The sequence below is a fragment of the Dermacentor silvarum genome, chromosome 4 (assembly GCF_013339745.2).
Source record: "Dermacentor silvarum isolate Dsil-2018 chromosome 4, BIME_Dsil_1.4, whole genome shotgun sequence".
In the NCBI taxonomy this organism is placed as follows: Eukaryota; Metazoa; Arthropoda; class Arachnida; order Ixodida; family Ixodidae; genus Dermacentor; species Dermacentor silvarum.
The window spans coordinates 205751079-206039436 of record NC_051157.2 but is presented as its reverse complement, the minus strand read 5'-3'; the positions used below and the strand labels follow the sequence as shown (position 1 = coordinate 206039436).

The 288358-nt window shown below is 47.2% G+C and overlaps 4 protein-coding genes across 5 annotated transcripts in view; 2 read left to right on the top strand and 2 right to left on the bottom strand.

The window, feature by feature from the left end:
• The first annotated feature begins 29843 nt into the window (after positions 1–29843).
• On the top strand, positions 29844–79792 carry LOC119449196 (uncharacterized). Its single transcript, XM_049666330.1, has 7 exons — positions 29844–29958; positions 42527–42707; positions 45624–46108; positions 48624–48913; positions 64443–64628; positions 67261–68028; positions 71984–79792. The coding sequence occupies exons 1-7, from the start codon at positions 29931–29933 to the stop codon at positions 72314–72316; spliced, it is 2271 nt and encodes a 756-aa protein (XP_049522287.1). The 5' UTR covers positions 29844–29930; the 3' UTR covers positions 72317–79792.
• A 15179-nt stretch (positions 79793–94971) lies between these two features.
• LOC119450906 (protein smoothened-like) lies at positions 94972–208751 on the bottom strand. Its single transcript, XM_037714377.2, has 12 exons — positions 207795–208751; positions 195376–195609; positions 194113–194322; positions 186447–186619; positions 153477–153699; positions 149298–149421; positions 142207–142299; positions 124369–124477; positions 119509–119700; positions 112256–112395; positions 109772–109915; positions 94972–99161 (listed from the first exon to the last, which is right to left on the bottom strand). Exons 1-12 carry the CDS (start codon positions 208278–208280, stop codon positions 97198–97200), a joined length of 4092 nt encoding a protein of 1363 aa, XP_037570305.1. The 5' UTR covers positions 208281–208751; the 3' UTR covers positions 94972–97197.
• Positions 208752–247325: 38574 nt separating this feature from the next.
• Positions 247326–288358, bottom strand: part of LOC119450905 (potassium voltage-gated channel protein Shaker) — a 311904-nt gene continuing 270871 nt past the window's right edge. For both annotated transcript variants that reach the window (XM_037714376.2, XM_037714375.2), the window contains exons 4-5: positions 288250–288358; positions 247326–257039 (exon numbers count right to left, since the gene is read on the bottom strand). The exon at positions 288250–288358 is cut by the window's right edge and continues 394 nt beyond it. In XM_037714376.2, coding sequence (XP_037570304.1) covers positions 288318–288358 — 41 coding nt within the window. In that variant the 3' untranslated portion in view covers positions 247326–257039; positions 288250–288317. The remainder of the gene's footprint in view (positions 257040–288249) is intronic.
• Positions 284879–285235, top strand: LOC119449192 (uncharacterized). Its single transcript, XM_037712374.1, has one exon. It carries the CDS (start codon positions 284879–284881, stop codon positions 285233–285235), a length of 357 nt encoding a protein of 118 aa, XP_037568302.1.

Sequence of the window (288358 nt, the reverse complement as noted above, 5' to 3'; positions counted from 1 at the left end):
TACACAGCATCTAATATTTAAGACAATAGCAGTTATAGTGGACTAAGGATGACTGCAGCAACTGACGAAACTAGCCACATGAAGATATTTCACTTTTTCCATTCATACTTTCATTTCAAATTTAAGTGCTCAACGAGAGAGTTCAACATTTGAATTGATGAAACATTAAAATGTGGTCAAATACACTGGGCTACACTTATTATTGGATTGTGCCTGCATTGGAAAGAAAAGAATGAAACTGCTGCAGTATAGTAGACGGAACACCTGGCTCATAAACGAAGTCATGAACTCAAACCCTTCCTTTTTTTTTCTACAACAAAGGTTCTTTTGTAAGATCATTTCTGATGACTTAACTCTGCCACGCTAGCACCTATGAGTGATATATATGACGGCTAAATTAGTTTGTGGTACGTTTTGATACTTTAAGCTTGTGGTTTTTTTAAATATATGCATTTGAACAGACTTAAAAACTTATGGTTGTGCAGCTTTGCTAATGTTCACTTTAAAAAGTTATTCCGTTTCAAGGGTTCATGGCAACTCTATTTTTAATAATCAGTATGTTGTGGCAAGATAAGTGTATCAACGACCATCATCTTGCACTCATTTCTCTCCTTCCAAGTTGAAAAAGACAAAAAAAAGAAAGAACCATGCTCACTAATAAAAATGTGTTGCTTTTAGTGTATATTTATAACTAAACACGTCTTCTAAACATACTAATATGACTAAAGACATTACATCATGGAGCCCTTCTGGTTGCCTGAAATTTTCGAGAACTATATCAATATGAGTGCCCTTTCCTTTGTATATGTTCGAAGTAGTACTTAATGAACAGAATTGTGGAAATTAATAGGCCAGTGCTGATGCTAGTAAGCTAATAAATTTATCAAGAAGACATTGTTACCTGATTTGTGTGAAGCCAGTCTGCAACTCCTTTTTATAAATTTAGATGTATAAAAAAGGGTAACATTATGAACCTGATGATAAAAGAGTCATTCTAGAGAGAACCTGGTTCACATTTGTTTGATGGTCTGAACAGGAGCCAGAAATTTTACCGATGTCACTTGCCAATTCTTAATGATGTGTGGGCATGTCCTGATGTGTGGGCATGTCCTACATACATTATTCTTAATCTGCAACTGGCACCATTGAATCTATCTTCAAACATTAAAGATAAAACATGCAGGTAAGTGGCTGTGTCAAGACTTGTTCATTATTGCCTTTCATTGAAAGCTATGACCTAAACTCTTAACAGTATTTTGTCTAAGCATGTGACTTTGCGTTGAGTTGAATTGTTAAATGAACTAGTCTACGAAATGCTTTTTTTATTATATTCTACTAAATTATTCATTGTTTCTTTGCAAAAGCTACCCAAGGATTTTTCACTGCATGCCTTGCATTCTTAGACTTTTGTCCTTGCTGTCTAGTTTTGGAATTGCTGGCATACATTATTTCAGGGGTGCTTTCTAGCAAGATTGGTAGACTTGGTTTTCCCTCAATTGTACCAACAATACTTACCAGACGTGCAGCTTGTGTTCTCCTACTTAATTCTGAAATGAAATCCTTGTACACTTTGTGTGGGGTGTTTAACCCTTACGTGCCTTCGACGAGCTGAGTTCATCCATGGCTTTTTGGTAAATGGCCAAAGACGAGCTCAGCTTATAAGCAGTACTTTGCATTTTCTAGCAATGCCATGGATAAGCCAAGATTTGTCTCAGTGCTTAATCAGGCTTTTGATTGATGGCAACGCATAATCCATGGGACAGCGGAAGCAGAAGCAAATTCTTTCCGAGGAGGTAAAACATGTTGGCAACTGGGGTTCTAAAAATACTTTGGTCACCCTTTTGGTCAGAATAAAAAAGAAATTCTGGGGTTTTATGTGCCAAAACCAGGTTACAATTATGAGGCCCACCAAAGTAGGGTACTCTGGGTTAATTTTGACCATCTGGGTTTCTTCAGTGTGCACCAAATGCGCAGTACACTGGTGTTTTTGCATTTCACCCCCATCAAAGGTCAGAATTTGGGGTAATAGCGTGGCATGGAAGGGGTTAAAAAGGTGCTAGGTAGCACATACTACACGAGTGTGCTGAACTGGGCTAGTTAGTGCATGTTTAAAAGGGAATCGAACAGCGCTGAAGATGGGTGGAGAGAAGACAGACAGCACTGTGTTTACTGCTTTGACTTCACCCCATCTTTAGAGGGGCAAAGCCTCAGAATGCCATAAATAATGTAATATAATAGCTTTTCTAGAGCCAGTTTCATCTTCCAGGAGGATACTATCTCCCGATGTCACGACACAGTATATGGTCATGTGGGAGCAGCACATTGCGATGTTACGACACTCATTCCAGCTCATTCGGTCATCCGCTATACTCTTAAATTGGCCTTCACGAGTAGCAGCACACGAGCCGACCGAGCTAGCTGGAGGCCGCGAGAGCATGTCAAAACATTGAAATGTCCGGCTCCCATGTGATCACATACTGTGTTATGACAACACGACACAGTGTCCTTCTAGAAAACAAAACATAAACCGGCGCCAGAAAAGCTATTATAGTAAATTACTTACGGCACTTCGAGGCTTGTCATTTCTTCTAGAGCTTTCACAAAAAAAAAAAAGAATAGTTCAAAAAGTCATGCCAGTACCTCGTTAATAGGAACTTTGCAGAAGATGTCCTACCTGAAATGTATTGGGTGCTTTGAATATGCATGTATAGTCTGAGGAAGTGTTGTAAATGCCAAAGAAAAGTGGAAGAGGGATAGCCCTGGGACACAGTTTTGTTGGTAAAGTTCTTTATTTGAAAAATCTGAGGGAGCTAAGTAACATTTTCTCGGTGCAAATATTAGCTTACATAGCTGTAAATGGCAGAGGAGTTGTTGAAGCTTGAAGCAGCATCGACTCTATCATGGGCACTCAAGCAGTAGTAGGCCTTCCTTCTCTGGACAAAGACCTAGAGGGGTAAATATTGTCGCTGTCCAGCATGAACGAAAGGACATACTATACATTATGCACAACATATGGCACCTGTAAACAATAAATTTGCACACCATCATGACATATAGGAATGCCTGCTGGTGCATAGACATACATGGCTGCCTTATATATATGATACTTATCACATAAGCGTATGGAACCACCTGAAAATACACTCTGCAGCCATCTGGCCTTGCTGAGGTATGCACTATTGCAACAGCAATGCACATGTTGGCAAACTGTATGACAAAATCTAAGCAAATAAAAGGGGAGGCTATTGCTTTCTGTCAAAATAACCTGACTCGGTGCAACGCCAGTGGAATTTATATCTTGGTGTTTCAACCCGAAATACACCCCGTTTACACACTGCACTTCTGCCCACATTAACTATCACACTACTGCACTAAACATTTTTTCCCCCCAATGTTGGGTCACCGCTATAGAAGTTTAACTAATTAACAACCTTTTTGCAAAGCCAAAACTGCACACGTTCAGCTTATCCAAGCCACACATCCCGATTTGCTCACGAGGAACAAATTTTGTTCCACTTATTTCAGGCTTTAAGGTCGAGATTGCACAGTTATGCAATTTTGGAGCTGTTTATAATGGTTTGAGTAATGTGCGGTTAGGCAGTTTTATTTTAACCTTGTGTTAAAAAGAAATCCTTCTTTTTTTGGCACAAAATATAATTTTCACTCTTTTCTTGCATTCAGGGGTGGGTGGGTGGGTAAACTTTACTGATTCATGAGAGAATCATGTGAAGGGGGGGGGTGAAAAGGAAGCAGGACGACGATGGGCCCTCGGGCCACTTTAGATGGCCGGGCACATTTGTGCTTTGGCAACCCCTCTGGCCCAGCCCAGTGTCCAAAGCTGTAACTCCGGTTGTGAGCTGCGCAGAGCAGGCTCCCATCGCTCCTGGTGTTCTGAACCTCGCCACAGGGGCTTGGGCTTGTTCGGGCAATTTAGAAAGATGTGGTCAAAGTGCTAGGACACAAGTGGCAGTGAGGAGAGGTTTCACCGTGGGTAATAATGGACAGAAGAAAAGGGGTCGTACCTGTGGCCGTTTGAAGTCTGCACCACAAAGCCTGGTCCCTTCTGGGAAGAGATTTATGTGATGGGGGGTAGATTAGGCGGGAATTTCTGTAAAACAGGGTGAGGTCATGGTAGCTGAGGAGTCGATCTCTGGCACTGCGAGACGAAGGCGGGTCGCTCTCAGCCCGGTTGACGAGTGCTCGGGCCTGGATGTGAGCGGCCATGTTGCCTGGGTGTTCGCTGTGTGCAGGGACCCCAAGGAGGATAAGGCGATTAGGAGGGGGAGTTGATTCGAATTGCATTCAGGGGGTTTGAGTTATTTCCCGCAACATTTCTGCATTCGAGTGCATGATTCTGCCTTTCCAAGCTGCCAGGTGACTTCGCTTCATCCTTGTGCCCTTCTTGACGCATTCGGTATGATGTCTGTCCGTTTGATCATACACTGAAATGCAAACTCTCCTTTGACTTTATCATTCTGCTTCTGGTGGCTGATCCTGAATGCTGCACCTTATCTCAAACAATCCTTGTCTCGTTTTTCCGCGAACTTCATTTTTTCCACCTTCGTTTCGCTTTTTTGTCTTCGTGACACATGTGTAACGCCTCTTTAGCAGTGGTGTCCGATAGATGGATTATCAGTCCCAGTTAAAGGACAGCTGTGGTGTCTTCAGGGCAGAGACAGTACCCACTGATCGACACAGCACAGCAGACCAACTGACAGAGAACAAAATTCCACGTTGTAAAAGGGCTCTTGTAGCACAATTATTCAGATTTGTCTCTAGATTTCAGGGCTTTTGGGGCTAGGACTGTTGCCTCTGCCATGCATCTGTTTGCTGTGACAATATCACTACTCAAGTAAGAATTTCTTGCAGCGTTTTTTAGACTGAGTTTCTTAGCTTCGTCATTATCAATGGGCATCCACTCATCATGTGAATAAACCCAGCTCAGTGACCTACTTATTAAAGTCCCTGTTGGCATAGCACATATATACAGTGGTTTCTTGTCTAAGTTGGCCAATCAAACCTCAAGCTTCGCTTAAGCGCAGCAGATGTCCAATTCAAGGTATTCACAAGCCTCTACGTCACTCCAGTTGACTAAATAAATAGTGTTATGAATCTGGTGGTCTAGTTCGTTCAACTCCTGTCGCATTATTTCCATATGCAAGCCAACTCATTTAAACTTACCAACAATTAGTGACATAGATGAAAGTTCTTTATCACTTTTCTTCGTGACTTCTTTGATGTCAGCATGCAAGAACATTCACATAACTCTCAGCTGCTCAATGTCCTGCATTTCAGCCTTTTCTGTCCCTAGGGCACCCGTGAGTCCACAGCCAAGGATGCTACATAGTTCATTTGCAAAAATCAGTAATCGTCATGGTTCCTCTCATCTGTAATACTGCTGTGACAGCACTGGCTGCTCAAAGGGCAAAGCTTCCGAAATTCAGATGGGAACAGCTCAGCGCAGCCTTCCAGCCTCGCAAACGTTGGAGTGGCCGTCAAGCTGAAGGACTAGAATATCGGCAGGCACACAGACGGCGATTTCAAGGGCTAGGCCGACACGATCAGGCTTCGGACAAGACTCACTATCCCTGCCTTGCAAGCTATGGAGCAGTCATCATTGTGATGGCAAGTCTGCATTATATGTGCTGTTCACTTTGAGGGCTAGGCCAACAGGATGGATGTCATCCGGGTGTTCGGGCGACACAAAAGCTAGTGACGGCAAGGTACGTCTGGCCATATATAAATCTAGATGTCCGGCAGTGGACACGAGAGTGCATCGCCTGCCAGCGCTCCAATGTCGAGTGCCACACCATGACACCATTGGCGAGGTTCCCAGTGCCAGATGAACGATTTGAGCATGTACACTGGGACATTGTCGGAACGCTACCACTTTTATTACTCACTTGCGTGGATAGATTTACACGCTGGGTTGAAGCTGTGCCTATCGCAGACATCACCGCTGACACAACTGCCCATGCTTTTTTTGTACCACTGGGTGGCTCACTTCGGCGCGCCGTCCACAGTTACGACTGACCGTGGCAGGCAGTTCGAGTCGGCTCTTTTCGCCAGCATAACACGGCTGATCGGCACCTCTCGCATCTGAACTACTGCCTACCATCCTCAGAGCAACGGTATGGTAGAGCACTTCCACCCAGTTGAAAGCGGCTCTCATGGCGACGGAAGGGCACAGTTGGACCGAAGCACTACCGCTCGTCCTTCTTAGTATCCGCACAACGCTGAAAGCCAACATTGGCTTTCATTGGTGCCGAGCTGGTGTATGGAACAGCACTGCGATTGCCTGGCGAATTTTTTACATGCTGTGGAGATGAAAGCCCTGTAGCTACTGGCGACTACGCCAGCCGGCTGCGCAACAACATGGGCAAGCTTCGCGCCACACCACCGCGTCAGCCAGTGCCGCGACCCGTCCACATGCACCCAGAGCTGTGATCCTGCTCCCATGTGTTTGTACGGCATGACGCAGTGCAGCGACCTCTTCAACCACTGTACGACGGCCCTTTCAAAGTCCTCCATCGTACAAACAAGCAATTTACTGTGGACATTCGTGGTCAACGTGAGGTAGTCTCTACTGACCGTGTGAAACCGGCTCATATGAAGAACTCTGAACGTCCCGCGGCTGTCGCGACTCTTGTCAGAGCAACGAAAGAACCAACTGCAACTTCCTCCCGAACAACAGTGCAGCACAAACGCAGTGGGATGCGAGCCACTGTTCCCGTTGTACTGGACCTGTAACGTTCGGCAGCTCACTGGGGAGGAAGTGATGTAGTGAACTCCATCTGCCGCGCCGCTATAATTGGCGCGCGTTTAAATGGCTAGTTTATAGCACCACTCTTGAACACCATGTTGTGTACCTGAAAGGCAAGTCTGTTGGTGCACGCGCCTCCCAGTGTCTCGTGAGAGAATAAAAAAGTTTAGTCTTTGTTTGGAACTCATCGCTCACGGTCTCATTGCTCTTCGCCCGCGCTAGCAACCAACAGTGTCATTCTTCTGCCTGTCCATATAGAGGCTTGGTTAAGATGTCCTCTTCGTCATGCTAGGGCGAAAAAATTGTGTAATAAATTGAGATTAACATGAAATACATGTCTTCTTTAGATAGTTGCTCCGTCCGATCTGATGCCTCGCTCGATTCCCCTGCCGATGCTTCATAGGCTTCATTGCCTCTCTGCTCTCACACTGGTGGCCAGGGCAGGCTCCTGTTATTTCAGCATCCGGTGAAGGTATACACCTCGGCGGTGTCTGGATAATTAGACTCATTCACTCTGATTTGGAACTCGAGACGAGTTAATTCCATTTGTATTTTTCAATTACGTTTGGATAGCGCGATTCCTGTCATGAACTTGCAATAGTGCTGCAATGCATAATACTAATGCGCCAGAAGTCCACCGTGAGGCGGCCCTATCACAAAAATCTGGATTTATGTCTACCCTAACGCGCCCCTAAATCTTAGTTCTCCATTTCGCTTTTTTCAAACTGTGGCCGCAATAGCAGATCCAGCTTCATCATCACTGTGTGCATTAGCTCGAGAAGCGGCTAATCACTTTGAGCATGCTAATGTTAGCGAAAATTGAAGGCTCGCTAAAGCGTCAAAGCAGTGCCACAAATGAGCGAGCTACTCGAACACCAAGCTGAGTCATGCTAGCAGACTATTGAATTGCTATGTCAAAGCATAACTTCATGTGCGGTGTGGCAACATCCTAAAAAAAAACACTTTTTGAGTGTTTCCATTGCTTCGAATGTGGCATTGTTCAGCAAAAAAAAAAGAAAAAAAAGAGACCTCTTCTTTCATGCTGAGAATCGCCGAGAAGAAAATCCAAATTTCTGCAGGTAAAGTGACCAAAAAGGGATCACCTTGAACTATCTGTAATAAGTGGGTGCTACAGTAACAGCTGTCAATTTATCACTGATGAACAAAATGAGGCAGATCAGATGGACAGCCTTTTAAAAGCAGGTTTACCCTATAGATCATGCATGCCATGGCCGGATCCATTCTTTGAAAGCTGCAGAGCAGCTTGACAAGGACTTGCCAATCAGATGTAACAGGTACAGACGCCACAAGACCTGAGGTTGCCATATTGCCACCAGCAGTAGTGGGTACAGTGCTAAAAGGCAGGCATGGACAGAAGTGCGCGTGCTTCTCCGCCCGCTCGATAGCCAGCTCCCAGCACCGTGTTTTTCAGGAGCTGCTACCCTCAATAAACGTCACGTCGCCTGTTCTCTCACAAGGCACGTGACAATATGTACACAAATTTAGCCACAGATTTCAGGTCGTGCCTGCTAGGTACGATGTCCCAGTTGTTTCTTTATGCCCGTCAAATTAGCCCAAATGTGTTCTCGTACCACGAGACAAGGGTGTATGAAAAATCATGCCAACCATTTCGTGCACTGTGCTGTGGTCTATGAGATACCTCTCAGCTGTGGCAAGTTCTATGTGGGCTAAACGGGCCAATGCTTAAATGACTATCTGAGGGAGCATTCATTCAAACAATTTATTTGAAATAAACTGGGTGGTGCCACGTACGTTGCAAGGCCTGCTCACGTGAGCCGTGCTTTCGCACATTATGATCCTGGGCACAAGCAGCACCAAACCAGCACATGAGCTCATGAAGGCATACGTTATCAGAAAGATCCTGCACACGTTAGTAAAACTTCAATTACCTTATATTCCCCAGAGATGCACTTGTTTAAGGCCGCTTTGTAGCATTACGAGACAAACTAGCACTGTCACAACATTCATGTCTTGTGTGTGCACAAAATTTGCACCGTATGTTCCATCCTTTGAATCATTAAATCAGTTGGTAGTTCGCACTTTCGTGTGCATGTGTTCTTCCTGTGTAAATATATTTTTGCACACAAGAACATTGTTTAGCAGACTTCACCAACTTGCCCAAGAGGAAGTCCTATCGAGTCTCAAAATTTTTCTTCACGGGCTTTTCTTTTCCGAGAGAAATTCTGTCACTGCACGGCACTCTGAACAAAGTCACGAGTGGTTGACAACTTTACTGATAAATATGGGAGAAAAGAAAGGTTATTGAGGCAAAAATTGTCACATTGTCACTCAGATAGATGTCCTAATGCGATGCCTAAAACGTTTTTGTTAGACAAGAGGATCAGGGTAAGGCTCAAGACTTATCAGCATTCTATTGTACAGATCAAGGGAATAACCAAACAAGCCCTGTGAAGTGCAGCAAAGTGCAGGAAGATTCATACAATGGAAACTTGCCATTTGCTTGAGAGTGACATGGGCCTGCAAACCTACACCGGTCATAATTGCATGCATATTACATCTACAACATAGTGCAGGTTCCTGCAATAAACCTACGTCGTGTTTGCATACAATATGTGAGGTATATTTCTACAAGCATAGTACCTCGCATAGCACCAAAAGAAGTAATGCTAGATAGCAGCTTAGCAAGCTAGCTGGAATAAACCTAAGAAAATTTCTTGGTTTTCAAGGCAGCTAAACTTTACAGCAAAATTGGGCCCGAGTAGAACTATCAGCGGCTGGGCCACGTTACCCAACATTTGTCTTTATATTCGGGTTACTCAACATGTGCTTTTTGAACTGTGGCGAGACTTGCTCAAGCAAGTCGTGATTCGCTAGCAACCAAAATCCGAGATAAACAGGGAAACAGAACATGCAAGGCAAGCAACAGTAGAGGTAAACGCTACATCGAGTGCCATAAAGAAGTATGCAACAGCTCACTTACTCGCGCATTATCTGCAACGTACAAGTCTCACGAAGGAGGAAACGAAATTGTTTCCCGATCGATGCCAACCTAAGCGGCAACGGCAGCAACAAGCGTTTAAAACGAGTTTAAACCTTTACACCATCAGACAAAAAAGTGCTGCCTAGCTGGGAGCACACATGCGCCTAATTCATAACAGCAAATTCAACAAACAAGAGCAACAGTACTGAAAAACGGAATGCACAAGACCACGCGATACCAACCATAAACGCACTGCAAGGCGTAAAGAAACGAGCGGCTCCAGGGTTGCGCCCTTGTGTCGCTCGTGATCGCAAGCTCGGACACGATCCAGCTCTTCCAACGCAACTAGACAGAAGAATATTCTAGCACACATTACACTAAGAAACCATAAAATTGAAGCAGCTCCAGCAGCATGCACTGCATCGCGCGCAAAATTATAAACCGGAACACGCCATACTTGTTTAAACAACGTCACGATCACGTGGCCACAACTCTGACGTCACTTCCGTGCGTGGCAGCAGCGCTCTCCACTTGGACTTCGCTGGTGCCACGCGCGGGTCAGCAGCTATTGCCATTTTTTTTTCTTTCCAGCGCGCTCCGACTGCCATTCTCGGGCCTGTGCGACGAAAGTGCTGTACGCACAAACGGATCAAACGCGTTAGGGACAACAACTTCGTTGTGATGGCATGCTGCTGCGCCTTAAGTTGCCGCAACCGACAAGGCGAGGGCAAAAGGCTTTTTTTTTTTGTTTACCATCCGGCGTGCGCAAACGCTTGCTGCACACTTGATATTTGCGCCGTCTCGCATCGTCGCGTTGCTACTTCCAAAACGGCATTATTAAGACCAGTTACTGACTGACGAAGCTAAATCGCGCCTCAAAAACGTCTCCGCAGGGCGCGATCGAAGTTTTCCTCGGATTTCCTCTGGTAGCCCGTTAGCTGTCGTCTGCCACGGCAGGCCCGACGCAGGCGGCGCCACTGTCGATATCGCGCCTCGATCGCGCTGGTCGCGCCGAGCGCGATAGTGGAACGGAGGAGGAGGGACGTGGATGGCGGTGGTACCTAGGTGACATGAACGCCCGAGAAAAATGGACTTGTACAGTCACTTTCTTTTGGAAGCGCTGATAACGTTGTAATTTAAACCACAATAGAACTTCGTACGTGGTATTTTTCCTAACAGCTTAACAGAAGGCTAATCAGTCCTCATATTAATAAACTTATAACTTTTTACCAGAGACACTCTCGGATGACTTCAATATATATATATATATACAATAAAGGGCTCCGTAATTTCCACCGTTGCTTTACGTATGTACGTTGGCGCATTTCATGTAATAATCCCAGTCAGCCTACTCACATATAGCGCATTACTAATCACATCTACCATGGCCTCGGCTACATCCCAAGAAGCAATTTCCTACCTATTTTGATTACTTAAGACTCGGTAGGCTTAAGACAGGCCAAAATTCGAATAGGAATGCGTAGTATGGAATTAGTATGGAACCTACAGTGATCTAGAACGTATGCATTACACTCGAGTCTGTCCAGAATTGGACAGTAACATTCATTTACTCTGACTATTCATCTATCATCAGTGTTAACAAACTAAACGCATCCTTTGCCAATCTTTTCCCCCACCTCACCCCAAATTCAGCTGGGCGCAGGCTACCACGCTGCGTCTGCTACAAACAAATACGTACCCTTCACTCGCCCGCCTCCACCTTATATTCCCTGAAGTCTACAGTACATCCAACTGCCGGTGCTGTGGCACTCACCCGGCTATGCTTCCGCATAAGCTGTGGGAGTGCCCAGCACAGTACACACACATTAACACCACGACCCCCTCGTCGAGGTAGCGTGAGGCTCTGCGGAGCTCCGCCCTCGACGACCAAACCTGGGCGACCCAGCACGCCCGTGAGGCGGCGGCGAGGCAAGCACTCGACGTCCCCTCATGGGAGGCTTAGGCCCGGCCATCATAAAGTGCTGGTTCTACAATAAATGTTTATTCCTCCTTCTGAGCTTCTATCGCTAGGTTTGCGTCGTGAAGTCGCCTGAGCTTGCACAAGTTCTACAATTCTACGCTCCAATATCCCATCACCAAGAGCTCGGCGCTCGTCATCACGAAGAAGTTAAAAAGCAACCTTGCCTTCAGAACGTATAGTCAGCGTCAAAAGCTTTCGTACCCCGGAAGCTGAAAAAATATTCATATTTCTACGCCTTAGGCACGCATCGTGGTATTCGGATTTACAGCGTATACCGGTCTAGAGTAAACAAAACAAAGTTTTTCATAGTTTTACTGGCTGCGGGTGTAGCTGCGTTGAAAATGAACTTATTCACAGAACCTCGGCCGCTTAAACTTTTGATGGCGACTGTGTGATTGAACACATGCATTTTCTTTATTCTGCACACAATTTTCTTTTTTTTTATGAATGGCCTTCCAGCCAACGTCATGCAGTGCTTACACCTGGTTAATTTTCAAGACAGCCATCTCAGACATGACTTATTAAGTAGAAGAACTGAACTATTATGTAGTAAGTCATTATTATCACCAATGAGGTGTAATAAATATGTAAACAAATAAAGGATAATAACATATTGCCTATGAAATTTTACTCAAATCCCAGCACTACTTCAAAGCTTCGCCTGTTCGACTTGTGTGCGTCCCTATGCTTTCTAGGAAACTGAAAGGGAGAAATTCAAGGGTGAAATTGACATCTCTTGTGGCACCATGGCAGAAAAGGGAAGGTGTGGCTTAGTGGGCCCATATGAAACGATCAGCTGTGATTGTGCTACTCACGCACAAGGAACGACACTTTTGTATTTTATTTACAGGCAGTAAAGTGATAAATGGTGTCAGTGGATGCTGGCGTGATCATGACAATACCACCGTACCGGTATGGGTCATAAACGATTCTAATAAGGGAACATTTCTGCAAACCCTCATGGTCCTTTCTCATATTTCTTCAATTGTTCAAACACGTTATATTTAGGGTAGGAAATTATTCTCACAGAATTACGGAAGAATTGTACCATTCATTATATGAAGGTGCTGCGATCTGATTCAGCACTAGAGTTAGTTAAGAACAGAACAGCAGAATGCGATAGCAACTTTGGTGGTTGTACCCGACAACAATGTCTTCTTGCAGCACTTTGTGGGCATAACTCAAAAAGGGTGTAGTCCGTGATTGGAATCGTTCTCTATTTTTACACGACAAACTACATTAACACGTCCCGGTGTCTTTTCGCATAAATTCCAATACTCCTCTGCGTACGTCGTGGTAAAAGGATATGAAGATCTTTAGTATTTGGGGAATTTCGTGAAGGTGTATGGGAATGGTTCAAATGATAAGACACGTGCGCTGCATGTTGAGAATAGAATGTTTATGTTTCGAGGTATTGGTTTGTACTAAGCAAAAAAGCTTGTGAAATAATTCGGACAGCCTTCATTTGCACCGAAGATCCGGTACGCAAAAATTCTGCTTTGATATAATGCAAATATACTCAGTCAAATAGCTTCTGTATTCCTTTGTAAGAATACTACGTCTGGGGCTGCAGCCAAGTTTTCTACTTCTGCTTCTTTTGATTGCACACACGGGACGCTATTTATTTTTGTGGTACGTTTCAGGCTGAACAAAAGTCGCACAAACACGCCTTTCCATGACATAGCTGAATAGGCAAAAATATTTCTTAGTAATGTCTTCATAAATGTTTGCCTTAAGAAAGAAATAAACTTTGAAAACACGTAACCTGGGTTTGTTGTCTAAAATACATTACACCTAAAGTGCAAAAGAAGTTTGGAAGCACGTTTGCATGTTCACGAAACCAGCCAGCTATTTTTTTTTAAAGAAGACGTTGGTACAGTAGAAAGAAACGAAACAAGAACAGTAACTAAATGACCTGCGTTTCTGAATATGCCATCTGGCGGGAGACCGCCAAACTAAGCAGCGACAAGGTGATAAAAAAAATAGTGGCGCCGCTGGCTTCGAACCTGCGAACTGGCAATCGCGGTATCAGTGATCCTAATCGGAGGTCGCGCAGAACGCTCGGCTATCGGTTTGAATGCTGCTGGAGGCAAAAACTAGGTTTATATACGTACCACAATAAATTCTGCGACCTTGTTATGAAAACTGTGATTTTGGAATGACTTTTTTGCCATTTCAAGAGTTGCTGCTGCAACTAGCTGGAAGCCGAGTCATTGAAGTTGATAAATCCCCGGTAATACGTCGATCGATGCAATAGGCTCATCGCAAATTGTTTTTTACTGGCCAGAAAAGCCTCCAAAATTTGACCTTTTCCATAGACTCCCATACTTCGAACTTCACCCGCAATTTGGAACGGGTTTTCTGTCGTAAGTAATGGTACCACTTGCATGAGATGTCGGACTAAGCTCCTAGAGCCTATTTCCATTGAAAGATGGCTTCTATGATTAGTTATTTGGAAAAAACGACGCTCTCCCATAGAAAATGCGCATGTTTTCAGAGGCGGCCGCTAGAGGCGCTGTTCGGCGATGTTCGGCGAACAGCGCCTCATGGCTAGGTGGCGTATGCCACCGCCCGGTTTAAAGGGTTCAGCCTCATCCATCCATCCAGCGATGACTTTTAATGATAATCAGGGCAGCGAGCATAGGATACAGGAGGTTACGCTGGAGGTGGTGGATAAGTACAAATATCTTGGAGTGTGGATAAACAATGGGGCTGAGTACCTAACGGAACATGAAAAATATGTGACGGCTAAAGGTAGCAGAAATGCAGCTATGATGAAAAATAGGGCACTGTGGAATTACAATAGGTACGAAGTGGTGAGAGGGATTTGGAAAGGGGTGATGGTCCCTAGTTTGACTTTCGGCAATGCGGTCCTGTGCATGAGATCAGAGGTTCGAGCAAGGTTGGAAGTTAAGCAGCGAGGGGTAGGTAGACTGGCTCTGGGAGCGCACGGAAATACACCAAATCAGGGGGTACAGGGTGACATGGGATGGACGTCATTCGAGGGCAGGGAAGCCAGCAGCAAGATAGAAATTGAGGAGCGATTGAGAGAAATGGCAGAAAAGCGGTGGGCAAGGAGAGTTTTCAGTTATTTGTACATGAGGAATGTTGATACAAAATGGAGGAAGCTGACCAGAAAACTGTCAATCAAATGTTTGGACTGCAGGAGGGGTGCAAACCAGGAAACAGCGGTTAAGAAAAAGGTTAAGGAAACAGAGAGGGGTCTGTGGAAAACGGGGATGCAGACGAAATCAGCACTGGGAACATACCGAACTTTCAAGCAAGAAATTGCCAAAGAAAATATCTACGATAATTCTAGGGGAATCTCTTTGTTGTTTGAAGCCAGGACGGGAGTATTGCGGACTAAGATGTACCGAGTCAAGTACCAAGGTATAGACGCGTTGTGCGGTGCGTGTGGAGAGGAAGAGGAAACGGCTGAACACCTCATACTTTTCTGTAAAGGGCTTAACCCTACAGTGCAAAGCAACGAGGCTGATTTTTTCAAAGCATTGGGGTTTAGGGACAGTGGAGGCAAAATATACTTTAAGCGGGTAGAAATAACCAAACGCAGGTTATCTGATTGGTGGCTAAAATCAAGGCAGGGGTGAAATTTCACCCTCCACAAAGTACAAAATATGCTAATAGTCACGGCTAGGTGGCGTGTGCCACCACCCGATTTAAAGGGTTCAGCCTCATCCATCCATCCATCACTGGGCAGGTGGTGACTAGGCACAACTGTGGCTGCTGTTAAGGGCTCGATGCTATTCCTAAATAAAGGATCACTGTTTTGATGATCCAAATATAATCTCACTGTCAGGGAGGGAGCAGTCTACCTGAGTGGAGCAGTATTTTTTTTGTGCTGTGCGTGTGGAGAAGAAGAGGAAACGGCTGAACACCTCATACTTTTCTGTAAAGGGCTTAACCCTACAGTGCAAAGCAACGAGGCTGATTTTTTCAAAGCATTGGGGTTTATGGACAGTGGAGGCAAAATAGACTTTAAGCGGGTAGAAATAACCAAACGCAGGTTATCTGATTGGTGGCTAAAATCAAGGCAGGGGTGAAATTTCACCCTCCACAAAGTACAAAATATGCTAATAGTCACGGCTAGGTGGCGTGTGCCACCACCCGATTTAAAGGGTTCAGCCTCATCCATCCATCCATCACTGGGCAGGTGGTGACTAGGCACAAATGTGGCTGCTGTTAAGGGCTCGATGCTATTCCTAAATAAAGGATCACTGTTTTGATGATCCAAATATAATCTCACTGTCAGGGAGGGAGCAGTCTACCTGAGTGGAGCAGTTTTTTTTTTTTTTTTGTGCTGTGCGTGTGGAGAAGAAGAGGAAACGGCTGAACACCTCATACTTTTCTGTAAATGGCTTAACCCTACAGTTAGAGTGTACTAGACAATGGTCGAGTGGGCCGAACGGCGCTCTGCCGCTGAGGCCCCGCGTGTGGAAAAATAGTGTGAGGGCGCTGCGAGCGAACTGGATTGGGGCGGAAACGCGCTCCGCGGCATATTCAACGTACTTTCGCTGCGTGCGCCGAGGCCGATTGCGCATAGTAGCTCTTAAAATAGTGCTTTATTTCAACTGCAAATTTATGCTTACGCCATTTTGCCAAACATATATATTTGAGGCATGGATTACACAGCGCGACGTCTTCAATTTTGCTGTCGTTGTCAAGCGCGTCGTCTGCTAGCGAGCGCGCGTTCTCTACGTGGACGCTGGCGGACGCCCAGTTTTTCTCGCAGAACGTCTGTGCAGTACATTTTTTTATGTTTAGTTGCTTTGGTGAGCCCATGACTCTTGACGGCCGGTACCAAATGTAGTTTTAGCCAGGTGAACAGCTGTTTTTACCACTGTCTTCTAAAAGTAACTGGTATCTCTGCAACATGAAGCTACGTAATTTTATTATTGATATCGTGTCATTTTACGCACGCTTCTTGTTGGTGGATGTTTATCAGGGAAAATCATCGAAGAAAACAGCATTAGAGTGAAAAAAACTAGGTTTAATAACTGCGTGGCGCGAAGAATGACCAATGCATTTCTAGATAATTAAATCGAAGGGTACATAGACATATATGTTCACGATATATATGTAAGGAAAAAATAACAAATAGTCTAAATGGACGGATTGAAAAAGCGAGAACTCCCGACCGGAATAAGCGCACGTGTTTGCTGTAACACACTTATTAGGGAAGACTGCACATAAAACTCTCATTCGCAGAAATAATCTCCAAAGCAGGCAAAAACATCGTATATATATATATATATATATATATATATATATATATATATATATATATAGGGCCCAATGTACCGGTGAAGGAATTTCTCGCAAAGTCCAGGGGTTCGAACCGGCGTCCATAGGAGGACTTGGTCTCCAGGATGGAAGGCGATGTCGCGGCGTTTACTGTCGCAGCGACGTTTTCTTTCTTCTTGGGTAGCGGCGGTGTTGCGACGAGCAATTTCACGGCAATGCGCGAGTCGAGCTGCAAACTCTTCTGGGAGGGAGGTGTTAGGCGAGGCAGGAGAGAAAAAGAATTCGGAGTCGAAGACGGAGGAGGCAGATCGTCCATACACCAGGAAGAAAGGGCTGTAACCGGTAGTTCGTTGTGTCGCAGTATTATAAGCGAATGTAACACAGGGAAGGATGTTGTCCCAGTTTGTATGGTCAGGACGTAAGTACATAGAAATCATGTCAGAGAGCGTTCGGTGGAAGCGTTCAGTAAGGCCGTTGGTTTGCGGGTGATATGTAGAAGTGGTTTTATGCTTCGTATTAGTCTGCCGTCAAGATCCCGACGTCCTCCTGCGTTCCTGCCCTACCTGGAGCTACGTTCCGGTCGCCGCCTGCGCCCGGCCACCCCCACAGCTATGACCACCCCTGCGTCGGCCGCCGGCACTATCGCTACCCCGCACCTCCACCACTTTGAAAGACGGAAGACGACCAGGACAGGCAGCACTGGCAGACCCGTTTATTCCACCGGCACGGCCGAGGCTCAAACACGAAGAAGAGAAACAGGGATGATGATGGCTATATACAAATGAGAACGATGAAGTACGTGAAATGTGCTTACAATATATATATATATATATATATATATATATATATATATATATATATGTGTGTGTGTGTGTGTGTGTGTGTGTGTGTGTGTGTGTGTGTGTGTGTGTGTGTGTGTGTGTGTGTGTGTGTGTGTGTGTGTGTGTGTGTGTGTGTGTGTGTGTGTGTGTGTGTGTGCGCGCAAGTGTTGTTGATATACTGTACGACGCCGAATAATAGTCGTTTCCGTTCGAATGTAACGCATAACAGCACTGTTGAAGTCTCGAAGGTGAGGGACCGATGGAAGTGAGGACTGTTATTCCGGATGATAGTGCTGCCGGAGAGTCGTGGTTGTTGCGCAGAGGCGCAGTTTCTGAGAGAATTAACGCATGGGTGTTAATAAGTCCTGCTTAACAAATTTCTAGCTGTCATTCAATATAAACGCCCTGTTTTGGGGCAGCCTGTAAATCTGCTCACTTGATTCAGACAAGGAAAACTTTTTTTTTCTTTTTGACAGTCTCATCATGTTTGCAACCCATTAAAACTGGGTGCCTCATGTGGTACCACACTTATCTTCAACGAACGCAACAGATCTGCACATCTCTACGTGTATGTGAGGCATGCCGTTCCTTTAATTGTTTCATTATGATCGTTATGATAGTGCACCGAATAACTGAAAGCAGCCGTTTGTAATGTACAAGCTGCTGACTTGAGCGGTACGTCATACATTTGGGAACGGCATTACATTTATGTATGAAATATAGGATAAGCGCGATAAGCGTTTTTCTCTGAAATCAGCCTGGAGAATTATTTATTTTACCCCTAGAAAAAAGCCGAAGAACGCAGCCACTTACTTTTTTCTCTTTTTTTTAATTTAAAGAAATTCTTTGGTTTTACGTGGCAAAGCTACGATTATAAGGCACCCGGTTTAGTTTTCACTACCTGGGTTCTTTAACGTGCACCTAAATAGAAGTGCACGAGTCTTTTTCCATTTCGTTCCCATCGAATTCCGCGACCTGGTTTGAACCCGCCAGCTCCAGTTTAGCAGCGGAACGCCGTATCCACTTTATAGCCACTAATTAGGCTACCGCGCAGGCTTTCTTTCTCTTCTTTTTTTCTTTTTTGAAGTATCGACTAAAAAAAATTCACGTACGGCTTACGGCCAAATATTAGCATATAGAATGACTAACTAAAACCATTTCCGGCGCTCGATCGCGGTCCGACTGCAATAAATGACCCCTTACCAATTACTCCGCATTCTGTTACGCGAGGAAGGCGGAAACTTGAATGAAATGTTGCGCTGCAGTTTACTCTTTCTTTTAACACGAAAGTGTTTTATGCCGGGGTCCACCAAGACTTCACTGACGTATTTCCGTCACGGACATACGTCAGTGAAGTGGTATTTCCGTGACGGAAATACGTTCTATGACGTATTTCCGTCACGGAAATACGTCATAGAACATAATACAAAGAAAGAAACCAGAAGAAAAAGTTCCACAAACATGCAAAATTTGGAAATCGAACCCACGACCTCTCGGTCCGCGACGATAGATCGCCGAGCGTTTAACCCATTGCGCCACAAACGCATTTGCAGAGAGCTACACAGACGCGCCTTATATATCTAACACTCCTCCGTGTACCCGCGCTCTTGCTCGGGGCGGTGCCGCCGCCTACGAGCAGAAAAGAGAAGTACTGCATTATGACACTAACGCGCACCGACAGTGAACGCTTCGGTGGTCTCAGCACTACGACGCCTCGATGCCAGCATTCGAAGGGACGCTGGCATCAAGAAGCACTACCAACGCCACCTAGGTGGCGTTCACCGTACTCAGCACAGCGGAGCGTGGCCTCCGAAATTAGCTCTGAAAATGTTTCTGAAGTTGATCGCGGAGGCTGCAATTACGACGCGCTGTACGCGCTGATTTGACTCGGTGACGATTCAGTTACGTGCTTTGTCTTGCGCGTTGTATTAGTGTGTCAGTTACGTGCTTCGTCTTTCGCGTTGTGCTAGCGTGTGCAGCGTAGTGCAGCTTCCATATGCACGACGGTTGCTCATGGTCATCGACGTTGGTAGTCGTGATGGAGGAGACGTGCCACCAGGCGTCAGCGTGGGTGCATCAACGCCTAAGGGCGCTTTAGCCACAAAACACCAATAGACATTATATATCAATGTGCAATAAACATTACACTACTTCTGTGAAGACACGTTTCACTTTCGTGTTCTATACCGATTCCTATATAAGAGGGATCAACCACATTTTTTATCTATAACAATGCTTCCGGTAAATCTGAGTACAGGCGCCGGATGGGGCAGATATGCTTTACTTGTTTGAATTAAGCGGCAAACAAGAACGTTACATATGTTACCTCGTCTGCTTTTCTCAAGACCTACTGATGGAAAACTATATGCGCAACAATACGTACGAGAGATACATGCTGCTTGAAGAACGCGAAAAATATTTGTTCTCCAAAGGGAACCGTACAATAACATAGTAGAATGAAAGCCGACACTGCGGCCGCGATGCACGCGCAATTACCGAGCGACATTAAAAAATGTCACAGTTTCGCCCTAAGCGCGAAGCAATGAATGCGATAGCAACACAGCAATGTCATACGAAGTAAGGTGAGCGGCCTTGGTAGTGTAAGAAACCGAGGGGTCGCCGCGGAGCGCCCGACCAAGAGGACCAGCTCAGCAGACCTTTAGAACGGACTGGCGCGTGCCATGCTTGCGCCGTTAGCACGCGCCGCCCAACTTTATTCTCCTCGGCTGTTAAGCCGAGAGCGGCGATCTTGGGGTCGCTGCGTTGCGGCGTCAGTTAGCGCTACAGGGCCCCCCGCCCAGACGGAACGGCGAAATGTGCGCGATTCACTACGGTGGCCTGGCCTGGGAGTGCAGCAGTGGACGAGGTTTTGGTGGCGGCAGCTTGAGGAACATTGACCTGATGATCCCTGCATCGCGGAGGGCGCAGGCGCGACGCCATTCGCGTTCCAAGCTGCAGGTGCAGATGTTGCCTGGTCGGTCTGCTTGGACGGTCGATCGCAGAAGGTCGATCACGATGACATCGTCCAAGTTTGGGCTGGTCAAGCGGTGAAGACGGTGGTGGGGTGCGTCGGCGCCGACAGCAACGTCGAATCCGGCCCCCACTGATGCTGCGACCGTGGTGACAAGCCCGCAACGACGGGACCCGGTTCGCTCTATCGAAGTTAGCGTGGTGCCAACGTGTGAATGACAGTCGGACCCATGAACATAGGCTTGGTGTTGAGGGCGGGCGCTTTCGAAGTGCGCGGTAGCAGCGTCCGGCCTGGCACCTGTGTAAAATTGGGTGGACGCAGCGACGAAAACCAGCGAAGCAGCGGGGCTGCAGGCCGCGCTGGGCCCGAGTTCTCCGACGCCGAGCACCGCAAGCCGAGGAGGCATCCTTGTGGCCAAACGTCAAGGCAGTGTCGTTCGGGCGTTGAAGCCGAGACACTGAACGTGTGCTGCGAGAGGGGGCAGGCGACAAGGGCTCCACGGGAAAGACGCTGGCGTAGCTGGGAAGTGCAGTGCATGTGATAGCTGGCGGACCAGTCTCACCGCAGTGTTGCCGCAGGATTTCACTCGGAACAGGTGGACTGATATGCGTCTCGGCAGCCGTCACGGCACGGCTCGCTGCTGAGTCATCTCCACGGCTTGGACTGGGGACGTCGTGTAACTCGGGTGGGGGTGGAGTGCATGCCGACTCTTTGGTATGCTCGGGCGTGAATGCAAGGTGGTCGTTGCTGAGGACTAGCGGTCTCACGAGTTGTGTAGTTGATGGTGCGGGCAGTGTGACGGGAGGTTGTTCGTCGTCGGGGAACGAACGAGACGCGGGAGGCGCAGTTGTCTTGTTGTCTCCGCACAGTGGATCCTGTGGTGTAGGTGCGGCGCAAGATTCGCGAGCAGTGGCGCAGCGTTCACCCGGCGCCGATGGTGAAGAGGACGACGTAGTTTGAGCCATTCCTTCAGAAGCGTCAGCCGTTGAAGGAAACTGTGTCGTGCTGCGTAAGTGATCGGGAACTGGTACGCCAAAGTGTTGAAAGAAGGTGGTCTTGAGGCCCTCGTACATGTTCTGGTCTGATGACGGAAGGTCAAGACGAGAGAAGAGGAGTAGGTACCGCCAGAGCTGCGACAACACGCCATTTACGTATAGCTGTGCGTCTACCTGCGCGAACCACACGATAGGGCTGTGCGGACGGTAGGGCCACAGTTGCAAGCGCCAAGGGTCGTCGAGCGTCAGTGGGCGCCACTCTTCTTCCAGCTGGTCCATGGCCGCGGGCAGGGCTCGGTAGCAGGCGATGCTGAATCGGTCCTTGTTGATACTCTGAGGATCACGTCCGGGTCACCAATGTAAGAAACCGAGGGGTCGCCGCGGAGCGCCCGACCAAGAGGACCAGCTCAGCAGACCTTTAGAACGGACTGGCGCGTGCCGTGCTTGCGCCGTTAGCACGCGCCGCCCAACTTTATTCTCCTCGGCTGTCAAGCCGAGAGCGGCGATCTTGGGGTCGCTACGTTGCGGCGTCAGTTGGCGCTACAGTAGCAATATGAATTGTAGTAAACATGAGCTGATTAAGTAAGCAGGTGTGCTGCGGCGTAAGTAGACCGACATGAAGAGAGACTCGATGACCACGAGAAGGCGCGTGTGAAACGGTGGTGTTGATGAGAAGCGCTTACCGTGGGCAGCGCGTGCGAAGGGACACACCTGTAGTGCTGCACTGCCGATCTGGGCAGCATTGCATGTGTAGCGTGCGTTGGAAAATGTGGCCCGACTATTACTAACTGAATGAACAAGCGTGGTGTGAGCGCGCACAAACAAACATGAATAGATCACACTGAATGACTGCAGCCAACGACTGTCAAAACGCTGGCAGCGAGCGCATACGCCGCGCAGCGGGCGAAGGTACGTGCTTCAATGAAACTTAGCGGTGAATGCACGGCGCATAAAGGTCATAGCCGTGTGGAGATAAGAGACGGTGCGGTCGAACGAACGACGAGCGCCGGTTGTTGGCAGCGTAGAAGTGCGCCCCCCCCCCCCCCCCCGCTCCCTCCGGCGCTGGCTTCCCGCTTCCTTGCTTGCGCGTGGGAGAGATAAGAGACTGTGCGGACGAGCGACGAGCGCGGTTGTTGGCAGAGAAGTATTTTTCTACGTCGGGCGCCTCACTGCAAAGCATGCGCCGCCCCAGCCGCTCGTCCCACTCGACCATATTCTAGTACTAGAGTGTACTAGAATGGAGAGTGGGTCCAACGAGGGCTCCGCGCTGAGTCATTTTTTAACACGAAAGTGTTTTATGCCGGGGTCCACCAAGACTTCACTGACGTATTTCCGTCACGGACATACGTCAGTGAAGTCGTATTTCCGTGACGGAAATACGTTCTATGACGTATTTCCGTCACGGAAATACGTCATAGAACATAATACAAAGAAAGAAACCAGAAGAAAAAGTTCCACAAACATGCAAAATTTGGAAATCGAACCCACGACCTCTCGGTCCGCGACGATAGATCGCCGAGCGTTTAACCCATTGCGCCACAAACGCATTTGCAGAGAGCTACACAGACGCGCCTTATATATCTAACACTCCTCCGTGTACCCGCGCTCTTGCTCGGGGCGGTGCCGCCGCCTACGAGCAGAAAAGAGAAGTACTGCATTATGACACTAACGCGCACCGACAGTGAACGCTTCGGTGGTCTCAGCACTACGACGCCTCGATGCCAGCATTCGAAGGGACGCTGGCATCAAGAAGCACTACCAACGCCACCTAGGTGGCGTTCACCGTACTCAGCACAGCGGAGCGTGGCCTCCGAAATTAGCTCTGAAAATGTTTCTGAAGTTGATCGCGGAGGCTGCAATTACGACGCGCTGTACGCGCTGATTTGACTCGGTGACGATTCAGTTACGTGCTTTGTCTTGCGCGTTGTATTAGTGTGTCAGTTACGTGCTTCGTCTTTCGCGTTGTGCTAGCGTGTGCAGCGTAGTGCAGCTTCCATATGCACGACGGTTGCTCATGGTCATCGACGTTGGTAGTCGTGATGGAGGAGACGTGCCACCAGGCGTCAGCGTGGGTGCATCAACGCCTAAGGGCGCTTTAGCCACAAAACACCAATAGACATTATATATCAATGTGCAATAAACATTACACTACTTCTGTGAAGACACGTTTCACTTTCGTGTTCTATACCGATTCCTATATAAGAGGGATCAACCACATTTTATGGAAAATCCAGGTGGCGCCACCGTCGCATTCTCCCGAACGCCACGGCATCCACGGTCGCGCGCGCCGGCCGACGCAGAAGGCAGAAGGACGCAGCGTAGGAGTAGCGTCGGATCGAGCCGAACAGAAGCACGGCTGCGCTGGAACGTGACCGTGCCTCGAACAGCTAGAGCCACGCAATGAGATGGATCGCGCTTGTAGTGAAGAGTACCTGCGCTTTATTTTGTTGTTATAAATTCTATTAAACTGGAGTACGCAGTGAAAATAGTAAGGTAAATAAGGCGGCTTGTTTCTTGCGGCCAAATACCCTGCTCTTGGACGGTATATCAGGCCATGCGAAGTACGGCGCTGAAATCAGGCCTTGCGCCCGCGGCTTTCGCGTTATATTTACCTGAAATTGGGGTTGGTTTTCGGGCTCCCTTCCTTGGTACGTGTACTTACCTTGTACAGCGAAGCTGCATTTATGCATCTTGTTGGTCGGCAAATTTCGTGGCCTAAACACAAAACTGCAGGTTATATATATGGTTTTATTTGGCTTTTGCAAACAATTGATTGAGCAAGTTTTCTTAAGTGTTCAACGGCAATTAACCGCAATGGGTGTCTAAGTTACATCGAGTTTACATATGGTGAAAATGGGGTCATGTCAAGTGCCATATATGGCGAAGGTTTAACATTCCTGGCTTAAGTATCAAAACTATAAATAATTGCTGTACCTTTGTTTTCACCCTATTTTTTACTTGTTGAACGAGGAGTCCACGAGGCGCGTGGATGAACTAAATCAGTCACTTTTTTTTTTACATTTCATGGAAATAGGGGCAGGTCACGGGAGATGTGTAGGCAAAATTCGAAGTCAATCAGTGGCATTTACACGAATTGGATAGGTGTGGCGCGTCGGATCGCATTTCCAGGGCATCGCAACCTTCGCTAATGCGCTAAGAATGTTAATCGCACTCATGTGACAGAAAAGCGTATTACGAATATGGGTAATTATATAAGTCGCCTCGTTTGGGGCATGTAAACGCAGGCGTACGTATCGCATTCAGAGAGAGAAACGGCTGCCACTTTTATCTGTCGCCGTGTACAACTCACCGGCGGAAGGTATGCAGGCAACTGCTATTACTAATACAACAGCTCGAATTAGCAGATTTCATAACAGCTGGGCCCCTTTTTTGCAAGGTCGAGTATATCTGCTTTACTGTTTTTATTTGTTTCTTTCTGATCTTATTACGGGGCCTGTCATGCGCTTATTCTCGCCAGTTATGGTGCTACTCACTGTGTGATAATTTTTTGGGGGAAGCAATATGGCTATATATACTATCATTTTACCAATTTTGCAAGGTCGAGTATATCTGCTTTACTTTTTTTTATTTGTTTCTTTCTGATCTTATTACTGAGCATGTCATGCGCTTATTCTCGCCAGCTATGGTGTTACTCACTGTGTGATAATTTTTGGGGGAAGCAATATGGCTATATATACTATCATTTAATCAAATATGCAGTTATCACTATTAAAATGATTACCATAATTTTGGTATATGGGTTCTATCATAACCAATGCAATGCGATAATTTCCTGGAAGCACGAAAATGTTCTCACAGATTCAGCACAAAGAGACAATGACAAGAGCGCTTAAACCGAAGACCAGGTATGATATTTTATTTACAATTTCTTCTGCTATTTGCAAGAATTAAGACGTTAAAAACAACATTAAAGTCTTCGAAAAAACTAAAGCGGAAAGTTTCGAAGCGGAAGCGAAAGCTTTTAAGAATGTACAGGGCATAAAACAAGCTATAAGGAGAGATTAGATTGATTTACAATCCGCCTACCGCGAAAAATAATACGTGAAATAGAGAAGAAGGACAGACCAATAGATTCCTCATTAGGAAAATCATTTGTCAGGTAGCCACGTCTTCGTGATAGAGTGTACTTGCCGGTGCTGATTACACTGACACAGTGGAACCTGACTGTACAAATCTAATAGAACGGGTAGGCGCCTGTGCGGAAACCTGAGCCTCTATTTAATCCTGCTTAGCTTTAGGTGCTTCGCCCTCTCTCTCTTTGTTGCGTTTTCACTGTTGATTCCCTTAACTAAAAAGTGAAGTCGAGTGAGCACGTAGAAAGAAATGAGCTTAATGTTTACTTCTTCTCGGTGGTCTGGACAACCGACAGCATTCGAGTTCAGAAATTTTGTTTTTACCAGAGAGAGGATATCGGAGATGCTCTCTGTGTGCAGTTCCGAAAGGCTGAAACATTCAGTAAACAAGTTCTCAAGGGCGGCAATGAAGTTGTAGAGCTCCCGGGAGGGAAACAGAAGCCCACCCCAGTCACACTGCTCCGTAAATTGTGAGGGTAGCCGCTCAGCAGCTGCGACAGATTTCTCGAAGAGAAGCACTTCTTTGCATTGTGAGCATGCTAGCTTTAAGATGCACTTCCTGGCCACATACCCTGCCGTGTAATATATAAGCCTCGAGTCGCTTTTCTCCACAATTACATCAGCGTGTTCCGCAGGTTCAGCTGGCATTGAGGCAATCGAGCTTTCAACCTCGTCTAGCTTACCCTGGGAAAGAAGCGCATCGATCCTCTTGGGCATTGAATCTGAACTTTGTTTGTCATGGACGGTGACAAGAGCGCTTACTATGTCAGGATTTGCATTGCAACTATCGACACTGCGAGCCAAGTTATAGAATGATAGGCAATTGACCGTGATTAGGAACTCGTCTGGAGAAGGGTGGGCGTTGCAACCATTTGACTGGCGAACGATACCGAACAAGTGCTCCACAGGATCGGTGCTAAGCCGTGAAGTCATTAAATATTTGAGCCCAAGGCTCTGTGCGAGGTACTCCAGCAATGAAAGCGTACTGGCTATCGTGACCCTTAACCCGGTTGCAGTGGATTCACTAAGGAAGTGCCGCTTGTCGGGATTACACGCTTCCCACTTGTCGAGGTAGTCCAGAAAATCAGCCAAAAATGCAGCATCGGAGGAAGCTGGCCTGAGTGCTTCGGCGCGAAATCGTGATGTCATCACGGTGATCAGTCTGTTGATCTTCCTGGATAAGAAATCGAAGAAATGCACGTCATAATCGTGCACATTGTGCATTAAAAAAATTCCTTACGTAAATGAAATATTGATGTCCACTCACGCGAAAAACTCTTGCGTTGCTGCATTTGGAAATCGAACCCACGACCTCTCGGTCCGCGACGATAGATCGCCGAGCGTTTAACCCATTGCGCCACAAACGCATTTGCAGAGAGCTACACAGACGCGCCTTATATATCTAACACTCCTCCGTGTACCCGCGCTCTTGCTCGGGGCGGTGCCGCCGCCTACGAGCAGAAAAGAGAAGTACTGCATTATGACACTAACGCGCACCGACAGTGAACGCTTCGGTGGTCTCAGCACTACGACGCCTCGATGCCAGCATTCGAAGGGACGCTGGCATCAAGAAGCACTACCAACGCCACCTAGGTGGCGTTCACCGTACTCAGCACAGCGGAGCGTGGCCTCCGCAATTAGCTCTGAAAATGTTTCTGAAGTTGATCGCGGAGGCTGCAATTACGACGCGCTGTACGCGCTGATTTGACTCGGTGACGATTCAGTTACGTGCTTTGTCTTGCGCGTTGTATTAGTGTGTCAGTTACGTGCTTCGTCTTTCGCGTTGTGCTAGCGTGTGCAGCGTAGTGCAGCTTCCATATGCACGACGGTTGCTCATGGTCATCGACGTTGGTAGTCGTGATGGAGGAGACGTGCCACCAGGCGTCAGCGTGGGTGCATCAACGCCTAAGGGCGCTTTAGCCACAAAACACCAATAGACATTATATATCAATGTGCAATAAACATTACACTACTTCTGTGAAGACACGTTTCACTTTCGTGTTCTATACCGATTCCTATATAAGAGGGATCAACCACATTTTTATCATTACTCTGGTTTAGGCTTTCACTTAGGAAGTGCAGCTGAGTGGTGATGTAAAAACTGTGACCTCAGCTGCAATGCCCTCAGAATGGTCAGGACAACCAAGCTGGTTTTTCTGCTTCGCGTTAGGTTGGCTTAGGATGTCCAGTATGCTGTCAGAGTGTAGCTTCAGCAAATTGAAACACGTTGTGAAAGCTTTTTTCTAGATCAAGAAAAACTTATATAGCAGGCTAGAAGGGTAAAGCAGGCCACCATTGTCCTTCATGCGTTAATTTAATTTAATTATGGGGTTTTAAGTGCCAGAACCACGATGAGGCACGCCGTAGTGGGGAACTCCGGAAATTTGGACCACCTGGGGTTTCTTAACGTGCACCTAAATCTATGTACACGGGTGTCTTCGCATTTCGCCTCCATCGAATGTCCTTCATGCGTGTTAACTGTGCTAGGTTCGAATTTTCAGCCGACTTCTTTGGCATTAGAAGTTTCAGGCACTCTTCGCAGCCCGTCTTTAGAATGCACTTCCGAGCTACGTACCCTGCTATGTAAAACATCACCCGGTTATCACTGGCAGCTGTAACACATGACGCATGATCTGGCGCACTATCTGTGAGGTAGCTACGTTGCCATTCTCTGCAAATTTGTCAATTAGGTGCTGTTTACCAAATGAAAACATTTCGGTGCCAGAATTAGTGGGCAAAAGGGCATGGAGAACTGCAGGCTCACAGTTGCCCTTTGACACTGAGTAAGGCAAGATTGTTGAAGCTGTACATGTACATGTACTCGCAATTCTAAATGTCCGCACGGCACTCGAGTAATTTTGGAGAACACACCGGTAAACGTGCAGTCGTCACTTCGTGGCTGCCGACGCAGCGGCTCGCGAGTCTCGGGCAGCTGTACCTACACGTACCGTCCGCTCCCATGCCCCGTCCGCGCTTCCCCTAGGAAAAGGCGCAGTAGCGCCACGCGAAACCGTAGCGGCGGTCCGTGGCGTTTCCGACCGCCGAGAGAGGCGGCGCGGCCTTCCGATCGTGCCACTAGAGTATATTCTAGTTCACTATACTACAGTGCAAGGCAACGGGGCTGATTTTTATTGCGATAGCAATTATATGGACACTCAAAAGCAGATTTCTGCCGTCGCCGTCGCCGTCACCGTGAGGTTTCGTATGACGTCAATGGAGATGAAATCGTCGCTGCGCGCCGAACGCTGTATGTGCGAGTGAAAGGGCGCGAGGGACGCGCGCTTTCACGGGGAGTGAACGCACGGCGGAGAACAAACGCGCGTTCTGCGCCGTGCTCGCTTAAGGGCTGCAGAAGTAGGCGTCTCTTTCCTCCTTTACAATCACCATATATGTAGAGCAAACGCGCCTTCTTTCGACGCGCGAGAGGCCGTGGGGGAGGGGGGGGGAGGGGGAGGGAAGGGAGGCGACGTTTAGCTGCGGCACCAAGTGCCTATTTATATCAGAGGCTCGGGCAACAGTCACCAATGCCGCACGCATTTTAAGCGAACGCGGGTAAAACGCCGACGGCGTCGACAACAGTTCTGCGTGTTGCCGGTGCTGCTGCATGTCCAAGTTTATACAGCTGATAAAGCTAATATCATTACTCCATATAACTCTCTACAAATTTGCTATCGCAATTGATGCTTCGCCTTTCAGGTGAAACTGCGACAACTTTTTTTTCAAAGCATTGGGGTTTAGGGACAGTGAAGGCAAAATAGACTTTAAGAGGGTAGAAATAACCAAACAGAGGTTATCTGATTGGTGGATAAAATCAAGGCAGGGGTGAAATTTCACCCACCACAAAGTACAAAATAGGTTAATAGTCATGGCTAGGTGGCGTATGCCACCGCCCGGTTTAAAGGGTTCAGCATCATCCATCCATCCATCCATCCATCCAGAAACAGACGCGCGCAAGCATTGGAAGTCAATCCAATCCACCTTTGTGCTAGCGTATCGAAACCTATGATCGAAACGTTCGTAAGTTCGCGTCTCTGTCTCTTGTGCGCGTCGTTTGAATTTCAAGCGCGAGCATCGCTTCTTAATGCTTTTCAACGACGATGAGTTCGACGGTGAGTTTTACGTTGAGGTTACGACGAGTTTTACAATGTTTGTATCCAAACAATTGCGACTGCTTTCGGCTTGCTATTACTGTTCAGCGCCTGGATGGACAAGTAGCGCGTTTTGCAAACAGCACTTCTACGGGATTTGGCACTACGTCCGAGAAAATCTGCACTAATTATGTAATGACGAATAGTTATTGGTGCTCGCAAACAACGAGTGCACTGTGCCGCCACCGCAAAGTAACGTCGAATTTACGCGCGTTGGGTGTTCGCACTGAAATTTGTGCCGACGCGTGGTGGTAAGTGATGTCCCTGTACTCAGTTTAGTAGGGAAGCTCTATGCCCTTGCTGACGGTTTCGCTCTTCCATTGTATGGGGCATACCGCCCCAGATGGTGCAACGTGTTCAGCTCTTAGTAACCGTAATCGGAGAACACCGAGGCAGCTCGCCCTAGACGCGGGCGCACTCGGCCGCTGTTTTTGCTCCATCACCATGTAACCGAGTAATCCTTCGTTAAACCATTTTCTTATGTATCAAGCCACTGCCTCCTGCCCACAGTGGCACAATTTCCTTCTACTTGATGCAGCTTTTTTCTCTGTTCTGCTTGCACAAAGCGCCCTGTCATGTATTTCCCAGTGAAAGCTGCATTAATTGATGCACTAGGCATACTTGATCTCGGTTTTAGCTCTCATGAAACTTTGCTCGAGCAAAGTGGCATCATGACTGCACTACTACCATTCTACCAATCACGCCTTTCTATCCATTGGGAAAGTGTGACACCTGATTTAGTGCGAACACATTTTGATGAAGGAGGTTTTAGTACATTGATGAATTAAGAATACCTTGCTTCACCAAGCTTGAGCAGGTGTGTAATTGGTGTGCAAGTAGAGAGCTAATCTCATAATACTGACATACATGACTGGCAAACAGGTATGCAGACAGGCTGGAACTAAAAAACATGGTGATGTCACTTCTAGGCGCTTGACACATTAAGAGATAGCATGACATACAGGTAGAGCGTTAGCATGACGTATTATGAGCATGACATGTTAACACATAATATAAACAGCTGCAAGGACGCACTAATGGGATCTTATTGGGCCGATGTTAATTACTTTCAATGCGACAGCATTATAGGTGAATTTCAACCACTTTGGAAGATTTAGCGGAACTGTGGCCTTATCCCAAAGACAGTGCAGTTTAACACAGCATCTCAAAGTACTAGCTGTCAAGAGGGAAGAATAAAACAAACTCGCATGTTTTGCATGTGCCAGATGTTTCCAAGAGTGACTTTGGCATGAGAGAAGTATGCATGCAATTGTGGATTAATGGTTAGAACATTGGGCTGCTCTGCTGGAAGACAGATTCAATCCCACCATGTTCTAGCCTAGTTTTCTTAATTTACTTACACTGTATATGTGGAGGAACATTAGCACATGCAAAGAATTCTCAAAACAGAATTCTGTGACACCCTGCAGATGACCTATTTATTGATGTGAGCTTCAGTTAGGCACAGGGGAAAAGGGATGGGTCAACTGCATAGCTTCACCACAGCATGGTAGGATGTTTATTGGTGCAGTCAGCGGATAACTTCTTGCTCTACGTGTATGTTTAGTGTGCTCTACCAATTCTTAAATCCTAAAGAAAGAAGCTAAAAAAATTTAATTAAATTATGTGGTTTTACGTGCCAAAACCATGATCTGATTATGAGGCACACCGTAGTGGGTGACTCCAGAAATTTTGACCATCTGGCATTCTTTAATGTGCACCTAAATCTAAGTACATGGGTGTTTTCACATTTCGCCCTCATCGAAATGCGGCCGCCATGGCCGGGATTCGATCCCGCGACCTCGTGCTCAGCAGCCCAAAACCATAGCCACTGAGCAACTGCGGCGGGTTCAAGAAAGAAGTGTTTAGCAACTTTCGCATGAATATTTATGTCCTTGTTTGCATTTCTTTCTTGGTGCAGAGAAAAGGCACTTCAAGCTATACAGGTTCAATTTTGATGGAAGCGTTAAAGTACCTATAGTCGGGTACAACTTAAGAAGACAGGAGCCCTTCACTATGGCGTGCCTCATAATCAGAACTGGTTTTGGCATGTAAAACCCCAGGAAGAAGAAAAGAACCTATAATGGAAATGAAACAAACTTTTGTATTGTGTTTGTTCTACACAAATTTTTTGTCTTCAGTGGAAAAATTAAGCCAAAGGTATCGGCTTTTTTGTAAACAAAACTGCGCGTAGTATGCAGCACTTTTTACTTGTGCCTTGAACAGCTTGCCAGCCGCTAAAAATGGCGACTCAATTGGGCCTTGCTTGTGGTATACTGCTGGCATGCGCAGATGACCGAAGCGCAGCAGCCGATTTCCTCCGCGACTAAAGAAATAGTCCCGCTGACGCGACTCGCCCCGGCTTGAAGCCGGGGCTGCGATGTTCTCCGTCGGCGGGGACACCGGCCGTCTGGCGTATGACGCAAGTCTTAAGTGCGCGCCCATTGGTGAAAGCTAGTATGCATCCGCCTTTGAGGGGGCACATGCCGCTGCCTTCTAATGTTGTACCCGACTATAGAGCAACTACTTGTGACCTGAAGCATCCAAATAACAGGGTGATATGAATTTCAATGGGGCAAAGTATGCTGTCAAATCCTTAGTTTTTATTGGTTACCTTAGCCTGCAGCGAAATGATAATAAAAAGCCATAAATTCCTAGTAACTGAATCATGAAATGCTTAAGTTGTGCATGTTTACATGTTTTCTCCACACCACGTCTAATTTGTAGCTTTTCCTCTAGATGTCTAATAAAACGAATGAGCTTTCACGTTACTACTTATTTAATTGAAATTTGTTGCATGCTCAACAATGTTTGTAGTGAAAGTCAGTATGTAAACAAGGCGTGGAAAAGTTTATTTAGGTGCTTTAGGTGAGTGTTTTAACAATTGTAGTGAAATTAACTTGGTATTATTTTTTCCCCTCAAGTATGTCACACCTTTTCATACCCATTTCATGTATTGAAGCAGGCTACCTTTATATAGCTGTTTTAATGAGCATACCAATTCCTCTGCTACATTAAAGTAACATTTAGGTGGGCTGCACTGTCATACACCATAAAAATGTGCTGTATTTTTTCACTCAAGAAAGAATTTCACTCATGAATAACTTTGAATTAATATCTAGGCTATTTTGAGGTAACATTCAAATGCCCTATTCTAGATGTTCACTGCACATCCACGTAATATGCACAAGTCTTGCAACAAAATTTCTGTGGGATACCCAGCAGATGTTCTAGAAACATAAAGAAACATGTATAGGTGCATACAGAAATGTGATCTGGATCATTGAAACAGGAGCCCAATACTTGATCACTCACGCAACAGTAAAAGTATACGTGAAAGACAATCGAGCAATAAATGTGTGTTGTGCATTTAATGCGAGTTCATTGCACAAAAGCACAATATGGCCTTGAGCGTTGGATTGTTATAGAGTGCTGCCTTTTAGCATGAATTTTTTTATGCTGTTGTCTCTGTCCACTTGTGTTCATGGCCAGTAAAAATTGTAGGCAAAGCTATACCTTGCCTCAAATCTGACACTGATAAGCACCCGATCAAAGAGGAGTAGTATATAAAAAGACTCACTGAGGACCTAGTTGGCACATACTTAACGTAGTCAGTGCAAAAAACAAACGGTTATGTGGAGGCTAGTTAGTTCTTGAACACAGAAGCCAAGTTGTGCTGCATTGCTGATACGAAATACTCCTAAGTAAAAATGCTAAGGCACACAAGATAGTGCACAATCATCTTGTATGTTTCATACGAACTATGCAGTGCAACTTGGCTTCCGTGCAAAAGACACACAGTACAAGAAAAAAAAGTCCAGTGTATATCTATTTTTTTGTGTTATGTGCTTTTCTTGCATTTTTTTACACTCACTATGTCAAAGGGAAGCAATGCTCCCAATTTTTTAGCAGGTGAATATTGTGCACCTGCAAAAAAAATATAGACAAAAAGCTATTTATAAGTAATATGCTGCATTGGCCTGTTATGTATACAATGCCAGCTTTGCAAGAAAATAAAAATTTATAACCAAACTTTTATTAACAGAACCATTACAACAAACAATACAAGGCTTGATTTTCCATCTTAGACAATAACGTACAATTTACATAGAGGTACACTCACTCCTGATGACTTGATGGCAGTGAATGCACGCAGCTGGTATATCTAGTGGACCTGTACAAAAGAGGAAAAAAAAGCACAAGTACAAAGGATTAAAAAGAATCTGCAACTTGCACTCAAATATGACCATGTCATTGTGACAACCTGAGTGCTGCTGTGTAGCATTTTCTTAGCCTGTTTGTCCGCGAGCACAAGTGCCTGTCTTGTATGAAGCTGCTTAGCACGGCTTCATGACAAGACTTTTCTCTATACGCCACCCGAGAATGCACTCTGTAGCGGACAGGCTCCGCTGAGAGACTTGCGGCAACAGGAAGGTAATGTGGGCAATGTAAGCACAGATTTTGGTTGCTAAAGCTGTACCAGACCGATGAAAAGCAAATTTTGTAATATACTTTCCAAAATACTTGTGACTACTTAGAAGCAGAATGATCAGAATGATCAGGTTTTCAAATTGAATAATGCAAAGTGAACCTGCCGACATTAAAGCCCACAAGAAACATGTTCCCGAGGGATTGTCAACGCCAGCTGGCGGTGTCGAGAACAATGAGACGCTGGAGATGACACTCTTTAGATGCTGAAGTCTGCCCATGCCAAATCAAATAACCAGCCAAAAATATGTTGGGAACTTGTTCCTTGCAGTTGAGCCTTAATCACAATGCCACAGGCAACTATAAAGCAGTTAAGCAAATACCAATGGACCTATGTTAGTGCATTGCTAATGAACGAATAATCCTCTTAACAGCATTAAAGTGTACAAATAAATTATAAATTGCCACCGGGGTTTAGGTTATATTAGGTTAGTTTGGGTAGAGTTGACTAGAACTAGTTCTGCTACCTTCACAATGAAATGTTGCCCTTCTTTGCCAGTAGAGTTGACTAGAATTTAAAACTGACTAGAACAATAAAAAAAAAGAAAGTTTCACATCACCGGGTTGTGCCAGTGTTTACTGGTAGCTTGTGGATACACTGAAACCTGATTAGAAGAAGCAGGCCTATGCACTATGCATAATATTAGGTAACTCTTTAAATCCAAACTCACCTATAGTGAAATAACCCGCCGCGGTGGCTTAGTCAGCTAAGGCGTTGCGCTGCTTAGCACGAGATCGCGGGATCGAATCCCGGCCACGGCGGCCGCATTTCGATGGAGGCGAAATGCAAAAACGCTTGTGTGCTTGCGTTGTAGTGCACGTTAAAGAACACAGGACCAGGTGGTCAAAGGACCAGGTGGTCAAAATTATTCCGGAGCCCTTCACTATGGCGTGCCTCATAATCAGAACTGGTTTTGGCATGTAAAACCCCAGGAAGAAGAAAAGAACCTATAATGGAAATGAAACAAACTTTTGTATTGTGTTTGTTCTACACAAATTTTTTGTCTTCAGTGGAAAAATTAAGCCAAAGGTATCGGCTTTTTTGTAAACAAAACTACGCGTAGTATGCAGCACTTTTTACTTGTGCCTTGAACAGCTTGCCAGCCGCTAAAAATGGCGACTCAATTGGGCCTTGCTTGTGGTATACTGCTGGCATGCTTCTGAGTATTCTCGTATTTAGGATTAAAACAAAGAAAGCCTCTGTTATGAGCAAGTGTTCGACATGAGTATCAGTCAGCAAGTTTTGTGTGTGCAATACAGATGATAATTCAGTTTATGCTGGTTCTGGTTTGTTATATTCAGGTTTTACTGTAGAACTGTACAAAGAGAAGAATGTTATGTACTATGAGTATGGATCTTTTCCTTGGCAGTAGCCAAACATGACTTAGAGCACTCAATTAGTTTGTTATCCAATTTACTTGCGAAAGGCCCATGCATGCTCTGTGAAATCCTCTTGAACAATATGCACAAGAAATGTCCAGTACTACTACACCATATAGCGGTTGCCTGCACGCACAATGCAACTCGTAAATGCAATCTTTTGGCTGCACATGAACAGTGAGAGAACTTGTGAGTGGAAACTCTTCCTTTGTTGCCTTTTTGTATGTATTTCAGCAAATGTCTGTGCATCATACTCTGATTAAGGTTTAAATTTTCTGGACTCCTATCTGATGCTACATAATACATATTTGCAATTGCAAACAAGCCACAGTCAAGCGTGTTGCACTGGTTTTGTGCCCCTTTAGTGCGAATGGTCAGCGTTGGCGACTGTAATTTTAGCATATGACAGATTTGCCTGACGGCATCAGGAGTATTTTGGTCAATTGAGTCATATAAAAAGACTGTGTTTTCATCAGCGTCAACATTGCTTACTCTAAGCCAGTGCTCGGGGTTTCGGACATGCAAGATTTGAATAAAAGGGCTTTTTACTTGAGTATATAGTAAACGCTGGCCAAGAAGCACATCTTGAAAGCCATCCCAATGAGGAAATTTTTCATGAATTAAGTATTGTGCTACATTAATTACACTGTCTGATATCGAGGTGCCCTGTACTAAAGCATTTAAAACGGCATCTGAAAGAGAGTAGCGTTTGCAGACATTTAACATGTCTGCTGTCACCTTTGCAAGGCCTACTATGCTCTTTTGCAATGACAAAAACTTGCGCTTAACAGCTTTGACTTTCTTTGGCTGTCCTCTTGCTTTCACCAATACAACAAGCTTTGTACTATTCGAATGCCTGCAACTGCTTGTAGCAGTCATTTGGGGTAATGGAGCTGGTGTACCCTGTAAGCTAACTGTAATTTGATTACTAGGAAGGGTGGTTAAGTTCCTGAAGAATGCCTCGTACGATGCTCCATTAGCTCCTTCTCACCACAATTAGCTAATACAGTAGCAACAGCCTTGGACATTTCACAAAGTCTCTTGTAGGTGTAAGAATTTTTTCTTGTGCAGTGTCCAGCCTCGTAGATGGCGACAGCTGAATGCTGCTTGTCACTACTGGTGTGGCACTAAAGGCCGTGCAGCTGTCGCTCAGGAAATTATCTTTGCACCACCTGTCCAGTATGCAGTCCAGTATGCATGCTTGTCGAAAAGGTCTTGCTGGGCAAAACGTCGAGCTGCTAAAATGTGCGCACAAGGCAAACTGTACTGATTGTAAAAAGCACACATGCAACATGTCAGGCATAATGAAACGCTGTGCTCGGAACTTGCTGAAGCCACTACATAAGAATTAGCAGTGGAAATGACCAGATAATCTACTTCTTTAAACCGTTCATACTGCTCAAGTACTTTACCTGTGGCCTCAGAAGTACAATTATGGGACAAGGCTAACTGAAATGGCTCACTGGCATCACTTACATTTAGGTTCAGCTTCATTTCCTTAAACTTGGAAAATTTTAAAGATAAGAAATCCGTGTTAATATAACTTAACTATTGCTTCTATGGCTGGAAACAAATGCATGCTTGAAGTGAGATAACTTTTAATCTTTTGATTGTGACACTCAAAGCGATTATTCGTGTTCTTACAAAATGTAGGAAGTTCTTGCCGATATGCATGTACCCACATTTCTTTACAGGAGTGCCAGTTCTGCATGTAATAAGAAATAAAATCTTTAGAAGCCATAGCTTTGAGCTCAGCAAGCCTGTCTAAGTAGTATTTCCAGTGAAGTATGCACAGTGAAGGAATAAAGAATTCTTTTAAGAGAGGAAGTAACTGATCACGCTGGAGTCTAGCTTTCTCATTTACCTTTTGCTGAAAGCAGTGCAGCACATGCCATGTACACAACAAAATTTCTGAATTAGGAAGAATCTTGGTCAAAATGCATAGCCTCTTCATATCTTTATCTATCATGACTACTCTGCAAGCCAACACAACAAATGGGTTAAAACCTGCGAGCTTGGCGAACACGGCCTGCACAATTTCAGTCGTTTCGTTTCGTAAAAAGGCATAACACGCAGGTCTCCCGCGACCTCCACCGTCTTCAATTAAACTAGAGTACAAGATATAGCCTTAAATAGTTACTTTATATGTTCTGTCAATAAATAAAATCTCTGGATACTTTTCCAAAATCTCACGCATGCGCATTGTCTGAAGCAGCACAAATTGCAGGTTAATACTTTCTTCTCATAGTGAATGACCCAGTTTGGATTATTTGCTAACAAGGTGTCTATTTTTTCTAAAACCATTTCTCCGTGAACTTGCTCATTGCGAATAGGAATAGAAAACCTTTGCTTGTAATTGTTAACATCTTTCGTAGTGAGCTTCTTGCCTGTTTTCTGTTCGACCAAATTTTTAAAATGCTTTGGGCCAATATTACATTTGGCAAAATCAAAGAATTCTGCCTTCTCTGCATCGTTCAGAAGCCTGCTTTGAGGATACAAGTGATAATAATTTGTTGCATGATTATACTTACTTTGCGGCTTGGTTATATTATAGTGCAGAGTAGGCGATTTGCAGAGGCTTACAGATATTGCCATTTCACAACCAGTACCATTCTATGCTTGCTTGGGTTGCTTTCCTGTGCCTCATGTTTTTATGGCACGATTATGAACACAGCAATATGAAATCCTAATATACACAAACTCTTTAGATTCTGTTGCAAATGGACTTCTGTGAGACTTATTTATTCTGACTATGTGCTTGCCCTCCCTGCACCACTCATCAAAGCTTTGCCTAAAAGAAATAAAATTATCAAATGTTGCATTTAAATAAACTTTGCTGCCTCCACCATGCACAAGGTTAGGAACTCTGGTTGTGTTGGCATCAGCTCCTTCACAAACAGCCTGGTCATCAGAGCTGGCAGGCCTGCAGCTGGATGTCAAAGCAGCCTCACAACACCTATGTCGCGTGGAAGCAATGCACCCAGCTTTGTTAAGGTCACCAGCTTCTGTGCCAGGATTGCTCATGATCTGCCCTCCATCTTGCATTGTTCCTGGCCTACAGTATATGCAGACAGTGACCTCATTTAGAACACCATTTATGACAGGTCTGCACTCAGCCATAGCAACTGCCAAGCAGTCTTTATTCTGCCTGCTAGCCACATGCTGCATCTTGCGAAAACTATCACAAATGGTATCCCGCGAGGCACTGGCTAGTCCTTCAAGCTTGCTACCAGCGACAGTAGAGTGAGTGACAACTTTATTAGATGGGGTGAGGGGTAAGGGAGGCTAAGCCACGTAGGCTGCCAGGCTGTGCTTCACGATGGCGTCTTCAGCTCGTGCCAGGACCCGTGTCTGGATGTCTTGGTCAATGCTGGAGAGAAGGGCCTCCCATTGTTCGTCGGTGTGGGGTGGCGAGACGAGGTTGGCGGGTGGGGGATCTTCTGGGCAGCCCCAGAGGATGTGGTTCAACAAGGCAACATCGCCGCGCAGGCAGCAGTGTGGATCGAGAAGAAGCAGACTCAGACTTTCCACTGTCAATGCATGTCTGTTTCTGGCTTACAACTGCTGCCAAAGGTGAAGCAAACTTCAAGAACTTGGCAGCTGTCGCAGCAAGAACTTTGCCTTCCCTGTCTGCAGCCAAGTCGCAGCTTCATTCTTGCTTGCGCAGTGCCGCAGCCTTCCGCCGCCGCCTCTTCTATACTACCAGTTTCCACTCACTGTCACCACACTGGGGGACAGCCTCTAGCACACCTGCTTCTCGAGCACTGGCCATCCTTCTCCAACAGAAGAGCACACAACAGGAGCACTCTTATGCTTCTGTGTGGTTCTCCTAGTTCTCCTGGCACCAGTGGTGCTTGCACCTCGACCAGGGATCATTGGCTCATCAGACCTCCCCTGCTTGGTACACTTGTGCCATGGAAAATGGGGGAAGGCAGGCTGTCCCAGGTCCACCAAGCCTTGCTACCCTTGCAACGGACACGGACACCGCGAGCAAGTGAAAAGCCAGCACCTTGAAGGGGTTCTGGTTGGCTGGTTGGTGTCGTGCCTCTGCAAGGGAGCAGTGCTGGCTTTCCAGACAGGAGCTGGTGCTGTGGAAGGTCCACTTGCTGCATGAGAAGAAATGAAAATATGCAAACCAAGTGGGGGAAAGTCAGCCTCGGAAATGGCAGGAATGCTGTCCTGCTGAGTCCAGCCGGTCCATGAAGAAGGTGCCTGGGTCTCCTTGTAGCACCGCTGGATGCGGCTTCTCTCCAGATGGATGGACAGGGTGCAGGCCTCCTGGTACAGGTAGTCTGCCAGCACCTTGTTACCAAAGCGGCTTGGGTAGACACCATCTCTACTCAGGTAGCTGGGCCAGTCGTCCACGAGACCACACAGGAAAATGAAGCCACACTCCATCAAGGCAGTACTGTATCAGGGCAGCATTAACCTTTATGTAATTGTCATTCAACCAAGAGGACTGAGCTTCCCATGGGCATTACTGATTCTGCCCCCGAGGAAGAATGGCAGAAAAAGCTACATGCACCATGGGATTCCTTTCAATGATCCCCTGAGCGAGGTGGCGATACTTGTCGATGCACATGCTGACACTTTGAACAGTGTTGTTAGTGCCAACGTGCACAATGACAGCAAAACCAACTAGCTTGTCAGCTATCATTGACAGGAAATACTCAATCCTTATTTCTCTATGTGCGGCAACACTGACTGACAAACTACGACGCGATGGGAAATACTGGTCCGCGTATTTCACCATCGAGTCGCCGGCAACCAAAACACATGTCATGTCATTTTGCAAGCAGTACAATATAAAATGACACCGAACTGCGAGAAAATAAATCTGAGCTTTTTCACAAACGAAAGAAGGCTACCTTCTAGTCAGCAGTATATATATGTTGACAAATCCGAAAAATCCGCACTAGGGATGAATGAAGCAAGCGGTCGCAAACAAGAGCAGCAAGATCAGCAGATACGTGACAAATACAATCAAAATACTTATTAAAAAATATTAATATAAAGCTATCAATTATAGAAAAACACTGCAATGCAGCTTTCGCACATATAGAAGGATGATGTTAAAGGCTTGCGAGGATGCAGCAGAACCAGACCTTTTGACCAGCACCAGTGGCAGGCTGGCAGTCGAAAAGCACGACCCGCAAGCGGGCTGACGGGAGGCGTACTGAATGTCACGTGAGAACAACAAGAAATCAAACTATGCGCCCACAAGAAACCGGAAATACGCGTGCGTGTGACATTGTCTTTTGGTTCTGCACTTCCGTGCGTTGCAGGAGCCGATTCTGCGTGGACTCGTCTGGAGTGCCGCGTGGCGCAGCAGTCATCGCCTTTTCTTTTCCCCCTGCATTGGTTTACACCTGTGCTGGCGAAAGCTGCCCGTTAGTTACGTTTCGTTGAAGAAAAAAATTATATATGTATATATATATATATATATATATATATACACAAAGAGGCATTTTTTGTGCAGAAACCGAAAACGTTCTCGCGCGCTTCGATCGCGTTGACTGCCGCTTCCCCCCCCCCCTGCATTCGTTTACACCTCGGCTGGTGAAAGCTTCCCATTAGTTACGTTTCGTAGAAGAAAACAACATTTCTATATATATATATATATATGTATATATACAAAGAGGGCAAGTGGCATTTGGCGTTTCTTGTGCAGAAACCGAAACGTTCTCGCGCGCTTCGATCGCGTTCATTGCCGCCTTTTTTTTTTTCCTGCATTCCATGCTTTTGTTAAAAGCTAATTTGCGTTGTCGCAGACATGCTGAGAGCATAACTTCATCCTTCCAAAAGCAATGCTCCTTATCGCGTTGCGGCCAGCTTTTTTTTTTTTTTTTTCCTGTGGTGCCGATAGCAAATAGCTATCAGATCCAACGTACGGGGAGCACTGGTGTGTGGTACAAATGTTTGCCACCGGTTAGCGAAATTGAGCCGGTTTTCTTAGTAATCCGAGTGTTTTGCATGTCAGCCCATGACTGTCACCAGCGTGTAAGACACGAAACTTCCTCTGCACAAGGAAGTGTAAAGCGGTGAAAAAGTACGCGGGGCCACAAGTCGGATGCAGACGCACCCGACTTGGCACTATCAACAACGTGGCACATAACGTGGTACTGTCAACAAGTTACCCACCCGCAACTGCAAAGTGCGTCGAAGACATAACCGAAACATTAAAATAGCCGCGAGCAGACAGCTGTGAAACCGAAACCATTGCGGTTTTTTTCAATAAAATAATACTGCCAAGACAGAAACAACCAAAAAAATTGCACGACAATCGATGCTCTTTCTGAGCCTAATGTTTCCATCGCTTCTTTATTATGTTCGGTTACAGTTTAGTTCAACAAGTGATGCTTACGTCACACGCTAGCACGGGAATAAGTACAAGCACTTTTGGGTTTTGGCGCACTTCATCCACCTGTCGTGTCAGTTCCCAACTCGCGAGTTGTTCCAGCAAATGCGCTAAGCTGCAATCACAAGACCCTGAAGCATCGATTTTGGAGTTCTCAGTGAACAGTTATTCGAGAGTGGTACAGGGAAGGTGCATGTGCACAATGTCGTGCAAACTATCTGGCGACCAGTTAGATAGAGGTTGGGGCTGAAGAAATCGCGTGTGATATGGACTGCACAGATAACTTTTCGTTGTATCAATCAGCTTCCTCGCACAACTTCGGCAACACGGAGTATGCAGAAGACACTGCTGCGTCAACATCTGATGTGAGAGTCCTGCGAATGAACATCTCAGATCCAGCATCTGCTGAAGAATGGATGCAACAGTACAAGGCGGCGACCAACACATCATGGATTGTGAAATACAACCAAACAAACTGCACAAAGTGAGTACCATTATATCAGTTGGACAAAACAATGCTGCATGCAAATAAAACTTATATGATAGCCTTCAAAACATTTTGAAGTGAACCTATATGCGAAGTTCTGCAAGTGCGCTCTTCGCATACCTAGTTTAACCCAACCACGATGGCGGTCGTCGGGTTAGATTCGCGATTTAAGGTGTCAGCATGCAGACTGCTGACATCATTCCTGCTGCAGCATCTTAACCGTGTAATGCCCAAACACAGTTTCACATCAAAAGAAATTGGAAGAAATTGTTGACATTTATTTCGGCCCATGGAGAGAGCATTATAAGGGAAAAAATTTTTCAGTTACAGCTTAATTACTGGACTAATTAATTAATTAGCAAGTGAACTGCTGCACTATTCACAGCTGAAAGTTCACTCCAGCATAATAAAAATGCAACTATGGGCTTTGTAGTAGGTTTCCTGCTCTTCAAATCGCATTTTGAGGCATCAAACTCAGTGTAGCATGAAAACATATTTGGAAAAAAAATGCATAAAACATTTACTTTTACACTCTCTATATACATAAATTTTTACTGGCTAGCTTGCTGTTTATGCACTGAATGCAGGAAAATGCACTATGTATTACTGTGCAATACGCAGGACAAACTTTCATTATCATGAGATAGTAAGGGTTGTTGAAAATGCGCAATAGTAGGGCTGTGCAAATATTGGAATTTTCGAACTGCACTTATGAATATTATGCTATTAGATATTTGCTTCGAAAAAAAAGAAGAAATCTAATATTCTGTTTTTCCAAGTGTAATTATCACATCCCTTAATTCAGCTTCGCCGCAATAAAGGTATGTCATGCGATGTAGTATATCTGCCATGCAGTGAAGCATACCAGGACTCCAAAGGGTCACTGTAACAGAATATGTTACAGTGTTATAGAGTATGCGTTTACGTGAGTGCACGCGCTGCTTCCGGTCACAATACGAACACGGAGGCATATAATAAGTGTAACCGAGACGCCTAATCGGAATAAAAGCACTAGCACGACACTGTACTCTGTTTACACTTGTCATTATAATAGTTCACTTTTTAATTTTGTATTCTCATTGATTTCCTGCATGCACGAAAGCAGTTGCATCATGCCTTGCTATTAATTAATGTATTTATACCGTTCACATTTATTTAACGAGTTTTACTGCAAGAAATCTTGTTCTCATTCTTCCACAGAACAAGTAATTACAATATGCAGTAATTACACTTCGTAACCCCGTTTCTTTCTGACAAATAAAAAAAAAAGTTAAATCATCCATTAATTAATTCAAGTTTGAAGCGATTTCTCTGCACAACAGCTATGCGATATTAGATTCGAAGATATTCGTCCCAAATCACTATTTGCTACTAATTCCCTTCAAACTCAAAATCCACTATTCACACATGCCTACCAATTACATCACAAAATAATATTACTTGATACACTTGTAAAAAATGCATAAAAATTTACTTTTACACACTAAACAAAATTTCCCTATTTCCGCCACTTTTTACTTTGATAGCTTACTGTTCATGCACGGAATGCAGAACAATGTGGTATGTATTGTGCAGTAAACGGGCCAATTTTTTTATTCTCATGAGATACTAAGGGTTGTGTACATGCATGATAATATTCCGAGTAAAATGATTGATGAAGAGACAAAACAGTATTGCATCGGCACCTGCAATGCTTACAGTGTCAGACACGAGTTACCTAAAACATTACACTTATAAATTAGCCCCTTTGCAAAAAATTAACTAAACACATTTAATTCATGACATCAGGGTGCATGCAAAGAATGGTGGCCTGTTGTAGATATAAAATTTTACTTCCATCCAGTTATGTAATTTGCACTACTTTTCCGATATACATATTTAAGATGTGCGGCAAAATCCATATATGTTGCAGTTACTTTTCTACCTCTGTGCTGATTTTTACATAGCATGATCAAAGTAACTGTGACACTTTTGCATTTTGCTTCAATTTTTTAATATATGTACAGTACATATATTGCATACGTATACAACACGATCTTATATAAGACTAATGGCCGATAGATAAGACATCATATACGTACTGCAATGCATGACCACACTGTAGGTAATTATCAAGTGCAGTCCAATCTCGAGTGAAAAATCAATGTATCTCTACATGAGCAAGGAGTTGTGTTCAATTTGCAATAAGCACTGCACATGCACATAAGCACAATACCAGGATAATTTTACGTGACTATAAAACTCCTAAGACTATAAACTCCTAAGGGCCCTGCACCAGGGCGAGAAGGGAATTCGTGTTATCAGTTGGTGGCTGTAAAGTGCCATCCAAGGATTGTTTTGTCGCTAGATTTTTTAATGTGAATATAGTAACACCAGAGATAGAGGACAATCACTGATGTGAAGCGACCATGCCACAAGGACACTACTGTTTCCTAAGCACAGGCTCTCTTCTAGTGTCTCAGTAAGAATGAGAAGTATGGGATTCAAACGTCGCTGGAGGAAGTGAGGAATCTATTACTAGATTTTAGGTTCCCTACTTGAATGAGCAGAAAATTGTGGCTCGCCTGTTCACGACAGCTTTTTATACACGTCAAGAATGTTTTCTTATTTTGGAACAAAGTTGTTTAATGCCTTTGTAATCGAAAGCAACAGATTATACAGTCCACCACCAGCTAAACCATATGGCAAACTGCACTAAGCTATACCTTGTTGCCGCAGTTTTTCAATCTTAAAAATTTTGCAAACATCAATGAGTCCATTTCCAGTACTAAGCTTATGCTAGACAGGTTAAATGTGACACATTTTATGTTCTCTAAAATTTCATCATGCACCAGGTTTCTGCTGGACAGCATTTTCATATTTCCAGTACATCTGTGCTTACCACTGACGTGTGTGGTTACATTTCACCTGCAGGATGGTCTACCACAAGGTCTGGTATTGCCAGCATAGCAAGCGCAACAAGACTGCAGCAGGCCGCAATACTGACTGCCAGGCAAGGGTGGACATTAAAATTAAAAAAGTGAACAAAGGCACAAAAAGAAATGATGAATTCTTGCGCAAGGCGGTACCGCTGCCTGCTGTGGTCAAGTTGAATGAAAAACACAACCACAGCACAGAGTCCGCCGATGCCCTCCGTTTGCTACGGGCAAGCCCTGAAACAAGAAGTGCCTTTTCTGGGTACTTTGAGGAGGGCATGACTCCAGCAGAGGCAATTCAGCATCATGAACAGCTTCTGTCCATCAAGCCTGATGGCCCATTTCTTCTTGCTAATGGAAGCATAAACCCGAACAGGAAGAGTGTTTACTCCTGGCATCAAGAGTGGAGAAAGGCCAAATACGGACCAGCAGGGAATCCTGTGGCAAAGCTGCTGGAGAAAGTGGACGAATACACAGCTGGGGGTAAGCTTCTTAATGAAAATTATTGAAAATTGAAAAATTGAAATTGGGGGGGGGAATGTTTGAAAATGAAAATTAATGAAATTATTACTATTGATGCCATACGACAACAGGCAATTGTGTGCTCAGCATTTTGCTTAATTCTGCTTAACTATAAAATAAGACTAAACAAAAAGAATAAACTGTTCCTACTGCAATAAGAGATAAAAATTTCAGCAGAGATGCTTAAGACTGCTTACGTGTAGGAACATAAAAGCATTATACTTTCTCATTTGGGCTTTCGAAGTCGGCCTGCCATGACACACCAAAGCGCCTGAACAAAGCCCTCTTAGTCCTGTCGTAGTCGCGTGCTTTCTCCTCGGACAAGCAATGCATGAAACGCACCGACACTAAACGGGAGAAGTGCTCCTAATCACTTGGCCCACGAGTCCTGGCTGACACCCTCTCCTTTAGTCACCCGGAAGGCTGCGACGTGACGTATTTAATCACGCACGCACGCACTAGGCACACCTTTAGTCAGCCAGAACCGTAGAGCCACTGTGGCGTCTGGGAAGCTGCGACATCACATGTGCAATCACGCACGAATTAGGCAAAATGTTCTTTTCACGGCCATTAAATTTGCTTTGTTTACAGGAACCTTCCTGACAAATGTGACATCAATCCGAGCATTTTTCGCATGTTCTTACTCTTCGCTGCGTTGGGCATTTTTGGTACCATCTTTCGGTCACGCCGATGGATTTTCGCGTAATGGGGCACATAATGCTTTTGCATTAATATAGTGCACCTAAATCTTGCTGTAAAACACTGCTCATGGATTCTGTCCATGTACACCTAGCTAGCATATCATAGATACCAGCACTTTATTAAAGGGCAGCTGAACCACTTTTCACAAAAAGTTAGCTTTTAACGAATTATTATAGTTTTTCAAACCCTGAATAAGAAAATAGATTAACAAGCCAGAAGTCACCGCTAGTTGTTTTAGTTTAGCAAAAACAAGCTGCAGCGTCTGCGGGAGATGCCACGGGTCGTTTAACGGTCTCTGATGGCAAAGATGATCGTGACGTCGTCTTGGGTATTGACGAGGAGCGCGATTCGAATAGAGCGCTCACGTGACCCCTGTATTGACATCATCCTCACGCTACGCTCGGTACACGAAGGGGACGGAGCTTCAATGAAATTTTAAACTGCGATTGCGGTGCTGCTACGCACATAATCGAGAAAAAATTGGGAGGACGCTTAAGCTTCGCTTTTAAGAGTGGAATGCGATAGCATTCAAAGGTCCCTGACTGCTTCTCACCCTTCCCGACAACTGCAGCTTAAGCAACCGTAATGGTTACCGGGAAACACTGACGGCGAACGCTATGCATGAAGGTGAGCTTTCTGGTAGAAACGTGGCCTATTGCGTGGGGCAATCCTGGAGATATTGCACAGCTGCGCCAAAAAAATTGCATAATTTTTAGGTTTCCGTTTTTGTTTCGTACATTTTAATATTTCAGTCTGAGAAGATTTAACATAAAAGGCATGCGCTGTGGGTGTTTTGTTTCATGACATTTGTTTGTGGATTGTCATTCTCAAAATTCCAAGGAATAGCATTGCGAAGAATGCAAGACAAGGTATGAGCAACATCAATGATAGAATGGTGTGGCATACCTAAATATATTTAGAGGCCCTGTGTGGTTGGGGATGATTTTCTCGGCCGCGAGCGCCAAAGTCGACACCGACGCCGGATTTTCTGCGACACGGGGCCCTTAACGCTATCGCATTAATAACTGCAGGAGCTGAATTATACTGTGTCAGCCTTCCAAACACCCGTAAATCTTTCAATTCTAAAACCTCTTCAGCTTCCCTTTAAGGCCTTATGCATCTCATCATTCAGCCGACCTACAATGTCCTCGAGTGAAAACGCGTCAACACGAAATGTACAAACACTATCATCATCAATGGTTCGTACTCGTACCCTGTAAACAAGCAAGATGGATAATAAAGTGAGTTAAGATGGATGATAAAGCGAATTAAGTGCTTGACTAAGTAAATTACTAAGCGGATGACTAAGCAAATTAGGCTAATTGAATTCAGAGGATTAGTAAGCGAATTATGAGGAGCAGTGAATTAGACTAATTGAATTAAGAGGATGACTAAGCAAATCAAGAGGATGCCTAAGCAAACGAACAGGATGACTTGTGCATTAGACTAATAAAATTAAAAGGATGAGTAAGCGAACTAAGAGGGATGTGTACATCATGTGTCCATCTTTAATGCATCGGCACTTGGGCTTTCGCCTTCAAGTCGTCTTAGGGATAACATAAGAGACCATGTGAATTATTTCTTCATAACTGGAAGAATTGAGGCTGCAAAAAAAATTTGACAAGTATCTAACAAAACAAAAAAGCAGAAATGCTTTTTAATTTGAAAAAAAAAAGAAAAGAAAATTAGCACCTTAACTTGAATGTTATGCTTGTATCACAGCAACTTAGCCCCCACCCTCATTAACTTTGTACCTTTTGTGGCAAATATGCAGGAGCAGATGTCAGCGCTTGCGAAACATCAGATGGTGACTGGGCAGCACTGGTCATAACACCCATCATGCGCCGTGCCCAGACCCTGGAATCTGCACAGAACATCATTTTTGTAGATTCCACATCATTGTGCGATGGAGATGGGAACACGGTTACAATACTGCTGACAGCAACCAAAGCAGGCGCAGTTCCTGTAGCTGTGCTTATTCACCGCGGCCAAAGTAGAGAAGACTATAGGCTTGCCTTCGAACTTCTCAAGCAGAAGTATCCAAAATGCTTTGGCAACAACGAGGTAAAACTCTTTGTATTTTATTCACAGCATGCTATGTCTAATAATATCGAATCATGATCCAAGACAACTGTGAAACTGAAATCTCAGTCTTAGAAAAATGTAGGCACTGCTCTCAAGACCTGGCAGTCATCACTCGGCAGGCAGCTGTATGAATAGCCAATAAGGTAGCTTTGAATAGAGCAAGGTGATAGCTGCTTCAGCATTGCTCTTTAACAGAAACACATAAAACAAACACGGAACAGCAGTTCAAATGCTTTGGTATATGTGCAACTGTTAAAAGCAGAACAATCATAACACTACAAGGCGAAGACATCCCAAACCTCAAAGAAACATTGAAGGGGAACATTGAGTGACAACCAGATTCTGCACATAGCAGGGCCAGAACTTGCACATTCTGGTGGGGGCACGAACCACACTGGCTCAGGTATGGTATGTGCACCTATTTGTTATGAGACAGGCAGCAATAGTTGTGCCAACGCACATATAATGACATCATTACTTATCACATTGAGTTAAGCTAGGGTGTTTATAATGACCTTTTCGAATACCAAATGCAGCATTATTACCACGTGCTTCAGCTTAGCAGACCTGAGGGAATGCAAAAATGCTGAGTGAGCAGCGAGGTAGTCTTGCAATTTCCTGCTCTTCCCCCCCCCCCTTTTTTTTAAAATTTATTCACCTGTTTGATCTTAAAGGACTGCACTGCCTCACAAGGTACTAAAGGGTCAACCAGCGAAGAAGTTCACCTTGTCTTATTCCAGAAAGACGGAAAAGCAGTACAATCTGTGACACCACGCTGTCACTGTAGCCACAAAGTGGCACAAAATTCAACACAAAATATTTTTGAATTTATTTTCCCCCTCACTAACCAGACCTTTCCCAACAAATAAATGAAACAAGATGGGGGGGGGGGGGAGAGGTTGGCTCTAAAGGAATATTTTATATGAATAATCTGATTTATTGCTTTTATTCACTGTTCAGCTATGAATTAGCAATGTACAGTGAAAATAGTAAAACTGCAGCCTGCTCTGCACTACATTTTTCTTTACATCCAACAGGTGTATAAGGACACTTGGCAATTCATCCATCAGGGCAGCAATGACATACTGCTTAAATTATTGTGATGACCTTGAGTTTATAGTGTGTTGTCAACATACACTGTCAGCCAAGTTAAATAGGCCATGAATAAAGCATAGCATAGTACAAAGGTAAATGAACAGATGCATTATGTAACAAACTGAGTTCACTTATGGGACGGAACAACAGAAAGGAACCAGTGACGAAAATCTTTCATGGTGGGGGAACAGTCCGTGGTGATATTGTGGTAAACGTGCTTAACGACTATTTTGTGTACCAAGATTTTGATGCTGGGCCACGCGCATCCTACAAAACTCTAGATCCTGATAATGTAAACACATTCTTTTTAGAAGCAACAGTAGAACCTGAAGTTCATGCTGTTTTCTTGGGCCTCATGAACAGCCGTAGCTGCAATGCTGATGGGCTTCAAGTAAGGCCAGTCAAATACGTAATTAGACCCGAGCACACAGGGGTTGGACCCTCCCATGCGTAGCCGTGCGTGGCTTAGCCGTGTCTGGGGAAAGGGGGATCCTGGAGGTTGAGCCGATGCTGGGTGTTCGGACCTTCAAGGCCCCCGGCAGAGGCAACACACCTCTTCGGCCTCTGCTTCACATAGACGGCACCTCCTGACTGACCCACCTAGAGGAAATCGGCAGTCGCCTTTTCCTGTCCCCCTCTTCAATCTTTTATCTTTCTCTCTCACTTTTCCATCTTTCCTGTCTTCTAGTCACTTCTCACTTCCGAATTTTTGGGCGGCAAGGGTTAACCTGGTGTAGCTATCCAACCTTGTGTATTTTATATTAGGTTATAGCGGCGATGCATGGCTGGCGTCTATAGGTATTCCAACCTTGTAGCGTCCCCTTGTTGGGCTCGGCGGTAGGTGGCTACCATCGCCGCCGAATTTTCCAGTTTTGTATGGCAAACCCTTTTCCCCCGCTGCCTGATCGCTCCCTGAAAAGGGGGCGCACCGACGAAACGTTCAACTTCCGCATGAAAGCAATAGAAACATTTCCCAAGTACCATGTGATACATAGCCAAAATGAAACAGAATGTTCGTACGATATCCCCATTTGTGGTCGCAAAATCTCTTACAGAAGCAATTGGCTCAGGTTACAAAGTAACTAAGATGGGAAGTGGAGACCTTCTTCTAGAAGTCCGTGACAATCTCCAGTACAACAAGCTGTCAAAACGTGGCGTTTGGGGACATTCCTGTCTCCGTGGGCCCACACAGATGAATGAACACTGTGCGCGGCGTCATCTCTGATGATGACCTGCTTGAACTTAGTGAGAGTGAGTTGTTGGAAGGATGGCAAGAACAAAACGTGGTAAAGGTCCAAAGAATCAAGATAAGACGCGACAATAAGGAAATCCCAACCAAGCATGTTATCATTACCTTTGGTACAAGCAACCTCCCTGAGACGATTGAAACCGGCTACTGTAAACTGCGTGTACGACCGTACATACCAAATCCGCACCGATGTTTCAAGTGTCAGCGTTTTGGGCATGGGTCGCAAAGTTGCCGAGGGCGATCTACCTGTGCAAAATGTGCATCCAAAGACCATCCCTCAGTAGTGTGCACTTCCACAAACCAGTGTGCCAACTGTGACGGAGACCACCCCGCCTACTCACGAACATGCCCGACATGGAAGAAAGAAAAAAACATAATAGAACTCAAAGTGAAACTAAACATCTCCTTTCCAGAAGCGCGCAAGCGTTTTTCTGCTTTTAATCAGTCTAATCCGTCCTACTGTGATGCGGCACGCCGGGGGGCTGCACCACATCTTTCGGCGGCCGCCCGAGTCACACGGAGTGTGACAACGGTCACGCCATCAGCCCCCCTGGCAGGAGCAGCAAGCGCTGCTCCGCCCCCAACCAAGAAGGGCCAGCAGACTTCCTGGCCTGCAGGTCCCAGGGCCACTGCTCGTGCAGACAGGCCCGAAAAACCCTCGAATGTGCTCGCCGAGCGGGTGGCATCCACCGCCTCTGAAGAGGCGATGGAGGCAACCAACACTCCTCCGGCGTCTCAAACGCCGAAGGAACGGCGTAGCTCCACAGAGCCCGCCGGGAAAAAAGAAAAATCACGTATCATGTGGCCTGGAAAGGCCTCGTGAGCCTATTCGGTCTAGCTCTTGACACGCAGCAATATACGCCTCCAGTATGGCTACACAAATAATACATTGGAGTGTTAGAGGTCTACTCCACAATCTGGACGACATAAAGGAACTCCTACACAAGTTCAATCCACGGGTTCTCTGTGTGCAAGAGACAAACCTCAATTCTACACACACAAATTTTCTGCGGCAATATGCCATTTACCGCAAAGACCGAAACGACGCTCTCGCCTCATCTGGCGGTGCCGCCGTAATAGTTGATAAGGGTGTACCCTGCCAGCATTCACAGCTACAAACGCCTCTTGAGGCAGTTGCAGTCAGAGCAGTGCTTTTTGGTAAGCTGCTGACAATTACTTCTTTATACATTCCGCCAAGCTATCAACTCTCCAGAACAGAATTTTAAAGCTTTATTGCACATCTTCCGGAACCCTACATTGTCGTTGGAGACCTAAATGCACATAATACGTGGTGGGGCGACTCTCGATGTGATGCCAGAGGGCGCCTGATAGAAAATTTCCTGTTATCTACAGGTGCATGTTTGCTAAATAAGAAACAACCAACTTTTTACAGCGTCGCAAACAAAACATTTTCATGCATAGATTTAAGCATTGCGTCAAGCACAGTCGTGCCCTACTTGGAATGGAAGGTGGTTAACAATCCATACGGGAGTGACCATTTTCCGATTATCTTAAAATTAACAAAACAGGACGAATGCTCACCACATGTGCCCCAGTGGTCGACTCAGCAGACTGGCAGCGATACCGAGACCTTACATATTTGACCTGGGATAACATTCATATGCTAAGTATTGACGATGCAGTGGCATATTTAACAGCATTTATTGTGGATGCAGCGTCAATATGTGTCCCGCAAACAAATGGATCGCCTTCTAAACGATGTGTTCCCTGGTGGAACGAGGAATGTAGGGAAGCGCGAAAGAAACAAAATAAGGCTTGGAATAACCTCCGTGACTCGCCGACTACAGAACACCTCATCATCTTCAAGAAAATAAAGTCGGAATGTAGAATAACGCGCCGCCATGCCAAAAGGGAAAGCTGGCAGAAATATATCTCCAGCATTAATTCTTATACAGACGAAAGGAAAGTCTGGAACAGGGTTAAGAAAATAAAAAGCCTCGAAATCCATCCTCTACCTTTAGTAAACATACAAGGAGACACACTTGAGGACCAGGCTGATTGTCTAGGAGCACATTTCGAGCACATTTCCAGTACATCCCATTAGATACATTTCTAAGATACCAGCGACAAGCAGAGCGACAACCTCTGGGTCGGAAAGGCACAGCCAATGAAGCATACAATCGTCCATTTAGCATGTCGGAGTTTCAGGCTTCACTCAACTGTTGTAACAAGTCTGCTCCAGGAAGTGACAGAATACTTTACGAAATGATAAAACACTTACACCCTGAAACCCACAGAACACTACTGTCACTCTTTAACTCCATGCTATCTGCCGGCTACATTCCGTCCGCCTGGAAAGAAGCGATCGTAATTCCTATTTTCAAAGAAGGCAAGGACCCTTCCTCGGCCAGTAACTATAGGCCAATAGCTCTGACAAGCTATATATGCAAACTCTTTGAAAAAATGATTAACCGGCGCCTCGTCCATTTTCTTCAAAGCAACAAAATACTCGATCCTTTACAATGCAGTTTCAGGGAAGGTAGATCCACAATAGATCACCTCTTCCGCATCGAGACCAATATCCGTGATGCCTTTGTACACAAACAGTTTTTTCTATTAGTATTTTTAGACATGGAGAAGGCATACGACACAACTTGGCGTTTTGGAATTCTCCGTGACCTGGCTGGAATGGGAGTCCGAGGCGATTTGTTAAATGTGATTCAGAGCTACCTCTCTGATCGCGCATTCCGTGTTAGGGTTGGTAACGTCCTGTCTCGACAATTCACGCAGGAGGCTGGTGTACCACAAGGTGGTGTGCTGAGCTGTACTTTATTTATTGTCAAAATTAACTCGCTCCAAACTGTCATACCACGTACAATGTTTTATTCTGTATATGTGAATGACATCCAAATGGGTTTCAAATCATGTAATCTTAGTACCTGCGAGCGACAAGTACAGCTTGCCTTAAATAAATTGTCTAAGTGGGCGGACGAGAATGGTTTCAAGCTAAACCCGCAAAAAAGTACATGCGTACTCTTCTCCAACAAGAGAGGTGTACTACCAGACCCTGCTATAGACCTTCATGGAGAACGTCTATCTGTAAGCTCCGAGCATAAATTCTTAGGTATCATCTTGGACAATAAACTAACCTTTATTTCCCATCTGAAGTACCTTAAAGTGAAGTGCCTCAAGACTATGAACCTGTTGAAGCTGTTGTCATGCACATCCTAGGGAGCCGACAGGAAATGCCTCCTAAGCTTGTATAAAAGTCTAATGCGATCACGCCTTGACTACGGAGCCATAGTCTATAATTCTGCTACACCTAGTGCTTTGAAAATGTTAGATACATCCACCACTTGGGTGCCACTGAAGGCGCCTTGCTACAGGCGCCTTCAGGACAAGTCCTGTACAAAGCCCGTACATTGAATGTAATGAATGGTCTCTACATTTCCAAAGGACATATTTAAGCTTCTCCTACGCCTTGAAGGTGAAATCAGATGTAGATCATCCTTGCCATTCAATTGCTCGCGATTTGTCCACGACCAGGCTGTTCCATAACCGCCCAGCCACTAGGCCTCCTCTATCCCTCCGGTTGGAAGCACTGTCCGAAGAAACAGACGTCCCTCTTCTAGAGAATGTCCTAATGGCTCCTACTCGGCTTCCACCACCTTGGGAGTGGCAGACTATCGAATGTGACATCTCTTTCGTAGAAATATCAAAACAAGCACTTGAGCACATATACATTCACATTTCCTTGAGCTTCAGGAGAAATATTCCTGTGCTGAGTTTTATACAGGCGCTTCAAAGTCTCCTGCCGGTGTTGCTTACGCAGCTCTAGGACCATCGCTTTTACTATCCGGTACACTTAACCCACATACCAGTATTTTTACGGATGAAGCATACGCGATCCTCTCTGCAGTAAAACACATAACTGAAACGACTCTCACTAGGGCTGTTGTGTTCACGGACTCCTTGAGTGTAGTCCGAGCCCTAATTAGTTTAGGAAAACATAAAAACACTGTCTTTAACGAACTCTATGCATTGCTATGCTCAGCTTATATGGGCAAACAAGTAATCATCCTATGCTGGGTACCAGTAGCGCACCCAGGATCTCTGCCAGGGGGGTGTTGACAGTTTGCAAATACCATCTAAACAGCATTAATTTCGATTTCTTCACGGGAAATTGTCAAAAAAATGCGCTTTTTGCGAGTGTGCAGAGGATTGCGCGTCTTACATCTTAGTTGCAGTACTGAAATGCGTAAGTAAAGAAAAGGGGTTAAACAAAAGGGGGGTTAAGTCGGCCTCAGGGGGGGGGGGGGTTAAAACCCCCGAATCCCCCCCCGTCGGTGCGCCACTGCTGGGTACCTGGACACAGTGGTATAAAATGCAACGAAGATGCTGACGAGAACGCTACCTCGGTAGCTTTTAGCAACACTGACATAAACATACCCATTCCGGCCACAGACATTAAACCATACTTACTGCATAAGCTGAAGAAGCACTGGCAGAAAGAGTGGGATACCCAGGTATCCAATAAACTGCACTTGATAAAACCTAAATTAGGGCACTGGATATACGAAAAAACAGCACGATACAAAGAAGTGCTCCTTTGTCGATTAAGAACAGGTCACACCTTCGGCACCCACTCTTACCTGTTGACTGGAAGTGATCCTCCATCATGTCGAAGGTGTGGCGACATCCTTACAGTGCTTCATGTCCTCGTCCAGTGCAGAGAATTAGAAACTGAGCGTAAAAAGTACTTCCGTTCTGCGTATCGCCAGCAAATTCCACTTCACCCAGCATTTTTTCTTAGTAACGAACCGCTTTTTAACCTGGAAACAGTTTTTAGCTTTTTAGATGAAGTGAATGTCTTAGAAATAATTTGGCCGGGTCATGTGTAGCACAGCCTCGCCTTCGAGGCTGTAGCTGCAGTGACATTACTCTTTATAAAACATGCCTCTGAGCTCTCTACTTCAAGAGCCCATTGGAGACAGTAGTTATTGTATGTCTTTATTAGATCAGTATATTGTAGTGAAACTTTTATGCACTTTTATTTTGTTATAAATCATTGTCATTATATTTTATGCAGTTTACAGCGAACCGTTCTTAGGCCTCTTTACAGCCACGCTACATTTACATTTGTAACTCAATTCAATCACTTCATTTATAATACATAAACAATTCATTACGGTTTGTCATGGCGCTCTTTGGCCATACTTGGCCCTTGCACCATTAAACGCCACACATCATCATCAAATACGTAATTCATAAAATTGCTCCTGTTGTGTACCGATTCTGGACGCTGGGTTCCGCGGATGACGGATTTTCGTCAATCAACCCTGGTGTTGAAGAGCGCCCTCTTCCAGCCCCAAGAGTATATAGGTATATATGCCAGTTGTAATCATGATCCCCTGTTCTGTGTTGTTTCGTGACGGCAATAAAGAGCTATTGCCGATACCGCCTTGTAGCGATGGTGCCTCGCGATAGGACTCGCGCAGCAACATAACACTGGCGACGAGGATGGGATCCGAATGAGACCGCCGCAACGGGAAGCTAGCTCCGCCCAGTACGTACTCGTTCACAATGATGGCCGCCACAACGGAGGGGCTCGAGCCTTTCGACATCGCTCACCCTGAAGAGTGGGAGGACTATGCAGAACGTTTCCAGTTCTTCCTCGAGGCGCAGGGCGTTACGGACGCCAGCAAGAGATCGACATTACTCAGCCGCTGCGGTCCCGCCACCTTTCAATTAGCCAGGGCGCTCGTGGCACCGGCCCAGCTGAAGGATACACCTTTCGAAACAATCCTCGCCATTCTGCGCGACCACCTAGCGCCGAAACCACCGGAGCTTGCCAGACGATATGAATTCCATCGCCGCGACCAGGCACCAAGTGAGTCTGCCGCCGCCTACCTCGCTGCTCTTCGAACGACGGCACAGCACTGCAACTTCAACGACCTCGACACCGTGCTACGGGACCGATTCGTCTTCGAACTGCAGAACGACACGGTGAAGCGGCGACTACTGGCGAAAAAAGAGGTGTCTTTCACTAGTGCTGTTGAGGAAGCAGTCGCCGCCGAGGCCATTGCCCGGGAAGCCAGCCTACCCTCGTTTCAAACCACGAACACGTCGCGTTTCGAGCCCGTGCACCAAGGGACGACGACTGGCGATGATGGCGAGCAAGACACCGCCGAAGATGTTCTTCGGTTACGTGCGAGCCCCACTCCGCGATGGGACACCGAGAGATTGGGGGGCGGCCCCTGCGCCAGCTGTGGAGGCCCGCACGAACGCCGCCTGTGTCGGTTCCGGGGTGCCCAGTGCAGGGAATGTGGAAAAACCGGGCACATTGCTAAGGTCTGCCGGTCCCGGAGACAGCTTAGCCCACGTCGGAATGCCAGAGACCAGGCCCGGACGCAACAATTCAAGACCACTCCTCGCACAAACATTTCATACTGCGACGACTTGGCAGTTACTGCTATCAACGAAGTGTCTAAACCCGCCAAGAGGAAGATGCATGTGAGTGTAAAAATCGAAGGCACACAGTGTCAGATGGAGGTGGATTCGGGATCAACCTTTTCCATTATCTCCGATGCCACAGCCAGACACATTTTTCCAAAGCGACGTGTCCAAAACCTACAGCCACTTGACGTTATCATGAGGGACTATCAAGCCAACCGTATCGCTGTACGTGGAGTAGGTACCGTCTGAGTGCAGTTCAAAGATTTTGACGGCCCACTGCGCCTGGTCATTGTCAAGGGCGAGCACCCAAGTCTTCTCGGGCTGGATTGGTTTCCGGCACTCGGTATCAATATCACGGGAGTGCAACGCATCGATCAGCAACCATCCTCACTTGACAACATATTCCGGGACTTTGCCTCTGTGTTCGACGGGACGCTGGGCTGCTACAAGGGACCGCCCGTGCAGTTTGCACTTAAGCCTGAGGTTGTGCCTATCCGCCTGAAAGCAAGAAGGGTTCCTTTCGCACTGCGACCAAAAATTGATGTCGAACTGGACAAACTGATACAACAAGGAATCCTAGAGCCGGTTGACCACGCTCGTTGGGAAACCCCTATTGTTACACCACTGAAGGCAAATGGGGACGTCTGCATCTGTGCAGACTACAAGTGCACCATCAACAAAGCCTTGCAGCAGCACTCGTATCCGGTACCAGCTGTCAACCACCTGCTGGCATCCCTCTCTGGTGGAACTGTCTTTGCGAAGCTAGACTTGGCACAGGCGTACCAACAGCTCCCAGTGACTGATGAATCTGCAGAGGCACAGACCATTGTGACGCATCGGGGTGCTTTTCGCGTTCGACGATTACAATTCGGTGTCAGCGTCACACCTGGCATCTTCCAGAGTTTAATGGAGAACCTACTACGCGGACTACCAGGCGTCATTCCATATTTTGATGATGTCCTCATTTCAGGTGCATCACACCAGGAATTGCTTAGTCGCCTTCGAGAGGTCCTTCAGCGGTTCCAAGATGCAGGGCTTAAGGTCAAGGAGGAGAAATGCCAGCTAGGAGTGACTCAAGTGGAATTTTTAGGTTTCCGAGTCGATGCTGAGGGAATCCAACTGTCTTTGCGAAGCTAGACTTGGCACAGGCGTACCAACAGCTCCCAGTGACTGATGAATCTGCAGAGGCACAGACCATTGTGACGCATCGGGGTGCTTTTCGCGTTCGACGATTACAATTCGGTGTCAGCGTCGCACCTAACATCTTCCAGAGTTTAATGGAGAACCTACTACGCGGACTACCAGGCGTCATTCCATATTTTGATGATGTCCTCATTTCAGGTGCATCACACCAGGAATTGCTTAGTCGCCTTCGAGAGGTCCTTCAGCGGTTCCAAGATGCAGGGCTTAAGGTCAAGGAGGAGAAATGCCAGCTAGGAGTGACTCAAGTGGAATTTTTAGGTTTCCGAGTCGATGCTGAGGGAATCCACCCCACACTGGCCAAGACGCGAGCCATCCTTAATGCACCGCGGCCGTTGAACAGAGCCGAGCTACAGGCCTTCCTGGGTCTTCTCAATTTCTATCATGCATTCCTTCCACACAAGGCCACTGTCGCGGAACCCCTGCACCGTTTGTTGGACAAGAAGGGGAAACCTACAACCCCTGTGGGGAAACCTACAACAAACTGCGTTCGACAATGTGAAGAAGCTACTGGCATCCAACCAGGTGCTGACACACTTCGACGAGAAGAAGCCGGTAATCCTTGCCTGCGATGCGTCCCCGTATGGAATAGGAGCGGTGTTGAGTCACAGAATGCCGGATGACACGGAAGCACCAATCGCTTTTTATTCAAGAACCTTGTCCCCCACGGAGCGGAATTACGCTCAGATCGATAAGGAGGCACTCGCTGTGGTTGCCGGAGTAAAGAAGTTCCATGACTACGTATTCGGCCGCCCATTTCAGATCCATACAGACCACAAGCCGCTCCTGGGGCTCTTCACATCAGACCGGCAAACGCCACAGATGCTTTCACCGCAAATGTTGCGTTGGTCCATTTTTCTGAATGGATACCAGCATACCCTCCACTACCGACCAGGAAAACAGTTAGGCCACGCAGATGGTCTCAGTAGACTGCCCCAAGCGGACCAGTGCCAGGATGACCCTTCGCCAGCGGAGGTCGTCATGCTTCTGGACGTACTTCCAGAATCTCCAGTCCATGCAGACGATGTGGCGAAGTACTCCTCCAAGGACACTATCCTCTCCCGCGTCCTCAACTGAGTGTGGAAGGGGTGGCCAAGGTGAGCTCCGAGTTGCGAATTCACACCATTCGTGTCGAGACAACATGAGCTGTCCGCCCACAAGGGATGCTTACTGTGGGGTGACCGTGTGGTGATTCCACAGGAGCTTCGTTTCCGGGTCCTCAAAGCTCTGCATGTCGGACACCCCGGCATTGTCAGAATGAAAGCGCTTGCCCGCAGTTATGCATGGTGGCCCGGCATGGATGCGGCCATTGAGGAATGGGTCCGGCGATGCCTTCCTTGCCAGGAAACACGGCCCGAGATGCCGCGGGCACCTGTGCACCCATGGGAGACGACCCGGACTCCATGGTCACGCCTGCACATTGATTTCGCTGGTCCATTCCAAGGACAGACCTTCTTGATTGTGGTGGATTCTTATTCCAAATGGCTGGAGGTCATGCCAATGTCGTCAATGACATCGAGTGCTGTAATCACTACCTTACGAAGATTGTTTGCAACTCATGGCCTGCCAGATACCCTCGTTTCAGACAATGGCCCGCAATTCACATCCACAGAATTTCGAGGGTTCCTGGGGCCGCATTCTGAAACGTTCGCCTAGGCGAAATCAGCATGCGCGCTGATTGGCTGGTTGAGCAAATTGAATGACGTCGGGCTCAACCACCCAATCAGCTCATCCAATTTTGCTAAAACAGCCAATCGGCGCACGCCTGAAAGCGAAAAAAGAAATTTCGCCTAGGCGAACGTTTCAGAATACGGCCCCTGGATGCAAACCTCATCTGCCAAGTGACATCTGCACCATTCCATCCATCCACGAACGGGCAGGCTGAAAGAATGGTACGGACCACCAAAGAGGCATTATCTCGGATAATCCAAGGAAGCTGGGCACGGCGCCTGGCAGACTTCACTCTACAGCAGCATGTAACTCCCCACACAGTCACGGGACGCTCCCCGTGCGAGTTACTGATGGGCCGCCGACTGTCTACCATGCTGGACCGGCTGCACCCAGACCGGGCCCCTGACAAGTCCTCCCGGTTGGCAGAAGCTCTGCCTACACTACGCACATTCCAGCCCGACGACCCTGTATTTGTACGCAACTACAGCCAGGGCCCACCATGGGTACCTGCTGTGATTTCCAGAGCAATGGCCCGATCTCTTATGAGGTGGTTTTTCCGGACAGCCGTGAGTGTCGCCGGCACGTGGACCAGCTTCGTCGTGGGAGCAGCAGTCCCATGAGGTTAGCCGAAAGCGTACCTGAAGGAGGACAGCCTGAGGTCCGGCCTGCTCAAACCCTTCACCTGTCGGAGTGAGCTGCAGCAAGACACCAGATCTCAGTGAAACCGAGGAGCAACCAAGAGTCATGCTACCATCTGAGGAGCAACCAAGAGTCATGCTACCTTCGGACGACACAGCAGCGCCTCAGCCAGCAACAACAGAGCAAAGTGTAGAATTGCCGGGGCCACGCCGTTCGCAGTGTTCCTGTAAGACACCCCAACATCTTCGGGACTTTGTGCTGGCATTGGTGGACTGTTGAGTCCGAACTAAAGGGGGGGGAAGTGTTGTGTACCGATTCTGGACGCTGAGTTCCACGGATGACGGATTTTCGCCAATCAACCCTGGTGTTGAAGAGCGCCCTCTTCCGGCCCCAAGAGTATATATATATATATATATATATATATATATATATATGCCAGTTGTAATCATGATCCCCTGTTCTGTGTTGTTTCGTGACGGCAATAAAGAGCTATTGCTGATACCGCCTTGAAGCGATGGTGCCGCGCGATAGGACTCACGCAGCAACATAACAGCTCCGGTGCTAACATATATATTTACCTTATGTATTTCAATGTGCGTTTTTTCCATCTAAAATGCAAGTAGCTCATGTAGTGGCTTTATATAAGAAGGAAGACAAAAAAGACGTCTCGAATTATAGACCAGTGTCAATATTGCCTCTGTTTTCCAAAGGTTTCAAGGAAATAATTTATAATCGACTACATCCTTTCCATAACAAGTACATGATAATTAAATGTCAGTACGGATTGCTAAACAATCGATCAACAGGCTTTGCTCTTCTTGACCAGACGGAATCTATATTGGACAAATTTGAAGAAAAATAATTTGTTCTTGGAATTTTTGTTGATTTTACGCAAGCCTCTGATTACATAAATCGTAAAATTTTATTTGATAAATTAGATCACTATGGCATCCGTGGGCTTCCCCTGATGATACTCAAAAGTTATCTTTCAGAAAAACGTCAGTTTGTATTGATGGATGAAATAGTACCAGACAGAAAGCAAATAATCTCGGGAGTACTTCAGGGTAGCATTCTCGGGCCTTTGATATTTTATTTATACATAAATGACATAGTTCACATTCCTTCAGAAGGTAAATTTGTAATTTATGCTGACACCAACATATTTGTTTCGTCTTCATCAGATGCTGATCTTTTTCAGAAAGCTCATGCCATTTTTGAGGAATTAAGTGCGTGGGCAGCTAATAACCAATTAAAGATATATACAAAGAACAAAGCCTGTGATTTTTCATTCTATAGGCCAGCAGGTTTCCGTAAAAGGTATTCTTGTTTTTTAATGCTCAGAGATAGAGCTAGTTAGCTCTGCTAGGGTACTTGGTGTGCATTTTTCAGAATCACTGCAGTGGGATGAGCATGTCAATGCGATATCACAAAAGTTAGGTGCAATAACGGGAATTCTGAATGAAAACCGCTACTTCACTCTGAAGTCAGTAAAAGTGTTGATTTATAATGTCCTGCTTGCTTTGTATCTAAACTGCTGCCCTTTGGTCTGGGCGACTACTGCAGTCGAACTTCTCGCGGCTATTAGTAATGCAAAACATATTTTTGAAAATTGAAAATGTGTCAATTCTGCATCCTACTGCGCAGCTACTTAAAAAAATTTATAGTAATTAGATCACAAGACACATATGAGTACAAATTGTTGCATGAATATTGCTATACAATCTACAAGGATTGCACAGCAACCTTGGTTTTCCACAAGAAAAGTAGAAAGATACCTATCAAGAAAGGGGTCAGGCAAGGTCGACAATCTGTTCTCAGCTCCAAATAAGCTTATCAGCCTGTGTGCAAAGAAGACCATATGGTAAAATAAAGGACGCGTGCGAAAAGCAGCACAGAAAAGGGTACGTTAACTGCAGGAACTGTGTTATTTACTAAACACCTTTGCAGTGTGGAAAGAATTATATCGGGCAAACCGGCAGATGCACCAATGATAGGCTTTGATAACATGCCAATAAAGTTAACAAGCCTGCAGCGGATGGCTTCCTCGCAAGTCTTGTCACAAGTGGGGATGCGGCGAGCCCAGCTTCGAAGATACTGTCATTATCGGGAGAAGCAAATGCGAACTAACTCGTCTAATCATTGAAAGTGCTCACATTGAAAAGTTCGGTGATACTTGTGTTAACAAATCGCCTCTGTCACCATCCAAGAAGGAGTTGGAATTCCTGCGCGTGCATCAAACATAATAGTTTTCTCTGCCTAGTGTCCAAGTGTCATTATATCATTTTACCATGTGCTTTGTTGTCTTGCCTTAGTCTGCAAGTATATTAGAACATTTGACTATCATGTACCGTGCCAGTAGACACATGCTTGTGAAGCGAGTGAAAAAAGTGAGGGTATAAAAGTGGCATCCGTCCTAGAAATAAATTGTTGGAAGTTAGCGCCTGTGTGTGTCTCCGTTCTTCTTCTACATCCGTGTTGTTGTTTTTTTTTTCACTACAAGAAGAAATTCTGCAAACATGTAGCATCATTGCATTCTACCGGTGCTAATATATGGGGCAGAAACTTGGAGGTTAACTAAGAAGCTCGAGAACAAGTTAAGGACCGCACAAAGAGCAATGGAAAGAAAAATGTTAAGCCTAATGTTAAGAGACAGGAAGAGAGCGGTGTGGATCAGAGAATAAACGGGGATAGCAGATATTCTAATTGACATTAGGAGGAGCAAATTGAGCTGGGCAGGCCATGTAATGCGTAGGATGGATAACCGGTGGACCATTAGAATTACAGAATGGATACCAAGAGAAGGGAAATGCAGTCGAGGACGGCAGAGAACTAGGTGGGCTGATGAAGTTAGGGAATTTTCAGGCGCAAGTTGGAATCAGCTAGCGCAAGACAGGGGTAATTGCACATCACAGAGGGAGGCCTTTGTCCTGCAGTGGACATAAATATCGGCTGATGATGATGACAATTCTCTCTTCATGGGGTTAGCAAACCTCCATCTGAAAGAAGTATCTATCGAAGCTCTTCACTTGTTGTGCAACATTCAATTTACCTCGGGCAACGATTCTGTGGCTACAGAGCATGCTAAAGAATGAAAAATAACTGCTCGAGTGCATGCATGTTTTTTACAAATAAGTACTCATTATGACTTGCGCTGAAAAGTGACCGATGAGTTGTCGCTGCATAATAGGTCATAATAAAAAAAAACATACTAATAGGTGCTATTTTTGTCATGCACAGGCACCTGGTGCATTCATGTCGGACAACGACAGAGCAGAAAAGGATGCCCTGCGTGACGTGTGGCCCTCTGCCAGGCAGCTGCTGTGCCATTTTCGCGTGTTGCAAGCAGAGTGGCGCTGGCTCAAGTCAGCACAGAACAACATAGGGAAAGAGGAAAGACGTCAGCTGATGGCAGCCTTCCAGAAGGTAGCGCAAAGTTTCGGATAATTAATACCTTTAATGCGTAAACTTAAATACTAACTGTTAAGCAGTAAGAAACTTAAGATAATAAAGACTTGATGCAGTGTCATCAAAACCTCTGGCATGAAACCATGAACTACTGAAGTCATGTATTTGTGAAGTCTAGTTGTTTTTGTCAGCTTCAATATTTGTTGTGCTCTAATTTGATCTTAGACTGTTAGGCGTACATTGGCTCGTAATGCTTGGATTTAAGGAGGCTTTAGTTTGCTCATTAAACATGGTTTATTAAATACAGCACATTAAACAGCTACAGCAAACAACGAGGTCTGTATAGGCACTTGTGAGAACTGTTCACATTAACATAATTTTAGGGGCAGAACTTTTATCTAACAGCTGCCCTATGCAATGTGGATTCCTGCTTCAAGTGATGTGCACTTCACAAACTTTACAATGTGTGTAGTACTTTGTACGTTGCAAAGTGCTATGCAGTGTAACATTAGGTAAAGGAATAATGCACAGAAATGCACCATGGACCAATGGAACACCAAGTCTTTTGACAGGGTCAAGGGAATAGGCAGTAATATTAAACAATGTGTATGCACGGTGCATTCACAAACTACAACTAGACTTGGTTAGTCTCTATTTTCTGCTGCAAATTCTCTAACATGTTAAAAGGTGTGCAAAAACACATACAGAAACAAAAACAAGAAAAAACGAAGCTAAGCAACAAAGAAGTGAAAACAAGAAAGAAGAACCCCCTGCGCACTCGTCATTAAGCACACAGGATATGTGCCAGAACATTAGTGAGAGTGTGAACCCCCTGAACAGCGCAAATTTTGTTTTATTTCATAACCCGCCCAACTTGCCCGAATACAAACCGATAAGTAACATCTCCAACCCAAACTGAGATATCGCCGGCACACATGGCAAAAACTGCAATATTCTTACTCGTAATCATGGAAGGATGCACATGCACAAGAATTGGTATGGAGAACAGGTGTGCGCCGCTATAAGGTCCAGAGGCCCATTTTGCCATGTGGCCGCATGCCCCGCAATATTTTATGGGTGGGGGTCAATCTACAAGTGCTTCTTCATTGTAATGGGATGAGTTGTGTGCAGCTGAAATTGTAAAATAACACACAGTTCATGCTCCTCACAACTCAACTTGCCTGTGAAAAAAAGAAAGGAAGACTAGGTTACATCCCTTTCTTACTCCAGAAATAAGTGAGCTGACTTAATTGTGTGCATCATCCCAGAGGCGACATACATGACCTTGTTTACTCTCTCACTGCGATTACAATGTAGAGTGATAAATTAACGTCAAAACAGAACCAGCCCAGCATCATGGCGAAGCAGTGCAGATGATGGGACGTGTGAAAAATGGGACATTACATGTCCTGTCTGCACTGTTTCACCATAATGTACGTAAACCAAGAAGCCCAGACAAGGACCCTTGTGCAGCCCAGCATGCTAATCCAAATTTTTCATGCTTGTAGTGCTCTGTAACGTCTCACATTTGCATAATTTCCTCATTCATGTAAGCTCTGTCAGAGGTGAGAACGTAGGTTAATTTCAAAAACCAATTTCCAGATTCTAGCGAAGGCCTTTTGCGTCACTCCTAATTCGAGATCACTCTAGTGCGTTCATACCCTTGTTATTTTAAAATATTTTCTTCTTGCTTGCTGCATACATTTTGCACATTAAATACCAAAAGAATGTAGAAATCCTGTCTCTCCACACCAAGTAATTTATTCATAATTGGAGCAGCAAAGTGGCAAAAATCATGATTTTTATTTCTCCGCAGTACCATCTCTTAGCACATTAAACTGAACAGCTTTCAAGTGAGATTAATAAGCGCAGTCATAAAATTTTGGCCATGACTTTTCTTCAGATAGCATGAATCTGAACGCATAGCACAGAAAAGAATGTCACACGCACACACTCAATAACACTAAAAAAAGTACTATCTATTAGAAATGTGGTTCCGATTAAAAGGGCAGAAAAAAAAAAGAATGCTTGGAGGGACTAAGCAGTGAGCCCACATGACTTATGCTGATAGGCACAGAACAAACATACTTATGGTATGCTTGTTCTGTGTATGTGTATGTTTGTTCAGCATTGGACAAGGAATTTTCACGATCTTCTAATAATTTATTTTTCAAGTGAAATCATTACCTCATATTGACCAAGAAATCAGCATCACTTGATTGTAGTTCTTGATGATTTATAACCAATAAAGTGCAACAAATTCTTGCACATTTTCCAAAAAGGCTTATGCACGTACATAGTGTGAAATTAGCATGAAACTTAGCCATTTTTTACAGTAACAGAAAAGAAAACATGAAGAAAAGGAACGCTGCATAAAAGTGATTGAAAAGTAAAAAACTATGTAGTTGAAGCGAAGTCATATTGAAACTGAATTTCACTCCATAATGAAGGCAAAGTTATTGCTATCACTGACACATGCAATGAAAGTTAAAAAATCATGATACTGTTTGTATGTGGAAGTCTTTTCTGGAAAGGTTATGATTTTTAATGGCGGCAGTGCTCTGCTTTACTAGAAAAATGGAAATAGCAGATGAGAAATGTTGAAAACAAAAAGCTAATAAAGAACTGCATGCTTGAACTTGTGTTTCAGATCCTCTATGCAAAGGACGAGCACGAGCTAGAGACAGCCATTGCAGAGCTTCAATCCATACCTCATATGCCCTATGTTCAGAGAGTGAACATGTTTCTTTCGCGCCAGTGTGAGTGGGTGCTCCTGTATCGTGCTGGTGTGCTTGCAAGAGGACAAAACATTAATAACTATTCAGAGGCTTCTGTCCGTATCCTTAAAGACGTCATCCTAAACAGAACCAAAGCCTACAATGCAGTAGCCTTAATTGAATTTGTAATAACTAATTGGGAGGAATATTTTGAAACACGGCTGCTGCACCACGCACACAATCGCGAACCTTCCCACCAGATTGGCTATGAGCACCTTCTGCAAAAGATGCCGGAATTCCCCCCAAAATCAATTGTAGTAGAACAAAATTGCTACTACGTTCCCAACTCTTCTGGAACTGGGACATACAAGGTATTGGCGGACATTGGGCTATGCAGCTGCACGACAGGGAGGCAGGGCGCTTTCTGTAAGCACCAGGCAGCTGTGCAACAAGCCTTCGGTGGTGCTTTCCCAAACAGCCCGGAGCTGACTGCTGCAGACTGCATAGAGCTCGGCCAGCTTGCCCTTGGAGAGCATTGTACGGCAGCAGGCTTTTTCATGCCTTTGACTGCACATGACGCAGCCGTGGCACCCTCATCTGAACACGAAGCAGAGCCATCCACTTCGTACAACGAAGGAGGGCAGGAGGAGCGGACCAGCTCCACAGAGCCAGAGACACAAGACTTGGGCCAAATACATCTGGTACAAGGTTTTGCTTGCATTTTGCTCTATCTATAAAATGTGACAAGCTCAATTCTGAACAGCTTTGATTCAACACTATCAGCATAGAAAAGATGCATCTGCCACACAATTGCACCACCACTTATAGCCCTATGCATTACATGACTGGTCTAGATCCACGAATTCATCTTAATATTGATTTCAAAGCTAGATACTTGGATTTCACTAGCTGTTCCCTCTGCTTTCTAGAGCAGTGGGAAGACAATTTTTCTCTATACACTAAGCACTACAGTTTTTCCTTTTGTCAACCAATGCATGGCCTTTACCTCCTTTTCACACTTCTTTGCAACGAAAAAGCTTGCCTAGGTCTAGTGGTATACAGCTGTTATAGTATACCAGTGTATCTAGAAATGTGAATAATTTTTTTTTTTTTAGATGGCCCGTGAAGGCTGCAACTATTCCACCTTTCAGCTTAATATTTAACCTAGCCGGCACCACTCGGCATCTATTACTGGTTGGTGCCCAAACACCAACAATGGGTAAAACATCCAAAGAAAGGCATTCGCTTTAAAAGCTTAGCAGGGGGAACAGTGGTAACCTCAGGTGGGTACTTTTAACAAAAAACATTACTATTTATTTTGGCACGCAGTAAAATGTCTACGACTTTTAAAGAATATCACTGTGATATGCAAATTTCTAATGTACATGTCCATATATGCCAAGCGAAATGTTAGAATCTAAATTTTTCTTTTTGCTGTTTAAGTCTAGAAGGCTCCACCAATTACAATTTTCTATGAAAAACCAGCAATGATTCCTGACAACGATTTGCTTTCACGCAGTCTTTAGTGTGTGGAGCAGGTTAGGGTAGCCATGCCCTAGTAGGCAGAAGTGTATCAATGTGTAGCTTGAACTTGCTTACAAGAGCTGAATAACTGAAAAAAAATCATGCACCATTCCGTTGGTGTGAAGGTGTGTTACCAGCGAAGCAGTTTAGCACACGACATAGAGGTGACTCAGAATTTAGATCAAAGGTATGAGCAAATTTTATTTCTCTTGAGCGGCGACAGCGGTCATCCCGAAGAAAGTCACAAGCCCACATTTTTATTTTGATCGGCGGTCTTGATCAGTGGCATACATTCGCATGGAAGACTACCGCCAATTCGGGGGGCTGGAGCAAACTAGACATGCGTGACGGGACTGCCACTCTGGGGGAGCAGAAGGAAACTAGGCACGCAAGCGCTTGGAAAGACGACAAAGAAAGAGCGGTGCGAGCATACACATACATGGATGACGCGGGTCGCACAGCGGCAAATCTTCAAGAAACCCTTATTATCTACCTGAGAGTCTACTGATTTTGAAAACGGTGCCCATTGATAACTAAGCTATTGAAAATGCATATCCAAGTGATTCAGGCGTATAAACTTTTGCACAGAATGAAGCAATCTTGCGTTGAATTTGGGAGCTCCGTTTTTGCACACGCAGATCTGTTGAAGGACATGAAAGACAGCTTCGCTGTAAATGTTCCTCGCTTGTAGCTCTGTTTCATGATTTCGTGAAGCATTTCTAAGTAAATATGACATTGGAAGACAGATAACTAGATGGAGAGATGAACTTTGATCATTCACGTGCAACAAGTACTGGGCTCATTTGGGGCAGGATATGATGTATTGGAGAGCGATAGGAGAGGCCTGTCTCTTGCAGTGGATATAATACAGGCTGTTGGCAATGATATTTGAAAAACTGTGATGTGATTTCAGCTATGCTCCTTATGGGCTCTTAGTAGGACAAGCTGACACACCTTACAACAGTCAGTTCAGAACATTGTTAACATCTTGCTTAGGTGACCGTACATGTGTGCTCAAGCATGTGCTTGAGAGCACTGCAGAGAAAAGGGTCCAGCACAAACTGTAGTTTGCTCATAGGCAGAAAAGACACTGAATGCATTAAATGGAAGTGGGCGCCGTCCACATTGGAAAAGCTGAGGACCAGCCAGGCCAAGATCTCTGGCGCCTCTGCACTTTTCGTAGTCGGATGTCATCACCAAGCGATCAGGAAGTGCTTCTAAGAATGCTCAGTGTTCCCACCAGCATTCACCACCACTCAAGGACTTCGGGGTGGACAAAGCTGTCGCACATACCAAAATACATGTACAGTGTGTTGTCATGACACAATTGAAAACTGGGGACATTGAAGGCCCTTTTAAAGGCTACAAGATTGTCCTAAGCAAGCAGAGGCACAATCTCGAGCCCGAAAACAAACCTTGATAAATTTGCCATGTGCTTTCTTTTTTTTTACTTAACTTTTAGGAAGATTTGAGGAACAACATCATCCTTCATTTTTCTTCCTTTCTACTTTTCTACTTTCTACTTTTTTTCTACTTTTTCTACTTTTTTCTTCCTTTTCCTTATTTATGTTCCCATCCATCAGACATGAATTTCAACGCTTTCAATTCACTGTTAGCATTTTTCAAGTGTATTGTGGGCATTTCTTAGTGACTTCTTCGTTGGCTGCACATGTTCATCATCTCATCGGCTTCGTCGTCTTCCTCGCTTGTGGGGACTCATCTTGAGGCTGATCTGTGCCTCGAATGTGATCGGTCCGCCGCGTCTTCGGGGCATATTAAAGGTCGTGTAAACGCTACGTCGGAGTATTATTTCTGTGCAAGCAAGTAGCACTTCACGCATTGTAAGAAGTAAAAGTGCAGCCCTTATATCTCATTACCTGCTCACTGCATCAGGAATTTTTTATGAAAAGACAGGTTTGTTGCATCGTCCTATTAGTCTGCATGGTGGCCAATCATAAACGCAGCCAAGTGTAGCGATTATGGAGGGTTGCACAATACTTTTCTCCCCACAAATGAAGCCTTTCGTTCTTTCTTTAAAATAGATATGAAGCCTAGGTTTATTATGTAAAATGTAGGGCTGTGCCAATATTAGAATTTTTGAATAGTAGTTTTGAATACTCTGCAATTCAAAATTCGCAACAGAAAGAAATTATTGTTTTTCAGTGTAATAATCGGTTTTCTTGATTTCACTTCGCCGCAATACTAGTGTGTCATGCGGTGAAGCATGTCTGCTGTGCAGTGAAGCATACCAGGAATGCAAAGGGGCACTGTAACAGAACCTAGTTTGCGTTTACGTGAGTGCACGCGCTGCCTCCGGTCACAATACGAGCACTGGGACGTCTAAGTGTAACCCAGACGTCTAATCACAATCAAAGCACTGGCACGGCACTATCCTCTCTTTAAACTTCTTCTAGTCTTAGCAATAGTCTAATTTTTAATGTGTGCACTGTTTTACTTTTGTGTTCTCATTATCTTCCTGCATTCACAAAGGCAGTTGCATCATGCCTTACTATTAATTAACCTCTTTATACCTTTGACGGTTATTTGACGAGTCCTACTGCACCAAATATTGGTCTCATTCTTCCACAGAACAAGTAATTTCAATGTGCAATAGTTATACTCCATAACCACGTTCCTCCCTGATGAATAAAAAAAAGCGCATTCATTCATTCGAGTTTGTGGAGACTTCTTTACACAACAGCTATTCAATTAAAAAAATATTCGTCCAACATCATTATCCGCTTTAAGCTCAAAATCCACAATTTATTTGCACATGCCAAATAAATGACTGTGTGCTAACAGTTTCTATTGCATACTGTGGCCTCTACAGTGCCTAAAATACACCTTTAGATACCTTTTTTGGGTGCTTAATATACCCTTTTTAGTGGCTAATATCCAATCTCTATCCATAACTTGTAGGTTTCTAGAAAATGCACTCTGTTCAGATGTCCTCAAGCTAGGAGTAACGTCATGAACGCCTTTTTAATGGAGTGTATTTTTTTGATGGCCTTTTTGTTTTAACACATCTGTGAGTGCCTTGGCTTTAACGCACATTAATTCACAGCAAAAACATCTCTTGTTGGATAAAGGACTTTCAAGATTAAACATGTTCATTTACCTGACTTCTTGCAGGACCACAAAGAGGTGTGTGCTGCATTTAACGAGGCATACCAGCACGCCCATGGACTTGGTGAAAGCATTCCTGAATATGCCGCTGTGGTCAAGTCCATAACAGAAGACTTGTTGAAGTTGAACACCAGCAGCGCTGTGTTTGAATACATGTTGAGGCAGAAGGCCATAGGAAGGGCTATGAGGCACGGCAAAAAAATTCAGGTACAGCCAACAAGCCTGGCAAGGCGCCGACCCGGCCGACCGAGAACAGCTGGAAAAATCAGGAAGACAAAACATGGGCATGTGCTCAGCCAAAGTGTGCGGGATGACGTGCCTGGGGCCAAGTGCCATTAAGAACTGAAACTAACACAAATCCCAAATACTGGGTGCCCAAGGCATTCGAGAACACTATTCCATATCGCCATAGACACCACCAGGCTCATCATATCTATCTAGGCGTGCGGCTTCTTGTTGGTTGACCCCTTATCATTCATACTGCACACTTTGTTCTAAGATGGAAGCGTACAGATTGAAGCAGGAAATGAAATGCCATACAGTCCTCGTCGCCTTTGCCGCACATCACAGCGACTTGAAAATTGCCACCTTTCTGAGCGTAGCGAAGTCGTTCGTTTACAAGGTGTGGACAGAACTGATCTGTTCTGCTGGTGACGTGGCATCTGTGGCGAAAATCAAAAAAGCACAGTCTGCGGTCAGACACTGTCAGAATCCCCGATTTTCTCCGGCAGCTGCAAGTCATCATGAGTGACGACCCAGGGAAGTCAATGCGGGCCATGCTGCACCGCATAGTATGTGGCGTTCGGCACGAAGACGTAAGACAGCTATTGTTAACCCACAGTTCCCTGTCGTTGAAGGAAGCAGAAGACTTTGCAATTTCTGCTGAGGGCACTACAGAAAACGCGCAGCACATGCAAAAACTACCCTCCCAGGAGGCAGACAACTAATTTTGTCCTGTCAGCGCAGTCACGTCCAAAGGCAGGCTGTCTCGCGATGAGCACTGGCCTTGCACCTGATGTGGTGTATCCTCACACCAAGCAGATGATTGCCGTCATCTCAGAACAGTGTGCCATCGGTGCCGGAAACGCGGCCACTTAGCACGAGTGTGTAGAGTGTCGGATGAAGGCACTAAGGGGAGGTGACAAGCGTACGCACTTTCTCAAAGCCCACGAGATAGTTCTGAGGATTGGAAATCTTTGCACATGCTGATAGTGTATCAAGCGACAAACAGTGCTCACATTAAGCCTATTCTTCGCCAGGTAAATTGGAACGGATTGCCGCTCGCAATGTTGGTAGACACAGGGTCACCTGTGAGTGTGGTTACGCGGGCAGTGTTCAAGCAACATCGAGGCAAGTGGCCACGTCTGCAGGCAACAATAATGAAGCTGTCGTGTTTCGAGGGCCCACTTCCTATCGCTGGGAAATTGTAACTCAATGCGACCATGGTTGGCGCGCCAATTCAGGCCAAACTGGTTGTCGTTGATTGTCCAGGACCGGCGCTTTGCGGCCTGACAATATCTGAAGCTTCAATACGGCAGCTGTGCCGGCACTCACTGCAAATGCTGTGGCATGCGTACAAGCTGGCACTGCTGACAGAAGGTGGGAAACCTTGTTATCGAAGTACGATGACATCTTCACTCCAGATCTGTGTTTGTCCCAAAAGCCACCGGTCCTCCTGACTATCAGAGAAGATGCCACGCCCCGGTTTGATAAAGCTCGGACAGTGCCATACACGCTCAAACAAATTGTGTCAGAAGAGATAGATAGGCTTGTCAACGAAGGGGTGTTATCACTGGTGACATCTTCTGAATGGGCCACACCTGTAGTGCCCGTAGTCAAGAAGGATGGGCAGCTGCGGTTGTGCAGTGACTTCCATCTTACGGTGAATGCTGAAACCCTTAAGGTGCAATATCCGCTGCCACGCATTGACCATATCGTTGCGAATCTCAATGGCCGAGAAGTTTTCAGCACATTGGATTTGCGGAACACCTATAATCAGCTACCCCTGGACGAAGACTCGAAGAAGCTAGCCTTTTTGAACACTCACAAGGGTCTTCACTGTTTCAATAGGCCGGCCTTTGGGGTGTCTTCACTGTCGGCAATCTTCCGGCGATGCATTGAAGCCATGCTCAGCGGGATTCCCAGAGTGCAGGTGACTTCATGACATTATTGTAGCCAAAAAGGCACATGACTACAAGATCCAAGAGCAAGTGCTACATCGTGCGAGGGGAACACGGCCTGCGTCTTAACTGTGAGAAATGCAAGTTCTGGGCAAGAGCAAGTTACGTTTCTCGGGCACTGCATTGATAGCAATGGCCTACACCATAAAAGCGATAACATCACAGCGTTGCTCGACCTTCCACGACCCACCTCGGTTGGAGAACTAAAAGTATTTTTTGGCCTTTTAAATTACTACAGCAAGTTCTTATCACATGCATCAACTTTACTAGCGCCCTTACACGCATTGTTGGCAAAGAGTGTGAAGCGGTTCTGAGGCAAACAGCAGCAAACTGCTTTCGAAGCAGCCAAGAAGGCAGTGAAGAATGCCAAACTTCTGTTGCATTTTGACCCAAACAAGCCCCTTCATTTAGAATGTGACGCATAAGCAGTAGGTTTGGGAGCAATGTTGTCACGAGACTACCCATAGGATTCAGGTTGCGAACCCTAACGAAAGTCGAGAAGAACTATTCCCAGCTAGAGAAGGACGCCCTTGCTCTCGTATTCGGTGTCACCATGTTTAGAGACTACCTGTATGGGAACCACTTCGAGCTGGTAACCGACCACAAACTGGTAATGGGACTGTTCAGCCCGTACAAGGAGATTCCACCAATAGCCGCTGGCTCCATTCAACATTGGGCCCTGCTGTAGGGAGGATATCAGTACAGCCTGGCCTATCGTAAGGAATCCGAAAACGTAAACGCCAATGCCTTCAGCCGACTGCCTATTCCTCTGGGACATCCCAATAAATAACAGGAAGACACACCCGAGTTTGTATTATACGTTGAGAATGTGAATGTGGCACCCATCAGTGCCAAAGAGTTGGCGGCTCTAACCATCCATGACCCTATGTTACAGCAGGTGCGTAAATGGATCCTGCAGGGCTGGCCAACCTACCTAGCAGAGACAGAGGGGCGGTTCCGGCCGTTCTTTCAGAAAAAAGTGTGAGTTGGCTGTAAGTCATGACCTCATTTACTGGGGACATAGAATAGCCATGCCGTGGTGTCAGCGGCTGTTGGAGTTCTTCTGAGGCTCCTTCATGAAACACATCCAGGAATGGCTGCAATGAAAAATCTTGCGCAAACCATTTTTCGGTATCCAGGGCTGGATGCCGACATCGAGAGGACGGTATGCGAATGTGAGACGTGCACAATCTAGTGTGATGCCTCCTGCGCACATACTGGTGCCGTGGCCAGAAACAGGCCGGAAATGGTATCGGGTGCACATTGACTACGCAGGCCCCGTCAAGGGACACATGTTGCTAGTGGTCGTGGATGCCGAGACCAAATGGCTAGAGGCCATATCGATGCAGAGTACGACGTCGGAATCCACCATGGAAGCTAAAGGGCAATATTTGCCATGTTTGACCAATATTTGCCTGTTCGATACACTGGTTTCAGATAATTGGCCTCAATTTGTCTCAGCAGAGTTTAAGAAGTTCATAAAAATGAAAGGGATCAACCATGTGACAACGGCAACATACCACCCGCAGTCGAATGGCCTGGCAGAATGTGCAGTCCGCACGATCAAGGAAGGCCTTCGAAAAGCTCAAGGGGACAGCCACTTTAACTGCCTCTATCGGTTTTTTATTCCGTTACCGACGGACACCTATCAAGGCTGGGAAGTCTCTGTGATAATATATGGTAGGCGGGAGTGGGAAACATAAACATATGAAGACAGTGCACCGTGCGGTGGCGAAGAGGACACCGACTCTTGCCCAATACCCGTGGGTGGTTATTTACTTTATCGACGGCAGAGTTTCCTCGCTGGGCGTCCGGCACATAGGAGCTATTGCCGCCTTCGTCACTAAGCCTGCACCCGAATCAACGCTGTCACCAGCTGAGAGGCCACCTCGTCGGGTTCTTCCGCTGGGTAACTGCTCCAGGAGGGCTGGCGGTCCTGAGCCTGGCTGAACGAGCGTTCGGGTGAGCAGCCACAGGGCTACTTCGCCAGCTGTGGAAGTGACCGGTGGGCTGCAGTGTGCTCTCGGGCACAAACTCCGCCATCGGGAAACCGGGCACTGCGGAGGCTCCGGTTCATCCACTGTGGCGCAGGGCCACCTGAGTTTCACAAGGCTGTCCAACCCTGCTGTTCGAAACCGGTTCCACGATGTCTCTGACACGGCGACACCTGCTTCCGCAAGAACTGTAGGCAGATTACGTTTGACTAATCCATATACAGTGTAGACCGCTTATAACGTAAGTCGCCAGAGTCGTGAATACCCGCACTATAAGCGGTACCGCACTATAACCAAAGCAACAATTTTCAAGGCCCGCACATATGCAAAACATGTGCACCGAGCCGCCACGCGTATGCAACAGTCGAGGAATGCGGCTACAACGTTTGCATTGAATTTACAGTCAAATCTCGTTAATTTGAAATAATTCACGTGGCGACGCCTCTGATTGGCATTGCTCCGGCACCGCCATAGGAGAGACCCCTCAATGTCGCTCGCGAACAGAAAAAAAAAGAAAAAAGAACGTGGCGGAAATGTCACTCTCTCTCGGATGGCAAGGTCGCCGATTCTGCGTTGCGCCGGAACATGCGTGTACGTGCCGACGTCTCAGCCACGCTACCGTAGCCACGCGTAGAAAATGCCAGTGAACCCTTCTTTCTCCTTTATGCTTCCTCTACTTTCTAGTCACGTGTTGACCTTGCACGCTGCGACTACGGCGCAGAGGGAAGCAGCGGCGCTGTCCCAGGCCGGCCAACGAAACTGCCTACGCCGGCAAATGCCCGCTTCCTGATAACGGCAGAAAACGAAACTTCGGGGAGATGGCGCCGGGCCGGCTGGAGCGGCAGCGCCTGCACAGCAGCGGGCGCGCACGGTGACAGTCGAAAGTGAGGGAGTTGCGAGGGAGGGCGAGGGGAGCCACCGAAGCGGCGGAGTTGCCGATCCTTCCCTGTCGCCCTCCTCCCTCACATTCCATGGTCTCCGCGTATGCCCTTCACTGTGCCGTGCCGGCGCCCCCCACTCCCTGAAGTTTCGTTTACTGCCGTTATCGTGAAGTGAGCGTTGGCATTTTCGTGGCCCTCGCTCGCTATGTGCGCCGTGATATTTCACGACTCGCACTCAAGATTCTGGTTTCAGCCTCACTGGCTGTTCGTTCGCACCACGTGCCCTTCTCCTCCACTTCGTCTCTTCCTCGAGCACTCCTTGGGGTGCCTGTTTGAGGAGAGCGTTCGCTATCTCCACTGACTTCCATACTCCCAGGCCGCCGCACTGTAACCGGTATTTTGTTTCCCGCAACTGCACTATAAGCGATATGTGTATACATGGAGTGCTATGGGAAAGTTAACGGGAGTCTGAAAAGACCGCACTATATCCGGTCCTGCACTATAAGAGGTTACGTTATAAGTGGTCTATACTGTATATAGCTGCCTGTCCTCTAGCATGTATTTTGGGGAACTGTCGTGTGTGTGCCATTTCAATGTGTTAAGTACGTCCAATACAAGTGTGATGTGTGTTTGTGGTTCTGCGTGCTGCTTTTCTCTCTTTCTGGAGTGATCCTGTACCTGATAACATCACAGTCTCCATCCAAACTGCTGTTGGGTTACTAGCTACGGACCAGGCTGGACTGTTGCCTTCCGAGTGCAGGCGGTGTGGCTCAGAAGTTTCCACCACTGGCCGAGATGGTTGCCTGGAGTTGTCACATGCACCCAAGGGAATGGCGACTGTGTCCTCGCCGAACGGCATACAACTATAATGTTCCCTACATTTCGAGTACACGAGAATACTAGCGACCACTGGGGCTTCTTAACATCTATAAGTTAATAACACTTTGACAGGCAATAGAGGCTCATTGCTTGATCCACAGCAAACCTAACCTTAGCTTTTGTTCAGTTGCATGGCCTGATGCTGTTTATGAACTCCGATATGTCTCTCGCAGAACTCCTGAAGTTAGAACTAACTATGGGCTTCAGACTTTTGAACACACCATTATAACCGTTTTGAATGACAACAAAGATATTGAAACGCTAATACACGAGTTCCCAAGTAAAATACTTTACAAAAAAAGAGTTATGGATCTATTACTTACGGCATAATACACAACTTCGACCTACTGTAGTCTTAACGTGGCAGATTACTTACAACATTGCTAGATAATGGTGGTTTACTTATTTATTATTTTTGTCTGCTCTCTTGTTTCTTTTCACAGCTGTAATTTCAAAAATTGTTATGTCGAAACATTTATATACTGTACAGAATTGTGGATGTTCCTTTTTGTGCGATTTTAATGTTACCGTAGACGAAAGCTTGTTGTCGTCTCAAATGCACTGTTTGTCTCCACCAGCAGGGTAGGCCTCGTCACGCGCACACAGCCTTTAGCCCCCCTCCTGATGTGGCGATGTTTGGATGCTGTATATGAAATTGAAAAAGAGAATAAACTTGAAACTCCTCCTCCGAACGTCGTCATGCGGACCAACTGCGACTGCGCACCCCCAAAGACTCTGACACGAAGCAGCCAGCTTGCACCATAGTACCCACCACCACTGACCAAACCTTGCCCAAGCCAGCCAGCACGGCGAACCCCGCTCTGGCAGGATTGCCACCCGCTCCCCCCTTGAGCCACAGCCGCTTCGCCGGTCCATCAGGCAACGACAGCCACCTCAAAGGCTCAACTGGTAAAAGGGGGAGATGTGCTGCAATTATGCAAGCGTGTCATCAGCCGACAACATGAAGTATATCTCGTGACGCCAACTCGAGCAACAGCATACTGCTATGGCTGTGCCGTCACCGCAGTAGCATATAAAAACGATGCACGCAAAATAGAACTGCCTTTTTTCCGCTTCTGTTACCGAGATGTTCACTCGAAACACAACAGTAACAATGGCCAGTGCTATGGCTATATTGAGCTGTAAAGCTAGCATTTGTTCATCAGGCAGGGCTTCTTGATTGGTGGCATTAAGGCACAGCTGAAAGCATTGTTTAAATAGCGTCCTGTCGGCTTGCAAGTTGCCGGCCTTGCACAAAAGTTGTGCTGCTTCAAACATTAATGCCACATGGTGGCCTTCGGTTGCTCACACCTCAGTGAATTGTGCTTGGCAGTGCTACACTGATGCTCTTCGTAAATTTTCTTACTGTGGTCACAGGATCATTTCTGGTTCTTTTTGTGTCATTCTCAACCCACTGTGAATAGAGTGCAAACAGAAGATAAAGAAACAGTTGCTGGTAATCAGAACCATTTTTTTTTTAATTCTGGGGTTTTACGTGCCAAAAGCACAATTTGATTGAGGCACGACATTTTTTTTATAACATTAGTCCTGTGTTGGAGACTGGATAAGCAGCCAACGCCAAAACATGCTGTGACACAACAGGAATGCATAAGTAATAGAGGTTGAGGGTGCACTGCATGAAAAAGCTAACCATGAAAGAGATACAAGATCAGCTGTTCAAAAATGGTATCTTCATTTTGTACCATATCGTTTTGGTATTGTACAGCCCTTTGTTTTCCATGCCTCCTATCATTTGTGACTTCATTTTTCACCTTTTGTTCTTTGTCGATGCTGTCTGTTACGTTTTTGCTGGGCAAATGTGCAAGTTTTTTTGAAACGGCTGTTGACACATTTAGAGAATAAATTGTTGTCACTGGTAGCATACTATTCTTTTTTGTTTCTCTTTCACAACAATCTGCACCCTTCAACATTGACACACATTTGCTCTTATTTAGTGATGTGTTTATAATTGAGTACAGTAAAAGCTCGATGATACGAATCTCACGGGGTCACGAAAAATATTCGTATTAGCCGAAATTCGTATAATCGAAACACAATTAAAACTACTGCCGAATCTCGATAATTCGAACTCGAAGGGGCCCGACAATTTGTTCGAATTAAAAGGACGTATTTTTGAAGTATTCGTGCACCATAGCACGATGCACGAACGGTGCGAGTCGTGAAATATCGCGGCGCGCAAGCGCATAGCAAGCGCGGGCCACGAAACTGCCCACGCCGGCTAACGGTCGCTTCCCGATAACGACAGAAAACGAAGCTTCAGGGAGCGAGCGGGCGGCGCCGGCACACGGGTGCGCGCGGAGACCGTCGAAGGTGAGGGAGGAGGGCGCGCCAGGGAAGCGGATTTGGCCGCGTCAACTCCGCCGCTTCGGTGGTTGCCCTCGCCCTCCCTCTCAACTCCCTCGTAGCTCTCTCACCTTCGACTCCGTGCGCACATCTCCGTGCGCGCCCGCCGCCGTGCTGGCGCCAGCTTATATTAGCCGCCCCCTGAAGTTTCGTTTTCTGCCGTTATCGGGAAGCGAGCGTTTGCGGGCGTGGCAGTTTCGTTGGCCCGACTGTGCCTCCGCCGCTGCTTCCCTCTGCGCTGCTGCCGCAGCGTGCAAGGTCAACATGTGACTAGAAAATAGAGGAGAAGGGTTCACTGCCATTTTATCCGCGTGGCTGAGACGTCGGCACTAGTGTGTGCTAGAATACGGTTGTCTAGAACACTCTAGTCGGCACGTACACGCTTGCTCCGGCGCGATGCAGAAACGGCGACCTTGCAATTTGAGAGAGGGGGAAATTTCCGCCGCGGGTTCTTTTTTTTTTTTCCCCGTTCCTTCGCGCGCGGCATTGAGGGGTCTCTCCTGAGCTTTTGCTCTACGGCGGTGTCGGAGCAATGCCGGTCGGAGGCGCCGCCGCGTTATTTGGCGCGCTGCTAAGAGCATTGTCGGTGCGCGGTATGTTCGAAATAAGCGTGTTCGAATTAACGAGATTCTACTGTAGCTAAATTAAAGAATCAGAGGTGAACTCACTGAGGCACATGTACGTAAAAAGCATTTATTTCTTGAAGCGCCACCGCTTCAAACTCTTCGCGCCCAGTCGCGGAGTCCGCGCTGTCCGGCGCCGCGCCTCCGCACCAAAAGAGGAGAGAAAGCGCGTGACTGCGCGCTGTTCTCTCTTTCGCGGCCGTCGGTGGGGCGGCGTTTATTCGTATCAACCGACGCAGGCTGAAAATCGATTCGTAACAACCGTTCTCTAGCACGTTGCAAAGTAATGGGGCTCGGCCAGGACCACAGAAAAATTCGTATCATCCGGAAATTCGTATTAGCCGTGATCGTATCATCGAGCTTTTACTGTACTGACGTTGGACATCATATTCCATCTTGAGCAAGAAAATGAGACTAACATGAACCCCCTCCTAATTAACATACTATAAATTATACTGAAATCATATTTCCAGCTATTTCCAAACTTACCAGTCACCATCTCAGAGCTGTTGCCCTTCCTAAAACCCGAATCTGAGCAGTTTTTTTTTCATGCTCAATGTACAGACTGTGTGGATTCATTTAGAGTTACTGATATGCTTGGCTGAAGTTACAGAAACTGCTTATTATGATCCTCACTACTTTTGTCGTTCATATTTTTACTCTAAAACATCACAACAAAATAGAAGTGACAATGAATGAAGATGGCTAAAAGGTGAGAATTTGAACGTCCTTAGACCTTCAAATTGTTCCTTCCACAAACTGTATATATGGAGCTAAACTGGAGTAAAATTACCATTTAGTTAGGATGCTTTCACATTCAGTAGGACAGTGAATTAAAGGTGGAACTAGGTTTCTCTATTTAGATTTGTAGTAAGTGAGCATTGTCATATGTGCACCATATAAAGTGCATGTCTTAGTTCTGCAGACATGCAGTCCTGCTAATATCATTTTTGGGTTAATGTTTCCAGTTTACAAACACTCATAGATTAGACAGGTGAGGGCCAGGCCAACCAGCAGGTTAGTTCTTTAGGAGGCACATGATATAAGTGCAGGACATATTCAAGTATTTTTTTCTGCACTTTTTATACGTTACATTGATGTGTTTACACCAAGACAAGTCAATAGTGCACAGGAGACCCATACATTCGGCACCCCTTGTAGTGTGGAATTTTTTAAGGTACTGTCACGCACTGGCTAGAGTGCTCCAGTGGGTACAAAAGAAAGGAACAAATGAAAATAAAGCAGACGCTTTATTTTGGCAAGCTTGTTCCCACATGGAAAGCCAATAACAATTCAGCAGCAGTGATGACAGCAAGTGTGCTCGGCAATAATATGAAATCCCACAGGCTTCAGCTGTCGTTTATCTCGGCATCATCACACTTTCAGAAGCAGTGCCAGTGATGGGGTAAATTCCAGAACATGACACAATCATCTCCAAGCTTGGACATAAAATGATATGACGGGGCCGCTTCCCTTGAAAGAACGAGAGTACTCAAGACGGTGCACGATCTGACTTCACTAGTGCATCATCACATGACAGCACACACCAGATAGTATAGTGGCACTGCGAAGGCCAATGATCAGTACTGGAAAGACGGGCAGCAATATGCATTTTGGAGTGGAATCAAGTGCCTGGACATTGCTTAAAATTTGTCTTACAGAAGCTAGAGCTCATGTGCCACCTGTCACCCACATGGAATAGTATGTGAACACAATGTCAAAACTAATGTGGCCAATGGAGCCTCACGGTACAGCATGCCGTCAACTATGTTAAGACATTTTAATAGCAATATGATGCGGCAATTCATTGCTAAAGAGTTAAAGAACAAGGCAGAGGGCAGTGCTCTGCAGCGCACAATATGAGACACATGCAACAGGCGAGTTAATTCAGTTACAGGACATGCTTTGAGCAATGAGAAAGAAAACTGCGCCTACAGAGTCAACCAGGTATTAATGATATAAAAAAAGTTAAATTCAAAGTAAATAACAATATGCTCACACATTATATCTTAAAGCAGTTGAAAAGAGTAAATGACTCTGGAAATCAGTCTGTAGCTGGCTTTTTGTCTCGGACTACCGTAAAAGCAGAGCTTCAACACATTTCCAGAAAGAAAAATGCAGTTAATGTTAATATTGAATTTTTAGATGGAACAGGTTATCTGAAGTGAGTAGTAAAAAAAGAATGGATTGTTGATACCTTTTCAACCATTGCTTATTATTGAGATGAGGTTCAGAAAGCTAAAACACCTTCAAAATACACCGAAATAAAGCTGACAGATAATTATATGCTGCAATTTGAAGGAGGACATGTGAAGTATAACTGCACTGAAAAATAGAATGGACATAATTATTAGCAGCTTTACATGTGTTATCTGCTCTTGGCAAGAGAGAGAACATGAACTTTCAAAGGTTGCTCATAGATAATTCAGGAAACGGTACCATGAAGTGGGGCTGTTTATTGTCTACTTAGTTCGACATTCCGCTTTTCATAGCTTACTACGGGCTAGCTATGACAAGGTCTCTGCCCAGCAGTAAGCGATATAACTTGAGGATATATGACAAATGCAAAACTTCTATCAATCATGCTTCACCGAAATTTCTCCACTTTTTTTTTCAAGAGGTTCGTTCCCTACAATGAGAAAGAATAAATTTTTATCATCGTCTGTACTTCACCAAAATTTCCTCTCTCCTTCCAAAAGGCACAAACCGATGACCACAGGAGTTGAACATAGTACTTTCAAAAAGAAAAAAAAAAGCTAAGGTAATCAATTTTCACAGCGTTGTACAAAATGATGAAGGAAGGGACTCCGCGTATCAGTAATAGAGGCATCATTCACGAATGAAATAGTGAAATCTAGCACACGTTTGTAGATGAAACGGGAAGAGTATATAAAACGAAGACGACTTTGTGATCTGAAATTCCATCAGAAATACTATTATACATTCAGAACCAGGATCAATGGGACACGAGGTGGGAAAGACCATGTCAAAAACTGCCTCTCCCCTATATCCTCCTTCACTACCTGTTTGTGGTTACCCGACATTCAGGGACCAACAATTTCCAGCAAAACGTAGCTAAAGAGGTAACGGTTATGCAGCAGGTCAATTACAGGATGTAGGCTCTATCACGCAATAATTAAGGTCAGATTTTATAGAAACAGTGGCACCACCTGCTATGCAATGTCTTGGAACCTCTGTAACCACATTACAAATGGGTAATACTTCCTATGCATCCTATGCTATCATGCACGAAAGCTAGCATCTAGCTTTAACATTTAAAACCTGTAGCTCCAAGCCTAGTTGAGAGCTCATCGAAGCGGTAACATACATTGTCAACAAATGCCTAATCAGAAGACATGTGAGCGGTAACGCTGTTATTGAATTTTACACTCAATAATTACATCTGTCCAGATTGTGCATTTCCACAGAATGCTTTCATCAATGATTCAGATGTTGAAGAAATTGGTTGTGTTGCATAGCTTCTTCTAATGCCTTGCATGGACACAACACATGCTTTACAATACTGAGGAGAGTCCTTAATTTTTCAGCACCTTACCTCATCATGAAAATGCATAACTTTGATCACCACAAGATGTGACAATCATGATTTCTATAGCTTGCATCTGGCATTCCTGCAAAAATAATCCTTCTAAAAACAGGTTTTCTTTAGCACTGCTACTTAAAAGAAACCTTGTTGACCTGCTCAGGTAGAGAGCAATTATTGGTTCAAACGGATCTGTGAGAGAACTATCTTGAGAGCAGTGATGCAACTCCAGAACCTCAAAATGAGCATTAACAGCCTAGTCTATGAACAAATGTATAAAAAAAAAAACTTGAAAATCGTTGAACGCACTGCATATACCATGCCCTTTTGGTTAAAAAAACACCATCAACAAATGTTAACATGCCCCTATAAACTCGTTGCACATTGTGTGTACGACGCCACTTGGGTTACAAGAACACGATATATCAACAAATGTTAACATGACCCTATGGCGTTCGAAATAAAGTTGGGCACGTTAGCAACTACAAAAAATTTTAGTGGACTGGTCTGTAACAGCGGTCGCAATTTTCACAGCATATTTGCCACTTCAGCTCAGGCACCATCATCCAAAGGAAGGAAGCGTATGTTTCAATGGTTTGAAATTCATGCTTTCTTCTCCCAGCCCACGCAGCAGCAGCAAGACACAGCCGCCAAAATATCACACCACACGTACTGCAGGAAACAAAACAAGGAAATGCTTACCTCTCTATATATACTCTCCGAAGACCGCAATAATATGCGCAAAACAGCGGGTTGTTGCCGGTGCATGTTGCCGGCACGAAGGAGGCGCCGTCGCGCCGTCACTGAAGACGGTGTTGAGTTGAGCTGGCTGTGCAGGCTGCGCGCCCAGGCAGCGACTTTACATTTGCTAGTAGGTACAGCGAGGGTGTAGCACTGCAGATCATGTGACTTCTGCTTAACACGTGTTGTCATGACAATCGTGGAGCTCCTAGGTGCATAGGGACATAATCGCTTAGGGACTTTTGAGGCACTGGTCTGGCAACACCCCAAATAAAAAAATACTGCTCCAGTCAGGTAGACTGCTCCCTCCCCGATAGTGAGATTATATGTAAAGTCGCCTCCAGGACCGGGCGCAGTGACCTCGCCGAGCGCAGCTCCTACGTGCGAGCGAATCGTTTAGGGCGCGTTGAATGTCTGGTGGTGTCTGGCTCACGCCGGTCGCGCTTTATTATTGTAGCGTTTGTTCTAGTGGTGGAAATCCTTGCAGTAGGGGTGGTGTGGCATGACGGCTTTTGATCTCGGTGAAGTGTGGTGGTGTAAACAAGCGGATACTGCTCGCGTTTGTACCCCGGTGCTGCGGCGGAAGCCGCAGTGCCGGGCGCCGACAAGCGGCGGTCGTTGGGGTGTTGCGGAGGGCAGCGTAGCAACACCCCAAATAAAAAAAATTACTGCTCCGGTCAGGTAGACTGCTCCCTCCCTGATAGTGAGATTATATTTGGATCATCAAAACAGTGATGCGTTTATTTAGGAATATCATCGTCTCTCTCGCACCCTGTAAATCCGATTGTTTACACCACCACAGTTCACCGAGATCAAAAGCCGTCATGCCACACCACCACTACTGCAAGGATTTCCGCCACTAGAACAAACACTACAATAATAAAGTGCGGCCGGCGTGGCCCAGACACCGCCCGACATTCAACGCGCCCTAATTAAACGATTCGCTCCCTACGCACGTACGAGCTGCACTCGGCAAGGTCCTGCGCGCGGTCCCGGAGATTAAGACAGCCACGCTCAGTAACTAGCAGCCGCCGCGCCAGACCAGGGTCCCAAAAGTCCCTAAGCGATTATGTCCCTAAGCGCCTAGGAGCTCCACGATTGCCATGACAACACGTGTTAAGCGGAAGTCACGTGGCCCGCAGTGCTACGCCCTGCTGTACCTACTAGCATAGCCCCTTAATAGCTGCTTTGAGGGACCATGCTACTAGCAATTGTTAAGTCGCGCCCAAGGCACAGAGCGTGTCCCGACTCTCTAGTCCCCTAAAGGCGTAAAATCAAATACCTAGACGGATTTAGGGAGCGTGTGGCTTTGCGCCTCGGTCCTCGGCGAAAGAAAGTACCTAGAAACATGGTACGCGCGAGCGGCGCAGCGGTCGATCGAGCGCTAGGCTTGGGCGCAAATAGAAATACGCGACCGGGGGTACGCGGGCTCGAATCCCGCCTCGGTAAGAAGTTTATTTTCGTTTCTTTCTGGGTATCACCATTTTCTTCTTTTTTTCCCCTATCTGTTTGGCGGCGCGGTCGGTTGTGCCCCGGTGCGCCGCGGTGCCGACACGGCCGACGCGAAGCGGCGGTCGTTAAGGTGTTGCGGAGCGCAGCGTAGCAACACCCCAAATAAAAAAAATATTGCCCCACTCAGGTAGACTGCTCCCTCCCTGACAGTGAGATTATATTTGGATCATCAAAACAGTGATCCTTTATTTAGGAATAGCATCGAGCCCTTAACAGCAGCCACAGTTGTGCCTAGTCATCACCTGCCCAGTGATGGATGGATGGATGAGGCTGAACCCTTTAAATCGGGTGGTGGCACACGCCACCTAGCCGTGACTATTAGCATATTTTGTACTTTGTGGAGGGTGAAATTTCACCCCTCCCTTGATTTTAGCCACCAATCAGATAACCTGCGTTTGGTTATTTCTACCCGCTTAAAGTCTATTTTGCCTCCACTGTCCCTAAACCCCAATGCTTTGAAAAAATCAGCCTCGTTGCTTTGCACTGTAGGGTTAGGCCCTTTACAGAAAAGTATGAGGTGTTCAGCCGTTTCCTCTTCCTCTCCACACGCAACGCACAACGCGTCTATACCTTGGTACTTGACTCGGTACATCTTAGTCCGCAATACTCCCATCCTGGCTTCAAACAACAAAGAGCTTCCCCTAGAATTATCATAGATATTTTCTTTGGCAATTTCTTGCTTGAAAGTCCTGTATGTTCCCAGTGCTGATTTTGTCTGCATCCCTGTTTTCCATAGACCTCTCTGTTTTTTTAACCTTTTTCTTAACCGCTGTTTCCTGGTTTGCACCCCTCCTGCAGTCCAAATATTTGATTGCCAATTTTCTGGTCAGCTTCCTCCATTTTGTGTCAACATTCCTCATGTACAAATAACAGAAAACTCTCCTTGCCCACCGCTTTTCTGCCATTTCTCTCAATCGCTCCTCAAATTCTATTTTGCTGCTAGCTTCCTTGCCCTCGAATGACATCGATCCCATGTCACCCTGTATCCCCTGATTTGGTGTATTTCTGTGTGCTCCCAAAGCAAGCCTACCTACCCCTCGCCGATTAACTTCTAACCTTGATCGAACCTCTGATCTCATGCACGGGACTGCATTGCCGAAAGTAAAACTAGGGACTATCACCTCTTTCCAAATTCCTCTCACCACTTCGTAGCTATTGTAATTCCACAGTGCCCTATCTTTCATCACAGCTGCATTCCTGCTACCTTTAGTCGTTACATATTTTTCATGTTCCGTTAGGTAACATGAAAAATATGTACAACAACTGCACATACAACTGCCCGATCTGCGCCGTGCCAGACACTCTGGCTCATTTGCTACTAGAGTGCCCGTGGCGCCCCGAAGACGCCGTTACCAAACATACAACGTTCGAAGACGTGAACCTCCTCGCCGAGACCTGGGAGGCCAAGATCTCCACCCCGGCCCTGGACGAACAACGACGTCTTGTCGCCAGAGCCTGGGATGCTATCGCGGCCAGAGGATTCCTGGAATGAGGGACCCTCCCACCTAGAGTGATCCACAGCTCAAACGCTCGGGAACACCGTCTCGAAAATTAAAGTTTATATCATCATCATCATCCGTTAGGTACTCAGCCTCATTGTTTATCCACACTCTAAGATATTTGTACTTATCCACTACCTCCAGCGTAATCTCCTGTATCCTATGCTCGCTGCCCCAATTATCATTAAAAATCATGACTGCCGATTTTTCTTTACTAAACTTCAACCCTAAGCTACCTCCCTCCTTACCACAGATGTCCATTAATCCCTGCAAGTCTTCCTTGCTGTAAGCCAGAAGTATAATGTCATCCGCATACATCAGTCCTGGTAATAACTGTTTAATCCATTCTCCTTGCTTGAAAAAGGATAGGTTGAAGCCAAGTCCGCTCCTCTCTAATTTTTTTCTCTAATCCTTGTAAATAAAGCATGAACAACTAAGGTGACAGAGGGCACCCCTGCCTAAGCCCCCGCTGCATCTCTATAGGCTCAGATACCTTGTTTTCCCATTTTATGAGCACCTTGTTACTTTTACAGATATCTTTTAAAAGATCACTTACTCCATCTTCCACATCTCGAGTGCCCAGTATGTCCCACAAGTCCTTTTGGATTACACTGTCATAGGCTCCTCTGATATCCAGAAATGCGAGCCATAGGGGCCTGTGTGTTCCTTTTTTTCTATTTCAATACACTGCGTCAATGAGAACAGATTATCTTCTAACCTTCTTTGTTTTCGGAACCCATTTTGTAGTTCCCCCAGCACCTCCTCGCTCTCCACCCATGCCTGCAGTCTGTCCTTTATCATCTGCATCACCACCCTGTAAACCACTGAAGTCACTATTATGGGACGATAGTTGTTTATGTCAGCTTTGTCCCCCTTTCCCTTATATATATCATGCTCATCCTGCACAGTCTCCACCCGTCGGGGGCTTTACCTTCCATTACCATTTTTCTAACTGCCTCTCTTAATGCTTTCTTAGATTTTGGGTGCAATGTCTTTATTAACATAATTGGGATGCCATCAGGACCTGTCGATGTGCTACTAGGAACCCTCTTCTCTGCCCTTTCCCACTTGCTTTGTTCAAGTGGAGCCACTGCACTAACCAGTTTATCTTCACCCGATTGAGCACATGCTACGTTTCGTTCTTTAAATTTTTCTGTCATCGTTGTTCTTATATGTTCCATTGCCATATTTCCTTCTAGCCGAACACCTTGAGCTGTAAATATAAACCTCTGCTCTAGGTTAGTCTTATTACTCAAGGAGTTGAGATGTTTCCGAAATTTCTTTGCTGCTTTTCTATCCTTTTTGTTCACTTATGACAACCATAGGGTCCCCTTTCTTCTAATCTTCTCATTGATGAAATGGGATGCGTGCCTTCTACAGTTTAAGAAGTTATCCCATTTTCTGTCTACATCAGCTTCTGGTTCACCCCTCTGCTTTGAATATCTGTGTTCCCTGGATGCTTCCCGACGTTTCTCTATGGCCTTCTTAACCTCCTCATCCCACCAGCTCTTGGGTTTACGTCTTCTGTTCCCTTTGGGCCTGACTCGTACCTTAGCAAGCTCTAGCTCAAATAGCCCTGTTAAATTTTCATATGTCCATTCTGTTTTAGTATCCTCTGAAATTACTTCTCAATTTAATGGGTTGCTATTTCGAGCTGCTTTTCCGAGTAAAATGTTTTTCCGAGCTGCATTTCTGAGCTGCATTTCCGAGCGTGTTCTTCGTTTCAACGCCACCAAACAGAGAGGAAGAAGAAAAAAAGAAAATGGTGATATGTCATCGAGGCGAGGCCCTGCCCCTGCACAGATTTGTTGTGAAAACAGTCGCACCTGCACCCTACACATGATGATGATTAAATGGCCTCCCCTTTGAAAAGGGGTGGCGACAAATAGTCACCTAGCCTGCATGATTTAATCAGGTATTTATCTACCATTTTTGTATACCCCCCCCCCCCCTCTCATTATTTATATTTTTCAAAAATTTACCTTGTACCGCTGCCTATGATTTTAAGAGATCAGGTCGTATCCATCTTTTCCCTACTTTTTTTCCACCAGTACTCTAATCGTCTCTTGCTCATCTCTACGGCTGATCTGTTGATGTTTCCTTCCACTTCGAACCCAAGCGCTTCTTGAAGTTGTACGTTACCTATGGTTCTCTCTGGGTGAATCCCGTCGCATTCCATTAAGATGTGCCGAGTGGTCTCTGGATCTTTACTGCAGCATACACATGCCTCATCTAGTTCCGAATATTTGCTCTGATATGTTTTGGTCCTTAGGCAACCGGCTCGAGCCTCAAATAGCAAGACACTGCCCTTTGTGTTATCGTACAGATTTTCCCTTCTAATTTCTTTCTTCTCATTCTTGTAAATCTCCATGGCCCTTTTTGTTTCTGTTCCTTTCCATCCAATTCACTGTCTCTATTTCTCTCACTTTCTTTCTGATGACTCGATCCTGGTTGCCTATTTACAATTTCGATTATCCTGTACTTGGTTGCCAACTTCCTTGACCTCTTCCTCCATTCTGCGTCCACGCTTTTCATGTACAGATACTTGTGCACATTAGCCGCCCATTTATTTTCATCCATGTTCCTGAGCCTTTCTTCAAAACTAATTTTGCTCTGTGCTTCTCCGACTTCAAAAGACGCCCAACTTATGTCACCCTGCACTGCCTCATTTGTGGTTTTACCGTGGGCTCCCAAAGCCAACCGGCCTACTGATTTTTGGTCAACTTCCAATCCCGACAAGATATCCGATTTTAAGCATAGAATGGCATTTGCGAACGTTAGCGCTGGCACCATTACTCCTTTCCAGATTCCATGAACCACCTCATACTTATTGTGGCCCCACAGTGCTCCGTGTTTCATTATTGCTGGATTCTGCTTCCCCTTTATTTTCAGAATATCTTGCTGGTTGCTTGAGTAATTCTTTCCTTCGTTTATGTGTACGCCGAGGTACTTAATATTGCTTCACCATGGGTATTACTTGCTGCTGAATTGACACCACAAAGTTACTCGTCTCTTCATTAAAGATCATAATTCCCGATTTCTCTGTGTTAAACTTAAGACCTAGATTTGTCGCTGCGTTGCCACAGGTATTCGCAAGTATCTGTAAATCTTTTTTATTGTTCGCTAGTAGCACAATGTCGTCTGCACACATCAGTCCAGGGACCTTCTGTTGCACCGTTTGTCCATTACGCATGTAGGATAAAAAAAACGTAATTCGCTGTTTTCCAGTCGTCTATCTATACCCTTAACATAAAGCATGAACAACAATGGAGACAGAGGACATCCTTGCTTCAATGCTTGGTGAATTCCCACCAGTTTATTACCTTTTCGACCTTCCTATACAACTTGTACTTGGTTGTCTCTATATATCTCCCTCAGCAGCTCCACGAAATCGTCATCTATGCCCTTCGTGCTTAAGAATATCCCATAACAATTCCCTGTTTATGTTGTCATAAGCTCCTTTAATATCTAGAAATGCTATCGATAAAGGTCTTTTCTGAGCTACTGAAATCTCTATGCACTGAGTTAGTACAAACATATCCTGTAAGCGTCTGCCTGGCCTGAACCCGTTCTGTATAGCTCCCCCAATACATCGTTTTCTCCACCCCCTGCACTGCAGCGCTCCAAGAGGCCACCCGGCAGGCGGCAGTCGGCACATTAGCCAGTTAGAGTTACTGTATAAGCTCCCTTTAAGGAGCTCCCTAAAGGGTGCCTATACTCTATGGCCAGTGAAAGCCCTGGCTCAGTATATTCTAGGCATCATAGAGAGGGTGCAGATAAAAAAACGTGGGCAGCTTGCACTAGTGGTGCAAGGCTGGAGTAAACAGCGGAGCTGGTGATGGACCTAGCTTTTTCCAGGTTTTACTAGGCTTGGCTAAATTTTTCTAGGAAATGCTAAGGACTGCTAGACATTGTATTTCAAATCTGCTTGCCGCCGACGTGCAGATTCTCGCTTGGCCACGTGACGCGCCAAGATGAGCGGCTTCTTCTTCGGGTGTCCGGATCTTCTTTGGTCGTCCCATGTCAAAGCTACATGTACTTGCCACATCTTCTAGGTGGCTTTGGCGCTGTGCGCATGCTCTCCTTCCCTCTCCTTAACAACCGATGTCAAGGCAATATGTGTACGGCACGGAGAGGAGGCAAAGCACACGCCGCTCAGTGAGGTGGTTGCTAGGCAACGCGCGGTGATGTCATCGTTCAGCGAGGTTTTTGTACATGTTCCATGAACTGACAGTCAGCTTAAACAGCTCCGCTGTTAAAAGAGAACGGGGAGGGGGGTTGACGTAAGTTGCGCCGTCCAATACTCGCGTTGGAAGGGGAGAGTGTGAGGCGCGCCGACCAATGGCAGTGTAGAAAAAAGTGGGTCAACAGAGGAGTGGGGTGTGAGAGGAGTTCGCGTTAGCGTTGGTTGTATATATGGTGCTCTGGATTAGCGATTCCGCACATTCCATTCCAGCTACAACTATGGGAACACCATGAGTAGTGCGTACTCCTGAGGAAGAAGCTGCCTACTGCGAGCGACAGCGAGAGTCGGCTCGTAAATGGGCACGTCGTAGGGCAGACTCCGAGCTCCGCGCCAGAGATGAACAGTACTAGAGCGTAGAAATGCCTCCTCGATGCATGAAAGGCCATCGGGTGCAAGCACTGCAGTGCGGACAAGGAGCAAACTACGCCCAGCCAATACTGAAATTACGCTCTCTACGTGCGAATGGAATGGCCGGAGCAAACAAAACCTGCCAGCGCGTGCAAATCTCTGAGACCACGGCAGAGCAGACGCAGCTATGGGTGATAACCGTATATGGTATTGCACAATTTTTGCTTTGTGCACAACAGCGTGCTCGTTCATGTGCCCAACATGGGCCCCAGTCTGGCTGCGTTATGTGATGCGGACCGAAAATCCAGATAGTGCATTTTGAAGCATTATCGAAACACTCATCCTGACTCTACCTCAGACAAGTGGGAGAAGTCGCTCAGAAGCTCGCTTCTCACCGACCAGCAATGGGCCATCCAGCAGGCCCATGAAGCGGCCGCCAGGTATTCCCTGTCGGTCCCTTTTTGGGAGACGCCCGCTATGCATTAGCACGTCCTGCAGGACCTAAATAAAGTTTTTCCAGTCCAGTCCAAGCGTTATCAATAGCTCATTGCTAATCGATGACTGCCACGGCATCTAGTCGGGAACGGCCGAGGGCGAGTGCTCGCTCGCTTGTAGATGCTAATCGCCATTTCTCGCAAGGCGCGGCAGACGTAACGTGCGTGCGGTCTGGGCTTAAGTTTCATGTGGTTCGAGGGTAGTCGAGTATTCAAGACTAGCAAGACTCGACGGCTACGACACCCAATAAGGAATGTGGCCAAAATTCTGTTGCTGCGCACAAATTTGCAGATAGAATTCTCGACCGCGGGGCCCGCGTTTAGTTGAGGCTAAGGCACGAAAACGATCGTTATTTTGATTTAGCAGCATGTTGAAGAACTAGAAGTGGTCAAAATTGATCCGGAGCCTCTCCACTATTGCGTCTCTGGATTTAGCGTCTGCTTGCTGCATGTGAAGTTAAGAAAGACAGCTAGCAAACAATAAAATTGTCCGGATTGCTGCAACTCAGATTCGTTAAACTCAATTACAATGAATAGAAATTAGGACCGTCAAGTTATGCAAGTGCCTAGAGAAACCAATATCCTCTTGAAAAAAAAAATATATATATATATTATATATATAGTATATATACTATATATATATATAGTATATATTTATATACTATATATATTTATATATTCCTCTTGAAAAATATATGAAAATATATTAAAAAAATATTTCCTTGTGCTTCTGGAAAATATTGAGATAATTGCAATTCCAGGAAGCTCGTGGAAAAAGTCAAGATGCGTCCCCACATCCATAGAAGCTTACCTGCAGCAGCTGCTGACACGCACTGTCCAAGCCCTTATGAAATCACCTTTGCTGAGTGTCATCCAATTGTTAGCCCTGTATTGGGTATGCAACAGATTAAGGATGGCATTAAATCTAATAAAATTACCGCACCTCATCAACACAAAGTGCCTGGGTGTGCTGTTCATGGGTGGATCCGACAGAAAACCATGGGCGTTTGTCATTGCCAAACATCAGTACTATCTGTTCACTTACACAAAGCAGTTGTGGAACAATAGTTCGAATGTTCAGCTTGAGAATGCATTGTTGTTGGTTCTATTCCAGGTTGGATAACAGTTTTGACATCCCATTCCTGTTGCGCCTAAACCAAAGCGTGATGAATGGAAAAACAATTGGCGCATTCATTAGCTCAACGCTGCGCTGCTGTTTGCAGTGAATTTAACAATTCTGTAATTATTCTTTCCAACCCATAATGCACAGATCAGAAGCAATGGCATGAATAGTAACATATTTTGTTGTTGGGTGAGTTGGTTCATACTTCAAGGAAAACAAATATACTGCGCAAGATTCAAACAAGGACGAAGTGAGGAACACGGACAAGCGCTAACTTTCAACTAGCTCTATTCTTCGTCGTTCGTCATTATATACCCTTGTTTGCACATGCGCAAAAGCATGTAGTCACATTGACACAGCCACAGATTTAGCAAGCCGCGCAAAAAACACTTCTAACTCTCCATTAAAGATATGGATGTGTCACTAGCGCAGGCTTTCCCTCTCAGAGATATGTAGAAGGCTTCCATCAACTCCCGGGCAATATTATCTTGGCTTTTACCCAAGATCTTGATTTTCCTGAAATTCAGAACGCACATGCAAGCTTGACATGAGCTTTCAATTATAAAGAAAATGCGCATTTAGCTGCGCATTGTCTAGCTTGCATGTGCGTTCTGAATTTCAGAAAAATCAAGATCTTGGGTAAAAGCCAAGATAATACTGCCCGGGAGTTGATGGAAGCCTTCTACATATCTCTGAGAGGAAAAGCCTGCGTTAGTGACACATCCATATCTTTAATGGACAGTTAGAAGTGTTTTTTGCGCGGCTTGCTATAATCGGCGGTTGTCTCAATGTGACTACATGCTTTTGCGCATGTGCAAACAAGGGTATATAATGACGAACGACGAAGAATAAAGCTAGTTGAAAGTTAGCGCTTGTCTGTGTCCCTCACTTCATCTTTGTTTGAATCTTGCGCACTATATTTGTATTGCTCGAAGGCATGAATAGTGAATGGGAACAGCGAATGCCAATGTGTGCACATAGCTGCATTTTTATTTGAACCTGGGGAAAAAAAAAGAGCTTCGTACTCCCCACTGCTTTGTTCCCACTAACTTTTCAGCAAGATTGCATCACGTAGTTCAAGTGGAAACTTGGCCTCTTTGTTTCCCTTGTTCAAGAAATGAATGAAGAACCGTGATTATATACAGTAATATCTCATTAACTCGAACTGGTAAAAACTGAAAAAAATTTCAAGATGAGTGGATTTTCGAGATAAGCAATGTTGCGGAAATTGCAGTGAAAAGTAGAGTTCTTTCTAAAATATTCATCACTACTGACCAGTTTTTCAACAAGAGCTTCTAGACGTTGCAAGGATAAGAACCTACTACAAGACCTTCAGTAATAGTTTGTGTTGCTCTTTACAGCAAAACACATCAACTTAAATTAACAAAGCACACGACACGCCAGTTTCACTATGTATTTGCTGCCCTCATACCTGCAACACTGGGGAGACATCGTTCAAAGCCATCGCTCGCGTGGGGTTCGACTTGTAGGCGATGAACGAATGTGACCGTCATTTCCATTGCGTGGCTTGTCGCGTGCAAGATCGCTTGCATGGGGTTTATACTTTATTTAGTGCAGAAAGAACTTCGTAAGGCTGGTCTGCTTCGCGTAGCACTTGGACCTAGAAAGGCGTCCTCGAACTGCTCTACACATCGAATGAGCCAATCGTTCCCGATGCTGCACTCAACTTTATTTCGCAGCAAGCAAAGCATGCTTCTTGTTTCGGCTGATGTCGGCACCTCTGGAGGCCCATCGTCGTTGCCATTGTCTTCACTGTCCCCTCCGTTTGTCCCAGTGATTTCGCCGTCAGTAAATTGACCTGTTGCCGGTACATCCTAGTCGCATAGCGCATACTTGTGCCACGTGCGTTACGTAGAATAAAAGTAAAACGAAAATCACACCTCTGATAGTAAATCACGAGCGTTGCATAAAGCAAACAAAACGGACTGCGCAAAGCATGCTATTTTGCAGGGCCTGCCTTTGTGCACGTCTCTCCCATCACATGACGTGCCATTTAGTAGTTGCTTGACAAAGTTGTTATGCTGCTAGGTTCCGACTTCACATTAAGGGAAAGCGTCCACTTTGTAGTAGGTGCGGCAGCCTTGCGCGAAGCTTGTTAAGCAGTCTGGCAGCGGACTTTTTGTTCCAGTCTCAGTCAAGATTTCGAGATATCTGCAATTTGGCCAAAAAATACTTCGAGGTAAAGGGCAATAAATGGCACGTATGGGAAATGGGTCGGTCCCATGGAAAATTTCGACTTTGCCAATTTTTCGAGATATGCCAGCTCGAGTTAACAAGGTATTACTGCACGCATCTAGCCATTGCACATGCAAGCTATTATTGAGGACTGGATGGGTTTCGCCACCTGCTGGCAACTAAGTATCTGGATGAGCTCCATAAACAATGACAAGTGCAAGTGTTCTATAGAACCTGGACCAAGAAATGCTGCAAAATTGATCTAGAACAAAGCAATGGTAAGCACAATATACCTATTTTTTCAAGCTGTCTGAATAAAATGCAAGCCACTGTAACAAAAATTGCTACAATGGGACTCTTTGTCGGGTATGTTTTATGGTGTCCAACAGAAGGCACAGTATGTAAAGCCACCAGCGTCACAGTAAATTTATAACTACACAACAATCAACGTGTGTCTGGTACCACATGGCTGCCACTGTTCTTGAAGCCACACAGCACCGACGACTATTTTCCTTCTTGAGCAGGCACGAATGAGATGATAAATCTGTGAAGATGCAACAAAAAATGGGAAGGAAGAGTCTGGCTCAATTGAAAAGTCACCTAGACACAAACCCTGGCTCTGTGAGACCTTGCGGGCCGAGATTCTGCTGTTGCGATGAGGATGGATCCTCACAACATCCATTGAAAGGAGGATGTTGAGAAGGTGACGGTGTTGCAAGATGGCCACTGGTGAACTGCTCCTGTGGTTGCGCGACAGCTGTGTGACACTGTTCCGGACACTGTGCTGTACAGCCATTTCCTGTGAAGCTCTGTAGCTCGTCTTCTGCACCATTGCTTTCTACTGGAGCAAAGAGGTACGTGTGACAGCTGTGTGGCCCATCTGAATTTGAGTGGCCCGATGTAGTTGAGTCTAAAGTGTTGGGCTCGGTGCTTCCGGATGCTAATCCGGGACAGTACTGGTCCATGCATAGAGTTCCTTGCTGGTAGCCACTGTTGGATGCATGCAGGTACGATGATGTGTGTGATGGAGCGTGCAACAGCACCTCAGGGCCGTACAGTGGACAAGAACAATGCTGGAGACCTTGATGCACCTGTTGATGGCAAGGAGGCCATGACCCTTGAGGAGCGTTAAGGTTGCTGTGTTGAGTATTGTTGCTACCGCAAGGGTCATGGAGGGCCACGGGTTGGTAGTCTTGATGACATCTTGGTGACACACTCTCTCTCTGCTGCTGGACCAGAGGCGACAATGCAGCCGGCGACTGAGTCACAGGTGGTGACACAGAACTGAACCTGTGCAACGGCGTGTTACTCTTTGATGCCTGTGACGAGAGCCTTGGCTGTTGTCCAGGTGGAGATTTGGATACCCTCGCTTTGGACAGCACCGACGCGTTGGACCACCTTGACTGGCCAGACTTGATTTCCCGCATCTCGATCGTCTCTGGCTGTTGTTGCATGGCAGCTGGCCTGTCACCCTGTGCCTTCCTCAAGGGAGTGGGTGTCAGGAGGGTTTCCTGGTTCCGCTCAGTCTGCGTCTCCTGGTGCGTCTGAGGTCGTGGCGGCGAAGCCATTGCTGCTGCTGCAAGCGCCCTCTCACGTTCTTCCACTGCACGCTGAGCTGACAGCATGTGAGGACTGCGTATGCCAGCATCTGTGAAGTCAGAATCTGATGTTATGATTGGTATGAAGCCAGTCTCGCTGGAACTGTCTGGCATTGGATGCAGTGGAATGAGTGGTACGTGTGCAGGATCCAGTTCGGGGTATGACGCAAAGCCCTGACCATATGGGTAGAGACCAGGCGGGTAGAAAGGAAAGCCTGGGTAGCTAAATGGCGCAGGGTAGCCGAAAGGAGGCAGGGTGGCTTCAGGTGGAGGGTGTCCCGGCAACCGAAGGCCATTCAGGTAGCTCAGGTAGGCGGCGTAAGGATTGGCTGCAGCCAGGGCAGGGTAGCCCGGAAGAATGCCAGGCATCTGAGGAGCTGCTGGGTTGGGTTGGCTTGTCTGAGCTGTGGCAGAAGTCCCGTTCGCTGCCACGGTTGAAGAATTGATGCTTTCCGCAGTGTTAGATGGTGCAGCGACACTACGCCGCATAGACATGCGTGTAGACCCCGATTCAGACATTCCATGGGTGAATGGTGGGTTGATGAGTAGCTCATTGCGCCTCTGTGCCACAACGGATGGCCTCAGCAGAGACAAGTGGTTTTGGGAGAGCACACTGCCAGGGTTTAGGTCTCCGGTGCTTGTGGCCCGAGCCACCGACGCCGGTTTGGAAATAGTGGATGTGCCGTGCAGGCCGCGTTGAAGCGATGATGTTGCTGCGGCCACCAGGCTTTGCATTGACGAGTCGCTGCCGCGCCTGATGGCTGCCGAGTGCGGGAAGGGCGAGGGTCGGTGCAGAGCTCCCATGTGCAAGAGTCGTTCACGCTCACGTCGAGTCTTCCGGCGCTGATGGCGCGCAATGGCTCGTTGGGCTGCGAGCCATTGCTGCTCTGCCGCCACCTGGTAACTCATCTGCGAGTCGAGAGACTGGCGCCGCACACTCAACGACAGCTGCCGGCTCACATCTGCATCACGAGAATAAACAAGACTCAGCAGGATGTAGACATTGCATCGAATGGCACCGCACAATAACAAACTTAACAGAATAAACATTCAACACATTCTGTGATGTCATACCAAGCACATATGGCACTAACCAGCCATTATGCAAGCAGCATACACCTTTACATGAATAGCATAAGCACTGTGTTGTGCAAGGTAACACCTGATAGCACTTACAGAAGAGGAATATGCGTTGTTTCCATGTACACAATACTTGTGTTCATTCTGAAACAAATAATGGTGCATTCACGATTGCTTCTGTCCACTAATGCTAAATGAGAGGACACCTCGAAGGGTGTGCATCTTACGTAGCAAGAGCCCACAAATATGTTCATTTTGCAAGTCCCATGCCAACTGTGCATTGAAATAGCAATGTAGATAGGTGGCTTTTACAGAGATTCCAAAGTATTAAACATTCAATATATTTGATAAATGAAAGGAAACTATATTATTATAGAAAAAGCAATTTTTACTTAGACTTGCTGTTATCATTCTACATCATCAAGCTTTAGTTGACTTGGATGCATAAAGCAGTGGACTAGTTAGGCGATTCTGATAAGCCTTGAAGTGCTGCTTCGAGAGTGTAGGATCACAAATGCAATCGTATTGAATCATCACAATCAACAGGATGCTTTTTTTTCCTTTCTACAAGAGTAGAGGAATACTGCACAATCTACTATCACTTTATGTGCCAAAGATAGGCATCACACACAAAAAAAGTCACATGATTATTTTAATTATAAATTACTCTCACCCAGTCATCCCGCTAAAAATGTTCCTGCTTTTAAAATTGTTGTATACTACCCGGCCAACCCGAAGGCGTAAAACACTACAGCTTGTGTTCAGACCTCAACTATGTAAACAGCCTCGCAAAGTGAAATTGTCTGCTGATTACCTGATGCCCTTGGAACTAACTACAAATACAGAATGAGCATTATAGGGCAAGGTTGTCAAACACACTAACAGGAGGGTGGCAGATTTGGCTAGTTGGTACATTCCATTATGTTCCAAGGGGGTATAGCGTGAACTAGTGACCACTGGATGACACCATTCCTGTCTGATGTTGGCATGCTGTTACAGTGAAACCTTATTAATTTGGACTTTACGGGACTGAAAGAAATGTCTAAATTAACTGAATGTCAAATTGTCCAGGGTAGCAAAAAATAAACAAACAACATCAACACGCATTTAATTATTGAATGAATCGCTAAATCTTGCTTCTATTTTGCACAAAAGCGATGCAGAAGTAGCAATTCTTGTGACTAATTAGCACTCGCAGCGGCAAAGGTTTCGCAACTTTCTCTGGAGTGCGGCAGTGGTGCCAAGACTTGCGTCTTTATCCGAAACATGCTTTTTACTACTATAGTAAAAGCTTGTTAATTAGAATTTCACAGGGACACTTAACGAGTTCAAATTAAACCGAATTCCAACTAACAAAAGTGATTGATAAACAGCCAGAATTGAGACCGGGTTGCTAGAAAGCACTTGTAACTCACAATATTTATTGACCAAAATTATCTGTGATCTCTTTTTGCTTCTTTTCTTTGAAAGCGATAGCCATTAGTTTGTATTCCAAAGCTCGCAGCGAACGAACGTATGCATAGCTTCATCTTCATCCTCCTTGAAATTTAAAAACAGGTGCCCAACACCGAGCGCCTCCATTACAGTTGCCGACAGATTTTTCAAAGTTGATGGATATTCCGGACTTCATAAATGCACTGTCAGGGTTTACAGAGCTAATGCAATATTGCGACCGATTTTTCAGACAAGTTTAGGCCCCAAAGTTCGATTTTCCGGACTAAATTGCTCGTTCCGAGCCCCGCCACCAGATTGTGGAGGCCGCCATACTAGATATTCCGCTGGCCTGGCCAAGCTTGGGAGCGAGCGCGCTATCCTCTCGTCTCGAAGGACATGCCCGCTCTTCCTTGGCTGACAAAACTCTCTAAGGGACGGCACTTTCCTCTTTTTAAAAAATTTTTAAATCACCGCATGGTGACGCTCAGTTCGGCGGTGTGCAATGAATGATGGCGGAGCCGATGCGCATGTGAAATAACGAGTTGGTTTACCCATAGATGCCTATGCTGCGTGGCCGGGCCGCGGCAGTCAGTTTGAATTATCCAAAAGTTCGAATTAACCCTTTCAGAATCAATGGCGTACATGTACGTCCTCCGCGAACACGTACATCTACGTCATCGCTTGTACATTTACATTACATCATGCCAGCATCGTACATTTCTCACCGCACCAGCCACACCCTTCAAGTTTTTCGTCCACGGGTCCGAACTGTTACTTTTTCAGCTTCCTTCTTTCCACATGCAGATAAAGATTGGAACGGCCTTCCCCAACATATCTTCGACATCACCTGTGCATCATCGTTCGCTGAAAATTTAAATAACCTTTTCTGTACATAAACACATATGGTATTGTCATTCATGTTTTGCTGACCCCACCCCTTATGTAATACCCCTTAAAGACCCACCCCGTGGGGTCTTTAAGGAAATAAAATGAAATGAAATTTAAAAACCGCGCCTCTTTCGATCATTCCTTTCGCTTGGCAAGTGCTGCCACTCGACGGAAACACGCAGAATTTTTTACTTGCGCCAATGCCTCTCCGTATTGTTCGTGCATCCGGGCGCGTGCGCGGCAGCGGCGGCACGTAACGGTTTACTCCTGCGGCGGCTCCCGCTTGTTGCACGAGCTAAACTGTTGGCTGCCTGGTTTCAAATCTCTCAAAGGATGACCGCTTATTACTCGATCGTTTATGGCTCACCACGGTGCGATTACATCTGTTCCCGGGCAGGCGCGTATATACACAAACGATGCTGTCATTCTTGAGTTTCCTTTTTTTTTTTTGGAGACCACAAAAGCTCTATTGCACATTGTTGGCGATAAGACGAAGGCTTCTCACTTGTTTCGGTTTCTGGAGGTGCACACAACCATTTTTCAGTGCACTTATCTTCTTATTCATGAATAAACATTGTGTATTTTACAACACAAACAATTTTTTCGTCACTTTACTGTCACTCTAAAAAAAATACGACCATTTTTTTAGGTAGGTTCTTTTGAAGAATTTAAATCAGCAATAAAAAAAAATCGACCCGGGGGGTCGCATTTGGCAAAAAAATTCGACCCTCAAAGGGTTAATGAGGTGCAAATTAACGAGCTTTTACTGTACCACATGCACATCCAAATGAATGTTTCACCACTGAGCTGGCATCTTGATGTAGCCGGTGGGATTGATGCCAGCGTGCAGGCCGTGGTAGAGTAGCTCTTCTTCCTTAACAGCTTCTGCCGTGTTTGCCGTGCGTGTGCATCGCACTGAGTCAAAACAAAGCTACTGTTTGCCACAACCACTGTGGACGAAACCGTGGTAGCTATCGACGCAATCACAAATGGTGACCATGCAGTTCTGGAAGCATGCGGCCAACGCGCACTGATTCAAAGTGAAACTACTGTCTTCTGCAACCGAAGCTGACAAAACTGTTATTGCTATTAATGCGATCCCAGATGGCAACGACGCAGTTCTGAAAGCACAAGGCCAAGGCAGTGTTATGCACGACAGTAAACGCAAGATTAAAGAATATAAAGGCACAAATCGGCAGGAAGTGTTCGTTCCTGTGTGGTCTCCACTGATGACTGCAGCAATGTGGACTCTGCCAAGTTCGTCGCAAGCGCCGCTTCTGCTCTCAGGCCTAACTCAGTTCACTTCAGATCAAGACATAAGCTTAGGAGTGAGCGTGAGGCAAAAGCCTAATATAGATTGCATGATGGCTTGTTTCCTGAAGCTAGCTTTGCTGCCTTACATTTATGTTATGCAGTGAAACATATAGGGAGTGGAAAGTGACCACTGCCATGTGACAGTATTGACATAGTATGTGTTCCTTAAAGGGACACTAAAGGCAAATATTAAGCTAAGGTGGACTATTAAAATATCATTGCAGAAACCACACAGCCCTTGTTTCGTGCCAAGTAAAGATTTAGTTTAAGAGAAAATCATGTCTGAATGCTCCGAATATCTTGCAATTAAAATCTCCTGTTCCCCAACCGGGGAGTGGTGACGTTGCATACGCCATCAACACCCTTTACTGCTGTCGGCGAGTAAAATGGCACCCAAAAGATGGCGCTATAGTTTTTTGCGCAACACGCAAATGTGCGACGATGAAGAAACCAAGCCAAGGCAGAGTGTTGGATTCGCCGCTGCAGCTGTTCTTGGTCAAGTGGCACGGAGCGTTCGAGCATTGCACCACTTCACATGGACGTGACATTCTCTGCTACTTGCAGTTTGTGCGAGTTTCGTGAGCCAACAAAACCAGCGTAGCACTACGCGCTAACGAAACAACTGAAACACACAAAAGCACAGGTGATGCAAAGTCGAGCGAAAACGAAACCTTTCGACTGCCTGCGTTGTGAGCACATTTTCCTAAATGTGGAATAGAGCTTGACAAGTAGCATTATCTTCCATCTTATAATGTAATGTGATGATCTTATTACGAGTGGTTGAGTACTAGTGATAGAATTATATTGAAGAGTGCCTACTTCATCGGGCTAGTACTTTTTTTTTTATCGCGATAAAGACTTGCCGTTAAGGCATAATTCTTGATATGTATACAGTAGAACCCCGCTGTTACGTTTTTCACGGGACCGTAAAAAAAGAACGTAAGAGCCGGGAAACGCAAGAGCCGGGAAACAGGAAAAATTGAGAAATGGGAGTAGTGTTGAACTGCACACAATATTATTTTAATTCTTACGTGTGACAAAAAGTAGTTTCGCCCGACAGCCGAAGTATCTATCGATTGCGATGAGCTATACAAAGTAAGAATAGTAGTTTTATCGTCCATATAAACTTGTAAACATTCGCTTATTAACTAATTAACAAACATGGTGTCAGCGCCCACAGTTAAACATGAACACATCTCACTCGATGAGCGCGGACACGCGCTGTCAAACGCTGGGGTGAGGAATTTAAGCGCCGCTGCAGAAGCGAGCGAAGTGACCTTCGTGCTGTTGTCTATCACTTCAACGCAAAGAGAACACACAGCACGCACAATGCTACGAGCCGCCGACGCACCTACACTGCGTAGACTTTGCCCCCAACGCAGATCGCTTTCAAAATACGGCACGCGTGCCGCCGCGTAGTACACAGTTGAAGCCAGAGCACAACGCTGCCAGGTATCACTCCCCCCTCGCTCCCTCGCCGATGCCTTGAGCGCAACGGAAGAAGGCGCGCCGCAATCGTCGGCTCACCTCGCACGCTTTCACTCCTACAGCATGCGGCGCGCGGCGACGGCATTATCGCCCTTGGACTTTATGCAGAACATCTATGAGCCAAAACCAATTTTAGGGCCGCAATGCGTCATAGACACCATCTTTAGATAGCAAACACGGATCTCAAGGGCCATACTTTTGCTGACGGAAACCGAAAATACGTTTTAAGTGTCGCCCCCGGCACTTTGGGCGGCCAATGCCATCGTCAAGCAACCAAGCCAAGCAACATGAAAAGTCAAAATGGCCGCTCGGGCCAGCGCGGTGTGGCAGTTTGCAACGTATGATGCGGGAACGGTCCCACAGTTGCGACGTAACAGCGGGGTTACCAATGCATTGGGTTCTATGGGAGCTGTGCCGGGATCGGCCGAAAACGACGTAACAGCCGGGAAAACGCAGCACCCGGGAACGTAACAGCGGGGTTCTACTGTATGTGTATTATATGTGTGCTGTGAGGCCTGTGTTGTGTATAAATTGAAGCAGTGTTCTGTGGAATCTGTTATCGGGGCTAGTACTTGAATGTCCCGGAGGAGTCTCAAATCATGTCCTGCATTTACCTCCATTTCTCTATTACTCAAGCTCTGTTCACCATATGATGCCTTAGGCCTTCTCGAACATTAATCTATCACTTAAGCTTGACTTAATATTTGCCTTTAGTGTCCCTTTAATTATACATGTGTGCACGCCATCTGCAGTCACAGTACGAGTGCCAAGACGTCTAATAACTGCACTGGCAGCCATTCAATGTGTTTCTGATGTTGCTCTGACTCGGGAATACAAGAGCAAAATTTTTTTAGTCATCTCTCTGATGGTCAATGCCGCAAAAATGTCCAAATAATGGACAGTCTAAAAAAAGTAATTGTGACGGCAAAACCTTTTTTTTTTTGAAGCGCCAGCACAGCAGAAAATTTGCTTGCAGACTTTTTCTCAGTGTTGCGCTCCATTAAAATAAACTGTAATTGAAATTTTGTGATAGCAGAAGCAGCGGGTGCATTTTACGTGCACTTATTGCGCAGCCATATATGCATCGCAAGTCATCGTGAGGTGCAGGTGCCGTACATTCGACCTTGACTTCGCGACATACTGTCAGTCTAGCCTCTGCAGCACAAAGTCAGTTTAGAGCTTTATTGGCTTTATGCCCACACGCAAGCTTAGGGCATTTTGTCCAGACCACCCGAACATGGTAGTTTTCTGCTTCTTTTTTCCTTCATGCACATGGCTGTCAGTACAGCCCATGCATGTGATCTCACGCCCGATTACCAATGTGGTCTACTGGTACACACAATTTAAAGGCGAGCTTCTTGCAACAGCTTGGCGCTCACTGCACCCGCCGGCTAACGCACCACTTCGCTGCACCGTTTCACCGCCGGACCACTTCGTCGGCAACCAATGTGGTGGTTTGGTAGGATTGGTGCTGAGTGTGGGATATGGTGATAATGCCATGATGATGATGATGATTTATTGGCATCCCCTTTGAAACGGGGCGGCGACAAATAGTCACCTAGCCTGCTTGATTTACATGTTCTTTATCTAGCATTTTTGTATACCTCTCATTATTTTTCTTTTTCAAAAATTTACCTTGTACCGCTGCCTATGATTTTAAGAGATCAGGTCGCATCCATCTTTTCCCTGCTTTTTTTCCACCAGTACTCTAATCGTCTCTTGCTGATCTCTACGGCTGATCTGTTTATGTTTCCTTCCACTTTAAACCCAAGCGCTTCTGGGAGTTGCACGTTACCTACGGTTCTCGCGGGGTGGATCCCGTCACATTCCATAAGGATGTGCTGAGTGGTCTCTGGATGTTTACTGCAGCATACACATGTCTCATCTAGTTCCGAATATTTGCTCTGATATGTTTTGGTCCTTAGGCAACCAGCTCGAGCCTCAAATAGCAAGACACTGCCCTTTGTGTTATCGTACAGATTTTCCCTTCTAATTTCTTTCTTCTCATTCTTGTAAATCTCCATTGTCGTTTTCGTTTCCATTCTTTGCATCCAATTCACGGTCTCTATTTCTCTCACTTTCTTTCTGATGACCCCTGGTTGTCTATTTAGAGTTTCGATTATCCTGTACTTGGTTGCCAACTTCCTTGACCTCTTCCTCCATTCTGTGTCCACGCTTTTCATGTAGAGATACTTGTGCACTTTAGCCGCCCATTTATTTTCATCCATGTTCCTGAGCCTTTCTTCAAAACTAATTTTGCTTTGTGCTTCTCTGACTTCAAAAGAGGCCCAACCCATGTCACCATGCACTGCCTCATTTGTCGTATTACCGTGTGCTCCCAAAGCCAACCGGCCTACTGATCTTTGGTTAACTTCCAAACCCGCCAATATATCCGATTTTAAGCATATAATGGCATTTGCGAATGTTAGCGCTGGCACCATTACTCCTTTCCAGATTCCATGAACCACCTCATACTTATTGTGGCCCCACAGTGCTCCGTGTTTCATTATTGCTGGATTCTGCTTCCCCTTTATTTTCAGAATATCTTGCTGGTTGCTTGAGTAATTCTTTCTTTCGTTTATGTGTTCGCCGAGGTACTTAATATTGCTTCACCATGGGTATTACTTGCTGTTGAATTGACACCACGAAGTTACTCGTCTCTTCATTAAAGATCATAATTCCCGATTTCTCTGTGTTAAACTTAAGACGTAGATTTGTCGCTGCGTTGCCACAGGTATTCGCAAGTATCTGTAAATCTTTTTTATTGTCCGCTAGTAGCACAATGTCGTCTGCACACATCAGTCCAGGGACCTTCTGTTGCACCGTTTGTCCATTACGCATGTAGGATAAAAAAAAACTAATTCGCTGTTTTCCAGTCGTCTATCTATACCCTTAACGTAAAGCATGAACAACAATGGTGACAGAGGGCATCCTTGCTTCAATCCTTGGTGAATTCCCACCATTTCATTTCCTTTTCGGCCTTCCCATGCCACTTGTACTTGGTTGTCTCTATATATCTCCCTCAGAACCTCCACGAAATCGTCATCTATGCCTTCCTATTGAAGAATATCCCACAACAATTCCCTGTCTACGTTGTCATAAGCTCCTTTAATATCTAGAAATGCTATCCATAAAGGTCTTTTCTGAGCTACTGAAATCTCTATGCACTGAGTTAGTACAAACATATTGTCTTCTAAGCGTCTGCCTGGCCTGAACCCATTCTGTAGTTCCCCCAATACACCGTTTTCCTCCACCCACTTCGACAGTTCTAATTTTATGGCTTGCATTGCCATTCTATATATCACCGACGTTACTGTAACTGGCCTGCACGAGCTCGTCTTATCCTTATCTCCTTTGACTTTGTAGATGAGATTCATCTTGCTTTCACGCCATCCAACGGGAATATTCTTTGTTCTAATCACTTGCTCTATGGCATTAGTCAGCAGTGCCTTGCTTTTTGGACCGAGGTTTTTGATTAGCTGTATTGGGATTTCATCGAGTCCTGCTGCCGTGTAGTTAGGGACATTTTCTGCTGCATTTTTCCAATAAAAGCTTTCTATGCTAAATTTTGATCTCTCAGGCCTCTGTGTTGTTGCTGGATCTGTTGTCTGAACTACGCTTTTTCTCATGCCGAAGTTATGCCTGATAACGTCTGTGATGTACCGCAGCGCATCATCGCCTTCGTAGATGTTACCGTCTTCATCCCTTATAGCCGTTTGCGAGTTTCTAGTTGGAGCTCCGAGTGCTTTTATATGGTTCCAGAATCTTTTTGGGCCGCCTTTGTCTCTTTTGTGAATGTTATGCACCCAACGTTCACTTGCGCATTTAATTTTCTCTTGCACGAGCTCACTCGCAACCCTTTTCTTTTCTCGGTATGTATTTCATCTAAGGAGCACCTCTTCTTCTTGTAATCCCAACTTTTTGGCTTCTCGATGAACCCTAGATGCCTCTTTACGCTCTTCTATAGCTTGTTTAATTTCCTTGTTCCACCACTTACGTGGTTTCCTCTTGCCAATCCAACAATTGTTTTGCCGTGTCCGCCTTATTTCATGCTGCATAACCTCCACCAGTTCCTTATATTCCCAGACTGCTGTAGGAAAGGCCTCAATTTTCTTCTCTATGTTGTTTGCGATCTCTGTTATTTGCTCGTCATTCATTTTTAAAAACTCTGAGGCTATTGGTTCATGTTCTGCGCTGGTATCTCGCCCAAACTTTAATGCTAAACGTCTATGATTGCTTCCCAGGCTATTTTTTCCATTTTCGTCTATTATCATTTGGTCTAGTTGTTCGTAGACCATTACTGAGACTAAGGCGTAGTCGATACATGACTGCCTGTTTCCGCATTGCCACGTTACCTGTCCATGACACTTATTCTCCCTGTTAACTACTATAAGGTTCTGTTCATCACATAAATCCAGCACTAGAGAGCCGTTGTAATCAGTATATCTGTCTAAATCGTCCATGTGTGTGTTCATATCTCCCACTAATATCACCTGGCCCGAGTTACTGAACTCATTAATATCGCTTCTAATGCAATCGACCAATTCCTTATTTTTTTCTCTGCTATCACTACCTGTCCAAAGGTAAGCTACTCCCAGCCACGTCTTTTTACCTTGCCATGTGCCACTAATCCATAAATGCTCTTTACATGTCTCGTTTACCCTTCGCCACTTCAGACCTCGCCTAATTAGTACGCCTACGCCTGTCATGCCAGTGTTGGCAGGACAGCTCCATCTAGTGGTGGCTTGTGGAAATTAACAAGCATGCGGGTGTGCGCAAAGTGCTTAATGAAACTTTTAGAGCAATAGCTCCACTACTCCAGGTACAAACCCAGAAAACGCCTGGTTCCGTAAATCTGACCTTCAAGCTCAGCCAAGGTCACACTGGGACTTAGCCTGCCACTACCAGCGGCTGCTGCGTACGCCATGTAGGCGCTCATATATTAAAAGCGATCTACGATGTGGACAAAGTGCGCGATCACGCGGGGTTCATCTTCAAAGCGATCTGCGGTGTATACAAAGTGCGCCGAGTGCCGGTAGCTTCGTATGCGCTGTGCTTTCGATGGTTAGTTCGCGTTGAAGTGAGACACAGAATGAAGGTCAATTCACTCGGTGCTGCTGCCGCGCTGAGCAGCGTCTGCGTGTTGTCTTGCGGTGCAATTGTAGATGCGGTAGTTGCTGACGGCACCGAGCAGAGTCTGTGTACTTTGCCAAAGCAAGCAAAACCGTGCTATCGCTCGACAAACTTGGTTTAGCTGCGTTCAACCACGGCAAATTTTGTTTCAAAATTTTCGCACTCCTATCTAGGTGCAGGCCTTGCACTAGTAAATGCGGTAGTTTAGCGTCAACATTCATCTTGCAGTATTTACCAGAAGTGGATGAGTAACGCCGAACTGGTGGAATTGCAGTAGGCCCTGCGACAGCACCTCGGCGATGCAGAAACCCTGGAAGTGCTGCAGCCCAAGTAGACGACAGGTCTTGCGATGTCACGCTGTTCATGTCCAGGTTCATCCCTGCACAAGAACAAGGTCTTTTCTTGAACACTTGTAACCTTCATGCAGGAAAGGCATCCCAGTAGGATTTTGCCAACCTCTTATGAAGTCCACAGTAAAGGGTACAGTGTGAAAAGCACAAAAATGACAGAAGAGCAGACACCACAAGAGCTGAGATTTCCATCCTCATTTTTTAGGAAGTCTTGCAAGATATTTCGCTGATCTCGCACAGCTTTATTAAATACTCCCGTTAAACAGAAGCTCAAGAGACCAGGGAAATACATTCCGTTTATCAGGAGTTTCACTTAGGGAGAGACAGAGCTCAAGGGCACACAAGATGCCCTTTTGGAAGGGGCGGATGCTCTATTGTTAACAGCAGATAACAGGTACGGCAGATCTGATTAGAAAGCTTCTCACTACAACGTTTATACTTTTGCACAGCCATTGACTAGAGCTAGCAGCATAACACATAACTACAAAAAGAAAAAAAAGGTCATTTCGGAAAAAAACAAAACAAAAGAAAACATCTATTTTAGTGAAGCCACAACTCTCGAAGTCATCAATAACTTTGATCTTGGCGAGAAAACCCCAAAACGAACGACGCCAACAGCGATCCCGGTTGCGATGCTGCCGAGATTGGCTGCTCAGTTTTATTTTCGGTAAGATTTTTGGTTTCGTTCAGCCAGAGTTTAAAAAATTGTAATTCCGTTTCACATGCTTTTTTTATTGTATTGCTTTAACGCAAAACCAACAAATCATAAGGCTGTTCCGTTTAAGTGACAATTCAGTTTAACCGATTCCCATTAACTGAGTGCCTCCTGTACTAGTACATCATGATACTCCTCATGTAAGCATCATCATCAGCAACAGCCAATGATTAATTCCACCTGCAGCACAAATGCCTCTACAAGATATCCAACTACATCTGTCCTGTGTCAACCAACCGTGTCCTGTGCTGACAAATTTTCTAATCTCACTGCGCCACCAGATTCTCTGCTGCCCTCGTTACTACTGGTTATCTCTAATACGCATTACATGACATGCCCAACCTCATTTTTAATGCATTTGTAGCCTAGTTGAGCCACTTTGTGTCTAGCTATTCTCTTTACGCCACTCTTCAATTTAAAAAATACCTTTAAAATTTTTTTTCATTGCAATGCAGATTTGAGCCAGCGTCAGATGGCTTTCTCAAGCACAGCAGCCCGGCTTGTCAGCGCTGCGCCATTGCACCAGTCACACGCACCAGCGTGCGACTGGTGCAATCTTGGAGGGGCACACTACATGGCAGAGTATGTCCAGTGGGAAGCATGAGAGAGGAGTGTAATCCACATGCGTTGTTCGAATACAACCCCAAGACATTTAACGGTAGGCACAATCAGAATAACAGAATTAGTAAGTTGTAATGTTAAGTCTGTAACGACAACGACTTTTCAGTCTGAAGAGAACAGCTGCTGTTTTTATTGGTACCAAGGTAATTATACCAAGTAAACCAAGAGTACCACTAACAACCAAGGAAGAGTGGGAGCGCGGCAATGAAGGGCTAGGTTGTGGGACGAGCAAGAGCACATACAAGGAACATTGTAGCCAGCACAAACTCCTGATGAAGTGCTGTTGTTGTTGGGATGCTTACAAACCCACATTTTTGATGTCAATGTTGCGAGGTGCTGTGCATTGCAGTTTTCTGCACTGCAAATTTTAAGATTGATTTTAAATGTCGAACCTTCACATAACAAAGTTGTACTTGTAGTGATAAACTTCGTTATATCGTGACTTTCGTTAATTCGAGGTTTCATTAATTCAATGGAAGTAAGATTGGGAAGTAAAAACAGTTCATTACATCGCAAATCTCGTTAAATTGAGGTTCGTTATATTGAGGTTTGACTATGTTTTAAGCTACATTTGTAGTTGATATGTTGCAGATGTGTGCGTGTCCACAGAAATCAATCTCGCAAGTTATCTCAACTTTGAAATGTTATGTTAGTATTGCTTCAAGTGTCTTCTTTCTTGCATCTCCTGTAGAAGATGCAGAGATTTCTGGTTGGAGTACCTTGAATGGTGCTAGATTAATGCATTTTCCTTCTAAAGCATTTAATGTTTCTTCTCTAAAGCCCCATTTTTGTTAAAGTTAAGCAGCCATAGATGCGCCTTCATAGTGTGGGTTAAGTCTGACGGCGGCCATACACGGACTAGCTAGAGCTCTCTTAACAGTGGTACATCTTGCCCAATAAGTTTGCATCAAACTCCATGAGCCCAAAACAAACATGCATGCAAAGTTTGACCCGTCCTCGCAAGCAAGAACCAATGTGCTTGCTCCCAATGCACCCGCTGTGTGCCAATGTTGCTACCATTGTGGCCGCTTACCAACTGGGTCGTCATGTGCACTGTGAAAGCTGATTGAGCCCTGGCCCCGGTTCAGCTCGTGCCGGCGAGAGAATGCCTCTGCGACCAGTTTGTGTCGTTGTACTCGCGGAGCATCCTGTGAGGGCTGCCGCAGGATGGTCCTGCACCAGGGAAGAAGGCACACTTCGTGGGTGCCAATACTAGGCATGTGCAGATCTAAAAATTTCTGAATAAAAATCAAATACGAATACAGAGGAGGAGGAGAGATAATTTATTAGAAAGGCAGAGAGGTCGGCCTGAGCTAGCATGCTCTAGCCTGCTACTGTGCACAGCGGACAAAAAAGAGTGATGAAAGATGAGGACAGGATGAACGGATGCATACAGTATACATTAACACAGAGGTTTCCTTAAAGTCTTGCATCTAGTCTGGTGATCGTCAAATAGTCTAAAGCAGCCCTTGTAGCTATTGATGCTACTTTATGGTTATGAATACTGAACTTTGAATATTGAACAATAGTATATAGCTGAATTTATTAGCAAGTTTCTTTAACATGTCGGACCCTCACAATTAAGTTGCCGAGAGTGACTTGGACAGTGACTTAAAGTGGTCAGCGATTACAGTAAACGCTTGTTTATTTGAGACTTGTTAATTGGGAAAATTTGGCGATTCACATTGTCCAGTCACACCAAGAGAATTATTATATACAGCATCAAACGCCTGTTAACTCGGATCTTTAGGCATTTGGCCCTGCGCCATTTGTCTCTCGCAATTTGCTGTCCAGCGAGACGCCCAGGAGCGCCGGCAGTGCTGCAAAACGAGCGAGGCAAAAGATGCACTAGCATCCAACTAGAACGAAGCAGTGGCATGCTGTTCACTATGACCACTGCTCAGAAAAGAACCACGAGAAGACCGCATGTTTTCTTCTCTCCACTACATGCATGCAGGGCTCCTGCAGCACAATAGGCGAGGCAAGCCCCGTCCATTGTTTTCCTTCAGTATTCAGCTCATTGCCGTCAAAATACTACAAAACCATGAATGGCGCTCAGCTTGAAAAAGAAAATATGATTACAGTCCACATCAAACATTTGTAAAATTGTATTGCAGTAGAGCGGCAAGTTAGGCTAGTTGCGGGATGTTCATCTTGTAAAAGGGGGATACTGCGCTATAAAAACACGGAAAACAGAAGTATAAGTGGACAGGACGCGCACAGACTCGCAACTGAATTTTATTGGGTGAAAGATGACATATATACAACGAACAAAAAAGACGTCATCATGCTCAGTGGCCATCCAAAACGCTGCCGTCTCAATCTTGCGTCCAGAAATTGCACCTCACAATCGGCAAGTGCTACAGAAGGATCGCTAACACATACATGTGTTTTCTTTTTTATAATATAAGCCTCGAACAACTGCCATGTACGACATTCCCTATGCGGGTATAAAACCTTTTTTTTTTTTTAGAAGCAGAAGGCACCCACATCAAGGCGTATATTATAAAAAAGAAAACACGTGTATGTGTTAGCAATCCTTCCGTAATACTTCCCGATTGTAAGGTGCAATTTCTGGACGCAAGATTGAGACGACAGTATTTTGGATGGCCACAGAGCATGATGACGTCTTTTTTGTTCATTGTATATATGTCATCTTTCACTTGCTGTGAAATTCATGCGATTGTGTGGGTCCACGCTGAAGGCATTTCATTTGTGCTCGCACGGTCACACATGAGTGGGAATGGACCAGTGGCGCACCGACAGGGGGGGATTCGGGTGTTGTAACCCCCCCCCCCCCTAGAGGCTGACTTAACCCCCCCTTTTGTTTAACCCCTTTTCTTTCCTTACGCATTTGAGTACTGCAACTAAGATGTAAGACGCGCAATCGTCTGCACACTCGCAAAAAGCGCATCGTTTTAACAATTTCCCGTTAAGAAATCGAAATTAGTGCTGTTTAGATGGTATTGGCAAAGTGTCACCCCCCCTGGCAGAGATCCTGGGTGCGCTACTGGAATGGACTCAGACGTTATGCAAGCTGAAAGCCACTTTCGAAACTAACAGCGTGTGCATAGTGTTGGCAGTCACCGACGCAGTGGCCGGAGCGGAAGGGCCCAAAACAAAGGTACACACAGGCTGTGAGGTATTGGAGCGCTGATGCACATGGACTTAGGGTGGTTGAGAAGCGAGGGCGACTAGCAAAACCAGACACAACGTCCACCTGTCTCGTTGCCCAAGCATGATGATCAGCTGTCTAAATGGTGTATTGTTGGTATTGTAACTGACATGTGGCCGGGCATGTTCACCTGCAATTCACAGTACAAATGCACTGATGGAGGCATGGCATGTATCCATACAGGCTAAGTTGCTTTTACAGTGCGTCCATTTCTACCGTTTATTTTTTACTTTGCTGCTGGTGTAAATTTTCAGCAGCAAGCGATTACGCTGCTGCAAAAAATTTACACCAGCAGTGACGTAGAATACACTTGGTTACTGCAATATTAGTTCTGTGTTTGTCTGGTTGAGCTCTGCACCACCAGGTAGCTAAGCCGTTCATGTTTGCACCTCCACTTATTTGGTGAAATGCCTAGTCCGCTTGCCTTTACCAGAATACTAGGCACGCCAAAACTCCCTATCATCGAATATTATGTTTTTAATATTGGTATTAGATTTGAAAACTATGTATTCAAAATTTTTCGAATATTCGGTTGGATACGAATATTCGAAACAAATATAATATATTTCTGACTTTGCGAGAGCAAACATGGTTCTTAGCTTTTGTCTGTCTAATCTAAGAATATGTCTGATTTTGTGCTGAATTTTGTGGCGATTTCATGCTGCTGGCGAAATTTAGCCTGTAAAACGCACTCAGCCACTGGATGAAAGCTTTGCGGGAAAGCCAGCCTCTCAGTAGCAAGAGGCACTGGTTACCAGACAGCTTGAGTGCACTTAGAGTGCAACGAAAGGGGACTGGGGTGACTGCGCAAAGAATACAAATGCAATAAGAATGCTTTTTTTTCCGGGAGAATAGGTCCAATGCGCCGATCTTCAGCAGCGACGCCCATCCATGCGGCCTTGCGATGCAATGATGCCAGGTCTTCCCCGCATGCCCATGTTGCGCCTCGGTGCAGTATATTGCATGCTTGTTACAAGATTTCAGGAGAGCGATGGCTGATCCGCTCTAGCAAAACCCGGGACTTGCAGTACAGATCCCACAGGCGATCGGCGTTCCACAATGGGCATTATCAGGATACTTGCGCACATCGCGGTATGCTAAAGATACTATTCTAAATGAGTACAGATGTATTGCAACATGCTCATTTGGAGTTATATTCAAAACATCTTTTTCATGCAATTGAAGGTGCCCTCTCCTTCTTGAAGTATAATGTATTACTATACCTCACATTATATTGGTGGCTGCATTATATTCTTGCAAATGCAATACCTCGACAACAATTGGTCTGTCAATGTCTCACCCTGAACGAAAACAACAGAAGAGGCTTGCTACACAAGTTGTGCTGCAGATGTCCTCTTTGCATGGGGCATAAAACATGGAAAAAATAAAAGACAATGTTCTTGCAGTTCTTGTCTAAGCAATGGGCATAGTCAAACAGTACAGCACCACTTTGTTTTAGCTGGGTGTGAGCGTAGCATTTGCCTTGCTCATTTGTTACTTTTGAAGCGCCACCCCCCATTCTAAGTTTATTGCTTGACAGCAAATGCGATGAGTGGTGGCTTCCACAGGGTCAGATTCCTCTGAGTTTAGAGGTATTTGATGTTGTATAATAAGGCACAGGCTGGCGAGAACAGACAACTACCGAAATATCCCAAGAGATACCTCACCCCTGAAAGAAAATCCACCCCTGATTTTGGCATGACTTGCTATTTCTCCCAAAACACCGAAAGATAACCACTTCTCGTTATCCCACTGCCCTGAAAGGGTGGCACCACTGCCACCGCCACCAATGATGGCCATAGAAAAAGCGGGGTCAGTTAGCTGCTGCGGGAGATAAGGAATTATGCTGATTGGGAAGGACAGTCATCTTTGATTCATTCCCCTTTGCTGCAATGACGACCTTGGCAAGATGTCGTGAAGTTAGTGTCCAAGGCTTGGGCATCCTCGTCCGAGGAAGTTGTGGCCCGATCGTTTAAGGGCTGTGGAATACCTACCGCCTCTGATCGGTCCGAAAACGGCGAGCTCCTCAAACAACTTGCATCGGCGGTTCCCCCTTCCACTTTCCTGCTGATCACGTCTAACCATGTGCGTGACAGGGTCATCGACACTTTGTTTAACAATGATCACCATCATCAGCAGCCTATATTTATGTCCACTGCAGGACGAAGGCCTCTCCCTGCGATTTACAATGATCACTGTCTTGCTCTAGCTGATTACAACTTGTGCCTGTGAATTTTCTAGCTTCATCACCCCTAGTTTTCTGCCGTCATCTACTGCGCTTCCCTTCTCTTGGTTTCCATTCTGTAACTCTTATGGTCCACCGGTTATCCATCCTATGCATTACATGGCCTGCCCAGCTCCATTTTTTTCTCTTAATGTCAGCTAGAATATTGGCGATCCCCGTTTGCTCTCTGATCCACACCGCTCTCTTCCTGCTTCTTAATGTTAGGCCTAACATGTTCTGTTCCATCGTTCTTTGTGTGGTCCTTAACTTGTTCTCAAGCTTCTTTATTAACCTCCAAGTTTCTGCCTCATATGTTAGCACCGGTAGAATGCAATGATTGTACACTTTCATTATCAACAACAGCGGTCAGCTCTCAGTCAGGATTTGGTAATGACTGCTGTATGCACTTCAACCTAATTTTATTCTTCTGTAAATTTCTTTCTCGTGATCAGGATCCCCATGTGAGTAATTGACCTAGATAAACATACTCCTTTACAGACTATAGAGGCTGACTGGCAATTCTCAATTCTTGTTCCCTTGCCAGGCTATTGAACATTACCTTTGTCTTCTGCATATTAATCTTCAATCCCACTCTTACACTTTCTCAGTTAAGGTCCTCAACCATTTTTTGTAAATTGGCCCCCATTGTTGCTGAATAGGACAACGTCATCAGCAAACCGAAGGTTGCTGAGATATTCGCCGTTGATCCTTACTCATAAGCCTTCCCAGTCTAAGAGCCTGAATACTTCTAAGCATGCAGTGAATAGCATTGGAGAGATTGTGTCTCCTTGCCTGACCCCTGTCTTGATAGGTAACTTTCTACTTTTCTTGTGGAGAACCAAGGGAGCTGTGGAATCCTTGAAGATATTTGCGAAGATATTCACGTATGCCTCCTGTACTCCTTGATTATGCAATGCCTGAATGACTGCTGGTATCTCTACTGAATCAAATGCCTTTTCATAATCAATGAAAGCCATATGGAGAGGTTGATTGCACTCCACAGATTTCTCGATTACCTGATTTATGACATGGATATGATCCATCGTAGAATATCCCTACCTTAAGCCAGCCTGTTCTGTTGGTTGACTGAAGTCAAGTGTTGCCCTGATTCTATTGGAAATTAACTAGGTGAATATTTTGTACAGTACTGCAAGCAAGCTAATGGGCCTATAATTTTTCAGTTCTCTAACCCCTCCCTTTTTATGGATTAATATAATGTTGACATTCTTCCAGTTCTCTGGTACACTTGAAGTCAAAAATTGCCACCTCCAAATGCAGTGGTGCGCTTCTAAAGATCGCACATCTCGTGATTCCGCTGCATCTGTGGCTGATTTTATCGATGGATCGAGCAGCATCAAGTCTCAGGATGCTGCCTTTTCGTCGGACTTTGACTCCGAGAATGATGACGATGCAAACCATCCCGGAACATCAGCGGCCAGGATATGCCACCAGTGCACCCTCCCCCCCACCATCTGAAGCACCAGCCTGCCAAGATGAAGACTAATAGAAACTGCAAGAAATGCTACAACAGGAAAACTGAGCAGAAAATATGAGTTTACTGCAAGACATGCAACGTTCCGCTATGTTTTAAATCGAGGAACTGCTTCGCCGCATGGCACACCCAACTGTAGTACTTGCAGTTAAATTTTTGTAGCAGAAGACCTGTTCAATGAAAAATTCCGATTTTTAAGGCAATAAAGCCTATTAGATGGTAATACGTTTTGTATACCTAATAATTTTTGTTACATTTGTTTCTTAGTAGACACAAGCATGTCTTTACAAACTTCGTTAAATTTTATCCCACAATCTTGATTCTGGCAACTTACATCTTTTTTATGACATACATCTTGTTATTAAAACTTATATGTGCAAAAAGTGCATGCATTCTGCTTTTTGTTTACGTATTACAGAGAAGATTGAGTGCAGTAGTTGCTCCTGAAAAAAAATCTGGTGTAACTTACCAAAACACGGATTTTCTCCATTGATCTAAACTTAATATGAACTTCAAGAAATTCAAGAAATATTACATATTTTGGATACTTTTATGTTGCACATAAAACTGGTATAATTGTAGGTTCAGTTTCATAGGCATCTGGGGGGGAAGGGGGGGTGACAACTTTCACTATAGCTTTTGAAAGAAACAACACAAGAACATAGCTTTTGCCACAAAATGATCTGCATTGAACCTCACATTCAACTAAGCAGAGTAGAAAGTTGATTATTGTGCAAATCGCTTAGTTTTCACCTTGGCCTTATAGAAGCCTTTCCAAAAGCTCCTTGCATTGAGGAATTTGGAAAGGAGTATAATGGCGCAAGCGTAAACAGGAGCAAATTTCACAACAGGGTGAGGCACGTGCATACTGAAGAAAAATTTGAAAGGCAACTTAGCCCAGTGTAATGGAATGCCAATATATCCACCCAGTGAGGACTGTATAGAACATCCAATTTCCACAAGCAGTGAGGGTTCAAAGAGGATGGGAGCATTACCTGGTCAAACATGGCATTATTTAAGCAGGGAGGATATGGGGATCGGATTGTCCCAGGCATGGGTAGGTTTACGAGATAAAGCAGAGATAGGCAGAATGCTAGATTACAATATAACATGTAAGCAGCTCAAGCAGGCTAAGTGACCACTGCAATTTAAAAGGGATGCTGTTGTGATCATCAGGAAAGGTTCTTGAACTGAGGTATTCATTTTGTTGTTGCACATGCTACGCACAACTGCACAGTGGCACCCTGACTGCAGTGCAACCTCGTGCGATGCCAAATCTGAGCAAAATGTCAAATCTGAACAAAAATAAAAAGCCATGGTCTTCTTTTAAAGCTGTCAGCATGAAAACATGGTGCAGAAGGCTGCACTGCTGTGCTGGCAGGTGAAACAGCCCACCTGCGCCAGAAGTGGCTCCAGGCGGTGGCCGTGGCCGAGGTGAGCACCCAGGACGCTAGGGCCAGGCAGGCGCCCAGGAATGCCACCAGGTGGAGCTGCAGCATGGCCAGGCTGGGCCGGGCATCTGGCTCGCATGCACGCACGGGAAGCTCTGGCACGGGGCTCTGTGCAGTCTCCACATTCGCGCGACAGCTGCACGTGACAGACAACACCTTTAGCCACTCCCTTCCCAGCATGCATCAGATCCCGCAGGAGATAACGTGGTCGGGCAACTTGGTCACGAGCACATATGGTTATGTACAATGGTCATATGCCCATTGGTGCCCCTCACAGACAAGGAGCAGGCATTTATTTCACAATTTAGAGGGTGCACTGGCGGTACAGTTAAGCCCTGCCATAACGAATTCCATTGCTTTACTTTTTATAACTTGATGTCCACAGGACGCCATCTATTTTTATCCTCAATGTAATTGCGTTCATCACTGTAATGCAACAAAATTTCACCACTGCTGCAAAGACTGAGGCATGTCATGGAAACTGTACCACAGGCACCAGTGGTCAAATTTTTGAAATATGTGCAGTTATTTACAGACCCACTACACTTGGCAATTGAAGCGTTTGTGCTACGAGAGTAACTAAAGGTGACGGCAAAAAAGTATACAGAACAGATCATATGACTTAGCGTTTTTGGTTTTACTTTCACATCCCATGTACATATATAGTTAAACCTGCTTATAACGAACCTCCATATAACGAATTCCTGGATATAACGAAGTTTTTCTATTCCCCGCCGTTACTCCATAGAAGCACATGTATTTGAGACCTCTATGTAACGAAGTGGCAGCGGGAGACCCCCTCGATATAACGAATTTTCCCCTCTGACAACCTAGAGATTTCGCCCCAAATTTTGTCATTTTTGCGCGAGCAGCAACCCGAAGAACCTTCTCCGCCGCGACGGAATGCGAAGCGATCGCATGTGTGCGTGCGTGCGTGTGCGAGGCGGGCCTGCATCCCTCGACCCGGCGATCTTGTCGCCGCGGGCGTGACCTTTCCCCCTCCCTTCATTCAAACCTGATCCTGCCGCTTGCTGCAGCTGGCCTAGTCCGCCAAGCCGGCACTCTCTCCTTTTCCAGTTGATGTTGCCGAAGCGCTAGCTGGTACACGATGTGACACATCAGACTCGATGAGCGCGGACACGTGTTGTCACACGCTGGCGGCGTGTGGAAGCGCCGCTGGAGAAGCGAGCAAAGTGACCTTCGTGCTGTTGTCTATCGCTTCAACGCAAACTGAGTGCCAAAAACACACAGCACGCACAAAGCTACGAGCCGCTGACGCACCTACACTGCTAGGCTCTGCCCCAACACAGATCGGTTTCAAGATACGGCCCGCGCGACCGCGCGCCGCCGCGCAGTACGCAGTTGATGCCAGAGTACAGTACAACGCCGCCCCGCTATCCCTCCCCCCTCGCTCCCTCGCCGGTGCCTCGAGCGCAACGGAAGAAGGCGCGCTTCCTCCCTGCTTTTCTTGCGCGCGCGAGATTTAGACGCGGTCATCGGCTCACCTCGCACGTTTTCACTCGCACATACAGCATACGGTGCGCAGCGACTGCGTTATCATCCTTGGGCTTTATACGGAATATCTATGAGCCAAAACCAATTTTAGGCCCACAATGCGTCACAGACACCATCTTTACATAGCAATTACGGATCTCAAGGGCCATATTTTTGCTGGCAGAAACCGAAAATACGTCATAGTTGTTGCCCCCGGCACTTTCGGCGGCCAATGCCATCGTCAAGCCACCAAGCCAAGCGACATGAAAAGTCAAAATGTCCGCTCGGGCCGGCGCGGGGTGGCAGTTCGCAACGTACAATGCGGGAACGGTCCCGCAGTTGCGATGCAACAACGGGGTTACCAATGCATTGGGTTCTATGGGAGCTGTGCTGGGACCGGCCGAAAACGACGTAACAGCCGGGAAAATGCAGCCTCCCGGAACGTAACAGCGGGGTTCTACTGTAACACTATGCGACGCTACGACGCCATCGTGACGCTCGCTCTTCGTTTCCGATGCCTCGCGCTTGTGCGAAACGACACGCGTCCATGCATCCGGTACCTGGTGTGACATTCCAAGGATGAGTGCTTCGACGAAAACGGAAAACGGGTGCGCGTTACAATTGAGGGCGCGTTAGAACGGAGTAAATACAGTAAGAGTTTCTTTTTCGAATTTTAGTGCCGAACCTGTATATACCGAAATCCTCTTTATAACGAAGTTTTTCGGGAATTTGTCAATTTCGTTATATCCAGGTTTAACTGTATGTGTGCATGTTTAAACATAAACTTTATGTGGCAGATAGTGCTGTGGCTATGTTTTATTATTCATTTCTCTGCTGGCTGCCCGTCATATAAACACCAGGATTCACATATTCTGTCGGCTGTCGCTGACCCTGAAGTGTGCCTGTAGTGCTTACAGTGATCACTGTTATAGGTGCATCTTCCCCCTGGTTTTAGGAAACACATGATTTAGTTATTTATACGGTGGGAGACATCACAGCGTAGGTCAGTACAAGTATGTGCAAAATAATACCAGAGTTAAACAAAGTAAATATCATGCTAACATACATCATTGTACTAACATGCAACACTCATGTCCTGTTCATTGCTGATCAGATAATCTTTCATAAAACCCTCGATTTGAACAACTACAGTTGATCCTGGATACAGTAAAATCTCGGTGATACGAATCTCGCGGGGTCGCGTGAAATATTCGCATCACCCGAAATTCGTATCATCAAAACATACACAAAATAGAAAAAAAATGAATTTATCTTACCAGAAAAAATTCCGAATAGTGGAACCCCATTGATACCTTCTCGCTGCTGCTTTTTTCCGGCTGCTATGTCGCGTTTTTGCGGTCTCGACCTGAATCTCATTGAATTCCAAGTACAGTCGAATCTTGATAATTCGAACTCGAAGGGGCCCGAAAATTTGTTTGAATTAAAGGAAGGATGTATTTTTGAATTATTTGTGCACCATCACGATGCATGAATGGTGCGAGTCATGAAATATTGCGGCGCACAAGAGCATAGCGAGCAAGGGCCACGAAACTGCTTACGCTGGCCAACGTTGGCTTCTCGATAACAGCAGAACACGGAACTTCAGGTTGCAAGTGGCACCGGCACGGCGATGCCGTGCCGTGCCGCTGCTCCAGCTGGCCCGGCGCCAGCTCCCTGAAGTTTCGTTTTCTGCCGTTATCGGGAAGCGGGCATTTGCCGGCGTGGGCAGTTTTGTTGGCCGGACTGGGACACCACCGCTGCTTCCCTCTGCGCCGCAGCCACAGCATGCAAGGTCAACACGTGACTAGAAAATAGAGGAAGCATAAAGGAGAAGGGTTCACTGCTATTTTATCCGCGTGGCTGAGATGTCGGCATGTACAAGCGTGTTCCGGCACAACGCAGAAACGGCGACCTTGCCATTTGAGAGAGGGTAAAATTTCAGCCGCATTATTTTTATTGCTTTCCTTTCTTATTTTTTTTTGTTCGCGTGGCATTGAGGGGTCTCTCCTAAGCTTTTACTCTGTGGTGGTCCCGGAGCAATGCCGGTCGGAGAGCATTGTCGGTGCATGGTATATTCAAATTAACCGTCACAAATGCTTTCGCGTTCGATTTACTAGGCGTTTTTGCACAGCCGCATGACGTAGCCGCGTGTCTGTGCCGGTCGCGCACCGCTGGCTCGGCCGCCGCTGCTGTTGATCACGCGTTCGTATGATCTGCAGCGGCGCGGTGACGCGTTCGGAACAGCCGATTTTTTTCGTCTTGTGAGCAATGCATTTCGGCCGGGGAATGTTATGAATTCATATCACACCGAAATTCGTACCAGCCGGGATCATATCACCGGGGTTTTACTGTATATCAAACTTGAAGGGGATCGTGAAATAGTTTGATATATTGAGAATTCGAAATATAAAATTCATCGCCAACTCCCAAATTCAACAAAATCATTTGTTTTCTTATTCTAATTTGCTTTTTTCAATTGCCCGATAATTCTCAAAATTTTGCGGCCCCTTCTGTGTAAGAAAAATCCATTGGCAATGGTACTTACTTGCATAAAAGGTCTTTCAAAATTTCTTATAATGAAATTTTAATATAATTAAACAAATTGCTGATTTTACCAAGTTCGTTATATAAAGGTTTAACCGTAAGTGCTTACTGACAAAATACTATCCACCAGGAATGTTCTGGGAACCTCTGAAATTATTTTTACCACTGAAACTTTAAAACTTCTAAATTAAATTTGCAATTTAACAAAGTTTTCCGTTGCAAGTACAACTTCATTATATCGCGGTTTTATTTAGTGCAAGCATCTCGTGGCAGTGACAGCTTGCCACCAGCCACATTTTCTTGCTAGGCTTAACGAATACCGCTTCCTCAGAAGTCTAAGGCTGAACTTGCAGTTTGGTGCCGAGCCGATTAAACACTCTTCAAGATGCCTGTACGGCACTCAGAAACCTGAAGAATTAACTCGATCGCAAAAGAGGGGAACAGGTCACAGCCTAAATGGTGGTGTCATGTGTGCAAATCAGTCCAAAAATTGCCTGACACTGTGCCGCACCTGAAGTTTCAGTTGTCATTATACATTTGTTCTATGGAGTCGCTTGCGGCGCCATACAGAAATCTGAATAATTAATTATGCTCGAAAAATCAGGAGGCCAAGAAATTGGCCAGGAACTGTGCAATGAAAACATGGTCACAGCTGCCAAGTATGTTGCCTTCCCATTTTCCGCTTCGGCGTACACTTTCCCTGTGCCCACACCAGTTAAACAAAAACGAAACGAGAATGAAGTACCACAACAATAACAGTGCTCACGCGACATATTTTCGCAGGCTTCTCTCCCAAATGGGTTGATTGCGGAATTCGTAGATGTGGCAGACATATGTGCATGAAACCAGCAGCACTGCTGTCACCAGGAACAGGCCTGCACAAGAACAATGACAAAAGGCACTCGGTTAGGCTTGTGCAAATATTCAATATTTTTCAATATTCGATTGAATATTACGCTATGCGCTTCGCCTCGAATTTCAGTACTCAATGTTTTCAAGGTATCCGAAATGAACAAATATGCATGCATATTTTTAAACGTACTGTAGACCCATGTTAATTTGGGACCGAAAAAAAATGTCCAAATTAAAAGAATGTTGAATTATCGAGGATATCAAGAAAGCAAACGAATGCTTACTACGTCAACACGCTTGTATTTACTGAAGGAATCAGCAAATTCCGTTTCTATTTTGCACAAAAGCAGGGCGGACGCAGCAATTCTGGTCATCTTGTGACTGACTAGGCTCTCGCAGTGGCGAAGGCCTCGCACTTCCTTTGCAGCACGGCCGCGGCGCGCGTCTTCATCTGAGACACGTTTTTCACTATCGCACGCACATCCCAATTATTTTTTCACCAGTGAGCTGGTCGTCAACATATCATCCGTACATCATGATGTAGCTGGTGCTCTTCATCCTCGACAGCTTTGCACCGAGTCAAAGCATCGACAGCTTTACACAAAGTCAACCGCAGGCGCTTAAGACATGATCACGGATAGCGACCTTGCGGTTCTGAGGGCATGCGGCCAACGCATGCACCTAGTCAAAACGAAACTACTGTTTTCTGCAACCACTGCACACGACACTGCGGTCTCTAACAACGCAATCATGGATGGTGACTACGCAGGTATGAAGGCACACGGCTGATGCGGTGTTATACGCGGCGGTAAAGGCAAGAAAAGACTGTAAAGGCACAAATAGGGACGATGCATTCTGGCGTTGCTGTAATTCATGTACAATTTCAGCTGATGACTACAATGGAGACTCCACCGCTTCGTTTCAATTGGACGCTAGTACCGTTTTTGCGTCACTTAGTTTTGGCGCTCTCAGGCCGAGCTCTGAGAGTTGTCCGAATCAACTGATGTGTGGCCAAATAGATTCAAATGAATGAGTTTGATTGCATTAAATAAAGCACACGTCTGCCAAGACCAAAGGACCAAGTCTGAATTATCTAACTTTCCAAATTACCAAGGGTCGAATTAATTAACGAGGTTGTACTGTATAAGTTGCACCCCCTAATTACAACACCCCTCTCTTCACTCCCTCCCCCCCCCCCCAAAAAAAAAGAAAAAAAGATATCTGCATGTATAAGCAGTGGAAATATCTGCATACAATGCCCTAATCTTTGTAAAAACAGTCTCTATTCGCGGATGCACGAATCGTGGGCAACAGAGCCAGTGGCTCTGTCGCCCACCTCTTCGGCAACATTCATGGCAGAGAACTTTGCCCTAAAGGTGGTTTCACGGCAGCACATTAAGGTGTGGCTTCGTGGCATCATGAATTTCGCCTCAAGGTGTGGTTTCAGGGCAGCGCAGAAGGCCTGTTAGGCCTAACCAATGCTAAACAGCATTGGTTAGGCCTAACAGCAGAGGCAAGTGCGGCAGTGGAAGGTAAGCTGTTGCAGGGCCGCCCAACGATGTTCGGGCCTGAGATCATGCATGCGGGCAAGACAGAGGTTCGCAAAAGCGGCGGGCATGCTTACCAAGTTCGTATGTGCGCTTACTGAACAAAACAAGTTACGCTCGCGTGCCGAAGGAAGGCCTCACGCTGAATTTCAGCGACACAGCATAAACAGCCGGCGTTGCGCAGCCAAGGTTGCACTTCACAGCATCGCGACAAAGAGCTAACGTGAAATGCTCCCGCAGCCTCAACCATGACAAACATTTAAGTAGGCTGAAGCACAACAGTGAGCGAGAGCCTGTACACATGTAGACAAATTTTGCAGCTGGAGTTCTAAGAAATGTCGAACTTGCATATTTCGATAAGAATATCTGAATAGTGGCCTTTTGAAAATAAACTGACTTCGGAGATGAACCTGTTTTCTTTTTGGCTGGTAAACAATTTTTTTTTTTTAGATTTGTTAACATCAGGCACTTGTGCTAGGGTTTTATGCAAATCACACAACTATTCAAACTATTCGGTTCAAAATTATTCAATACTAATAACTATTCGCCTGACCTTCGCTTCGAACCAAAAAATTGATATTCGCACAAGCCTACACTCAGTAAAGGCATCAAGTGGTGCTAGCAGACACTAGAAGGGTTGATGCTACCAAAACCGGGTTGTCTATACCAAGTTTTTTTTTCTTTTCTTTTTTTTTTCAAGGATCCCTTATCGGCATTGATTACCACCTCCCCAATACTTCAGTATATCCTGCCTTGTTGAATGAACCGAGTTTGAAAATTGCATAACTGATAAAGATTTAAAATCAGCAGAAATCAGGACAATGTTTAATTGCTACATGTGCCTTTCTTTTTTAGTATTTGAGCTAGTGTTACCTTCTTGTATATTGTATTTACTGCATGCCCTTTCCACGTACAATCTTTTAGTTTTACTCATGTGGAAGTTAAAAAACATTTTCCTTCATAAGATATGTGCTGTTTCGCTTGGGGTATGTATTCTTTAACTGTCAACATGCCAGATGAGCCTTAATGCTTCAAAGTGTGCACAGATGTCAGTAACAAGAAAGTAGAATCTATTAGTGTGCACATACACTGTAAGCAATGTTGCAATTAAGACAGTTGATAATTCAAGTATCTTGGTATGATCATAGATGGAACACCCACATAAAATACACAGTACCAGTAGCACTAAAAGTTATAGTTACTAAGACGCCGCTTGAGGCACTGTACTAGTAAAATAAAGCTTGTCGCTCACACATTGTTAATGACACCTATACTCGAACTTGCTTATGTCGTCTGGTATCAATATTTGAAAACAAATCCAGTCGCCAACCGATTTTCCGGACTTCGCGGGGACCGAAAAATAGTTTGAAAAATCGAACAGTCCAAAAAACTCATTCACCCTAAAAAAGAAAATTTATTAAGCTTAGAGTGGCATAAAAAAAAATCCTTAATAATGTCCTGCCTCGTACTACGCTTGGAGGTGATCAGATTTGCTTGAATTTGTGCAAGACTGACGTCGTCTCCGCATACAGTCGACAAGAGTGTCACCGCAGCTAGCGGAGATCGCCACTGAGATCGAAGAAACGAGCCCCGTTACTTCGCACGTGACCTCCGCGATCAGCTCCGGCAGCGCGTCATTTGCTCCGGTCTTCCCATTCGGCAGGACCTTGAATAAATTTGATTTCATTGATTCATTCCCCCTCTGCACGTAGCCCAGCGGAGAAGTGTTATCTTGGTAACTCTGTAACGGCGCGCTGCCGGAGCTGATTGCGGAGGCTACGTTTCACACCACTTAGCTCTCGCAAAGGCACAGGAGGTGGCACCGATCGCACAAATGCGAAGCCGCACACGTGTCCGAGGCGCGCACACCACGTGCAAAATAGCAACCGAACTTAAAAAAATAATAATAAAACACGGATTTCGCAAAAAGTGATAATGACAATAGTGCTGACTGAATAAAAGAAAAAAGTGCCATCTCCTAGAGCGTTTTGTCAGCTAAGGAAGAGCGGGTATGGCCTCCGAGACAGGAGGATGGGGCGCACTCTTGTGCGTCTCCCAATCTTAGAGGCTATACAGCGGGCCACTGGAAGCCAAACCTGGGAAAGCCAATGGAAAATCGAATATGTCGGCTTCTAAGAATGGGTAGTGTGGCTTGGAACGAGTGATTTAGTCCGGAAAATCGAACTTAGGAGCCTAAATGAGCCTAAATTCATCCGAAAAATCGGTCGTGAATATAGATTAGCTCTATGGGAACTGTGACAGAGCATTCATGAAGTCCAGAATATCCAACAAGTCGGCGACTGTAGGGCAACATTGAAAGTGTACATAAAAAAGCTCTTTGGTTTATTTATGACGCTTACAAACAAAATACATCTGTTATTTAACTCTGAAATTGAGCTGGCCTTCCAGCATTCAAATCGCACTGTAAAACCCAAGTTAGATGGGCAAACTTAGTGGCACTTGGAGCGAGTGCACTTCGCCGTTAGTGTTACTCGCAGGCTGTCAGGCAGAAAGGTTTTGTGACACTTGCTGGGGAGTGCCATCCACTAGTTTTTTTTTTTGTACAGACTTCTAATCTAATACAGTAGAACCCCGCTGTTACGTTTTTCACGGGACCATAAAAAAAACCCGTAAGAGATGGGAAACGCAAGATCCAGGAAACAGGAAAAATTGAGAAATGGGAGTAGTGTTGAACTGCACACAATATTATTTTAATTCTTACGTGGGACCAAAAGTAGTTTCGCCCGACAGTCGAAGTATCGATTGCGATGAGTTATACAAAGTAATAATAGTAGTCTTACCGTCCGTATAAACTTGTAAACATTCGCTTATTAACTAATTAACAAACGTGGTGTCAGTGCCCACAGGCAAACATGAACACATCACACTCGATGAGCGCGGACACGCGCAGTTATGCGCCGCTGCAGAAGCGAGCAAAGTGACCTTCGTGCTGTTGTCTATCGCTTCAACGCAAACTGAGCGCCGAGAACACGCAGCATGCACAAAGCTACGAGCCGCCCACGCACCTACACTGCGTAGACTCAGCCTACGCGCAGATCGCTTTCAAGATACGGCTCGCGCGACCGACCGCGCGCCGCCGCGCAGTATGATGCGAGAGCACAACGCTGCCCACTATCTCTCCCCCCTCGCCGGTGCCTCGCGTGCAACGGAAGGAGGCGCGCTTCCTCCCGGCTTTTTAGGGTGCCTCGATGCCAGCGCCGCCGTTCAGGGTGGTGCCATCCTTTGACCGCACCCGCGCCGCCGCTTTCTCGCTGCGACGCCATCTTGAGTCACAGCGAGCGGTTGCGAGTGCTTGGTGCCGGTGCTTAGTTCGAGACACAGTGCGCGCGGATGCTTCGCTGACGCTTCTACTTGCTGGACAGTGTTCAGCCGCATGAATGAAAAGCTTGTCAAGTGCATCGAGTCCACATGATGGGCTGTTGTGTTTCCAAGTGCACCGGATCGACGCGTAAAGGGCTTCGTTGTTTACGCTTCCCCCGGGACCCAGAGCGAAGGAAGAAATGGAAAGCCCAAGTAAAGCGGTATCACTGGAAGGCAACGGATAGCTCCTACATTTGCGAGGTAAGTGTCAAGAAAGTTTAGACTATCGCATCGTGTTTTTCATTTAAATAAGAAAGTATTCTCTGATCCTCGCTCATGTACCTACGTTCGCTCACGAACTAAGCACTGCACCAATGCTGAGTAGCCTATGGTTTGCGAGCGCGCGTCGCATAGGCTTTTTTGCCGTTTTGATCGGCGCAGTCTATGCGAGTAGTACCCTTATTTTAAGAACTGACGAAAATGCTTCGCCGCGAAATAGCCTTACATTAGCTACAAATCGTCATGTAAACCACCTATTTTACTTTTTCACGGGAAGCACACATCGTGTGTCTCTTGTTTCTTTTTTCGCTACTGGTTATTTGGGACTAAAGAACGCAGTGCTTCTTCTGGGGAGAGCGGCTGTTGTGTACGTGGCAAGCGAAGCATTGTGATTTTCTCTATTCTCAGCAGATATCTTGCGGATCTCAGGTTGTTACGTTATATAGCTGATTTTTTAGACGGATATATTTGTAGCGTGGCGCTCGTAAGCCGATGGTCATTCGTGCTCATTCCCGATCGTACTGGGTACTGTGACGGTCTTTAAATGCCTGTGCACGGTATGCCCAGGTTTAGTAGAGTTAAGGGGCATCATGGGACCAACATGTTTCGGCGCTTTCTGGCATGGTGTCTGCTGCAGCCTGTGCTTTTCTTCGAAACGTGTGAAGCGAGGTAATACAGCATTACTTCTGCGAAAATTTATTTTTAAGCACTGTAATGGGTTCTCTGTATTTACAAGGCAACTTTTCATATAAATAATCACGTTTGTAGTTTTACTTGTACATAGAAACACTTTGAAGAGGACCAGTACGAGGGAAATCGACAGGATGGGCGCCGTCTGTTAAAGTCAACAGCCCTACATCATCATGGACTATATTTTCAAAGTGAAAAACATTGCTAATCTGTATTTGACTGCCTTAGTTTCATTTACGGTTTTTGTACGCGATATGTATGCAGTGTTGTTTATTTTTTCAATGCAGTTATGAGTGTTCAAATGGTTATTTATAAAATGTTCTGTACTTGCCATCGATGTGTTTGGCTGATGCAACGTATTCGATGGTATCTGATGTATTCTGGTTGGATATCTTGATTAATATTACCCGCGGTTGCACTTTCTTGTTTGCATTCTTGTTTTCGATTTATATTGTGTGTAATAAGGTTGATGTACTCACTTGAACCCCCCCCCATGTAATGAATAAATTTTAAAAAACTCTCACTATCCTGCATTGTGTGTCGAGCCTACCTTGTGAATATTTTTTTATCTCGTCTTTCAACATAACCTTCAGGCGCCACACAGTACATATAATTTTTCATGTACATATCTCTTTCATGATTGATTGTACTTGACATTATAAGTAAATGTATTTTGTGCATCGTTTGGTTTCTTGTGTGTACTACGCAAGATTGACACAGACAAGTTACGTTACATGTTTCTCTACAGCCCTAACTAAACCTTATTTTCACATCGCAGTTATTTTTACACCAGCTTAATCCTGTCAGCACACAGTTTTGTGGGCAAAAAAAAAAAGAAAAATTGTGCGTAGATATCGTCAAATAATTGCAACGAACGCGAAGAGCACGCGCAACGCAAGGGAAACTAACCGCCGTGCGCGAGTGGCTGGCTACAGTAAAGGAGGCGTGACGTGTAAACCAAAATACAACAGCGAAAAAGAAAAATTTCCACACACAGGGGGTCGCAAACTTTATATACCAAGCATCGAAGCGCAAAAAAAAAAAAAATTGTGCGTATTTCAAACATACACACGGCATATTAAATGTAAATTGAATTGGGCAACTTGGGGCATGTTCCCGGCGCCATACATTTACGTCTTGGACCTTCGACGAGTTATTGGTTATAAAGATGTGCAGATGCGATACCGATATAAAATCCTCATCAAGGCAAAGCACTTGTAAGTGCGCCGCGAGTAACACTATTTATGAACGCAAGCGTAGCCGAGTCTCAGCTCGTGTGACTCAATATGGCGGCGCTGGGCATCGAGGCACCCTACTGCTTCTCTTTCTTTCGCGCGCGAGACACGGTCGTCGGCTCCCCTCGCACGCTTTCACTTGCACATGCAGCATACGGCACCGCTGCATGTGCGAGTGAAAGCGTGCGAGGGGAGCCGACGACCGCGTCTCGCGCGCGAAAGAAAGCATACGGCGCGCAGCGACGGCGTTATCGCCCTTGGACTTTATACGAGCCTATGAGCCAAAACCAATTTTAGGGCCGCAACGTGTCATGGACACCACCTTTGGATAGCAAATGCGGATCTCAAAGGCCATACTTTTGCTGGCGGAAACCGAAAATACGTAATAAGTGTCGCCCCCGGCACTTTGGGCGACCAATGCCATCGTCAAACACCCAAGCCAAGCAACATGAAAAGTCAAAATGGCCGCTCGGGCCGGCGCGCTGTGGCAGTTCGCAACGTATGATGCGGGAACGGTTCCACAGTTGCGACGTAACAGCGGGGTTACCAATGCATTGGGTTCTATGGGAGCTGTTCCAGGACCGGCCGAAAACGACTTAACAGCCGGGAAAACGCAGCACCCGGGAACGTAAAAGCGGGGTTCTACTGTATCTAGAATTCGATTTTTCAAATATTCGGTATAATCGGTGAATGGCTGTGGTGGCTATCTCTGTCGGTGCAAAATTCGACCAGACCAACCGAAACCATAAACGCTTTGCAAACAGAGGGAACAAAAGCAGCACATGTGGAAAGCACAGAAGCATGCGTGAAGATCGGGCCGATTAGCCACCGGAAGGCACGCTGATCATATCGGATGTGCGAGTTCAGTGTTCACGCATGCATATTCATGCAGTTCGGAGCTTTCAGCCCACATGCGAGCACACAGACAAACCTGGCAGACGTACTCGTGGCATATACCGGCTAATCGACCGCGGATGCGAACACCACTTTAACGGCCGTCTATCTACCCTGTACGCGTGATCGTGCAACCGATCACTGGCGAGTCACCCGTAGGAAGAGATTGTGACAAAATTTCCATGACGTTTTACGGCGCAATATCACACTGACCAGCAGAAAAATTTTGCCACGGCCACACCATTGGCCAATTGGCCACACTGTCTAGTCCGTTAGACCTAATCGAAGCTGCGTCATCGGGTGTCAACGACTGAAGTTACAATTCCATATCGAATCAACCCAGATCTATTCACAGCGGTTGCACGACCCTCAGAAAGCTGACAAACCACCTCACCAACAAAAGCGAGCATACGGGATGACCGTTGGTCACGGCCGCCATCTTTGTGAAACATGGTACAGCGGCCTCTCATTCCGCACACCATTCGTAGGCGCACAACGATCTCTTCGTAGCTTCGAGCGACCCGTCACATGACTAGCTTTTGATCTACACGGTGGACTAAAAAAATATCACGTGAGTAGCACGCTGACCCCTGGCTGCAGAAACATTTATATGAATGGCAGTTGGACGCGGAAAGAAAAAAAAAGAGGGGAGGGCGGGGGGGGGGGGGTGAGAGGAGGGCACATCATGCAGATTTGCCATCGGCCTCCTGATTTGAGAACTCTTTACAGTCGACACTGACCGTGGTCGACCCCTGTGGCACTGATGACCGCACGGAGCGGTGCCGAGTGAGATGCACATTCCCCGCTTCTGTCTGTTTCACCAATTGGCCTTAACGAGCTGACGATAACCCACAGAAACCACCTGCCATAAAGATGGAAGAACCCTCCCGCTTTCTGGAAAAAACTGGCAAGCAAAGCTTTCTCAGCAGTGGACGCTTGCCATTAAGCATAGTCTGGCCCAATATTAAACTGAAAATCCCATTAGTATTATTGTCACCTTCTTACTTGGAAGCAGGAGGGTTGCGCACAGGCGTTACCCTCGATGGAGGAGAGATACGACTGGCAGGATGAGACGATGGCGCTTTTTGAGTATACGCAACAAGAAAAAGAACACGAACGAGCACACGAGGAGCATGAACGAGTGCGCGAACAGCACAAAAACAAGAAGGAAATTTTAGAATTGAAGCTAAAGTTGGCAGAGATGAACGCCAGATCTCGCGAGGGGTCGATTTCCCCCAGGTTGGCGTCATCCGACTCGACTTCGCCCAGGCCAAAACAGATTTGCCCCAGGAAATTGATGGCTCCGTTTGATGAGCATAGAGATGATTTAGATGCGTTTCGCATCGCGTTGAGAGAAAAGCGGTCGGGCGAGGCTGGGCAAGGAATGAGTGGGCTAGCGCCTTAAGCCAGTGTCTAGTAGGTGCGGCGGCTAGATTAGCGGGACTCGCTGCAGCTAAGAAGGCATACGAAGAAAGGAAACAGTTCCTAGAGAGAGAAATCAAAATGCTACGAGAGAGAGCACAGACATCAAAAATGAAAGAGGATGAAGCAGAAAAAAAGATGGAAAGCAGGCACGTTAGCAAAGAAGAGCAGCCTGACAGTGGAGGAATGCCAGAAGACACAGGCAGATTAGATTGCGCCCGTGACGTCGTAGTGGAGAAGCGCCCCACTGAGGAGCCCTTGAAGCATAGTGACCAAGATGAGCAGATGGCTGGTATACATATAAAGGTTTGCATAAACGAGAAGCAGAAGGTAGTAGAAGAAAAAGTAGCACCACCTCGGGACGACGGAGCATTAGTGATTGAAGCCTGTGTCAGGGATAACCAAGCATCAGAAATGATATGTCAGTCAACCTCTGAGAGCAATGAGAAAGGTGATGGGTTCCCGAGTTGTCTAAAAGGGGCAACTTGTAAGGGTAGGAAGAACTGGAACGGAATGTGTAAGGGTAGGATAAGCATGCACAGGATGTTGAAAGCAAGACAGCGAAAGAAAACGTGTGTGCTGGCTAAGATGGGCTGGTCGATGAGAAAGAAAAAGAAGCTAAAGTTAAGGCAGAGACATCCCAAGCTGCACGAGAAATGTGCTAGAGGAGGAAAGAGAAGGAAGCAGGCTGGACGTAGAGAAGTGTGGGAGCTTAGGAAAAGGAGGAAAAAGTGAACAGGCATAACTGGTAGGCTGCAAAAGAAATACCGTTTAGGAATGGCATGCGGAAGGTTGTAGTGTTCAGAAATGTATATAGAGAGAAAACACTGAAGCAGTACATATGTATAAGGTATTTAGAGTATTGTAAAATATGTGTAGATACTTGTAGATATGTGTAGATATTTATGTAGAAGTGTTGGGACAATGAACTACAGTTCAGTGCAGTGCAGTATGTAGTGAAATGCGAATGGTGCCCGACAGTGCAGTGAAGATGCGGTGGTGACGAGTGAGCCATGAGTGCACAAGAACAAGTATGCAAGTCACTGAAGAAGAGCCAAGTAAGCCACCAGAAATAAGGCCAAGAGTAAGCAGTTTTTTGAAAAAAAAAAAACTCTTGAAGAGGGGGCCTAAGTCACAAGTATTTAGGACAACTTCAATATTTATTCAGCTTCAGGGAAAAAAGCACTTGATTCGATTCGACAGACATTCTGCCGATAAAAACTATTTTCCAGGTCTTCGATTACGAACTGAGCTTTTATCAGTGCTGGCATATTAATTTGGTGTTCCCCTTAATAAGAGGACCATACTACAGTGAAATCTCGATATAAAGAACTTCAGGGACCGCGGCAAATTATTTGTTATTCTGAAAGATCAATATAGTGAAAGCCACAAAATGAACCATTCCATCCATCAACCCATCAGTTTTCACCATATGAGCTATCTACGAAAATGCCGCTGTTGGGTGACGCACGCTGTTGCTATTTTCCATAGATTCCGCTTCCACGCATCCCCGAAGTACCATATACAGTGATGCTACTGCGGACTTATGATTTGGAGCAATTTTTGGAGCATCAGAAATTTCATTTTGGAGCACTTTGGAGCAGGCAATTTGGCATTTTGGAGCAGCTTGGAGCAGCTGATTTTTCACATCCTGAAGTATTTCGAAAAAGCGAGTTGCAATTTACATTCAATTGCTTGAACAATTCTTATGTTTTCACGAGAAACTTCGTAAACATTTCCATCTATTGCAGATCTCGTGGAGAAAAAAACGCACTTGTGTGCATGCGACACACACAGACACAAATTGATGTCATTTCGTATATTGCTAGTTTTCCGAGATGTCATCGGTAATATCCAGAAACAGAAATGATGGACACATTGGCGGCACGCAGTTATTATAACCACGTCATGCTGCGCTTCAAACAACCTACTAGCTGCGTTTCCGGAGTAGATAACGTCCGCCGATGAATCGCCAATTAACCTTGAAGCCGCGAGCCTCGGCAGAAACCGCACTTTGCCGTCGAGCCGCCTTGCAAGGCAAACGCCGCGTCGGCGACGTGCGTGGCGCTGCTAAAGTCACTGGAACCTGGAACTTTGAAAGTACCGCAACCGCTGGAGCGAGCGCAGGCAACACTGCGCAGAAAAGATGAGCAGCTCTTCCTCGGGTTTTCTAGGCTTGCTACAGTGAAGAACAGCACGATGGCTGCCGCAGTGGGCCCTGTGAAATCCACAAACAAAACCGCATTTCGTTTAGCTAGATACGATGTAAATTACAAGTACAGTAGCCGACGGATTTTTCGGACTCCAAAAATTCGGACTTGTTGGATATTTCGGACATTTCATTTCATTTCATTTATTATACCCTCAAGGCCTGTGAAGGCTTTACAGAGGGGAGTGGGTTACACGTAAATTCAAACAGTAAGTATTACAAGAGAAACAAGTAAAACCTAAAAATACAATTTGACAAGTAATTCAGTAGGAATACAATGAACAATGAATAAAAAAAAAGCTATTACAATAAAAAAGACAAGATATACAAGTACATGAAACCGCATTCTAGCAAGTAATGTTGGTTAAGGCATCACGAAACAAGGAATTATCACTGATGGATACAATGTTTGCGGGAAGGTGGTTCCACTCTAGTGACGTCCGAGGTACGAATGACTGGGAAAATGTATTTGTGCTGCAAGAAGGGACGTGAACCTTGTAAGAATGATCGATGCGACGAGATACGTAGTGTGGAATATGAATGAATACATCATGCAGTGTTGTATGGTGAAAAATTTTGTGAAATAATGATAAACGGGAAACTTTACGTCGAGCTGCAAGAGATGGAAGAGAAAGGTTAGTTTTCATGGCTGTTACGCTGGCAGTTCTGTTGTAATTCGAAAGAATAAAACGAGCAGCGTTATTCTGAACTAATTCTAATGCGTTAATTAAGTTTAAGTTATTAGGGTCCCAGACTGATGTAGCGTACTCTAATTTCGGGCGTATTAAGGTTTTATAAAGCAATAATTTCAACGAGTGTGGAGCCTTAAAAAAGTTTCACCTTAAGTAACCAAGAGCGCGGTTAGCATTGTTCACTATATTATTAATGTGGGCTGCCCAGGTAAGGTTGTATGTGATATGAATTCCCAAGTATTTGTACGAAGTTACCTGTTCTAAAGGAAGGTTATTTAAATAGTATACTTGGGAGACGTTTGATGTCCTAGATACATGCATAGCTTTACACTTGTTAACATTTAATTCCATTAGCCATAAACTGCACCAGTTAGATATTATATCAAGGTCGGACTGAAGACGGTTAGTATCACAATCTGCAGTTATTTCTCTAAAGATAACACAATCATCAGCGAAGAGATGAATGGTAGAAGTTACTTGCGAAGGAAGGTCGTTAATATATATTAAGAACAGCAAAGGACCGAGAACCGATCCTTGGGGCACTGCGGAAGCAACAGAACACATCGGTGAATTGCAGCCGTCTATGATGTACCGGAATCCTGCCGGTACATCATAGATGTACCGGCAGGATTCCCATAGAGCTAAGGCATTTTCGCGAGTGATTTTTCGGACGAATCTAGGAGCCAATGTTCAATTTTCCGGACTAAATAGCTTGCTCCGAGCCACGCTACCCGATCTTGGAGGCCGCCATGTTGGATTTTCCGCTGGCTTGGCTTCCAGTGCCCCCCTGTATAGCCTTCAAGATCAGTAGATGCACGCTATCCCCTCGTCTCCTAGGCCATGCACGCTCTTCCTTGGCCGACAAAACGTTCTAAAAAGCTGCACTTGCTTTTTTTTTTTCGGTCCGTACGCTGTGTGCGGGTGAAAGCTTGCGAGGGTCAGCCAGCACGCGAGAGAGGAAGGCGGCACGGGGAGATAGCGGCAGAGACGGTGGGGAGTTGCATTCTGCTCTTGCAGCTGCCGACGGAGCTGCCGCGCAGGCACCGTATCTTGAAAGCGATCTGCTATGTGGCCGAAGTGTGCGATCTGCGATGGGTACAAAGGGCATGCGCCGAGTGCCACTAGCTTCGTATGCGCCGTTTTTTTTTTTTCGACGTTCGCGTTGAAGCGAGAGAATAGACAGCGCGAAGGTCAATATGCCCGCGGTCATCGAGCGAGATGTGTTCATGTAACCTGTGCGCGCGTGACACCGTGCTTATTTAGTTAGTAAGCGCATATTTACAACTTTATACGGCCGATAAAACTAACACCCTTACTTCGTATCGCTGTCTATTAATTGGCTATCGCAATCGATGCTCCGCCTTTTGGGCGAAAGTGCGACATTTTTCTTAAGCCGCTCTAAGCCTCAATTTTTTTTTCTATTGGGGGGGGGGGGGGGGGCGAGTTTTTCGGACTGTTCGGTTTTTCGGACTGCTCGATTTTTCAGTCCCCGCGAAGTCCGGAAAATCGGTCGGCTACTGCACTCGGAAAGTGAAGCATTCAACTGTGCGCCACCCGTTCTATATGCAAAGCGATCCCGATGCTCGTGTGTCACACCAAGATTTTTTTTTTCTTTTTCGGATGACTAGGTATCAAGCGCTGCCACAAAATCGTTTATACGCGTGGATATTGGACAGTTTTAGTTAAACGCACGTAGAGGCTTTGCGTACGTAGAGCTTCTACGTGTAAGCAGTGCGCGTGCGCAGAACGCAGCGGCCGCGCGCTAGTCTCACGGACGTACGTGAGATTCGATTTTTTATGTGCGTTTCTTGCGCACGTAGACAGCTTCACGCAGGGGTTTCGCGAGACCACGAACAAGCGATAGCGTGCTGAGCGCGCGCAGATAGCTTGCATGGAAACACGGCGACTGGATGACTGGTCATCTATTTCATTCCATGTTAACGATGACAGCAGATAACGCTTGCACAACACACTTCCGGGCATTGCGGAGATGATGACCGGCACGCATCAATGCACATCACTGGCTTCACTGAAATACTCATCTTGAATTGAATTGTTCATATTTCCCGATAGATGTAGCTACGTGGTGCGTCGCGTTAAAGTCCCTATATAAGAAAAGTACCGCCATCTACTCTTTCCTCCGCCGCCTCCTCTCCTAAAGCGCTTGCTTTTTTCTTTACTTTTTGCTTGCAAAAGCCAAGTCGGCGGTGGCGCACCTGGAAAGTCCACGTAGAAGCTTTCAGGCCGGGCGCGCGCCGCCGCCGGCGACTGCGGCTGCGCAGAGGACTTTCAACATGGCTCTGAGTCGGAAAAAAAGAAAATATAAAGAAGTGAAAAGCGCGCGCTATCATCGTCCAATCGGAGATACAGGAGAGAGAGAAGCGGCGCTTATCAAAGGATGGCGGTACTTTTCTTATATAGGGACTTTACGTCGCGTACGTGTAGCTATACAAGCGTTTCAGATGGCGTGCACGCATGTAAGGTACGTAGACTGTTCACGTTTGCGTACGTGAAGTCTCCACGTACGTGTAACTAAAACTGTCCATTATCGCTTTCTAACGTGGCTACTGATTTAACCGCGCACGAAATGTTTCATACAGATCTATTTCTACGAAAACAAACGGTCCCTGACTGCACTACAAGAAAAGGGATGCTAAAAGCAGAATTAACCAGGTCATGTTCGTGTTGTTTTAAACAACACACGAGAAAATCTATATTTTAATTTTCAACATTGACAGGTCGATCGATCTTTATTGCAGTGGTTTTCTCACTACACTTTGTTATTTTTTACACAGCCGCCCGTATTCCGTCACTCTTCGAGCCACATTTTGCTCGGTTCTGCATATTTCTGAGCATTTCCTCGCTTTGTTGACTCAAGGCAAACCGCAGTCTTCAAAGGAAATGCGCGAAGAAGCTTTTCCATCAAATTATGGCATTTAGGGAGTTGATGAAATACCTGCAAGGAGCTTCTCAGCTTTGCGATATCAACAAGTTCACCAAGTGGAAGTGACCTTGTCGCTCTTTATCCGGTGCAGCCAGAGATAGCACGGCGCTTGCTGTCGCTCTTTCCGTTTCACTGGTATCGCGAAAAGCGCTTTCCCGGACTCCCGGCAGTTGCTGCACCCGAACGTGCAGCACCCGGGCATTTCCTTTCGTTTTGTTTTAAGTCTACGAAGTTACATATAAACTAAATTATACAAAATGCAAAATCTGACCTCGTTGATGACTCGTACTCGCGGCGTGTGCGAGCGATGTCTGTCTGATTATCTCCTCCGGCGCGGCTTAGATCCGCCATCTATAGTGGAAAGTGATCACCTGACGGCAACTGACCAATCGGCGGAGCGGCGGCTAATTAGAGAAAAGGGCTGCGGTACTTTCCAGGTTCCAGTGACCTTAATTGGGACGTACGCGCTACAGCTTTCTCGTCTCCTGTTTGCAGCTAAGGTTGCAACTAAGGCTCGTCCTATCGTGACGTTGAACGTTTTAATTCCCCGGTGGTGCAATTGGCGATAGACGTCGTCAAATCCGAGACTGTTTGGCGCAGTTAGGCGCAATTTTCGTCGATTGTATCAGGATGGTGCAGTAAATCCCAATTGGCGCACTTTGGCGCAGTTGGCGCAGGAGTGGAATCACTGCATATAGTAAGAATGGTGAATGCAAAAGAGACGCTGACGCCGAGAAATCCACCGACAAAGAGGAAGCTTCGTGTCGCCTACAATGTGCAGTGCTTCTTTTTGTTTGCTTGTTTTTCACCTTCCTTGCTGTAGACAATGCAGCTGTCTCGCTTCAGGCAGACACCTGAACTATACCAAAGCGCAAGCGCGTGTAAACGACACTGTCCTGAAAGTGCTACCATGTGGCATCCCCGCAAGAATGGAGATTACATTTCTCCACATACGTAGCTAGTACGACCACAGAAAGAAGCACAAAAGAAAGAAGAGGCGTGCACAGAAAGAAGGATGAAAGAAGAAAGCAATGCGCCACTGTTGCTAGGCAACACTAGCGACACTTCTGGGCGAAGCGTGCACTTGCAAAACTTGAGGCGTTGTTGCCTCCGCAATAGAACAAAAAAAAGAGTCCCCTCCTCCATTTTTCTCATTCGGCACCGTCCCATAATTTCCAAACCTATGCACCATGGCGTCCGATTCCTGCCCCTTGTTCGTCTGCTAGTCTACTGTTCTAAGGCTGCCATGAAGGATACATGGAAGTCTAAGAATTCCCAGATTTTGGAATAATAATTTGTCGTACTGAGGTGCTGTTAAGATGACATGGAAACTGAATAACGATCGTTATTCCGAAAAGTTCGGTATTCTGAAGCAGCAGTACTGAAATATTTTTACATTGAATCAATAAGCAGTCAGCAGGGGACTTCTGGAAAGTTCATTAATCTGAAAAGTTTGTTACTGTGGTGTTTGAAGTAACGAGGTTTCAGTGTATACATCTCGATTCCTAGATACCTAAGTTACTGATAGCTAGCAAGATTCTGGTTACGTAATGTGAGTCGCCTCCTAAGCATGTGCAGCACCGTGTTTATTTGCATAAAATTTGTAGGCTTAACAGTTTCTTTACATGTTTTTATATTCAAATTGATATTCATCTTTCTTTTGCTTGATTTTATTTGATATTTGATTCGAAATCTACTATTCGGTATTCACACACACTTAACGAATATACTTAAATGTCAAAACTAATTCAGCGTTGTTCCTTAATACATATTAGAGGTTTAGAATTGGGGACCCAAGTGGCTTAGGGGGCCCAAGAAAGTTGCGGGCAGCAAGTGCGCATGCGCAGAACCCAAATCAGTCTTGGGTTCTTGCATTCGCGTTGACCCAAGGCCCAAAAATCGAAAACTAGCGTGGGTCCCTGAGCCGTCTTGGGTCACCCTCGCGGGCCAGAGGAAACTTGCCATGTTCCAGGTGTTTTTCAGCGCTTTTAGAGACAAGAGACTCAGGGCAATGCAAGAAGACGCTACTGAGCTCGGGTAGGCGTCATTTGACCAGACCATCCTTGGCTTAAAAAAGGGCAGAAACAAGTCGTACAAATAATAACATAGTCATTATCTTTATTATGAACTATTCCAAGCCTTTCTTTTTCATAAGAATGCATTCCTTTAGGTTTCACTTGTAAAAAGACTCTTGTTTTTTGCTTTCAAGCACCTTCTATTTTTACCACTGCGGCGTGCCGAGCACACAGCCCAATGCTGCTCTTGTCCCAATTATAAAACTCTGATGCTCCTCCGAGTCCAAGAGCAACCAACGCAATGTGGTTTGGTTCTAAATCTCTCTAATGGTCGTTTACTGTCCCAAGGTGACGCATAGCCTATGCCATCCTGGGACAATGTAGACCACTCGAGGGTCTAAAAAAAAAAATGTGCTCAGTGCACACGTGCACTTTTGCATCCCGTCTCCATCGAAAAATGCCCAGTAATCGAGTCCACATGTAATGAGTGGAATGTGTGCTCACCAATGCGCAGGATCATGCTCTGGATCTTGGCTCGCACCCGATCGTTGATCATGTCACCTGTGCCACCTTTGAGACGGACAAGCTTGTACAGCTCTGCAGGAAGAGGGGGGATGGGGGGGGGGGGGGCAGGAAATGTGGTCAGTGCACTGGAAGAGGTGAGCAGGTGCTGACAATAAGATATCTCACTTCCCTTATCACCACAACTATGCTTTTTTGTTGCATTTGTTTCATGTTTCTACATTTGTGATTTAATAACTGGTACGATATCTGTGACTTTTTTTCTTAATTCAATTCAATTTGATTTTCCTCTGAAAGGAAGGTTTCTGGACTAAAACCCGCTTTATGCATCGCCATTGCCTATGTCATGCCTTGTGTGCAAAACCTGTTTCACAAGCTGTTTCACAGACACAACAAGCTATCCAGAAGGTAGCAGAGAAAAAGGGCTTTCAGAATCAGTTCAGCTTTTATTTCTGCGGCAAAACTGTTATTGGACAGTTTTAGTTGAGCGTCACTTATGCTTTGCTCTGGTCAGATTTCACATGCTGAGGCACTGCAAGGAACTGCATAGATTTCGCATTTGATAAGCATGTCTTGCCGAGACGCGAGTGATGCGCTATCTATTACTTCAGCTGCAAAATGATTGTCGGCTTTGTAACGACTGGTCAGTCGGCTTTGTAAGCAGAGTGTCACAAAAGTCCTATTATTGCTTTAATTTCCCACCTACCCGCCTCCTAAGTACACACGCCTACTTGAGCTTCGCTCCTCTAAGAATGAACCGCGAGTCTATGTGCAGCTTCTCTTCATGTAAACGGTAGCGAATGTGATCCTTGGTACATCTAGAGCATGTGAGCTATGTGCATACGTGACTGTTCTTTGTGTATGATTGAATTGTTCGCCGAAGAAGGTGACCGCTAGCAGAGACTGAACTTCGGTGGAAGCACGCCGTGACTACGTGACGCCGACTTCGTCCGCAGCCATTGTTTTGTGTGTGATTAAATCACCTGGCGGCGAAGGTGCCCCCTCGTGAAGCCTGAACCACGGCAAGAACCTGTGTGAGCCTGTATGCTTCACGTGCGCGTCTGGACGGCTAGAGGTTGATGCCAATGCCTCGAGAGGTTTATAAAACGAGCCGATCCGACACTTCGGCAGTCTGCTCCGGGGACGGTAAAGGAACGCCAAGCAACTCTCGTACAAACAAGCTGTCCAACATCACGTCCCGACACCGAACACTGCCAGCCGCCGTGGAAGCCGGCCACTGACTTGGATGGTCACTTACGAGCCGCATCGGTGTGGACGGACTGTCGACGCGCCCGGCTTACTGTATGTTGCTTTTGATTCTGTGAACTGTGGACTCTAAATACTTTATTTCCTGATTACTGTTTGAAGTTTAGCTTGTACCGAGAGACATATATAATTCATTTGTTCATGTTACAAATGTACATCGTAGAAGTCCTATATTGTTGCAACTGTTCTTTACCATTGCCGCTTTCCTACTTTTATCAGTAACATCTTCACAGCTACTACTTAATTACGCCAGTTTGCATGGTTGTTGAGCCATCACATTAAATTATTGCTCTTTGCTTGTTTGATCTGGCCTCTGCCTCGTTCACGATGGCCATTGGCGAAAGCCAGGTACCAGACTCCACCCCCTTATGCCACTTCTCAGGAGGAGCTAATGCATCGACTCTGAGTTGTGACACAGAGCGAGGGATGCGATCGTCGTTCCATTGCTGGCATGAACATAGTGCACAAGCGCACTAGCTTTCTCACTATGCAGTTGTGTGGAAACTGCTATCCTCTGACGGAGTGGACCATAAACGCTCCCCTAAAACACTCTATTGTTCATGCAATTTTGGTAAACTGAGGCATGCAAGTTGTGGCAAACTGAGGCATGCAAATTGTGGCAAACATTTGTATTGTCTTAGCCCTTTCGCCACGTGATTAGAGGCCCTGTCCGTGATTAGAGGCCCTGAACAGTGCCTTGCAACTTCTCTTACGCTATAGCCAAAATTTCATATGGTGCCTGGCGAGGAGTTTTCTTGTAAGAGTGTTATCAGAATAGCCAACGAGTCATTAGAAACCTTTGAATTATTTCCCTGGTTATGCTAGACAACATATATTGTATTATGCTGAGCTCTTGCAAACATATGCATTAGAAAAGAAGTTTTAGAGTATCCAGAGTACCTATCGGCGGGACGATGTAACTCCAAGTCAGAAAAAGTTTTATTGGTTTTATCTCCCGTTGGTATAGCAAACCGCGCTTCGCGGGAAATCAGAAATGATTAAGTGACGTGCGAAAGTAGGCCACCATGATGAGGGGAGAGCTTGGGGAGAGCTTGGGGAGAGGGCATCACCTCGATGGAGCAGGTAAGGTGCCACGATGCTGCACGCAGACGCTGTTCTCTGGCTGCTTGTATTTCGCGCGCGTTCCTTGTCCACACAAGCTCTCGTCTGCATTCTAACTGAAGTTGTGTCGTGCCGCCGATAGGTATCTGCTGCTGTCACCGGGCCGACGGACGTACCCCGTTGCTACTTTATCTGGTCGATCGCATCTCACATGCAAGCCAAGAAGTACCCCACCTAAAGATCTTACACCGCGGTATGAACCAACAAAAACCTTTATAGAGGCAACAGAATTCTTGGAATGAAGCAATGCTCCAAAAACAATTGCGTTGTGTATGTTCAGTTAGCACCCCTTTTACTGTTAGTACTGTGTTACCTAGTCACTCAATTAATCTTATAGATGACCAGTTATCAGTTTTACACATCATGTGACCTTTCCCTGTCATACTTCTACCTCCTAATAATAAAACACCGATGGTGAAGCGCCACGAAGTTGCAAGGCTGTGGGTTTTTGCTCGTAAACACTGTTCCTCTACTACTCATACTGGCCACCACATACGGTAACACTGTCATGCCATTATGAGAGTACAGGATGACAGTGTATGTAGAATTGAAACTCATGAAAAACTCCATGCAATAGAGTGAAACTACTAAGATACAAAATCTGGGTAGCAAGCTAAAGGAAAAAAAGAATTACTCACTGAACTAGGAAACTGAATTCACAGTAAAGTGGGCGAGTCCACATATGCCAAGCCAAAGCGAGCACTTCCCATGGTGCATACATGATTTCAATGACATCTAGTAGCAAGTTAGTGCAAATGTTTATGTGAGGCAGGAGAGGAGTTAAAAAAAGAGTCAGGAGGATCACTCACATGCACATCATGGGCTGCAATGGGAGAGAATGAAGAAAGAAAAAAGGAGTTAGCCAGAGACCCAACGTCCAGTGAAGGCAGTGGAACAAGAGGGCAAATTGTGATTTGCTGGTGTATGCATTTGCTATGTATGCTATGTGTGTTATGCATCTCATGAACTAGCATCACTCATGTTCAGGTACAAGCATTTCTTCCCAACCATGTAATAACACCAGCAGCAGACTCATAAAACTTTTGTAATAATAAAAAATTAATGTGCAAGTCACTCTGAAGAATACTAAAGTGCAAAGAAGCATTTAAGCAGTTAGAGCAGAAAAAAAAAAAAAAAACTCCCCGATGCAGCAAAATCATGCACAGACTATGTATGACTCTTGATGTTTACATTACACCAAGACAATGTTGATGTTAAGCAACAGGCCCTTTCAAAAAGCCTGCCTGCAATAACAATATGCAAGACTGGGCTAGCTCATATTCAATTTTTAGTTCTTGTGGCACCGAACATTAATAAAAACATGAAATGCAGATGACATACAATACACCCAAGCCTTTCAAGTCAGCACATGGCCATTGAAGAGGTTCTGCAAGACTTTCTAAACATGGTAAGCAAACTGGCATAGTTGCTAGGAAGCCTCTCACTGATGCCCGAGTCAAATGCAAAGGAGCCTAAAATTTAACTGAAAAGGCTGCCTGCTCTTTCCTTCGAATTTCTAAAAGCCTTGTCAAATTTTTGGCTTACAAATACCATGCAAGACACACGATGGTCACTGCCCATATTGCTGTCACAGCCAAGCAGTGCCTCTATCTATCTAGTAGAGGAAGATAAATTTTGTCACTGATAGGCAGTGGAGCCATCCAGTGGCGGAGAGTGACACCATGCCTATACTGTGGCCTCTGAGATCAACCTGACAGCAAAGCTCAGTGCAATGTTGGGTGGAGCGTGCTGGCACTGTTGTCTGCATTGTCATCTTGACATAGCTATCAGTAAAATAGAAACCATGAAAATCAGAACAAGATAACATGTATGACTGCATTTGCCGGCGTGGGCTGTTTCGTTGGTCAGCCTGGGAGAGCGCCGCTGCTTCCCTCTGTGCCGTAGCCGCAGCGTGCAAGGTCAACACGTGACTAGAAAATAGAGGAAGCATAAAGGAGAAAGAAGGGTTCACTGCCATTTTCTACGCGTGGCTACGGTAGCGTGGCTGAGACGTCGGCACGTACATGCAAGTTCTGGCTCAACGCAGAATCGGCGACCTTGCCGTTTGAGAGAGGGTGAAATTTCCGCTGCATTTTTTCTTCTTTTTTTTTTTTTGTTCACGCGCGACATTGAGGGGTCTCGCCTAAGCTTTTACTCTATGGCGGTGCCGGAGCAATGCCGGTCGGAGGCGCCGCCGCGTGATTTGGTTCGAATTACCGAGATTCGACTGTAAATTGAATGCAAACGTTCTAGCCGCATTCCTCGACTGTTGCATACGAGTGGCGGCTCGGTGCACATGTTTTGCACAGGTGCGGGCCTTGAAAATTGTTGCTTTGGTTATAGTGCGGTACCGCTTATAGTGCGAATATTTGCGACTCCGGCGACTTACGTTATAAGTGGTCTACACTGTATGTGGACTGCACTGTACTTGTACTAGTTGTGCCAGACTGTTGTGCCAGACTTTACTGTACTGTACTAGTTGAGTCAGACGCGGTGCAGGGCCTCGCTCCCCGTTTACTATCCCCCTTTTTTCTGTCCATCACCAGCATGCATGCATTTCTTTGGCTGCTTGCTGTTACTTTGTTGTGGCCTCGCTCATCAGTGGAAAGGCTGGTAGTCAAAGGATTTTTTTCTTTTCCTTCTCATTTAGGACGCTGTCAATGGCACATCAATGTGGTCACGGCATATAAATCATAACCTTGAGCAAGATGACTGGTGCTTATGAGAAGGCACAATCAGCCCCTGTGGTGCAACTAAAGGAAGCAAGCATGCAAGCCCTCAGCGTTTCAGCAACATCGCGGCTTAATAACGACGCCCGCTTCATGCTCGTGCGATGATGAGGCGTAAATGCCGTGTCACCCGTGGACGTCTGCTAAAGGCATGACAACTGAGCTCTTCCTCAGTGCAATTTTTGGATTTCGAAGTAAAATTGCCTGGAATTCATTATGATGCAGAAAGCAGCAGCGCCAGTGCCTTAGATGTCTGGAACCTGTTATGCTCAGATGACGGGCTTCAAACATTGAATTAGACTCCGGTGTGGTTCGACATGCCGACGTCCACCACTGTGTGCGAACGTGGCACCAAGGAAGTCAAATTGCTTTTGATGGAGAACGAGCATTCGCGCTTCACGGTGATGCTCGCCTACACTGCTGACGGCAGAAAGCTGCCCCCATATATAATTTTCAAAAGGAATACGCTGCCAAAAGCGGCATTCCTGCGGGACATTGTTGTTCGCACGAACGAAGAAGGCTATAGAGACGAGGCCCTCATGGTCAACTGGATCCAAACAGCCTGGAATCTGCGGCCCAGCGCACTCCTGCGGTGTCCGAGCATGCTCGTCTTGGATGCGTTTCGCGGGCACTTGACCGCAGGTGTGAAGCAGGCACTCCGCGATGGAAGGACGGACCTCGCCGGCATTCCGGGAGGCCTGACTTCAAAACTTCAGCCACCCGATGTTGTGCTCAACAAGCCCATTGAGGACTGTGTTCGTGAACCTTATAATCAGTGGATGGCCGGCAACAACCCAAAGACCCCAACTGACCGGCTGCGCAGGCCGCCCCTCGTTACTGTGGCCACATGGGTGTCGCAGGCTTGGCGCTCACTGCCCGACGATATGGTGTTGTGGGCATTCAAGAAATGTTGCATCAGCAACTCTTTGGATGGCACCGACGACATGTTCTGGGACACAGCCAGTGAGAAGCAGTCGCCTTCGGACGTGAGTTCAGACAGCTCGAACGAATGAGCAGTGATGGCACGGTGAATAAAACGAAGTCTTGTGCCTAATAATTTTTATGTTGACTTTTTTGCTTCAAGGTAAGGGGGTCGACCTATATTCTGCATTATACGGTAACACAGCTGCACGGCAAATCGCACGGAGGAGGGCGCAGTCGTAACTCAGTTGAAATCGCCCGCCGAGTCAAAGCTGCACATGCGCAATCGACTTTCTGCCCAAAATCAGTGAAAAAAAAAGCTCTCCCGTTCTGTAAACAGTATGAAAGTATTAAATGACTCTGGTTGCGGTTTGGTGCAGAGTCAACAAAATGCTTGGCAGTGGCTGTACGGCACTTGGAAAGCAGATTAACCACCTCGCCAGTGAAAGTGAGTGCACATCCTGGTCATACACTTCGATTCCAGAAAACACACGGCTGCTTGGTCTACATGTTTTACGTGTGCAACAGCCTTTGAAAAATGTTGTTTTAGTTAGAGTGTGGTACTGCTCACAGTTTGGAAATTTACGACTCTGGCGACTTACATTATAGGCAGTCTAAGCTTTATGTTTGCCGGTAGTCAAATGACAGCGTTACTGTGTGCCACATGCATTTGAACAGGGAAATCAGTAGGCCCCTAGCCAGTGATTTCTCTTAGGAGAACTCACTGACGACCTTGGAAAGCAATGGAAAATGCAAACGAAACGAAACAAAACGTATTCCTTGCCTGCACCTTACCCATTATGTTTAACTCTGCGTCATTCATAACAGCTTTGACCCTTTACCAATGTTACAATTATAGTTGATTATGTTAATGTTTCATCCTCTGCCACCAAACATGAGGCCACCTTGGACAAGGACATCATCTGCCTTGGAAACAATGTTGCCAGTGTCACACTCTTTCAGAAGAAACACCACAGAAAGCAAAAGCACACCAAGACAACAATAAGCAAACAAGAATGCAACACACACACACACCTCGGATCAGAAAGTAGCTGGCAGCGAAAAAGGCTGTTGTGACAGGGAACAGCACGAGTGCTGATCGTGCATGCGGATTTGCTGCTGTGACAAAACAGATGCCCGACACGGGGTCCCCATCCACCTGCAACAACAATAACGAGACAGCAACAAGAGCACGGGGGTGAACACAGCAGCACACAAGCAAATGTTCAAAGCACTGATGACAGAAAAGGCTGAAATGAAAGAGGGGACGAATAGAGAATGCTGACAGGTCCAGCCCAGCTGTAATACAGTCAAACCTCAATAGAGCACACATACATACTTTCACTTTCATAAGATTTCACGTGACTAGCACTGAAAACGTTAATGAGTGAGTATTTCTGGCACTGTGACAGACAGCATGTGCCAACAATGGCGTCGCTTGTAGATGCCGAAGTGTCTGGTGCTAGTCACACAAAATCTTGCGAGAACATCCCTGAAAGTGACCATACAAATATATGGCACCTTTTTTGCTCATTTGTAACCTACATTTATTTCTGGGAAAAGTCACTTATTTTCTGGCAAATTCAATATTTTGGACTCATGATTATTTGGACATTTAGGCAGTCACCATAGAGTCAGAATTGGCGACTGCATTCTAGTATTTCACATTTTTTTCCCCTTCCTTATTTGTCGACTCGACTTGTTGCACCTTTCTGGGTCTATAATGTACTACTACAGTTAAACCTCGGTATAATAAAGTTGGTAAAATCGGTAATTTGCTTCATCATATCGAAATTTGGTCATGTGGAAATTCAACTTTTTATGCAAATATAAGTACGTACAGTCACCGATGGATTTGTCTTACATGGAAAGGGCCACAATTACTGGGCAATGGGAAAAAGCAAACTTGAATGAGAAAGAACTGGCAGGCTCAATTCCAGTTTATTTCTACGTAAAGCATTCCTGGTGTGATTGGCTCATGAACCATGTGTGTGTATACGAAGTTTGGTTTTCGAGGAATAAACATCAGTATTAAAGAGCACCATGTTATACGAAGAAATTATATTGTTTGCAGTGAATTACAGACAGGCTGGATATTATATACACATATTTACATGCAGTACATCATATACAGTCAACGGGCGACTTTGTGGCTGTCCGATTTTCCGGACTTTCTGCCATGACCGCAGGTCCAAAACAGCATTAATCGAAGCCACCATCGCCGTCATTTAGATTGTCTCGCTGCCTCAAACCGACGCTTTCGCACGCAGATCCCCTGGCAGACGTAGCCACTTCCGCGGCAAAACTATGCCTAGCTACTGCGACGTTCGCTACCAAGCTTATTTTGCTGTTCGGTGCCGTGTTTTTAAAACAATTCGCCGCTGTTAGCAATGGTGCCGACTTCACCTTTGTAAACCTCACCAATGGCTTTGAAGCTTGGAAAGCATGGCGCGTTGCATAATGCCGGTTACCGAAAGTCAGCAGCGCCCCAATGCAGCAGTGTTACGCGGTAAATCATACGCAATGTATTGGGATGAAACATACCACGAGTGAGAAGGGGCAACTGTCACAGGACACGGTACGTATTCCTTAATTATACACGCGTGCATCCGCCGTCTCCTATCACAGTACGAGCACCGATACTCCTAAGTGTGCTGGCAGGCCTTCAGAGCTATTTCGGACATTCCTGTGATGATTTGAGCCCTTGGAGGCAGTAAAAGGCATGCATTAATTTTTTAACAGCGAAGCTGTTCAAGGCAGCCATAATTTGTGGTTCGTATCAAGAAACTGCCACACTGTAGCCATGGCAACCAGGAGGCCGGAGGAGGGCGGCGCGGCACATGTGCATGCGGTTCCTCCTTGCCAGCTCCCTCCCTTCCCGACCCCCAACTCTCTTCTCTCCGCGGCGCGCTGAGCCAGGAGAAAAAAAAAGGCGAAAGCTTGCACTAGGCCACGTAAAGCTCAAGACACAGCGAATATGGCCGACTGATATCGAGCGGCTAGCCTCCGACGCGTTCGGCATCGGCAAGCAACAGCGTTTTTGGCACTGTGCCAACCTTGGTTAGCCTGCCTGCGTTTGTGGCATGCCAGGAACGCTGTCGCTCGTAGGTGCCAACGCATCCAGTGCTAGTCAAGCGAAATGTCGCGAAAGGAAAGGTACCTTCGAAAATGATCGCTCGAGAATACCTTCCTACATGCCTAGTTAAGTTAAACCAAGTTAAGACCTAGCAGCAACCACGTTATACCTAGCAGTAGCAGCCAGTAAGACTTGAGGATCGACAGTTTCCCTGTGCCTAAGCTTTGCACGATCGAGTGCAAGCTTGCCCGTTTTTTTTGGACTGCCCGACTTTTCACACATTTTTGCGGTCCCTAGGAAGTCCGAAAAATCAGATGCTGACTGTATATATATTATTTGTTTAAATTTCCAGTAATGGCTAAAGTGTCGTGTTGCAGTCATGGAGTTTTGAAACATCAGTTTCTTCAAATGCAACTGCGGATCAAAATGCGGCCGGCGTCTCAACGCGCTGGCTTGCACGCGAGAAAGGGTGTTCTATGCCACTTGTCGACGTATGCATCTGGCATAATGGTTTCAATATCAGGCTTGTGTGCTAGAGATGCTGCGTGAGAACCGCGCCATCGCACAACTTTAATAATGTTTATTTAATTATTTATAACACCGTAATTTGTTGAAAATGAGCTTGCAAAGTCACAAAGCCATTTGAAGCCAAAAAGACCAAGTTTAGACAAATCCGTGCACTAAGCATCATTCCCATGCTGGCTGAATCGCCCAGCTCCGGTAGACACTAGCGCCACAGTTCCCTCTAGTAATTATAGTAAGAAACTGTAATACCTGAAACAGTAAACTCGTAAACTAGTTCTTCGCTGCACCATTCCTAGATGGCACCATCCCATTAAACACATCTGGTGTTAAAAGCCAGATACGTACGAAAATGTGCCTGGAACTCACCAACTCATTTTGTTGAATTTGAGAGTTGGCGATACCTTCACATCAATGGTACAAAGCAAAGCCAGTCACACTTGTGTGTACACTCTGCCCCCATGGCTGACAGTGCCGCCCACAGTGGGATGATGCTGTCATGGAAAGTGACGGCAGGGGGGAGCATATGCTTCGTCTGCCTCTCGCTTCAACGAGTCTCCGAAACTCAAGATTACGCAACCTTCAATACAAAAGGCCTGATTACCTCTAAAACAGGGCACCCAGGCTGCGTATGCACTCAGTAGCGCTGACAGCTATGCGCAGCTATGGCCGCATTAGAAAAGGAGATGCGTGCAAACCTGCCTTCCAATCGCCCCCCCCCCCCCCTCTCTCGTGCGCTTGAATGTGTTACCGGGAGCTCACTCCGCTCTTACCCTTTCCCCTTGCTCGCACCAGAAGACAGTGCTAAACAAACCACCCTCTTTCTTGGCTCACCATCCCATGCTCTCACTCGCACACAAAGCATGCAGTACCACATTAGGCGCGGATCTCATCGCACTAGGCCTTTATACCAGTCATGACACTACTCCGCTTCAGTGGTCGCACTTGGTTGCGAGTGATTTGGGAAGTGCATGCGCAAGCAGCCGCTTGTAATTCAAACATTTGACCATCAGCATCCCCGGAAGTTTCCATTTATTGTCTTAGTATTCCCACGGCGGCAGTAAAATTGTTATATTGAAATAGTGTTTACACATACTTCTTTATATTTTTTAGATTCTAAATACATAGTGTCCTATGGAGAAGAAGTTATAAAAAGTTAGATACTAAGTTCATTATATAGCTGAACCCGTTTATAACGAACTTGATTAGTTCTGCAAAAAGTGATCGTTGTATCGGTAGTTGATTACATATGGACTGGCCCTTATAACACTGAAAAATTAACCGCACTGAAGGTGGTGTCAACAGTTTCAATTCGGCAGCACTTTGATCTGAAAACCTTATTTTCAGTGTCATTTTTGTTCCTACTAGCTGCAAATTTCCGTTAGAAATGTCCATCTAAAGGACGAAATGTGGCATCGCATAACTCTTTGAAAACAGCAGCCTGTTCAAATCACCCGTCATTTCAAAACTATTCAGCATTGCTTTTCTTGATTTGGTTCGATATTCGATTTGAAATCTACTATTTGGCACTTGCACACCCCTACTTCAGAGCGCTCGAGAGCAGCCAGTCAAACGTAGCAATCGTTGCGTTATATGCGTATGCGAGAGCCACCCACCAGCCCCAGGGCCATGACGATGATGAAGAGGACGAAGGGGACGCTCCAGGCGACCAGGTGGAAGTAGGCCGCCTTGGCCTGCAGGGGCGAGGAGGAGGGAGACGAGCCCTGCTGCAGCCGGTGCTCCCAGGCATAGGCGAGGAGGACCAGCCAGCAGAGGGATGCCAGAAGGAAGTAGTAGCAGAGGAAGAAGATGGCCACACACGACAGGTTTTCCCCCGAGCTGGGTAACGAGACACATCGCAGGGTATGCGAGGAGGGCACGGCAGGAGGTGACACAACCACTTGCAAACCACTTGTGGCACCAGCAAGACACACACTCCCTCTTTCTTCCCACCCTTGCCTCTGAAAATGACATTCACTGCGACTGTGCTGCTACTTTTCGCCCTTACTGTCCATGTAGGACGAGACAGCCGGCTGCCTGACATCCAAACCTTTCCTATTTTTGTTTCGTCCTCTCTCATACGCTCACCACCACACCTGCAACAAATCCATTGAAGTGATGGTGAAACGAGTATAATCGCGACTGTAGCAGGAACGCCTCTTTCTGTTGTTTTCCAAGTCCGTTGTTTCACTTCATTTCCACCAAGGAGCTAACGGAACAAATATTAGTGCACAGCTACAAATATCGCATGCGACCACATTCTTTCACACTCATGTTCATTATCACCAGTTCTAATGCCTCTTGCCAGTTGGTAAGTTGTGTGCCTGATCAACAGTGCTACAAGAAACCAACTATGCATATTTTCAGTTCACTGCCTTCTGGAATGTTTGTGATCCGAATGGCGACTGAACAGGTCAAATCACATAAACCAACACTAGGGAGTGGAGCATGCCATCAGTACTGCTGTACATCATGCTGGCTCGATTAGTTGACCAACAACTCTCACTATAAAAGGCCATCTGCAACAGTGATGGATACAACACCTTTCTGGATACAACGTAAACAAAACAAATGTGACCTGCCAGCCTAACCCTGTGCAGGTGCAGTCGAGCCCACTCATAAAAATATACAGTAAAACCACATTAATTTGACCTTTGTTAATTTGGAAAATCAGATAATACGGACTTTTCCTCTGCTCACAGCAGGCGTATACGTTACCTAATGGAATCAAACTCTTGTTAATTCGAACGTATTTGGCCACACACCGTTTAATTTGGACAACTCTCTGAACTCGGAGCTCCACAAATGTGTGATGCAAGAAGCAATAACGGCACTAGCGTCCAACGGAAATGAAGCAGTGGAGTCTGCTTCACCACAGTCATCAGCAGGTTTCGGAATTAACAAGGTTTTACTGTACAAGTGGCAAAAAGATTTCATTGTTATAAATTATAATTGTGATTACCCAGTCACACAAAAAAGCAAAGAGGGGGAAGACATGAAAACATTTTAATTAGACAGAAAGAAGTACAGTCGAACCCACTTGCCCATTAACGGTTTTAAGAATATATCACCATGCACCATGCAGTCGACTTGGGTTTTCTAGGGGTGCAAGAGAGACAGGAGAGAGGTGCGCAACATGTGCTGCGGCTAAGGTGCAGCAGCTTGCTTTTCTTGTTTCTTTTCTAGGATGCTGCGTTCCTTTTTCCTTCGACGCAGACGCCCAGTCGCCAGATTTAAATGTTATAGCCAGCAATGCGGCATGGGAACATTGTAGTAAGCAATTTAACCATACAACATACACAAACGTTCACAGTGCTGCGGCTGCTCATGGTTACCTCAATATAACGAAGTCGTACTTGCAGCAAGACCATTGTTAAATCAGAATCATTGTTAAATCAGGTGGGCTTGGTGACTGTGCCACTGCACGAATCACTATAGATTGTCTACTACGTCGTTGTGCATCTGCTGCTGCCTGCGCTTGCGCATGCAGCATCGCCAACACTATCGGAATGCGGCCTCACCTGTCCTGGAAGCTACGGGGGCACTGTCCAGCTCCTACCTGTCGGCAAGCTGCAGTTCCTGCCTAAGCCACATGAGGGATGCTGGACAGCAGAACTCTGCCAAGCATGGGCGGCCGCATCATCGTCGACAGCAACGAGTCTACCAGCCATAAAAGAACAAGCACCCTCGGCGCAACCCTGTGGGCTTGGTGACTGTGCCACTGCACGGATCACTAATTAGTTCGCTCTCGCTATGCAGATTGTCTACTACGTCGTTGTCCATCTGCTGCTGCCTGCGCTTGCGCATGCAGCATCGCCAACACTATCGGAATGCGGCCTCACCTGTCCTGGAAGCTACGGGGGCACTGTCCAGCTCCTACCTGTCGGCAAGCTGCAGTTCCTGCCTAAGCCACATGAGGGATGCTGGACAGCAGAACTCTGCCAAGCATGGGCGGCCGCATCATCGTCGACAGCAACGAGTCTACCAGCCATAAAAGAACAAGCACCCTCGGCGCAACCCTGTGGGCTTGGTGACTGTGCCACTGCACGGATCACTAATTAGTTCGCTCTCGCCATGCAGATTGTCTACTACGTCGTTGTGCATCTGCTGCTGCCTGCGCTTGCGCATGCAGCATCGCCAACACTATCGGAATGCGGCCTCACCTGTCCTGGAAGCTACGGGGGCACTGTCCAGCTCCTACCTGTCGGCAAGCTGCAGTTCCTGCCTAAGCCACATGAGGGATGCTGGACAGCAGAACTCTGCCAAGCATGGGCGGCCGCATCATCGTCGACAGCAACGAGTCTACCAGCCATAAAAGAACAAGCACCCTCGGCGCAACCCTGTGGGCTTGGTGACTGTGCCACTGCACGGATCACTAATTAGTTCGCTCTCGCTATGCAGATTGTCTACTACGTCGTTGTCCATCTGCTGCTGCCTGCGCTTGCGCATGCAGCATCGCCAACACTATCGGAATGCGGCCTCACCTGTCCTGGCTACGGGGGCACTGTCCAGCTCCTACCTGTCGGCAAGCTGCAGTTCCTGCCTAAGCCACATGAGGGATGCTGGACAGCAGAACTCTGCCAAGCATGGGCGGCCGCATCATCGTCGACAGCAACGAGTCTACCAGCCATAAAAGAACAAGCACCCTCGGCGCAACCCTGTGGGCTTGGTGACTGTGCCACTGCACGAATCACTAATCAGTTCGCTCTCGCTATGCAGATTGTCTACTACGTCGTTGTGCATCTGCTGCTGCCTGCGCTTGCGCATGCAGCATCGCCAACACTATCGGAATGCGGCCTCACCTGTCCTGGAAGCTACGGGGGCACTGTCCAGCTCCTACCTGTCGGCAAGCTGCAGTTCCTGCCTAAGCCACATGAGGGATGCTGGACAGCAGAACTCTGCCAAGCATGGGCGGCCGCATCATCGTCGACAGCAACGAGTCTACCAGCCATAAAAGAACAAGCACCCTCGGCGCAACCCTGTGGGCTTGGTGACTGTGCCACTGCACGGATCACTAATTAGTTCGCTCTCGCTATGCAGATTGTCTACTACGTCGTTGTCCATCTGCTGCTGCCTGCGCATGCAGCATCGCCAACACTATCGGAATGCGGCCTCACCTGTCCTGGAAGCTACGGGGGCACTGTCCGGCTCCTACCTGTCGGCAAGCTGCAGTTCCTGCCTAAGCCACATGAGGGATGCTGGACAGCAGAACTCTGCCAAGCATGGGCGGCCGCATCATCGTCGACAGCAACGAGTCTACCAGCCATAAAAGAACAAGCACCCTCGGCGCAACCCTGTGGGCTTGGTGACTGTGCCACTGCACGGATCACTAATCAGTTCGCTCTCGCTATGCAGGTTGGTGAACCTTATGTCATGTTTGCGAAAAAGACTAGCAATTATTGTCTGGTACAGCTGCCGAGCCCACGGTACTGTGTTACTATTGTTATGGAATGTGTCTGTGTAATGCGCTCGCTACTACTCCTAGCTGGCGATATTGAATCTAATCCCGGCCCTTCTACTGAAGCCCTTCTCGCTGAATCGCGTAACCTTACAAACGGCCAAGCGCAGTTAATTGCAGAAATACAAGGCCTCAAGGCTCAGCTTGGTAATACTGACAAAACAATCGGGGAATTGAACAAAAGACTTACAGATCTTGAAAATCATTATCAGGCATTGGTACCACTGTGGAAAGAAATTGAAATCATGCGCACTAGTACAGAGCGCACTGCCTCTCGAATTTCGGAGCTGGAAGCACGCGTTGATGACGCCCAAAATTGTTCGAGGCGAAATAACCTAATCTTCTACGGCATCCCTGACCGCTCCCCTTCGGAAACATTCACAGAGTCAGAGCAGTTGGTCACAAACCTCTGCCGCGATAACTTACAGTTAACCTTGGAACCAAGGGATATAGAGCGCGCGCATCGCCTCGGCCGTCCCTCAGCTGGGTGCTGCCGGCCCATTATAGTGAAGCTTGCTTTGCACAAGACCAAAACTGCAATACTGTCAAATGGGCGGATGCTTAAAGGGACAAGTTATGGCATCGGTGAGGATTTCTCGCGCCCAGTTCAAAATGCGCGTAAACAACTGATTGCTTTTGCGAAAAGCAAGAACAAGCCATTTTCCGTTCGTTTCAAAACATTGTACATGAACCAAAAGCGTTATATATTTGATGACAGTACAAACAGCATCAAAGAATTATCGTAGCAACCGAAGCGCCAAAAAAAGAAAGAAAAGAACCGAGCATATGCTGTCTCTAGCGATGCTCTTTTACTTTCTGCAATTTACACTAACATCCGCAGTTTTCTTCAAAAGCGTGAACGTGCATCTAGCATTGTATTGTCCTCTAGGAATACTTACTGAGACGTGGCTCACCGATGACATAAGCGATACTAAAGTGCTATCGGACTTACCGAATTTCCGTGTGTACCGCAATGACCGTGTATCTACGCGCGGTGGCGGTGTACTCATTGCATTCCACGAGCGATTGTCTTGTGCCGTCATCAATATTCAATCACAGCTGGAAATATTGTGGGTGATTATCCAATCACGCCCCCAGACCGTACTACTAGGCGTTTGTTACCGACCACCCCACACTACTTCCGAATTTTGCAGCCAGCTTAACCAAACTATGTGTCAGCTCATTGCCGCTCACCCAAATGCACACATACTTCTATTCGGCGACTTTAACTTCCCGCAAATAGACTGGCACACTCACAATTTGTGTTCATCGACAGGACTAACCGAAGCCAGAAACTTTATCGATATCTGCCTCAATTTTAATATGACCCAGCTAGTTTCTGAAGCAACACGCGTTTCACAGGATACATCCAATATCTTAAATCTAATACTAACCAACAACCCTGAAAGCCTATCATACATTAATTATCTCAACGAGCTCAGCGATCATAAAGTAATTCATGCCGGTTTTTCTTTTCGACCAACAAAGCGCGAGATGTACAATAAAACGATACAGCTCTACAACAAAGGTGATTATGAAGCAATAAATGTAGGCCTTAGCACATTTTATCCCACATTTCAGACAACTTTTCACCACCATAATGTTGATACCAATTGGACACGCTTAAGAAAAAGCTAAATGAATTAACAGCTAAGTTTGTACCTAAAGTTAGTTTCAGAGCCAGTCGTCACAAACCACGGTTTACGAAAACATTAAAACAGCTTGAAAATAAAAAGAAACGCCTATTCCGGATTGCAAAGCTTAGAGGTCGTCCAAATGCATGGGAGAAATATTACGAAGCAGATAAAAAGTACCTTTCTGCTCTGCATCAAGCAAAGCACTCATTTTACCACTTAGAATTGCCCAAGCTACTAAAAACTACAGTAAAAGCTCGATGATACGAATCTCACGGGGTCACGAAAAATATTCGTATTAGCCGAAATTCGTATCATCTAAACACAATTAAAACTACTGTCGAATCTCGATAATTCGAACTCGAAGGGGCCCGAAAATTTGTTCGAATTAAAAGGACGTATTTTTGAGGTATTCGTGCACCATAGCACGACGCACGAACGGTGCGAGTCGTGAAATATCGCGGCGCGCAAGCGCATAGCAAGCGCGGGCCACAAACTGCCCACGCCGGCTAACGGTCGCTTCCTGATAACGACAGCAAACGAAGCTTCAGGGAGCGAGCGGGTGGCGCCGGCACATGGGTGCGCGCGGAGACCGTCAAAGGTAGAGTTACTGTATATGCTACCTTTGGTAGCATATACAGTAACTCTAGTCGAAGGTGAGGCAGGAGGGCGGCCGGGAAGCGGATTTGGCCGCGTCAACTCCGCCGCTTCGGTGGCTCCCCTCGCCCTCCCTCTCAACTCCCTTGTAGCTCTCACCTTCGACTCCGTGCGCACATCTCCGTGCGCGCCCGCCGCCGTGCTGGCGCCAGCTTATTTTAGCCGCCCCCTGAAGTTTCGTTTTCTGCCGTTATCGGGAAGCGAGCGTTTGCGGGCGTGGCAGTTTCGTTGGCCCGACTGTGCCTCCGCCGCTGCTTCCCTCTGCGCTGCTGCCGCAGCGTGCAAGGTCAACATGTGACTAGAAAATAGAGAAGGGTTCACTGCCATTTTATCCGCGTGGTGGCTGAGACGTCGGCACTAGTGTGTGCTAGAACACGGTTGTCTAGAACACTCTAGTCGGCACGTACACTCTTGTTCTGGCGCGATGCAGAAACGGCGACCTTGCAACTTGAGAGAGAAGGAAATTTCCGCCGCGGGTTCTTTTTTTTTTTTTTTCCCCCGTTCCTTCGCGCGCGGCATTGAGGGGTCTCTCCTGAGCTTTTGCTCTGTGGCGGTGTCGGAGCAATGCCGGTCGGAGGCGCCGACCGCGTGATTTGGCGCGCTGCTAAGAGCAGTGTCGGTGCGCGGTATGTTCGAAATAAGCGTGTTCGAATTCGCTTACTTCGCGTTGACGTTGAACGAAAGCACGTTTTTCATGATAGTCTCGCTGTGCAACAATTGTGCTCAGTGTTGACGTTGCGAGGCCTAGCTCCTTAGCCAACTCCGTCCGCTTCCTCTTGGGATCCTCATCGACCTTTCGAAGAATGTCTAATTTCTCTTTAAAGGAGAGTGCTTTCCGCTTGCGAGACATAGCTCGCTGCGACTAGGCAAAATGGCGCAAACACGAAGAACGCGGCCCGAAGCGCAGCAGCCACTCCATCTGACGGCTCGCAGAAAAGGAGGAAAAGTACAAAAGCACCAAAAGCGCCACCGCTTCAAGAAGCTCTTCGTGCCCAGTCGCGGAGTCCGCGGAGTCCGCGCTGTCCGGCGCCGCGCCTCCGCACCAAAAGAGAAGGAGAGAAAGCGCGTGACTGCGCGCTGTTCTCTTTCGCGGCCGTCGGTGAGGCGGCGTTTATTCGTATCAACCGACGCAGGCTGAAAATCGATTCGTAACAACCGTTCTCTAGCACGTTGCAAAGTAATGGGGCTCGGCCAGGACCACAGAAAAATTCGTATCATCCGGAAATTCGTATTAGCCGTGATCGTATCATCGAGCTTGTACTGTAATCCCAAACAGTTTTGGAAAACACTAAAAGCCAACGAACCGCGAGAAATCGTACTCACCAGTGATGTGAATGAAGCGATTAGTGACGTGGATTGTGCCAACTTGTTCAACACCACGTTCGCTACAGTATTTTCCGATGAACTGACCGCACCCTCCCGTTTACCTTTACTTCACTTTGATTACGGCATGTCAGCGATCACTTTCTGTGAAAATGGAATTTCATCCAAAATAGAAAATATTAAATTGTCATCCTCAGCTGGAATGGACGAAATTAATTCCAAAATCTTGAAAAACACCAAACAAAATGTCTCACTTTATCTCACCCTAATTTTTTCACAGTCACTTTCTTTAGGAGTCATTCCAGACGACTGGAGGACAGGGAAGTCGTTCCGGTCTTCAAGTCAGGTAGCAGAAATTCCCCACTTAATTACCACCCTATATCTCTAACAAGCGTCCCCTGTAAAATCATGGAGCATGTGATCTACTCCCACATAATTAATTTCCCTGACAGCAATCACTTTTTTCATCCTTCACAACATGGCTTCCGCAGGGGGTTGTCATGTGAAACACAGCTTGCCGTTTTTCTACATGACATCCACACTAACCTGGATGGTAACGTACAGACTGACGCGATCTTTCTTGATTATGCGAAAGCGTTTGATAAAGTTCCTCACCAACGATTGCTTGCAAAGCTCTCCCAGCTAAATTTAAATCCTACTGTCTTAACATGGATTACAGAATTTCTTACTAATCGATCGCAATATTTTGTTATAAATAACCACCTCTCCACTCCGGTTTCAGTAACGTCAGGCGTCCCCCAGGGATCGGTTCTTGGCCCGCTCCTATTCCTAATCTATATCAACGACTTACCTTTGTATGTATCCTGTAATATACGCATGTTCGCCGATGACTGTGTTATCTACCGCGCCGTAATAAACACTCCGGATCAGCTAACTCTACAAAGTGACCTTGCTAACATTTCAGAATGGTGTACCACTTGGTTAATGACATTAAACGTTAACAAATGCAAAAGCATGTGGTTCCCCCGCAGCCGTAACCCTCGGAGGTTTGCGTACACAATTAATAATTTGGTTCTAGAATCAACTAACACTTATAAATACCTCGGTGTCACTGTGTCAAACGATATGATTTGACGTACGCATGTGCATAACATCATTTCAAATTCTAACAAAACTTTAGGTTTTTTAAAACGTCATTTGCGGAACGCTCCAAATCACGTAAGATTACTTGCTTATACATCACTTGTGCGACCGAAACTTGATTATGCCTCCGCAGTCTGGAATCCGCATCAAGCATATCTCATCGATGCTCTTGAAGCTGTACAAAACCGCGCCGCTCGATTCATCCGTTCTTCATATTCATATGACATCAGCGTCACGTCACTGAAATTACACCTCGCTTTACGTCGGCGCATCGCTCCCCTCTGTCTTTACCACAAATTCTTTTACAGTCCTACCCTTCACCAAGCACCTTATATCACGTCCGCATCGCGCATATCATACCGAACCAGCCACTCGAAACAGGTTTCACGACCACGTTCACGAACATCAACATTTTTAGCCTCGTTTTTTCTCCGCATGGCGGCAGACTGGAACGGCCTCCCTCCTGCCATTGTCGAAATAATCTGCCCATCTGTATTTTTACAAGAGGTCACTGACCATCTGCAACTACGTTGTATTTGAATTTTCATTATATATGTTGTTTGTATTTACATGCGTGTATGTATATGTACATATATAAGCGTTAATATGTGTATACATGTGTGCATGTACTTGAATATGTATATGTGTACACATTTGTGTGTGCATATGTTACTTGAACAAGTGTAAAGTCAAATGTTGTACCCACCCCTTATGTAATACCCCTGAAGTCAGGGGTCTTTAAGGTAAATAAACTGAACTGAACTGAAATTTCATTAAGTTGAGATTTTTAGAGCTTTAGCAGTAAAAATAATTTCACAGGTTCCCCGAACATTCCTAAGGGGCAGTATCTTATCGGTAAGCTCTTAAAAACAAATCACCACAAGAAGGTCGGGCCATAATCCTGCGCTTACGAGCGCCAACTAGTGGTGCAGATTGCACCATGCATAGGCGTCCAAGATATGCGTTGTAGCATGTCACACAGCACCATAAATCTCTGACGCCATGGTTGACCACGCTTAGTACCCGCAGCCATAATCAGATGGCGCCCACAAATTAAAAACAAAGGTGTAAAAAGATACGAAAATGTGTCCTCCCTGGGAAAAAAAATGTTGCAATTTCACCCACAAGATGACACTAAGGTTCGTGGTTTTATCAGCCGTATATTGCAGTCATCATTCAGCTTACTAATTAAATTGATAAGCATAGTATCACGCCCGCACAGGCAGACGTGAACAGATCTCACTCGATGACCATGAACACTTGCTGTCACAATACTGGCATGATGAAGAATGCCGGCCTCGGGGAGCGAACGCTTTGGCCTGCCTCTCGCTTCAAAGCGTCTCCGAAACTTGATATTACGCAACCTCCAACACTATGAGTGCAGGATAACAGCGCACATGAAGGAACCAGTGATGTTGGCCCATCCAATTTTTGCACCCGCTGCAGATTACCTTCAAGATACAGCACATGGCCTGCTTTATGTGCTCAGCTGTGCAAAGCCACAGCAGGGGTAAGGGAAGAGATAAGCACTCACGTGCACCCCCTACCCTTTTTTTTATAAGTTTGAGGAACTGTTGCTGGAGGCGAAAAAAAAAAAAAAACGACAGATGTGTTTCCTGCTCTAAAAATCACTTCTGGCACCTTTACACATAAAAGCATGCCCTTCGAGATAAGCACTGTTACAAGCATCCTTCGCATGGGCTTAGAGCTTGGCTACTGCTACTCCAAGCTGCCGCCCCACACCTGGCAACCTCCTCTTTACCAATGTGACAGCCGGCACAGTAGTGTTTCCTGCATACAACGCACCTGCTCATGTGCTTTGAGGAACCCAATTATCCCATTCAGGCGATGGCCATTTTTGCTACTCAAACTGATGATGTGTGGTGTTTTATGGCGCAAGGGCCAGTTATGGCCAAAGAGCGCCATGCCAGTGTTTGTGAGTGTGCAGTGGAGCGATGAATTCTGAGAAGTAGATGAAGTGTGGCTGTAAAGGACCTAAAAATAATCGCTGTAAAATGCGTAAAATATACATGCACTAAAATCATGGCAATGACTAATGAGGTGTACTATGAAATGAAGAATGCATTGAGAAAGAATGACACGATATTTAAAATATTTAAGATGTAGTAATTGGACAGAAGCATTACTGCCTAAACAGAGCCCTTGAACCACAAGGGCCTGGAGGCATGTGCTTATACAAAACTACTATCACAGCAGCATCCTCTGGAGGGAGGATGCGCTATGAATTTATTGGGCTTATAACATGCAGTACCACGTTTAAGAAAGCGAGGACTGCTTTGGTGCTAAACAGCGGTTCCTCACCAAGAAACATACTGGGATGCAGAGGGACATGATAGCGGTAAGCTGAAGGGAAATGTTTTTTTCTATCTGCTTCGGCATCCCGACACTCCAGGAGAACGTGGAGGACGGTTAGCCTCTCACCACATCTACCACAGGTTGGTGGTTCATCCCCGGTCAACAAAAAACTATGGGTGCCAAATGTATGACCTATTCTGAGACGACAGAATAGGAAATCAGTTCGCCGTGTTCTCGTTGCGGAGGGCCAGAAACCTAACTGTGGCTTAATCAAGTGAAGCTTATTATTTGTTTCTGCATCCCACAGACGTTGCCAATGGCTTCGCAATTTCTTACGCAAGAAATGTTTCAAATCTGTTGCAGAAACAGCAGCTGTAGGATTAGTAGTGTGCGATGTTATTGACGTAGCCATTCGGTCAGCTAGCACATTACCCTCAATGCTTCTATGCCCAGGCACCCAGCATATAATGATATGCTGGTTAGATACATGCGCTCTACACAGTACGGAATAGAGCTCAATGAGTATAGGATTTTTCTGTTTACATGGTGACTTTAAAGTGTTTACGACACTTAGAGAGTCTGGAAATATGATTGATTTTTGAAGTTTAGATTTCCTTATATGCCTCACACCTGACAATAGTGCATAGGCCTCAGCCGTAAAGATACTTGCTTCCGGGTGGAGTACACCGGATTCCGAGAAGGATGGGCCGACGGCTGCATACGACACCCCGTCACGTGACTTAGAAGCGTCTGTATAAAACTCTGTGCATGTGTACTTGGACTGGAGTTCAAGGAAATGCATTTTGATATGTGCCTCTGGTGCGTGCTTAGTGACCTCTACGAATGATGTGTCACACTCTATGAGCTGCCACTGCCACGGCGGTAACAGGTTCGCTGGAGCCATAAGACAGTGTTCAAGCAACGGAACACCCATTTCCTCCCTAAGATTCCTCACATGCAAAGAGAACGGTTTTCTCGATGCAGGTCGATTTTGGAAGAGTGTGGCAGTGGTCATGTCGTTTATGGTTGAATAAGAGGGATGTTCAATGTTCGCGTGTACTCTAAGAAAATATGTAAAACTACTATATGAACGCTGCAGATGAAGTGACCACTGATTCGACTCTACGTAGAGGCTCTGGATCGGACTTGTTCGGAAAGCACCGGTCGCGAGGCGGATGCCCAGATGGTGAACGGGGTCTAGAATTTTTAATGCACTTGGCGTTGCGGAATTATAAATTATAGCTCCGTAATCAAAGCGTGAGCGGACAAGACTGTTGTACAAGTTCAGGAGGAATTTTCGGTCACTACCCCATGTTGCGCGCGACAAAATTTTTAAAAGGTTCATCGTCTTCAGACAGCTTGCCTTCAAATATTTAAGATGGGGGATAAAGGTAAGCTTCGAGTCTAGAATTATTCCCTGGAATTTATGCTCACTGCTCACGGATAGTTCCTCTTGATTAATCGTGAGATTTGGCACTGGTGTCATGCCTCTTTTGTTTGAGAAAAGTATGCACGTACTTTTCTTTGCATTTATTTTAAATCCATTTACATCAGCCCATTTAGAGAGTTTGCTTAATCCAAGCTGTACCTGTCGTTCGCAGATAGCAATGTTGCATGATTTGAAACCTATCTGTATATCATCAACATACACAGAATAAAACATGCTGCGTGGAGTAACTGTATACAGGGAGTTCATTTTTACCAGCCTCCTGGGTGAATGTTCTAGATAAAGCATTGCCCACTCTTACGCGAAACGTGCGGTTAGACAAGTAGCTTTCCCCATCGCAGAAAGATCTCTCGCAGAATTCCGAAGCGCCATGTCATGTCGTACGCTTTCTCTAAATCTATAAATACAGAAAGTAAAAACTGTTTATGAATAAACGCATCTCTGATGTTTGCCTCGATGCGAACAAGGTGGTCTATTGTCGACCTACCTTCTCGGAAGCCACACTGGAAGGGGTCCAGTGTTTTGTTATTTTCTAGGAAACGCCGGTTTATCATTTTCTCATACAGCTTGCACAGGCAGCTTGTTAGAGCTATTGGCCTGTAGCTGCTGGCTAAGGATGGGTCTTTGCCTTGTTTAAGTACCGGGATGATAGTATGGCTTCTTTCCATGAGGACGGGATACACCCAGCCGCCCACATGGCATTAAAAAGAGACAGGAGTGTTTTCAGTGTTTCAGGGTGTAGGTATCTAACCATTTCATACATAATACGATCGCCACCTGGCGCCGAATTGTTGCAACATGTGAGAGATGCTTTAAGTTCGGCTAAGGTAAATGGTCGATTGTAAGCCTCACTCGAAGAACCTTTGCGGTTAAGGGGCTGCCGCTCTTCGCGTTCTTTGAACTTCAGGAAAGTTTCTGTATAATGCGATTCACTTGATACATATTCAAAGTGTTCACCTAGACAATCCGCCTGGTCTTCCAGTCTATCACCTTGGCTACTTACTAAGGGTAGAGGATGTGACTCCCGGCCTATTAGTTTATTTACCCTATTCCAGAGTTTTGTTTCGTCGGTGTATGAATTTATACTGGAAATGTACCTTTCCCAACTCTCTCTCTTTGCACGTCGACGCGTTCTTCTGCCCTGTGACTTTGCTTGTTTAAAATTTATCAGGTTTTCGGCTGTTGGGGAGTTGCGAAACAGTCCCCAGGCTTTGTTTTGCATTTTACGTGCTTTTTGGCATTCATCTTTCCACCAAGGCAGGCGATGTTTATTAGCCAGTCCATTAGTTTGTTGTATGCATCTTTCAGCAGCGTCAATGATAAAACCTGTTATATACGCCACAGCATCGTCTATGTTAAATGTGGCAATGTCATCCCGGCCTAAATATGTTATTTGTCGGAAAAGTTCCCAGTTAGCAGAGTCAAGCTTCCATCGGGGAACGTGTGGCGAGCATCTATCTTGCTCTGTTAAGCCTAGCATAATTGGGAACTGGTCGCTCCCAAAGGGGTTCTTGAGAACGGACCACTCCAGGTAAGGCATTAGAGTACTCGATGCTATACTTAGGTCAATGGATGAATATGTGTTATGTGTAACGCTGTAATACGTAGGCTCTTTCTTGTTAAGTAATGATGCGCCTGAAGAAAACAGAAAATTTTCAATTAGGCGACCTCTCGTATCGTAACGTGAGTCTCCCCACAAAGTGTTAAGTGCGTTGAAATCTCCGACAACTATGTATGGCTCCGGAAGTTCATTTATTCGGTTCAATTCGGTTTTATGTAGTTGATAATTGGGAGGGATGTATATAGAGCTGACAGTGACCAGTTTGTCAAACAACACCCCTCGGACAGCAACTGCCTCTAGGGGCGTACGAAGCTTTAGTTCCCGGCAGGCAATACCTCTGTCGACTACAATAGCCACACCACCGGAAGGCACGACTGTGTCATCGCGGTTTTTACGAAAAATGGCGTATTGCCGGAGAAAGTTTGATTGTGTAGATTTAAGGTGTGTCTCTTGAACACACAGCACCTTAGGATTAAACCTATGTAGGATTTCTTTGACGTCATCGAGGTTGTGTAGGAGTCCTCTGACGTTCCATTGTATTATTTGGGTATTCATGTTGGAGGTGTTTTTTTGTGCTGTGTGTTTAAAAGAGACTAACTTACAGAGCCCTTGTCAGGCCCTGTGATGCGGGCTTTTTCTTTTTTGGAGCGATCGCAAGATTCTCGCGGCTCCTTTGGCGTTTGCGGCGCTGTCTGGCAGGTTGTTGTGTCCATCGCCTCTTGCGAGGCGCTGGACACGCACTCTTGCGAGCGGTTGGTTTGACGGGAAGGCCTCGTTTCGAGGGACGAGGCCCTTGAGGCCACCAGCCCGGAGGTCGATGGCCCCTTCTTGTGAGTTGGCGGAGCAGCGCGAGCTGCAGCCGCCGGGGGGGGGCGGATGGTGTCACTGCCGGCTCACTGTGTGTGTGCCGGACAGCCGCTGGAAGCCATTGCGATGCTGCCCCCTGACGCACCACTTCGGCAAAGGTCTTCTTTGGCAGGTAGGATACCCGCCTGCGTGCCTCCTTGAACGTTAGATTTTCCTTTACTTTAATTGTTACAATTTCTTTTTCTTTTTTCCAGGATGGGCACGACCGCGAGTATGCGGCGTGCTCCCCATCACAGTTCACACAGTGGAGAGAGTTTTCGCATGATTCAGAGAGATGCTCAGTTGCACTGCATTTCGCACAAGTCTGACGGCCTCGGCAGTTCTGCGAACTGTGGCCGAATCTTTGGCATTTGAAGCATCGAAGAGGGTTTGGCACGTATGGCCTGACACGTAGTTTAATGTATCCGGCTTCAATGGTCTCGGGTAAAACACTAGAACCAAAAGTAAGGATTATATGTTTTGTCTTTAGCTCCTTGACATCGCGCCTCATCTTGATTCGTTTTACACTCAAAACATTTTGTTCTTTGAATCCTTCTAAAAGTTCATCTTCGGTGAGCTCCAACAGGTCGTCATCAGAAATAACACCGCGGGTGGTGTTCATGGTGCGGTGCGGGGTCACAGTCACAGGAAAGTTTCCAAACGACACTAGATTCTGTAGTTTGTCATGCTGTTTCTTATCGCGGAGTTCCAGGAGGAGGTCACCGCTGGCCATCCTCGTCGCGTTGTAACCTGGTCCTATAGTCTCTGTCAGAGTCTTTGCAACGATAAAGGGTGAGATCACTCACACGGTCTTTTCAGTTTTCTCACTGTGTACCACGTGGTAGCGTGGAAAGTTCTCAACTTGTCGGCCAAAAAATTAAAAACTTCTTCGGTGCGCCCCCTCTCTTGGGGGCGATCAGAAAGTGCGGGAAAAGAATTAGCCATGCAGATATTCATGTTTCGGCAGAAACGCCAGCCACCCACCATGGAGTCCTACTAGGGGACGCTGCAGTGCCTGTAAACATAGGCCCTTCAGACGCCAGCTGTACGTCACCACTATAACCGAATATGAAATAACCAAGGGCAGTTATGACACACAAGGTTAACCCTTGCTGCCAGGAATGTTGGAAGTAAATGGAAGGGAGAAGAAGACAGGAAAGATTGAAAGTGAGAGGGAAAGACGAAGATTGGAGAGGGAGACAGGAAAAGGCAACTACCGATTTCCCCCGGGTGGGTCAGTCCGGGGGTGCCGTCTACGTAAAGCAGAGGCCAAAGAAGTGTGTTGCCTCCACCGGGGGGCCATAAAGGTCCAAACTCCTGGCCTCGTTTGCCACTAAAACTCTTCATGTGGAAGGATGCTTGCAAATGATGACGTCTGCCTCAGCTGACATTTTTATTGCTTTTTTTTTAATAGAATTATAGCCATAAAGGCTCCACGTACATGCTTGGAATGGCCAAGGATGTTAATTTAAAAAGGTCACGAAATTACTTTGTTAAATCGCGATAAAAATAAATTGTATTCAATGTAACTAAGATGAGGAAATGAAAATAGTTTGCTATATCCTGGTTCTTCTTAAATCAAGATTCATTTGACTCTATTCTTAAAACCGGCAATGTTATTGTGTGTACAACAAGTACACCAGCACACAATGGGCTTCTTCGATTTTCGGAGTTCTGGCAGTCCGCTAGTTCCGGTTCTGATAGGAAGTCACGAGAGCTGGGATCCGAAGACAACCCGAGGCTACCTGAAGTTTGCAAAATCGAACACCGGGACAGCGCTGGCCGTGCTAGAAATGTAAACATGCTGCCTTAATGGCAGCGACTGGCGTGGGTGACGCGCGTGCGGCGTAGTCGGCCCATTTTTGCGTTCCCACTTTGGAAATGTGTAGTTGCATTCAGGAATACGATCACTTTTGCGAGATTTCGCGCGACTCCGCACAGGACGCGCACTGTGCAGCTCACTTTGCACAGCACAACAAACGGCGTGCAACACGTCCGATCCCAAGACGCGAAATCGCACCTAAGAGATCGCTAAAGCGATCGCTCAAGTATGCCTGCTTGTATAGAGATCACGTCGGCCACTGGCGACATTTGACAACATTTGACAAGACACAAAAAAGCAGGATATTGGGAACGTCTTATATGCATAAAATTTCGTACATGCTTGAATTTGATTTAAGAAAGTTTGTTTCGGCTGATGGTGCTTCTGTGCTGAAAGAGCTCGGGCTGCGGCTGGCGCGTGAAAATGCACGGTGCCTGTAACCCACGAAAAGCTTCACACGAAAAATAGTATTAGTTGATCATCAGAGCAATAATAAAGCTAATGTACGTGTGGTCATTACTCATCTCAAGCGCATTCCTTTAACATCAACGGCCTATATACAGTTAGAACGCATCGGTTTCGAGCTGCCACCCAAGCATACGATGGAGAGATGGCTGGAGCGAACACGGACTAGCTGCAATGCCTACACTAAATGCAGAAAAAAGACATATTGCCGCATATACGCGAGCAATGTGATAACGGATACCACCAGAGAAAGACATGAACCGAAAAGGCACCCCAATGTGCAGGAATGAGCGTCTACAACTTCGACAACTTGCGTGGAACACGACGAAGATACCATGCAAGCATGATCAAGAGCGCAACGCGCTGTTCACGGCCGAGAAGAAGCATTCACGGGACACAAACAAAAGAAAGTTTCAAATGGTTCGCCGTCGCTCGTATGGCACCGCCTTGCAAGGCAGAACGGTGCGTTAGAATCTTAGTAAAATTATGCTAGAAGTAATGCAATCAGCGATCCACGCACCGCACCGACATCGGGAATCGCACCGACAAGTACGCGAGTCTAAAAGCACGCCAGCCGAGGCGGTGCGTGAGCGTTCGACGCAAGCCAGTTGGCTGAGCGAGTTAAAAGTCCTCAAGCGCCCGTGTTGCAATCCGTCAAGTCCCCACTAAGATGGCGGCGAGCGCTCATCGCCTCTTTTTGTCGTCTGCTAGCCAGAGAACTTCCAGAGAGCTGCCAGACCAAAATCGTCCTGGCTGGTCCTGGCAGCCCGCGGGTAGCCAGAAGCTTCCAGCCCGAGTAAAACGAACGCGCAGAGGAAGTGCATCACGCGGTGGGCAGAGCAACCCGAGAAAATCAAAGGCACTCTGGCTGGCTCTGGCGCAGGTATCCAGAAGTGGAAAATCAAAGAAGCCCAATGTTCCTTACAAAAGTTGATACTATCACTTCAGGATCCACAACACTGATCAAAACTTGGTAAACAAACTTAATGTACTGCTGGCAATGTGAAAACAAACTACAGTGGACTCCAGATAAACGAAACTTGCCTAAATGGAAATGCCGAATAATAAACGGAATGAGGTTACCAGCTTTGGTTGGCTACCCATAGGAACAATGTTAACAAACTTCGTTTAAACGGAACACATCTTTTTGTGAACTCCAGTTAAACGGAACTGAAATCGAAAGTGCACCTACCTCACTGGTCGTCATACTTCATATGAAACAGGAGTAGCTCGACGAACATGTCAAGTGGTGATGCCAAATAGTCAAGAAAGCCCTATCTATCAGTCTCAAGTGTTTCCTGCATACCACACTCCTGCTCGTGTGCTTTGAGGAACCCAATTATCCCGTTCAGACGACAGCATTCTTGCCACTCAAACTTTTCATGAGGAAGGAAGCTTGCAAATGATGACTCCTGCCTCAGCAGACCTTTTTAAAGTTTTTTGATAAAATTATAGCCATAAAGACTATACTGCCCCGACAGTTGAACTTTTGTGGCATTAGCGGCTTGCTCTGCACTGTTCACGTTGCCTATTTCTCGCGGTCCTTTGTGCATGTTGATGGCAAGAGTCAAAAAGCAAAAGTGCATGAACAAATGCCTTGTACCAAAGAAGCTGAGCTCTTGAAGTACAATAATCTTGGCCGTACAATAATGCATTTTTTTTGACGCAGTGCAAAAACAGTCGACGAATTTGAAACAAAATGTTTTGCAATTTGTGTGGCCTTTGCATAAGTGAAACTTTTGATAAAAGCAACTTTTTTTCTGTCCTTTCGAGTTGCACTTAAGCGGAGCCAACTGTATTTCTGCTTTGAAATTAGATTTAAATGCGTAAGCACTTCTACGCTTACCCAACGAGAGAACTGTTCGTGCGTCCGTCCATCCGGACTCTCGCGTAGGACGATCGCTTTCAAGATACAGCCTGCAGCAGCAAGCAACTTTATCTTCGTGCTGCCTGGCACTTCAATGTAAACGAAGCGGCGAAGACGCAGCACACGGAGTTATCAGCAGTCTGCACTCTCTGTCCCCTTCGCAGATCACTTTCAAGATATGGTCTGCGTGGCCGTGCCAGAGTACGTTTCATCAGTTCGTGCTGCTGCCAGAGTCATTTGATCACGGTTCATAATGGTTCGACACGGATAGACATGGAGCTAAAGAGCGATCTCGGCTTATGATGCTCGAAACATCATCGGCACACCTGGCGCCACCCCCTGCAGTACTTTGCTTGCGTTGTCAATGCACTTTGCACCGCCTTCCGCACCAGTTCGTATCGCCGCAGCACTTGCATTTGTACTGGCCAGGTCAAGTGTCTTAACACTGATAATGCCACCGGACTGCGTGGAAATGAGCAAGTGGCACAATGCTTGCACATACTTAGACAACTCCCAGAGTAGTTTCTGCATGTATGTTCTTTTAGACTGCCCCCCTCCCCGATAATTTCCGACATTTTTTCAGCACCCTTAATTTACGAACTTACCATAACACTTGGAGCAGAATTTTTATAGAAAACCATTTCAACAATAACTGCATACTTCGGAAACTTTAGGTAAATCTCTATACTAGTACCACCTTTCTGTTATGCCAAGTGCACTCAACCTCCGAGAAATCTGCATTAGAAAGATCGTTGTTTGAACTGTTCTAAAGGTATACAGTAGCCGACCAATTTTCCAGACCTCACTGGGACCGAAAAATGGTCCGAAAAATCAAACACTCCAAAAAACTTGTTCACCCAAAAAATTATATTCAGTTTAGAGCGGCTTAAAGAAATCACTAATAATGCCCTGCCTCATACTACGCTTGGGAGCGATCATATTTGCTTGGATTTGCGCAAGAGTGACGTCATCTCCATATACAGTCGACAAGAGTGTCACCGCATTGGCCATCTCCGTTGGCGGAGATCGCCATGGAGGTCAAAGAAACGAGCCACATTTCTTCACACCATTTTGCTCTCGCAAAGGTACAGTAGGTGGCTGCAATCCCACAACTGCGAAGCTGCAAAAACACACACAAAGATGCAACAACGTCTCCAAGACACACCTGCTCTGTGGACACATCGTGTGCAAGATAGCAACCAAAACTTAAAAAAAAAAAAAACGAATCCCGCATTGAGTGATTATGACGATAGTGCTGACTGAAAAAAGAAAGAAGAAAGAAAGAGTGCCGCCCTCTTCTAGGGGACGGCACTTTTTCTTCTGTCATGGTGTCCAAGATTGGAGGCTGGCGCACACTCTTTATTGATACAGTCGAGCCAGACTATATTGAACCCGTTTATATCAAATTATCCCGTATATCGAACAATTTCTAAACCCGGTAAATTTACATTGAGAATATATAGCAAAAGTTACTGTTACATCGAACGAAAATAGCAACGACAACCGATATATCAAACTCCATGTGCCTCAAAAGTGCCCCAGCAAGTTGGCTTTCCCTCGCGGTGGTGGGGAAAACTGCTGGCGCCACCCTAGAAAAAGTGGTTTAGACCCGGCTGTGCACGGGCGAACACTCCCCTGCAAAAAAATGATCCTGGCCTGCTCGCAGCGCTTACAGCCAAACAGAGACCGTCGTGCTTTCTCCGAGGCACGGAGGCGGTACAAATGAGCGACATTTTTTCTTTCTTTATGCTTGTGTGCCTGCTGCTGCCTCTTTTCCTCGAGTCCTCATTCAGTGTGGTCCGTACTGGTGGTGTTGCCTGTTGGCGCTCTGTGAACTTTCTTGGCGCGCTGTCGTCATGGCTCGTGCAAAGAGGCAGAATTTGCCGTTCGCCGCGAAACTCGAAATCATAAAGTCTGGCGCTATTGCGTGAATATAGAAGGTTGCGGCCTCAGCTGCTCCGACTCGTTGGACAACGTGGAGGCGTGCGTGCTGTCGCAGGCAGCGAAGTCGTTGAAACAGAAGAAAATCCAGGACTATTTTGTTCCAAAGTAGGGCACGCAAGTAAGCCACCATATTAATAAAGTACTTTTCTTATTGATATGTGCCTTTGCGTCATCAAATCCTATAGTGGGCCCATATCGAATTATGCCATATATCGAACTAATAAACGTTTTTTGGCGAGTTCGATATACCCGGGTTCGACTGTAGTCCGCACTTCCCAATCTTGGAGGTTATAAAGCAGGCCACTGGAAGCCAAGCCAGCGGAAAATCCAACATGGGAGCCTCCAAGATCGGGTAGTGTGGCTTGGAACGAGCTATAGCCGAGTCCCGCTACAACGAAATTCACAGGACACGTGAAAAATTTCGGTGTGGTGGAACTTCGTTGATGCAAAATTAGTATGTATATACGTACGCCCAAACAACGAAGCCGCGAACGAAACCGAAACCATTGTCCGAGAAATCTTCGCGATGTCGTGGAGGCAAAGGTTGAGACATACCAAAGGCAATCAATTAAGACTCAACTTAATGAGACAATGCATTTCGCGCCGCTGTTGCAGCATTTTTCGTACATTGAAGCCGACGCCTAACCCAACGCTTCTTCCCGGGCAATCGCGAAACACTCATTTTGGGGCAGGTGCACCGCCGGCACATCTTACACTTACTGGACGTTTTATTTCCAGAAGTTAGTCAGCTTAGATTTCTTATGCTGCCAGGTCAGGTGCGATGCCGAACGCCACGACAAGCTGACCGCGATGTTTACAATTTGCTAGGTTGCCATCATCCGACACCACCCATACCATCTGCGCCGACGAGACGTGGCAATTACCAGACTCTGATGATGGCGAAGAATGCATCCATTATTCGTCCGGTGAAAAGCGGCTGACCTCAATGCGAAGTTGCTCGGGAGTTCTCGATTTCGAAGCAAACCTAATTTGACTACTTGAAAAACAAGGGGAAGATCCTGGAGGCAGCGGAAAAAGTGTCTGCGGGGAATCAGAAAAATATTTCCGAGATGGCAGCCCTCAGAAGCTGGAAGAAGCCCTGAACATGTGACTGAGCGCCACTGTAGCTAGGCGGATACTAGTGTCTGGTGATCTGCCCAGACAAAAAGCAGAGACGCTGGCCCTGTGTATGAATATTACCGGCTTTAAATTCAGCGATGGCTGGCTGCGGAACTTAAAAAAAAAAGGCACGATCTCGCATTTAAACGAATGTGTGGCGAGAGTGGGGCTGTTGACCAAACCCATGTGTCGAACTACCGCGCTGACAAGCTGTGTGCACTGCTGCGCCAGTACTCTCCAGACAACGTCTTCAACTGCGATAAGATGGGCCTTTTTTATAAGATGTTGCCTGACAAGACACTTGTTTGTCTGGGGAACCCTGCCACAGGGGAAAGCATAGCAAGGAGCGTCTGACAGTTGTCGTGGGAGGCTACATGTCAGGAACGGAGAAGCTTCCGCTCCTCGTTATTGGCAAGTCAAAACATGCGAGATGTTTTAAAGGGTTCAAGTCACTGCCTGTCTGGTATGAGGCAAACTCCAAGGCATGGATAACCCAGGATCTTTCCTAAAAGTAAGTACGGAAGCTTCACCAGAAATACGACTTTCAGAACTGCAAGGTGCTCATGTTCATCGACAACTGCGGTGCTCACGAGCACATAAACAACCTGAAGGCTATTGATTTAGAGTATTTGCCCCTAAATGCTACAAGTGTATTGCAGCCCATGGACCAGGGCGTGATTAAGAACTTGAAGGTTCCCTACCAATTGCGTCTTTTGAATTGTGTGCTCTTGTGTGTGGACCGCGGCAAGAACTACGTTGTGGATGTGCTCTGGGCCATCAGCATCCTGTCTGATGCCTGGAAGGCAGTGACAGTGGACAGAATCCGCAACTGCATTAACCATGCAGGATTTGTCCTTGATAGTTAGGACAGTGCCACAGGCTAGGACCCCGCACTTGAGATGGCGCCTGACGCGAACATTATCTACGACCTCCCTCCCAGTGGGGTCGATATGCCCGCTGTTACGTTTTAACAGTTTGCGAACTTTGACAGTGCCGTCCTGCCCTGCGCGGAGTCAGATGATGAGGAGATCATCCATCAGGTTCTGGAGCCATTGCAATTGGACAACGACTCTGATGACGATGCACCAGCCACACCACAGCCATCGGGTGTGGCTTAGCGCAGGCCTTGACGCACTCTTGTCTACCTATAGCAATGGTCAGACAATGTAGGATATACAGGCTGACCTGATCGCGCGTAAGCGTGCATGTGTACAGTCGCGCATTGACAATTTTTTCCAACCGCTGGGACCATAAAGGTACTTTTTCTTGGCGAATCCTTTTTTTCAAACTCAATTATTCAGAATTTTTGGCGGTTCCCGTCGAGTCCGAATAAACGGTCAGCAACTGTACTTTGGATTTGATTTCGTTGACGAAAACCTTGTTGAAGCAGAAATACGATAATCACAGCTTTGGAAGGGCCTTCTAATTTGACTACTCGGCAGCTCCAATTTCAGTTCAGTCCCAGTTTCGTTCTCGAGAAGTTTGTTGAAGCGGAAATACTGAATAAAATGCCTTCGTTATAAAGAGACTTTTTTTGTTTTACTTTTTATGGGCAGCTGTGGGGGAATCAGAAAATCTTCGTTGTAGCAGCGTTCGTTGTAGAGGGGTTCGACTGTATTTAGTCCAGAAAATTGAACTTTGGGGCCTAAATTCGGGGCCAAAAAATCGGTCGCAATAATGCATTAGCTCTATGGGAACCCTGACGGTGCATGTATAAGTCCAGAATAGTCTGAACTTTTGGAGTCTGAAAAAAGGTCGGCTACTGTATTAGGTAGTAAACCATACAACTTTCTTCTTCATTTCAGCTAGAAAACTTTAAAATTTCAACCATGTCAGGATGAAGGATGCAGTGTGTCTTATAGCTTTAAGGGAAGACACGGCCTTTAAAAACCGCAAAATTGCGAAAAAGTAGATTTTTGGAAAACCACATATTCGGGCAGTATGTCTTAAAGTATAGACCACTTATAACGTAACCGCTTATAGTGCAGGACCGGATATAGTATGGTCTTTTCGGACTCCCGTTAATTTTCCCATAGCACTCCATGTACCGTATTTATTCGAATCTAGGCCGATAGTTTTTTTTCAAATAATTACATCCGAAACTCTAGGGTCAGCATAGATTCAAGGATTTTAAAAAACGCGCCAGTTTTTAACTGAAACTGATAAATATGGTGCATAGTTAGCGCCATCTAGAAAAGTCAGTATCGCAGCCGCTACTAGCCGCGCCAGTAGCCAGCTGAAGTACACGAGCAACGTCGCCATTTTGACCTGCGTCGTATCGGTAGTATCGGTATGGTGCAGCATCGGCGCGCGGTGTGGCGTTATCGTAATGGCACCAAATGGGCGATGCCACTATAGTGCCGCTTTCTAAATGAATACTGTATTTACTCGAATCTAATGCGCACTTTCAACACGACCCTAAATCTGCGTCGGCATTTCAAAATGGCCGCCTCGCACGCGCGTCGTGCCTAGCTACCGTAGCATGCGGAAGCTTCCTCCGTGTGCTGCAGTACACGTGCTTAGGCAATAGTCTACCGTCTGTCTTCACGTTCTCAGCGTCTGCTCTATCTATCAGCATGAAGTACCGAGTTCATCATGATGCCGCATTTAAAAGAAAAGTGATCATCTGTGCGGAGACGGACGGAAATCGGGCCGCATCACGGGCGTTCGGAGAATCCGAAACTTGCGAGCGGGACTGGCGCAAACAGAAGAAGAGGATTTTCGCCAGCAAAGCAATGCGGAACCGGTTTCAGTGGACCGAAGCAAGACGTAATCTGCGACGATCCACTCCGGCGATACGATCAGGCTTGGCCCTATCTTGAAAGCAATCTGCGACGGGTAAAGTCCGCCGCGCGCCTTGTTTTCGCCGCGTTGAAGCGAGAGGCATGCTAGCACGAAGGCGCGCTTCGTCTCCAGCGTTTTGACAGTTCATTTCCACGGTCAACGAGCGAGATGTGTTCATGTTTGCTTGAGCGCGCGTGACATCGTGCTTGTTAATAGCGGTCTACTAATTTGCTACTGTATTCGATGCATCGCCTTTCGGACGAAACTGCGACTTTTTTTATTCATCGCAACATCAGTGCATCGGGAGGAAATCTATTTTTCCAAATTTTTCCTCACGGAAAACGGGTGCGCGTTACAATCGAGGAAGCGTGAGAATCGAGTAAATACGGTAGTTGCGCTAGCCGTAGAGGCATCGTCAAACGTTCAAACCGGGCGGAACTTCGGCATCGGTCTGTCGTTGGAGGGGGCCACGGGAGATGGTTTTTGCGTGCGCCGCAACGCGCGCTCCTTCCAAAAATGCAGCATCTCTAATGCGCTGGATGGTACTGAATATAGCGCACTGTTTGAAGATGTCAGCAGTAAGGAAGATAGCGACGAGGCTAGCAGCGATGGTGACATAGAATGAGCTCGGCATGTTCAAATTTAATAAATGCTGTTTCATTTTGCGAATGCTGTCCTCGCTTTTTCGTTCGGCCTACATTCGAGGTAAGTTTTTTTTTTTCGGACTTTTGGGGGGTCGGCTTAGAATCGGAAGTCGGCCTAGATTCGAGTAAATACGGTATATGCATACCACTTGTGCATACCACTTGTGCACAAGTGCAGCCGCGTGTGACGAAATACCGGTTATAATGCGGCTTCCGCAGGAAAATCTCACCAACAAGGGCAGTAGCGAGCACGCTTTTCAAAGAAGGCGCCCACCAATGGGAGAGGAGATCAACGAGGGCGATGCGGAGGAGGAGCATGAGACGCGGAGCATGAGTCCAAGAGCGATAAAATTGTTGCCGAGCAGCACGCCGGGGACGTGCGCCTTCACGGAGAGCGAACGCACAACTGAGAGCAAACGTGACTTCCATCGCGCGAAAGGCCGTGGGGGTGTGGGAGGGGGGCCGACGCTATGCTGTGGCAACCGCAGCATAGCGGCGGCTTCTACTCACCCAACAAATGTGTTCACGCCAGCGCCTGCTGTCGGTGTTGTCGCGCGCACCGTATCTTGAAAGCGATCTCCACACGGCTATGACCTTTGTAATCGCTGTGCTTACGCCGCTCAGTTTCCGTTGAAGCGATAGACCGCACGAAGCTTCGCTCGCTGCGGCAGGCCGCATTTCCCCACGCCCGCGTTTTGACAGTGGTTGTCTGCGGTCATCGAGTCTATTCATGTTTGCTTGCACGCGTTGACACCACGCTTGTTAATTCAGTTAGTAAGCGAATGTGTCAAGTTTACACAGCCGATAAAACTACTATCCCTACTCCTTACAGCTCTCTACTAATTTGCTATCGCCATTGATGCTTCGCCTTTCGGGCAAAACTAACACTTCTTTTTAAATTATTACTTTGTCTGCTTCATGCGAAGATCGTGGGTACTTGGACATTAATCTTTCAACATTCGTAAATTTAAATGGATGCAAAACTTCCAGTCACAAGCTTCGATTCTCGGATACGCGCGGCTGCTTGGTCTAGATGTTTTGCATACATGCCGGGCTTGAAAATCATTGTTTTGGTTATAGTGCGGTACCGCTTTTAGTGCAGATATTCACGCCTCCGGCGACTTACGTTATAAGCAATCTACACTGTATAAACTACCATTTCTGTAAATATCAACATCTAATTCATCGCAAAACTATTTCAGATAAAGTTTATAACAAGCCGCGGCAGCCCGCGATTGGCGAGAGAGCACTCAAAATACCCCAACTTCACATGAACGCCATTTCTCCACCGCTCTACCGAGCGTCGCCATTTTGGTGTTGTTCTGTTTATGCGTTCTTGCGCTTTTTTTCCCCCGCCACCCGCGGCGGTAGCAGCGACGCAGGAGAGGCGTAAATCGCTCATGATTGGAGGGCTCACGAGAGCTTTCAAGTTTCCCGCGGCTGAGACGCGAAGCTGAGATTGGGCGAAGCGCGCACTCCTTAAGGACTCTCATTGGCTGCTGCGCGCAATGACGTAGAGGCCTCCTGCATAATGCACCCGGTTGTCGTCTGCTTTGGCTCCTCCATTGCTGGTGACTTTTGTGTGTTCCGCTCGCTATCGCTTACCTTTTCAGCCGTTCGCATATTTTCCAAGTTTCTACCGTCTTTACGAGACGATTTTCAGCCGTCTTTACGAGACCATTGTTGCGTTTAGCCTGCCGATTGTTGTGCAGTCGGTCACGATGCGCCCTAGAAAACTCAAGACGCTACATGCGTTCGATGCAAGGGAACATTCTATGAAGCTCGTCCGCATAGCAAAGCTCGCCCGCGCGCCGACGATGATCGCACCGACGGTTCCTGTGGGGCAACTTCTGCTTCATCTACGCAAGAGAGTGGTTGCGTCGACACTTCTAGCAACGCGACTCCTGCTCCACCGGCGTGAGAATTTGTCGTGACGTGTGCGCCTGGTGTCTTGTGCTCATTGACAGCGGTAAAGTGCCCTAGATAACAGTGGCTTCCACATCCCCTCTTTCATCTGCCTCGGACAATGCATTCGCGTCGTCCACTGTGCACTTGCAAACACGTTTCCTGACGTGTGAGGAGAAAGAGGCGGCGGATAAAAAGCACGCTGCTGTGCGACGAGTACTTGGCGCTATGCCAGCGACGGAGCAGAAATTTCAAGCAACGGAGTGTGATCCTGAAGCTGCCACCGCGACAAGTGAACGCGAAAAATTTTGAAAAAGGCCAAGAAGCGATGTCAAGAGAAGGTGGAAAGGTGGCAAAGGAAGTGAGTGCCTGAGGACATCTCCAGTTACGCTGCAGGGTCATTTTAGACCAACATATGTGCTCAAAACTTTCAAACCTCATTTTCTCACAATGACTTTTTTTGGCTGGTGAGGCTGCTTATTCCAGCCATATCTCTGGAACTGCTCATCAGATTTGCAGAAGGTTTTTTTTATTGTGTATCTGAATAAATTTCTGAGGGCAAGACATGCCCATATTTTTTATATATTGGGTTTGTGATATTTAATCAAAATTTGATTGATAAAATCCTAATCACCAATACTAAATTTGGTGGTCTGCTAAAATTCTTCAGCAAGGAAATTTTAAAAAAGGGTGCTGTCTTGCCCTGAGGTATCCATCTGGGAAACATCTTAGAGAATTTCACAGTTCCAACACCTTTTGAAAATTCTCCACGGCTGCAATGAGAAAGCCATGTGCACCATTCTGACATAATGCTTTAACTTGAGAACCAGTGAACATAACTGCATTAAATTTCGTATTTCTACTAATGCTTTTTCTACGAGTCTATCCTGAAAATTCCATTGAGATATCTCAATAAAAAGAAAGTCGGTATCCGTGGATAGCCTCCCCCCTTAAACTTTGAGAGTTAAGAATTTGAATTTTTTTACCTTTGAATTTTTTTACCAAAAATTTTTTTTATTGCTGATTTAAATTCTTCGAAAGAACCTATTTCGAAAAAATATGGTCCTAATTTTTGTAGAGTGACAGTAAAGCGAAGAAAAAATTGTGTTGTATAATACACAATGTTCATTCATGAATAAGAAGATAAGCGCATTGAAAAATGGTTGTGTGCACGTCCGGAAACTGAAACGTTTAAGTGAGAAGCCTTCGTCTTAACGCCAAAAAGGTGCGATAGAGCTTTTGTGGTCTCCAAAAAAGGAAACGCAAAAACGGCAGCATCGTTTGTGTATATACACGCCTGCCTTGGAACAGGTGTAATAACGCTGCGGTGGGCGATAAATGATCCGAGTAACAAGCGGTCACCCTTTGAGAGATTTGAAATCAGATAACAATCCGTTTAGCGCGTGTAACAAGTGGGATCCGCTGCAGGAGAAAACCGTAACTTGCTGCCGGTGCCGCGCGCGCGCCCGGATGCGCGAGCGATAGTCGACGCGCCGTTGCCATAAAGAAAAAAGGAGAGGCATTGGTGCAAGTAAAAAATTCCACGTGTTCCCGTCGAGTGGAAGCAAATCCCAAGCGAAAGAAATAATCGAAAGATTCGCGCACTTGTCGCTGCCGCGCGAGCTATATCCGACGTGCGGTTGCCATAAATTGCCATAAAGAAAAAAAACTACAAAAAAACAGAGGGCACTGGCGCAAGTAAAAAATTCCACGTGTTTCCGTCAAGTGGCAGCACATGGCAAGCGATAACGTACATGTACGCCATTGACCATTTTGAGGGTGTTTGCAGAGGACGTACATGTACGGTACAGTCGCCGACCGTTTATTCGGACGCTGAAAATTCGGACATGCTCGTTTATTCGGACACCTTCGCGGCACCGCCACTCGTCCCATTGAAGTAATGTATAACCACGACCGATAGTTTGGACGCTCTACAGCGCGCCGTTCGATTTTTCGGACCCCGGCGGCCTGGTCAGATGCGACGTCGAACGCCACGATACGGTCACGACAAGCTGGCCGCGATGTTTACATTTTGCTAGGTTGCCAGCACTGAAAGGGCGCGCTTGCAATCGTTGGATTGCTGGTGTCTAAATCCACGCAGCACCTACAAGTGTCAGTTGCCGATCTCGAAGGCTATACTTTTGTTGGCTGCAGCTATTGGTTGTCGTGTTTCGGATGTAGCCAGTCCAGTATCCATTGACTGTATACCGCGGCCAAACAGCAGGCCAGGCCAAGCCAAGCCAGTGTGCTTGGAAGTCGGTGCTCGGCCTTTGCGTTGTCAGTTGTTACGTGACCTAGGCCTTGTCAACAGCTACCTTTCAAGTCTTGCTCTTTTGCTCAGTGCAGGGGTTTTCAAGTTCGTTCATCCCAGGGAACCCTGCTAAGCTCCATAAAGTTCCAAGGACCCCCCCCCCCCCCCCGAATTAACCGAATGTCGAATTATCGAGGGTATCAAGAAAACAAACAAATGCTTCACTATGTCAACACGATTTTATTTACTCAATGAATCGTCCAATCTTGTTTCTATTTAGCACAAGACCAGTGCGGAAGCTGAAATTCTCTTTATCTCATGACTGATTAGCGCTAGCAGCGGCGAAGGCCTCGCGACATCCTTCGCGGCGCGCGTTATCATCTGAGACGCGCTTTGCACCAACGGGCGCACATCCCGATTATTTTTTCACCACTCAGCTGCTCGCCAACAAATTGTCCGTCCATCACGATGTAGCCGGTGCTTTTTATCTTCGAGAGCTTTGCACTGAGTCAAAGCGAAACTACTGCTTGCAGCAACCGCTGCGGACGAAACCGCGGCCGCTTTCGACGCGATCATGGACGGCGACCTTGCGGTTCAGAAGGCAGGCGGCTGACGCACGCACCAAGTCAAAACGAAACTACTTTTCACTGCAAGAAGTGGGGACGAAACTGCGGTCGCTGTCGACGCTGCCATGGGAGGCGACTACGCAGTTGTGAAGGCACGCAGCCGATGCGCCCATCGAGTGAAAACGAAACTACTATTTGCCGCAACCGCTGCGGACGAAACTGTGGTGGTTATCGATGCGATCAGAGATAGCGACTACGCACGTACGGAGGCACGCGGCTAGCCGCCAACGCGGTGTTACTCGCGGCGATAAACGCAAGAAAGCTTTAAAGGCACAATTAAGCACGAAGCGCTTCGGCGTTGCTGTCAGTCACGTGCCGCGTACGATTGCCGCTCAGGACCACGGCGATGCGGACTGCGCCGCTTCGTTTCGGTTGGACGCTACGCCGTTCTTCCTCTTCTGCGGCGCGCATTTGCGGTGCTCCGCGTTTTTTTTTTTTTAATTTTTCCTCCAACGTATAATTCAGTGCGCAAGCTATCGGCACCTATCCGATCTACAAATAGGAGAAAGGCGCATGGTGGTAAGCTACGGCCTCCGAGATTCAAGTGCGAAAGCTTAGGCGCGCTGCCCGTTCTGAGAGGTTGGGTGGCTACAAGCTGCTTGCGTATTAATTGCGCGGTTCGCGCGTTGCTGTTACGCACTGAGATGTGCTTTTTGACACTCGGGCATGGGTAATGGAGGTTCTTTGGATCAAGCGCACCTCGTGTTCGCCGTTTTAGACACTTGTCGAGAGCGGGACCAGGGAAAATTTATCAGTGGCTCGCGAAACCCCGAGCAGGGGCCTGCGGAACCCACTTTGAGAACCCATGGAAGCCTTAGTGTGTTAGGCCTGATTGCTTGTTCAATCTCGTCCAGTCGTCGCGTAGTGCGAAATGGCTCCGACGCCTCCCGTGCCATCTGCGCCGACGAGACGCGGCAATTACAAGACTGTCTATAGCGATAGCCAGACACTGTCGGAAATAAGGCTGACCTGATCGCGCGTAAGCGTGCATCTGTACAGTCGCGCATTGACAATTTTTTCCGTCCACTGGGACCATAAAGGTACTTTTTTCTGGCGAATCCGTTTTTTCGGACTCTCGATTATTCGGATTTTTTCGCTGTTCCCGTCGAGTCCGAATAAACGGTCGGCGACTGTATTGACCCTGAAAGGGATAAGTCACCGGTGTCCACAATGCAGATGCAAACTTTTACTGTTGCCTGCAAACACTGTTTTGCTCGTTGCACAGATAAAAACAATTATATTCTGCATTCATGGAACCATATTTTAATAAATATATGCGAAAACTTTCTTCGGGATTTTTTGTGACACACCCTCAAACAGTAAAGATACTTACATAGATGTTACAATGCATAGAACATTGCAACATCCATTCCCAATGCTTTTTCAAAAACAGTTCTGTCACCTTCGTGAAGTTGCCACTGCTTATTTATTCGACAAACCCAAGGGGTGTTTCCCAGCACTCTCCAAACTGCCTTTCTTGTTGCACATTTTATATACAGTCGAATCTCATTAATTCGAACACGCTTAATTTGAACTTCTGGTTTATTCGAACTGACACTGTGATCCCGTCAAAGTTATGTGTATTCGAATGGGCGATAACACCCAGTAATTCGAAAGTGAAAGCATTTGCGACGGCTAATTCGAACATACTGTGCACTGACAATGCTCTCAGCAGCGCGCCAAATCCCATGGCTGTGCTACCGACCAGCATTGCTCCGACACCGCCATAGAGCAAAAGCGCGAGGAGAAGAAAAAAAAAAAAAAGAAAACCGCAGTGGAAATTTCACCCTCTCTCAAATGGCAAGGTCACCGTTTCTGCGTTGCCCCGGAACATGCGTGTTCGTGCCGATGTCTCAGCCATGCGGAGAAAATGGCAGTAAACCCTTCTCCTTCATGCTTCCTATATGTTGTAGTCTCTTGTTGACTTTGCACGCTGTGACTGCTGCGCAGAGGGAAACAGCAGCGGGGGCCCAGTCTGGCCAACGAAACTGCCTACGCCGGCAAACGCTCACTTCCCAATAACGGTAGAAAATGAAACTTCAGGGAGCGGGCTAAGCTGGCGCCGGGCCGGCCGGAGTGACGGCGCCGGCACGGCGGTGGGCGTGCATGGAGACAGTCGAAGGTGAGGGAGCTACGAGAGAGTTGAAAGGGAGGGCGAGGGCTCCCCTGCCGCCCTCCTTCCTCATCTTCGACGGTCTCCGTGTGCGCCCATCGCTGTGCCGGCGCTGCCCGCCGCTCCCCGAAGTTCCGTTTTCTACTGTTATGGGGAAGCGATCGTTGGCCTGTGTAGGCAGTTTCATGGCCCTCGCTCGCTATGTGCTTGCGCGCCGCGATATTTCACGACTCGCACTGTTCTTGCATACTTCAAAAATACATCCTTCTTTTAATTCAAACGTCTTTTAATCCGAACAAATTTTCGGGCCCCTTCGAGTTCGACTTATTGAGATTCGACTGTAGGAGGTGCCTGAAGCTAGCGTCTACAAATGTAGGCACAGCGCCTCAAGGGGACAAATAAATAAATTTAGTTGCAATCCACAAGACAACACTGCACTTCCATGTTCAAGGTGTTCTTTTCACTATCCGACTGTCATAATGCCATCTGCTTCTTTTTACAACACATGCTTGGGATTACAACAGTGGCTGAGCTCATACAAATTGACACAAGAAATCATAGCATGAAAGCGTGACAAACAGGACCATGACATTCTATGGCATTCGTTTACTATGTTTCCTGTCCTTATGTTTTTGCGGCCTATTTTCTCATGTCAGTATGTCAGAGGCTCGTGCCATGTCTGGTGAAGCTCTTTGCATACCTGGGCTCCCCGCTGCGCAGTGTCCCGTCTCGGCGGCAGGTGATGTCCTCCCGGGCACCCGGTAGGAACTGCGCCAGCCAGCCGACGCACATCAGCAGCAGGCACAGGTTCATGTAGAACACCATCACGTTTGGGTACTGGCGGGACTCGCTCCATCCAATCAGGAACGTCAGCTGCACAGAGACGAGGAGGCACAGTTAAACCATGATTCAACAAAGTCGATGGGACCCAAGAATTACTCTGTTATATCAAGGAGTTCATCAAACCAAAACACTTCAAAATCATGCATATAATAACATTATATTTATTCAAGAGCAAACAAAACATTATCTTTGCTTCTGTAAGCACTTAATGCACTGACAGGAGAACGCTCAGCATGCCCGGTGTACCTTCATGGCAGTGGAAAATGTTCTTAACAAGTCAAAGCATCCGTCACCTGAACTGCAATCCAGCATACCTATATTTTCTCTGTATTTTACCAATACAGTTAAATTCAATATAATGAAGTCAGTAAAATAAGCACTTTTTGTACTTCATTACACTAAAACTTAGTTACATTGAAATTTCACCTTTTATGCAAAGTACATTCAGCAACTGATTTTTTTTTCTTTTTTCCAAGGAAGGGGCCCCCAAAAATGTCCAAATGATTGGGCAGTTAAAAAAAAAAACTTTTTGAAGCATTGCTGACATGATATTTCTGACTCCTCACTTTTTGCGTTAAATGAAGGTGTTATAGCACTAAACCCTAGAAAAAACAGTGAGAAGCCTCACAGCACTGTATCTAATTTGATATACAGTGGAATCTCGATGATACAAATCTCACGGGGTCACGAAAAATATTCGTATTAGCCGAAATTCGTATCATCGAAACACAATTAAAACTAGGTAGCTAAATCAAGGCGGGACGCGAGGATCAGATCGCGCAAATCGCAAGAAAAATAGATTTTTGAAAACCACGCGTTTGGGTATCTGCAACGCCTAATCTACGCTGCATCAAAATGGTTTGGCTGAAAACGCACGCCCGAAAAAGTTTAATTCGTCAGTGCGCAGGGCGAGAAAACAGCTTTAAATAGCGCAAAATCACCGCAGTTCACGGAGCCATATCTCGTATTTCCCGCCACCGAGCGCCGCCATCTTGGTATCGTTAGAAAGCTCAAAGTTTTGCCATTCCGCTTCTCAATTCGTCCGTCGTCGTCAACTTGTAACAAACGCACAAACACCAAAGAAGCGCGGGTCTGCGATAGGTAGTCACACGGGCCCTCTGATAAAAGCGGGCCTCCGATTGGCTGCCGTGCTGAAAGGTGTCTCTCCATTGGTTGCTGCTGGGGCAGGGGCAAGATGGCAACCGCAGTTGTCTGCTTCGTAAACCACACCGGCGTGCGCGTCTTCACTTGACACACAGAATTCGGATTACTGAGAACTCCCAGGTTAGTGATGGATCGTCGCTCGTTGGCGAATAAACTTTGGAGGAAGCACGCCTTCGGAATACGGAAGCGCTCCTACGGCAAGAAAAATACGGCGATTAGCGGGAGAAGCGGAGGCACACCCGACTGAACGAGCGCAACCTTGCACCGTGGATTACGTGCCGAGCTATCTTGCACCGTGCGACTCCAGCAGCGAAACCCACAATCGCCCTTTGCCATCGGCACCGATAATGCAGCCGATGGAAGACGCGCCAACGGAGGCTCCCGCGCCTCGACGTACGGCCCCGCGAATCAGCTGAGATCGTATCTCGGTAGACATAGCTCGCTGCGACTAGGCAAAATGGCGCAAAAAAGAGCGCGGCCCGAAGCACGGCAGCCACTCCGCCCGATGGAACACAGAAAAGAAGGAAAAGCACAAAAGGAACAAAAGCGCCACCGCTTCGAACTCTTCGCACCCATTCGCGGCCTCCGCACCAAAAGAGAAAGGGAGAAAGTGCGTGACTGCGCGCTGTTCTCTTTCGTGGCCGTCGGTGGGGCAGCATTTATTCGTATCAACCGTCGCGGGTCGAAAATCAATACGTAACAACCGTTTTCTAGCACGATGCAAAGTAATGGGGCTCGGCCAGGACCGCAGAAAAATTCGTATCATCCAGAAATTTGTATCAGCCGTGATCGTATCATCGAGGTTCCACTGTAATAGCTTTTATACAAATAGTTTCAGTTTTGCTTCCCAGGAGGATACTGTGCCATGACACGTCACGACACAGTACAGTCGAACCCGGGTGTATCGAACCTACTTATAACGAATTACAGTAAAACCTCGATAATTCGAAGGTCGCCGGACCGCGAAAATTCTTCGAATTAAGCGGATTTTCGAATTAACCGAAATGAATAAAAAAAAAAAGAAAACAAGCAAGAACTTGCCGCGAAAAGAAATCACCTTTATTTTCCATGTCCGAGAAAAATTACTCAAAGTAATCACCGATGCGGGATTACTTGGCGCGCTGGTTCGCCGCCCCTAGTGCCATGCTCTCCAGCTGGCTCAAAAAACGTAGCATACAAATATCACCCGCACTGCACTCAACAAAGTTGCGGACGATGTTCACGGAATCGATAACTGCCGCGAAAGCGGGCGTGGTGGTGCTTGACTCCAAAAATTTGGACTTGCTGGATATTCCGGACTTCAAAAATGCACTGTCAGGGTTCCCATTGAGTCCATGCATTTTCGCACCCAATTTTTCGGACGAATTGAGACCCCAAAGTTCGATTTTGCGGACTAAATCGCTCTTTCCTAGCCGCGCTACCCAATCTTGGAGGCCGCCATGTTGGATTTTGCACTGGCTTGAATTCCAGTGACTCGCTGTATATCCTCCAAGATTAGAACGCACGCTCGCGCAATCCTCCAGTCTCGGAGGCCATGCCATCGTTGTAACCATTTATTATTTTTTTAATTCTTTTTTTATTGCGACAGCAATTATATGGACACTTCAAGCGGATTTTCGCCGTCGGCGTCGCCGCCCTGAGGATCCATACATAGTCCAAGGGCGATAAAATCATCGCCGCGCGCCCGCCGTATGTGCGAGTGACAGCGCGCGGGGGACGCGCGCTTTCATGGAGAGCGAACGCACGGCGGAGGGGACTTCCTCCCTCGTGCGAAAGGCCGTGGGGGGGGGGGGGGGGGGCTTTCGCACGAAAGGGCCCCCCCCCCCCACTCTTCTAACTACTCTTCTAACTGCGTACTTAGCGCCGGAGCGGTTTCTCGCACGGCTCTGACCTTTCGTATGGGCTGTGCTCTCGCCGCTCGCAGCGATAGACCACACGAACTTTCGCTCGCTGTGGGCTGCGGCGGCCGCGCTCGCTCGTGCGCGCTGACACCACGCGTGTTATTTCAGTGAGTTTTTTTTCTCTCAAGTTTCGGTTGCTATTTAGAACGTGGCGTGTACACCGAGCAGGTGTCTCGGAGACCCATGTCTCAGTGATCGGCGCTACCTCCTGTACCTTCGCGAGAGCTAAGCGGTGCGAAGCTCGTTTCTTGGATCTCCATGGCGAACTCCGTTGGCGGAGATCGCCAATGCAGTGGCGTTCGTGTCGACTGTACACGGAGACGACGTCATTGCTGCGCAAATCCAAGCAAGTCGATCCTCTCCAAGCGTAGTATGAGGCAGGGCATTATTAAAGATTTTTTTTAAAGCCGCACTAATGACTTTTTTTTCGGCCGAACGAGTTTTCCGGACTATTTTTCAGTCCCCACGAGCTCGGAAAATCGGTTGGCGACTGTACGGAGCGCCCTAACCTAACCGCCGCACGTTGCTACTAGCCGGAAACTTCGAATTATCCGAATAGAGCCGCGCGGGCCATTCAAATTATCCGGTAGAATTTGCATTGAGAATGACGGGACCGCTCAAATTCTTCGAATTAACCGAAATTTCGAATTAACCGAGTTCGAATTATCGAGGTTTTACTGTACCATATTTACTTGATTCTAACGCGCCCTCGATTGTAAGGCGTACCCGTTTTCTGTGACCAAAAGAGAGGAAAAAAATTATTTGCAGTACCGCGCACCTCATACTTTAATGCAGAAATACAACTATCGCTCAAGATTTTCTCCCAATACACTAAAGTTGCGATGAACAAAAATGTCTCAGTTTCGCCCAAAAGGCGAAGCATCGATTGCGACATTAGCGGACAGCTATACAAAGTAAGGATAGTAGTTTTATCGGCCGTAAAAACTTGTAAACATTCGCTGTTTAACTAAATTGGTAGACTAATGCACACGTACTACAGCACATGGTCGGCGCTATGGGAGCTAGGCTCGATGTGCGTAGAGAGGCGGCCATATTGAAATGCCGATGACGATATGGCAGTGCAAATTTAGGGTCGTGCTCGATTCTAACGCGCAGGCAATTTTCGGACCCTTTTTATCGAAAAAAAAAGTGCAGGTTAGATTCGAGTGAATACGATATTACGTATATCGAACAGCTGTAAACTCCCCTTGAAAATCCCATGCAAATGTAGAGGGCTGGTGCACGCGCATATGGAATGCCCGTTCACCAGCACATTCGATATATCGAACGCAGCAACACGCCGAAGGCCCCTAAGTGCACTTCTATGTGCACTTTGAGGTATTCTGGCACCTGGAGGTGGAGAAGAGAATGTGCAGTCCGTTGAGACGTGTGGGTCGTGTGTGCAGTCAGTTGAGCCCCGTCGAATTATTCGGCTAGACCGCGTGCTACCTCGAACGTTAAAATTTCTTCTTTCCGATTTTCGTGGCGTCATTGTGTGGGTTGAGTGCCTAGTCACGAGTTCATTTTCTGCAAGCGATGGCCGCTACAAGTGTAAAGAAAAGAATCAACTTGGAATTTGCAATGAAGTTGAAAGTGATCCAGCAATTTTTTGCAGGTAAATAAAGTGCACTTTCTTTTTTTTTTTGAGTTGCGTGCAATACATTAGCGGCCCCGGATGCACCAATCGGTAAGCCACCATTTGCCTCGGGGACTATTATTTTATATATCAAATTATTTATATACAGTATAAACCACTTATAACGTAACCGCTTATAGTGCAGGACCGGATATAGTGCGGTCTTTTCAGACTCCCGTTGATTTTCCCATAACACTCCATGTATACACGTATCGCTTATAGTGCAGTTGCGGGAAACAAAATACCGGTTACAGTGCGGCGGCCTAGGAGTACGTAAGTCAGTGGAGACGGCGAATGCTCGCCTCAAACGGGCACCCAAAGGAGTGCTCGAGGAAGAAAGAAAGACTAAGTGCAGGATAAGGGCACATGGTGTGGACATTCTGGTTTCAGCCAGTGAGGCTGAAACCAGAATCTTGAGTGCGAGTCGTGAAATATCACGGCGCGCATAGCGAGCGAGGGCCGCGAAACAAGTTTGTATGGGTGTTCTGTCGCGTTCGCTTCACGATAATGGCAGTAAACGAAACTTCAGGGAGCGGGCGGCGCCGGCACAGCACGGCGAAGGGCGCACGTGGGGACCGTGGAATGTGAGGGAGGAGGGCGGCAGGGAAGCAGATTTCGCCTCGGCAACTCCGCCGCTTCAGTGGCTCCCCTCGCCCTCCCTCGTAGCTCCCTCACTTTCGACTGTCGCCGTGCGCGCTCACCGCCGTGCAGGCGCCGCCGCTGGGCCGCTCCAGCCGACCCGGCGCCAGCTCCCCGAAGTTTCGTTTTCTGCCGTTATAGGGAAGCGGACGTTTGCCGGCGTGGGCAGTTTTGTTGGCCGGCCGGGGACAGCACCGCTGCTTCCCTCGGCGCCGTAGCCGCAGCGTGCAAGGTCAACTCGTGACTAGAAAGTAGAGGAAGCATAAAGGAGAAAGAAGGGTTCACTGCCATTTTCTACGCGTGGCTGAGACGTCGGCACGTACACGCATGTTCCGGCGCAACGCAGAATCGGCGACCTTGCCATTTGAGAGAGGGTGAAATTCCCGCTGCGTTTTTTTTCTTTTGTTTTGTTCGCGCGTGACATTGAGGGGGGTCTCCTAAGCTTTTACTCTATGGCGGTGCCGGAGCAATGCCGGTCGGAGGCGCCATCGCGTGATTTGGTTCGAATTAACGAGATTCGACTGTAAATTGAATGCAAACGTTCTAGTCGCATTCCTCGACTGTCGCATACTCGTGGCGGCTCGGTGCACATGTTTTGCATATGTGCGGGCCTTGAAAATTGTTGCTTTGGTTATAGTGTGGCACCGCTTATAGTGCGGATATTCGCGACTCCGGCGACTTACGTTGTAAGCGGTCTACACTGTATTGAACTTTTTTGTGATTCCCTTCAAGTTCGATATACAGTTGATCCCACTTATAATGATGCCGGTTTTAGCAATATATCGGTTACAACAATGAGAAGCTGCTACACCGTCAACTTTTGTATGTTTTCTATGGTAAAATAACTCACTTACTACAATGCCCCCAGGCCGCATTATCGGTTATAATGAAGCACTGTTTCCATCCCTCCAAAAACTAATTAGCTGCACCCATAGCTCTATGCCACACCACCCTCTGAAACACGAATAGTATCTGCGCTGTTAGCCCGATAGCGCAGTGCGCTGCTCCGAGATTGCGCGCTGGCTGGCTTGGCCCCTCATTCCGGGCAGTTCTGCTGACGGTTTTTAAGGCACTGAGGCTCGTCTTTGTTAGTTGCGCCGTGGTTTCTCGGCCTCGTTCGACTCGCTGCCGAAACGGAAGACGGCTGATCTGCCTGCTGATCATGGGCAATGCACGACGTTGCCAGAGAAAAGAAGGCCGACTGCTATAGGTTTGGGAACAAAGTGCTTCTAACCGATGAGGCGATCGTCGCGAACGTGCTTGCATCAGATAGCAACGACGGCAGCGATGACGCGGTAGGGCAGGCTGCCTCAACGTTGTCCTCACAGGAAGCCTTGCAGATTATTCAGTCCCTCCGGGACTTCGTTCTTGTGAGGGACCTTCCGCTGCACTACATGGAGCACGAGGATGCCTTGGAGAAGGCTGTCGGCAAGCTTCGCATAAAGCAAGCAAAGCTGACGGACAGGGTTTTCTCGTGCAAGCCAGTGAGAAGTACGTGGCGAGATGCTTGTGGCGATCTCGCCTCAGCATTTCTTCTGGACTTCTCAAGCTGAGAGGCTGCTGCGGCAACGTTCTCGCATTTTTTAAAAGGCCCCCTCTTTTGAGGCCACCAAGGTGATGCCTGGGCGGAGTTCGCGGGTCACTTGTCACCCGTGACCCCGCTTTGCAGTAGCTATAGCAGTGGCATTCTTGAACACCGACAGCCACGGCTTGTTACACGCGATCGGAGTGTAGAGGAAGCGGAGTTGAACAGTTAAACGAGCCAACACAGTCAGCAGCCGGATGGATGAAGGTGATGGGGAAGGGAACTGGCCTCCCCCCCAATTATAGCTTTCTCACAACAGCTATGCCCCCATCCCTTTATATTGATTTTTTTCATGCAACCTGGTTATAACAATTATCAGTTATAACAATGAAATTTTCATGACACTTGAATATTGTTATAAATGGGTTCAACTGTATCTGGGTTCGGCTGTATAACACCACTGAAATGCAGGTGACCCCACAGCATCAGCTGACAGAGGTGCAGCTGACGAGTGACCCGTTAGTTGGATATGAAAGGCCTCAACAATCTTGTTCTTAAGCTGGCCATGGTTACATCAAATTACTTGCATTTCCGTCAAGTTCCCTTGCACTCCTGACAATGCCAGACAAGGTGCAGCACCTTCTGTCGGTAAACTCACCACTGCAAACAGGCAGGCAACCGTGGCGAGGGCAACAATGACGCCCACAAAGGTGCGCATGCTGGTCCGCTCGTCCTCGGTGAGTAGCGGGTGTCGGCAGCCAATGCCACAGCCCTCCACCTCGGGGTACCAGCTGGTCTCGCGCGGCGTCCCCACCAGAGGCTCCAGGCACCGGCTGGTCGTGTTGAACTTGATCTCACGCATGGTGTCCTGGTGGTCAACAGGGTGGCAGGTGAGGGTTACACTGGCAAGTAGACCTGGCCCCCCCTAAGCTAACGTACCTTTTTTTCAACATCATCATCAGCCTAATTTACGTTCACTACAGGTTGAAGGCCTCTCGTTCCAGCCTTATCCAGTTACACCTGTCTTGCATCAGCAGATTAAATCCTATGCCGAAAAATGTTCTAATCTCATCACATCACTTAATCATCTGACCGTGTTTCCCTTTACCTTGGTATTGTTATGCTATGATGGACCACAAGTTGTCTGCCCTACGCATTGCATGACTTTGCTAAATACACCAGTTCCTGTTTAATATCACACAGGATACTTAATTCATACTGCTGTCTTCTTGTCTCTCAATGTTACGTGTGCAAACTTTAATTTTTCTTTCCATTATTCATGGCACGGTCCTTAGCTCCTTCTCACGTATATTATCAGTGCATCCTATATATACTAGCACAATGCACTGGTTATGTATTGCTTTACTTCTTGAAAATAATGGTAAGCTGCTGCTACCGACCTGGGAATGTCTGCCATGTGTGCTGCAGCACACTGGTCTGGTCATTCCCTTTTCACTGTGGATATCAGCACAGTTGAAACCCTCAATTTGTCTTTTGTGAATGTAGCACTTGATTGTCACATTGCAGTAGTGACAGTCAAGTTCCAAATGTTCCCCAAAAGTGTGAGTCAGGAATCTAACTTTTTATTGAGACTTGTACTAAGAAAGATAAGCAACACTTGAATCAAAATGAAGGCAGCGAGTACAGTTGAGGGCCTTCGAATCTGAACTCACGGGTCAAATCCATCCACTATTTACACATGTATGACTGTACATTACCGAGTAACTGCTAGTACTTGTGCCACACATGCAATCTGATTAGACAAGACATTAATCCTAAATAATCGATGACAACATTAAAAATATTTTGGATGCAGTAGACACGTCTTATACCAAGCGATAACAGTGATAATCGGGTGAAAAATTGTCCCCGGCAAAAAGCTACACAATGTACACATATGTATATGAGCCTTCAGGCAAACCTTGCATCCAGACGCAAAGGTGCCTTCCTGCTGACATCGGAGAAAGAAGGGCCAGCGGTCAGAGTCCAGAGCAGTGATTCGGCAAAATGCGCGCACCAGGCGGCAAGTCTCGTGGCTTGGTAGCGTGACCAGGCCATCCACACAGCGGGGGCGGTACACGGCACACAGGAGGGGCTGCACCACGGCCCAGCACCGAGGAATTTGACGCAGACCATACCACAGGTCCAGCCGCTCCTGCAATAGAACACCAAAAAGATCACGAATTCATCTTCCCTGCCAACAGTCCTGCACAACAGCAGTAAAAGGGTAGAGAGGCAAAGTTCACCACAATGGTTACACCATTCAGAAGTCCAGAACATCATGGAAATCCAGCCAGGTTGGGGCAATACGTGTCTTTGTAGCTGGAAATACATCAGTGTCCCTGTGCTTCGAGTTGCCGGTTAATTCGGCACCACCTTGATTTCTGCTAGCCTCCTGGTTTGCTCAGATGATACTATGACCACTCTCTAGATACTATGACCACTAAACAATGTGCAATAGAAGAGGAGTTGTTGTCGCTAAAGACCATTAAATCGGACGTGCAACTGGTTCAGTCTTGCTTTAAGTCCATTGCAACAGAACTGTCAAACCTCACTAGGCGTTGTGATGATCTAGAAAAATCACAGTAGACGTAATCTTGTCGTGTATGGTATTGCTGACACTGAACACGAAACGTGGGACCAGGCTGAGGCGCAAATATGCAAGATATGTGACAATGTTCTCGGTGTGCGACTAAATGATTGCGACATAGAGCATGCGCACCCGTAGGACGCTTCAATAAAAGCAAACCACGTCCTCTTATTGCTTGCTTCTATTTCTACAAAACCAAGCAAAATATCTTGTCACAGGGTCGCAAGCTGAAAGACACTGGTTATGCTATCAGTAGAAATTTTTCGCCACGTGTGCGTGCGGAAAGAAAACAACTTATTTCATACGGAAAACAACAAAAGTGCCCTTTTAAGCTTAGTTTCAAGCGTCTTTCCATTGAGAATAAGACGTACAGATATGATACAGATAGCAAGGAAGTCGTCCACTGCAACTCGAAGCTAGAAGGGCCCAAGAAGCTCCGAAATTGGGCTGATGCTGACCTAACAGTGATGGTGATAAATTTCCGTAGTGTCAAAAATAAAGTTGATGATTTCGCTTTTGTTACAACATTGTATCGCCATAACACCATCATTGGTACCGAGTCTTGGCTCGATGATTCTGTGCCAGATGCCCACGTCTTTCCTTTGGGATACACTGTGTACCGAACTGACAGAAACACGCATGGTGGGGGTGTTTTCGTGCTAGCTGGAAATGACTTACCAAGTTGGCCAATACAAAATTTGTGTCGAACATGTGAAGTCGCACTGTGCAAGATTTCGCTGTCAACCGGAAGAACGCTTACAGTAGGGTCATTCTACAGACCACCCGGTGTGAACGCTGAGCCCATAGTAAACCTGTATGAAGAACTTATGACGACACAAAATGATATTATACTGCTAAGAGGTGACTTTAATGTTCCGGACGTACTCTGGAATCGTGAAGAACCCACATTTTTCGCGCACTCAGCATTGCACGACACCCGGGGAAGCTTCGTTAACGGCTTAAACTTATCTCAGCATGTGTTAGAGCCGATAAGGGTGTGCTCGGGCTCATCCAGCGTTCTGGATTTTCTATTCACAAATGAATCCACCATTGTAAAAGATACTACATGTGTGCCTGGCATAAGCGACCACAAAATAGCTATATCTTCTTTGAAATATCCGCATCGGCATAAATGTAAGCAGTCTCAAAGAAAAGTGTATTTCTACAACCAAGGCAATTGTGGCGCAATCCGAGATGAGCTAGACCTTTTACTCCACGTTTGACGCAAAATGCAGTCGTTATGACGTCAGCAATGCATGGTTGCTCCTGAGATCTGAAGCCCTAACTTTGAGCAACACGTCCCATCGAAAATACTTAGCTCTAAGAAACGAAGGGATAAGCCATGGATGATGCGTGAAATTCGCAGCATTATTAATAAAATGCGCCACTTATTCGTTCGCTTTCGTAAGGTCAAATCAGTTGCCATCCCAGATAAAATTTCCGGACTTCAGTATTCTTTCAAGAGCAAAATTCGTCAAGCCAAAAAAACTTTTTTTGGAGGTATGGAAGACTCCATAAAAAGTAACAGCAAATCAATTTGGAAATTTATTCAGAGTGTAAGGAAGAAGAAGTGCCGGTTAGCCAGGTGCATCTCCGGTGTATGAAATACGACGAAGAAGTGCCGGTCAGTCAGGCGCATCACCAGCGCTTTTAGGCACGGGGCTTGTCCTGACTGCTCGCAGGGTTCTGACTGCCGCACCGAGTTCGACCTCTCAATCCTGTCAATAAACACCTTGACAAGAGTAATTGTAAACAAGATACAGGTATACCGCATCTTCTCACGGTGGACGGAACTATTACGGACAATGAACATAAAGCTGTTGTCCTGAATAATTACTTCATAGCAGTGTTTCGGGCAGACTTGCCCGGAGATAGTGCCATTTTGCCAGATGTTAACCAAGTAATGCAACCGATGGACGCAATTTCGCTCTCTGAAGAAGGAATCTTCCACCTCCTGAGCGCTATAAAGCCCAGCAAAGCAAACGGGCCAGACATGACACCTAACCGTGTTTTGAAGGAATGTGCACGCCCCATGAGTTGCCTTCTTGATCGTCTCTTCGCACTTTCGCTCAAAATGGGAACAGTTGCAGACGAATGGAAAGTTGGAAACGTTGTACCGGTTCATAAAGAAGGATCTAAAAATAATGTTGAACATTACCACCCAATTTCTCTGTTATGCGAAGCATCAAGAATATTGGAGCATATTTTGTATAGCCACATAGCTAAACATCTCAGTGAGCACAGCTATTTTTTCCAGAACCAGCATGGATTTCGCCAGGGCTTCTCCTGTGACACACAACTGGTTGAATTCCATTTCGACCTTGTGTCTGCGATTGATAAAGGATTCATGGTGGATTGCGTATTCTTAGACTTCAGAAAAGCGTTCGACCAAGTCAGTCATCGTTGCTTATCCTACAAGCTAAGCCCACCTTGGTCTTCCTGAAAATGAGTTTAAATGGCTGGAAAGCTACCGTTCTTCTCGTAGTCAGCTTACCATTGTCAACGGTTCGAAATCGTCATCAGTTCCCGTCACATCTGGCGTACCACAAGGATCGGTGTTAGGCTTCTTGATGTTCTTAATCTTTATCAATGATATTGTAGCGCCCACCGACGCCGCAGCGCGGAGCGCTTTGTTTGGCGCTTTCAGCCGGTGCCTCAGCGCCGGCTGTCGAAGAAAAAAAATAAAGAAGCGCAGCGCGTGCTCGAGGCGCAAGCTCGGCACGCGCAGTGTAGTTCCAAAAGCCAGCCACGCTGGTCGTCGCAGCCCCGTCGCTCGACTCGCCGCCTTCGCCCTTCTGACCAGGGACGACGGCACGGCTCGTACAGCCGCCGTCACGTCCCTCCTACATTGGTGACCCGGGAGAACGCGCGTTCCACCGAGCGACACGCTGCCATGGCTCACTGGCCGGAGCCACAGTTCGACCCACCACTGCCGCCGTTCTCGTCCAGCTACGTCGGCGCATGGTTCGCTCAGTTCGAGGCTGCTCTGGAGCTGAACCACATATGGATACAGTAGTTCAAGCACGCGGTACTCCTCGACGTCCAGCCGCTTGCTCTCCAGCTCCACCTCGGCGTTCCATCGCCTGGCCCGCGCCCGTACGACGAACTGCGGCAGCGCGTGCTCGACTTCTTCGGCGCTGCCTACCACCCTCTTCCAGTGGCTGACCGCACAGTGCGCGAATCGCTGCCTGCGTTCCCACCGCCAGCGCTACCCGCATCTCAACCTGCACCCGTTAGCCACCACCAGGCAAGCCTTCCTCCCTCGACTTGCCCCAATACCGTCTCGGTGACCACCCGATGCGCTACCGCACAGTCCCCGGCCTCCGGCTCTCTCCAGGGGTCTCGTTCGTGTGAGTACGTGCACAATGTTGTCGCCAAGGGTATCGTCACAACCATGAGACCGGCCACGTCATCGCCTTTCTCGCCCCCAATGCTGGCAGGCGACAGTGGAGACATCACCGACCCAACGCCGGCTACCGTGCCGCATGCCATTGGGTCTGTCTCCAACGCCATCGCTCCTGCAACAACGGCACCCGACCCTTCCACGCGGTCTGCTGAGCCGGTCTCCGAGGCGGCGCGCGAGCTCGGTACCGCGCCGATCCCACTGCCTCCGACTCTGCCGGCTACCACCACCGCGGACACGGGTCACGACCTTCTGCGACACCCGGCATCAAACAGTCCATATCTCCAGCGGTCAGCGCAGTCTTCAGCGCAGTTGGTACAGGTCATTCCACCTACCCAGCCCACCCGGGTCTTCACCTGTGCTGCCTCGACGGACGTTCGTGCCTCGTCGCTGAGCGCCTCACGGCTTCGACCCACTTCCGGCTTTTGCGATGGACCGATGGAACCACCGGACATTCCTGCGGACCTTGACCCCCTTTTTCCTGGCCAGCCCGTGGCGTACTCGCGATGCACCCCATCGTTAGCTCTGCCGGATCGTGTTCGCCTCCCGACAGGTTGCGCCGCGTCCACCTGCAAGGCACCCGTCGTGGCCTGTCCAGGGCTTCGACTCCATTGCTCGTGCACGCATCCTACACGCCATGCAAAGGTGCGGTCTGCGATACGCCTCCGGCAACGCGTGCGTTGGCACCGTCGACGCACCCTTCGCCTTACAAGCCTCCCCCTTCCCCATTCTTCAAGAGACATGTGGCGTCCGTCAAATAAGCGGGTAGACGCGCTCCTGCCAACAGAGTCCGTTCCGCGAGTCCCTCGCCCGTTGAGGAGCACCCAGTGCCGCCCGCCTGAGTGGTGGTGGCGACCCGATGCCTTCACGTTGACGACTCGGACTGGCCACGGACACTTTTCAATCAGGACTCAACTGGCTCGCCATTTCGACGTTCCGTCAGCGCGGGGGGCCCTGTAGCACCCACCGACGCCGCAGCGTGGAGCGCTTTGTTCGGCGCTTTCAGCCGGTGCCTCAGCGCCGGCTGTCGAAGAAAATAAATAAAGAAGCGCAGCGCGTGCTCGAGGCGCAAGCTCGGCACGCGCAGTGTAGTTCCAAAAGCCAGCCACGCTGGTCGTCGCAGCCCCGTCGCTCGGCTCGCCGCCTTCGCCCTTCTGACCAGGGACGACGGCACGGCTCGTACAGCCGCCATCACGTCTCTTCTACAATATATCAGAAGGAATTACTTCGAAAGTACGGTTATATGCAGATGACTCAATGGCTCAATTAACACTCCAGCTGATATCGAAATTCTTCAATCTGATCTGAATAAAATTTGAGAATGGTGTAGTAGCTGGCACATAGCTCTAAACACAACGAAATGCAATTACATTCGTTTCTCGAGGAAAAAGCTAGACTCGCCAAACTCCTATGTTATCAACAATGTCAGTTTACCGCATGTAAAGGAGGCCAAGTACCTTGCTGTATAACTTTACAGATACCCTTTCATGGAATGAACACATAATAAAAACCGCAAATAAAGCCAACAGAACTCTTGCATTTTTGGCTTGCGCTTTCCTCGCGTGCCCTGAAGGCGTGAAAAAGGTCCTGTACACGTCATATGTTTGTCCTATTCTCGAGTACGCGAGTGTACTCTGGGATCCTTATCAATAGAACATGATATATTCGCTGGAGAACGTACAAAATCGAGCAGGCAGGTACATCGTCGGTGACTATCGCCGCACAAGTAGCGTCACTGCTATGAAGACCAGACTGCAACTGCAGACTTTGAGCGATCGTAGACGGTATCTTAGGCTGAAGTTCTTCCATAATATTTTTCATGGGCACTCTGGCACAGATTAAACGAGCTACATGCTCGCACCACATTACGTTTCGAATCGCCGTGACCATGCTTTTAAAGTTCGGGAGACAACTTCCAGAGGCAATTTGCTGAAGTATTCATTTTTTCGATGAACGGCATCTGAGTGGAACAGGCTTCCTGGAACCGTTCTAAGCATCACATCTAATTCTAAGTTTTATAAGTTTGTTCAAGCTTTATAGTGCAGCTTTTACCTGATCCTGTACTTGTTTTGTTTTCTGTACTGTACTTCTGTACTTGTTTTGTTTTACACGGGTATCATACCTAGATACTAGTGATCTATTGGTTTTGTGTACCTGCTTATAAAGCCTTGTTTCGCTTGTGTGACACTGTGTTGTGTGTTTGCATCCACAAATGTATAAATATGTGTATATCCCCCCCCCCCCCCCCCCCGCTTTAATGCTCCTGGAGCGAATGCGGGTTTATGTGATAAATAAATAAATTAATTAATAAATAAATAGAGTGAATGCTCCAGAAAGGCACCGGTCCCAGGTTCGATCTCCTAGTGTACCCCATAACCTTCTGTGCAGTTTCAGGACGTTAAACCTCGCAGTTTAATCCTGTTAACTTTCCTGATCGGTGTTCTATTTTTTTTTCTTTCTTTTACATCATTCTGCTACTACACAGAACTGCACAAACAGGAATGCCAAGTGCACACAACTTTTCCCCCTAAGCCACTGGCTCCTTTCTGTTCATATTTTGCATATACTGCAATGCATGCAGGTTAACGCCATGTTTCGCCACACTTGTTAGCTGTTTCATCAAGGATAAGCCTGAACCACGCATCACCTCTTTCGATATTACGGCAAAGAAAAAAAAAAGCTGCTGATGATGAGAATCACTAATGTATTGGCGAGGCGCAAGTAATCACACAGCCTGTGCGGGCTACTTATATGTTAGCATATCATAATCTATCATGCTACCTAAGCTTTATCTCCTTTGCCTGTGACAATCTTGGCCCTCTACCTTTCCTGCTTTTTGTTGCGATAGCAATTATACAGACACTCCAGGCGCATTTCTGCCATTGGCGTCACCGTCACCGTGAGGTTCCGTATAAAGTCCAAGGGCGATAAAATCGTCGCTGCGCGCCGTGTGCTGTATGTGCGAGTGAAAGTGTGTGAGAGGAGCTTACGATCGTGGCTCAATCTCGTGTGTGCAAGGGAGGAAAGCGGGAAGGAAGTGCACCGTCTTCCATCGTGCACTAAGTTTTAGGGGGAGGGGAGGAAGGGGGGCAGTGTTGTACTCCCGCAGCAACTGCATATTTCGTGGCCGCGCGTGCCATATCTAAAAAGCGATCTGCATTGCGAGCAGAGTCTAGGCGTTTCGATGGCTCATACCTTGGTGCATGCTGCGTTCTCACCGCTCAGTTTGCATTGCAGCGATACACAGCATGAAGGTCACTTCGCTCGCTGCTGCTCCGTCGCTTCCTCATGGCAGCGTTTTGACAGCGAGTGTTCGTGCTCGTCGAGTGCAACATGTTCATGTGTGCCTGTGCGTGTTGGCACCATGCTTGTTAATTTAGTTAGTAAGTGAATGTTTTCAATTTTATACGGCCGATAAAACTACTATCGTTACTTTGTATAGCTGTCTATTAATTTGCTATCGAAATCGATACTTCTCCTTTCGGGCGAAACTGCAACTTCTTTGCTACATGTGCAGATTGAAGATAGACTGAAAGTAGATGTGAAGATAATTTGAGGTTTGTGTCAGCAATGGTACTCATTACTTAAAGTATAGTAAGAGCACTTTCTGGTTTTAATACATAGCGCCAGAACTTCCCTGTACCACTATTAAATAAAATAAAAAAGAACTAGCTTTTGGGCTCTTGATTCCTGCTTTTAATTGTCAACAGAGATCAGTATCATGGACAATTTCTTCCACAGTCTTTTGAGTAATCCATGGGGCATTCCTTCTTGCTTGCCGGAACCTTTGTTGAAATAAAAGAATCTTTGCAATGGACAATTCCATTTTCCAACTTTAAACATAATGTGTTTACGTGACATGAGGTGTCAAATAAACTATGTGACATATTTTTCAAGAAACTGATTATACTCACATTATCAGCTCTGCTATAATCTTTCGTATTGCTATGTGAAGAGGTACCTAACTTGGCAGATTGTGCACCTAAACTTGGGCACATAAGTGAACTATTCTGTAGATAATGAACTGGATACAAAAACAAGATCTAGCACAGATCACGCCCCTGTGAATGAGTTAGCACAGTAACATGCTGGTGCACAAAAAAAAAGAAAAAGTAGTGCTTAGGATCGCAGCTATTAACTTCATTTCCAGAAGTTAAGCTAATCCAGCGTACGCCAGGTAAATTGAAGTCACCAGTTAAAACAAGTTTGGTAATTTCCATAGCCCATTGAGATAAAAAGTCATGTGTTACATGTACATAATTATCCGACGCACCATGGCCACCTGTACCGTAAATATGGCCTACAGTTAGTGTTCAGCTTCTTGGTCTTTATTTTCCCAGTTGGCTATCTCAGCACTCAAACCCGGCCACCAAAAGGATCCCTTGGCAATACTCCTATACCTTCGTGACTGCCGTGAAGTTTATACAAAACTTCTTTCCTGAGAGATTGCGGGATGACTAGTCATCAGCAGACCATCCACCAGCCTAATACATGCTTGGTCTCGCCAATATGGTGTGAAATAGCAAGGAATATTTTCTTTCTTTGGCCAATCCATCTTGTACAGTCTGCGCAAAGCTTTGCAGACCTCTACACTAGCTTACACTGCTTTCACTCTCAGTAGAAGCTTGTCTGCCATTTCTAATCAAGACAGGCAAGTTTTAGAATAGGCAGTTACCTCTGAAACAGTCAAACAGGTTTCAACTTGTGTGCCTTTTATTGGACAGTGTGAAAGAGTGTCATCAGTGATAATGAATCTACCAGAAACATATGTGAGGTAGCGCATTAGGCATGGCCATAATCGCTGGAGTCTTGATTCACTGCTGTTACGTCATTTGTTTAAAATGTGACAATGTGCTCTGGAAGATTTTCCTTGGCCTCTGCATAGACAGTGTTTTATCTTGAAAAAGGGGGATGTGCAGGGATTTCTCTTACATTTATTACGCACCACGCAACATGAGAGACACAGTGAGCAGCGACAGCTATGTACGTCATTGATCACACTATGTTGTGCTTGGACACGTATGCAAGATGAGTTGTGAGATGATCATGGCCCATCATGACAGCGGCTACATCCGGTACAAAGAATAACAAAGTTTTTGAGAAGCAGTCTCGTAAGAGCACGATTCCATGCAGTGATATGGCTATGCAGGAATTGACAGTAAATGTATTTAGACTCTATTCATAACATTACGCAGGTACAGAGCTCCAATGAATGATACAGAAAGGTTACTAGGTGGGTACAACCGCCCATTACCAGTGAACTTGCTTACTTCATTTACCACAGTGGCTGCAGCACAAAGACTGTGAGGACCTTAGCCAGGAGCCCAACGCCCTCCTCTCAGCTTCTCATTTTTGTCACAGTGGCAGAAGAAAGTGCATGCAAATATGAAAAAAAAAATTTAAAAAAATGGTAGCTTGGGCGGCAGCCTGATGCATGTCTTTCACCTTAACAGGTTCCTTGCACTGGAGTGCATATAGGCTTGCAGCGGTACACCTGACTACAGACTTGGCTTTCTAGTAGGTTCGTTTTCACCGAGCCTTTGTCGTGAAAATAGAGCTTCAGAAAAAAATGTTCTGCATACTTTTTTTTTTGGTTTAAGCAAAAATTAATTGAATGCTAGATATTCCCATAGTTGGGAATTTAGATGTCTTTTTAAGACAGCAGGCGTTCTTTAATTGCAATAGCCACACCACCACTGTAACTGAGACGATCAGAGTAAAAGTATTTGGAAGATGCAGGCAATTGAATCATAAATCAGGGTTCGCACAGACAATTCAAGAATTTCTAGGTTGCTGAAGGCCAAAATTCAAGGAGGTTGAAAGAAACTTCTGTCAGACACATAAACTAAAACATATTCAAATCTCCTTCATAGTTGCAATTCTTTACAGCTCCCCCCCCCCCCCTTCTTGTCCAGACCCCTTCCATGGAAAGAAGAACCTGCCATGACACGTCAACCTGCTAACACACGGCGCTGTCTCAAACTCCCCCCCGTCTATTCCAGTAGTGCATTATATTTCCTTTCAATTCTACACCCTCGCCGCTAACACACTCTCGCTCGTTACCTCCCCCACCCGCCTTACCTTCTCTCCCCTTTAGAAGAACCCTACCTATATATACTGTGCCGAGGAGAGCATATGTCGCCTTGAAGAAGACAAGTCCATTTGTCGAAACGTTGGCTCCTGCTCTCACCTTGTTCTCGTGTTACTCATCGTCTTGAATTGCCATCTCCCGCATTCCCCTTGTTTTCCACAGACGCTTCAAGCTCTTCAGGTGGCTTTTCGAAGATGACTTTTTATCGTAACAATGTCAATTGCCTTGTGGCAAATCACACCCTTCACTCAAAGAGAATTAATAGTGTCCAGCTTCACCTAAATATACTCGCCACGTTAAAGCCAAATGGCTGGAACACACTTTCCTCCAGGCATCTGTAGAGTGCAGGCCTCAGAAATGGAGCCATGATGGCTGCAATCAAAACCAACTAGCAAAACAACAAAAGTGGTGGTACGGCTTGGTCGCTTGACCTGGCTTTGTCTGCACCATGATGGCAATGGCGATTTAAACAAGTCTGTCACCAGTGGCCAGTAGATGTGGACATGCCAGGAAAAAGAACATATAGGATTGTTTCACAATAGACATTGTCCAGAGCATAGCACTAATTCGGAGTTTACTACTTTGCTTGCTCAGAAGTGGCCCTATACTCCTGTTTTCAAGGAAATCAAGGAGCGCAATTATTTTCAAGGTGTTTTAAGGGTCCTTGATTCTGTTTTTCCAGATTCAAGGGCGTACAAGGATTTCAAGGAGGTGTACAAACCCTGGTAAATAGAAGACTGAAGCCATGTTTCCATTATGGCCACATCACTTATTTAATCATATCATGTCACGAAGAAGCTGAGCTATTACTTTGTTATTAAAAAAAAAAAGACTCTTAAGGGGTTATGGTACATTTCTCATTGTTTAGTATTATGTTACCATTCCGACATGTCTGAAGCATTTAAAATGATGAGGCAGAGAATATAAAGGGTCACGATAATAAATAAAACGGTATTTGACTACAGAAGAAAATGTGGAGGAACAACGCTATGGCTTTCCAGACGGGAGTGTCGTTATCAATCCTCCCAAGCTTTGCCAAGTGGAATATTTCTGCCACATTTTTTCATGGACTTCACCTTAATAACACTGAAATACTGAAACTAACTAAATATTTATGCAACAACTTCCTGTTGAAATCAGTTAACTGTTCTCCGTCTGCTAAGCAAGGTATCGCAAATTTTATAAATGAAACAACGGCATAAATTTTTGAAGCAATGCAGAAACAAAATGAGTAATGCAAGCTCAGTTTTTGGTTTCGCAGCGGAAGCCTACACAACGTCTGATTTTTGCTTGTAGTGTGTAATTTAGTGGTTCTTGCAGTCATGTTGCTGTTTTGTTTAATTATTACACTACAACCAGTGATGTTTTCCTCGAAATGGGCCCTTCTACATCTGTCTACGGCACACCAAGTCCATCGGCAACGTTTTCTTTTTTTTTTCTTTCCCCGCAGCCTCCGATCTTTTTTCAGCAGCCATTTATTTAGCCTTTTTCGAAAGCTGGTCATGCAGCTGCCATTCATCCTTGAAAAGCTTGCTTGCAACAAAGCTCTAGAAATATCGAGAGGCTATTCGTGCAGTTCTTTTACTGACAACGATCATGTGTTTAAACATTGTCTGGAATAGTTGGCTGTCTTTTTTCCCTTTATCAGTAGTAGCATGGCACCTAATTGTGTCTAAATAAATATTATGGCCATAAATATATGTTTTGCATTTGCCTATTGGACATTCGATTTGATATTCAACACTTACCTATTAGTATTAGAAAAATTTTATATTTGCCTACCTCTAGCTATAATGTTGAATGTCAGTTGCTCTCTGCCGTAATCAATTTGAACAGTTAAGCCAGTTCTACCTGACCTTTAGAGCTAAAGATTTTCATGCTCTATGCTTTATTGCATCTTCTGTCAGTTGTTAGAGCATACCGCACAGGATAGCTCAAGTAACATATTTGTAAAACAGCCTCCTTTTCCAGCGAGGAATTGTTGGTGTTCTTTTCTATGACTACTTCCATCTTCTTGAACCTAAAAATAAGAATGTAGTGCGATGGTGCACTGACGACCATCCTTTATTTCAATACGAATGTTTCCTAGGGCAACAGTCATGGACCAACAAGAATGCGCACTCACAGTGCTGAAATGCGGGCGTCTATTCTTGTTCGTTCGTGTATGGCGCGCCTGGAAACTTTGGTAATGCAACGGCAACTGGCTTCAGCTTTGGTTAGTCCAACTGTTATTTGAAATACCGTTGCCTCGCTTACCTGTATCTCGAACTGCGACGACGAGTCGTTGGCTAACTCGACAGTGGTGTGGCTGTAAGGCAGGGGCACCCCGAAGCAAGTGGCGTTGATCAGCGGCTCGCACTTGGCCGGCCTGGCACACTTCTCGGCGCTGGGCCATGCGTGGTGGTCAAGCGGCGTCGCGTGGTGCCGGCTCGCGCCGTGGGCCTTGGCGCCACGACCCTTGTCGGTGACCAGCTGCCGGAATTCATCGCCGGCGGCCGAAGAGGCGGGACGTGCGCCGTGCTCGTGGTTCAAGGGCAAGGAAGCATCGCCACTGGCGTTCGTCGGGCTCGCCTGAGTTGGAGGAGCGGTGTCTCCGACGACACTGCCGTGCCGTTTCAAGCGCGCATCGCTCGAGGCCACCGACGAACTCCCATGCGATCGAAGCTCGCCGCAGACGCTGAGTGCGGCAACGAGCGTCAAAAGCAGCGACAAGTGGAGATTGCGAGGCCCGCGGAGCTGCATTTCAACGCAAGCGACGGCCGGACGTGACCACAAAACACGGAGATCTCGGAGACGGGTCGAGGAAGTACCGCCGAGGGGTGCGGGTCGATGCGATTCGTCCACTGGAAGCTGTCACCGAGTCACGGCACACGGCCGATGGAGCACTCGAAATAGACGGCAGTTTGTGAACATTGCGCTAACGCACGGTGACAGTGTGGGAGCGCGGAATGCGACGACAAGATGGTAGGGTGGGTCCGTCACGAACCCGTGCCGAGGCAAAACAACTGTCCGCCCGGTTTTCATTGTCCTTCGCTCACCTCAAGGCATATTAAACTTTCTTTACTCGGCTCTCCCCAGTACGGGCGCGGGAGAGCACACAAGAGGCGGCTGGGTATGATGCGGTAAGAAAGCGACAGCTCGGCGAGCCTCGCCACATGAGAGTGACAACAAACAGACCACACACGTTGTTTGAAACTTGCGTCCCGCTCGCTTCCCTGTGCGAGTGCAGCCCGTGCAACTGCGATTTGACGCACTCGTGCAACACCCATTGTACTCCGTTCACAAATTGTATGACGCGTCATTCAAATTCAGTTTGTACCGATTGAGGTTTCTACCAGACAAAAATTTGATGGTTCAGCTTGGCACAGTTTGTAAACAGCGCTAAATTTTATAAAATTTAGTATGTTTGAGAGTCAAAGCCGCAACATCGCGCGCACGATCACTTGAGCGCACCGCACCGGCATTTCAGATTCTACATTCGAATTGATTGCTTCCACTGTGCCTGCACTAATAGTTCATAAATGTATTCACGTAAAACAACTGCTGCTAGTAAAAAACGCTTGATTCTTTATACAACATTTGTTTCTAGTATAATTTTTGTTTAGAAAGCTCTTTAGTATATAATATAAATACATATATACCTCAAGGGCGATTGATGGTGCTGCGAGCGCCGCTTTTATGACGTCACACATAGATCTGCTCTTTCGTCGTCTGCTGCAATAAATCACTTGATTTTGTTCCTCTCATTCGACGCATTCGTAATTTCACGCATTCGTAATCAAGCCGGATCACATACGCGCTTCCGTATCAGGCCTTGACGAACCAAGAGATAATTCAGGCAAACACGATAATCGGAAAAGCATTCAAAGCCGCCCTTGGGCTTCCCGAATGCGCTAGCACAGGGACTAGGGACTAGGCCTGCACACTACTTTTGATGAGTACGCAGTCGCGACGTTATATGCTCAGAAAGAACGACTTTGTTCTTCAACTCCGGGCAGGGAAGTATTGGCGAGGTTAAGCTTTACACTGAGGCCCCAGTATTGCGGAGAGGAAACGGCACAGATAGACCGTAATGTTCGATCGCACATCGCGGTGGCCCCAATTCCCAAGAACATGCACCCCAAGTACCATCCCGGACGACGCAGAGCAAGGGCAAAGACTCTTCACAAAGGTTTCGGCATGGGACCGGCAGTCGAACCAGCTCAAACACGTTCACCGTAGTCTCTACGTGTCAGAACAACGTTACAACGGCATCCTTCAAAACCTCCTCGGCATGCGTGGCAGAGGCTGCAGCCATGGCATTGGCCATTCAGGACGCCGAGCGCCAAACCAATTCGGCTGTCATATTATCCAACTCACAAGCAACTTGCCGCCTGTTTCTAAATGGGACGGCACCCCAGTCAATAATCAAAATCTTGGGCAATCGACTAGAAGGGCACCACACTACCATATGGCGTCCAGCACACGAGGGACTGGCAGGGAACGCGAGGGCAGACCGTATTGCTCGAGGATTAAACGTCCGAGCAACGGCAGGGCCCAGCGACGACCTTCCGCCGAATTCTCGTGACATCCTTTTACAGCAAAGGCAGCAGCGGAGACGTTTTGGACATCCTCACTCGAATTTGAACAGCCAACAGGAGAGGGACTAGCGTCGCATTCAGACCAATACATACCCCAACCTGCATCACCTACACAGAATACACCCGACGAGGTTCATTGACGAGTGCCCGTGGTGCACAGAAATACCTACACTAAAACACATCACATGGGAGTGTCCGGGCCATGAGGCCTTCGCTCATAGACAGCCCAATAGTACTGAAATATCCACTTATAGGGAATAGGCAGTGGGACGCATGGCTTGCGGACGAGGGCCGGGAGAGCCAATTGGCTCTTCTGGACCAAGCCCAGCGAGCAGCTCGTGCCAGTGGAGCCCTGGAATATTAGGGGCCCCAACCAGCGTGCCTTCATTTATTTATTTTCAGTGAAGTTTTTACTCACTCACTCACTCCTCTCATTCCATTTATTATGTGGTGCTGTGCTCCTGTGATCGTTGACGCTAGTGTGTTCTGCTCTCTGCGTGTCCGAAGATCTCAGATTAGCTAGATAACTTAGATTAGCGTTAATAGGCGCCATCTCGAAAACTGCGATAGCCTGTGAGCTACCTACGATGTGAATCATGAGCTCCGAATCCAACATGATTCGTTATTTACGAAATTCATCGCTAAAAATCCCAGAAGAACTTTTATGTCGAGACCAACTCCGATATCCCTCATTTGAATACGTATAAGTGCTAGGCTGATTTGAATTGAATAATTTCAAATCCGATATCCCTCATTCGTTTAAGTGCTAGACTGATTTGAATAATATACCAACCACGACTGTGACATGCTTTACGCCCATGCCATGAGGTTCGCAAAGCCTTTATATGAAAGGGAGAGGAAGTACAATGAGAGAAGTAGAACGAGATATAGGTGCATACCGACGGCAAAGCCTAATTTTTATTTAGAGCCAAATTTTTAAATCAGTAAGGATTTCTATGGCTACCCAACGAGGAATCTGTCTGTCCGTCCGTCCGTTCTTCGCGTAAGACGATCGCCTGCGACCGCTTTCAAGATAGAGCTAGCAGCAATTATGTTTTACCACTAAAGTTGCTCACACTTTGTCTTACATTATTTACAAAGTTATTCCTCGGTTTTTTGAGAATGACAGCCCACAAACAAATGCAATAAAACAAAACACCGGCAGCGCATGCCTTCTGTGTTAAATCTTCTCAAACTAAATAGCAAAAGTGCGAAACAAATTGTCACTTTAGCACACGCCAAAGAGGGTGAAGGCGAAAGCCTGCGCGCTCAAGAGACATTCATTCAATTACTTGACATTCTCATTCGAATACATCGTTACTTGTTATTACTTGTTTTAAATGCGTAAGCATTTATATGGTTACCCAACGAGAAAGCTGTCTGCGCGTCCGTCCTTCGCGTAAGACGATCGCTTTGAAGACAGAGCCAGCAGCAATGTATTCGCCGGCTGTGGAAGAAGATGACGACGAATGCGCTAGCGCGTCTCTGTGACCACGTGACGTGTGCAATCAGGCACGCACTAGGCAAAACTTCAGTGATCCAGATTGTGGAGCAGCCGTGGCTTCGGATCGGAGCGTCATGAGCGCACCCGCCGAAGCCCCCTGCAGTAGTTTGCTTGCCTCGTCAGTTCATGTTGCGCCGCCTTCCGCAGCAGTTGGTGTCACCGCAGCTCTGTCGCATTTACTGTAATGGCGCCAAGACGACAGCAGCAGCTGAGCAGTGCTAGGATTACCAGCAGTGTGGAGTGGGAGCACTCAACACCACGTCGTTACTACGAAATACTTACGCGTTATTCAGATAACTCCCTGAGGAGATGCTACGTAATTAGTTTTAAAAAATTGCTGAAAATTCACAACGCAATAAAGCCACAGAGTCATTGTTCTTTTGATAGTGCCTCCGCATCAGTGACAGAATCGACGGTGGTGTGAAATGCTGGATAACGTCCTAGAATTACTGGGAATGGTTCGCGCGCTACATGCAAAAGTACACAGAGCTGGGCCCATCCAGTAAGCAAAGCACCGAGACAGAGAAATGCTTTATTTTTCTCTGATTTGCGTGATTGCCACTCTACTTTGGGCTTGGTCCGACGTGGTGCGACAGTGCAAACTTCAGTTTCTAGGACCCTCCTGACCCGGTTGCGTGTCGAAGCGCTTCCTCGGCGCATGCATCCATGTAGTCCTGATGACTGGCGGCTTTGGTCAGCCGCCCCTTTTACATCTCAACCTGGACAAGCCCATACATTGGACGTTTCCCACAAGGCGGTCCATTCATCAGCGTGCGCGCCGACAGCGATCACGCGTTAACGAAGGAGCTCGCTTCGAGTCAACAACAACCATCGCCCTCCATCCGTGGATACGGTAATTAACATGAACATCACTATACCTAATCCTGATCCTGACAAGAGGGCCGTCACGCAGAGCCCATTAATTGATGAAAGGGGCCATCGTCGCCCAAAACCGTGGGAACATCTTCGAGCTCAGCTTCCCAGGTGGCCACGCATACTCAAGAATGCGTGGGCGGGGGTGCGACATTGGAGGCGGGCCCGGCGGAACAGTGCGTCAACATGGGAGGGATGTTGCGACTTATTCAACGATTGGGATTGGCCGAGCTACCGACATCAGATTACCCAGTCCAGTCTCCTAGGGAAGACGACGGTATTAAAACCGGAGACGTGTGGTGCAGTGAGAGTGGTTCTGACGTGCCTGATGTGAAATCAGACGTTTATTATGCTCCTGGTGGAGTGAGCTTCCGTACCAGGGGCCAGTGTAAATAATGTAAATTAAACCCTTTTTCCTTCTTTCCTACTACAGCACGTACTCACCAATGGGCTTGGTGGATTCCTGGCCCAAACGCCACATCGAGCCGCAACACCCCGGATGAGGTGGGAGGCCAAGTCGGGGAGAAGGAGGGAGTGAGACAGTAGCGCACCCAGGATCTCTGCCAGGGGGGAGGGGGGGGGGGTTGACAGTTTGCCAATACCATCTAAACAGCACTAATTTCAATTTCTTCATGGGAAATTGTCAAAAAATGCACCTTTTGCGTACTCGCAGACGATTACGCCTCTTACATCTTAGTTGCAGTACTTAACGGCGCAAGGAAAGAAAAGGAGTTATACAAAATGGTGGATTAACTCGGCCGCAGGGGGGGGGGGGTTACAACCCCCGAATCCCCCCTCCCCCCCCCCGTCGGTGCGCCACTGGAGTGAGAGCGGACGTTCAAGTGGACACGTCTGTAGGATGTGGGAGGTGTTCACATGGCCCCCCTAAGCGGATGCGTAGCTAGTGGTTGCTGGTAGCATTGGTAAGGTTACGCAGGACGCCAAGTCGCGCAGGAGTGGGCTCTGTTTTCGTTTGTGCTTGTCGTATGAGTGTTCCTTGGCAGCGTGTGAGTCCAGGGGCTAGACGTGGGAAAACATGCCTAGAAAGCCTGTAGGGCTTTAGAGTGGGGCTTCCGAGGGTTGCATAGTGTGGTTAGACCCTGCGGTTCTGGAAGCCCGCAAGAGAGCTTCTCAGATGAGCTGGTCTACTCCTTCATTGCCCAGCATCCCATTATGATATGTAATCCATTTTATACGTCTATGGGGTTGTGCAGGTGCGTCCGTAATTGTGTGGAAATAGCGTTGGGGAGATAGCGGCTGCGCGCAAAAATTCTTGGCTCACGTCCATGCAGTCGGCAAAAATAATAGGAGAATGCGGTGGAGACCTTGAAGGTATAGTTGTGCACTGAAAAGTGTCGAAGGAACACGACGGCGATCCACCTTTCTCGCCAGAACGCAAATCACAGGGTCGCGTTCTCTGGCGGTCTAAAAAAATTGGTGAAAAAGTACTCTCAAAGCACGAAACTGAAAACGCCGCCGCGCTCGAATGGTGGGGGAAAAAATGTCGCAGTTTCGCCCGTAAGGCGAAGCATCGATTGCGATAGCAAATTAGTAGAGAGCTATTCGGGGTAGGGATAGTGGTTTTATCGGCTGCATAAACTTGGACACATTCGCTTACTAACTGAATTAACAATCGTGGTGTCAGCGCGCACAAGCAAACATGAATAAATCACACTGAATGACCGCAGACAACGACTGTCAAAACGCTGGCAGCAAGCGCAGGTTCGCGCGGTCTTCGCTTCAACGGAAACTGAGCAGCGAATGCACAGCGCATACAAAGGTCAGAGCCACGTGGAAGAGACGGTGCGGGCGACCAGCACTGCCGGGCAAAGTGCAGAGGAGAAGTTGTTGGCAGAGGAGTAGCGCTGCCCCCCCCCCCCCCTCCCTCCCGCGCTGCTTGCCGCGTTCATGCTTTCGCGTGGGAGATTGAGTGGCAAGATACGCCTTTGGTGCCGGAGCACAGCGTCGCCCCACCTCCCTCCCTCCCATACCCCAACGGCCTTTCGCGCGACGGTCGCGTTTGCTTTCCGCCGTGCGTTCGCTCTCCGTGATAGCGCGCGGGGGAGTTCGCCCTCCGTGATATATGCGCGCGTCCCCCGCGCGCTTTCGCTCGCACATACGGCGCGCGGCGACGATTTTATCGCCCTTGAAATCTATACGGAACCTCACGGCGACGGCAGAAATCCGGTTGAAGTGTCCATATAATTGCTATCGCAATAAAAAAAAAAACACCGCACCTACGCCCAAAGCGCAGCCTCATTCGCGCTTCGGGGGGGGGGGGGGGGTGCGCTGTTTCGACTGCCCCTGCCCACCCGAGCTAGGGGCAGTTGAGCGGAAATTACGGAGTGAAGAGCTCACAAATGGTTTTGAACGCCTTCCTCTCCCTAATTGGGGACGTTGGAAGAGCGAGGGGGTACCAAAGTGGCCTTCTTTGAATGCATCTGCTTTCATCGTGACGTCCCTATAGCTGTTCACAAGCTTCCTGTGGGGAGCACAGAGTTGATTGGCGGTCCCAATGCATCAGCACGTGTCATCGATGATGGAGGGAAGGGGGCCGACGCCATGAGTGCGCCATGCAGTCTACCGGAGCATTCTTTACCATTCATGCCCAGTCAAGCAGAAGTGGGGACGGGGGTCTGCGGACATACATAACAAGGTGCCTCGATGCACTCGCCCCCGGAGCATCTAGGCACTCGAATACATATGACACGCCCCCCTCTCCCCCAACCTCCCTAAATGGCACCTGGCATCCGCTCTCCCCTCCAGGAGTTTAGGAGAGCTCAACAGCAGATTTGAAGGATGCAAGTACGAGGACGTGATGGATGTCCCACAGGTGAAGTGTTTTCCATTTTCATTCCGGGCGTGGTCAGTGTGCTGCCGCCCCTGCTGCATCATTAGGAGAAACAGAAGCCAGGCTTTGGCTTCAGCTATTGGTGAACATCAAAAGAGGCTGTCTCAATGCCCTGTCTATGGAGAAGTTCGAGCTGGTTTCTCCGATATAGGTACCTAGGCACACAACACGGACAAATGAAGAGGGGCGATGCAAATACGACATTCACGACCGGAACTATCATCGAAGCAGAGCGCTTACACGTATTCTCAGGATGTATAGACGATGAAGAACCAGTCTGCCAAACTGTGAGTCACGAATGAAGCGAACTTGTACCTATAAAACTAGTAACACCCAGAGCACAACAATAGCGGCGAGCGCAAGGGTTGGTCAGCGAAATCTGGTCTACGGGTCAGGTGCGTTCGCTATTTATACGTGACTCGTCGTACATTCCAGCGTAATTGTTGGTGCACGCATTCGTTCTAGAATGTAAACCCCTATTCGTGTTGCGCGGGCAATCAGATTAGACAACATTCTTTCGCCTTGGAATCGGTGACAAGATTCGAGAAAGTTCCGATACATGAAGTGCGTATTGCACCGAGTGATAAATTGTAACGGTTGTTAGCCGGCCGGTAAAAAACGGTCGCCAAAAATATAAATAATGTATGGACGCGTGTCAGTACATAGGGCACGTGAACCTTAGCCAAGGTGCTAAAGAAAAAAGAAAAAAAAAAGCAGCAGACCCAACCTGCCCTGTTGGAATCTATATAAAGCGAGGCTTTCCCTAAATGCACAAGTGCTGAAACACTTGTTTGTGTTTATTCAATGCGAGTAAAAAATGTCACAGTTTCGCCCTAAGGGCGAAGCAACGAATGCGATAGCAACACAGCAATGTCATACGAAGTAAGGTGAGCGGCTTTGGTAGCAATATTAATTGTAGTAAACATGGGCAGCATTGCATGTGTAACGTGCGTTGGAAAATGTGGCCCGACTATTACTAACTGAATGAACAAGCGTGGTGTGAGCGCGTACAAACAAACATGAATAGATCACACTGAATGACTGGAGACAACGCCTGTCAAAACGCTGGCAGCGAGCGCATACGCCGCCGCTGGCGAAGGTACGTGCGGTCTATCACTTCAACGGAAACTGAGCGGCGAATGCATGCGCATAAAGGTCAGAGCCGTGTGGAGATAAGAGACGGTGCGGGAGAGCGAGCGACGAGCGCGGTTGTTGGCAGAATAGAAGTGCGCTTCCCCCCCCTCCCCCCCCCCCCCGCGCTCCCTCCGGCGCTGGCTTCCCGCTTCCTTGCTTGCGCGTGGGTGATTGAGTGCGTTCGCTCTCCGTGATAGCGCGCGGCGAAGATTTTATCTATAGGGAACCTCACGGCGACGGCGACAGCAAAAATCCGGTTGAAGTGTCCATATAATTGCTATCGCATTAAAAGTGAAACCGAACGCTTTATCCATGTATTTTATGGAGGAAATGCAATGTCTTGTAAACGGAACACATGTGTAATATAAAGGTTAACCACGCGTGTTCGTGGTGATCCCTTTGGCACGGAAGTAGGCGAACTCCTTTCTACGCCATTTGTTTGGGGTACCCGACCTCCCCTTAGAGGCGCAGATACGACCGTTCACGCGGTTGCCGGGCGGTGCAACGCATGTGCAACGTCAGGCCATCTCCTCCGATGCACTGTATCCGGTCTCATAGCGGCTTTCCGCACCGCGGCCACTTCGCCCTCTCCACCAGCGGCCAACGACCCGGATGCGCAGGTCGGCTTCCCCCCTCTACCTTCCGCTTCTGCGGGCGAAGCAGTGTGAGCCTGGCATTGCTCCTAGATGGCGCCGCCGTCCCGCAGATCGGATCCGTTACAGGCATAGGTAGCACTGAAGAAAGACCACAACAGACAATCGTCCAAGCGCCAGACCAAGGAGCCTCCGCTCATTGTCAGCGAAGCGTTTATATTCCTGTCCTCGCCCTGTCCTTGCCCAGCAGCAGAGTGGTACTGAGTGCGTGATAGCTTACGCCAACCACCTCCTGTCACCTTCTGAGAGAAATTACTCTATCACCGAGCGGGAGTGCTTGGCTTTAGATTGGGCTGTCGCCAAGTTCTGGCCATATTTGTACGGCCACACGTTTTCGGTCGTTACAGAATACCATGCATTCTGCTGGCTGTCTTCCCTCCTGGACCCGACAGGACGGCTTGGCCGCTGGGCTTCTCATTTTCTCATTTCTTGTCATCTACAAGTCTGGACGTCTGCACAAGGACGCTGTCTGCCTCTCTTGTCACTCCGTGGACCTCCTGATCCTGTTGCGCATGATTCGGAGACCTGCGTTATGGCTTTCACTGACATGACCGACATGCGCGCTGAATAACAACGCGACCTATCCTTGGAGCCCATCATCGCCGGAGTGCTATCTGGCAGCACCGACGGCACGTGCCACATGTTCGTGTTGCACGACGGCATCCTCTACCGCCCCACGATATCAACCCTGAGGTCCCTGAGTTTCTTGCAACGACAGTGGGACACCTTGCAGTTTTGCGTACATACGACCGCATACGACGCCGGTTCTTCTGGCCGGGTCTACCGCTCTGTGCATCGTTATGTCGCAACTTGCGAATTGTGTCAGGTCGGAAGAAACTTCCCCTGCCACCTATCGGACGACTCCATCCAATTGAAGTTCCCTCTGAACCTTTCTATCGCGTAGGCCTTGATATGCTTGGCTCTTTTCCGAAAACGACTACAGGGAATAAGTGCATCGCCGTCGCTACCAATTACGCGACATGCTACGCGATAACAAAGGCACTGCCGACCAGATGCGCAACTGAGGTCGCAGATTTTCTTCTCCACGACGTCATCCTCCACCACGGTGCACCTCGACGGTTACTTACAAACCGCGGCCGCTCGTTCTTGCATCGAGTTGTCGACGACCTCCTCCGCTCTTGTGTCACAGAACATGAGCTGTCACACCGCCTGTCACCCACAAACGAACGGTCTTACGGAACGTCTCAACCGCCCACTCAGAGATGCTGTCGATGTACGTCTCCAACGATCACCGTGGCTGGGACGTCACGCTGGCCTACGTGACATTCGCGTATAACTCATCCCGACATGACACCGCAGGATATTCACCCTTTTATCTTTTGTATGGTCGCGACCCCACATTGCCATTTGACACCATCCTACATTTTGTGCCACGTGTTGCAACTGAGTACGCCCATGAAGTCATCGATCGCGGTCACATGGCGCGTCAAATCGCCCGATCTCGTCTATTGGAATCGCAGAATATACAAAAAGAGCGCTACGATCGGCGCCATCGCGATGTTAAGTTCGCCCCTGGTGCTTGGGTGCTCCTATGGTAACCATGTCGTCGTGTCGGCCTCTCCCAGAAGCTTCTTTCTCGCTACACAGGGCCTTATGAAGTCCTACGTCAAGTTAACGACGTTAATTACGAGATCTCACCGTTACAGTTTGATCCGTCCTCGCGTCCGACGCCAATTGACATCGTGCACGTTTCGTGGCTGAATCCATACTTCGCTCGCAGTTCTTCGCCTGACATGCGCCAAGACGGCGCTTCAGCGCCTGAGGGTTCTGTTACGGAAGGATAAATGAAGAGAAAAGAAGAAGAAGATCGCTAGACGCTGGCCGCTGCGTGTTGCTGCTGGTCAGCCATCTTGACCACATTAACTCTACTTTTATATATATTAAAATACATTTTGTCTATACTCCCAACATCCCCGTAACAATTATCCTGGTGGGTGGTGACGTCACCGGCGAGCTCGGATGCCGCAGCAGTCTTGGAACACGGGCGTCGCTCGGTGGAACGCCGGAGCACATTTAGGCGTTCCGGTGCGCGTTCACAGGAGCGCTGGTTGCATTCGATGCAACGCCTCATCTTCCTTTTTTTTCTTGAAGCCGTCCGGTAATATCACTGCACTGGTCACACAATACAGCACTTCAGACAGTGGACACGCTACAAGCACACTTGAACCGCGACGCCAAAATTTTCACTGCTCGTATCCGTAACGTTCCGGTACAATGACTCTTTTTCCCGAGCGTGTCACATAAGCACTCGGTTGATCCGCAGGCAACGGAACAAGCTGTCTTTATTTAGCATCATTTGACCCGGCAGTCTGCTCACTTGGCAGATGGACCAAATTTATGGCTGTGCTGGGCGAGCTTACGCCCTGTGGGAAGCCGTAACTTCCTGCCTCGTCGTCAGCCTTCGGCTCAAGTAGCATGAGAGTCCTCCTATTTCTCTCGATTTGTACTCCAGAGCCCATTCTGATGACGTAGAATCTTGGTCTCTTGGCATTCCGTGGGACAGCGCCTGTTACAGTCGTTCACCTACACAATATTCCCTGGTAGCAGGGGTGGAATATTGCGGGCAGTATGACGGCGATTGAAGTTCATCTTCTGCTTCTGCCTGACAGCACGACCTTCATCGCGAACCCTTTTCAGGTTGACGATCTTGGGCGAAAGTTTTATGGGGTGCAGGGTACGCAGTCGCCGGCCCATCAAGAGCTCGGCTGGAGTTTTCCCAAAGGTCCAGGGGTATCCCTGTACCCTAATAAAGCCAGGTGTGGGTCACAGAATTTCTGAATAAGACCTTTTACGGTCTTAACCTTCCTCTCCGTGGCCTGTGGATATCTCGGGCTGGACGTGACAAGTCGGAACCCATATTCTTGAGAAAAGGAGTGAAATGCTGACGAGATAAAGTGTGTTCCATTGTCTGAAAACACTATATCAGGAAGACCATGCAATGCAAAGATACTCTTACGCTGGTTTACTACGTGGTCAGTGGTAGTCGCTGCAAGACGAGCAACTTCTGGAGATCGTGACAGGTAATGAACAACGACCAGATAGTCGGCACCCTTCATTTTGCAAAGATCAATGCCGACTTTCTGCCAAGGCAGCATCAATGGTGCGGGACGAGATCTTTGGATCTGCAGTCTGTTCGCGCGACATACAGCATCCTCGGCGGTTTGTTACTAACCTTGCTAGCTCTGAGCTTAGTCCTGGTGACCATCATGCAGGTGACTGCAGGTGAGTGATGCCCTGGTGACCATCATGCATGTGACTCAAGACTTTGGCCCTATGGCACTGCGGTATGACGAGGCGCATGTCTTTCATCAAAACCCCATTACAAACTGACATTGTCGCCCTAGATTGCCAATATGGTTGCATACAGACTTGAAGTGAGCGGTTTCGTGGCCACCCGTTTCGACAGAAGCGAACCAAGGTTTTGCAGATGGTATCTTCTGCCTGACCCTGCTTCTCCTTCTCAAAGCCTCTAACTTCAGTCACAGTATCAACGCTACCTTGTGCAAAGCGCTCAACTTCGGATACGGACAATGCTTGAGGCAACAGACTCCCGAGAGCACAGGAACTGCCAGATCTCAGGAACCGGCCAGGCATGGGACACGGGCAGGACCTCGGTTCGGTGGCTTGCGACCCGTCAAGAGGCTGCCCAGCGGTACACCCGGGTAGCCCTCTCGGGACTGCTTCCACAAACCTCGCTCCGCCCTCGTTCGATCGGCCCTCGTGGCCGCAGCTGCCCGTGATGATGATGATGACGATGATGATTGCCTCACACTTTCGCTTGTACCCACACTGGGGGATTGGCCAAGAATTCTCTGCCTGAACTTTTAAGTAATATTTTGATGATTTACATATGCAAAAAGAAAAGGAAAAAATATGCCCGATCACTCGTGTCTTCTTCTTCCTTTTTTTTTCTGCCACCAACCCTCGTGCTCCCTTATTTGACGCGTTGGGTCGCATATGTTGTTTCCATCCTCGTCGTCTTTCACCACACCTGACATGTTTTGTTCCATCGCTCTTTGTGCGGTCCTTAACTTGTTCTCGAGCTTATTTGTTAACCTGCAAGTTTCTGCCACATATGTTAGTACCGGTAGAATACAAAGATTGTACATTTTCCTTTTCAACGACAGTGGTAAGCTCCCAGTCAGGATTTGGCGATGCCTGCCGTATGCACTCCAACCCAATTTTATTCTTCTGTAAATTTCTTTCTCGTGATCAGGGTCCCCTGTGAGTAATTCACCTAGATAAACGTACTCCTTTACAGAGACTGACTGGCGATCCTGAATTCTTGTTCCCTTGCCAGGCTATTGAACATTATCTTTGTTTTCTGCATATTAATCTCCAACCCCACTCTTACACTTTCTCAGGTTATGGTCCCCAATTATTTGGTGTAATTCGTCTCCATTGTTGCTGAATAGGACAATGTCATCAGCAAATCGGAGGTTGCTGAGATATTCACCGTTGATCCTCACTCCCAGTCTTTCCCAGTCTAAGAGCTTGAATACTTCTTCTAGGCAGGCAGTGAATAGCATTGGAGAGATTGTGTCTCCTTGCGTGACCCCTTTCTTGATAGGTAACTTTCTACTTTTTTTGTGGAGAACCAAGGTAGCTGTGGAATCCTTGTAGATGTTTGCTAAGATATTCACGTATGCCTCCTGTACTCCTTGATTACGCAATGCCTCTATGACTGCTGGTATCTCTATTGAATCAAATGCCTTTTCATAATCTATGAAAGCGATATAGAGAGGTTTATTGTACTCCGCATATTTCTCGATTACCTGATTTATGACGTGGATGTGATCCATTGTAGAATATCCCTTACTGAAGCCAGCCTGTTTTCTTGGTTGATTGAAGTGAAGTGTTGCCCTGATTTTATTGGAAATTATCTTGGTGAATATTTTATGCAGTACTAAAAGCAAGCTAATTGGCCTATAATTTTTCAGTTCTCTAACATCTCCTGTCTTATGGATTAGTATAATGATGGCATTCTTCCAGTTCTCTGGTACACTTGAAGTGAGGCATTGCGCATAAAGGGCCGCAAACTTTTCAAGCACGATACCTCCTCCGTATTTTATTAAAATGACTGTCATTCCAACTTCTCCAGCAGCTTTTCTCCGGGTCATGTCTTGCAAGGGCCTTCTAACGTCATCACCACTTATAGGAGGAATTTCTGTATCCTGGGGTGCTATGCAGGATGCCCCGAGTTTGGCGAAACTCGGGATCTTCACGAGCTCTGGCGACGCCCCAAGATCAAAGAACAAATGATAACAAGACGAAGTTTGTCCATCGGCACGCCTCCAGTTTCATTGGTTAATCTAGATTCACTCTGGGTGGCTATTATCCCTTGGGCGTTGCCATATGGGCGGTCGACAAACTGGGGCTCACGTGATCATACGGTCGGTGCATGGTCGCGCCTTCTTTCACTTGTTTGTCGTTCCACCGAGTGCATTACAGGCACAAGCAAGTTATAAAATAAATTCATTTAGTACAATAATATTAGTCACATTAACGTGGGTTGTAAGCATTTTAATGTTTCTACGATGTACACGGAATGTGTATTAGACTAATTTGTATTTAAATACGTTTCGCGTTATGCCACGAGGGGACGCTCGCCCCCCTCTTTTTTTTCTGGATTCGATTGGCACGGCTCGATACGTGCTTGGTCTAGCATTTCCGAGCACCGATTGGTGTGCGCTTGCTTTTCTCACTGGGTTTCCAACAGATCGCTCGTTGCTCCTTTGCTCTAGATTGGATTGGTGCGGCTCGCTACGTGCTTGCGCTCCCATTTCCGAGCAGAGATTGGTGTGCGCCTGGTTTTCACACTGGGCTTTTAACAGATCGCTCGTTGCTCGCGCTAAAGAAAAGCTGCAAGTAGCGCGCGCATCCAGCTACAAGACGAAGTGAGCGTCGGCTAGCGCATAAGTGGTTTGCCGCGCGCGTACCGTGTAAGCACACAGGAATGCCGGAAAGCAGACATACAAGGGTCAGAAAACTACCCTTTATTTTCTTTTACTTTGCGATACACCTCCATACTGGCAAGCGTCGAGCGATGGCTTCTAACAACCGCAGGAAAGAGTCTTTGTAGTGGCTAGCCCGAGCGATCCGTGGCTTCTAACAAACGCACGAAAGGGTCTTTGCAGCGCACGTGGATGTTGACTGCCACCACATGCATCCCAGGTGGGACTCCAGCATCGGTGCAGTTACCCTGTACCCATCGCTGACGAGGGAGCGCTTCACTTTTTGACAATAACTTCCTTTTTTTTGCGTGTGAACGCCCGTGATGGGGTCCGCAAAGTTCACGCTTTGGTTGACTGTCTACCAATGCGGATTGAGGTATAGCCCCGTTAGCATCCACTAAATTTGGGATACATTTGTATGCGGCCAATTCGTCACTATGAATAATGGTCCCCGGTTGAACATTGGCTGCAATAATGACGCCTAGCGTCGCCGCCTTTCGTCGGTCGACTTTGAAAGTCGCAGCACCCCTCTGGTCGCGCAGAACATGTCGAAGACCCATGGGCCCCCAACTTTAACACCGCCGTAATTTTGGCGGCTGGCGGAAAGTTGTCGCCCGTCATTACGCGGCCTCGATTGTAGACTTTTGCTCGCCGCGAAGAAGGCACTCATCAATTTGCGCTATCTACCCGGGGTACCAAGTGGAGGTCGCGCCAGCAGCTCGTCCCTCGTGACCTTACGGGGGTAGTTCGTCCTGTCGGCGATGGTGTGCTCCTATAGAGGAAACAAGTCACCGGTCATATCCTTCAACAGCCATATGTCTACGCTTTTGCTCACGCAGTACGTGAGCCAAATCATTTGCCGCCTGGAGAGGTGGTCGTTCGGACGGCCGAGGCGGTCCGTTTTGGCGAAGTAACGTCCTTCGCCTCTCTGACCGTGCAGTGCAGCTTTACCGTGTAACTGCGAAAACTGATTTCGGCACCTGTTGCATCGGAAGGCAGCCCGGCTTCCATTCTGAGTCTTCCAATATAATGTGACCACTTCACCTACGCAGGTTGGTTGGCCCGGGTTGAACCCCAGGTGCTCGCAGGTGCCCCAGTACTCCGATGACGACGCCGGATCTGGCCTGGGGCTAGGGCGCGGTGGACGAGCAGCGCTTGAAACAGGAGAGAGCCGAAGCGATCGCACGAACTTTTCCTCCGCAGCCTAGTCACATCAGTCTGTGCTCGGAAAGCATAATATGCCCGCCACGCAGTCTCCGCAGACAAGGGCGTTCGCCTAACTCGTCACACAGCCAGCGCACTGACGTTTTGGAAAGGCAAAAACGATGCTGAAACTCTACGTCGGGCATGTAGCTGAACGGGTCCAGATGGTCATATTGACGCTTGCCGCCGCTGGATGCGATGACACAGGCTGCTGCTGCCGCCGCCATGCTCCCGAGTTTAACTCGAGGGGGGTTTCGCGATGTACGAGTTTGGCCCGAGTTCGCGTGTCAATCAAAACCATAGGTCACGCCCCGAGCGAGGCATGTAACTCTTGTGCGCGCCCACCACGGTTGGGCCACGCCCAACTTATATTTCGACAACAGCGACGTGGTGCGGAACTGAGAGGCATGAACAATCTTGACCGGCGAAATAAAACACGCACAACGCACTGTCATCGGTGATGTACTCAGCACCACTATAAAAAAAAAAGCGTCGACTTTCGCTGCCTTATGCATATTTCTTCTTGGGCTGTGATGACCCTACAACACGGTTCATTGTCTGCGTTGTGGCTACGTAGCGCACAGCAAATAATTATCCGCACGTCACTGTAGCTGCTTGCAAGGCGTCGATGCGCCGTGGTGGACGACGATCTTGAGCAGTGCGTAGTGTTTTCCAACGACAACGTATCGCAGCTGTCATTTGAGATGGCTGCTCTGTCAATGATATAGTGCAGCAAACACGGTCGGCGGTCAGCGCAAACACACCCAGTGCAATGGCATTTTGTCATCACAAGCACGGTACACTAAACAATTGCAACACCTTCCTGCGTTCGAAGTCTAATTTCCTAACTGCACACAAGAGCCCTCACCAACCAAAATGCGATTGCTGCGCTGTCGTTACGATAACCATCTGCGATCGCTGTTAGCTCAGCAGCAGAGGCAATCGGCAAGCACATTGGAGTGAACAACACACTCAAATTCTGCGCACATGCGCACGGAGGCACCTTTAATGGGCAAGCGGTGACAAGCGACGAACTGTGTCGCTGGGCAGCACGCTCGTGTTCGCAATGCATCGCGGAGACTTCGCGCACGCAGATAAACTGGTGCATTTTCATTGTGCTGCGTCACTACGGACCCAGAATACCGCACAGCCATTTTGCAGCGACAGCCGTTGCTAGCGTGTCTATGGCTAAAGTGTCGTTTCAGTTGGTAAAGCGGCGGCCTTAATAGCCGCCGCAGTGAAGCACCTGCGGTGAACAGCCATGCCGCAGCGCTGCGTTGCCATTCCCCTATTAGACAGGGAATGGGCAGATCGTTGTCATGACTGACTTTATCGAACATAGCACTGCAGCGCCCCTGGCGACTGCTCACCGCATGAACTCCCTCATGCGTGTGACCCTCTAGAATGTATCCGCTTGTAAGCTTTCGCCTCACTGTCGCCACTCGCGGCAAAAAAGTACAAAATTTCATAATTCATTATATGTCTGTTTGTCATCACAAATTTACAGCATTCAAAACAAAAAAACCGATACTTTAAGAAGTAAAATGTTGGTTATTTTATTTGTTGTATTTCAAAGTATTCGATTGAGGGAAAGTATAGGTGCAAGAATGCACCGCATGTGCCCTGTTCGCATTCGACGTAGGATAGAAAGATAATGCCCGAAAAAGGAGGCACGCCCTTGACGCGCCCGAGAAAGGCGTGGCAAGCGGCTCACGGCAAGTGTGCAGATAGACAGCGGGACAGTGACAGTATTGCTAAATTGCGATAATACGTTGATAACAATACGCGGCGCTGGCGCGTTTTGTTGCGCAGTCCTCTGTGCTTGAAGCCCGGCAGCACTGTGCCGCGCAGGGTGCGCTCATGTTGTCATACGCGGCTTTATCTCGACATTTCTTTTTGCCTGCTGTTATCGAACGTTCCTTGCTATCTTCGTTCACTGACTGCCATCGAGCAAACTCGGGTAAAACTCGGGTGAACGAGAAACTCGGCGCATCCTGCATAGCGCCCCTGGTGGCATTTTGCCCCTGTGAAACAAACAACGGCCATCGTCTCGATGCTAGCGCTAGTCGACGTAGGTAGAGGGAAAGAAAAAAGAGGGAACGAACATAAAGTATGCACAAGTGGGGGGTGAGGGAGAGAAAAAATGTCACAGTTTCGCCCTAAGGGCGAAGCAATGAATGCGATAGCAACACAGCAATGTCATACGATGTAAGGTGAGCGGCTTTGGTAGCAATATGAATTGTAGTAAACATGAGCTGATTAAGTAAGCAGGTGTGCTGCGGCGTAAGTAGACCGACATGAAGAGAGACTCGATGACCACGAGAAGGCGCGTGTGAAACGGTGGTGTTGATGAGAAGCGCTTCCCGTGGGCAGCGCGCGTGCGAAGGGACACACCTGTAGCGCTGCACTGCCGATCCGGGCAGCCTTACATGTGTAGCGTGCGTTGGAAAATGTTGCCCGACTATTACTAACTGAATGAACAAGCGTGGTGTGAGCGCGCACAAACAAACATGAATAGATCACACTGAATGACTGCAGACAACGACTGTCAAAACGCTGGCAGCAAGCAGCGGGCGAAGGTACGTGCGGTCTATCGCTTCAACGGAAACTGAGCGTGCATAAAGGTCAGAGCCGTGTGGAGATAAGAGACGGTGCGGCGAGCGACGAGCGCGGTTGCTGGCAGAGGAAAAGTGCGCCCCCCCCCCCCCCCCCCCGCTCCCTCCGGCGCTGGCTGCCCGCTTCCTTGCTTGCGCGTGGGAGAGATAAGAGACCGTGCGGTCGAGCGACGAGCGCGGTTGTTGGCACAGTAGATGTGCCCCCCCCCCCCCCCCCCCCCGCTCCCTCCGGCGCTCGCTTCCCGCTTCGTTGCTTGCACGTGGGGGATTGAGTGCGTTCGCTCTCCGTGATAGCGCGCGTCCCCGCACGCTTCCGCTCGGGCATACGGCGCGCGGTGAAGATTTTATCTATACGGAACCTCACGGCGACGGCGACGGCGACGCCGACGGCAGAAATCCGGTTGAAGTGTCCATATAGTTGCTATCGCAATAAAATAAAGTACGTCATAAAGTTGAGACGATGTCGCACTATCGTGCGAAATAACGTTTGAGTCGTACAACGTGCACAATCTCCGAGTGGTGCCTTCGACGCTGGGGCGATATGGCACTATCCGGGAGAACCTCGTAGTTCACGTCACTAACGCGACGTAGCACTTTGTAGGGTCCAAAGTAGCGACTGAGCAGTTTCTCTGACAACCCCTGGCGGCGCATCGGCGTCCACACCAAAACTTAATCGCGCGGGTGGTATTCCACTTGGTGATGGCGAAGATTGTAGCGGCGTGCATCTACACTCTGCTGTTGCGTGATGGGTAGGCGTGCCAATTGGCGAGCTTCTTCGGCGTACTGCGTAAATTGCTCAGCGTCCGGGGTGAGGAACGCGTTGTAATCGTGTGGAAGCATCGCATCCAGCATGGTCTGAACCTCACGTCCATAGAAAAGACAAAACGGCGTGAATCGCGTTGTCTCCTGGATGGCAGAGTTATACGCAAATGTTACGTACGGTAGAACCTGATCCCACGTCTTGTGTTGTACATTGGCGTAGATGGATAACATGTCGGCGATGGTTTTGTCCAATCGTTCCGTCAACCCGTTGGTCTGCGGATGATATGCAGTGGTCTTGCGATGGCTCGTGTAGCTTAGCTTGAATACGTCCTCAATCAGCTGGGCCGTGAAAGCTGTGTCTCTGTCAGTGATCACGTAAGACGGGGCTCCATGTCGAAGAACGATCTGGTCCATAAAGAACTGGGCAACATCGGCAGCCGTAGCGCGTTGTAGAGCCCTTGTCTCGGCGTATCTGGTTAAGCAGTCTGTGGCGACTACGATCCACTTGTTCCCGGCTGATGATAGTGGAAAAGGCCCGAGTAAATCCATTCCTATTTGATCGAATGGTGCCCTGGGTGGTGCGATCGGTTGCAGCAGCCCCGCGGGCTTCAGTGGCGGGGATTTGCGGCGTTGACATACACGACAACTCTTGACGTAGCGCTTTACAGATGCAGAAAGTTTGGGCCAGTAGTACGCCTGTCGAACTCTGGCGAGAGTTCGTGAGGAGCCTAAGTGACCAGATGTGGGCTCGTCATGGTAGGCAAGAAGAATGTCGTCGCGCATGTCGGCAGGTATGACAAGAAGGTAGGGTTTGCCGTTGCTGTTCGAGTTTTTCTTATACAGGACACCACTTCGAAGGCAGAAGGACGAGAGACTGCGAGAAAGACGTCGAGGTATGGGAGAGTTGCGTCCTTCGAGTTTTTCGATGATTGCGCGGATTTCGGCATTCTCGCGCTGTCGTGCAATCAAGTCCGTTGCGGTGAGAACCCAAGGAATCCGCTGTCATCCTCAGCGGCCGGATCACAAACATCGGTGGGTGCACGCGACAACGAATCCGCATCTTCGTGCTTGCGGCCTGATCTGTATACGATGTTCAGATCGAATTCTTGCAGACGAAGGCTCCATCGTGCGAGTCGCCCAGCGGGGTCTCGTATATTGGTCAACCAGCACAATGAATGGTGGTCGGTCACTACTTTAAGGGGCGACCGTAGAGGTAAGGCCGAAACTTCATGGTCGCCCTTACCACTGCAAGGCACTCTTTCTCTGAGGTGGAATAGTTTGCTTCTGCGCCTGAAAGAGTACGGCTGGCGTAAGCTATCACGCGCTCTGTGCCCTCTTGGTGTTGGACCAGGATGGCGCCAAGACCCACGTTGCTGGCGTCGGTATGTACCTCAGTATCAGCGTCCTCGTCAAAGTGAGCAAGAACTGGTGGTGTCTGCAAACGCTCCCGCAGCTCGGTGAAAGCCGCGTCCTGCTCTTCATTCCAGACAAATGGTACATCTCGTGTGAGGCGAGTCAGAGGTTCGGCAATCCTAGAAAAATTCGCGATGAAGCGGCGATAGTATGCGCAGATCCCCAAAAAGCGACGGACTGCTTTCTTGTCATGGGGAACAGGAAACGAGGCTACGGCGGTGGTCTTGTCAGGGTCAGGCCGAACGCCATCCGCGCTCACAACATGGCCGAGAAACTTGAGTTCTTTATAACCGAAGTGGCATTTCTCTGGCTTCAGCGTGAGGTTAGCGGCGCGGAGGGCGTCCAGCACAGTCTTCAGATGATTCAGGTGTTCCTTAAAGGTCGCCGAAAATACGACGACGTCATCAAGATAAACGAGGCAAGTATGCCACTTCAAACCGGTGAGAGCAGTGTCCATCATTCTCTGGAATGTCGCAGGTGCAGAACACAAGCCGAAAGGGAGCACTTTGAATTCATACAGGCCATCCGGTGTAACAAAGGCAGTTTTGTCGCGATCTCGTTCATCAACTTCAATCTGCCAGTATCCGCTTTTCAAGTCTATAGATGAAAAATACTTGGCGCGTCGCAGTCTGTCGAGTGAATCATCGATGCGGGGCAGTGGATAGACGTCTTTTTTAATCACGCTGTTTAGCCGCCTGTAGTCAACGCAGAAACGTAGCGTTCCGTCCTTCTTCTTCACGAGGACGACCGGCGATGACCAGGGACTTTTGGAAGGCGGTATAACATCGTCCTGAAGCATCTCTTCGACTTGCGTATGTATCGCGTCCCGTTCTTTGGCCGAAACTCGGTAAGGCTGTTGTTTTATGGGCGAGACGTCGATATACGTAATGACTCAGTGTTTCGTGATGGGCGTCTGACGCACCTTAGAGGACGAGGCGAAACACTCTTGGAATTGAAGCAGCAATTCATGCAGCGCTATTTGTTGTTCCTCCGGTAGAGTCGAATTAACGTCTGCTTTGCCTAGTGATGCCGTCGCAGCCCCCAGTGTCGATTGGAGAGCATTGTCCAGTGATGCAGACGTATAACATTCAGCAGTCTCTGTTATGGGGTAGGCGAGCGCGATGGTAGTGCGACAAAAAGGTGACGGTGCTCATTACTAAAATTCGTCACAAGCAGCGTAGAACGTCCGTCACGAAGCGTGACGAGGCTGCAAGCGGCGCAGAGACGTAGTGTGAGCAAGAGCGACATGTTGCCTTCAGCGACTGCCTGACCCTCACGTAACTTGTCACACACGCTATCAACGAGGACACTCGAACGCGGGGGTAACGCGACGTTGTCGGCGTAAACGCGAAACGTGCTGAGATGGCTGTCGTCAGTTTTGTGTGCTGCTCTCTCTGTCGAGAAGGTCACGGTGCGCTCCCGCAGGTCGATAATAGCGCCATATTCCCGTAGAAAGTCGATTCCCAGGATGATGTCTCGGGAACATTCGCGAAGTACAAGGCAACTGGAGAGAAACGTACGTCCACGAATGCCAACTCGGAGTGTGCATATACCAAGTGGGGTGACTACATGTCCGCCGGCAGTACGAATTTGTGTTCCGTACAAAGGCGTAAATACTTTCTTCAGGTGTGTCGCTAGTTTTCGGCTCACGATCGAGTAATCAGCCCCTGTGTCCAATAACGCACTGACTTCATGGTGACCGTCGAGCACCACAGGTATATCCAAAGACAGTCGGCTTCCGAGTTCAGTTGTTGTCGTCGAATCACTGCCGGTACCTGGTCGCGTCGCTGGGAGGCCTTGCTCGCGTCGATTATCAGCGGCCTCGCCCCCGAAGGTCGCTGTCTTTAGTTTTCCCGTCTAGGGCTTGGCGAACGCCCCTGCGCCGCGACTGGGGAGCTCCGGGAATTTGGGGAAAATCGTCTCGTCGACGGTGACCGTGACTGCCGTCGCAAGGGAAGTGGCATGCGCTGTTGAGACAGGTCGGGGTCTCCGAACAAGGCCAGCGAAAAGCTGCTCCTTAACCCCTCAATGGCTCTTGGTCTTTCGCCGAATCTTGGCCTTGGAGAGTCGACGGCAAAACCCTGAAGTCCAAGGCGGCGATACGGGCATTCACGGTATACATGTCCGGCTTCGCCACAGTGATAGCACAGCGGTCGCCTGTGCGGTGTGCGCCAGACGTCCGATTTTCTTTGAAGCGGTTGGCGGTTCTCCAAGTGCTGGATCGGTTGCACTGATGGAAGTGTATCGTGAGGCGTGGGGCGCACGAAGCGCGGAGAAGCAGGAATATACCGGCTCGCAGCTTCCGCGTATGATGCGCGCCGAAGCTCCATCGGCACAGGTGGTGTGACCTCCCTGGCAAGCGGGACTTGCTGAGCATGCTGCACCTCGTTCCTGATGAGGCTGGATATGGATCCCGCAGTAGGTTGAGGCTGGCAGTGGATTCTTTGCAGCTCGTCGCGTACCACTGATCGGATGAGGTCGCAGAGGAAGTCGATGTTGATGCTACCTCCGGCAGCTCCGATCTGATCTATCGGTGACGCGACGCTGATTTGCCAGTCGTACACTGCTGACCGCTTCTGAAGCACTTTTAGGGGCGAAGCTCCTTAGGGCGTGGGTCTGTCCTTCCTCCGATGTAGTATGTAGCCACCTGTAGTTTTATGAAGTGTTCGCTAGATGGCGTAAGTGTCGATCTTTCTATATATAAGTGTATATAATGTCACTAGATGGCGCTAGTTTTTCGTATAGTATCCAGCACTCTCTAGTGCTGGATTTGGGTGATGAATAGAACCTTATAGTAGTTAACAGGGAAAATAAGTGTCATGGACAGGTAACGTGGCAATGCGGAAACAGGCAGTCATGTATCGACTACGCCTTAGTCTCAGAAATGGTCTACGAACAACTGGAACAAATGATAATAGACGAAAATGGAAAAAATTGCCTGGGAAGCGATCATAGACGTTTAGCATTAAAGTTTGGGAGAGATACCAGCGCAGAACATGAACCAATAGCCTCAGAGTTTTTAAAAATGAATGACGAGCAAATAACAGATATCGCAAACAACATAGAGAAGAAAATTGAGGCTTTTCCTACAGCAGTCTGGGAATATAAGGAACTGGTGGAGGTTATGCAGCATGAAATAAGGCGGACACGGCAATACAATTGTTGGATTGGAAAGAGGAAACCACGTAAGTGGTGGAACAAGGAAATTAAACAAGCTATAGAAGAGCGTAAAGAGGCATCTAGGGTTCATCGAGAAGCCAAAAAGTTGGGATTACAAGAAGAAGAGGTGCTCCTTAGATGGAATACATACAGAGAAAAGAAAAGGGTTGCGAGTGAGCTCGTGCAAGAGAAAATTAAATGCGCAAGTGAACGTTGGGTGCATAACATTCACAAAAGAGACAAAGGCGCCCCAAAAAGATTCTGGAACCATATAAAAGCACTCGGAGATCCAACTAGAAACTCGCAAACGGCTATAAGGGATGAAGACGGTAACATCTATGAAGGCGATGATGCGCTGCGGTACATCACAGACGTTATCAGGCATAACTTCGGTACGAGAAAAAGTGTAGTTCAGACAACAGATCCAGCAACAACAGAGAGGCTTGAGAGATCAAAATTCAGCATAGAAAGCTTCTATTGGAAAAAGGCATCAGAAAATGTCCCTAACAACACGGCAGCAGGACCCGATGAAATCCCAATACAGCTAATCAAAAACCTCGGTCCAAAAAGCAAGGCACTGCTGACTAATGCCATAGAGCAAGTGATTAGAACAAAGAATATTCCCGTTGGATGGCGTGAAAGCAAGATGAATCTCATCTACAAAGGCAAAGGAGATAAGGATAAGACGAGCTCGTACAGGCCAGTTACAGTAACGTCGGTGATATATAGAATGGCAATGCAAGCCATAAAATTAGAACTGTCGAAGTGGGTGGAGGAAAACGGTGTATTGGGGGAACTACAGAATGGGTTCAGGCCAGGCAGACGCTTAGAAGACAATATGTTTGTACTAACTCAGTGCATAGAGATTTCAGTAGCTCAGAAAAGACCTTTATGGGTAGCATTTCTAGATATTAAAGGAGCTTATGACAACGTAGACAGGGAATTGTTGTGGGATATTCTTCAATACGAAGGCATAGATGACGATTTCGTGGAGCTGCTGAGGGAGATATATCGAGACAACCAAGTACAAGTGGCATGGGAAGGTCGAAAAGGAAATGAAATGGTGGGAATTCACCAAGGATTGAAGCAAGGATGCCCTCTGTCACCATTGTTGCTCACGCTTTACGTCAAGGGCATAGAAAGACGACTGGAAAACAGCGAATTAGGTTTTGATTTATCCTACATGCGTAATGGACAAATGGTGCAACAAAAGGTCCCTGGATTGATGTACGCAGACGACATTGTGTTACTAGCGGACAATAAAAAAGATTTACAGATACTTGCGAATATCTGTGGGAACGCAGCGACAAATCTAGGCCTTAAGTTTAGCACAGAGAAATCAGGGATTATGATCTTTAATGAACACACGAGTAACTTCGTGGTGTCAATTCACCAGCAAGTAATACCCATAGTGAAGCAATATAAGTACCTCGGCGTACACATAAACGAAGGAAAGAATTACTCAAGCAACCACCAAGATAATCTGAAAATAAAGGGGAAGCGGAATGCAGCATTAATGAAACACAGAGCACTGTGGGGCCACAATAAGTATGAGGTGGTGCGTGGAATCTGGAAAGGAGTAATGGTGCCAGCGCTAACATTCGCAAATGCCATTATATGCTTAAAATCAGATATATTGGCGGGTTTAGAAGTTAACCAAAGATCAGTAGGCCGGTTGGCTTTGGGAGCACACGGTAATACGACAAATGAGGCAGTGCATGGAGACATGGGTTGGGCCTCTTTTGAAGTCAGAGAAGCACAAAGCAAAATTAGTTTTGAAGAAAGGCTCAGGAACATGGATGAAAATAAATGGGCGGCTAAAGTGCACAAGTATCTCTACATGAAAAGCGTGGACACAGAATGGAGGAAGAGGTCAAGGAAGTTGGCAACCAAGTACAGGATAATCGAAACTGTAAATAGACAACCAGGGGTCATCAGAAAGAAAGTGAGAGAAATAGAGACCGTGAATTGGATGCAAAGAATGGAAACGAAAAGGACAATGGAGATTTACAAGAATGAGAAGAAAGAAATTAGAAGGGAAAATCTGTACGATAACACAAAGGGCAGTGCCTTGCTATTTGAGGCTCGAGCCGGTTGCCTAAGGACGAAAACATATCGGAACAAATATTCGGAACTTGATGAGACATGTGTATGCTGCAGTAAAGATCCAGAGACCACTCAGCACATCCTAATGGAATGCGACGGGATCCACCCAGCGAGAACCGTAGGTAACGTGCAACTCCCAGAAGCGCTTGGGTTTAAAGTGGAAGGAAACATAAACAGATCAGCCGTAGAGATCAGCAAGAGACGATTAGAGTACTGGTGGAAAAAAAGCAGGGAAAAGATCGATACGACCTGATCTTTTAAAATCATAGGCAGCGGTACAAGCTAAATTTTTGAAAAAGGTATACAAAAATGCGAGATAAAGAACATGTGTAGTATACCTGATTAAATCAAGCAGGCTAGGTGACTATTTGTCGCCACCCCGTTTCAAAGGGGATGCCAATAAATCATCATCGTTGATGAGAAAACCTACAATGTAGTGCGACGGGTTACCGCTAGGGGGTGTTATAATAAAAGGTGCTCGCTCTTGGCGCGCTTTCTCTTTCGCTCGGAGTCGCCGGATGGAAGACAAGGCTGCGGAGCGGAGAGCAAGGAAGGCGGCGGTGACGTGGACGACGACGACATCGAGCCGGCGCCGGAGATTGCCGCCATGGAAGATCCGAGCACGGAAGGATCTTCCGTGCATCTTCCGTGCTCGGATATAAAATAAAACGTATTGTATATATACACACACTGTTTCTCACGTGTTTACTTGATCATATACTGGGCGAATTACTCGGAGTATTCACGGTTTACCGGTGATCCCTCCGGAGCTTCGCCCCATCATCATCATTCACCTCGTGGATATGCTGTGATTTTTTCCATTGTCGTGGCTTCCGTTAAGACCTCGGCCACAGTCGTCGGGGGACTCCGAACAAGGCCAGCGAAAAGCTGCTCCTTAACCCCTCGCATTAAGTGGCGGAGCTTCCTATCTTCCGCCATGTCCGGGTCAGCTCGACGAAAGAGGCGCGTCATGTCCTCAACGTACATCATCATACTTTCGTGGGGCATTTGGATGCGCGACTGAATGGTCCGCTCAGCGCGTTCACAGCGATCAGCATTGGCGTAACTTGCCCGCAGATGACGACAAAAGTCGCTCCACGACGAGAAGGGTTCGCGGTTCTCGTACCAGGTGCGAGCGCCATCCTCCAGGCTTCAGCTTGTTCGCATCGGTCCACCCATTGAAATCAGCGATGCGTTCGAACTGAGCCAACCAGTCTTCGACGTTCTCAAGGATGGAACCATGGAAGACTTTTGGCACTTTCTGTAGCGTATAGTGAGCAGCAGTAGTAGCGCCTTCCATACCGCTTTGGTGCGTAGCTGACGTAGTCTCGGGAAGAGGTCCAAGCTCAGAGGGCCATCCTCGGACTCTTCGGCTGGCCCGGTGAACAGGTGTTGTCACTGTAGGCACAGGGCTACCAGGAGGCGTGTAGGACATTTGCCGGGACTACCCAGCACCTCCACCAGTTTGTCGCGTGCAACAGAAGGCCTTCAGAGCAAGAAGTACTGCACCGGCAGAGACGAGTACTAGCCAGGAAGATGGCTGACCCCAAAAAACGAAAAACCTCTTCTTCTTCGCTCCTTGCCTGAATACTGGCTCGCGCTCGCCGCAGCTCGTGACCTGGTGGCAATATATATATATATATATATATATATATATATATATATATATATGTATTGTGAGCGCTAACTGTGGTTCCGTCGTGCGCTCATCCGATCATCTTAGGCTGGGATTTCTTGTCAGCTGCATCTGCTGTCATTTCGTGCTGACAACCACTTATACATATTACGGACACCGAGCTCCGTGACGCTGCCGCTTCCTCGCCGCCCCACCTTGTCACAGCGGCAGATTTTGTTCTTCCACCCGGCCAAGCCCGCATTCTCACCATTAGATCTAGCGAAAATATCGACGGCGACGCAGTGGTTTCCCCTTCTCAGCGCTGCATTTTTCGGGGAATCGCCATCGCTTCTTGTCTAGTGCGTTTCTCACGCGGCTGCGCCAGTCTGACCGCCTACAACACGACGTCAGAGCCACTTCTGCTGCCGGAGGGGTCCACTGTTGCCATGCTTATCGACGCAGCACCAGTATGTGTCGTCCCTGCTTCGCCTGTTTCCTCCTTCGCCGAGTGTACGCCCACGGACTGTTCACCCAGTGCTCTCAGGGCCACTGTGAGTTCAGATCTGAGCCCAACTCAGGCCTTGCTCAGCATCTTAAGGAAACACCAACCTTGCTTTGACGTGTGTTCGGATGGCTTGGGTAAAACAACCGTGGCCGCTCATCACATCGAAACCGACGGATCCCGCGTCATTCGTCGCCGCCCTTACCGTGTATCGTCTGCTGAACGGAAAGTTATAGAAGACCAAGTCAACGACATGCTCGCACGGAACGTTATAAGGCCTTCAGCAAGCCCTTGGTCGTCTCCTGTTGTCCTAGTTAAAAAAAAGGACGGTTCGGTACGCTGTTGCGTCGATTATAGGGCACTAAACAAAATTACCCGTAAGGACGTATATCCTATGCCCCGTATTGACGATGCTTTGGATACCTTACAAGGTGCTGAATACATTTCGAGCCTCGACTTGCGTTCTGGATATTGGCAGATCCCGATGCATGAACCCGACAAAGAGAAGACGGCGTTTGCAACACCTGATGGCCTCTTCGAATTCAACGTAATGCCTTTTGGTCTGTGGAATGCGCCTGCCACATTTGAACGAATGATCGACACCGTACTACGCGGCCTCAAATGGAAAACCTGCCTATGTTACCTGGACGACATTGTCATCTTTTCGTCCAGCTTCTCCCAGCACCTAGAACGTTTAGACGACGTTCTCACGTGTCTAGCCAAGGCCGGTCTCCAGCTCAATACTAAGAAGTGTCGATTTGCGAGCCGCAGCATTAAATTATTAGGTCACGTGAGTGAGTGAGTGAAATAACTTTTATTACAGGTCCGGCGACGATGCGAACTCGTCGCGCACCCGGCTAGTCCCACGTCGGGACCGGCAGGTCTAGCCCACCAGCCCGGTCGCGGGCACACCGGACAGCCAGAATTTGCTTGTCTAGAGCGGGGCTACGCAGAAGCGAGTCAGAAAGCACGGCATTGAGCCAGATCCCGACAAGGTCGCTGCTGTAGTGCATTTCCTAACGCCAACCACACCTAAAGACCTTCTCAGCTTTCTCGGATTAGCGTCGTACTTCCGCCGCTTTGTCCGTGGCTTCGCGACTATCGCAGCTCCTCTTCATAAACTCCTGACCACGACCACACCCTTTACCTGGACGGATGAATGTGAAGCCGCCTTTCAGACCCTCAAGCGATGCTGTGATGAGTAGTGCGCGACACAAGGCGGTGACTTTTGTGGTGCGCGACACGGTGCGGTGATGCGCGACGGTGATATTTGTGGTGTGCGACAAGGTGCGTTGCATTTCAAACAAGAAGCAGACGACAAGGAGAGCGCGCGCCACTCTACCGCGCCGCGCCGAAAACGACGACGCCGAAGACCGTCCGGCGCGTGAACACGCGGCGCAAGAAAAGAAATCAAAAGAAAAAAAGCCAATCCAATCGCAAAAGAACACGGGGCCTCGAGCAGCCAATGAGCAATCGACGAATCGACCAGAGCAGCAGAAAAAGGAGCCGCGCTGGCAGTAGGGGGAGGAGTTCCAGAAGCGGCACCAGGACAAGGTCGGCCACCGGATCGGGAGTTGAAGACGGCCGTCGGGTTCCGGACCCGAGCCACCAGGACTTCACCCGGCCGGGGCCTCCTGCCAACCCGTTCCTGGGAGTCGCCACTCTTCCTGATCGTCAACCGCTGACCGAGGCCGGCAAGCGTCTGCGCCCGTGGGCAGAACGAGAGCTGTCGGGCTACGGGCCCGAGCTCCACGACCAGCTGCCCGGCCAGAACGCCGCCGCCGTCAACCCCTGCTGCCAAGTCGCCTGCCTTCCCGGGAATCGCCACCCTGCCCGATAATCTACTGCTGCTGCCCGAGACCGGTGAGCGTCTGCGTCCGTGGGCAGAACCTGAGCTGTCGGGCTATGAGCCCGAGTGCCACGATCAGCTGCCCGACCAGAACGCCATCACCGTCGGTCCGCGCTGCCGAGCCGTCTATCTTCTCCCTCCGAGCCAGAGCTGCCACGCTCTGGTAGCCGGTCCGATACAGGGACCTTTTGGTGAGACCAACACCGCTTATCTCGTCGTCTCGTTTCCGCTTCGCCGCGTCCTGACTGTAGTGCATACGCACACCCGCAGCCTGCCCGAACTTGCCTCATATCATTAGCGTTCTAGCTACATGTTTTCATGTTATCTTCCTGTGTTTGTTGCTGTAATATTTTGCTAAATGTTTACTTTGATTCTTTATTCGCGTTTCAGTTTTATTAAGCTTTGTTCCCCAATTGAGGAACCGTCTTCATAGTCAAAATAAGTCACGTTGCATCACAAATTGGCGTCCGCTGGACAGGACAAAGCCGTTTGTTTGGATTTTCTTGCTGATTATAACAGCTTGAAACCATGGCTAGCACGCGAGAGCTGTTAGCTTTAGCGGAACGCATGGGGCTTGAGGGAGCAGAGCTAAAAGCGTGGTTCGCCGAGCGGCAGGCGCGAGCGCGAGAAGAACGCGCTGCGGAGCGAGAAGCGAAAAGAGAACAGATTAAGCGCGAGGCACGTGTTTTGCAGCGGCGTCTGAGGGTCGCGGAGGCTGAAAGGGCACGCTCACTGAGAGAGATTCGCGAGCTGGAGTCCTATGCAAGCTCTATTGAGCAATCGTTTGACGCGGGCTCCAGACTAAGCAGCTCAACATCTTTGACTATTGATTGCCCCGAACACCGTCACGGGTGTTTGTTAGAAAAAGGCACTGAACAAGAGGGCAGCAGAGAAATGGGCAGGAAACGGACCAGTGTAGGTCCCGACGTGAACCTCAAGGAGGCTCAGGACAGCGCGGGGAGCAGGCAGCAGGCAACTACTAATGAAATCGAGGCACCCATACGCATCTGTGCTGAGAAAAGCACATTGGATAAAGAGGCTCAGATGCCTTCAAAAAGCCCAACGGAATGGGCAACGGTGAGCATTGGCAATGACCTCGAAGAGGACACCACCAGCAAAGTGGTACGCTTGCGAACCAGTGCAGTTGAAAGCACATCGCATAAAGAGGCGCAGATACCTCAAGAAAGCCCGACTAAGTGGGCAAAGGTTCGCAAAGCCAATGGCCTCGAAGAGTGCGAGGCGAGCGATGAAATGCTCCCCCACTCTTCCGGTGTACCACTTGCGGTGGTGATAAGTGGCCTCAATATGGTTGAGGACCACTCGAATAACTCACCTCAAATGAGGATATTTTCGCCTGCCTGCGATCCCGAAGGCCACATAGGCCAATGTAAAATGTACATGAGTACAGAGGTCCTCGATAAGGAGCTAAATACAGAGTACCTTGGCAAAGAGTCTAGTAACGACTCCAAGAACGGGACTAGTAACTGGCGAAGCAAGTCGCCGATTGCGTCAGCACATGGTGATGATGAGTGTAGACAAGTTCTATGTGATAGCTTGCTTGCGGTTAATGAAGCATCACACTGTGGTTCGACTGGAGAATACGGCAATAACAAGTCAGAAGGTGAACGCGTAGAGGTCAGCAGAGATACTTTGCATTCGTGTAAGGTCGGGGAAGGCTATTCAGGTGACCAGGTCGAGGCTAGCAAAGCAGTAAAGCACCGGTTCCAGATTAATCAGGGGCCTACGAGTATGTATTCTCAACGTCACAGCAAAGCGGCACCCGTGCTATCATCGCAAACGCGTAAACGACGCGCCGTTCCAGGGCGGGTGTCCCAAATGCAAAAGAGACGCACGGTTCGTCTCACCTGGGACGCAATAACTTAAGAAGCCGATTGAATAGCCGGTTGCCATATCAGGATTTTGACCTTGGACGGAAACTTGTTTGTTGTCAATAGACAACTTGGTTTTCAATTGAACTACAAGTGCTTTATTTGAAGTAGTTTTTGTGGGAGTGTCGTGCTTTCTGCGCCCCGTGAACATTATTAGGGACATAGCTTTGACTATGCGCAGAACATTTGCATAATAATTTTTATGCTGTGTATGCTCAGCGAACTTTCCCGGCTGAACAGTGAACGCCCAATGAGTGTTGTGTTTTAAGCATATGGGTGAATTGTGCCGCGCACTAGCCACAGTTTTTCCTCTGGAAAAACTTTTCCTAAAAAGGGGCTCTTGTGATGAGTAGTGCGCGACACAATGCGGTGACTTTTGTGGTGCGCGACACGGTGCGGTGATGCGCGACGGTGATATTTGTGGTGTGCGACAAGGTGCGTTGCATTTCAAACAAGAAGCAGACGACAAGGAGAGCGCGCGCCGCTCTACCACGCCGCGCCGAAAACGACGACGCCGAAGACCGTCCGGCGCGTGAACACGCGGCGCAAGAAAAGAAATCAAAAGAAATAAAGCCAATCCAATCGCAAAAGAACACGGGGCCTCGAGCAGCCAATGAGAAATCGACGAATCGACCAGAGCAGCAGAAAAAGGAGCCGCGCTGGCAGTAGGGGGAGGAGTTCCAGAAGCGGCACCAGGACAAGGTCGGCCACCGGTTCGGGAGTTGAAGACGGCCGTCGGGTTCCGGACCCGAGCCACCAGGACTTCACCCGGCCGGGGCCTCCTGCCAACCCGTTCCTGGGAGTCGCCACTCTTCCTGATCGTCAACCGCTGACCGAGGCCGGCAAGCGTCTGCGCCCGTGGGCAGAACGAGAGCTGTCGGGCTACGGGCCCGAGCTCCACGACCAGCTGCCCGGCCAGAACGCCGCCGCCGTCAACCCCTGCTGCCAAGTCGCCTGCCTTCCCGGGAATCGCCACCCTGCCCGATAATCTACTGCTGCTGCCCGAGACCAGTGAGCGTCTGCGTCCGTAGGCAGAACCTGAGCTGTCGGGCTATGAGCCCGAGTGCCACGATCAGCTGCCCGACCAGAACGCCATCACCGTCGGTCCGCGCTGCCGAGCCGTCTATCTTCTCCCTCCGAGCCAGAGCTGCCATGCTCTGGTAGCCGGCCCGATACAGGGACATTTTGGTGAGACCAACGCCGCTTATCTCGTCGTCTCGTCTCCGCTTCGCCCCGTCGTGACTGTAGTGCATACGCACACCCGCAGCCTGCCCGAACTTGCCTCATATCATTAGCGTTCTAGCTACATGTTTTCATGTTATCTTTGTGTGCGTTTCTAGTTTCATTAAAAGTTTGTGTGTGTGTTTCCTAACAAACGGCTTTGTCCTCGATTGGGTTCTGGGAGGCTCCGCCTCAGAGAACCGCCCGAAAACATTAACACAAAAGAACCTGCTCATCACAGATGCCTCACATCAGGACCAGTGCTTCGTCACTTTGATCCCACAGCCTCTACTAACCTCCACACTGACGCAAGTGGGCATGGAATAGGCGCTGTCCTGCTGCAGCGGAACCACTCGTCTGAAGAGCAAGTCGTGGCCTACGCGAGTCGTACTCTTTCTCCTGCTGAGCGAAACTATACTATCACCGAACAAGAATGCCTCGCCATCGTATGGTCCATACAAAAGTTTCGCCCCTATTTATATGGCCGCCAATTCACAATAGTGAATGACCACCATGCTCTGTGCTCGTTGTCCTCCCTGAAGAATTTGTCCGGACGCCTCGGCCATTGGGTTCTGCGTTTGCAGGAGTACGACTACACTGTCACATATAGGTCTGGCAGGCTACATCAAGATGCTGACGCTTTGTCTCGTTGCCCGCTGTCGCCAAATGCCCCTGTCTCACCTTCCCTCCGTTCGGCACCGCCCAGTCAACCGACCACAACCATGGCCCCGGTACGGTTCGTGACCTCGGTCGACATTCTGTCCTCAGAAGACCTCGCCTCCCTCCAACGTGCAGATATGTACTGCCGCACAATTATCGACCCTCTTACTGGCTTATCCCGTCCTCCCGACAGCCGCTTAAGACAACTGGCACGGTTTAAACTTCATGATGGCTCATTATTGCGGCAAGTTTACCACCCTACCGGTCACCGATGGGTCCCAGTCGTCCCTCGCTCACTTCGACTGCAAATTTTGCAAGCTTTTCACGACGACGCAACGGCTGGCCACTCAGGATTTCATAAAACCTACGACCGCATGAAGACTCGCTGTTTCTGGCCTGGCCTGTCTACTAGTGTTGCCAAGTACATACGTCAGTTCGTGTGCGTCCTGCCAACATCGAAAACGTTCGACCTCTCTTCCCGCCGGGCCTTTACAACCCTTGCCGTGCCCGTCCGTTCCCTTTGAATTCGTGGGAATCGACTTATACGGACCCCTTCCGCTTACACCCGCGGGTCACCGCTGGATTGTCACCGCCGTGGACCATCTCACGCGCTACGCTGAGACGGCAGCTCTTCCTTCTGGTGCGGCCTCTGAGGTCGCCGAGTTTGTCCTGCAAGGCATTATCTTGCGCCACGGTGCGCCTCGTGTTCTTCTAAATGACCGTGGCAAGACATTTCTTTCCCATGTTCTTGCTGAAGTCCTGCAAGCCTCAAACACCATTCATAAGACCACCTCTGCGTACCATCCCCCGACCAATGGTCTTACCGAGCGTTTCCATCGAACTCTGTCCGACATGATCTCCATGTATGTGAAACCTGACCACACAAACTGGGACACTATAGTTCCTTTCGTCACGTTTGCATATAATACTGCCGTTCAACGCACAACAAACTACAGCCCCTTTTTCCTCGTGTACGGCCGTGTACCGTCTTTCGTTTTGGACACCACCTTTCTCTCTACGCCTTCTGTTCCATCCACATCTTTTCCAGAGAAGTTCGCCGCCCGCGTCGCCCACTGCCGTGAAATTGCGCGCGCCCACACCGCGACCTTTCAGGACAAGAGGGAAGTCCGTTGTCATGCGACCCGTCGTGTCATTTCGTTCCGCCCAGGCGACGAAGTGCTCCTGTGGACACCTGTTCGAGTGCCAGGGCTCTGTGAAAAATTTCTTCACAGGTATCGCGGCCCATATACCGTGCTTGAAAGAACATCTGCCGTGAACTATCGCGTAGCTCCTGTTACCTCGGTTACTGACCGCCGTTGCCGCAGCACTGAAATTGTTCACGTCTCTCGCCTGAAGCCGTATCTTCGGCGTTTCGACCGTTTCTGACTCGCTGCCTTGCCGGCCGCTTTCGTGAGGGGGGGAAGTTATTGTGAGCGCTAACTGTGCAGTTCATCATCGTCTTCATGTGTATATACCCACCTCATAATCATCATCATTTTGTCGGGTTGGTGTTCGTGGGCTGTCTCGCGCTGTGTGTCAATATAAGAGCTCTGCCTGCGTCCCGGGCGTCGTCTCACAATATATATATATATATATATATATATATATATATATATATATATATATATATATTGACTTGATGAAGGCCGGACCCCGGCCGAAACGTCAGTAAAGTCCTGGTATGTTTTTTCCTACGTGTTTCTATTTTTTGAACTATATATATATATATATATATATATATATATATATAATGTGTGTGTGTGTGTGGAGCGCGAGAGAGATGGCTTGCCCCCCCCCCCCCCACTCGAAATATAGTTGGTACGCCACTAGTCTCGGCTGCGGCTGATGGTAGGGATGTGTCCAGTGGCAATGTGAGTTCTCGGCCGAACAACCGAAATAACCGAGAATAAGCGGCAGTGTCGTGACGCGAAGAATTGTATGCAAATGTGACATAATGTAGGACAAGGTCCCAATCAGTGTGGTCGGACGAGACATATTTTGCAAGCATGTCTGTCAGGGTTCGATTCAGACGCTCCGTGAGACAATGACAATTAGTCTATGGATGGTAAGACGTAGCCAGCTTGTGCTTGGTTGAGCAGGACTGCAGGATGTCGGCGATCACTTTAGAGAGGAATGTCCGACCACGGTCAGTGAACAGTTGGTGTGGAGCTCCATGCTGGAGAATCACGTCGCGTAAAAGAAAATCGGCGACATCTGTGGCGCAGCTTGTTGGAAGCGCCCTGGTGATGACGTAGCGCGTGGCTTAATCTGTCGCCACAGCGACGCAATTGTTGACAGACGTTGATAGAGAGAAAGTACCAAGTAAGTCCAAGCCAACGCGAAAGAACGGCTCCGAAGGAGTGTCGAGCGGTTGAAGGCACCCGGCAGGGAGCGTCGATGGTGTTTTTCGGCGTGGGCATTTCTCAAACGCCGTAGCGTATTTCCGGATGGAGCGAGCAAGGCCTGGCCAAACGAAGTGTCGGCGAACCTGGTCGTAGCATGGGGGAGACGCCGAGGTGACCTGCCGTTGGTAAGTCGTGAAGTTCTCTGAGAAGAGCTGACCGGAGGTGCTTAGGAATGACGAGGAGTAGGGCAGAACCGTCGGGGCGTACGTTGTAGCGGTATAATACACAATCGCAGAGAGAGCAAACAAGTGAAGGGACGAATCAGAAGGCGAAGATTCCAAGCGATCAATGGTGGCGTGCAAGGTGACATCACGGCGTTGCTCGTCGGCGACGTGTAGCAGCTGAGAAGCGTCTGCATCGGTGTCAGGGTCGGCGGGTGGTTTCTTCCACTGGATAGCGTGATAAACAGTTTGTTTCTTGATGTAGGCGGCCCGACTTGTACACTACTGCATAGGAATATTCTTGCAGCCGCAGAGCCCAGCGACCAAGTCGGCCGGTAGGATCCTTGAGTGAGGAAAGCCAGCAGAGCGCGTGGTGGTCCGTGATTCCAGAGAAGTGCGTGCCATACAAGTACGGGCGGAATTTGGAAACCAGGGTATTTTAAAGAGACTGCTCTGTCTGACGTACGCTAGGAAAATTTGTTGCACAAGGACCAAGAACCGCGGCATGCCCTGTTGCGCGAAGTGCACGAAGAGCGCACAAATCGGAAAACTCGGTGCTCGAATGACCCATTGAAAGAAATGCAGCTCCACCAACGTGAAACCTGGAGAGGTGCGAAGCATGCAGTGATGCACCGCTAATGGGCTCATACTGCCTTAAGCAATGGCTCATAACCCCGTAAACGCGGCCTCCCCATTAATACGACAGAAGAGAAGCAGAAGAGAAGCGAAATTCTACGCTTGAATGATGAGCGGCAACACAGCCAGCTGTGGAAGACGACGACGAACGCGGGAACAGTGGAACGAGCGCATGCCGAGCGCGAGCACGCACCGCTTGCTTAACGTGACTACGACGACGACGACGATTACGACAGGAGACGCCGACAGCCCGGGCGCATAAGGTGCTTTACACCTAAAATGTGCTTGGCCAGTGCGGTGTCTGGGCGAGGTTTCGTCTAAAAGCGTCTTCCGCTCCTGCAACGCTGCTTCCGATCGACAGAGTGTCGAGGTTTCATCCATTTCAAGTCATGGGCGTTGACTTCGCTGGTCCAGTGATTGTGAAGGGACACGGCTCTGTGAAAACATTCATTGTAGTATTTACCTGCGCTGTAGTGCAAGCTGTTCACTTAGAAATTTCCAGTGACATGACTGCGAATTTTTTTTATTGGCCTTTCGTCGTTTTATTTCGCGCCGTGGTTTGCCATGTGTAATTTATTCTGACAATGATTAAATGTTTAAGGCAGCCGGTCGCAAACTTAAGCTGAAAAAAAATACGGACTTCTACATGAGGTCCAGGTACAGAACTTTTGTGCATCTAGCAACATCACATGGAAGTTCATTGCTGAGCGCGCTTTATGGTGGGGAGGATATTGGGGCAGAATGACTCGAACACTCAAGGAAAACACTAGGACAAGGATGCTTGAGCTTCGAACAGCTCCGCACTTTACTAACAGAGGTCGAGGCAGTGACGACTACTCTCATACATTTCTGATGCTGCTGCCGAAGCGGAAGTACCGACTCCTTCGCACTTTTTGTCAGGTGGACGCCTCAATGTGCTTCCACAAGCGCAACTTGGCGAGAACTCGGGCGGTCGCACAGACACACTGAGCACCTGGACCACAACAACTAAACGACTTTTTTTAGCGTTGGTATAAAGAATACATCTTGACACTAAGAAGCGCGCACAGCAGGCCACAGAAGCTCGACAACAGTTTAAAGAATGATGACTTTGTCGTTATTAGAGATGACAAAATACCCATTACGTTTTAGCAGTTTGGTGAAGTTTTTCAAATCTTTAAGGGGAACGATGGGGTACGTCGGAGCATGCTAAGTACGACCAGCAGACGACACGGAGCTCACGAGACCGGTTCAACTTCTTTGTTCTCTGGAAATGTGCAAGTGACATTGTTGGCTGCGGAGGATGTTGGAAATCGTGCACGCGCGGCGCATCGAAGAGGACGAAGGGGGAGATGGGCTTGGGACCGGCAGAATGCGGACGTTAGGCTTCTTACCTTGAGTTTGCCATGTTAGGAAGGCTTAGCGCTCTGCGCCAATAAACCCGGCAAAGTGTCTTTTCCCACAGGTACCGCACTGAAACGTACATATCTGCTAAAGTCTTTCTGACTATCTGCAAATGAAACGTTATTTGCACCGACGTAAAGGTGGCATCGTCTGACATTGTCAGGACGAAACATGGCTCGTGCATCGTTTCACCATTCCATTAGAGATGGCACCACCAATCTGTTACTGCAAAATCTACATTTTTTTATGTTTAGCCTCGCTTCTGACGACACGCTCTGACAATTTATTGTGGATAAAAAATAAATAAAACAAGCAAGCAACGCCCTTAAACGTCGTAATAAAGTGCATGCAATTCGTTACGTAACCTCTGTGAGACATTTGAGCCAGAATGAGCAAGTTGCTCTGTCGGAGAAGTAATGGATACTCGGCACTCGTATCTGCGCATCATTCACTACAACTGCATGCTTTACATTCCTCGCCGTACATCCGCGCGTTATAAGCTAGAGAGTAGGGAGGGTGTCTATGTTGTTCAGCGAGATAAATCGAAGAAAGACCAAAGTGCAACTGGGCAACACTTTTAGTTGGACTGAAGGACGCGGTGTCCTCTTGCACCCAAGAATGACGTCACGGACACGGGGTACAAGACAAGAAGGTACTTTAATACGCTCGCATTTAGTAGCAGCAAGCAGAAGTCACTTTGTACGCCGTAAACAGACAAAGAAAAACTCCTCAAACAGCTAAACTTAACAGCTGAACATTTTCGTTACGGAGCCTCCGCCAGGCCACAGAGGCTCGCCAGAAGGTTTCGCGATCACAAGTGACACAATTAGAAGGACAACCTGAAAACAGCGCACAACTTGCATTCTTATTTATACAAATGTTTTTTTTTTTCGGTGTTCCAGCAGAGTAAAAACCACTATGTACGCTCGCTGAATCTTGCTCCGTTTTTTTTTCGCTCACCAAAGTCACTTTCCTGGAGACGATTGTTCAAACTGGACAACCCAACTATACAACAAAGCTCACGAATCGGAACACCTCAAGGGCGCGTCTTGTGCTGCGTGCAACCCAGTTTGTAGGCAATGAACTTGCGTCATTTACGTAAACAGTATAAATTGTTTGGGCAGACACAGTATTCTCAATGTCGGCCACTACCACTCGGTAACTGCTATTTTTCCATTAAATAAACCAAGCAAGAAGACAGATTAGTAAAGCAACCAGTAACAGTGAGGAAGTGTGAACGGTGTTGTATTGGTCACGGAAATGGGTGCAATTTGGCGCAGCGGGCGTACGACAATGTGACCACGCACACACACAAATAAACGAAATAAAGCGCAAGCTTGAAGTGTGGGTGAGAAGTAAAAGACGCAAGGAAGAGGCACACGTGGGTGCGTGGTCACGCGTCTTGGTAATAATTGATCTAGTTCAGCCAAAAACTAGCACGACACGACGCGTTTCTACTGCGACAAACCAGGATGGACCAAGAAAACGCGTGTCACCGCAGCGCCAAGGTAGCACCACATCCTATCTCTGTACCGCAGTGCGTCAAATGTGTCAGCATCCAAGCCAAGTGCCGGCGTGTCGCAGTAGTAGGAAACTTAAGAAGCGAGCAGCGTGGTCAGCGCAACCCGAACGAGAGCGCCCAAGGTGTCGGAGCATAAACGAGCATCGCCAGTGTCTGCTGCACAAACGTGGTCAAACGCAGGCAAAAACAAAGCACATCCGAGTGAAAATGCGCCAGAGCTGCTTTTGCCGCATGACAATGAGTTGATCACTGAAAACCAAGACGACTTTATTGAGGCGGATCTTGAAGACGGCTGCGTTCGCCTAGACCATGTTTATCAAATGCGCAACCTCGTTTTAGGGACTATCACAACCCGAAGCTCTAGCTAACGAACAGAAATGATGGCAAACAGATTTTTTTTCTTTAAACTGCTGAGCAAGGGGGTCAGTCACAACCGCGTTTTCGTGTGTGGGCATTTCGTGGCTCTACGGAGGACGCCGCTGGCGCCTAGCTCGTGGGTGTCACGCACGTACACAGGGCACCATGGCTCTTAAACGGTACGTGGTCGATTGCATTCTTTCGGCAATGAACACGCGGAGCTCTCACTGCGCCGAAGGGAAGATATTGCTCGGGGGAGTCTACACGTTCTTCTCCTAGACTTCGACCACTTGCTTTTTACTGCACTATAAATTATTGCGAGACTCGTTATTGTTTTCGGCGTCATGCACTGGCACGTCGAGAGGATTAAGCTTTCATACGTAGAATAAAGGAAGCGGGGTGTTCATTGCTTGGTGATGTCAACGACGTTGCATTAGCTACGCACTTCTCACGATGTTAATACGGCCCTTGCAGCTGCCATAAAAAAGCAGGCCCAACCAAAAACAAGAAATGGGCGACGTAAAACGAGGCAGAAAAATACGGTGGAAAGGGGGGTGCAACCGATAGACTTGCCGTAGTGCTTACTCAAGGCTAATTGCCCCGAAGAGGCTTGGCGTTTGTTTGGCGTTAACAAGGTAACTTATTCTCTATTGCCTAGTCACAACCAGCTTCTCGTTCTTAAGCAGAGAACGAAGCTTTATCAGCGCGTAATCTGTGCGGTTCTGTGAAGACTGCAAAATATCAACGAAGAGTAAATAAGTGATATGAAAGAAAAACAGCCGGTAAGTATTTCTTTGTATGAAATAACTGGTAACTCATGCCCGAGCTTTCAGGGTGTGTGAGTATTAGCTTGCGACATTTTTTTTTACTGAGATTGCACATTATTTTAGCAAATATGTAAAGGACTTAACAAATAAGTCCTTCAAGTACGGAATAGTGGTTCGTTTTCATCAGTGCTAGGCAAAGTAATCGGAGTTGTTTGTCGTGAGGAAGTGTGTAAAATAAAAACAAATAATAAAATAGTGTCCTATGCGCTAGACCAAGCATACGACTTTAGGTAATCGTCATTAAAGTTATTTCGTAGCGTCAAGTTGTAACACAGTGCCAAGCTTGAAAAATAAAGTATTTAGCACGCATTGTTATAATGAAGAATGTGTTTTCGTCGATTTCACAACAATTAAAGTTGCAGCACAGCGCGATAACATGCTTACGCTAATGAAAAAAAAAAAGAGAGACGAAGCAGGAGTGCTTTAGATACAGCCTTTCTCTAACACTTCGTCTGCTACCCGTTAATCACCTTATCGTTATCCTTTCCTTCATTTGCACAACCATTCTTTGGCGCGTCCAACACCACCACACGTGGAACTTCCCCCGTTACAATCCGCCGTCTGCACAGAAGCATCGCATAGTCTGCTGGACGAAACTGCATCGTGTGTTTGGCTGATGAACGCTGCATCGATTATCGCCGTGTATCAGTATTTTTTGTTCTATTATCCTGTGCCCCGTTTGAGTAAAAAACAAACAATCCTTTTACCGGTGACTAGAAAAGCTTATGAACACAGAATACGACTGGACTGTTTACTACAACGGAGGACGCCAGTGGCGAGGATGCCCTCTTGTGCGGACGTAGCTTACCAGCAGCAACGAAAGGCTGGAGGGCTGTCCTAATCATGCTTCGTAGAACTCCTACAGAGAACATGACTACACTTTTTTTTTATACAGGCACCTTCGTACAGGGCAGAGCAATGAGTATTTTTTTTTTACTTTAATACGTTGTTCCTGGAAGCTTCTCGTCAAAGATTACTGTCGTACGACGCTACGTGGAGTTTCAAAAGAACTACTGCGCCGAGCTACTTCTGGAGAGCAGTTGATCAAGGAGTAGAGTGAGTGTTTTGAAGATGAATTGGAGAGCTAGAAAATTGGGCGGGAGGAGCATGCTACAGTGACTACGATCACTAGCTTAAGCACTTTCTTGAACGCTGGCGTAAGTCGCATAAGGGACTTAACACCATCGTGGTCTCTGAAAGTGGCCACCCTACGTAGGTACGTATAAGTTGTTCAGTTTATCCGCATAATATTGCGAGGGTTCGGCTAGGCGTAGGCGATTTTGAAAATACCTGTTTGTGTGTCAAGAGAATCTTGCTCACTGAATTCAGTAGCTCGCGTAAGAGTTCGAATACGGGAGAGCGGGGCTGCCTCACAAACGGCGCAGAAGGAGGCCGCCGTCAGCTTGCCGCCGCGGATGACTTTGAAAATGCTTATTGTCACAGACTGATCTACATGCTGTACGCTGCTGCTCTTTGTTGTGGGAAAAAATTACGAGAGAAGCAACCTGCTTCACTTTAGAAACTCACTAAGTCGTAAGATCCCACACTAATCGCGCGTTAGCATTTATGGCAATTTACGAGGTTACACGCGCCGATGAATGAAATAGTATGACTATTAAGTTATGCATGCTCGATTCTCTTGAGACAAGGTAAACAGACATGTGAAGCTAAGTTCTCAGCATTATTTCCCTTTTAATAATGAATCAGCGCAAGAATTTCGTCGCTTCGCCATCGTGATAATCTGGGTGTCTATAACTCCAATCAATCACGTGGTGCACGAAAGATTATATCTTTGAGCAGACAACAAAGCTCTCTTTTTGGGTATATATAACCGCGATCGTTCGCTACTTGAAGTAAACGCGCTAAAAAACGAGTCAACGGCGTCAGTGAAGAAAATGCGAAATAGGAAAATGAAATCGCACAACCTTGGCCGCGTCGTGGGCATTGCTTGTCGAAGGGAAGGACTATGTGCCCGCCGAAAAATCGCGATCAGCTAACTTGCCGCATTAGTTCCGACCGCTTTGCTGTGTATGTACGTACCGCAAGGCTCCTGTAGATAAGGACGACCAGAGGAAGAAAAGAAGGCCAGAAGCATCCGAGAATACGAATGGTGTTCTCGGGGAGGGGGGGGGGGGTGCAACCCTTGGGAACAGATAGAAAAAAATACGCTCAGTAGCGGTCTACAGTGGACGAGAGTGCGATCCTAACACACCTTTGCTTACAAAGCGTTGCGATCTCCTACGTGCTGGCTGGGCACGGCTTATTATGTAGAGTATCAATGTAATCGAAAATGTATGCTTCGTTCCTAGCACTGGCGTTGATCTACGCGGGAAATAACAACCTGGAGCAGGGCGAAACCAACCAACAGCTCACACATCACACAACCATCACAAATTTCAGTCAACAACACATCATAGGTGTGGTGTTTGTGTACGCGTGTCTGCAAGCGGGCAAATACCGCCTCTGAAAGAGAACTGACTGGTTATGGCCGACACTTTGCAAGAGTGAGCAACAAACTGGTCTGCTCCAGAAGTTTATTTTGCGGCAGTTAGCATTTCGTCTGCTTCTGCCGTCTGCACAGTCGTTCCCCCTCCGTCGGGTGTCACAATCTTAGCATTTGTATAGCAATTTAGCATTTTCCAATATAGCAATATAGCAACGACCGTAGGTGGGTGAATTTGCCGAATGGATCCTTTCTTAACGTGGCAGTTGATATAACTTGTCGTTTTTTTCTTTTTTCTCTTTGTTTCGTGTTGCACCACGTGCCATGTTACGACATGACGATACCAATGCATTTATATACCTACTGAGTGTGAAAAATCAATATTTGTCAGCATGCGCTTATCCGGCAACCATGTTTGTCCCCCCCCCCCCCCCCCTTTTTTTTTGTCGTCCGTTCTTGTAGCTCAGTAGCGCAGTTAATGTCAGCATGTACGGGCAACTAGCCCCTACCTTTGAATCCAGCACTTGCTTTGAGCGCGACAGCCGACGGCTTTTGAGTCGCTTACCTAGCCCGTTCAGATCCAGGTGATGTAAACAGCAGAGAAGCTCGCAGGAAGCGCTCAGGGAAACGTTTGTTTTTCAGTTTTTTCTTCTATATTTTTATCGCGAGGCGCAAAGAACATGAGTGCTTGTAGCGGAATTAAAAAAAAAAAGAAACAGAAAAAGAACAGGTGAAATGAAAGTTAAGTAATCTGCAATCTCATGCTTGGCTGTAAGCCAAGATACTGGTTATGAACCAGGTTTTTAGGCTCCTACGGTTCTAGTGACAATTTCCACGCCCATTCCTCCCTGCCTTTTCTTCTTGTATCTCTTTTTATTTTTTTTCCAGTAGCACTGTAAACACTGTAACATTGTAAAGGTGTAAAATGTTCAAAATTGTACAGCTAAGCAGTGCTTAATGGCGTAAATACCGGCAAGAACAGCGTGCTATTGGACTTAATTTTGTTTCGTTAGGTCTAATAGATGTTATCAAAATATGTAAGGGCAATATAGAGCAAGCTTAATCAGTCAGATACGCTTCGTCAGCTCAGATATACTATCTATGGTACTTTTCTCCATTTTATTCTGGCAATGTTGTGTAACAGTTTGTAAGAAGGATGCACAGTTGTCGATTATGTAACGAGTTGTAAATTTTATATTGCTAAGCATGAGCTTGCGGGATAAAATCCCGGCCACGGCGGCCACATTTCGATGGAGGCGAAACGGAGAAAACACTCGTGTACTTTGATTTAGGTGCACGTAAAAGAACCCCAGGTGGTCCAAATTATTCCGGCGTATCCCACTACGGTGTGCCTCATAATCAGATGGTGCTTTTGGCACGTAAAACCCCATAATTTCATTAACTGCTTTTCTGCGTTTTCTTGGTTAAATTCCGGTTTTGTCGGAGAGGAAAGTTTGCTTGGATATTTGCACTGTTGAGCTTCTTTTGTCATGCTTAAATTTTGATTTCTCTCTGATTGTTGGTATTTGCTTCCGTTAATGTCAACATATCCCGTCAAGTTGCTATTTCAGTAGCTTTTAATTGCTGTCCTTGCGTTTTTTTTCACTGTTTCATTTTATTTCGTGTTTTTGTTTTGTAACCACTATCATTGTATATGAATATTGGATAATTTGTATTTTAGCATACGATTGTGTGAAAAAGAATGCTCAGTAAACTGAAACTGAAGTATGTTTAGCGGGTGTCGATTCGGTCTCTTCTCTTTGGGACCCTCTTATGAATATTTTGTTCCCGAAGTCAAGGTTTTATTTTAGCTCAATATTTTAGCTTCTAACGCTGAAGAATTTGCCGAGTGATAGCTCTGACGACACTATGCGAGGCTAAGCTATTTGCAACATAGTTTTCATTGAATTCTGCTTATATCGGGACCCGGAATTTTGGGCAAGGAAAATATAGCAGAATCTCTGTGTTGTGGGAATAAAGCGGATACCCTACATTGCGTCGTATCCGAATCTGGTAAGAGTCACGGTAAGATGGAATCCTGGAATTTCCACCTTATAAGCAAGGTTGGCGTAACTGAGGGTTCGTCGTGGACACGTGGTCCGAACTCGCCGAAGCGGGGCGGCTGAACAGACGGCAAAGCTTTTTGGTTGGTCCATCATGTTTTCGTAGCATTGCGCATCATCAACCTGCGAAGTGTCGGCTTCTACATATCTCAGTCGGAGAAGTAGCACTCGGGGAGAAAAGATAGTAGTGGTGGCACCAGTTAGCGTTCCTAGGACAAAGCAGTGCCCCAGGAGGCAGGTAAAAAGCAAATCGAGCAAAACCACTACACAGAAGAAAAGTGGGAAGTAGCTAGAAATGGCGTATTCAAAGATAGATTAGACGAGGGCACACGCGAAGATTGGATAATCTGCCCCCGGTCACTCGTGTAAGACCCACTTACGATCAACAGTCGGCTGCAATGTATAACGAAGAAAAGGTATCGGCGCTACGGGCCATATTTTCTTAGTTTTGATATCATGTATAATTGCGTGTGTATATATTTATATAATATATGTATATGTGGCATACTTGAAGAGTACTGTACAGGTGGAATTTGAAGATCACTGTCTTTCTCTTGTCCATCTGTTTGTCTGCGGTTGTCGTCGCCGCACGCACACACACACGCCCGCCGCGTCGTCCCGGAGGAAGATAACACTGGGCACAAACACCGTGAGCGTCCGCGCATGCGCAGAAGGCTCGCGCGGCGCTATTTCTTCGCTGCCGGGGACTCGGTGGGCGCGCGTGACGAGGCATAGCGTGGGCACAGCCCTCGTTGTGGAGAAGACGGCGGCGCGACTCGCGTTTCCTGGCGGCACGGGATCCCTCGCTGCCACGACTGTCCCGCCGAACCTCTCAGCGCCGAGACGTCGCTCCACTCCTCGCGCCGGAGACCTTCGCTGTGCCATTGCAAACACGCTCCTTGTCCTCGCCCGGCTGCTCTGAAGCTTCACTCGCGGACTTGGCCAACACCGCCTGGGTAGCACAAGGCCTGTTAAACACTCCGACCCATGGCGTCATGCTACCTGGCCCGAAATTCCTATTACCAAGCCTGGCATGACGAAAGCGGTGACGTCGAAATACTCGGGAGCATCCCCATGAGATTCTATGTCAGTCGCGCCAGGTAGGATGACGTCATAGATGGACGTGAACAGGCCTTGTGCCTTGGCGTGAACAGGCCTTGGTGTTGACTTGGCTCGGACTACGCTTATCAGGCTGTCGTTTCTTCAGTGGCCTTTCAATCGTCATTGTGCTTATTGATTCTAAGTCGCCGACAATTTCTGGGCTTTCTGGAACCGAATTAGATGCGTATTCGGCCGCAATAAATATGAACCTCACGGCTTATGTGACGCGGTAATGTTTAAAAATTCGATTCTCTTCGTGTAACCATACCTTTGCTACCTTGACATTTGGACGGGTTCAGTCACTGCACTACCGTCATTGCGATCGCTAACACGGGGACACAAAGAGGGAGCACACACTTCTTCCAAGAATGCTGATTGTTGTACCTTACCGCAAGAAACGCAGGGGGCGGCCTTGAAATATTAGCGCACGACGTCCTTTCGTTAGCCTCACGAGCACAATGATTGATTGGAGTGCTGAGGCCGTGATCGTCCTGTTCACATATTAGTGACCTGCTCGCTGGCATTGGTTTTGTAAGACCTTGACAGCATGCAACACGATTTCTTGCTCGATATCGGAGTCTCATAGCCATCTGCTAATCGGCAATTGCCTTCATATGTCCAGTAAACCGAAGCGACATTTCATCGAGAGAGCAGATGCAGTATTTCTCACTGCGCTTGCTGCGAATTTGACACGTCTGCTCGCACCGACGTTTGTGTGTTGAGTGTTTCGAAGGCACGCACGGCTACACTAATAAACTGTCGGAATTGGCGCGCTGTTGCGCCTCCGTGTGCTTGCATTTGCATCGGTTTGTATTCAAAGTTGCGTGCAACTAATTACGCGATCTCTCTGTCGCGCCCTGCAATCGCGCTGTCTTAAGCGATGGAAAGCCCCGTCCGCCTGTTTCGAGCAGTCGGCTCGTTTACCGAGGTACCTTGCTCGGTCTCGCACAAGGGCGCATGCGCCGCGTTGCACCGAACTGCGCTGCGTGCGACTGCAAACGGAATTTCTCGTCCCGTGCCGCCAAGGAAAACGCGAGTCTCGCCACCGTGGTTGGTGGTGATGGTCGTCGCGAAGGCCTCGCTGGCGCCTTGCTCGGGTCCCGCCGGAGGCCTGGACGGCAAACGTTGTCGGCGGCGGAGGCGGCGCGGCGGGAGACGCCGGGAACGGAGGTCGCCAGCGGCACTTCGATGACGTCATCGGCGAAGGCGGCGGCACCTCGAGGTGGCTCCGGAAGAGGGAAACGATTATGTTCACCGGAACCGGAAGAGGGCAGCGCCTTAACGTGCGGACGCTACTGTCCACTTCCGGGAGAACTCGCGTCGGTCTTTCTTTAGCCAGCAGAGCTGTACGTTTCGACACAATTAGGCGACGAAACGTTTGAGCGTAATAATGCGTCATTCGTCAGTGTGATGAAGATGGTGGCTTGGAGGTAGACTGTGGGCTTGTCGAAGTAAACTAAATTGAAAGAAAAAGACTAGCATCGGGGGGAAAGTAATGGCGATTGACTGTGACGCATTGAGACATTGCTAAAGATTTGAAGTGTGGGAGGTTTGGCGGCGCATCAGTAAATGATGCCATGAATGACTGACAAGAACGACTATGACGTCACCAGTCGGGGTACTCTGCGGGCTAAGAAATGCCGACGGGTGCCCACGAGCTTCTCCTCCATATTTTGACTGCCGCCCCCCTCTTGCACGGATGCAAACGCCTGGCGGCGCCACCACCGTCGCTTCGCCGAGAAATGAAGAAATGGCGACGGCGACGAACAACTAGTGAACATGTCCTCTCGGCCTGAGCTGTTTTGGAGCAGCGCCGCTGCAATCGCCGTGCGGTGGCGTTGCGAGCGGTAGCCAGGGCGCTGCCGTTCGCGGGGCAGTGGCACGACAGGTGGCGTGGCTGGTGTGCGTGGCTCATGCCACGGATCCGAGCACCGCCTGTTGACGATGCGAACGTCACCTCGGGCTCGCTGTCACAGCCAGGCTGAGCACTCCTGCCGGCTCGCAGGCTCCATCTAGCGGTGGATCCGCTCGCACGAGTCCTGCGTGGTAGAGACCAAGGATCCAGAAGGAGTAAAGCTGGTTCAGATAGTCACGTATTCTTACACACGTGTAATGACAATATCAAGGAGCCCATCGATAAAAACTTCTCTTTACATAAACGTAACAGAAATACATTCAAATAGAGCAATCAAAGCTTCTGTTTCTATAAACCTAATACAAATACATTAAAATAGAGCAGAACTTTGACATTCAATCTGTTCATTTTTTTTTCACTGATCTCGCTTTTCGTCACTGGGCCACATGCCTCCGTTATTGCAGAGATCGTACACTGAGCGCCATGGATGTGACGATGCCACCAGCGACGACGCTGACGCATAAATACATGGCGGCCTGAAAATCGCATCAGGTGGCAATGAAGCGTTGCACCAGAAGCAAAGCCGCATGTCAGCGACTTCGTGCACGACACGAGGTTACGCGTCAAATGATCGTTCGCTATTGGGTCAAGGTCAGTTGCTGATTGGCTCGGTTCTGGATTTTTGGAAAGCGTCGTTCACCACCCGGTATTGCATTGAGCGATTAGGCAGTAGATGGCTCAATAGACGCTTCTTATATACCACATTGGCCCTTCTTCGTGTGCTATGCGAAGCTCCCTCTGGCGGGCCGAGCTAAAAATGTTTTGCTTAACTAGGTACCACTGCGGACTGCTGTACCAAATATAAATGCTATATATGGTTCAGAAGCCATAAAAATTTCTTCTAATCGATACTCTAAGAAACGCTGGTGTCATTAAACTTCGCATGGATTAGCTGCACAAGGCAGCGCGGCGTGGCTGCGAAGTACGGCCACTGGATGACTGATACTGCTCAGCTTCCAACAACACTCCGTAGCCAAGCAAGTGGCCGCAGCCAGCTTACTTAAAGGAACATTTGAGTGGAAATTCTCGACCACCGTTAGCTGAGACATTTACTAACTAAATGCAGAGAACTGCAACATTGCAACAGCAAGCGAATCGCATTGGTTCGACGTCTCGTTGTTAGCAGGTGTCACTCAGGTTTTAAAAAAATGCCGGCTCTGCCGTAATCGAGGGTAGATGTAAGCATGAAAGGGCTACCATATGGCGTCTTTTGCTACCTGTGGTGCCACCGGCTTCAACCGATTTTCTTCCAACAGTGCAGCGCGCTCAGCGCCTGTCGCCACTTTTACGTCTTGTCGCGGACCGCTCACGACTCACGGACCGCTGGCGTTCAAAAGAGCACAGACAACCGTGTCTCAGCGCCAAAAGATGTATGGCGCCCGCTATCTGCATTTTGAACGTCGCTATTGGAAACGACAAATAAAACTTCAGCGTAGTAGAAGTTACAGCTTGATTTATATTGTGAACAAACATTAGAAAGGAATCGGAAGCAATATTTTTTGTAACTTGTTTGGAAAGTAACCAGCGTATGTAATGCAGTTCTGTACAAAGGATGGGGGGCCAGAGTCCGCATTTTCTTAACTTCTGACTGGTTGCCCGGATGATCTCGTTCGAGTGCCCGAATATCGACGCTGTCTTTTGGCTCAGGGTCACTTGAAGGTCGCAGACAACGGGAGCTAAAAGCATGTCATGCTTAAAATTATTTCAACTATTTTACATGCCAAAACCACGATATGATTATGACACCCGCCGTATTGAAGGACTCCGGATTAATTTTGACCACCTGGGGTTCTTAAAGCCCTCAATGCACGGTGCACTGACGTTTTCTTTCTTTTTTTTTAGGATTTCATCCTCATCGAAATGCGGACGCCGTGGCCAGGATTTGAACCCGCGCCCTCGGGCCGCTCAGGTTTTGTTTCTTTGGCAATCAGCATACGTATGCAAAAGCGATTCATGCCGCACCACACATTCCCATCGGCTCAGTTCCTCGTTCTCATTCAATCACCACTCAAATCACCAGTAGAAATCGCATGTGATGCCATTTTGTTTTCTTGCAAGTTTCATCAGAAATTATGTAGAACCAAATAATTAGTTTTGAGAATTTGCCAAATATTTGCTGAGAGAAATTTAAATGAGAAATATGGTCAGCTATAAAAAGAACTATTTTATAAGTAGCACAAGCGCCATTCGCTGTGGCGAAGACAGGTACTTAACATCCGAGGAATATTTATGGTGTGGCATTTCTTTCGTTCGGCAGCGAAGTGGTTGCTGCGGACATAGTTTTTGTAAACGTTTTTTTTTATTTCATTGCCATTCGTCATCGCAGGTTGCGGCATCTCTGCTTGCGCTGGCATCGGCCACTCAGCGGGACAGATAGACAACTACTAGAATCGGATGAAGACAATCCTGGAAAGACCCGACCGTAGACTGCTTCTTTGGGAAAGCTTCCCATGTATTACAAATTAAAAAGTAGCGGAGGATGTTCTATGATCATCATCATCGTAATCATCAGGCTGCGCCCTGTCGGGTAAATTAACGCGCGTCATTTGGCCATTTTGTCGCGTTATTTACGGTGAGCGCGATTCTCTCGGCGAGCGCCACCAAAACTGACAATTTATTAATCTTCCTTCCATATCTTCGTATATTCATTCCTCGTATATTTGTTTTCTCTTTGAATGAATAAATTTTATGTTCTTACGTATTTTGACCCATGTACTGTAACTCTGTACTTACTCTGGTTGGGATGTGATGTATTTTGGTATGTATAAGTGCAAGGTCTGATAGCTACCATTGTTTGCTTCCAACTCATTGGCGGTTCGCACGCCTTAGTCAGATGTGAATGCCATTTCTTGCCTGCCCTACCGCGGTTTTCCTTGTAAATGAACCAGAAGACTTAAGAATTACTGTTAGGAATTAAGAAGTGCAGGCGGTGAAAAAAATAAATAAAAAAGCAACAAGTAGGAGGAGTGAAACAAAAGGAGAACGCTCATGAGTTGGAAGCATACAGAAAAGAACCCATACATGCGCTCTCTGTAAGGGCTGTCTGAACAAAAACAAAAAAAAGGAAAAAAAGAGAAGAGAGTCAGCTGCAGTGGTCCGACCTGGAGGCTCGTACAGTATCACGTGGGTCTTTCCTTGTTTGCCGAATCCCGGGAACGAGCTGACGAGGAAGCACACGCAGTGGCGCCGTTTCGGGGACAGCCGTTCTAATTGCTCTCAGCCTAAATAGGCGAGGGATGCGCAGCGCAGAGAGAGAGCGAGCGGGCGGAGCTCCGGCTGAATTGCGGGCCGAGTAGATTCGCCTTCCAATCAATCTCCAGCATCATTAACGCTGACCGGACGAGCGGCGCTGCTCCAAATGAAGCGCGACGTGCTCTGAGACGACGAGCTTGGGAGAGAGAGAAGACGCTGGCCGAAATTGAGACGCAAACTTTCTTCGTCAGGGAAAGAAAGAAGAAACGAGAGAAAGAAAGAAAAAGGGAAAGCAGACACATAGAAACATCAGCTAGAGCACGTGCAATTTTCACGGGCACAGGATGTTATACAGGGCAAAGGAATGAGGAACTCGTGCAGGCTAATATCAATCACTCCTCAATAACAATTATTATCATCATCATCCGAACAAGAGTCTGCTGTGTAAGAAAAGGCTGCTTCCAGTGACTCGCGACGATCCCTGCCTTAGTGCAATTTATCAATCTTACAACAGCTTCTTTCACAATAGAGAGAAGTGGGCAAATATGAGCGTTTTCTAATAGAAATCGAATACGAATAGTAAGTAATAAATGTGGAATCAAATATCGAATATTTATTTCGGCATAATTAGGTACTACGCTTGTACTGAGACTAGTAAAAACAAGACAGCCGCCTATCACGGACAAGCATGATCAGTTTTAAATGCAATATCACTAATTGTCATTAAAATAACGGCACGAATAGCCCATCACCATCTTTAGAATCTGCTTGCAAACAAGCTTTCCGAGAATGAATGGCTGCTTCATTCTTCTTTCTTCATTCTCCATTCATTCTTTCCAAGAATGAATGGCTGAAAGCCGAGAGGGGAAGGAGAACAGTTATTAACTTTGCCGATGCGCCTCCGCCCTGTTGTCAGACTAAACGCCGCACGCAACAGCTTCGTCACATCAGGGAGGAGCTTCGCGCCGATCTTCACTCTCTTGCATGCGTAATCATGCGAACGAGAATTAAAATTTGGAGTCAGATATCTAGGAGCACAAACACGCTAGAATAATTCTACCAACTGATACAGTGTAGAAACACGACTGCCCCTAACTTTTGAATACAAACATACACACTCACTGCAGTCAATAAAAGTTAAATATTCAATTGTAGTTAATTCGGCAGCTGACAGCGATAATCATCATCTCACTTTGTGTCCCCCTGGCCACATAATTTATTTGCGCAGGTTGTCTTCGCGTGCCTCCCAGTGCCTAATTTTAAGAAAACCATAAAGCTTAATGTTGAACACCCGCTATAATGACCCTGTAATGAACCGACCGCTTGTCTGTTCTGTTCATAGCAGGTAGTGGCGAAGTCCGCTTCTTAAAACTGGAGCGTGCTTTAATCATCGCCATGCTTGTTTCCTCATATATCTCCTCGGTCTATATTTCCAAACGTTACCCCTTCATTCCGGCTTTTGGCAACGCCCCCCCCCCCCCCTCCCGCCCTCCCTTGCTCTCATATATTTGGAACCATTCCCCCCGTGCTCATCACCCTCTTGGTCGGAAGAATCCAAAAGTCTACTATTATTGCACCGGTAAATTCCTCCACGCAAACACATTGCCTCATTGCAGGCAGAGCACGCTTTACAGAAGGCGGTAGACACACTGTATTTTCACCTTCCTGTAAAGTGTGCTTTGCCTGCATGGCAGTGATGCAGTAGGATAAGCCAACTTAAGAAGAGATGCTCCTCTGAGGTCAATTTTCGTTAATAGGAAAGCCTAATTGGACAAATTTTAAGCACAATATTGAGTTCAATTTGATATTTTCGGCAAGATGTCTAGTTTCTAAAAATCTTATCGGGTCATTTTTGGTGCCCCGTGGTAGTGGTAAACTAGGGCCTCCTGTGCAAAGTTTGGGATACATACGAGACCTAGCAGTGTGTTATAATATATTCACATTTCTCCTCGTAGACAAATAATTAAAAATAAGTTCAAAAATTGTTTCGTAGTGCTTCAATACTTCACAAAAATGCTTAAATTCGACTATCATAATCAAGAACCTTGGGGATTAGTTTCAGAGAGAGAGAGGACAGGCAGAGATGTTAACCAGAAGCGAGTCTCCAATTTGTTACCTTACACTGGGGTGGAGGTATAGAAGTTGGAAGGAGTGCAAAGAGAGAGAGAGAGAGAGCGAAAAAAAAAACAACGAGAAAAACCCACAGGCATAGGTTCCGATCACAGACGTTCACACAGGCCAGTCGATTTCAGGAAGCGCAGGAGTGCTTGCACGGCCTTCTGATGCGATGTTCAGTCGGGTCGATGTTGCAGAATTCTTTCTTCCGATAAACGATAAAGACTGGCCGTCCAACTGGTTCAGCAAGACGGAAAGCGATTGTCTCTGTACAGGGTCGACCACATCTTAATTGAACACCTCATCAGTATTCAAGACATCATAGAAGCTGATGTTCAGTACATAATTCGAAAAACCATTATTGTGTTTATCGACACTATGATTACACATCGTATAGCGAACATTTAACTTGTGAAATAGAATAAACGCTGTAATTTTACCGGCTTGAATACTAATGAGGTGTTCACCTTAGATGTGATCGACCCTGTACACTGTATTGTGGGCACTGACAAAGAACATGACGAATCGTTTCCGCGTCCCCACAATCACCACATGCTGCGCTGTCGGCCATCCCTATGCGGAACGCGTAGGCATTGGTAAACGCGACGCCCAACCATAGCCTGCACAGAAGCGTGCATAAAATGTGGTTTATTCCACTCTGATGAAGTGCATTGGGGTGCAAGTAGGCGGAGCATGCTTGCAGCATCTGTCCTAGACAGCGGGATCGATAGGCGGTTGTCTTGTTCATGAGCTGAACGAGCAGCTTGATCGGCACGTTCATTGTCAATGATTCCACAGTGACTTGGCAGCCACTGAAAGATTATTACGTGTCCTTTCTCGGGTGGTGCATGACCTCTGTAATTTCGAAAACCAGTTGTTCCTGTGGACCGCGCCGTAAGGCTGACAGTAAACTCTGCAGTGCCGTCTTCGAGTCGCAGAAAACGGACCATTTGTGTGCTGGTTCATCATTAATAAAATGTAGTGCGACTCGAAGCGCTGCGAGTTCTGCTGTCGTCGACGTTGTCCAGTGGGATGTTTTCATCTTGATGGCTTTTTCTGTAATAACGACAGCGGCGGTAGAGCCGTTGTGCAGGACGGAGCCGTCGGTGTATATGTGGGTGTAAGTCCGGTACTTCTCATATAAATGCACATGACCAATATTGCTGCAAATTACAATTAACCAAGATAGTTGCAAGTTGCCCATACTTGTGCCTGCGCACGCCCAATTACGCTGAAATTCAGCCATGTTAAGTACATTAATCTTTTTTTTGTCCACAAGAAGTGAAAGAAGCGTGAAAAAAAAAGATAAAAGAAGCGTAAAGTTTCTAAACATGCTTGTTAAAACTGCACATGATCAATTCGCGTAAAATTTCGCCAGAAGTACGACAATGGAACGTATGTAGAAGCAAGTGGCGTAATTTTTGCGGCATTTAATCGGTCTATATGCGGTATTTAATCGGTCTATATGCAGAACCCCTGAAAAAAGAAAGCTACTTTTTTTTACAGGGGCTTTAAACTGACAGGTTTACTCCGAAGGAGTGGTTACCCGTTGTTCACTATTCTGAGGGTACACCATGTCATGGAAGTGCTTTGTCAGCAAAACGCATGTACTGCCAAAAACCATCCCCACAAGCAAGCAGGGCCGGACGCGAGTGCGTTTGCATGCAGACGTGCTCAGCGTTGACGCGCTTTATGACGCTCCTGAAGGCAGCGCCACTGCGCTGGCAATGGGCATCCGGGTAAGCTCGGTGGCGCTGAGAAATCACAGGTGTTCAAACGTGACGCACTATGTGTTAGATGGTCGAGCAAGCGCCATTTTGAATGTCCACTCGCTTTTGCGCTCTTCCTCTTCACAACCACAATCTCTTTCTCTGTTTACTTGATGCAACGCAGCACACGCGCCGAGGCAGCGGTGGCGAATCCCTGGGACAATGAGCGCCGAGGACGCAGCGAGCGTGCGCCAGTCGAGCCCGGCCGTGCTCGTGGTTCTCGCGTCCGTAGTTTCCTGGGGGACACCATATAGAGGCGCTGCTGCAGCTTCTAGGATAAAACCATTGAAACTTCATAAAGTAGCGACACTCTCCCCATCCGCCTTCACTCTTCCTCGTTTCTTGTCTCTTTCGCGCTCCCTCCTCGACCGTGTCGCCGCCTACACCGCTTGAACGTAGCAGCTACCTGAATGCACACATAGCAAGGCGGTGCGCTTTAAGTGTTCGAGTTGGCTTTCTAGCTCCGAGGAACTTCGTGTACAACATAGACTTTCTATACGGAGGATTATACAAATTTAGTGACGACAGCTTCTTTTTCCTGTTTTGATAACTAATTTTTAAGTATCTAAACGAACGCTAACGCCGTACCATGATGACTCCGAATGTATCGCGTGCGCTACAATTAGCATTGCCATTTGTTGGGCGTGTTTGTAAACTGACTTCGAAGGCATTGTGGTGTCGTCTCCCTTGTGTCCTTGTCCACTGGCTCTAGATATGTTACAATTAGGTACGCAACATTTGTCAAGCGCACGTCGGAGGATCTTGTTGCGAATGATTGTAAATAACACTTTTACGATCGAATGCCAACATTCTGGCCTCCAGCAAGCCCTGAGCAACCGAAATAATCTGCGCCGTCCTTACCATGTTAATTCGCCCTGCGTATTAGTTATGACGCTCAAAGGCTGGCAGAGAGCACGGACGCACCAGCCTTAGTGCCCTACAGCAAGTGCGTCTCAGGGACATAGTGGCCATACGAACTAGTAATTGAACGAACGAGCAAGCGAACGACTAAACGAGCGCGCAAACGACTAAACGAAAGACGACTAAAGCATCCAGTGAACGAGCGGGCGACCGCACGTTCATCGTGTTTTCATCGGTGCCTTTGTATCGCAAATACACCGGGCAACCGTCAACGAAGAACACGAACAAAAGAGTCAAGCAAAGGTATCCGCTCTAAAGAAGGCTAGTAAGTAATCACAAAAGGCAGGGAGTTGCTTTCCTGAGATGAGTTTTCAAGTTTGGGCCTCAAATTTTGTCGAAAGGATTGCGCTGAATCTTAAAAGTTTCGTAATCACGTTTTCACATGCACCCTCGCGTGCCCGCGAATTCAAGCCTGTTGGCGGAGAAAACGATTAAGCTCCTTGCCGTTGCTGAAGCTATTTTGGTATCCGAAGGCGCAGCAGGTCATGATGATGGAAATTACCGTGAAGCGACGTCACCCTTGCCGGAAAACTTAGTTCAAGGCGTTCGGAAACGAAAACAACACGAAAGAGCAACGGCACCAGCATGCGCACCTCGCCAGTCAGTAGACGCTTTTCAAGCGAATATGGCGATGGAGCGCGGCTGTAAACAAACGAAGCCGGAGAGAGAGCCCACGTGATCCCATTACTATTAGGCCAATAGAAACGCGGAGTCAGCCTCGGACGAGGCGGCATGCTTCAAAGCGTGTCATTACTTTACGAAGTTTGAGGGGCTTTATTCTAGGAAAGCAGGCGGAAGTCAAGGGCCGCAGTTGGCGCTTCTTCAGTTTTTAAAAGCGAAGCTGTTTAAGCCAGCCGTAAAAAGTGCGCATTTCACGAAATTATCATCATCAGCATTGGCTCGAGCGTCGTCTTCTTCCGCAGCTGGCAAGTTGGCGCCCCTCGGGTTGCGCTCGTGCTCGTGCTCTGCACGCGCTCGTGCCACTGCTCCCGCGTTCGTCGTCATCGTCTGCTTCTACACCTGGCTGCGTGGCCTCTAATCATTCCAGCGTGTAATTGCAATTTTACTTCTCTTCTGTCGGCGTAATGGGGAGGCAAAGCTTGCACTAGGCCGCGCAAAGCTCGAGACACAATGAAGCTGACCAATAGATTGCGTCTCCTGGTGGTAGCTAGGTTGAACTTGGCTATGTCGAGGTTGAAATTGGTTGTATCTTGGTTGAACTTGGTAGCAGCTAAGTTCGGCCTTGGCTATGCCTGAGTTGAGCTTGGTTATGCCAGGTATCTTTTAGGTTATGACGCAATCGATCGGCCAGCTTTGCTGTGTCTCGAGCTTTGCGCGGCCTAGTGCAAGCTTTGCCGCTTTTTTTCCCAGGGGCTTTAGGGATTCGCGGAGGTGAGCGCCATCTGGGGTGTTGCAAGAAACCCAGCGGTGCGCGCGAGCAAGAATGAATTACGGGGTTTAACGTGCCAATACCACGATCTGATTTTGAGGCACGCCGTATTGGGGGACTCCGGAGTAATTTTTACCAACTGGGGTTCTTTAACGTGTACCTAAATCAAAGTACACGGGTGTTTTCGCATTTCGCCCCCATCGAAATGCGGCCGCCGTGGCCAGGATTGCGAACAAGATCATAGCAGCGGCCGGAAAGTCGGGAGAAGACGCAAACAAAGCTTCGATTTAAAAACAACTTGTCGTCGGCGGGAGACGAAACCTCGACCTCCGCATGACACGTGCGATGCTCTATCGGTCCTCCCGTTGTCCACCCCGCGGTATTTCGGTCCGCATTATTGGGCGCATGTGTACTAATCGTAGCTCATGATGATGATGATTTATTGGCATTCCCTTTGAAACGGGGCGGGAACAAATCGTCACCTAGCCTGCTTGAGTAACTCAGGTATGCTATCAATGCTTTTCCTTCTAGCATTCTTGTATACATCTCTTTAATCTTCTGTATCTACCTCGTTCCGCGAGGTATATACCCCAGCCAGCCGTCGACCTCCCAGCCTTTCCTTTCTTCTTTTCCACCCCCTCTCTCCAGCGAGTGCTACACCAGCGAGTGTTAGCCAGCGCCCCTCGCGGCCATAGTGGTGGATGTTCCACATATGCCACCCGTGCGACCGCAGCCATTCAATTATTCGAGGTGACTAGTGATCAGATCAGACGGCTCCTCTTAGGTATAAAAAAACGCTATGTCTGATGATGTCTGATGCACTCTCCCCGAACAGAAGAAAGTTTGTAGGAAGCAGAGCGGACACGTGTTTCGCTTCGAGTATAGGGTCACAGAAGTTTCCGGGAAGCGCCCCGAGCTCTGTTCGCGACCGGATACCGAAGAGGATCATTGGCGCCTCGTGGATTTGACAATATGGAGGACGGTAGCGTTCAAATACAAGGACTTCTGCCTGTACGAACACTATGTCACTAATACGTCTGCTGCTCTACTACATTTGTATCAGATGAAAAAAGTTGTCGCAGTTTCACCTGAAAGGCGAAGCATCAATTGCGATAGCAAATTTGAAGAGAGCTATACGGAGTAATGATAGCAGCTTTATCAGCTGTATAAACTTGGACATGCAGCAGCACCGGCAACACGCAGAACTAATGTCGACGCTGTCGGCGTTTTGCCAGCGTTCACACAAAATGCGTGCGGCGTTGGTGACTGTTGCCGGAGCCTCTCATATAAATAGGCAGTTGGTGCCACAGCTAAACGTCGCCTCCCTTACCTCCCCCCCCCCCTCCCCCACGTCCTTTCGCGCGTCGGAAGAAGGCACGTTTGCTCTACATATATGGTGATTGTAGAGGAGGAAAGAGACGCCTACTTCTGCAGCCCTTAAGGGAGCACAGCGCAGAACGCGCGTTTGTTCTCCGCCGTGCGTTCACTCCCCGTGAAAGCGCGCCCTTTCACTCGCACATAAAGCGTTCGGCGCGCGGCGACGATTTCATCTCCATTGACGTCATATGGAACCTCACGGCGACGCCGACGGCAGAAATCTGCTTTTGAGTGTCCATATAATTGCTATCGCAATAAAATCATTTACGACGATTGGCGGCTGCCTCTTGTGATGAATTGGCGTGGCGTACGAACTACTTTGTGGATACAGCCTTGCGTTTTATTGCGATAGCAATTATATGGACACTCCAAGCGGATTTCTGCCGTCGGCGCCGTCGCCGTGAGGTTCCGTATAAAGTTCAACGGCGATGAAATCGTCGCATTGCGCTATCTTCTGCAGCCCTTGATCCGTATGCTGTATCTGCGAGTGAAAGCGGGCGAGAGACGCGCGCTTTCACTGGGAGAGAACGCACGGCGGAGAGCAAACGCGACTTCTTCTGTCGCGCGAATGGCCGTGGCGGGACGGGAGGTAGGGAGGGAGGGGAGGTGACGTTTAGCTGCGGCACGAAATGCGTATTTATATAAAAAAGTTGTGAGGCGAGAAGGTGGTAAAGACTTCCGACGCTGCTCGAGGAGTGTCCCGTTCTGATCTCGTCGAAAACCGCCGAGCCATCAGAGGCCGCGGCTACAGGCACCAACGCCGCGCGCGTTCGGTGCGAACGCGGGCAAAACGCCGACGGCGTCGAAAACAGTTCTGCGTGTTGCTGGTGCTGCTACATGTTTATACAGCTGATAAAACTTCTATCCTTACTCCGTATAGCTCTCTACTAATTTGCTATCGCAATTGATGCTTCGCCTTTCGGGTGAAACTGCGACATTTTTATCACGTGCATTTTGCTCCTTCGTACGGCGTGTGACATAACATCCAATTGAAGCAGGGGTGACGAAATGGTGTTCTATAACGCGAAGCGTAGCCAGCGACCTTTATAAACAGCATCATATTGTCACGAAGATAATTAATGGGGGTTTGCCGAAAGAGAACAGCCTTCTTTAATGATGGCCGACATTCAAGAGAACGCGCGCACACCTGCGCCCTTCGTCGTCTTCTCTCTGGCGATCTTGTGCCTGTAGTTGGCAGCTGACTTCTGACGATCGGTGCTTGTAGTAGGCAGCTTACTTCGCGTCATTACTCCCCACGTGAAAAGCGACCGTCCCGGTCGCCGGTCGGAGAGGGTAAAGGGCGACAGAGGGCGTGGGAGAGCGTGGATCACAGGGGCACTTCTTCGCGGTCGTACAGTACGGCTTTATCCGTACTACGTGGACAATCTCGGCTCGTGCCCGCCGTCGGCTAGAGCTCATATTAGTACTCTGAGAGACGACCTCGTAGTTCACATTGCTGAGTCGCCTGACGGTCTTGTACGGGCCAAAGTATCTGCGTAGTAATTTTTCCGACAGCCCCTGTTGACGGACGGGTGTCCACACCCAAACGTAGTCGCCGGGTTCGTACTGAATGTTACTTCGGCCACTGTTGTAACGGCTGGCGTCGGTACTCTGCTGGTTGCGGATGCGGTTGCGAGCAAGCTGTCGAGCTTCTTCGGCTTTCTGGACGATGTCGTCAGCATTGTCACTTCTTGTTCCGTTGTCCACCGGGAGCATGGCGTCTAAAGGTGTTGTTACGCAGCTCCCATAAACCAATTCAAATGGTGTGAATCGGGTGGTTTCCTGCACAGCCGTATTGTATGCGAATGTCACGTATGGTAGAATTTGGTCCCAGGACTTGTGCTCTACGTCAACGTACATCGAGATCATATCGGCCATAGTTCTGTTGAGGCGCTCGGTTGGTCCATTAGTTTGTGGGTGATAGGCCGTGGTTTTCCGATGATTGGTGCGGGTCAGCGTGACGATCTCCTGCATTAAGTCAGCAGTAAACGCAGTTCCTCGATGGGTTATTAAGACGGAAGGGGCCCCGTGACGTAGCACGATTTAATGGACAAAAAACATCGCGACTTCTGTAGCGGTTCCGCGGGGCACAGCTTTGGTTTCTGCTTACCGCGTTAGGTAGTCCGTTGCGACGACTATCGATTTGTTTCCTGCGGATGACGTAGGGAACGGAGTGAGGAGATCCATGCCCACCTGTTGAAACGGTGCTGGAGGAGGGTCTAGGGGATGCAGAAGACCAGCATGTTTCAAAGGTGGAACCTTGCGCCGTTGGCAATCATGGAAGCCTCTCACATAGCGCTGAACGGACGAGAACAGTTGTGGCCAGTAATACTTCTGGCGTATGCGGGCTAACGTCCTGGCGAAGCCTAAGTGTCCGGCACACGGGTCGTCATGACACGCCTGCAGTACTTCTTCGCGCAGTGAAACTGGGACGACAAGAAGGAACGTTTCCTGGCTGATTTCGAAGTTTTTTTTTTTGTAGAGCACGTCGTTCCGGAGGCAGTAAGAAGTCAGACCTCGTGACATCGGTCGTGGAACAAGAGCGCTGGCTCCCTGAAGGTATCTTATGAGGGGAAGCAATGTACTGTCTGAACGTTGGAGGTCAGCCATCTCGACAGTGTCTACTACACCAAGAAACGGAAAATCTTGTTCTAAGTCACTGGGCTTGTAAGGTATCGGTACACGTGAGAGGCAGTCAGCGTCGCCGTGCTTCTGTCCGGATCGATATACCACTGTGACGGCGTACTCCTGAAGGCGGAGGCTCCAATGAGCGAGGCGGCCTGAAGGGTCCCTAAGACTCGCAAGCCAACACAGTGAGTGGTGGTCACTTACTACGCGAAAAGGGTGGCCGGAAAGGCAGGGTCGGAACTTGCTGATGGCCCAAACGCCAGCTAGACACTCCTTTTCAGTCGTTGAATAGTTGACCTCCGCCTTTGTGAGACTGCGGCTCGCGTAGGCTAGTACTCGTTCGGCGCCGTCTTGCCACTGAACGAGTATAGCACCGAGCCCCACGTTGCTGGCGTCTGTGTGGATTTCTGTGTCAGCCTTGTCGTCGAAATGCGCGAGTACGGGGGCTGTTTGCAGTCGCTTCCGCTATTCTGTAAAGGCTTCCTATTGTTCTTCCGTCCACTCGAAAGGTACATCCTGGCTTGTTAGTCTCGTTAATGGTTCGGCGATCCTTGAAAATCCGTCGACAGAACGACGGTAGTAAGCGCAGACACCTAGGAATCGCTGAACTGCCTTCTTGTCTGTTGGACGCGGGAATTCAGCGACGGCAGCTAGCTTCTCGGGGTCTGGCCGAACACCGCTGGGGCTGACTACGTGTCCAAGAAACTTTAGCTCCTGAAAGCCGAAATGACATTTCTCAGGCTTGATAGTCAGATTTGCTTAGCTGATTGCGAGGAGTACATTCCTGAGTCGTTCTAGATGTTCATCAAACGTTCTTGAAAGCACCACAACGTCGTCTAAGTAGACTAAGCACGCTTGCCATTTCAGTCCAGCGAGAACAGTGTCCATCATCCGCTTAAATGTGGTAGGCGCGGAACACAGGCCGAATGGGAGGACTTTAAATTCATATAATCTATCATGAGTCACAAATGCCTATTTTTCGTGGTCACGCTCATCTACTTCGATCTGCCAGTACCCAGACTTAAGATCCAACGAGGTGAAAAACTGGGCGTGGCATATAGACGATCCAGAGCGTCATCGATCCGTGGCAGGGGATAAACGTCTCGTTTGGTGACACTGTTCAGCCGTCTGTAGTCTACGCAGAAGCGTAGTGTATTGTCCTTCTTTTTAACTAAAACGACGGGTGACGCCCAAGGACTTATGGACGGCTGAATAACGTCATCATTTAACATGTCTTGAACCTGGTGCCTTATCACCTCCCTTTCCGTAGGAGCAACGCGGTAAGGATGCTGACGAACGGGGCGTGCTGACTCATCCGTAGGAACGCGATGCTTCGTAACGGAGGTGCGCTGTACTTTAGGTACTTTAGACTCGGTAGAGAAGCAGCCAGACAAGTCATTGACAAGGTCCAGTAGCTGCTGTTTCTGTCGTTCCGATAAGCCGGAGTTAATCTGAATGCGATCGCTCAGGTTGACCTCCTTCGATGAATTAGGGGAAGCAGTTTCTAGCGAGGCGACATCAGTGAAGGCAGCAATTTCATGGAGGAAGGCGACAGCTGTGCCTTGCGGTAAGTACTGATATTCGTTGCTGAAGTTTGTCAGCAGGACAAATGAGCGTCTGTGCTGAAGCTGAACGAGGCCCCGTGCAATGCAGATGTTCCGCTCAAGCATTAACGGAATGTTTGCCTCGGCGATGCCCTCAGAGCCGTCGAATGCGTCGCATGTTACCAGGGTCAGCACGCTGCTTCTTGGCGGTACCGTTATGCTGTCTTCGACGATGAGCAAGGCGCTTTCGGTGTGATTCTGGTCGCCAGCGTCACTTGCTAGGGCTTTTGCTGTAGAGAATGTCACGCTTGATTTTTCAAGGTTAAATATGGCTCCATTCGCCTGTAGAAAGTCCATGCCGAGTATCAAGTCCCTCGAGCAGCTGGGCAGAACAATGAAGTCCCCGACGTACGTAAATCCACGAATATTTACCCGAGCGGTGCATCTGCCCACGGGAATTAGTAGATGCCCTCCAGCAGTACGGACCTGCGACCCAGTCCACTGTGTAAAAACTTTCTTTAGCTTTGACGCAAGCTCTCTGCTCATAATCGAGCTGTCCGCACCAGTGTCAATTAATGTCGTGACTTCTTCGTCGTCTATGGTGACCAGTATGTCCGAAGTGACCACTTGCCTTTGGGCACCTGAGTGTGACTGAACGTAAGTGCGTTGTCGTCGTTGTCGTTGTGATGGAGGATATTCAATGCGCTCGGCGTCAGCGGCCTCACCTCCGGAGGTCGCTGGAGTCAGTTTTCCGGGTTGGCAGGGCTGGGTGAACGACGTCTACGAGCGTCTCGATGAAATGAGGGACTTGGCGATCGGTATCGAACAGGCGATGCAGAACGGGGCTCGTGCCTTCGCTACTCGAATGAAATGTCACGACTGGCGATCAAGTTCTCTACCTCCATCGGGCGCTGACCAGGTCGTGGGCGAGGTGCACCTGGAGGAAACCCGCGGAGGCCCACGCGTCGATAGGGGCACATCCTGTAGACGTGGCCAGCCTCTCCGGAATGAAAACATAGGGGCCATGGTATCATATACCCCGCACCTCCACCAGTAAAATGTCACGAAGATAATTAATCGGGGCTCGCCGAAAGAGAACAGCCTTCTTTAATTATGGCCGACACTCAAGAGAACGTGCGCACACCTGCGCCCTTCGTCGTTTTCTCTCTGGCGATCTTGTGCCTGTAGTGGGCAGCTGACTTTTGACGATCGGTGCTTGTAGTGGGCAGCTTACTTCGCGTCAATATAAACAGCGTAGCCGACGACCTTTATAAAGAGTCAGCTCGTCGCTGCATCAGAAGACTACCATCGTATCCGTACTGGCGCCACAAATCTTCATGAGGAAGAAGCGAGGAATGATTGAGCGGTCGCCAACAGTGAACGGTGGTCATACGGATGAATCTTTCCTCCTCTCTCGCTCAGCTTCAAACAACAAAGCAAATCGATTGGGAGAACATGAGTACGAATAAGAGAAGGCGCCAAGACACATGATGCAGGCGCAGTTGCCGTTATACGCGTAATCGGATATGGGCTACTGCCACCGTAGCCCTCCTTCCTCTCTGCAGCAACAGAAGAGGAGAGGGACCGCGCTGCTTGTGGTAACCGCGAGAGATGGCTCTCAGCGACGACTTCTCATGTGACTACCAGAGGCCGCAATCGCATTCATGGGTGGTGCAGTGCATAGACTGTAGGGTTGCTCGCCGCAGTGGCCGATGGCTCTTGTGTGTGTTTACTGAAATAATGGTAATTTGTGCTCCTTCCGTATACCGATCGTTTTCAGTACGACCACAATGTTCATATTTCGTGCCCAATGAGCTAAAACGTTGCCTTAAAATTTACTTCGTGCCATCCGCCAAAAATGTGAGTGAGGCATGAAAGGAAGAAAGAACAAATGAATCAAAGAAAGAATGAAAATGAAAACAAAGCTTGAAGTCTGTTGTCATCATACTGTTGTAAGCAATGCATCTCAGATAACGCCGACCTTAAAGATGAAGCAGTCAGATTTATCAATCAATCAATCAATCAATCAATCAATCAATCAATCAATCAATCAATCAATCAATTATATGTGCACGCCACACAAACATGCATACGTATGAAACCGTACTCCAGTTCCTAGAAGCGGCATTGCGTTAGAAGAAAACGCATTTGCACCTCGTTTCTGAGTCCTTTTTCGTGATACCTTTGTTTAGACCATTTTAACGAAATTTCGAACACAGTGCTTATATGGATAACCGCTGCATGGCTGCGAGGAATACTTAAAATTCTAGAATTGGTAAGATTACGGGTAAGTATCAACATGGACTATTTCAGCAACTAGAGATGACGTTGTCGCACTCAGCAACGCTGCGATGACTTGCAACAAACTATTGGGAGCCTAAACCAGCAAAACAAACTGAAGTGGATTTCGGAGATTGATACGTACATAACAAAGACAGTGTTCAATAACCCGGAACGGGAACAGGAGAGAGAGACGGTAAACTTAACATATGGCGGAGAGGACGGCCTGACGCGACTCTGGGCCTAGATGAAGGGAAAGAAGGCTGTCAGTCGTCTGGACAGAAGGCGTGAGTAAGTAGACTGGGGAGAACAAACAAGAGCTTGGTCATTCTACTGCATCACTGAAAGGTTCAGGGGGGACCCTCATCACGGGAAGGATGCCTACCGAATAACAAAAACCGTTTGAAATAAATTACACCCTCGTAAAAAAAAAAACCCTCGGGTCATGAAAGGTGGCTCAACAGTCTAGTACGGTAGCCAGCTGGGCGAGTCGGTACAACTGCGTGTTCACTTACACCGCCAACGAACCAAAAGGGACAAAGAAGAAAGACGTAACGCGAGCGCTAACTCACGGCTGGAAGTTTATTTCTGACAAACGTCACACAAATAGGAAAACGCACGTATGCGTAGTTGCGTACACCCGCACAACACCCATTGCCCTCAAACATGACAGAAGGCCGGTATAAACAAGACAGGTAGATTTAACGGTTACATACACCCGGAAAGATTTTTTTCTTTGCTGTGTATACAGCGCAAGGGGACGTCTTCCTGACGCACCTGTCACCACATTTACTGATGAGGTAGGCATTTGTAACGAGGCGCGCTTTTTCATCTTTATTTCTCCAGAGTACGCATGTGCAATCAAATGCGGGCGTGGAACCACGAGCTGCGCAATGAGGTTCCAAATGTGACAGACCTGCGTTCTTTATTCTCGGTGAATATTCCTGCAACCCTGTGTTAACACACCGGTCCGCTTGACCGATGTGACAAGATCCGCACGACAGGGGAATTTCGGACACGACATTGTCGCGGTACCGCACGAATTTGGAGCTATGGTTTATCTTGCACGAATCGTGCGCAACAGCAAATGTAGTGAAAAAAAAAATGTTGTAATCATCACCTGAACGCGGGTACACGACATTGTCGTTGAGATTGATAGAAAAAAAGCGGAGTTAGGCACGTCATGTGTGATTTGAGGGTGCCAAATAATGGGTGGCAAATGCGCAGCCGTAAATCTTTTCGAGGTTTTTTCTTTCAGGTCGCTTAGAAGTGTTTGTAAAATTATTTAAGAGAATGTTCGCATAACGATGAAAAAGCCTGAGAGAGACAGAGGGGGGGTGATAGTTATTCTTCCTTTCTCCTCTACATTGCCTACACTTATGAGCAGTGGAGATAAATGGAGCCTTTTAAGGACGGCGATTGTTCGCAGTGACGTGATTGGGCAATTCGTCTGCTTAGCATGACATTAGGTGACGCAGGACAGAGGTGATGATTGACTTATGAAAGCCACCTTCGGTCTTTCAGCGAGCCCAAGTTTATTATTATTATTATTATTATTATTATTATTATTATTATTATTATTATTATTATTATTATTATTATTATTATTATTATTAGCAGCAGCAGCAGCAGTAGGACCCACTCCGCCGGCGGCGTGCAGGGAGACTGCTCCATTGATGGAAGCACGCCGACGCACTCCGACTGCCGTCATTGAATTAAAAGCGGCAGCCGGCGGGCCATTGGCGTGCCACGCGGCCATAGTGGCGGCCTCCTCGCCGAGACGCCGTGTTCTCGCAGCGCCTTTCCTCCTCTCCCGCTCGTGACCCCGTTGTCGCTTCATTCTCGCGTGCCTCACACGCTGACGCACACGCTCGGGCTGCCGAGTCCGCGCTCTTCCAAGCAGCCGCATTTGCTCCCGGCAACGACGTCACAACTCGCAAATTGTTTGCCTTCTTCTGCTTTTCTTTTTTCTTTCTGGAGCTTTTGCGCGGAGCATTTGTATTAACTCTGCCAGAAAGAAGGACGGGATAAAGTTCAGCTTGTACGTGCATAGGGATTAAGCGATTACAATTTAGGCCAGCAAATGGACTAATTTTCTCGCATTCGCTGTTTCTTCTTTCAGATTTATAGCTCTCAAGCGCCCATCGCGGTGAAGTGTTGACAGGCAAATAAGCACAGAGTGAAAATTTATATTGACGAGCTTGTAAGGATAGAGAGAGAGATGAAAGAAAGGAAACGAACGTACGATCAATAAAAAAAAAAAAAAAACACGAATAGAACTGCGGCATTAAGAATGACAAACCCCAATCACGAATCTGTGGGTAAAAGAATGGCGCACATATATTCAGGATTTCATCCTGTGCAAGCATAAATTGAAATAATCATGCGTCTGTGTGTTTGGGGGGGGGGGGGGGCATCTGCAACACACGGTAATTTACGGGTTATAAATATGTGGCACAAAGTGGCATTGCATTTGAAATAATTTTGCATCAAACGACATTTCAGTTTGAGGAGGGAAAAAAGAGAGGGACGGACACTTTGAGGTAACGACGCTCGGTACTCCACAATGCCAGATTGCATCCGGGTGATCGCGGTATCCCGCCGGCGTGCTCCCGCGCCCTGCTTCCGTGAACGGGAGCGCCGAAAGAACAAGACCACGATGACTTGGGGGGAGGGGGAAGGAGGAAACAGCGCTGCCATGACGTCACATTGACGTCATCGCATCGACCGGCGTCGTCCCAGTGGCCTAGGGCATCGGCCCCCCGTGCCGACGGTCTCTCTGTGAATGCACTGCCTGCAGCCTCCACTCTGCGTGCTCTCGCTCTGACCTCGCGGTACTTTAACACCCTTTCTTTCTTGCTTCGGTATTTCTTTTTTCTTTTTTATCTCAATTCTGTAGGAGAGCACAACTGCGCACAAGAGTTTTGGTTAGCGCGCGGGCGAACGACAACACCACTCGGCGCGGAGCCCATTTCGATATGCATCGGCGCACCTCGGAGCGAAATCGAATGATGTCTTTTTGTTGCCAGCTTCTCGAGCCACCGTTCAGCTCGTGTGGTGGCCAGATGCGATGAGTATGGAAGTGCTGCTGCGCGATAGAAAAGTATGCGAAACAATAACAACAAAAGCGCTCTAAAGGAGTCTCGGCGAAAACGGGCGAAACGTTGCAAGCGGGGCTCGCGTCTCCCTGCACCATTTGCACGCAAGCGACGAACTTCCGTAATTGGACGCTTCGCCGTAAAATGATACGCGCAGCGTGCAATGATACCGTGCGTGCAACGTGAGTGTTCTTTGAGCGTCCATGTGTGTGTGCGGAGGGGGGGAGGGGGGGGGGCGATGCATAGAACGTGAATACGCAAGTTCGAGCAGTGTGCTCTATATGGGAAAAGCATGCTTACGCGAGTAAAAACGCATACTTGGAGATACGAACGCGAAAGATGATTCCAGTTGTGTCGTTGACTTCCTTCTATCGTTCTGCCTTTTATCGGCTGCGGGAACTAAGAGAGCACTGGGTATTCCTCTAAAATTAGATTCTGGGCTTTTACGTGGCAAAACTACGACCTGATTATTTAAGCACGCCGTAGCTGGGAAAATCTGCCGCGGGACTAGTCGCGCGGCACTTTTTCGCGCATTTAACGGGCTTTCTTTCAGTATTAGAAAAAAAAAAGACTTTTATGTAGCACGTATTGAGCAACACATAACTTGATAGCAAATTTTTTAGGATGGTCTACAATTTTTCATTCACACTTTTGCTTTCCATATCATACTTGAGCTGTTCATCAATTAATAATAATTAATTATGTAATTAGGCGAAATACAAAACATTGTCGGGAGTTGCACCAAGCGACGACAAACACCATTACCTTGGTTCTGTACAGTTACTGACACTTGCATATTTCAAAATGTTCGCACTAGTTACGTGGGACACCCGCTATACCAAGTTGTACAGCGTCAAGCGCCATCAAATCTAAAGAAACAGTTCCCCAAGAAATACGCGAAAGTTCATAGTGAAACGCGGGATGAATCTGAACGGGCTTTTCTACTTACGCCGATGAGTAAAATGCCAGGAGACGATAGGATACCGCTAGACGTGATAACAGAGAATGATATATTGTACTTTAATAGCTTTCGATCATTCACGTAGATTGTCTAATCACCTGAACTGCACATTCAAAATAAGCGAATGCAGCTGGAATAATAATCCTTAAGAAAAGCGGTGCCATGAATGGAAACGTTGAAGGCACAGAAGCATGTTTTCAGTTCTGCGAAATATTCAGGTACATAATTTCAAAGTATTATCAGCGCTTCAGCTCATTTCAGCCAAACATAAGGAAGATACTCACATTATAAAAGTGGTACTAAGCAATGCAACATATTCAAGTCATTGCTGAGGTTGTGTGAAAACTTGCAGAATATAAAAAAAAAAGCTTTTGTACATTGCATCCATAGATTGCCGAAAAGCATTAAGTTCAGCAAGGATGCCAGTACTCATGCAGACGTTGTATGATGAAGGCGCGAAGGAGATACAAATCAATATCAGAAACCGGATTCCACAGCTAGAAGACTACACAAGAAAAGCAGAAAAAAAAGGAAAAAAAAGGAAAAAGGTAAAATGAAAAACGAAGAAAAAAGAGCGAAAAGTGCAAACTAAGAAAATGCACTTAATCTTTCATCTAAAAGAAAATTACCTTACTTCGTTGCTTTATTACTACTGTATTATTCTAAAAGAAAATGCAATCTACTGAAGTACAACCTGAAACCACGAATGAAGAAACGAAGATAAGAAGAGTGTCTGGACGCCTTTATATAACAGCGTTCAGAAAACGAAAAAAAAAAATAACGAAAAAAAAAATAACGAAAAAAAAGCGAAAAACGTGTTCTTGTGAACTGATGAAAAACGAAACAGGCGTGTGTTAATTGTCATTGTTCGTGATCTCATTATTTTACGGCGTCCGCCTGCACAACTCCTAATCATCTCACCTTGCAACGAGGATCCCGCCTTCTAGATGCCTTGCCTTCATAAAAAAAAAAAAAAGAAAAAAAAATTCCGGCAGAACCAACCTCTCGATGGCTGTTGACATCCATTGTCCCTAATTGGATCACGGTCGGTTAGTGGCCTTCAAAGAACAGCTTTCTGTGCAGCAAAATACTTTTCTATAAATACGGACATGTGCGCGGAATACAAGGGACGATTTGTGCGGTGACTCGCCTTCATTATTATATCTTGTTTGTTTGTTATTTTTCTCTCGTAAGTGCCAGTGGCTGTAAGCGCTTAACGTATACTTTTTTATGTATTATTATTATTATTATTATTATTATTATTATTATTATTATTATTATTATTATTATTATTATTATTGTTATTATAAGTTATTTAAAACAGACTTACTCTTTAAATATCAGGTAAATGAAGTAGCTGGATTCGTACTTTTTCTAACCTTTCCAATGAAACCCCATTTAAAACAAGTTACCTACACCTTTATAGATACATTATATAAAGCGGTAGATATTGTATAAATACATTCCGCATATTCTGAGATGGTCATCGCTCCGGTTATATGCAATGTCCCAGGGCTCGGCCTACATTGCTACGAGATTAGCTCGCCAGGGTTGGCCATGCACGTGACGGCATGACGAGCACATACGCCCTAACTAGTGGACAACTTGGCTCACTGATTGGGCGCAAGAGGTTACATAGACAGCCTCGAAATGCCTGAATTGCAAAAAATATGCTAACCACATTAATACGCTATATTGTCGCAACGTCAAAAACAGAGGTCGCACAACCCTGATCAAGAGGAATAGCAGCAGGTCGCCTTTTTAATACCGCGCGCTACTGCGGCTTCTTCGCCGCGCCTATATCTAGCTGTGCAGTACGTTTTTTTTGATGAATTCACGAGGTTGAGGGATCTGACCTGGGCTACTTCTTTGAATGGTGGACAGCGCTTACAAAAGGACGAGAACAGCCCTTACAAAACTAGGAATAGAAATTTATCGATTTAAAAAAAAAACTTAATTGATACATGTAGAAACTCGACAGAAACTCAACAGAATGTCAGCAAAAAAAAAAAAATGTTACATGGGAGGACACATGCACCGTACAGCGCGTATCACGTTTCCCGTTGCTGAGCTGTGCAGCATACTGAATTCGCGTGGCCCTATTATCCACGAAAAGTTGTAGCACGAATTCTCGTGGAAAAGTCCAATATGTACGGCCGAAAACGTGAAGGATAACTAAAGGAACTTGGAGATAAGAACCCCACAGTGAGCGATGCAACTGAAAAGTGATAAAAACGTTAAGGTCTAGAATGAAGGCACTATTGTTTTGGAAGAATAACCTGCCAGATGATAATGCACTAGCGGAAAAACAAAAGACAAAAAGAGATTAAATTTAACGGATGACGAAATGTGCAGAGAAGATAGCCGGTAGAGGGACTGGAGAGATTGAACGAAACGGACATGATATGAACATACATGACGCAGTGAATGCAGCAAGTGTTTGCTGATATAAACCGGATGTCCTGCGCTGCACTGCGCTGACGATGATTTCATGGCGGCGCAGATTATTCTAATTTGCCACAGCTCGTCGAGTCAGAACGCGACTTGGTTCCAAGGTATAAATGCACGTCGGCTGTGCGTAAATCGACGCGTATGGTGCAAATGATGTTGATGCTGATGCTGATTTATTGGCATCTCCTTCGAAACGGGACGGCGACAAATAATCACCTAGCCTGCTTGAGGTGATCAAGTAATGTATAGATATAGATCTACCATTTGGCTATGTCACCTTAATCTTTTCTCTCCTCCATGGATCATCTATATCTACCTTGTATAGTTGCCTGTAACGGATCTGGTCCTATCAATTTCTTCCCTGCATTTTTTACACCAGTACTTCCAATGCCTCTTGCCTATCTCGACCTCTGACCGCTCAATGCTTTCGTCCGCTTTACATCTCATCGCTTCTGGAAGGTGGACGTTACTTATGGCTCTCTCTGAGTGAATACTTTCCCATTTCATTAGGATATGCTAAGTTGGCTCCGGATTTTTGCTGCAGCACACTAATGCCTAATCCTGCTGCGAAAATTTGCTTCGGTATGTTTCGGTCCTTAGGAAACCAGCTCGGACCACAACAGCAAGGCACTGTTCTTCGTGTTGGCCTACATATTTCCTTTTTATTTTCTTTCTATCCATTCTTGTAAACCTCCAAAGTTTCCATCCTTTGTGTCCAACCTGTTGTAGATGTTTCTCTAACTTTCTTTCTGACGACTCGTAGTTGTCTATTTACACTTTCAATTACCAACTTCTTTGACTTCTTCCTCCGTTGAGTGCCCACGCTTTCGAGGTAAAAATATTTGTGCACTTTAGCCGCCCATTTATTTTCGTCTACAGTTCTCCGTCTTTCTTCAAAACTAAATTTGCTCTGCCCTTCTCTGACTTCAAAAGCCCAACCCATGTCACCCTGCACTGCCTAGTTTGTGGTTTTATCGTGGGTCCCCAAGGCCAACCGGCCTACCGACATTTGATTAACTTCCACCTCCGACACAATGTGTGAATTTCAGCACAAAATGACATTTGCGAACGTTAGTTTCGGCACCATTGCCATATTTGCACATTCCTCGCACCACCTCCTATTTATTTTAGCTCCAAAGTGCTCCATGTTTCAATATTGCTGCATCCCACTTCCCCTTCATTCTTAGATTACATTGGTGGATGACTGAGTAGGTCTTTCCTTCGTTTATGTGTACACCGAGGTGTATACACAATTACACATACACAAAGTATTGCTTGGCTATGGGTAGACTTATTTATTTATTTATTTACAATACTGTAAGACCTGTAGGCCGTTACAGAGGTTGGGAAAACAATACAAAAATATACAGAATAACATATACAGTACCACAAAACTATTATACAAGACCCTATACAATACTTATGCAAAAAGTGTTTCCAGCCGTTGCTGAAAAGAGCCGGCTGATTGACAATCTATGGAAACTTGTGAATCAAGCCTTTTCCACACATTAATTGTTCTGGGCAAGAACGAGAACTTGAGTACGTGAACTCGTGTGGTCTAGGCAAAGCAGCGTAAGGACGATTAGTGCGCGCTGGTAGTCGCCCAGGGGGAGGGCGCAAATACCAGGTAGGATCTAGTTTTAAATTTCCGTCACTATGACATTGCTCGTCTCTTCATTTAACTGCATAAGTCCCGTTTTCTGCATGCGGAACCGAAGGCCTAAGTTTGTAGCTGCATTGCTGCCCATATTCGCAAGTCTTTGTAAATCTCTTGCATTGCCCGGTAGTAGCACTATGTCGTCCGCACACATCAGCCCAGGGACCTTCTGTTTCACCCTTTGCCCATTACGGATGTAAGCTCCTAATTAACTGATTTCCAGTCGACCTTCTATACCTTTAGCATAAAGCGTCAACAATAATGGAAACGGAGGGCGTCCTTGTTTAATTGCTGCGTGAATTTCCGCAACTTCATTGTATTTCCGGCATTCCCACACGGTTTGCACTCGGTTATCCCTATATATCTTCCTCGTCGGCTTCACAGAATTGTCACCTATGTCCTCGCGCTTGAGAATATACCGTCGCAATTCCCTGTCCACATTGGCGTAAGCTCCCTTAATATCTAGAATTAAGTTTGAGCTTATTTCCCACAACAGGGCGCGTGAAGAGGCACGTTAAAAGTGCTATCCATAAAGGTCTATTCTGAGCTATTGAAAGCTCTATGCACTTAGTGTAAGAAGCTGTACATGGTCATGGACGAGCAGCGCCTCTAGAGAGCGGCTCGAGCTCAAAATAGGTGCGAAAAGTCATGCCCCCCACCCTCCCCGAATATGCAGTAAGACAAAAAAGAAAAAAAAAAAAACTTCAGGAGGAAAATTGATCCTACACACACAGCTGCACATCACGGACGTAGCGTCACTCTTTTTAGGTTTTTAGGGCCAAATTGTTTCTCTAAACTGACAAAAAGTTTACGACTTAGGACTCCGTAAGAAATACTGATACTTTCCGCAGAATAGAAATATTCACGATCAAACCAACAAATGATTTGCGATGTGGATGTGAATAAATAGTTTAAATACTTCGTTTCCGTGTATTTGAAATAGCACGTGCCAAAAGCACATATGCCCTGCGTAACCAACACATTTCACCGAGAGGAAGCCTCACTTTATCGAATAAGGACGGGATCTGCTATTTAAGACGGGGCGAATCAATTCTCCGAACTGTACGGCACGCGACGAGAAAGGGGACATCGAACACTTTCTGTGGTCGTGCCTGAAGATTCAAGATGAAAGGGACGCTCTCCTGGAGAATCTGCAAAAAAAAAAGTGCCTTCCGCATGCGTGCTTGTAACACCTTGTGTTACACACGTATCCTTATCGCATTCACGTCTCCTTATCGCATTCTTAAGAGATACTGCTTTGATGGACAGAAGGTGAAACACTGCAGTGATATTGTAAGAGACGCTCGGGCAGAGCAATTGCTGGCCTTGATCGCCAGGCTAAACCCGCGTGTGGCTACAACCGACCACCACTATACCACTATGCATAAAAAAATTCCAGAATCGCCCGCTGATGGAACTTACTCCGAAAATAAAGCGGAAGTGCAAATACGTGAACGGATTTACCTGTCCAGCCCAATAAATCGTAGTACAAGGGTTGGCCAAGCTTTTAACGCTGTCAGATGGAATTTTGCAATAAGGTGAATCCGTCCTAACTTATTTCATTCCTGAACTGCTCTGTATCTTTTTCGCTGTGTCACTAATTCTATTCATGCAGTCTACTACAGTGATCTTCATCATTGTTCGCGTCATCACGAAAGATATAAATTTAGAAGATTAATCTTATTTGCGCTCATTCCCACATGGTTGTGTCACGTAGAAAAACAAAACGTAACTTTCGCGTATTAACGTGTGCAAATGAACACTTGCGCGAAGCGTCATATTCCTGTGTAGCGCCCACCGACACCACAACGCGGGGCACTTTGGTTGGCGCTCCCAGCCGGCTCTTTGGTGCCGGCTGTAAACAAAAAGGGAAATAAAGATTCACAGCGCGTGCTCGAAGCGCAAGCTCGGCAGGCGATTTCTATAGGCACCAAACCAAACCAAACCAAGGCTGGCCATCGCAGCCACCGCTCGGCTCACCGCCATTGCCCTTCTAAGTAGGGACGACGGCACGGCTCGTTCGCCGCCCTCACGTCCTCCTACAGTAGTGACCCGTTAGAGCGCGCATTTCACCAAGCGGCACGCTGCCATGGCTAACTCGCCGGAGCGTTAGTTCGACCCACCGCTGCCGCCGTTCTCGTCCCGCTACGTCGGCGTATGGTTCGCCCAGTTCGAGGCAGCTCGCTGCGCGGCATTTAGATCCAGCAGTTCAAGTACGATGTGTTGCTTCACGTTCTGCCATTGGATCTCCAGCTCCGCCTCGGCGTTCCATCGCCTGGCCTTCGCCCCTACGACGAGCTGCGGCAGTCGGTCCTAAACTTCTACGGCGCTGCCTACTGCCCTCTTCCAATGGCTGACCACATGGTGCGCGAATTTCTGCCTGCGGTTCCACCGCCAGCCGCAGCCGCATCTCGTCCTGTGCCCGTAAGCCATCATCAGGCCAGCCTTCTTCCCTCGACTTGCCCCGATACCATATCGTCGACCACCCGATGCGCTACCGCTCGGTCACCGGTCTCAGGCTCTCACCAGGTGTCTTTTTCGTGCAAGTACGCGTACAATGTTGTCATCTAGGGTATCGACATGACTATGATACCGCCGACGTCATCGCCTTTCTTGCCACCAACGATGGCACGCGACACTGGTGCCATCGCTGACCCTACTCCGGCTCCTATGCCGCGCGCCGTCGGGTCTGGTGCCAATGACGTCGTTCCTGCCATTCGGCCCCCGTCCAACCCTCCACCCGATTTGTCCAAACCACCGGCTGAGCGAGCCTCCGAGTCAGCGCGCGAGCTCTACCACATGCCGACTTCGCTGCCTCCGACCGTGCCAACTGTCGCTACACCACGGCACCTACAAGCCAGCGAGAGCGATGCAGCAGCAGCAGCGACCTTCGTCCATGGCCTGCAGTGCCCGCCGTCTTCTTCGGCCGACTTGTAGTTGAGCCCTTCTGGCGACCGCTCTGACGAGTCCGACGTTGGAGGTTGTGAGAAATCGTCGCGCGACGCGGACAGGGCAGATAGACTGACACCACCATCCCGCGACGCGAGGAGCCATGATGCTGTCTCGCACCCACCACCTCCTCCTTCGCGTCGTGCCCGCATTGGAGCTCGCCAAGCAACATGACTTGGCTGCTGCTGCTCCGGCTCTCCCAGAATTTCGCCAACCGGCGTCGGTGCCGTCATTGAGCGTTGTCCGACGACGCCTTCCTCGCCGTCTCGAGCGCCACTCGACTCCAACTCCGTTGACCGTGGCAACACCCAGGCTCCGGCAGGCGCGTGCCGGACCCTCTTCACTTGACTCGGGCGCAGTCACGCGCAGTGGTTTGTAGCTTGCGACGTCTGCCGCGGGTCGGGCAAGACCGGACAAGCGCGTGCATAAGATGCATCCCCCAGAGCTCACGCATCTGCGAGCGCGCGACGATCGAACTTGCGGCTTGTCGTGGCCACCAATGACAGCGCCCGGTGCCCATTCGTTTCGCCTGGCCTGAGGGAACTGCTGCAAAGGCGTCTGGCTTCACACTCTCCGTGCGGGCGTGCTGTGTACCGCTCGTCCGGAACGCCACTCGCAACCTCGTCCACCGGAGGGCTTGGCGAGTCCCTTCGCTTCAACGGACTCGCACTACCTGGACTGCCCACGGACCCTTTTGACAGCTGGTCAACTTGTTTCATCGCCGTTCCGTCTGGGTGGGGAGCCCTGTAGCGCCCACCTACACCACAACATGGGGCACTTTAGTCGGCGCTCTCAGCGGGCGCCTTGGTGCCAGCTGTAAACAAAGAGAAAAAATTCACCAGCCCTTCCCCTGTCGAGAAAATGGGGGTAAGCAAAGGTTGTGTGTGTACCTGACCTTCGTCAAGGTAACGTAAAGTTCACGACATGTCACGGTAATAAAACAAACGTTTATTAAATGTCTACATCGAGGGAAGGAAACGGACAAAGCAACGGAAGGAAAAGTTGCACGAAAGGGAAACAAAAGTAGAAGGTAAGTGAACGAAAAGTAGTAGGAAAGGGAAAGTAGTAGGTCAGGTACACACACAACCTTTGCTTACCCCCATTTTCTTGGCAGGGGAAGGGCTGGTGATTTTATTTCTTTCTCTCTCTTTCTCTCTGTCTTTCTTTCTTTCTTTCTCTCTCCCTCTCTCTTTCTCTCTCTCTTTTTTGTCTCGTTTTTTTCTCTCTCTTTCTCTTTCTTTTTTGTCCCTGGTATGTGCCATTGGGCTTGGACCCTTTCTGCAGTATCGCCAGGATCGGCCCACTTTTCAGCGTGACATCGCCACCACCAACGCCGACACTTGTGAGCCTATAAAGCTTCCCTTAAAATAAAGATTCACAGCGCGTGCTCGAGGCGCAAGCTCGGCACGCGCAGTGTCGTTTTCTAAAGCTAGCCACGCTGGTCGTCGCAGCCGCCGCTCGGCTCACCGCCATTGCCCTTCTGTAAAAGTAGGGACGGCGGCACGGCTCGTTCGCCACCGTCACGTCCTCCTACACCTGGAATTTCGGCTTTTGTGCACGGAAAAGAAAAATAAATGAGAAAACCTGCACAAGTCCTCAGGATGCGGAAAACCAAAGAACTTAAGAAGGATCGAGACTCGTTAACTTGCCATCTCTGCACATCGTAACTTGGGGAGTTTTTCAGCAACGGTCGCATTCAAACATTTTAGCGGCGGGTGGTTTTCTGATCTTCTGGGGTTAATGTGAAAAAAGAAAGAACAATACCGATAGTGGAACCACACTAATATAGATATCTATCGCGGGTAGCGAGATCACACAAAACGACTTGAAATGTTCTCTCCTGCGGTGGCTTAGCGGCTATAATGTTGCACTGCTAATAAGCACGAGGTCACGCAATAAGATCCCGGCCGCGGCGCCCGCACTTCGATGGGTGCGACACGCATGAACGCCCGTGTCCCGTACATTGGGGGCACGTTAAAGATCCCCTGATGGTTAAAATTAATCCGGACTCCCCCACTACGGCGTTCCTCCTAATCAAATCGTGGTTTTGGCACGTAAAATTCCAGAATTCAATTCAATTCAGAGTAATCGTCGCAGTTCAGGTGGTCAGTGCCTCTAACAACACGCAGGTAATTCCGAGCAAATGTGAAACCGAGTCGCAGCCTCCGCCGCAGAAGGGAGTTAGTTTTCTGGTGCTGGATTATGGATACACGCATTCTGGTGTCCAGCTGCATCGAATGAGTCACCGAAGAAATCGGGCAACATAACAGAACAAAGACAATTCGCGAAAATGTACTTAAATGTGTGAAATTTAACAGTGAACAAACTGAAGACTATGGAAGATGGATTATGGACCACACATTTTAGGTAATTGTTGCAGTATCTCTATGAAACGCGCCTGCATGCTTATATTTACCTCCATTATGATGTTATGCGGCGTGACAGCCCAAATGAGAAAGAAATAACAGAACGTGGTGTTAGATAATGCGATGAAGACATAAACAACTAGAAGAGGCATCGTCGAAGAGCCTCTTCACTTTGACTCTTTACTGACGATGCGGTCGTCATCTGAGTGCCGAGTAATCAACTAGGTCGTTCAATTTTCCTCACAAACTTCAGCGATCTCGCAAAGTAACGTGAGCATCGGAACCGTCGTGCCGAATGCGGCAGTTCGTATCGGGTCACGGACGATAAGCAACATTGTGCTTAATCAATACCCTGGAGGGAGGCTCCCCGAGAACAGCGACTGATGCCAGCGTCCGCGTCGAGCGAGGCGATGTCTACGACAGTGGATGTCCCCAGCCCCAACCCTTAACGAGCACTGCTACTAAGTCCTGGGGTGGTAGGGAGGACGGCACTCCTACGAGCAAATTGTAAAGCTATTTGTAGCACAAACAAGCATTGGTAGAGAAAACAATGCCTCAGCAGAACTTCGCAGCTTCACTTCATGTAGCGCACTCTGCTTAAGAAACTTGGGAGAGTTAAGAGGCTGGCGGACTCACCTAGTCGTCGAGACGGCTCGCCGTGGACAGGACGCCCGGACCCCTGGGACGACGCTCGGCCGCTGCCGTCAGACGTCCGTCTCTAGCGAGGCCGCTGCCGGGTTGTTGG

Bases quoted from the DNA above. Each gene is read 5' to 3' on its own strand.
- LOC119449196 (XM_049666330.1), top strand. From the start codon at position 29,931: ATGCTTTTCAACGACGATGAGTTCGACG. The intron at 42,708-45,623 runs GTGAGTACCATT...TTTCACCTGCAG, and splicing joins AACCAAACAAACTGCACAAA to GATGGTCTACCACAAGGTCT. The intron at 46,109-48,623 runs GTAAGCTTCTTA...GCAAATATGCAG, and splicing joins GGACGAATACACAGCTGGGG to GAGCAGATGTCAGCGCTTGC.
- LOC119450906 (XM_037714377.2), bottom strand. From the start codon at position 208,280: ATGCAGCTCCGCGGGCCTCGCAATCTCCACTTGTCGCTGCTTTTGACG. The intron at 194,323-195,375 runs GTTTGCCTGAAG...GTTGACCACCAG, and splicing joins CCTTTGCGTCTGGATGCAAG to GACACCATGCGTGAGATCAA. The intron at 109,916-112,255 runs GTAAGCGGCCAC...GTTCTTGTGCAG, and splicing joins TGCACATGACGACCCAGTTG to GGATGAACCTGGACATGAAC.
- LOC119449192 (XM_037712374.1), top strand. From the start codon at position 284,879: ATGACTATGATACCGCCGACGTCATCGCCTTTCTTGCCACCAACGATG.